At 37.0% G+C, this 288358-nt stretch overlaps 3 long non-coding RNA genes and 1 pseudogene across 3 annotated transcripts; 2 read left to right on the forward strand and 2 right to left on the reverse strand.

Annotated features, from left to right (window-relative positions):
* Positions 1 to 26690: 26690 nt before the first annotated feature.
* Positions 26691 to 180642, forward strand: LOC146432307 (uncharacterized). Its single transcript, XR_014854546.1, has 4 exons — positions 26691 to 26761; positions 51012 to 51116; positions 180050 to 180136; positions 180518 to 180642. It is a non-coding gene; the product is annotated as an uncharacterized LOC146432307 (long non-coding RNA).
* Positions 32043 to 33297, reverse strand: LOC146432308 (peptidyl-prolyl cis-trans isomerase-like 4 pseudogene; annotated as a pseudogene).
* On the reverse strand, positions 176720 to 198766 carry LOC146432309 (uncharacterized). Its single transcript, XR_014854544.1, has 3 exons — positions 198651 to 198766; positions 197986 to 198171; positions 176720 to 180890 (listed from the first exon to the last, which is right to left on the reverse strand). It is a non-coding gene; the product is annotated as an uncharacterized LOC146432309 (long non-coding RNA).
* LOC146432310 (uncharacterized) lies at positions 198728 to 231608 on the forward strand. The gene is made up of 4 exons (XR_014854545.1): positions 198728 to 198849; positions 210669 to 210804; positions 226427 to 226553; positions 231062 to 231608. It is a non-coding gene; the product is annotated as an uncharacterized LOC146432310 (long non-coding RNA).
* The last annotated feature ends 56750 nt before the right edge of the window (positions 231609 to 288358 follow it).

Genomic DNA, 288358 nt, shown 5'->3' on the forward strand with positions numbered 1-288358 from the left:
AGTTAAGGAATGTTCTATACTTGATTTGCTTAATGAGTTTTGTGGAGATTATTTCTCAGTTTGATTCATGTGCTTAAGGACTGTAAAGTAATTTAGAATCTAATTGCAATGTTTTCCAGAATTTTATGTTGCTTATGTTATCCTTACAGAATAGGAAAATTCCAATCCATCTCTACATAGTTCTTTGATACACAGCAGCATAATTCATTTTACTAGATGGTAGCCAGATTACACATGCAAGTATGTTATTCATTTGAAGATATTAAACTTTCTCCTGTATATGTTGTTAAAAATACCCAGTATCAGTATGTTAATATACAGATTTCTTATGGCTCACTGTACAGTTCTGCTGTTTAATAAAGGCGGAGAACAATTTTTCCACTGTAATTGCATATAGATTTTTTGTATAAAAAATAATGGTAATTTGTGCTTTTGATTTCCTCAGCTAGTACCCATTCTGATAGAAGTTGACTATGTACTTGTTTGGGTGCAGAAAAAATACAGCTATATGCAGAGTCTGTATGTGGGAAGGAGAATTAAGGGAAGTGTTTATCGGCAGCCCTACAAAAAACCCACAAACTTTGAAATCATCAGAAGCTGTGACAGCAAAAAGATCAAACTGAAAGGAAGCTGTGATGTAGAATTGAAACTGCAAAGAGTTCAAGACTTGATGAATTCCTTGAAGGGACTCTTTCATAACAAAAAGAAGTGGAAAGAATCTAACCCAGCTCTGGATCACTGAGTTGCATGATTCAGCAGCTCTAACTGAGATGATCTTGGTCCTGAGAGCAAAATGCTGACAGTAGGAGAAAGGCTGTTCAAGAGTTGCTTCATTTGATAAAAGGCTCTGGATTATTTTTCCTCTGTGTCCCTGACCAGGAGCTAGCAGAATGAAATTCTAACCACAGACCCCAGAATGGACAGAGGAAGATCTTAACACTGGGTTAGGTGTAGATACACAAGAGGGAAAAGGTAATGAGCCCTCATCTTCTAGAGCATTGTTTTATCTCTTGTTCCTGTGTGTCCACATCTGACTGGTAATTTATATGTGACCTTTTTCCTGCTGCAGGACACTTTTCGTGTTCTGTGCTTTCAGTTTGCCTTGAATTACTGACTTTTAATAGGAAAAAAATATATTTTAAGGGGAATTTTCTGAAGCCTAGACATTGAGAGAGAAGTTTTCTACCCTCAGTGTCCTGGATCATGCAGAACTGAGACCAAGTCAATTAGAGTGAAATCTGCTTTTTACAGAGACCATGGCTCTTTTGGTTGTATGTCCACTATTTAAACTTGGAGTAGGTTACAACATTTAAAAAAGTTCCACCCTCAGTGTCATGAGTTTCTCGTTTCTCATTCTTACTTGGGGCTGATGGGATGTTTTTTGCCTGCTGCAAATTCCATGTCTGTTTTCAGAAACTCTAACCAATCTCCAGTTTCCTGGATATTTTTAGGGTCTGTCCGTGTGCAATATCTATCTTGGTTTTCACGCTTGTGATGTTCTAAGTGTCATGTATGTGTTAGGGTTGCCAGAATAGCTGAAGAGGAAGTCCTGAATGTTGAGTAGATCAATGGCAAATAATGTGCTTTAAAAAGGAAAATATAACTTGATAGGAGTGAAGTATCAAAATTATGTCTTTCATTTACAATCTGTTGAAAGCCAACAATTCTTTGCTTTTTGAAAATGCCATCAGAGGATTGTTTTTCTCTATTTTATTCTCTACTGTAAGCACAGATGCTACAGAGTATCTAGAGCAGTGAGGAGGCATTAAGATTTTACTTCACTGAAGACAAATCAATATTGGTGCTTTGGGATACTATCTGTTGTACGATGTGGAAAAAGGATGCCTCAATAAGATACAGCATAGTGATCAGACCAATTGTCATCACCAGCAATTGCCACAAGAGTGGACAAAATGTAGAAGAGTAAGAATACTTTTGCTTAGATTCTTGATAATTTAAGTATTATTACTGAGCCTCTCAAATTTACTCTCCCTGGATATCTATCATTATCGAAATGCTCTGTACTCCTGTGTTCCTTTCTCCTGATTTTTTTCCCATTTATTATGTGGCACTAAAACTTGGCTTGCAGATTGAAATCCAGAGATTTCAAAGAACTGGAAGTCTATCTATGCATTATGAGGTATTTACAAGCTAACAGTAAAAATTTTGTATATATTTGGAGATTACAAAAAGAGAAGGACTTCCGCAGATTTCATCTAGTTACTATCCAATATTGTAGGCTACATTTGATATACACTCAGTATTAATATATGAGTCTGAATATAGAACTGGGCAATGTATTTCACATTATTTTACACTCATTTCCCCAGAAAAGTAAACAAACACCCGGAACCATCTTTGCATCTCTAAAAAGACATTGGGGAATCATTATAAGGTTCCGGGTGTTCTCTGCTAATGACTGCACTGAATTAGGGAATCAACTTTGCAAGTTTGTTTTTTTTTTTTTACTTTATGCAGATTTGTAAATGAGGATGTTTATTAACTATGTTGAGCTAAATAATTACGAGAAAATGAAAAGACACAGTATTTTTAAGAAAGGATTCATTAGTGTGAGTCCTGAGACTGCGTTGTACCCAGTGGTGATATTATAAAGCATCTAAGCCATAATGGAACATTGATGAGATTTTTAGTCTTGGATAATTTCGGGACTATTTGAAAATCCTGTTATGGGGACCTTTCTGCTTGCTCTGAGTCAATTGCAGGATTAATCTGTGGCAGTACAACAGAAGAGTATGAAATATTCAATTCTTATGAGTTTCCAGAAGAGCAGTCGAGCTTCTATTCATTTTTGGAGTATATTAAAATTTGAGTATATCAAGGTGGTTTTGGTACATTTTTACCTTTTAATTTTTTTTTCTTTTTTTAGGAACATGACTATAGCTTTTGAAATTATAATTTGTGATGAATAATGAAATCATGTCCACATCAGTAATTCTTGAACCACAAGTACTGCTGCAGTTTTTGATGCTGTTTTGTGGTCCTGGACATGGTCATATCACAGCTGATCAGGCAGATAAATCTTTGGGTTGGATATAATCTTTTACAGTTAAAGCACTAAATCTGTGAAAACCTGTCTTTTGCTTTCCAGATTTCACCCTCAGTGCTGAACAGCAAGTTAAAAATCTGTCAATTTTGTTGGCAGATGGGGAACCCTCCCCATTTGGAGGTACTGCAATCAAGTGGATTTTTAACTGGTGCAGCACATCTTTATTTACAACTTGTAAAGTGAGTTTTCTTCTAAAACTTTCCATGTGATACAGCTCTATATATTATATTACACTTATAAAATCTCACCAAACCCTTATGGATTAAAAGATAATTAGTGGTTCAAAACACATAAGACATTAGGCTAGAAGTGTCAAAAATGTCATGAAAGACCATAAATCATAGTATACTTGCATTGATCCCTCATATAGTTAGTTTTTAAATCATCTCTTTAACACCTTGTAAATGTACAAACAACTATGAACCCAAGGGAAACTTTAATATGTTTTTTTATACATATTTTAATTTCATCTCAAAGTATTGGCTGCATAAAAATTAAGTCAGACTCACAAAAACTCATTGATTTCCTCTGGATAAAACCCATCTGTCCAAACTAATTTAGAACCTTTTTGAAGCTGTAAAGTTAGTCATGCAACACTGAGGTCATTATGGACATCCTGTACTGTAGGAACTCTAGTGTAATTTTAAGAAGGTAATTTTGTTATATTTACTGTATTTAAATACAGTGCTACTTTTAAGGAACAAAAGCCTTACTGTGTAACTGTATTGAAAGTAAACCAGAAGCTGTGAAAAGTGAGATCTGTTCTTTTCCTTGTGATTAATGCACCTTTCTGCCAAAATTGAAACTTCTTAACTGAGCTCATTTAATACAAAGTAAACGAATTCTGCTCTTTGGATTTGATCCGCTGGCTAAGCTCTATAGATAAGGGTCTAACAGTGAATAGCTTTCATTCTAAACAAAGGATGTTTTGATAGAAAGGTCAGAGCTAAGGTCTTTTATATTGTGATAACAGGAAAGGGAAATGATATATTAATGGCAATTCATGCCATGGTGGTCTGCTGAACATGGTGGATCCAAAAGAAAAAAAAGGCTGCAGTGCTATTTTTTAAGGACATCAGTTTTTAATTGGTCTTATTTTGAATGACAATTTCTTTCATTACAGTTGGCAAGACAGGGATGCCAAAATTTACAACACTACTACCACAGGGAAGATTGAAAAAAATTGTGTGTATTGATCTGGATTCTGCCCTCGAACATTTTGCTGCCAACCAGAATATTAAGCAGGCTGAGCCCTTGTGAGTCACACTCGTAACAAATGATGATCTCTAGCTAATTTTTATAATGCGATAGACTTTAATTACATGCTGAATCACTTGAATAGGGCAAATTAGTTTAAATTAAGAGGTTCTCACTGTGGCTCAGGACACGTACATCATGTTGCGTGCTTTATGTGCAGTGTTAGTAATTTGGGGAGCAGGGTTTGCATAGCAGAATAGAAAACACCGAGTTTTAAAACATTTCTGCACATTACAAAAAACTCTGACCCATCAGGCAGGACTGATTCTACCACAGAAATCTTTATTCTGAGATAAACAAAATGATGTGATTTGGCAAGGCAGTAACTCCAAGACACTCAAAGCAGTTATTCTACTCCCCTTCCCACCCTCCCAGCCCCCTCCCCTTGGGGCAGGCTGCTTTATCTAGAGCCAGCTGATGTTATCTGTAATGCCAGCAGCCTTTTACATATCCTCATTGAGTCCAACAATTTCATGACATAGGATGATAGTGTAGATTCCCATGTTACCTAAGGAAGTCTGAATTGAATAACATTTCTTTTATACTTAATACAGTATCAACACAGAGAACAGCAGGATCAAGTATTCAAGAGGCAGTGTAGGATGACAGCAGAATAGTACATTTTTCCCGTTCTTGCCTCACATCTCCAAAGAGAAAATTTCCCTTTGCCTGCTTCCCTGACTTTTCCCTTGAGATGCATTCCCTAGTAGTCAGGCACTTTGCATGTCAGGCAGCAGCTGAACTGGAGATGTGATCCCCTCCTACCATAGCTAAGCACTGTAACCACACTCTCCTTTTCTAAACTACCATGGCACAAATAATGTCATTATATTTGCTTGTAGAGGCCTGTCAAGGACTTTGATGACACCAGATAATTCTGAAAAGCATCACATGGCAGGGATACCAGAAACCAAACAACCCCTGCCACACTCATGTCTGCTATTTAAACAACCTTCCACCCCAGAAAGAAAATTAGAACCAGTCTCATCCCTTTCAGATTGGGATATTGCGTCCCATCTCTCTGGATAATTGTGATGAGTACACAAGCCTACGTTAGAAATGCTTTGTCATGCCACATCATCGGGAAGCAGCTCTGAGAAGGAGTTCTTTTATTAAAACAGATACACACAATGCATTTAAACTCCAGCAGAGTAAGATAGGAACTCTAAAAATGTTGCTTACTCAGTAAGGTGTGTGCCTCTAGGTAATGTAGTGTAAAGGCAGTTACACACTCAGGGTGCACACAAGGCTGATGCAATCCAGCTATTAGGCAAGGAGCATTAGGAATTCAAATGCTGAATTCCTCCTTTCAGTATATCAGTATATTCTTCTGTCCAGTGTCCATTCCCTTTCTTGGTGCAAACCAGCATGAGAGCTGTATTGTTCATGTAGGCAGTGAATATATAGGACTTAAGTCCCGTAGCTTTTCCTGAACCTTGATGAAATCCCAAATCCATGTCTAGTCATGATGAAGCTCCTCTCCACATCTCCCATCCTCCCAGCTGATAATTCTCAAATATCTCAAATAGTAGGCACTGCCATCCATGCACACAATTTACCAGTTACCCCACCCAGAAAAGAAAACATCTGCTTAAAAATTCTATTCCCTGTATCATTCTAATGCTATATTACCTCCCATTTGCTCACAGAACATGGGGTCTCACTGCCTTTCTTGTTATTTCCTACAGTGGTCCAGAAAATTTATTTCAAATGGCTCTTGCTTGGATAGCCAAACACTTACTCTACCAAAGTGTGGTTGCAAAGTAAATGTTTATCTTTTTACTCAATGACACTAAAAGATACCTGAAAAAATAAGATATCAGCTAACATTTTGTTTTATAGAGAGCTTTTAAATGAAGAAAAATTTGAGTACTAGTGAAATATATGCAAGTGAATAAATTTGACATCACTTTAAAATTTTTTTAAGTTATGAAATAATAAACAGCTCTTTATGAGATAGTTAAATTTTGTTAGATTTTAATCTAGCCATGGAATAAAAACAGTTTTCCATTTTGTAGTGTGTTACCAAGTAGTAGTACCTTCTTTCAAAATCAAATTTCTCCCTTTTAATAGGTAGCTATTTAAGTGCCATGGAAACAAGGCAGTACTGTTTTCTGAAATGTTTAGGAGTTCTCTGAATTTTTTTCAGCTCTCATTACAAATACGTAATTTTGCTCCTGCATCTGAACAATCATGCTACAAAAAATAAATCTGATTGAATGGGGTTTTATCAGTGACAAAGTTCATGAAAGTAAATGTAACTGTATTTATTCAATGCTTTAAAAATTAATTAGGAGAGCAGCATACTTGGGAAACATGATTTGAGACATGGCTTTACTGTGAAATAGCTCCTTGAATGACTGTGACAATTGCAAATTATTGTGCAGTTGTAGGTGACACCAAAGATGAGATTGGTGTGAAAGTCAGTGTGTAAGTGCATGTAGAGCTTCCTTTATGCCTGTGCTCCTGAAGGTGGAATAGACATTTTTGCAAACCATGCTGCTCTTGACTGAGCTGCTAATTGTACAAGACTGATTTGGATCAATATGCTTAAATGATGGACAATTTGTTCTTCCGTGGTTCCCACTTCACTCTGTAAACTGGAGTAGAGTTCAAGCAGAGCTCAAGGGAGATGTAAGTAAAATTCTGTTACATAGAAGAGTGAATTTAGTCCTCAGACCTGGCCCTGTCACTTAGAGGTAGCATTACAATCTTCACTCATCAAATCACTTTGCAAGTGCAAACTTGGGTTTTCTTTAGCAGTCTTTTCCACTAGCAACGTTTCTATTCTTAGTCTTTTTCTTAATATTAAAAGAAAAAAATCCAATAGTAAAAGTAATAATGAAGGAGCAATGTGCTTGAAGCAAATGTGTCAAGGAATAACTTTTATTTTTTATGAATAATGAAAAGAAAAGGGTAAATTAATTTACCCCATTTTTTTTTCTTTTTTTTGCTCTCATAACACTCTGTAAAATTCTTGCCTTATGCTGTCCTATTCAATGTTTATTTGTTTTTATCTTTGGGGGGATAGTTCACCAAATAAAAGGGGAACACGTTGGAAAAATAAAATTGTTCCCCATGATCTCCAAAGAGTCTTGTTATGCAAAGTCCTCTTTAAAAATCCATCTATCGCACTCTATGAAATATTTATAGGGCTCTGTTTTCATATCTCACAGTCCTAATGCTTCCCAAGACATAACTGTGATGTAGGAAGGTACCACTGTCTCTGTTATGGTGAGGGGAAATTAAAGTACAAAGTGCCTACGTGAACTGGCAAAATCACAAAAGAGGCCTATGGGGGAGCAGGAAATTGAATACCAGCCTTATAGCTTAACAAATATGTCTCTTTGAAAAGAATAAATGGTCCTGGAGCTACTGAACGGTCATTGAAATCAATATGCAACAAATAAAAAGGAGATGCTCACTTTTTCTGTAATTTTGCAACTGAGATAATGTTTATATTTCAAATTTTAAAATTTGTGTACTTTCAAAGGACAAAAGTAGGCAGATAAAGCAGAACAAGTGAAATATTTTAATACTATAGAATTCTGAAGAAATCAATGTAAATCACAGTCAGATGCATATATTTGTATAATTTAGGTGACTATATATATACACACAGCCATTGTATTTCATTTACAGTGAATACATTTCATTGTATTTCTGACTTTTTGTTAAAGACACTTTTGTTAAAGACAAGTGAAAAGCAAACTCCATATTTTTGTACGTCTTGCTGACAAAATATGCGTTCTTGCTCCACGGTAGTCAATATATCAGGCGTATCTTACATAGCTTTGTGTTAATCACACATCTGATTTCTAATTTTATTGATAGCATTCTAACTGTTGAAAAGCCCACAGTTTTTAGAAACAGATTCAGTATCAAATATCATCCCAGTTACAAACTAGAAATGTACTGTCTAATATTGCATATTCTTCAGGACTGAATTTAACAACCTTATGTTAGTACCTCAAGGTTCTGAAATGCCAAGACTGAAACAAAAACCAAGAGGCCAGAACATGCCATATTTCTGTATGATATTCAGTGCTAATTATTAGCTGTGTCAAGGAGGTCTGGAGTTGTTATAATAAGTGAAGTCATTAGCCTGACTGTTTATAACCTATTATTTAACTACAGTGTAGCATTAGAGTCAACTACTCACATTTGCTACTCAGGCAGAGACATTTATGACCAAACAGAAATTCTATACACTGTGGTTTTCCCGACATTTTGCTCAGCTGTTCACTACATATTGGAAACCTTGAATACCAAATTGTTTGCTAAATCCAATAGAAATTTTAATGAATCAGAGAAATATACTTTTCCAAGAATTATATTTAACAGGGATGAGCCTATGTCCTAACAATAATATTGGTGCAAAGGAGGAAAGTGAATTTAGGAGTAGAGAACTTCCTTCTGGGAAATGAAATTACTAGAAACAAAAGAAGAAAAACCTGTACTTTTCCTTACCCTGGTTTTTCTTTCATAGCTCAAATCAGAAATAAAGATAGATTAATTCTTAATGTCTTTGCAATGAAAATGTTTTGAAACTTTATTAGAATTTCATCTTCCTGTCTTTTTGGGCCATTTGTCATCCAGTTCATTTCAGGCAATGGCAGCTCTGGTGTGATTTCCTCTGGACATGCAAAGAACTTTATTCCATTGTCATGTCACTCAATCCATCTATTTTTCTGCTTCTTAGGATTTGTTAACTAATAGATATTAATTTTAAGTCTCTTAAAAATAATACACATCCTTCTGAATCAATTTATTCTATTTTCATATGTCTTAACTTTTCAGACATCAATTTAAGTGAAAATTTTACATGTCATGAGTTATCACTGTAAATTGAGGATGAACTTTCCAACTTAGCAGAACCTTTTTAGTGTTGCAAATACCAGTAACTTTAGTAGCCACATTCATCTGATGTCAAGAAAAAAGAAGAGGATTACAAGTTGGAATAATTAGTATTGGAAACTAATCTTCATGCTGAACTCTGATGGAAATAAATGGGTGAGTTTTGAGAGAGGTTTTTAATCACCCCTTTTAAAAATAGTGAGTCTCTTCACCTCTGCTTCCTAAACACTTCATTTTTTTTTTTCAGACATTTCTTTCAGACTTTGAACTGGTTCTTCTAGTCCTAGCGATGGACAGTTTAAACACAAAAATAAAATATAACATCTTTGGGGAAAAAAAAAAAAAACTGGAAGGGAAAAGACAATTCCTTTTACAAAACGTGATACTCACTGTGACATTGAGAACAAAATTAGTGTGTGCAATGGACATCACTCCAGTCCAGTACCAGTGAATGAACCAGCAGTCCCTGAAGCAGAATTCATGACTTTCTAAAAACTTTAGCTAAGTGCTGTGACAAATTGGATCTTTGAATTAGGCTTACAAGGGATATATCAAGATTGCCTGAGCCTTAGAGCTCACTTCCATGATGAGACACTTTGGTATAGGATGGGAAGGATATGACAGACCCTTGAGACCATATCAAATTTGGATCAATGGTGCTCATAATATTAAACAGCTCAGTGCTAGCTGTTTAAGTGGGCAGATATTCCATTCATTTTTATTTTATCTTAAAAATGTAATACATTTCTGATACCAGAAACTTGGCATTATTACTGGTCATATTTAAACTATACAGAGTGAGAAATTAGGAGAAATGGTTTAATGTTTTTAACACAAAAATGAGGACGTATCAGAGCTTTTAAAAATATATGTAAATTTTGTGCTGCCCAATTTTCAATCTACAAACACTTTTATTTGCATCTGTCAATGTGCTAGAAGAATACTTACTTTTTTTCTTCAGTGCTATTTATCTCATTGTAATAAAGCAGCTTTTCCACCCTACAGATCAGCACTGATATCTCTGGTAATAGAAGATACTTGTGAATCATATGGAAGATCAGTGTAATCGAAAATCAATGATCTAAACTGAGGCTGGTTGTTCTATAATGTGGTTTATGTAATTTGATAATGCCAATCCTAATGGAGTTAAATATAATCCATCGAAATTTCAGGATGCAAGGGTCAATAGGGAGTGCAACGCTTCACTTCCCAGCAATTACCACTTATTACTGGGGCAGTGCTTTTGCTTTGCTGTTCTGCTTGCCTCAATAAATAATATTTGGAGACCCTACAGCTGCAGTCAATAGAGTACAGTTTTATTGTCACAGCTTCATAGTCAGATCAATACCAACCCTTCTGAGACACAGGAGAGAACCACCACACGCCAGTCTAATGAAACCATGTGTTTTTATGATTCTGAAATTATACATTTTATTCATTGCTCATGCTTAATGTCACTGTTGCTTTTAATAGGCCCCTTTTGACTCAACTTTTATGTGCCCTTCACATGACATTTATGTGAACAAAGAAAGGGAATTTGTGTTCTTAAAATGAGTTATAGTGAACCAAAATTGCAAACATTTCCTGATTTTTTCGTGATGTCGAGTTCAGTTACAACATTTCTTCACATTGCTGTTGTAAGGTTTGAGAATAAACTAGAAAATAATAAAAGTATCTAAGTGGACCTCATGCTGCCATTTAAAATCCACTGAAGCACAATGTAAACTTCACTCAGGAGTGTGATTCTGCATTGGTTAAAAAACCTGATCATTTAAAAATATGTCCAAAAAGTTATCTGCATCTTTATGAAAATTTACATGTTACAGCTTACTCTGCAAATACTGGACTCAGTTTAGCTATGCAACTCTAAAAGCTCAAAAGATTTAAAGGAACAAGTTCCATCAAAGGAATATGGGCTTAATTCAGGAAGAACATTTAAGGTGCAAGGTAATTCTCTTGTGTAAACACCAGTAATGATGTGAATAAGCATCAGGGAGTAGCATTATTCCATGGAAGCAATTTTCTTTACAGTAATTTTTAACTATTACTTGTATTTTTTACATCTAAGGCCAGTGATGATTTGTCATAGGATTATAGAAATAAAGTAATCAGTCATTTCCATTGGGTTAACATAGACTTCTTTCAATGAACACTTTGGAAACACCAAAAGCTCAATTTTTGTTGCTGTTAAAAATCCCAGAAGATGTATAGACACTGCAAGTCTGTTCAATGATTTAAAGTCAGGTAAAAAAGGTGAGGAAGGATTTCAACATTTCTTTAAAACAGAGACCCTCTTTCCAACACCTTCAGGTGGGAGTTTTCCTTTGCAGTAGCATAAATATTTATAACACTCACCACCACCTGCACAATCATCCCCATAAACTGATATGCTCTCATAACTGCTGGTAATGAAATGTGTTTTACGCTGGGAGCCTTTGGCAATGTCTGTGCAGCGCAGACTTTATCAAAACAAGAGCACCAGCAAGCTCCAGCCACTGCTGTGGCACAGCCACTGGCTATATGGAGGTGTTTTCTTTCCCAAACAGCCATCTCACATGCACGTATGCATGTATACAAAACCAGAGAAAGCAGTGGTGCTGCCCTAGAAGCTAAGGCAGAGTCTTAAGATTCAGGTCTTATTTGCATTTTTCTTTCCTACTGATTTATTGGTAAACTTTAGGGAATTTTATCTGAAGTTGCCTCTTTTATAACAGAATACTGATCATTTTATCTGCTTTGAGATTAAGGAATGAAAAATGGCATGTGTGATGTAAACACTCAGTGAATAACATTTATATTTGTATGTATCTAGACTTTTAAATAACTAGTTTGGACCAGACAGTGTATAACCACCTCATTGTAGAATAACTATGATTGTTCTGTTTGGGACACCTAGAATATCAACCACAGTTATCAAAGCTAAGGTACTTAATTCCTTCAGCAACAAGAATATCAACCACAACTATCAAAGCTCAGTTATTTAACTCCTTCAGCAACAATTTGGGACAGTTTCTAACTCTCAATAAATCTAGAATAATTATGAATTCGAATAATAATATCAAACCTGAAAAATTAAAATTAATAATGTCTTAATTTCAAATCTCTCTAGAAGGTAGATTTAGTTAAAATCATGTCTGAGATCCAAAATTGTGTTTAGAATTTTTGAGCAGTCTTTGTGGGTTTGTTGTTCATCATCCAGATTTATATCATTTCAAAACTTTTATAAAGGGGTAAGTAAGATAGAATTCCAGAATTCCAAATTTGCAATAAAATTTTGGCAGAACAGACATTCACCTTTATGTTCAACTGTAAAAATCTTCTCATAGTATATGTATTTATATATAAAAAAGGCAACTAGTTTTGCACACTGAGGAAATAATCTGGATAAAAACCATACAGTAATAAAAGTTGATCTTACTGAAGTTAATAGAAATCTCTTCCATTGATTACAATAGATATTGGATAGGGTCCTAAATGGGAAAATGAAGGCATTTATCCAATGAAGAACTTAAACATGAGAATAGTCTCACTTAAATCTCATTGAAAACCTCTCAGTTTTGATTTCAGCAGGATTATTTGCAGGATGAGAAACAGCTCTGTATGAGCAGGGATAACAAAGCAAGGCCTCTGGAGTCATATACTCTGAGCAGATCTTTGTGTCAAGGCAAGCAGAGTCTGTATCCCCCTCTTTTAAACAGTCAGAGTGGCTCCCTCAGCCTGGCTGAGGCACAGCTGATGAGCTGCTGCCAAGGTAGAGGATGGAGCAAGTCTGTTCTGCTGCTAAACCTGCTGGGCCACTCAGGTGGCTGCTTGTTTCAGGCTGAAGAGCAACACAGAAATTTAAACATAGGACTTCTCCCATGAGTAGACCTTTCGACCATCTTTGTAACAATTCTCTCAGTGTATGAAAGGGAAGTTTTGTACGATAGAACAAGTTGTATTTTAGAAAGACCACACATGGTGGCAGAAGGGAAGCCATTATTCAGTGATGGATTTGTAAAGGTGAACAAGAAAGTATAGCTTATTCCTACATGAAAATAATCTATACTGTAAAATCTAAAAGTAGGATATTATTGTAAATTTGAAGTCCTCATTTATTTAAAGAATACACCATTGTAAGTTATTCCTTAGTTATCAAGAGAAGTACATTCAGTATGTGTAGAGATTAAAGTTTTGCAGTGTTTTCTCTTTAAATTGTTATATATTGGCATTGATTATTCAGTGAAAATGGGACAGGTAGAAAAATTCTGCTTTACTAGTCCTTGTATCATTGTCACACAAAACTTACAGGTGGAAGAAATATAAAATGAAGAGACTAAACATTTATTGCTGAGAAAAGTAGAGTCCAAGAGCAGAACAGATACATTTTAGTGTGATTTCTATAATTAAGTACTTGACAAATGAGATGACTGTTGCATATGGAAGTTGTACCAATGTTTTTTCCTAACAGAAACCTTTTTAGGTGGAGAAATACTCATGTATTTTATAATGAATTTTTATTGAAAATGGCTATGTCTTGGGAAATGAATGGGATCTTATGTTGTCACTGAACACATTGAAAGTCACTAAAGACTATGAGTTAACTCCTTATGGTTCTCATTTGAAATGTGTCAAAGTATCACTGGAACTAGATAATTCATTACAATCCAGTGCAGTTAAGCACCTCATAAAGTAAATATTCGACACTTATATTTTCAGCACTTTTACTTAAGTAGGTTTTTAGGCATGTTTTTAAGGCAAACTGGTGTTGATGCACTTATTTCATTTTACCTTGTGTCAGTGTGAGATAATATTTCTCTTTACTGAATGTTTTCCCAAAGCCAGACCATTTGCTCATGTTACAGCACAAGAGAACAACTGAAACCACACCATTCCTACTGGGGAAGACATGAAGTTTATGAAAGGACCAGAACTTGCAGTCCTTTTTCTTAGTCTTCCAAGAAACAATATCTCTCTTCTGTTTTATAAAAAAGCACAATATGGGACTGGAACAGAATTCCTTCTTTTTACAGTTATTCAACTTATATTGTGCTATATAAGATATTTACAGATTTTCTATGCTTTTCATAACAAATACCAGAAAATAGGCTGCAGTTTTCATCTTACTTCTCCATACAGTACATAGACAAGAAAATTCAGTCACACTATTAAATGTATAAATTACTTGCTACTGTCTTACCTTTTTCCCCCAAAAAGAAAATATTTTGACAATGAAGTGATATCCAGGTTGCCTAGATTTTGTGTTAGTGACTCCTACTACAATCCACTTCATCCTTTTGCCTGTAAAAAATAAACCCAAAATTTCCTTTTAAAAACATGCAATAGTTCCAATCTTTTTATTGTCTTTTTATGATGTGAACACTTCAGAAAAAGAATATCTTAATATTTTTAAAATGCTAGCACATGATTTAATTTGGGTGAAAATAATGAACAGTGTTATTGCAGTAACCATGGTGTAAAAATGTGCGGAAATGATCATAGTAAGAAATTATTCTTTTTTTTTAACTTTTGTTTTAAGCAACTGTAGTTTTCAATTTTGTCAATTGGCCTAAAAAAAAATATCATCACTTCTTAAAAATCCTATAATGAAAAAGGAATAGAAAAAATTATAATAAGGTATCATTGAAATGTTTCTATCTAAAATTGTGTAAAGTTGTGACGTATGAAGGAAATAGAATGAAAATATTATCTATAGTTCACTGTAATTATTGCTCAGAGCCACAGACAATTACATATGATATGAAGGTGTGCAGTTACACTAGTTCTGGAATTAATTCATGCATTGGTTGTTTTATGTATACTTTGTGATTCTGCTCAGTGTCACAAAATATATTGAAAACTCTTAACACCTTTTAAAACTCGATTCACTTCTGATGCAATAACAAAGATTGGTCCAATAAAGTAGAATGAAAATCCATTTGTGAACCTTTTTGCTGAAGTATATTAAAAAAAAAATCTCCTGTTATTTGAGCTTACCTTATAAAATGTTTACATGCCATTAAATAGTACTAACATCTCCTGTGTAAATTAAATGGGCTGTGATGTTCCCTATGTCCTAAAGAGCAGTAGTACTTGAGGCTGTAAAAATACCTTCATGTAATAAATCAAATGCTCTGCTCCTAAAACTGGAATTATAAAAATAAAGGGACAAAAATCCCTGCCTAATTAGCTTGTCTGTACAGGCATTGCTCTGCAAGCACTATAAACAAAAGTATGTTTAAACTAAAGTAGTTTCTCCCACTCAGCATATTTTAAGAGCTAGCGCCTGGTGCAGGAGGGAGAATTTACTCCTCAGAAAAATTTTGAGAAATAATTTTAAAGTGTGTGTGCTAGTTTGTTAAAGATTTTTCCATCTACGTAAATAAAAGGTAGTGGGTAACACGGTATGACAGTATAGAAGTTTGACACAATGGTCTAAATTCAGAGGGGAGGCAGGGAGTCAAAGTAAGTAAGTTGTTCCTTTTAATACGAACTTAAAATATTTGCTTTCGTCCATTTACTTATGTGTAAGTGAAAAGCAGCCTAACCTGACATGAAAGCAGGTACAAATGTTAGGCTGAACTAGAAATCTTTTTATTCTCAGTTTACGTGTTTCTGTGTGCCATGACAGTTTCTTTCTTTGTTACATTCCACTGAACCTTTTACAAAAAAAGTTTGCCAAGTGAGACTTTGCCAAACCTTTCTGTTTCCATTTAATTCCACTTTTGGAATTATTTGTGGCTTTAGCTGTATAGAGAAATAGTATCTTCAGATAAACCTGTTCTACAAATAATAAAATGTATGTTGTACTAGCTGAGGAGAGTTCACCTGAGCCATTTTATCAGCTAGAGCCACTTTTCTGTCTGCTGCAAAATTGAGTGTTACTGAAATTTAGCTAAGAGCTGAAAGAATTATTTCAGTGAGGAATAGCTATTTTATGAGGCTTTTTTTTTTTTTTGGACATTGAAACAGGACTAGAAATTAATTGAATCTGTATGCAGTAGGTACTACGAATATGACATGCCTTATGGTTTAGTTCTCACCTAGACTGATCCTTAAATGAGTATTTATTGACTATATCCCCACAAATTGTATTATTTGATGTTAGAACTGTTCCCATGTGTGTCAATAGATGGTATAAGAAAGTGCTGGGAGGCTGCAGACTGCACTGCTCTCCATTTCCTCGAAGATGAGCACACAAGTGCTCCACACATAAAGGCAGCCTGTACTATCATCCAAGAAAAATAAACTCCTGCATGTAACTCTTCGATGATACAAAAAGATTAAAGAGGTTGAAACCTCCCCTCTGGCCACCAGACCTTTTAGAATCTCCTTTTTTCTCCACCCTGCTTTCCCACCCAGCAGCACTGTAGCTCTTGGGGGTTGTAATGATGTCAGTGGGGAGCTGCTCTGATCCACAGAAACCTCATCCCTGTCCCTGCATGTCCTGCTGGCCTGGGAGGCCTTTCCCTGTCCCACAGTCCTGCTGTGGGGTGGCCTGTGCTGCTGGCACTGCGCAGCCACCTGTGTCCCCACACTCTGGTGGCACTGCCCAACACTCCTCATGGACTTCCCTCACAGGTTTCAAACATGTTTGTCTTTCGACAGGGCACACAGTAAATTACAGACAAACAGAACCAGACTGAATGGTTTTTTGCCACTTTATCAGACCAGGTGAATATGGTGGTCATTTCTGTGACTTTCTTGTGTTTTCCCGACAGTATTAATGAGTCCCTTCTGTTGTCACACACCATCAAGTGCTTCTCAACCACTTTGGTTTTCCAGAGAGCTTACAAGCCATTAGTGGGACGTGTCTCACCTGCTGTCCCAGGTGCAGAGGGAGGCAGCTGGGCTGGGCTGGGCTCCAGTGCTGGGAGCTGTGCCTGTGGGCTGTGGCCCTGCTGGGTGTGAGGCTGGAGAGCAGAGCAGTGTCTGGGTCTCTGCTGAGCCAGGTACGGGGCTGAGCTGCTTTCCTTCCGCTGATATTCCTGCTTGGGGCAGCTCAGAGAGGGGGGAAGGTGTGCTTGGGGCTCTCTGTGGCATTGCCCTGCACAGTGCAAAGGCTGAGGGACGTGCTGTGGTGGCCAGGTGACCTCTCTGTGCTCTGTGTCACAGGGGGTGGCCATGAGCTACCTGGGCTGGGCTTGGTGCTTCTGTCACAAAAAGTGTGGGAGGAAAAAACCCCTCCAACAGACCTCCCCTGGTGGAACAATGCCCTGGAAAGAAACTTAAAATCCTTTCCCCTGGGGCAAAGGTGAACAAAACCCCTGACTCAAGCTACATTAAAAAAATGTTTAAATTGGTATATTTTCCAGCAGTACCTTCTACCTCTGATCTGTTCCTCTTGGGCAGCCCATCCATGTGGGGTTTGTGGAGCAAGCCTCAGCAGGGCTGGGGGAGCACTGAGGGGATGCCCCACACCCTGTCCCTGTCCCAGGTGTGAACTCAGTGTGGCACCTCTGTGGGACACAGCACATGTTGATGTTTGAAAAGGACCAGGTGAAAATAGCTGGCTTGTTGCTGGTTTTCTTGTTTGCATTTTGTTTGGTGCATAAACTTGGTGTGAGGTGTGCCCTGCTGTTTATGTCCATGCCAAAAAGTGTCTGTGTTTTTAAAAGAGGAAAGAAAAAGTGGGGTGACTGTGTAGATGGCCTTTTGGGGTCTGTGCTGACAGGTTTTCACAAGGCAGTTACTAGTGCTTTTGTGCTGCCAGCCCAGTTAGAAGTTCAAATTAATTCTATGAAGCTCCCTTTCCAAAATAGGGCACAAGAACAGATAGATGTGCTTTGCAGTTTTAAATTGCTGTTTCTTTAAGTGGTACTGTTAATGTACATGAATAAATGAATTTATAACTATAAACTAATACTAGGGTAGCATGAAAAGTTTGAGGTCTTAAAATCTTTTACATGCGTAAAACCCCAATTTTACCAGCAGCAAGTACTAATTTACTGGTAAGCAAGCTGTGTTTATCTCTGCATACTGATGTTATTTGTGCAATAGCCTGCAGTGTGTCTACCCTGCTGCCCTAGCCCAGAGCTGCCTGCAGAGCTGCAAGAGGCAGGAGGGGCTGCAGGGGTGTGCAGGCAGAAGCCAGGTAGGGGCAGGCAGGGAGAGGGGAAAAGGCCAGGCTTTTGGCAGCAGACCAAATCTGGGTGGATTAATTGTATCGTGACACTTTGACACATAATTTAATTGTATGTTTGTAAGTGAACAGGCAACTGCTGTAGTTGTGTTGTGAGCAGTGCTCTCAGCGAGGCAGAGCTTTGAATTCATTGATATTTTCAAATAAATCTGAGAGGAATAATGTGCGTCTCCAAGATAATTAAGTTCCTTTTACCTTCGAAATCATTATCTGAGAAAATAGATGGAGTCTTAGCCGTTGAGGTAACTTTAGAACTGCTTTCTTGTCCTGCTTGGCCTGATGCATGTGTGTGTGATGGTAAGTTGGTGAAAGGCATTATTAAATTTCACAAGTGAAATGTGTGTCTTGGATGACCTGAATAACAGAAACCAGAGGAATTAGCATGTAGAAAAGCATGGAAGACTTAAGAGGCCTTTGATCATGAGAGAGGTGGAGATGAGGAAGAGGCATAACTCTCTGTGTTATGAGCTGCAGCTGAGCATGTGAGAGCAGAGCGAGGTCTGTGGCAGAACACCTTAGCTGCTGTGTGTTGATAGTGCTCTTCTTGTATGCCTGAATACTCAGTGGTGCTTGATAATTTTAATGACTTGTTACATGACGCTGCAAATGTGATTCTTGATTAACTTACGTGCCCCAGTGTTGAGTTGTAGTTACAGTCTTTCCTGTACATTTTCCATTGGAGCAAAGCCTAGTATTTGGGTTGAATTATGGATGAAATGTTGCCAGCCAGTTCATTTCTAGTTCACTATAGGAAACCTGAGATGTCATCAAATGTGAATTTCTAAATAGGAAGCCACATATTATTTTCAGGCAAATTAAATTTTAATGTTACCAAAAAAACTTGACCTGTCCTTCACAGAAAGTTATACTATTGTATTGTTGGGTGGGTTTTGGGAATGTGTATTGATGCATGCATCTCAGATATTTTAATTCTATGACACTATCAGGACACAGGCATATGACTATAATAATGCAACTCTCTTTAACACAGTCTGTAAAAATGCATTGATTTTATGGCTCCCCAAACTGATTACATTAATATCTGTGCATAATTAGTTTACACATTACTAAATTACTGACAGATTAAAAGTGAAATAGTGCAGTTCATACATGGCCGCATAACTGCCAGAAAGGAAATTAATATGGATTCAAATGGTCCTTGGAGACCTGCACTGAAATAGCAGAAATCTATAAAGACTGCTTGCGTTAGGAAATTTCCATCACCAACATGTTTGTGGTTGATGCTTTTCTAAGTCTGTTAATATGGGTAAAATTTAGTACAGGAAATGATGTTTGAATGATGCTTTTACTGTTACCAGCTCAAGAATGTGTTTATTAAAAGTAAATTCCTGACTTAAATGGCAATTACATAGCATGTGAATATGAATTTTTAAATACCTTTTTAAGTGTTCCTAATGAAGTGGTAGTAGCATAAAGTAGCTACTACTTAAAAGGTATTTGCAAATTATATTGTTTTTAGAGACTATAAAAATTGAGAACTTGCTCTTGGTGCTTCTCCCTCAAGCCAAACACACATTGGAGATAACCCTGTATTAAAACTTGATCTGTTTATAAAACCTCCAACTCCTCCAGACAATTTTCTGTCTTTAGAAGAAGTTTTGACATGAACTGTGCAGCCCAGCTTTGTGCACAATTCATCAAAAGACTACAGGCTTTTACTTATTGGATACATCTTGATGAAGACTGGGTTGCTTGGATGATGGTTCAAGCTATCATTATGGAAAGAACTGTAAAAAGGATTACTTGTATTTCTTACAGTTTGGTTGCAGCAGAAAGTGGTGTAAAGATGCTTTTTTTTTTGCTTTTTCTTTATTTTTCATTTTCTCCTCAGCCTCATTAGGCCTGTGTGAAATATGACATTGAAAGAAAAAAAAGAAGTGAGAGACTGATGCAAGCACTACTTTTTGTTGTAGGCTTTGGTGAAGGCTGGGTGTGACCTCAGTGGAAAGGTAACATTTGTTAGTTGAACATGATGGCAAGGGTGAATTGTTACACAGAGAGCTGCAGCCAGATTTACTATCTACAATGGAATACAAAATGGAAATGCAGATGAATTTAGTCTCAGTTGTGTCTCTTGAGGCAAAATGCCCTCCAAGGTCAACCAGCATGATGTGCATAAGGATCTGGTTTCTTGGAAGTCTCAGTATTTATAGCTTCTATTGCCTTTAGCAGAAGCTGTGGAGGTTGGTGGCTGACAACTCTAAAGCCATATTGCAAAAGCAGAGCAAATCTGTTTTGGGGAGAGAAAGATTGCTGCTGCTGCTTCCCTGCCTTGTTCCTTCTTTAGTGTAGCATTTAGTTCACTCTTTCTTACTGAGCCTCAAAAAATTAGATTTATGTATATATAGAAGATTTGAGAAGACAGTAATAAATATGCCCTTTTTCTAGTGTTCCTGTAGTTTCTAAAGTGGTTTAACTTTTTCTTTCCAAGAGGACTCTTTTTGGTTCTTTTAGAAACATTCTTTATTTAAAACGAAACTTATAGAATCATAGTGTGGTTTGGGTAGGAATGGGCTTTAAAGAACTCTTAATTCTAATCCCCTGCTGTGGGCTACCTTCCACTACACCAGGTTGCTCAAAACCCCACCCAATCTGGCCTTGAACACTTATAGGGATAAAGCAGCCACAATTTGCCTGGGCAACCTGTGCCAGTGCCTCACCACCCTCAGCGTGAGGGATTTTTTCCTTACGGCTAATCTAAATTGAACTTTTTCAGTTTGAAGCCATTATCCCTTGTGTCTCATCCCTATACACCCTTGTCAAACATCCCTGTCTTGTAAGTCCCCTTCAGGTGTAGGGGAAGGTGCTCTAAGGTTTTCCTTAAGGTTTTAGACTTCTTTCCTCCAGTCTAAACATTCCCAACTCTCTCAGCCTGTCTTCACAGGAGAGACTCTTCAGCTCTCTGATCATCCTCAGGGACAAAGTTAAAATTACAGGTGATTAGAGGTACCAAGGTTTCGTTAAGGATGTGTTGCTTTCATGTGAATGGTAACAAATATGTGGATTTGTTAAACAGGGATCATGTTTTGGTTCATGATTTCACATGAAGTTGCCTGAGCGTTGCATTCTGGGAGGAGATAAATTTCATGTTTAAGTTAATAACAATTTTTAATTTGCAATCCATTTCCCTGAAGTAGTCATTGTGACTTGTTAGAACTATATTTATGTTTTGCATGATAAGTACTTCATATTCAGCAGTCTTTGCTGGAATTAATCACATGTACACGCCAATTTACTGTCTGGATTTGGAATTAAGATGGATCTGTGTGAAACATGATGATTTTGTTTGTAAGTATTTTTTGGTAAACATTTCCATCAGTTATAACTCATGCAGGGAGATGCCATCTGGGAGGTCTGCCAGGTTTCTGCAGTTGGCAGACCTGTTGTGTGTTACTGTGGCATTGCTGCATGTCTGGCTGAACCAGCAGGAAGTGCTTCACTTCTTGCCAGCTGCTGGTGCACTTACTGTCACGTTGGGCTTGTGGAGAAAGCATTGGCCAAAATTTTGAGGAGGAAACAAGTACTGCACGTGGATCTAAGAGACCCAACTTTGTGGAGCTCTTTTCTTAGATATTAGGCAACAGAATGGATATGAACTGCACTTTTGTTTGCTTTTTGTTCTTAAAAGTTATTTTCAGGAGTAGAAACTTCTAATTTAATGGATAGGAAACTTCTGCAAGATAGAGTTGTTATTATTTGCTGTATTAATAAATATGCATTATTCCCCAGGATTATTGGCACCAAGTTTGAATGGTGTTTCAAGTGAAAAGAGGCAATGTTACAACTTCCTTGTTTAAGGCAAAATTTTGAAACAGCTGTAGTGCTTAATATAGTGTAGATATAGTTTCAATGATATTTTCAAATAACATTTAATGAATAAGGTAATTAGCATGAACAGTTATCTTGCTTAAAACTACTTTATAGATTTTGAATGTATTGTTTTGGCAATGAGTATCTTGGTATTATTAAGAATTGAGTAATTCCTACTTTAGGTTTATATCCATTAAATCACCCTAAATGTTATCCTTGATATACTTTTCAGAGGTCCTTTGATTTTTAGTGATATGAGTCTCCTGAAATCATGGTTTTTTTGGCAAAGAGAAAAGTTTTGTTTACATAAATTGCATGTCTTTGTAGTAAGTGCAGTGAAACAGGAGGCAAGATTAGATTAGTCCAGTCTTACTTATTACATTACCCATCTATGACTCTATATGTCTCGAAGTTACAGCTTCTCTACTAAGAAGCTATATTAAAAAAAACACATCCCCCCAAAAAAAACAAAAACAAAAAAACAAACCAACCAAACACAACAAAAACCAGCTTTCCACTTTTTATTTATTATAAGCTTTGCACTGCTAAAGCAGAGTTAGGACTGCTTAGAAGCTGGTCACAAAGACTGTTTCTGTTTAATGAGGTATGTGAGTGTTGGAAGAATTGTGAAACATTAGACTGCAGTTTCCATACATGTTAATTTGACATTTTTACAGGAGTATTCTTTTTGCTTGTCTGTATCAAGCAGATCTGTAACTAAGTAATTATTTTGTTTTAGAATTTCATTTGCTTCAGTACATTCTGGTTTTCATATGGTCTCTTGTAAATCTCATATAAAGGTCTCTGCATTCGGATAGTTTGAGCATCATTGTTTTACCAGTTCTACTGGTTTCTTCACAAATCTTACAACTTTGTGGGTTTTCTTCCTTGTATTAACTTCAGGAAACCTAAGATCATGAAAGTAAAATTTCTTACAATAAGAGTGCAAATTAACTTGGCAAATCAGTGTTGCCTGCTAAAGTTGCAAAGCTTTCCCAGGTGAGATATGATTAATGTTTTCCTCAATGGCTCAGATTTTCAATTTTCTAAGTCGAATGATCTTGAAAAGTATGCTGGATGGCAATTGGATCATAGTGGGATAATCTTTCCCATAAGAGTTAATGTATCAGAGGGGGGCCATATGCATGGGCTAAAGTGTGCACCGTTGAAATACATATATGAATGTATGGACAATGAAGGTGCAGCTGTAGACTGTCAGGACTTTCCCACTTGACAAAGCAGAGGGCAGGGTGAACCTTAAATGGCTGAATTTTCAGTGCCTGGAGGTGCTGAAGGATTTCTAAAATAAAAATCCAAAGAGGATTGTTCAATATTCTGCCATATTCTGTCTAATAATAATACAGAACCCTGAAATTTGGGTGGAGATAATGGTAGAATTTATTGCTGTTTCATGAAGCCACTTTCATAAAATGTATGAAAGTTTGATTCTTGTTAAATTATCACTGAATTCACATCACCAAAGATGGAGAGGGACTTTTTACAGGAGCATGTAGTGACAGAACAAGGGGGAATGGCATCTAACTGAAAGAGAGTAGGTTTAGGTGAGATATTAGTAATAAATCACCCTGAGAGGGCGGTGAGGCCCTGGCACAGGCTGCCCAGAGCAGCTGTGGCTGCTCCATCCTGGAAGTGTCCAAGGCCAGGTTGGATGGGCTTAGAACAAAGCTGGGATAGTGCACGATGTCCCTGCCCATGGCAGAGGGGTGGAACAAGATCACCTTTAAGGTCCCAACCAACCCAAACCATTCTGATTCTGCTTTGTTTATCCTCCCTGGATAACTGTGCATGTAAACTACTGGACATTTTCGTATTTTTGGAAACAACTTCTTTTTCCACCTTGAAATTCACCATTAAATTAAAAATAAATTTGAAAAAACCCACAAAGAACTCAATGAAATGGCCTAGTGTTAGAGAACTTTTATGTAGCCAAAGGTTTTTTTAACCTTTTTTAATAAACTACTTTTGGGTTTTTTTTCTTGCTATGCTTTAAAAAGCAAATGTTTGGTATTTACAGGTTTTTTTCCCTTCAGCTTGAAAAGAGTTACATCAGTGATTTCACAGATACTTTGAAAATTAATCTTCTAAGGTAAAGGAAGGAACAGATCTAAAAATAAGGAATTAAATTGTGCTTTTTCTGTTTTTGTTATTTCTGTTATTTAAGAATGATGAGAGTGGTTTTCTGGCATCTGTGAAATATATGTAGAATTTCCCTGCCTTACCAAAAGTAGTTAATCTTTTCTACATAATAGTTTCATCATTTGTTTATGAGGGCCAAAGTCATGTTCAAATCAGAGAATTAAAAAAAATGGTAATGTCAGAATGGAAATACGTTTTATGGATGACAATTTTTAAAATTAAGTTGTAGGTCCATTCAGCATTTTCTGAAAGGGAGGGAGCAATAAATATTAGGAAGTTATATTTGCAATTATTGTGTTTCCTTTAATTGTTTGAGTATATTTTGAATATCTATTTCACTTTTCCAGAAGTAATTACTGACTTTGTGAATTCTTCAAAGAAAAAAGGGCAAGTGAAGATTGTAAAATACAAATCAAGTGTGAGCTGGTTGGCAAAGCTTTGACTTTAATGGGGAGATTTAGTACATTGCTCTATGAATTGATTATAGCATTGTCTGTAAGCATTTGCATAAATGCAAAAACAAGCACTAGGAAAATTCTTCTGGTGTTGCACTGTCCTCTCTTCCTGCCCCAGTTCACTCTGTGCGATGTATTTCAAAATTTCTTCTCTTGTGTTATAGGCAAGATAAAGGGATCTGATCTTTTTCTTACAAAAAACAGTGATAAAAAAATAGAAGTGTGCTTCTGTTTATTTCAATATAAAAATTGCTTAATCTGGTCTTTGCAAAACCATATTTACAGCTCTTTGGCAAATGGATGAAGGAAGTTTGCAGCCTAAGTAACAAACAGCACAGAATAGCCCTCCATTAAGGACTGCTTGTGTGAGCAAATCAGATTTCTTGGAATGTAAACCACATAAAAAATATATATTTGATATGTTGTTAATCTTATTAAAGCACTGAAATGAGCCCAGGTATTTTTTCATATTTTCTACTACTTAGCAACATTTGTAGCAGTACTTTCAAATGTATGGCTGCTTTCTGTGTATTTCTGCATGGTAAGGAGAAAGTGTGAATACTTATACTTTTTTTTCTTGTAGCAATATACTTAAAAGTTGTGCCATTCAGACTCCTTGTCCTAATGATGCTGAATATGCATCAGTAAACAACATGAAGATGCAAAGTGTAATTTTAGAGGCTCTAATTACATTTTGAATTCAAAGCACATCACAAAAATTATTTGAACATTTTCAAGAAAGTCGAAAATCCTACAACTGCTCCACTTCTACTAAATCCCTGCTCCTCTGAAACCAAGAAAATGAATATTCAATATTTCTTTCCATTTGAGTCCCTTGACATACTATTGATTCACTTTATTTTCCCAACAATTTCTGACAGATTTCCCAATGTGGATTACTTATGTGCTTTGATATTCATTTTGTGACTGCCTTTGAAAAGCACATAAAATTAGAACTGCAGCAGTCTGTTCACTAGAGCTACAAACTAGTGAGCACAGCCCTTGGAATCACCGTGTTCCCTTCTGCTGGCATGTGCAATAGACTTTCAGCATCCAACATGAGTATTAACTGGTGGCAGAAATTGTTGAAGATGTAGGAATTAAAGAATTCATTAGTTTATGGCAACGTTATTGAAAGAAACATAGCATCTTCAAAAGCATGTTTCTTCTATGTTCCATCTCTGCATGGTATATTTGAGTTCTGTTTAGTTGGGACATTTTATATACCCTTTGGGTACAGAAAAGATAGATGAGGAACTGGTCCTTGATGGTTGTTTGATGTTCCCTTTTTGTATGGAATCCCCTTCACGTGGAAGTAGCCTTCTGCTGGCTTGCTCTTGGATGTGGAAAAGTGCATATGAAACCTAGAATTTCTTGAAGCTGGCCGGTGTTTGCCTTGCTACCTGTGACTGGGGCTGGGGGAGAAGGTTGACCTCAGCAGTATGGATTCATTATAAATGTGTGTCTTGAATTTTCTGTTGGGGAAGATGATTGGTTTTCCTGTAATAATGGCCTGGGTTGGACACGAGGTGTTTTCTGCTCTGGGTTCAGATTAAATGGGTTTTCACCAGCAGAATTCAGACTTGTGTTTCTTGGACCAACCCTTCTCTTACCCAAGGTCCCTGGAAGTGGATGGTGCAGTTAAACACCATAGTCAAGTTTTCCACCCTCCAACAGGGACTAGTTAAATCCTGTACCTCCATGGTAACTGACAGCACTTGAAGTATCTGTGTGATTTTTAAATGTTTTTTTTTCTACCTGAGCAACTTCACAGACCTTTAGCAATTTTCTAAATCTGAGATTAACCTGGTATGATGCATGACATTTTGCTTGATTGGGTAAATGTGTGCAAGCAGTTGAGATAAAAATGAGATTTGAGAACAGAGAATTTCTACCCATACACTTTTTGTGTTATTTTAATTTTTATATTTTTTTTTACAGATTTGGCAGCATTTGTGCAAACACTGGGAAGATGCTTAGAAGGTGAAGAAAACTTCCCAAGAAGTCAACAAAGCAGTAAGTCATGTAATGAATTTGTAGTGTTTAATAACTGAGACTACCCAGGTCTACTCTTCTGGGGATACACATTACAGGAACACCATTTTAAATGTAAACCAAAATTTAATACCTGCAGCAATGTATTAGTTAAACAATCAAACAGAAAGAAGTTCCTGAAGCAACAAAACCACAGTGTGAAGACAGTGTTTGTGTGAATAACAGGCCAGAATAACATTAAGCGGTTCTGTTTGATCCTGATTTTCAAAGCTTTTTAAACTTTATCCTTATTGGGGTTTTGAGCTCAGATTTTTAAAAGTCTCTTTCTAGGTACTTCCTTCAATTTTGGAACCAGATTCACTGAATCAAGTGAGGCCATTAAAACTTGGTAATTCTTTTTAAGCTTCTTTATGAAGGAGGTTCCAAACTGGATTAATTCAAATTGCTACCTTGGCAATACCTAAGTACCCAATGTGAATGTCAGTACTGAGAGATCTACCCTGCATGGAACCTCCATCACAGTAATGCTTCAGTAAAATTCAGATCCCAGGATATCCTGATGATCATCTATCTATATTTAATATTTAGTATTTAAATTTGTGATGTATTCTAAATAATAAAAAGGAACAGTTTAGCAACAGACATTTAGCTTTTAATCCATACAATATACTGTTATTAAATTGAGGGAAGGGTAGAAATATGTAGGAATTCAAGGAGAGGACCATACTATTCTTCCTGTGTTTGTATCAATGCATTTTTCTGGCACGTTATCAGAATTTTCTTTTAAGAAAATATTTTGAAAATGCACCTGCTTAATGTCATTGGAGGCACTAACTCAAGTGGAACTGTTAAGTCTAATTTTTATGAAATAGTGTTCTCAGAGCTCTGGTAGTAATGATTTAAATTAGGTGAAAGCTTAAAATAGGCAAGGAATGACTGTTTTAAGATACCATTCCATCAAGTGGCTAAACGTTGTAATACATTTATCCTAAAAATGTCATTAGAATGCCTAATAAGATATTGTAGTTTATGCCTGCTTATGACTGTTTGCATAGATTCTGGTAGGCTGCTAACATGCTTAAACAGGTCCTCATATATAACCTTTACAGAACTGTGGCAGTGGTTATACAAAAAATCAATATACCATACTAGAATATCGTAAAATAGGATTTTCTACTAGTTAGTTAGTTTCTACCATTAAGTAAGGCTCCCAGTACAACCCTTGTAATTTGGTTTGCCAGTTTTTTCAGTCTGTAATGTATGCTCACAGAAGTTTGTGACAATTGCTCTAGCTCTCGGTGTAAATTTGTTTTCCACTTTGAAAGGTGCAATTTTATTTTTCAATTTGAGTGTGTTTGGTTTTGTGCCTGTTTGTGTGGGGATTTGGGGTGGGTGTGTTTTGGGTTTTTTTGTTTAGGTTTTTTAAGGACATAGGAGTGTGATGAATCAGGATAGCAACAGAGATCACAGTGTGTATAATGCTCTAAAATACAGTATTGATATGGTGCAAAACAAAGTTAAGGCTCTGGGAGCAGAGGCAGGTCTAGTGGAAGATGTCCCTATCCACAGCAGGGGGTTTAGAATAGATGACCAACCCCAAACATTCTGTGAAACAAGTCCATCTGTACTTCTGTGAGCAGTGCTGAGTGCTTTCAAAATTGTGCTCAGTGCTTTAAAACTCACCATAATGGAAATACTTTGGAGCTTCGAATTTTAGATTTTTTTTCCTACACTATTTTATCAAATAAAAGCACTGTGTATTGGATCTAAGTTTGCATTTTTAATGTTTGTCTTAATTTTCATAGGCTAAATTTGTACATTCTCAAAACTTTCAAAGCTGCAGGCACAATATATGTTATTACTGGAGGTTGTTCTTGCAAATTCTTTAATTGGTTGCAGAAGTTAGTATTTATAGTACTGCGTTAGTGGAAAAATTGCATGTCACTATTTTGAAACAACAAAGATCTGTTTGTGTTTATTTGTCATAGACATTTACATTTGTTGTTGTCCATAAGCAAGCAATGATTTACAATCATTCCAAATCAGAATGTAGTGGCTTCAAATATTCAGTAGTCCATGGGCAACCATTCTTGCACAGTAATATGCTTGAAATAGAGTTTTGAATTTTTTCTGCCATCTCCAGTTTTAACTTTAGTTTCTTGTGGCCATGGGCAGTAGCTTGGAAATGTTTCTATCGGAGAATGTTAATCTTTGATAAATGCCATGTTATGGATAAGTACTTCCGCATTAGTTCAAAGCATATGTATCTGATTTTCATGCAATTAAATAATATTCAGTTCCTTCAAAGTGATACCTTCCTGAGGTTTTTTCTCCTTTCATAGCACATGCATCAGTTCTCAGTGAAGCTGTTAAATAACTAAGATTTCTAAGTGATTTAGTCTGGATAGTATTTAATTAAAATGCAGTTTGTAACAGGACTTGTTTTGGCTGCCACTGAGATTTTTTTTTTTAAGTGCTCTGTTTGTTAGGGGCACTTGGCAAAAATGTGGAAGAAATGTTTCCTGTCCCACAGAGACTATAAAACAAATGGCTAATCTAAATTCCCTTGAAATTCGTGAAAATTAATGTCTTTTCTGGTTAATTATTTATAAAACAGTTTTCATGTTGTTTTCAGATGTTGAGGTAATTTTTCATTTTTTTTAATGTTATGTTTAAAAGTGATAGAAAGCACATTCTGTATCTCTACAACATTATGTCTTTATTAAACTCAGGAGAAAATATCCAGCTCAGTACCGCTATCTGTGATCCTAGAGATTTCATCTGGGTTGCTGGATTCTTGGCACATGGATATTTAATATATTTGTAAGATGGTAGGTGTGTAGGAGTGCCTACTTGCAACTTTAATCCAGTGTGTTTTGCATAGTTTATAACATTGGTAAGAATACTAGGAACTAGTAAGGATTTAGTCATTTTGGTAGAATAAAATTCAACTGTTTGTAAGTAAAGCTTGACGCAGCGGTAAGTCTCTTGGTACTGGTGATTAATTATTCTGTAGCTTTCTGAAGTACTAAAGTTATTCCTTTTCAAAGCTCTGAAGGAATTAAAAGTTGTGCTTGATGTGGGTATGATAAAGATGCTGACAGGAGTTCATCTTTAGGCTGTGCCAGGCAGGCAATACCGTGCAGCTGGAGATACCACTTTGGATGATTTTTCTTATCTTTTTTTTTTTTTTTTGTCACCATTGCTGGGGTTTCTTTGTTGTTGATTATGTTTAACAGCTATTTTCTTAAAACTAGTGCAAGAAACTTTCATGTGCTATCACACTGAAGAGATTACATGTCACTATAGTCACAAATAAAATGATGCTTAGTGCATACCATCTACTGAGTCACTGAAATATAGCAACAGTTCTCTGTTGTAATTTGAAATAGAAGCATATTGTGGGATCAAAAATACCGAATAAAACTTTACAAAAATACTCATAGGATAGAGAGTATTCTAAACTAAAGGCATATTTTATTTTTGAGGTTCTAGCACATGGAACTGTTGTCAAAGAAATCTGATAAACTTGTTCAAAACTTTTTCTTATCTATTACTTGACCACTTTGGTTTTTCCTATGTATACCAATGCCAGCCAAGATTATTTTTTGTCTCCATACCTTCTGTTTTGTGGTATAGACATGCAGTGATATGCTGTCTATTGGATTTTCAGAGCTCAGAGGATCTTGTGCTGGCTACAGGAGAAGGAGGGCATGCTGGTTTGGTTCCTAGTTTACTGCTCGGGAAAATAGACTGCTCTGAAACTATTTTTTAACCTCAAATATGATAATAGCTTAAATATAAAGTATGGGATACAGTAATTGGAGCTAATTGTAGATACAACAAAGGCATTTGACTGTGAGCTGTTGAGGGGAAGAAAGAGAGAGGGATTCTTCTGACTCCTGATTTTTGCCCTGAAGAAATGAGCTAGCTTTTGCTGAAATTGGGGAGTCTGTCTCTTTCACCAGGCATTGAACTGAGCTCTGACCACACTCAGCTCGGACAGCTCAGAAATAGGATTTCCAAAGTAGCCTGTCCTATTATACTGAAACAGGAGTTCTCCTAACACTGCTTACCTGTTTGTTGCTGGTGTTGCCCAGAGTGCTGTGCCTGCTCCCCAAGCAGGGCAGCTGTTTATCATCAAGCTGTCACAGAGCACGCTGTGGCCAGGACCCCACAGTGGGTACCCAACGTGTGACATTTTTGGTATGCATGTGTACCAGCTAAGGCCTGTACGCACCTCTTGAAACAGGCATCAAGTAAACAAATTAATTTACAGGGAGCAGTCAGAGGTGTGAGCACAATCTGGGTTTCTCATCTATAGAATTCTGCCACCACGGTTTACATGGTGTCACCAGGGAAGGACTGTCAGACTCAGCCCTGTCACTTGTACTCGCACAGTGTGAGGGTGGTGCGTACACAAACAGCTCTGCTAGTGCTGCACAGTTTGCCTTTCATTTTTAAATCAGGTCTATAGTCACTGTTCATAGGTAAACTGCATTAAAAAGTTATCATTTCAGAGGCCTGGATGATCCCATTTTGGGGGGGAAAAGTTGGGGTTTTTGTTGTGTTGATGTAGCAAACAATTGCAGTTAAAGTGAGCTTGGTTGTAGTTTCCTTTAATGTAAAATTAAAAGGGTAAAACAGTAAATTTAAACAATAAACTTGCTAACCTGTCATTTCTCAGAAAGTATTCCAAAGGCTGTTTAATATTTCATAATCTTGTAATGATAACATTCCAAATATTACTTTTCATCTGCTTGCATATCTTGAGCCTGAACAAAATAAAGATACACTCGTCATCAGTTACAGCTATACAATTTTAATGTCTTTATTCATTATAACCCAAAATAAAATAACTATTTCTGTATTTAGCACTTATAAAGGATTAATCTAGGATAGAAGCTGTTATGACATTCTTGCTTAAGAAAAATATTCTTCCTGCATCCAACAACTGCCTAAATTTCCTCTCAAAAGAGGTTGTCTCGAAGCCCGTGGTACCAACCAGCAGATGGTGCTGTGCAGCATCTTATGGCTCCTCAGAGCAACTGAAGTCATTTTTGAACCAGAAAACTACTTAAAAGTTTCTAGTGCAATTCCTGAGCTGAAACAAATGTTTGTGGAATTAAGTAGTGATTTCCTTTAAGTCTGGGGGACTATTTTAGTGGGTATTTTAGTCGTTAGATGTTAATATATGCCATATACTGTTTTGTTCTTTTCCTGATGAAATCAGGGGTACCCAAGCACACTTAAAACAACTGTAACTGTTTATTTTAGTTCCCTTCTATCTTTTCCTTGTCCTTCATCTGTATTTGGACCTCTCTTGGTCTTTTGATTTCTTAGGACTTCTGCTTTTGTCTGCTTTTTCATCCCAGTCTCTTACTCACACATCGTCTCTATATCTGTCTTTTTGTCTACTGTAAATGTAATCTCTCTCCTGAGAATGGCTGCAGCTCCAATGCCTGTCTTCTCACTCTTGGCCCTCTCCCTACAGCATTCTTCATGGTTTTGGTCAGAATCCTTGGATTTTTTTGGTCCTCTTCTAGTCATCTTCATAGTGGTGGTACTTTTTCTTCTTTTGCTTTTTAGCCAAGTGTAACTGACTCGTGTGAAACTCTTTTACATCCTCATCCAGCACGGGGTCATACTTGGCATCTTGCTTTGGTTTTACCTTCTCTTTCAGAGCAAGTTCTGAAGTTTTGTCACGTTCATTCTCATAGTCTTTGAAATCTTCCTTGGTATATCACCCACCTCTTGCCTTCCATTTAATCTTTGCAACAGACTGGCTAAAATCCACATATATCCATCTGTCATCTATCAGCACATTGTCCATTTTGAAGTAGCCTTTTTCACAGTCTTCCTCCTTTTCAAGCTCAAAGAAAGCAAAACAAAGAGATTCACCAGTCTTCCAGTCTCAGATCACTTCACAGCTTTAATGGGACCAAATTGTGAAAATATTATCCCCAGGTCTTTACCTGTGGCCACAGGATTCAATTTACAAACAAACAGCACATTTTCTGGTGTCTTGATGTCTGCATCTGGTAAATCTCCCACCATTTCCAGAAGAATGGCACAAGTTTTTGCTTGTTTTTCTGCCTGAATTTCTATTTCGTCAGCAGACCATCCCCTCATGTCATCAGTTTCTTCATCTGCTCATATGCTGCCACTATCAAGCTATTCCTTTGTAGGTTCTGGAGAATGATCAGGAGCACACAAGCCAGGAGGATCATCAAATGGATCATCTAAAATTACTGTATGATTTTCCTGATATCTTGATATGGGATAAAATCCCGATCTACAAAGGTTTCATTAATTGTCTTCAATACATCCATGCCTTCTGTCACTTCTCCAAATACTGGATGTACACCATCAAGGTAATCCAGGTTTTCCCCTGTGGTAATGAGAAATTGTGATCCATGCTGATCACTGTCACTGTTAGCCATGAACACAATTCCCTTCTTGTGCTCAATTCCCTGCACCATTTCTGCCTCAAAAAATCTGGTTTGATCACCATACAACTGACAAAATATGGATTCCCCTCCATGGCTGGTTTCCATGTATATTTTCCAACAATAAGTGAATAGAGTATCATCATAAAATCACCCCAAGATGCTGTTCGTGTCATTTAGTAAAGGTTTGAATTTTCTGACAGAATAACTAATAAAACTTTAATATTAAGAGCTAAAATATTTTAGAAGAGAAAAATTCTGGAAACTGTAAGTAAAAACAGCAGCTAACCTTTTATTTATGAAATACAGATGAGGGAAAGTTTGGGTATTTTTTTTCTTTCAGCAATAAACCTTGCTGTGTAAATAGTACAAACCATTTGAAATATTCAATTATATACTGCATATCGAGAGTCTAAAAGCATACAGTAAGGTAATGCAACCCTGACGTATCTTTTGGATTGAAAACTACTTGTAACAAATGAAATTATCTTGTATTTAACTTCAAATTGCTGTGTAGCTGTGCATTGCTCTAAGATTCAGTTTTTTAACAAAAGGGTTAAATGAAAATTCTGATGCAAGAATCAAATATGGAGCACTTGAATAGTAAATAAGATTGTTCCAAGGTTTCAATTTGTTGTATTAGTCAGTGACAAGTACTACATTTTTAATGCATGCCATAAGATTAGTCTACCCAAAGTAAACAAGCAGTAGTCTGTGTGCATCTCCAGCAATTGGTTCGGGGTATATGTATGCAGCTTTGTTTCTGATAATGGATTCAAGTTCAACATAAATAAAAACAGTGTACATTAAGGAGGATAAATATCTAATTGCCATAATCTGCATCTAGAATTGAATGGATGTAAACATGCTAACCACAGAAGACAATTCCTCAGAACAGAAAGTAGCTAGCTGGATGATTATTTGCAAAATATCTGTGCTCCTTTTGTTTATTAGGTCTTTCCTCTTTAAAGATGGAAACGAAAATTTTTGAAACACCTTTTAAAAATCATAACATTTGAAGTTTTTAAATATGACATGAAATTATATTACATGGTTTATATACATTTTCTGGCACTGCAGTAAAATGCATCCTTTCTAGGTTGAAAGATTGGTAGACTGCTAGAAGTTTTGATATAATTTAAAATAGTTTTTTACACAGAACTCAGTTTAAACTCAGGGATTATATTGCTTTTTATCTCAACACTTTAAAGAATGAAGTAATAATTTTGTCAGTGTGCATGAACAAGATAGAAATAGTATTTTATATTTTTTTGGTTATAAGCAATGTTTAAAAATGTACTGTACTTGTTTGATTTGAAAAGGAATGCAGAGTATTTGCTTTCAAATTGCACAGTATAGGCCCAGCAGAATTGTGTTTCTGACGAACATCCTGGTTATTGAAAATTGCATCTAACAGAATTCAAAACTGTTAATACTGGGGTTAGAAGTTTGAGGTAAATACCTTGGCTTAGAAAACGACTGGGAAAATACGACTGATTTGAATAACACAAATTGCTTTCCAAAGAGCCAGGGTTTGTTGTTTTTGACAACTGGACAATATACTTAAGGAGCTGCATTCACCTGTTTACTTACTAAAAAAAAAAAACCAAAACCCCTCTCTTTAACAGATTTTTTTCCCACTACTTTTTGAATGTTTGTTTATGCTGAAGTATATTTGACTTTTGATAAATATAATTAGATATACTTCTACCTTCTAAAAATCTAGGAGTCGCAGATTTACATTGAAATTAAATGGCTTGTGTATTAAAAAAAGATAGATGTGATAAGAAAAATGTTATTTGTATTGATAAATTACAAAAGATGAGGCTGAATTTGAAAACAGAGTTAAGCGCTGTGACAATGTTCAGATGTGTCAGGGCTTTAATTGGCTCTTACAAAGCTGATAATTTTTTTAAATAAAATCTATTATCTTAACAGACATTTCAGAATTTAAAGCCTCTTTGAAATTACTGTAAAATTGTGATATTTATCATAAGTGTTAGCAGTTTTAAAACTTCTAAAACAAAATTGGGATAACTACTTGTAGTTAAATTATTTTTGTCAGCTATATTTTTGTATAATTTCTGTGTAAGTAATGATTTTTAAAAAATATTGGTAGGTTTTCAGTGTTATTGCTCTGGAATTATTGGGTGAAAAATTCCAAGTTAGGACCTTAGAATCACATTCAAGATTGTAGTAATATAGGTCAAAATGTAGTAATACTCATCCAAATGTATTTCCAGTATACTAATAGGCTCCTGCTATCACTGAATTGTGAAAATATACTTACTCCCCACAGAAAATTAAAATTGTCCACTGGGACTGTTAAATCTTGTAATGATTCCATTACATTTGTAAATAACAGATATGTTTCTAGTGTTTCTTGTAGGGGAAAGTAAGTTATTTTTTCTTTACATAAGGCAAACTTTTTAGTTTGATCTTTGAAACATTACAATTTTAGGAATATGTATGATTTGCTTGTAAATGTAAATAATAAATTTTGCCATAAAGTGAAGTCTCGTTTCTTCAGGTATTTCTATTTAATATCCTGGAAATGAATATTGAAATTACTAAATTGCTTGTCTTGAACTCCTCGCATTACTACACTTCATCTCACTTCATCATTTAATTTGTATGGTTTCCAAATCTACGTGATTATCATCTATTAGTACCCTTGGTGACAGAGGGCAGGACACTGTTGTATCAGAGTTAATAAAGCAGAAACACAAGCCTAATTACTATGGGAGGTAAGCCATGCTGGCAAGATTTACCTTTCACATAAGGCCTGGATGTGGTTAATACTTACAAATAAAGATGGATAGATAGGCATCTGTGTCTCTGTGTTTCTGGCTTATGTTCACATAATTCATTTTTGTATTACACTTTTTGTTATATTCTCCTATTCTTTTTTTTTGTAGGCTTCTCTGAATATATTACTATAATCGTTCTCAGATGCTTTATGTTCAATTTTGAAAACTTAGCTATACATGGAAGCTTTCATTTGAGTTAAATGATTATGCAAATAATGTGTAGATGCTCTCAGGCATTGCTTCTACCTCTGCAAATTTATATCAAAAAGTGTATGTTGTATATATTAATTTCAGATTTATTCAACATAGTCTTTGCATAACAAACTGAAAACACTTGTCATGGTAGTATTAAATATAATGCATACAGAATATTAAACATTATTTTGTATGGAATTTTAATACAGGGGTCTGTATTTGTATATGTTGGTATGCAACTATGTGCATGCACATATACATAGAGAAATCAGTGCCAAAAAACTTATTTTGCTGCCACTGTCTTATTACTCACCACAGAAATATAGTCTTGATCCACAGTTCTTATAAATCATAGTGATTTTAAAGATGAAATGGCTTAACTCTACACTTCAAATCTCTACAAGTAATCCACTTATTTTAAAGATACATAAATTTCACACATGCAAATATAGCTGTATTTAATTTGCTGGATATTATGTCTGTCTGGAAACTTTTAAGGGTGTTTCCAAGTGGTATTTATGATAATTTTGTTCTGAAGTGATGCAGTCTTTATTCAATAAAAATAAATACACACAAATTTTTGTGCCATGAGACTGAAAAATGTTACAGTAGTTTATACAGGACTTTGTATAAAATGTTTTATTGATTGACTCTATGTCAATTTTAATTTAAGCTTTATGATTCAATCTGTGTCTATTTTTAATTTAAGTGGATTACATTCCGTAAAGATCCTTTTACTGTATTGACTTGGATGTACCATATTATTAGGTACTATGAGTTCAGCTTCTACAAATCTGTTAATACATAAAACCATAAGAAGCCTCTTATGTTCAAACCAGGTTAGAGTGAAGACATCAGATTAATATTTGATCATGTAGAAGTGCCCTTAATCAGATTTACTTATTTCTCAGAGTGTTTCTGCAATTATCATAATTGTTGTGGTAAATATGTTTGTCTTTATATCTGGCTTTGGGCATAATCTTCTCTCTTGAAACCCTCTCATTGTGGGACTTGGATTCCTGCACAAAACCCAATTAATATTAAGATGACAGTCCCTGATGAGTTCCCAAGGAGCCAGCAGCTGAGCAGACTCTGTAACGTTCTTAAGTACAGACTACTTGAATGATCAAGAGCATCTGAGGGAGACATACAATTCAATAATCCCTTTCTCAGGAAAGTCAAGAGTCCTGTGAGATAAGAGTGAAATCAAAGGAACACATCAGAAAGAAAATGACTGGTATAGTCTTGTAGTGTCTCTATTAAAATGCAAAAGTTATGGATTTTTTTAGGGGTGATGGGAACCTTTTCTGTTTTATTGATTTCTTTTTATAGTTTGATGATTTCTCTAAGATTATCTTAAAAGCTTAAAGAAAAAAGAGACTTCATCAAAAGGTATTCTGTGTGACAGGCGCATACATACTTTGTGTTTCCATTATATTAATTAATACAGCACATTTCAGTGCTTCTAAGTTTTGAGGCTTAAACTTATGCACTTTACGTACATGGTACATTCATCACAGTTGTTTTTTCTGATGGTGACCCACAAATGATAAACAAGCCACATCTGTCTCACCCTGCAAGAATTGTTTCTTGAAAATACAGTTGTAGAAAAGCAATACTGTTTACTGGTTTTTGTCTGCATCAAAATGGCAACAGCTGCTCTTTTCTGCTACCCTCTTCTGTGATATAATATCAACAACTAAATTTACTCTCTGACGATAGTGGGCTAACCTATTGATTTGTAATCAGAAATTGGTTTCCTGTCACTTTAAAAGGGAAGCACTAAGGGGCAGTAAAAACAAGCTTGTCTGTTCTGGATGAAGCTCTGGTTCAGGCTCCATGCTGTACATGTTCGTATTTTAAAGAGTTCACTTTTTTTTTTTTTTTTTTTTTAAGAAGATGCTTCAGTTAATCTAAAAAGACCTATTACTTTTTAGCTCATGATATTGTGCAGGGTTTGTGTGTTTGAATTGCTCTTGAATTCCTTCTTATCTCTGTAATCATATCCATAATTAAGGGTTTTTTTTCTAATGATTATATGGCTGAAGCTGGTATTTCTAGAGGTAAAAAAACACAAACCATGCAAAACATCTCAATGCTGGTAAGTGTTCTTTCACTATAGATTTACATCTTTAACAAAGTTTCATTATCTGAAACTTGTTAGTCAGTAAGATAGTAAATGTTACTAAGTGATCAAAAATGCTCTTCTATATCTTTGTTAGTGTTGCTGCATTTTCCCTTAAGTTTGTCTTGTGTATTTCACTGAATAGATTTATTCAAGTAGTTACATAAAGATTTGTTTCAAAACCAGTAGGACTGTAACAGAATGCAGCAAAGGCGCTTTCTAAATGCACATTTTTAAGTCTTATTCTCTGTTTTTAGTTCCCTTTATTGTATATTATGGTAAACTTTGCCGCTGAGGACATTATCCTAAGAAAGTCTAATATTACACTAGAAGTATGACCTGCCAACATAAGCATTTTTGTTCATTTTCCCATGCCAAACTAGACTAAATTATAAAGGATGTGAAATAAAATGTGTCTTCTAGTTTTCTACTGCCTACTTAACATTCAAAATAATCAGAGAAGGAAAAATGAATACTTAAATCATAAATATGTATATGCCTTTTAATCTTTCTAATAAAGGCAAAATAACCCCTTACTTGGTTAAAATCCAACTAAGGAGTCAACATACAAAGGTGGCTGCTGTATAATATGAGACATATCTGTATTATGTGGGCATGTTACTGCTCCACCAGAATCTCTCAATAGTAATTATTATGCCAAGCACCCTGTTGGCACAATTACACTAAAGCTCTAATTAGCAGCAGTAAGATTAGAACCCCTACATGTTAAATCTGTAGAAGCAAAGCTGAGTGAAGGATTTAAAACAGTTTCAAAACATTGTATTGTCTTTATTACAGTCTTTATATTTCAGTAAAGAAGGGTTTTCTATAAAATGCACTTAAAATAATCTGGTCCTGTCACTAAAAATAGGAAAGATAAGGTAATTGCAGTCAAACCTCAGAACTCTGCTTCTATCTAGGTGCTTTATATCTCAAGTGTCAAATCCAGTGAACTCTAGTGGAAGTTACATACTTCAAATCTTTTCCCTCAATGAATTGGTGGAGTTTGGATTGATGAAGGCTTTTCCTGCTGCCTTCAGCTCATTCTTAGCAGCTGCTGAGTGTTCTGTGCTGGAACTGTCTGGCACGTGGCAAGTCTTATGTCACAACTTTATCGGTAGCTAAACATGATCCTTGTTAATTCACACCTCTCTCAGTTTCACTCTTCACCGTTTTCTCTGTGAAGTAATGAAAACACCGAGTTCATTGTCCCACTGTAGCTTTACAGACAGCACACAAACACTGGGCACTGCCAGTCTGAATCTGCTCCCTCACAGGGGACCATCTGAAGCCAACAGAAATTATATCAAAGGTTTGATTCCACTGTTTGAAAGGTTGTGGTCTTACCACCTGCCCAGTAAAAGGAGATCTTAGCAGTTTCAAAATGACTGATGATGCATCCTCATCTAGATTTGGTACCTACTAAATCTGCATTAACAATATCTGCTTCTGTATAATTCTGTGTATACTGTAAGAGCTTTTTCCCCTGATGGTGGATCTTAGACAGAGGATATTCAAGTAATGCATCAGCTGACTCTTAGAATAAGTAGAGACTTACATGCCTAAAGCATTCTGCTTCTGTTTCTCAGTATACTTTGTGTCTGAGGAGAAGCAGCCTGTATTTTCTGGATTCTCTGTATTAGGAACAATTTCTTTAGCTGTGCTGAATTGTAATAATGATTCCCCTCATCAATTTATTTATTCTTATTTATAGCATATGCCAATTTCTCACTGAGAAAATGATTGTATGATTGCTTTGGCTTAATGTTTATTGATTGCATAGTGCCACTACCGTTAATGAAGAAAGCTGGATGCAAAGCTAACTGAACCTGGTGAATATATTCCCACTGGCTCCAGTAAGATTTGAATTATGCCCACAGTAGAGACAGAATTTATTGAGCTCTCCTTAAGCTCCTCCTAAGGGGAAGATGACACTTTTTGTGCTTCTCATCTAGAGAAGTAGAAGAGGTTACTTTAGAGGTAGAGTTATCAGCAAAACAGGAAGGCAAGGACACAGGAATTAATTTTATGAGGAATTTTGCACTTCACCCCTTCATGTTTTAGGATACTGTTTAATACTATTGTACATCTCACTAACTTGATCTGACAAAATAAGCACAAGGAAATATTGGGAGCAAAGGGGTTGCCTGCATTTAAAGGCTTCTCCTCTGTGTTTTTCCCTAGTAGAAGAGGGAGCCTTGCATGACAGTACTACTGTGTTTTGTCAGCCCAAGAAGAGACATTAAGGTATTTTTCTGTATAGCTTCAGGCTGGTTCAGTGATTTGTGCTGCTGCAAAGAGAAGCACAGAGTACAGTCTCCATTACATTGCACTAACTCTGCTCAGACACACTCGTATAATCAATCTAGTTAAATACCTTTCTTTGTAAATGCCTGGATGTTGAGGGCACAGGTGAAAATCATCAGTGCTCCAAAGGTATTGGGTTTTTATATGCATTATTCAGACTTAATTTATATACAGTCATTGTTATCTATAATACGTGGCAGGCTCAAGAGCCTGCTGTCTTAGTTTCAATATTTACCCTGCTTTTAAAAAAAACCATATTTTTAGTCTGAACTTCAGCGAAGAAGGCTTGCAGTGAAAAAGAAAAGTTATTTATGAATAATAAAATAGCTGTCATTAAACACATGTTTTATGATTTTAGTGAATTCAAAAATTGTTAAAGTTCATGTTTCTCTCATTGTTAGTGCTATTAAATGCATATTAGCATGGTCATTTTTGTTTAATGGAAACAAATAACAGTTAATCTTATTGGGAGGTTAAGTGGGTTTACTCTGTAAAGGGCAAATCCCAGATGAATGTTTTCTTTTTTAAAGAATAGCTTTAGTCACTGACAGATGGTCTCTGTCTGAGTCTCCCTGTAGACAGATACAGTTTCTTTTTACACGTTTATGAAAGTTGTAGATACAGATATTCAGTAATATGCTGTTGTGTAGGACAAAGAGCAAGTCTGGTGGATTGATAGGATTAGATTTCAGAACAGTGACATATGGTTGGTTTACCAAAGTGGACAAAATTCGAAAGGACAAAAAAGTATCTACAGTTACAGCTACTCACATAATGGAAGAATTTATATTTGGCCAATTGCTTCTTACAAAAGACAGTATGGTAGCTCTTACTTAACTCTGCTTAGAGTTGGGTATATCATTATTAGGTCCTGATTGTGTGTATTTCTGGCTTTCAGATAACTCTGCAAACAAATTGCCATGTAATCTTAAGTGCAGAAAAGCAGTAATGCCTTAATTTAGACTATTGATAATTTGATTCCTGGTCCTAACCAATCAGATATCAATATCACTTACATGTCTATTGCACATTTGTTTTATAAATGCAACTCAGACCTTCCATAAGCCTGCATGATAAGTCTGCATTTTGCTTACCCTGTATGCTACATGTAAAGTTATAACATCATTATAACCTTAATCAAATAACTATACAACATATTTAGTGGTAATTTGTCACAGTAAAATTATTCATAGATGTCTTGAGTAAGTCCAGTTATATTTATGTGTTATGCCATACCATGTTTTTTGGCAATGGAGTTTGCTAGATTTCATAGATTTACTGTGTCTGCTTTTTTTTATGACTGACATAGCAATAACCAGATTGCAAGGATATTTATGTTGTTTGTGGCTTAGCAAGATAATTAAAGGATATAAATTAATCAAGTGCAATTAATTAGAAACTTTATGTTCACAGCAGTCCTTCTTTGCATGTATAATTTATAGGTATTGATTTCCTAGCTTTCATTAGCCTATGAGATAACAGCAAAAATGCATTAGAGAAGAAAATGTACAATTAGCGTGAGAGTGAACCCTGGCATAATTGATAGATCAGCACATGTTTGGGGCAAATATAAAGCTTTGTTAACTGTCATAATCAGTTAGAATTGATAAGTGGTATTTCACTACATATCTCTCAGCTGATTAATGGTGTTTTTAAAGAGTCCTCTTAATGGGAAGCTGATAGGTTGGTTGAATTTACATTTTAATCAGAGTATTTATGATGGAGGCAGCCATAAGAAATTTATTGGCACAGTGGTAAGGACCTTCCCTGCGGGATTTGGGGAAAGAGAAAGCATTTTAATATGGCTACTCACCTTCCCCTTCTTTGTGTGACCTGGTCAGCACACAAGAAGGGCAAGCCTTTTTGCCATCAGCTAGTAACTGTTATTAGGGGAAATTTCAGTTTTTACTGTGTTAATTAGTAAGGTAAAACAGGGATGAAAACCTACAGAATAATTGCAAGCTTGTTCAGGAAAGAGAAGCTCTGTTATCAACTGTAATCTGTAACAACTACTTGTGGATCCTTACAGTCTGATATGCAGTGTTTTAGTTATAGTTCTGTTTAAGCAAAACATTTCTTTTATACCTGTAGGCCCTTTTACTGTACGAGAACTTTTGATCCAAACTAGTCCCTGTTATCTGTTGAGCAAAAATTTAGAGTTGGGAGGTGTGTTGGAATAGTCTCAGCCAATTTACAAGTGGGGTTTGTGATTCATTGTTCTGGTGTCCTTTGTTAGAACTGTCTATATGCTGTTTAATAAAACCATATTTGTTACTTGCAGATACTTGCTTGAAAATAGAAGCTTTCACATAAAAATAGTTTTAAGTTGTACTTTCTTTTTGAGAATATTTTCTGATTTATGTATATACACATTCTGCTTTAATAAAAATATCTAGCTAATGCATATATTCTTATATTCCCAAGCTTCCCCCCCAGCAAATAAGCAGTTTTTTCTTCCTAGTTAAACTAGTTGTTCAAATGGAGGAGAGCTAGACTCAAAGTATCTTGCTTTACTGTTTTTATTGACATGTCTCAGAAGTTAATAGCCTCATGCATCACATTCTGTCGCGATGAATTCTATTTGATTTTCTTTTGTATACCTGTTCCACAAAACAAGCAATCACTGGGTTTATTTTGTACATAGTACATTAAATAAAGTTTTTTAATTTGGTATTTCAGCTTTTTTCATTTTGTTTTCCACTGCTAAATTAGAGTAGCTGGCCAGTACAAGTAGTGAATAGAATATTAAATATTTGATATAAAAAAGGAAATTACATCTACCTATGAAAAGAAATTAAGGACCTCATGCTTAAAAATTGTAGGTTATTTGCATGTAATTTTGACCATATCAGATAAGAATCTTAGGCCATATGTAGACACATTAGTTTTGTGTTATAAACATCTTAATTATTCGGAGTTCATTAGTTTCCTTTTTCACAACTCAAAATAAATGAAAGTTGGATGAGTTTTGCTATTCAGTAGCAGTAGCTACGCAGCATCACCAAGTGACAGTTTTATAGACAGCATGGTAATGGCTTATTCCTTTAGAAAGCAGGAGACAAAGTGATTATTATATCACTTATTATTTTAATGCAGAAATGAGGGTTTCCTACATTTGTAATTTAGATAGGTTGCCACTTTAATGCAAAGTTGTCTTTTGTGTTGTGTCCTTACTTGCTCAATTTTCATTGTGCCTGTTGCTTTGCACAGTATCTTTGGTTGGATTTGTTGGCATTTTGAAAGTGAGAGCTATTGTTTCATCTGTCTGGTGGCCTAAGGGAAGAAGAGCATCAAGTACTCTCTGCAATACAATTCCCTTTTTTATTTATAGCTACTAGAAATATAAAGCTGGAACAAGTATATTGGGATATAATTTGGAATTAATAACGTTCTTGAATTAAAATTACTTGGTTGTAATCCTGCAGGTTTCTTTGTCCACAACCAGCAAAATGAGTGATAGAGATCTAAGCAGTACTGGTGTGACCTGTGCTTGGTCTCACTGAACCAGAGGGATTTCTTCTACTGGAACAATTCTCTTGCCCTGAGCTGTCCCAGTTTCTCTGAGACATCCCATGCCTTTGTGCCCATCAGTGAGTAGCACCAGTCTGAAATGGCATGTGCTTGATTGGATTTTAGTGTAAAGCCCCTTTTTTGCATTCTTACCACTTGCCAGGTGAGAGTCTGGGCAGCTCTCCTGCCTTCCCTTGGCAGAGCAGAGCCTGCTGGAGTCGCTCACAGTGGACCGAGAAAGGCTCTCTCTGGAAAACCACATACTGGAGGTTCTTGTTTCCCTTATTTCTTCTGCTGCATATGATATTCCTAGAGCAGTGTGTATGCATACCTTGCAGTGTATAATTGCATGCTTCATCCTGAGAGCTGTTCCATTCCAAATGAACCAGGTTCAGGTGTAAAAGTTATAATGTTAGCTAAACCTGAAGGTAAAAAAAGATCTAAATCTGCCTATATATAATTCCAAACTGAGTGGAAAAAAAAAAAAAAAAACAAAACAAACTGCTCTGTTATTTTACAGGGAACAAAAGTTTCCTTGATTTTCAGTTTGCTTTGAAGGTCAGATGTAATACAGGTGTTTGTTGCATAGCAGGCATGTTGGATAGATACATAGTGATGTAATTTTCTCTGCTATGGTATACTTCACATCATCTTAAGAATAAAAATGAAAAAAAAATTCTAAGATATTTGTGTCAGACTGAGATGGCGTCTTTTGGAAAACTCTGACTGGATGATTTTCCAGTTAGATATGTATCTGTTTTATGTAAAATGTTAGGCAAACTGTGAGTAGACTCACAGATTATCTGTTTAAGATGCTATATAGTTAGTGGATTTAACACGCAAAGATTGGGATAGTAACTTTACCTGAGCAAAACACAGAAAATACCTATTAGTTCCCCTAAGTTGCTGTACATCTACTTTAGCATTTTTAACTGAAAGACTTTTGTTTTAAAATGGTTCAGGTTCTTTCTGGTTTAATGCCAAGAACTCTCTGGGAGTGAAATGTGACAGTATTCCAATAGAAAAGATGAAGTGGCACTGGTGCGATAAGGATGTGGTATGTAGGATGTTGATGTGCATGTATTAAATTAGTTTATATGCACCAGGAGAAGAGCTACTTGAGCGAGCTTACTGCCTACTAACCACTATAAATTCTGCAGTGAATGGGAGCATGCCCAGGATTTTACATGAGGTTTTCTTGTTGTAGGATCCCCATCACTGCCTGACTTAAGTGCAGCTTTATTCAGAGCCTTATACTGTAAAAGCAGTTTGAGGGTGCTGCACTAAGCAATTCATGATGTGGGGGATATTTCAAACACTACCTAAAGAAATCTCAATTTGAATGTGATGGTCATATTGGGCATGTTGGTTGTTTTCTTTGCACAGATCAAAATTAGCTAAAATCCATCATCTATGCAGTAAATGGCAGCATTTCTGAGAGGCAGAACATTGTTCTGAAAGTTCTGTAGGAGTTTCAGTGTAGAATATGCTTCTGCTGTGCCCTCTGCAAATAAACATGTTTTGTACAGAATTGAAAGTACGGTTTAATAGACTACATAGATGTTGGCTTCCGCAGTTTTTATCTAAAGTCTCTTTACTTTTGTTTAAGGTGATAATGAAAGCTTTTTTCTGATCAAGCTGCTTCCTGCAACTTTTATTTTTATGCCAGCTAATTTAAATTCACAGGTTAATGGGAGTGATGAGGATGGAACCACTCCATTCCTCTGGAAAACAGGCCATTTATTCTGAAAGAGAGAGAGATACTCTGTTATAAATACCTAATGCTTTTATATTATAGAGTATGGTAAGTGACAAAACAGTCCATCTAATTAGTCTGACTGATTGATGGAACCAAACTTTTTGAGGTTCTGGAAGAGAAGGGAAAAGAATGGGAACAAAGAAACTCAAATATGCAAAAGAGAAGTATGTACTTTACATGTAATGGAAAGAGATGTGGTATTTCAGGAAAACAGAAAAATTAGGATGTACGCTTGAAAAATAAAAGTCATAATTAGAGTTAGCTTTTTGTAAACAACCCTCTTTTAATGCTGGTTAGTTCTACAGATCTTGATGAGAGTTCTGGCAGTGGGCTCAAGCTCTTATTTCTTCCTACTAAGCTCTCATTTTATTACTGCATGACCATCTTCTCCACACGTGAGAACAATCAGACATTTTGCTTGAAAACTATAAAATGAAACCAAAGTTTTTCTATTCTCCAGTTTGGATGTGTATGAAATGCATTACCACAAGGCAAAAATAACAGTTTCCATGTATATTTATCTTAGGTTTGTCTCGTTGTGGTTAGTTCTAGCTCACAATGGAAAGTAAGAAGTGAACAGTACTTAATTGAAATACTTAAGTATAAACTTAATCCCATTAAGTTAGTTCTGTAATTCACCAGGGTGCCTGTGTGTGCTTCAGTAAGTGACTGTTAGTTAAACGTGTGGGAGGAGGTTATGAAACTTTTGGCTTCAGTGAACATTGCAGCATTGGAGTTCAAGGGTTAAATGCTTTATATAAAATAGTAATTAAAAAAAATGTTATCAAATATTCTGCAATTTCGGACCGTGTGTTGGGACCTTTGGTGTGCACATCATTGGTTTTGTTTTTTTCATCCATTATGTTGTACATGACTGCAAGAGGAGAGAATATCAGAATCTGTGTAGGTGGTGAACTCAGATTTTGAAGAAATAGCTGCAAAATGCCCAGCTGTCCTTATAGTATGTGGTAATTACAGCTAAATTTCCTTTTTTTTTTTGCTATGTTCATTCCTCTTTAATAAGAAGGGAAGTTTTATTTAACAGCAGCTTTGTCTGGCTTCCTTTATTATGTTTCCATCTATTTTTGTTCCTGGATTGCACCTGCTCAGTAGTTATCTAATCTTTCTTAGAAGTTTACACTCTCAAGAAAAAGCTTTGAAGTTTACACTGATTAGTGTTTTATAGCATAGGAGATATATATATATATATATAATTCCTTCTTTTACAGTGTTAAAGCTATTATGCACCTGGTAGAAAGATAGACATTAAAGAGCAGATGACAAACCTTTAAAATATTTAGTAGATTAAAGTACTGAATTACTCCCTACTTCTTATTCAAGGTCCTTCATTTTATAAAAAATTTTTCCAGTTTGGGTTTTGAAGACAAGGACCTTTCATTTGTAGCTGTACACTGGCAGACACCAGACATTTTGCTAAAAGGTAGCAGATCATTATTGAAATCCACTTTTTAACTAGAATTGTATTAAAATACTGCTGATTCTAGTACTCTACAACAGTGTTGCCTTTTCTTGGAAATGTACATGACCATTATTCATCCAGACACTCAGGGGTTTTTTTGTTTGCAGAAGCACTGTATTTAACAAACATCTTGGGAAGGTGGATCTTGTGTAATTTGGAATGCAAAAGACCTGTGGAAAGGAGATGCTGTTTAAGCAGCTGTTTACATGCTTATAGACTGAGAAAATATATGCACATAGGTCACCTGAAATAACCTGACTTTTCCTAATATTTAAAGTCATATATACATAATTATTTATTTAAGCAAACATCTTACTAGTACAAAACCTGCATATTTTTAAGCCACTAGGTGGTAAAAGGTGAAGTAATCATATTTTTCTCCAAAAGATCCTAACAGGAAAATGGGGTGGGGGAAGAGGCTCTTGTGGTGTGGAATGAAAAACCTTTTCAGGTCATGTGAATAAGAGATTTACCTTAGCTATGGGAATTCTGAAATGTTTTTGATGCTCTCTTGAATTTATCAGTAAGGATGCCCTTAAATTCAATAGTTACTGGAAGTCCTTGAAATAACTGAGCTCAAAGGAACCAGATTTTGATCAACTTTTGCCATTGTAGATGGACAAGTGGTACCAGTTTATTTGTGATGACCCAAGACTGACTGAAATCCAATATTGATATTAATGGAAGCAGTCCTATGCTCAGAGTGGGAAAAACTCCAAACATTTAGCTGAGTTGAAAGGGGGAGTGAGGGGCAGACGTCAATCTATGAGATCTACATCACTCAGTGTAAAAATAAAATTTGTTTGCACAAATCTTCAAATTTGCATGTAGGAATATTTTTGTACAATGCAATTTTGAAGTCCTCTTAAATATCACATTGGTTCTTTATAGAGTAACTTCAAAAGTTGATCTGTATCTGGGAAAGCATTGTTGCCAACAGGTAAAATATGTTGTGTCTTTGAATACAATTTTTTATGCATGGTAAAGTGAAAATGGGTGTTTGATCTTCAGAGGGAGGAAAGTGGGCTAAAATTAGGAAGTAGGTCATCTATACAATCTTTGCTTAAAAAAAATTCATAACATTTCAAAGGTGAAAACAGGCAAAATACCTGGGATTAAATGAAAAAAATTGACACAGGTCACTGACATACATAATTTGTGCCTTCTGCTTTGGGGTGTTACTATCAAATGTCATTTTTTATCTCAGTACCATTTATCCTATCAGTAGCGAAGAGAATGTTCCACTGACCTCACAGTTTAACTGATGCTGAGAATTAATTCCTCCAGATTCCACTACTTTAGGTAACACTTTCTAGGAAAAGTTCCATAGGCAAACATTCTTAAGTAATGGATTTTCTTTTGGGGTAGAACACCTTTCTGTAAATATTGACAAATGGGGAGACAAACATACTTTGTAAAAGAATGGACTGGAGAAACTTGGCTTAGAGTTATGGGGTGGGGTCATTTTAGTTTTGTTTGGGGTTGGGTTTTTTTAATATATATCTGTGTGTGTATGTGTGCGTATATATGTATATATATCTGATAGTGTTGACTGGAATTGGCAGTGAGGTACATTGAGTGTGCTCAGAAAGACTGCAATTTGATCTAATCAAGGCTTGGCCTAAGAATGCAATAAATTGTCAATGCAGGACTTTTGCATTCATTTACACTAATATAGAGTGTCTCATTTCTGAGAAGTAAATCACAGTGGCTTTAGTACTTTATTTTCCATCTTGTATGTAAGTAAACTGCAGGATCAACTGGGAGGTTGAATCAATCTGCTATTTATTACCTCGAAATGTGACACCCTATTTTAAGTGCCTTATTCCCTTATGATTTAGGCAGAGTAGGGCATTACATTTAAACAGTAGAGAAACCAGCTTTACTCTTAGTGGATTTTTCACTTTAGATGTGATGGGTTTACATTTGTAAAAACTTTCAGTGCATCATTATGTTATTACATAAACTAGAGTTTCAAACAGACTGATATAGAGAGAACAAGAAAAGTAACTCCAGTTTTTGCTGTCATCTAATAAGTGTTAATCCTTTAGAGTTTTTTTTCCCTAGCACTATATTCAAATACTTAAATCATATGTTGATGAGTTGATTAATCTCTTTAATTTCTAGAAGAGCATAGGGCATTTCAAACACTTTCACGAAATTGGAAACATACAGGTAGCTTATTAACATTTTAACAACCCTTTAGATTTAGTTGAATAAAAAGACAGGAGCATCCCAAATAGTGGGTGTCTGAAGAATTCTGACTTCTTGGTCACATTGCATATGACTTAGTTGGGATAAAAGTCTCTGTGATTATTTTTGTGCTTCTACTCTGCTTTTTCTACTAGAAAGTTTTATTTAGCTTCCATCAAGTTGTTTACAAAATCAGTGTTATAGTTTTGAAAATATTAAACTGATTAAATTAAGGGAAGGTTTTCTCATACCAATGAAGAAGTAACCCATTTTCTGAAGCTAAGGCTTTGGATCCCAGATCAGAAAAACACTTAAACATATTTATCTTAGCATGTTAGTGTGAAATTTTAGTGAAGTTTTGTCAGATCCCAGTGACTGTTTTTACTATGTACTACTTAAATGGAAAGCATATAAAAGCACCCAATTCCTGCAAACTTTAAAAATGTTCTTATTTTTGTACTGGTGGCAGCTGTGGTCTTTGATAGCCTCTGAGTTCTTGCAAGTAAATCTTACATTTGGAGTAGAGAATTTGATGTAAAGAGGAAATATACCCACACTACCAACTTCTCATGTATTTAGCACTCAATACCTGCTATATGGGATTAGTGGCAAAGGGCTAACTATTTTATTCCACAGAAGAACACAGTGGATAAAAAATTAGCATAGAAGTCAAATGACTAGATAAACTATATTCAGGCACACAAAATTGTAATGATATCTTGAATCATTACCTGGGACTTGAAACAGTTTACTCTGACCAGCTTTTTTCCCCTTCCTGTTTTATTAGAGGCATACTGTATGCTCAATAGTAAAGAGCAGGGAAAGCATATGGCCTCCTGTTTGAACTTCTGTAATTAATCCTTCCAAATACTATTTCCTTGGAAAGTTATTTTTAATTTTATTACAGTCTGTTCTTGTATTCTCCCACACAATCACTTGGGCAACATTTGTATCGATGAAAACGACATAAAGCAGCTCTTAACTAAAAGGACACTGCTGTTTTACACAACATGTAAATGATTAAGTGATAGATTTTTATTACTGTTTGTGTGTAGAGTGCACTACAGCATTTCAGCATTAACTCTCCCCCCATTCTGCCCCAAATCTGTGCAGTCCTACAGGGTGTGTTTAAAGTTTTTTTGCTGTTTAAAATCATATGGCTTATTTTTTAGAAAGCTTTTTGAAGCACCAGTTATTCCCTGAGAGATAAATTGATATTTCTGTATAAATTCTGTGGATTTTTGCAGTCATGCAAAATAAAATTCTGCACTGTGGAATTGCTAGAAAAAGAAGCTAAAATAAGATTATAGCTATAAGTTATGAAAAAATATTGACGAATGATGGTCAGGTTGGTGTCATGCCAGTCAGTATTTTGTTTAAGAAAAAGACTCAAAGAAGAAATCTGTCCATTCTTAAAACTTCCTTTGTTGTTTGCCTGCATAGAGAATTACAGATGTGGGCACTGAGCATGGCACTTGGATGCTGCAAACCTGTAAGGCAACATAGAGGAAGAAACCCTGCAAGTGAAATTATTGATGATGGAGAGCAGTAAAGATTATATTTTTGAATACCTTAAAATGTTTTCCAGAAGTCCATGCAAAGCAGCTGAGTTCAATTGTATTTTTTTTTTTCCGTGTAACAGAGAAAACATTAAATGATCTTGATTACAGCTGCCTACAAAGCATGGAAAGGTGACAAATGCTTTATAGATATTTTCTGAGGTTGTCTTGAAATCTAGGTTGAGAGCAAATCAACCTCCAATTTAATCTTGAAATGAGCTACATTTATTCTAAATTCCATGCTTTTGGAAAGCTTAAAGTAAAATCCACCCTTTTAAAATATTTCACAGAATGTTTCTTTTGTCTCTTCCCCTCTTTATCCATATCAATTTTTCATCAGATTTAGCAAGGGAGCATTCTGCAGCTATATTAGCCTGAGTGGTGTTGATTTTAAAGGTTGTAATTAAAATAAAGGGAGCATAATTTCAGTTTAGAGGTCTACTGGCAAGAAATAAAACTGACTAGAAATAGTGGACATAAAATGTGGTTTTATTCAAATAAACTAAAGGGTGAAAACAATGTTTAATAGATATATCTTAACAACTTAATTCCTATTCAAGGATCACAGTAAGTTCACATTTCCAGGAGCTTGATCAAGGTCTGTCTCTTGGAATGTTCCCTTGTTGGTTTTGTTCCTTGAAACTGAAATTGCTGAATTGTACCAGAGAGGACAACACAGGCTTGATTTCCACAGGCACAGTCCTCATTAATTCAGGTGGATTATTAGGTCAGCAGCTCTGCAAAACCAGAAGTGGGCAGTGCCATGTCTGTAAATTCAGCTCCTGTTTTTCTTCAAAGATATGCTTTTCAATTCTGTCAGAAATAAACATTAGGTTTGAATGGAGCACTTCTTTAAGGCTAAATGAAGTCATGCTTCTGCTGAATAGCAACACTTTTTCTTAGCCTACATATATGAATTATACATGTGAAATAGAGCTGTCTAAATGTCAACTTTAAACACAGGCACTTAAATAATATTAGTTATCATGACTAGTTCATATATTTTAGGTAAAGTTGGATTGTATAATAGTTTTAGGAAATTATTATAACTGTTTTTGGATTTTGATAAAATATGCACGTGAACTACCAAAGAAATGTGTGTTTGTTAGTTATGGAAAAATCATACTTTTAGCTTTAGTCTAGTTTTGCCTCTTTTTTCAAAAAGATTATTTTATCCTCACAGAGGTCTATTACATCTCTGTTGCATTTGAAAACCTTATGGCATTTCAAAGCAGTATTCCATTTATTTAGGATACACAGACAATCCTTACTGAGAGCCTTAGCCTTTAATGCCAATCATGTCAAAACATTTGGTGCTGTCATGCTCCATACTCTCACCAGAAGATATCAGGTTTGCTTCTGGAACTGGCAGGCAAAAGTAAGGCTTTGTTAATGTTCTAAACTGTCTAAAATGTTTTCATTTTCATTCTGTTTTATTAACATTACTTTAAAATGGCATTCATTACAGATCTAAGTGTTGTGGCTCCATGGTAAATTTGATGGTGGAACAGTAAGCTAGAGCCTAATGCCCCAAGTGAGGTGATCTGAAGGGCACAGTGCAGAAATGAACAGGATCTTATGAATTGTCAGCTACTTGATGCCTTAGCCAAATGAAGCTTTGTTATTTCTCTGCACTATTAAAAATAAGTGAGAGTCTCAAAATTTTGGAGAATGCAAAGTGTAACTGAGGACTTCATTACTGTGGTTGTGGGTGCTTAAAAATCTCAAAAGGCAGATAGATAAATTTGCAGAGACAAAACCACGGTCTCATCAAAGAGTGCTCATGGAATAAAGTTGATTTTGAAGGATCAAATGAATGGAGATTGAATGGAGATTGAAAAATGTATCATTTTATGCTTTCCAAGAGACAATCCTGTTTTCTGCTGGTTACTGTTGCAGAAAGGATCCATCATTTGGGAAGTAGGGCAGTTTCTATGTAGTAGTTGATTTGTTTGAATGAAAATCCATATAAAACCTGCATCCTTTACCTTTTAGGATCAGGGCTTTTGAGTTACTTTTGCTTCACTGAAAGACAAGCACGCATGTAAAGAAAACTAGAAAAATGTTTCTTAGCATAAGCAATCCCTCTGTGTTTGAACTGCAGATGGGTAAATACTCCTCAACTCTGAAGCCTGACCTCAAAAGTGTAGTTTAATAACTAACTGTAGCTTTAGTAGATTCTGTCACAGTGATCTCTCTAGTCTATGTCACAGAAGCAAGTCTAGTGTTGCTTTAGTATCTGTCCTTCAGGATACCTTTGTCACTGCTCTCTATGACACTTCTGTTTCTCAATTTTTTTTCTTTTCTCCTGTGCTTGGATTGAGTTTAACTTGCACCTAATTTTCACACTGCAAGAATAAGAAAGAGATGCTCTTCATACATTGGTTACCTTTTTGACTTGCAATTTGCTACAGAAACTATATCAAGGGAAATAGGTCTTTGGATTCTAAAGACCCACTAAGGGACCCTTTGCCCCATTCCTAATGTTCACCAAGATTTTGTCTAATAGAGGAGTAGAAAGAAGCACTGCAGAACTTTTCATTTCTTGTTTGGCTTGTGTTCTCACAAATTTAATCTGCCTGCAACACAGATGATGAATCTGGCTCTAGTTACAAGCAGTGGGAGGCTTTACCTTTAGCAGGTGAGTCATTACAACATAACATTCCATTTTAATGCTGTTATGCAAACCCTTTTTTGATGTTTTCTCATGTTGTATGGTTTGTGCACAATTTATGAAAGAAATATTTAAGTGAGAGGTGCCCATTAATCGGGTTTATATTTAAATGTATCTTGATTTACTGGAGTAGTACTGTAATTACTAAGCACTCCCAATTCTAAGACCTTGATATTTAGATAGATATTCTTCTCTTCCTTAATAGTTCTTTGCCCTTTCTTTCTGCTAGTAGACTGTTTTTCCCAATATAAACTAGTGTGAATTAAAAACTGAATTCACCTGACTCTTACAACCAGAGACAATGTTACAGGATGACACTTCTTTACCCCTCTTAATATTGATTCTTTAATATGCTTAGGTTGAAGTGAACTGATTATAGGAAGCTGTGGGTGTTCATTGGTGAGATATTTTAGTAGTAAAACAGCTTCAGGGTCTGGTAAGCTAACAGCCTTACAGGAGATAATACATAAGTATATATTGAATACAAAAATGTCTCCAGAAAGCTTTAATCAGGATTACAAAGGATTCTTGAGGCCGTGTATGGGGCAGTTGTTTAAAATTCTTCCTCAGCCCACCCAGTACAGTTTGTGTTCTCCTGTACTGGAAGTCTGCTCTCTGTACATTGTGGGTTGTACTGTGCCAGCTCAGGATGAGCTGTCAGCTGTATGATGTAGAAACTTGTTGCCATTTAGGAAATAGTGCTCAACTGCTTCAGTAAAAATGACCATCATTGTTTGAAGAGCACAATATACTTCTTAATTTATTCTAAAATGTGTAGTTATAATTTGTAGCTCTAGTCTGAGTGCAGTTGGAAGATTTGCATTATGAAGTAAAATATTCCAGTTAAAATAAGATTTGCTCATAAATGATTCATTTGGCAGTTATTAAATCATGTTCTAACTCTCACCTGCCATAAAAAGTTTGTCAGAGTGCTTTAATGGCATGGCAAACAGCTGTCTGTCTATTAGCCCTTTAAAGGTGGAAAGCCACGGGCCAGTTTACTGTGTTAGATTTGTTCTTTACAGGGAGTTATTTTACAAGGTGGATGTTGTTGGAAGGCATTTTGTTTTCAGTTTATGAATACTTTATTTCTGTGATAAAGCATAAAAGAGGTTTGCATACCAGGAAAAGTTTAATTACTACATAACTAGATGAAGTGGCAGTTAGATGGCCAAAGGACACTTCAGAATTTATTGCTGTAAACAAAATCCAAATCTGCTTGCCCTTCCAAAGCTAAGGAATGAGCTTTTCACCTGGGAGTTCAGCGTAGAATGGGAAGATGACTCTGAAGCCATGAGATGTGAATTCCCTTAGAACTATGCTCTGCCCCTCCCTTAGTCTGCAACATCTGCTGCATGGTCATGTCTGCACTACCAGTGTGTCTTTTGGCTGGTTGGTTGGTTGGGGTTTTTTTTCATATGTCTGAGTACAAAGAATGTCAGCAGCAGTTTTGAGAAGTGTGTGGAGCATGTGCTCTTAGTGGCTCTGTATGTAGATGGTCCTGTGACAAGACAACCCTAACTGTGCCACTGAAATGATGAGGAAGGTAATTTTCCAAAAAAGGAGTCAGTAGCTGGTGTAGGAGTTGTTCCTTGTCTGGATTAAAGACAGGAGCACATAATCTAAAGGTTGGTTCTGATTAGTACTAGGGTTGATTATATGGTTAAATACAGCAAATATGTAGAGTATTTAATAAAGACTTCTGCTCGTTTGGATATTAGCTCAATGTTTTTTCTCTTTGTTACTAATGTCTGTTTTCAGTAGGGGATTGCCAAAATATTGGTGGGTCTGTGTGCCACCAAGGCAGTCCACAGAGCCCAGGGATTGTAGCTTTCTTGTTTGTAACTTTGAAAGTGTTTAAGAAATGGAGTTTACCTCAGTGCAGTTTGCAGGTAACTTGTGTTGGTCTGCAATTCACAATATACTATAAATAAGAGATGGAGCCTATATATTAATTCAATTCCTCAGTTAGTATCTGCACATGTGATTTACACGGTTGGTGCCCTGGGCCCGGGCAGAGTCCCTAAATATATTGCTAGAGCTGTGCAGGGGTGTGGTGTACAACCTGCAGGGATCTAGGTTAAACAGTAGCTTACAGACTGAAAAAAAACCAGCTTCCTGGTACAGTTGAAGTAGTTCATAGATAATGCAGATTTTCAAGCATTAGAGAAATACAGACCTTTATATTTGCATTCCTGAGACTACTCTTCAATGCTACCCTCAACTGAAAGTTTTTCAAAGTAACAGGAGTGCTGTGTAAAACCAACCCTTAACTTTTCTTCCTTGATGAAATTCTTTGATATCAGAAAGAATTCATTCCTGCTTCTTTCTGTCCCTGTATACTGATACTGTGCTTCATTCCATTCCAGGTTAGTTTGGTTTTTTTTTTCTCAGACAAGTATTTTTTTGTCGTTTTGCTTTTTGTGCTCACTCATTTACTTCTTGTTCTGTTCTTGAAGGGAATGTGATCTGAGATCTGTAACACCGTTTATATAAACATGCAGTCAAACCTACATACCTGCATGCCAAGGGCGTGGCTTTTAAATATATGCTGGGTATAAATAGCATGAATACAGTAAACAATTTGAGATAGATTATGAGATACTATCTTTTTAATCATGATCCTTGCCAGATGTAATCCCTAGATAAGATTCGCACTTCCGTGACTTCACCACTGATAAGATAATAAGGCGAATTACACTCAAAGGGCCTCCCAATGTCACTTAAATCAGTCACTTGTTTTTAGCATAAGCTCTGTGGAAACAGAAGCAGAAGGACTCTTACATAAGACTCATTACTAAACATGGTATTTAGTTATACATGAGACACACTCAGGGAAAATCTCAGGTGACAAAGGAAGATGCATCAGAGCATTAATCCCAATATAGTAACTTGCCATATACTGACAAATATATCCAAGCTTAAGTAATTAAATCTCTTTTTGAAGACACACTATGATAAGGAGTAAGTGTCCTGAGCAGATTAAATTTCTTTCTCCTCTCACATTCTGCAGTACAGCAGTGATCATTCTGAAGCCAGTCTCTCCTTTCTCTCTTCTGCTGTTTTGATTGTTGTTTTTTTTTTCTTTTAAGACCTCTGGGGTTTGCTTGAACACTTATAGTGGCCTGAGTATAAAAAATAGATACTACGTTTTCTGATCTCTTAAATGCAAATTTATCACCTCCTGTTATTTGTGTGCCACATTATCTCCATTATTTAATCTTGTTATCTTGCCTTCCTTTTAGTACAACCAGCTTCTTCAGATAGACACTCTAAACATACCTTTAGTTAAAACAATAGTGTCTTGTCCCTTACATTCAAAATCTTGAGTTCAAAGAAATTATCACTGAAATTGTTGAATGTCTCTGTCTTATCAGTGGAATAATTACATCAATATTTGCATTTAAAAGATTACTGAGACTAGTATAACACTCAGGAACTTGGGTTTCATTCCATCTAATTCATTTTGGTTTACTCTTGAATAAGTCAAAAGATGAGGCTCAGATCAGTGTCAGTGCAGCTCTGACGTGTTGTGTCTATCTGTGTTCATGCATTTATTACAGGACAGACTTTCAGCTGAACTGTGCAGCCTCTGGAAAATTCTTGTTGTATTAACTGTGTGAGAAGGGGAAGTAGCTAAGGGGTTTTGGATTGGGTTTTTTTCCCTACTTCTCTGTAGTGGCAGCTTCTTTTCTGCCTGAAAAAGTGGCTGCTTCTATTTTTAAGAGGTGCTTATGTGCAAAACTCTGTAACTGATTGCACATTCACATTTGTTTGACTTGGTGTTCCTTGCTTTCCACAGCCTGCATGAGGCAGGTGAAGGAGTATTGAAAACCAGCAATTCTGCACTGCTAAAAGAAATCTGATTTTTAACACAGTCACTGACATCTGTATGGTGAAATAGTCAATAGGTGAGATGGCATTCCTATTTTACAGGTTGTGAAATGCTTGCTGGAATCACTGGCATTTAAATATTCTTAAATATGCCATTTTCTCAGTCTGTACACATAAATGGGAAATGTCAGTGTTTTAGGAACAACGTCTACTTAACCTACAAACTGAAATGTAAGTTTAATGAAGAGCTGTAAATGGACGACTGTTTTCCCTTTTCAGTGGTGTAACTCATCCTCCCAGTTGCACCTGCTTAAATTACTTCTTTTCAAGGTGGATACCAGGTGAAGTGGAGCACGGTCTAAACTGGAGGGGCAGAACAGGGGTAGTGTTACAAAATGTGTGTAATAGACTTTTTATGAAGGTGCACAACCTGGTTCATAAAGTTTTCAGGCTCTTTTGTTATTTCTACTAATGAATAAATGTTAAAAGAGTTATGTGATACAAGTAACACAACACTTGTTATTTCCAACTGTTTGACAGCATTAGCTCTAGACAAAACTAAAAGAGGAAAAACAGCTTAAATTTTTACATTCAAGGTCATGCTTCTTTCAGACCTTGAATGTACGATGCTAATTAATATATTGCTAATGGCCATACTTAATACAACAAATTAAATTCCTCTTCTACTTGTGTTGGGTGGTTTTGTGTCAAAATTGTAATTTTAGCTTGTTGTTTCTTTAGCTTTCCCAGAACAAGACCAACTTCTGGAGACTGGGGAGTCTTCCTCCCTGGAGACATCCAGAAGCAGGCTGGACATTGTCCTGGACAACCAGCTCGGCCTGGTCCTGCTTGAGCTGGGGAAGTTGGACCATACGAGCTCCAGAGGTCCCTTCCAGCTCAGCCATTTTGTGATTCTGTCATTTACCCTGAAATTTAGTTAGATGGAGCCAGAGTATAGAACTATAAGCTGCTGTACATAAGTACAGAGCTGTTTACAGTATAGATGTATTGTTTCTGTGCATGGGGTGGAAGTTGTGTTCAGTGTTCTAAAGAAGAAAATAAAAGGCAGTACTGCAGCTGATCCCCAATACATTCGAGTGTTCTGATACTCTGAGGGGTTTCTCTTACTGAGAAGTTGGGTAAAATATCACTGATCAAGACACTGATCTTCTTGAGAATGGAATGACATGATTAGAGCTGTTACAGGTAAGAGGTCAAAAATGGACCCAGCTGAAGATCTCCCCAGGACATATAAGACTGTTTTTCTTCAGGTTTAATAGTATGGAACCTAGGTCATCAAAGAAGAACTCAATCCAAACTAGAAGTGATGTACTGGAATGTTTAGAAGCAGGACATTAGACAGGACCTGTCTTAAAAACAAGACCACAACAGTTCTGTTACATCTAACACTACTTTCAAATTCATCTCTTTTTTTTCTCTCCTTTCTTCCCCTAAATAAGATCTTTTGTCTCCTTATAATTTTCCATGGTATACTCTAACAACAGATTTCATCCCAAATAATAGATAGCACAACTAATTTCTCAATTTGAAACAAGTACATTTCTAGTGTGGAATAGAGAAATAAGGTGTCTAATTGAATTAATATAGGCATTGTGTCAATGATGCCACCATTGTGATTAATGAAGATTCGTTTCCTTCAGAATGAATGTTCAATGTAACAGCCTCCTCTTTTGTCAAAGATGAAAAATATAAATGAATTAAGATTTGATAGTGTAATGTACAGTCTAAATATGTAAAAGTGCAAATTTCCATTTTTATATGGATTTTTCTGCTTGGGTTAGGTTGTAGCTTTAAACGTCCTTCTGCACAGCCTGCTGTGCTTCCAGGTATGCAAGAGGGAACCAAACTGCTACTCAAAGGATGCTACTGCAATCGAGGGGACTGACTGATGGGAATGACTGATGGAAGGGGAGGGGTTTTGGCTTCATCTCTTCCCATTTGTGGACTCAGATGTCTGCTCCTTGTCAGAAAACTCTGCTTGCTTTTGGAAAGGCAGCCAGCAGTGGGTTTCTGAAGCAAAACGAGCTATGCTACCAATATGGAGTGATTCCAAAGTGCATTAACTGTTAGGCTGAGGTGGTGAAAAAGGAGTGAGGAGACTGATTTATGTTCAGTTTGTAACACAAATTATAGGAAATGGACATAAGTTGTTTGCATCACTGTATTGTTCTGTGAAGGTATTTGACCAAATTTTCCTATCAAATATATTCATGTCAAGTAAAAAGTAGCAAATGTTAATAAAAATAATGCTATAAACATTTTCTACTATAATTTTATCATTGTAGTTTCTCATATAATTGTATCATAAGAATCCTGCTGGGAGCGCCTTATAAATTTTTTGAGTCAGTAATATTAACCATTAATTAAGAAAATCCAAAGGATTATTAGATTAAGTAGAAAATATTAAATTTTTATTGTATGTATTTATAATCCCTTTTATAAACATTTTGAGATTTTTTTTAAGAGGCAGTCACTCTACCCAATTTGGGGCTAAAGGGGTATTTTTTGATTTATCTTTTATGACTATTAATAAGTTCAAAAGGAAAGTTATGTCTGATAAAATGACTCATTTATTCTTGCACAGCAGTACTCTATAGAATTTCAGAACAAAAATCAGTCAATGTATTGCTGAGTTTGAAGTGCTACATGAAAGAAATCATAAACATGTTAAGAAGCTTAAAGATTTAGAGCCTGTATCTTGAAATCCTTTGTAAGATTTCCATGTAAGATTTCTTAATCAAAAATGAAGCTGCTATCCTCAGTTAATTAGATTTAGATTGTCTCTGCTGAAGAGCCAGTAAAGAAAAACAACTTGGGTATAAATTTAATGTCCTGGGTTTGCAAAAGGTGATAAAGCAGTACCTGTTCTTCCCTCTAGTTTCAGGATGCACAAATAATTATCCTTGGGTGCATCCTTATATATCTTAATGTTCTGCTTTAAGAATATTATTAAATCCATTGATCCTCTTAGTGAATCAATAATCTGGATAATCATTTTAAATTTAATCTTTCATGTCATAAAGGGATGTCTAGGCTTTCCAGGTAATATCAGTATACAAGTTTTTCCTTGATAAACTGACACAAGATGAAAAGGGAGATTGATGTTGATCTTGTGTAACCAGAAGGATTATTTGGAAAAAAAAAATTCACCTTGTAATGTAGGTAGGACTTACTGCTGAGTATTTGTATGATTCTTTTCCTTTTCTCTTGCCCCTCTACTTATCATTCCAAAAAGAATTTGCAACTTAAAATACAAAGAAAACAGTCAACAGCAAGAGCCATGCTCTGCTATGCACCAACACATGCAGTTTTAGTTCTGGAACTGAAATGAAGAACTAATTATCTTTTCCTAAATGCTGCCTTTTATTATATCATCTTTTAAAGAAGCAAGTAGGATTTTTTTTTAATATTGAAATTTTATGGATGAAATTCCTTCCACCTAAAATATTCGTGGTTTTGTTTGTGTCTTCAGCTGAAAGAACTACCTGGAATTTGCCTACTGTATCTTCTAACCTACAGATTGCCCAGTTTGAATAAATTCATTGATTACAAATAATAATAAGAGATGACGTATTATTCATAGCAGTTTCTGTCGCATTTCTATGACACCAGAAATTACAAATGTTTGAAAATTGACTGGGGAGAAAAATCTAACAAGGATTAGAATATGATAAATTCTCTTGTCTTAGTTAATATAGTGTATATTAGGTACACATACATGGATTAAATTGCACTGTATGAATTCGTGTCTCTGTGGTATTGGGAAACCTAGACTTATTTTGAGTTAACATGATTTTCTGAGGATTTTCTATAAGGATTCAGTGATGAAGGAATTATGTTATTTATAGGACATTAGAAAATAATGTCCAACTTCTGCTGGGAAGGCCTAAAGTAGGAGAAAAAAATGCAATACTGTGATAAAAGTACTTGGAACATCGTAAGTGACTAAAATTTATGCTGATAAATGCCTGGAAAGTACATGTACTAGACCAGATTCAGACTATGAGTGTAGTTCTCATGTGTTTCTCCCAGGTGTGAAGGAGCTGCATCAGTGTGGAGGTAAACAGAGGCTAAAAAATAAGTGTTTACTCTCTCCAGAAGTCCTAGAGCACTGTGTTTGGAGGAGGCTGTTCTGAGACAAGGCATAGCAGCAAAGCTATTGGGACTGGGAAAGCCTCACTGAATTCAGTGGGATGGGAATTCAGTGCACTGTAACTGACTTGTATTTTAGAAATATTTGGTTAGGAAGATCACCAATTAAAATTGTGAGCAACTATAAAAAGTTATAAAACCATCAGTGAAAACTTCTTTGGTTTTGTATCTGTCCTTGAAGCATGGGTGTGAATGGAGAATCTTCTCTCTTGTGCTTCAGGACTTCAGTCCTACAGAGAAATCATGGGTTGGACTGTTTTCTTTCAAGAATCAGTGCCGTTGGGAAAAAAAAAAGCTTTAATTTTAGGTTTCTGTTCTCATGTTGGCCTCAGAGTATCTCTCCCTCAGAAGATCAAAATGCACATTAACTCTCTGATGGTCTTCTTCCTGAGGAGTGGAATCTACTTTTTTGTTCACACCCCACTTTTGACTGCATATTTCACAAGCTGTGCTTGTCTTCTTTAAAGTATGCCTTTTTATTAAAAAGATAGAAAGCTCAGATGAGATAGCATTTATTTCATATGTAATTAGAGGAGGGATGAAATGCTTGTGCTTTTATCTTGGAAAAAAATTGGCAGATAAATTTTGGTTTTTCAGTTCTGCAGACGCAATAAAATCCAGAGCTCAGTTAAGAGTTCATGTTACCTTACAGAGAAAATATCTTGTCTTCTTTCTCTGATGAGTTAGCTAGAAATGGATTTTGTTGTGTGAACCTTAGCATAAAGGGTTGCTTTATTTTTAATCCAAAGCCATGAATATATTTTTCATGTGGAAAATGTTATCCATTTTTTTTTAAAAATCTTTTTGTTTTTCTAATTAGATTGGGAATGAAGTAGAGAAAAACACCATGAAGATGTTTGGAACGCTTAAAGGGAATGTTCGTAGTTTCAGAATGGGGGGGAGGAAGAACAGAAGGAATGAAGAAGTGAAAGTGAAGTTACCACAAAAAAGGCAAAAGTCCTTTCTGTACTAATTGTGTTTTGGTATTGAGGAGATGGAATTTTGTGACTCTCTGTTGACTTCCACTATTAGGTGAAAAGGAGCCAGGGATTTTTTTTAATAGAGACTCTTCTGTAAAGAAAGGGGGAAACAATAGCTAGCTGTCACAACAAGCTGATATATACCTTTGATCAGCCAAATGAATGTTGCAGGCATTTCTTATAGAAAGGAGATTGCTTATCGATCTATATCAAAATATGCATGCTAATCCCAGGCAGCAGAGAGTATTTTCAAGTGGAGTTAATAATCTGATTGCTGTCCTGTCTGGTGCAATTCACTGAACTCGAAGCTCTAATCAGTCTGGGGTCTTGCAGTCAAATGTATTTTGCTGCTTAAATTTGGATTTGTGACATTGATTGAAGAGTCCTTGTAAAGGTGTTGACAAATCAAATTGTTTGTTCCAGTAGTGTTTTGCTAGAGATCAAGTCCAAAGTAATAAGCAGTGAATTTGTTCATTACTAGTAGGGTGAAAGGAATGATAAAATTCACCTGCATCGTTATCTGAGACACAGTATCAATAAAAGATATGTTTTGAGTGAAGAAAATGTACTAGTATTTGTGGCTGAATGTGATGAGTGATGAAAACTGAAATACAACATTGTAATTCACTTAATTGGAGAAAGATAATATATTTTAAAACCATATATTTACAAATCAGGGAGAAGAGATAAGAGATAAGAAAAAAGCAAATTTTAAAACAGTGTTTGGGGTTTAAATTTGTTTATCTGATTAAAAGAATGTTAGTGAAAATATACAGTTTGCAATACAAGTGTTTGCATCAGTCTTATTCAGGTGCTGAAGCTGTGGTTATTCTCCATGGTATTAATTTTGTTGTAGTTAAAATGCTGAGATATATACAGTGGAATTTGGACAGTGTCCATTCACAATGTAAGGTTTTACATGAGATGCTGTGAAAAAGGATTTGTAACAAAGGATATCAAACTTGTGCTTTTTGCTGAGTCTAAGTGTGATTCTCAAGTAATCTATCAGTTAATCAATGTGGTATTAACTGTGCTTTGTTATTTGATTACTTTTTTCAACAGTTTCTGCAAGAAACATATTTGCCTAAAATATTATTCCCATGTCTCACATATACTTATAAAAACTAAAATTCACATCTTAAATGGGAAATAATTTAAGTTTCACACCTCCCACAAGTATGTGGCAGATACCAGATTAGTTTGGTTACTTTGATTCATATTTTTGAGTAATGTGGATTAAGTATACATGTGATTGCTATTCCCATGTTGTTCTACATTTATTATCAAACAGTGAATCTAGTTCTGAACTTTAGCATCAGAACTCAGGAGTATGAGGATAGCCTCATGTTTCTGTGTTTCTCTCAACCCATTGTAAAAACATTGAAATAGTTCATTAAGACTAGCTAAAAAATTCTGATTGCAGTTTATTTTATGCAAGATGATCAATATAAAATCTTAATTGTTATTCTAGAAGACATTTTAGAACTAGTGTTCAGAAAACAGACAGGTTTGGAGTGTTGAGCTTTACCAATGATCTGCCATGGGGAAAAACCCAAAACTTTTAAAATTGGGTTTATATGCAATAAAATAAAAACTATTCTTTTAAGTGTGTAAAATATTTGTGCTTAGAGATGCTGGAAGTCAAGTCCAAGTTTTGCTCTCCTAGAACAAAATTCTGTGACAGAACTGCATTGAAAAGATATTAGTCACTGCTCACCTCTGAGCAGCACCTTGGTGCAGCAGTCTGATCTGACATGAACCTCTTTGGTTAAATATATTGCCAAAATATCTGCCAAATAGTTATGCCCTGATTTATTAAAAAAAAAAAAAAAAAGAAGCCATCGTTCATTTTATTTTAATTAAATTGTTTCATCCACATCTTTAACTGTCCAGTAAACCATTGCTGACTTGAAATGTTCAGTCACAAAAACAGGCTGGATTAAGAAAAGGGTGTCCTTGGGAGCTCTCATGGGTTCTGAGTAATCATAAGAATAAAGAACTTGGAAGTGACCTCTAGGGTCTCTATTCTATCTTCTTGCTTAAAGCAATCAGCTACAGGATGAGGCCAATTCACTCCTGTGAGCCTCAAACTTCCAGGAATGGAGATGACACAACCCCTCTGGGCAGTGTCCTCATGGGAACAGAGCTTTCCTTCTATTCAGTCAGAACCATGGCTGTTGCAGTACATGTTCTCTGACTTTTGTTCTTCCACCACCTCTGCTGGCAAAGGGTCTGGTTGGGGATCTCAGCCACTTTCAGTGTCAGATTGGTATAAATTCTCATCAGTGTCAGGTAGTTATTTGCAGGTTAGAAGCAGACTGTGTAATGAGGGATGCAGCACAGGACTGGCAACAGGTGTGGGGTTTTTTAGGAGAGGAACAGATATGTATAACCAGAATCCCCAGGGGTTATTGAAGAATGCTGGCACTTGGCTTGTTTGGCCCCCTTACTGGGTTAGGAAGATTTGCCATCCCAATTCCAGAGGCTCTCCAAATTCTCAAATGCCTCTTTTTTTCTCTGTGAAAGCTGTGTCCTTGGAATGAAATAAATACCTTCTTATTTTTTTTGTCTGTTCCAAAACAAAAGGTCATGACAGAAAATATCATTCCAAATACAAAATACTGGAGGTAACCATGGATTCTTTTTTGTGCATTTTCTAATCCTTCCTGTAATGGGGCTTTGAGTGCTTTTTTGAGTGCTTATATTTCAGTTTTTCTCCTACTGTGTCGTGATTTAACAACCAACCAAATGTTATTAAACATTTTTTTCTTTTGGAATATGATTATATTCTCAGTTTTATAGACTGACCTTTTTCTTTTTTCCTCTTGACATGCATGTAATTCATCCCATCAAACATACTTCTGATGTTTTGCCTTTTTTTCTGTTCCCCCATTTAATTTCAGTGTCTAGGGCCCCCTTCTGTTTCAGAGAAAGGCAGCAAAATGCCTAAGACTGCAGTCCGAAAGCATTTTTTTTCTTTATAGTGGTAACTTATTTCCTTTGTAGTCGACAAGTTTCTCTTTCCTTACACGAAGGTCTCCTAGATTCAGTGACATGGATAATTTTGCTGTCTTGAATCCTCAAGTAGTCCCTTACTCTCCCCAGCCACATACCCCTTGGGTTTTTTTGCGGGAGTTCTGTGTCTGAGAACCATGCCACATCCCACACAATCCTTTATGAAAAAGAAAAAAATGTAAACTACATAACCCTTCCAGAACATGTTTCGAAACCACAGCAGCCATCTGGTTTTCCAGAAGGCCTGCTGTTCTTTTCATGTTTAGAGGAATAGTTTGATAACAAACTTGTCTAATAAATATAGAGCTGAAAGACAACAAATAAGTGTTTGCCGTCTCCTGACATTTTTGATGTTTTCCTAATTTATAACATTAAAGACTGTTAAAACAGATGGAGTTTAATATATTCTTCTGTACAAACACATGGCTGAAGTTGTGTACAATACCAGCGTGTTGGATTATGCATACACTATCAGATTTCACTTCATCCATTTATTCTACAGGAATAAAGTTTAACTAGTAGCAAGCATTTTTTGGTAAAGGTAATCTTTTAACCCCCATAAACAAAATGAAGCATGCATTGTAGTAAACAAAAATGTAGTATAGCATAATCATTAATCATCTGTGTAAACACTTTGTTTTATGATTGAATTAATGCTGGAAGATAACTTTAGTCAATTTGCAAATATTTCTTTGGCCATATTTTGTATTAACTGGATTGTAGGAACTTCTTAAACCCAACATTGCCTGATCTGATTAAATGCTTAGATGAAGTTTGTCTTGAAATAAACAATAGTTATGTCAGTATGAAATCACAAAGTGTTGAAATTTACTGTTCTGAGGCTGCTGTCAGAAATAAAGGGAAAAGAACAGATGTTATGAAATCAGATTCAGACAAATAATCTATCCAGTCATTAATACAACAGCATTCACCTGTATTTTTATGGAAAGTTCCACACTTGTAATACTGTAACTCATAATGTTGGAGAACTATTAATATATTTAATGGTTCTATGCAAACTTTGAAATCAACAGTGGAAAATAAAAGAAGGTGTCTAGGTCACCCTCCTGCAATTCTTGTTAAAACATGGAATAGATACCCTTAATATGAAAATATCAGTGTGTAGAGCCATACCCTAGCTTACTTTATTTTTGCTTAGGGAAAAAGTTTAACTCACTAAATCTTGACCTTACCCCATTGTTGAGTTTTACCATGGTAAAATATTTTAAATGACTGATACTTTCCAGAAGGTGATGTGTTAAGCTCTGTGAATATTTTTCTGCTTGGGGGTGAGTGGGACAGAAAATACTGGCTCTGATCCAGCAGGACACTGAAACCACCTTCTAAACGCATTCTATGTTTAGTGTCAATGAAGCACTGAATCAGTGCTTAGGATGAGAGGAGTCAGCATCTCTTGAAATTACCAGATCTGTGTAGTCTAAAATCACAATCTAGTCTGATTTTTCAGAAAGATCAACAATGTTCTGCATCAACTTTGCAAAAAACTGGAACTATATAAAATGGCTGTTTTCAGCCTGATTTATTTTGCTTAAAAAGGAGGTTTTCAAACAATTTGCTATCTTAATTTTAGCAGTTTGACTCTTTTGTGTGCTAACAAAAAGAAATATGCAAATGAGCTACGACTTTGCTTTCTAGCAAAAAATATTTCTGTGCAAACAGTTGACTTTATAATGTACTTCAGAGTTCTGTCTTGTAATTATAAGTTAAATCTGCATTTCTCTTTGACTTAACTATTGAATTGTATGTGGTTGTTTGTACTTGCATTTTCATTTATTCTAGCTCTCAGTCCACCTAGAGGTGCACTTAGTATAGATCATACTTGCAAAGTTTGGGTTCATTTACCGCAAGAAAATTTTATCAGTATATATAAATGTCACCCTTCTTCCAGTATCCTGAAAAATCTGTACATACAGATATTGCTTTGTTACTTAGATGATATTTAAAGAATGGTAAGAAGGAATTTTGCCTATGTAGTCCAAAGAATAAGAGTTCACAGAAGTTCTATTATTCCTGATCTCAGGTTAGTTCGGTAAATTAATATCAAATGCACCAAAATGCCTTTCAGAAGGAGAATACTGCAGGTTGTACTTGCAACTTTGTCTTCTGAACTGTCTTACTTATATTTGAAGATTCTGTGGAAATCGTGATTTAAAGAAAAATCTTTTATAAGTGTTACTAAATCTTAACTATAAAGCAATCCCAAAGGAACTGCATTTAATGGGTATGTAGATGGCTTATTTGGGACCAAAATTGCATCAAGGTTTTTCAGTCACATAGTTGGCATCTCTTGTAGTTTACCATGCCAGTCAGGGATGTTTGAGCATTTGTCTTCAGCACTGACAGCCTCTGCCACTGAGTCTCCTTCTCTGGGAGGTTGGACAGGGACTTTCCATCTGACACTTTGAAATGTTTAAGCATCTTACTCAATCGTGGCTACAGCGTGAGGGACAGAACTGAAATCTGTGAAGTGAAAGATGCCTAATTTTTGAAAGTAAACTATGCCATAGCAATTTATTCAAGATATAGTTCATACTGGAATCTAATTTTGCTTGTGACATTGGTGCTCAGCTCAGTTATCTTGTTATGCTTCCGTGTGTTTTAAGAAGACTTCAAAGAACGTGTCCCTTGGGCTGTAGCCATACAAAATTCCAGTCAGTAGCAAAAAGAAAGTTCTCAGGACTGCAGATTTTGTGATCTTAAATAACTTTGTTATTTTCTCTTCTGCTATATTCTGAAAAGAATAACACAATGAACAAAAATATATAAAAGCAGCCAAAACAAAAAATATGCACATATTGAAATCATACATTGGGATTAAAATATGTCAAGCTCTGAAATCTTGAGTTTTACATTTCCTTCTAACCTTAAAAGTAACTTTAACCTTTCAATGTTACATGATTGGATACCTATTTGTATTCATGCATGGGAAACTGAATTTATGTTAAATTTCAGATTCTGGATGTTTGGGAACAAGTAATGCTTTCTTTAGATTTCATTGTGATAGGAAAGATTTTAATTTTATTGTGTGGCTTTTTTTCTCTTGTGTTTTGAAATATTGTCAGCTGTGCAGTCCAATGGATGCCTAAAGTTGTGCTGTGGTAGGAGTTCTGTTATGGCTGTGTTTTGCCACATTTATTCTGAATGTATCTGTACCTTTTGTGTGCATGAAGGTCTGCTTTGTGTACTCTTTGCACCTTTTATTTTCTCTGACTGTGGGAAAGTGTGTAATTATCAATCCGTATGTAACAGAATATATTAAATCCTAAGCAGAGTAGTTTTGATTTTAAAATATTCTGAAAGCTTTTATAGTCTGCTTTGAAAGAAAGTATGAATATTTTTCTCAAATCTTACTCTTTACTTTCAGTTGAGTACAAAAATGTAACTGTTCTTAATTGTTGTGTGCAGAACAACAAATCCATAAGCTATAAGCTGACTCAACTGGGGTTTACATTATAGACCACCAGCAAATGTAATTGTATGCTGTACACTTGATGAAAAGTACAATATATATCCTCTCAGTAAGGGTTCTTTATTATAAAAGGGCTAGGTATTGCTTGGGTATTAACTATACTGTACTAAAACCCATAAACACCTTTTTACACATAGAGTGCACACTTCAATGCAACAATCAAATGCTTTTCTATAAATAACAAACTTATGGAAAAAGAGGCCTTTGATTGCTTTCCAAGAATGCCTTGAAACCTTAGAGGGACTTTATTTGTTTCCAGGAGTTGAATGCTGGTTTGTGGATATCAATATCAGATCACCAGTAATTATTTAAAAATATGCTTTTATTTTAATATTGGAATATGCATAGCTTACAAGTGGAGTTTATCATGCTATGAAAAATTTAAGTCTCTCTGAGGTAGTGCTCTAAATATTTTAACATTGTTAGTGCACAAGCGCTAGACTTTTTCTGTAAAATAATATACCTCCTAAACACATGGCTAAATGTAGTGTCAAATAAGGGGGTGAGGGCTGGAGGGGATCTTCTCTCTGGTGATTATTTGAAGTCACTCCTGTGCTGAGCTTTGGGTGAAGTGTCAGACTTCCTTCCTACCAAGAATTACTGGGAAAAAAAGCCCATTTTGTTTTATGCCTGGAACAGGTGACGCCTAAATGCTAAGTGCGCATTTGGTTGAATGTTAGATGGGAGCTGCCTGTGACATCAATCACTGAATTCCATTGTCAGGCTGAGAAAACAGCAGTTGTTTTGTCTAAAGGTGGGACTGAGTTATGTGTGGCCTGACTGCTTGGCAGATGGAATGTGGTTGCCTCTATGTATGAATAGTGTCATGCAGCTATTAACACACATGCTACAGATGGCAGTTTGTAACCAAGTGCACAAAGCTGGGAGCTACAGCAAAGGGGTGCAAGCCATGAAAAGCAGTTTGCCTGCTTTGCACCACCCTACATGTGCTTTTGGTACTTATATGAATGAATGAATAAAAGGTGGCTAGCAATGATAGGATTCTTTATACCAATTCCTACTCATACCTAAATTCCAAAGCTAAACCAAAATAGGAATTATTTCTTTAAAGAAGATGTATTAATCTTTTGCATTGTAAAATATAAAGTATTTATTTATCCTTGAGAGCTCACATTTTTGAAAGAACATCTGTTTTTCTCTGAAGATGCATTTTTCCCAAACTGTACATCTGGGAAGCTTGAAATTTAGCAACTTGCACAAAATGACAGCTTGCCCTAAATTAGGAATCTTGATTGCATAGTCTGGTGGTTTACTCTTGTTAGTCCATCACATTACTTGCTTCTGGCTTTGTAAATCATACAATTAAAAAATAAATTTTAATTTTTTATCTCATATACTTATTAATGGGTACCATCGGCTGGAATAATTATTTTGACTGCCTGATTTGTATTTAACAGAGGCATGCTGGCTTCCACGTACTTTTGGCTGGCTATAGGAAAATGTTCTTGATTTTCCAACAGCAAGATTTGGAGGATGAATGAAACGTGATTTTTCTGCCTTATCCTCAGGGAGTGCCTTGGATGATGTGAGATTTCTGTTTTCCCAGGATTTCCTGCATCCTTGCTTTAGTGGGTCAATAGTGAGACAGGCTCTTGGGCTTATAGAGCTGTATCACTACTTGTGAATGTTCAGGCTTCCAAAAGGCTTCAAGGTAACAATCATCTTCTTAAAAACACCTACAGGCAACAATTTTTATGACTTAATTTCCCAGGGATACAGATTCTGTTGTCAGGCACAGAATCAAATGGTTTTTTACAATGACAGTGATTTCACTCCAAATTCTTTCATTATATGTGCTGTGACTTCATTTGCAAAGAGCTGACCATGGTATTTATTTCAGTACAGTAATCCATTCCTGTGAGAATTGGGTTTTTGAGCTTTTTGTAGCTTCAGCAGTTTTGCTAGGTAACTAAAACTTGTTAAGGTGTTTGAGTAGATGCCTCATTTGCGGAGAATTACAGTGGATTATGTTATGACTTTGGTCAAATAACTTCCTGTCTATCTCTTTCCTCACTGTCTTCTGTAGTGAACTCTAAACTCCTTCAAACATATTGAACTCATTCAAACTCAGCTCTTGATTGGAACTTGTCATTGTTTATTATAGGAACTCATCTAGAGCCAAAAATCTGTTCGCAGGTCTGTGGACTTCTAAGCAAAAGCTTTCTTCCAAAGGCCATGCTAATTAAAGAGTGAGCACCTGAATGTTCCTTTAGCACCTGAAGTAATTTGAAAGCTATAGATGTCCTCTATGAACTATTTATAAAGAGGCAGCTGAGAAAAGCAAGTTTATTGTCTAAGGGGCTTACATTCATTACCCAGGAGGACAATAAAAGAAATTTGAGAATCCAAAAGAAAATTGAAAATTCCTGGTTGATAGGTAGACATCCAAAATAAACCTTCATAATCCAGAAGATATATGAGGGAATGGGGAGAAAAAAATACATATATTATCCCTCAAGTCTCAGGCTTTGAAATTGAAAATAGTGGTTTTAGCAAGCATAAATATATTTACTCCTGGTTTTCCCTTATAAATAAGTGTAATCATGAATACCCATGATGGAGATTACAAAATTTTGTAATCTGAATTTAGCTTTTATATTTGATTTAAATAATGGCAAAAATTTTTTCTCTTTATGAGCCACCATGAACATGATCTGATACAGTCAAAACTAGGAGGAGCTTTCTGATTTTTTCAGTCTTATGCTACTGTAAATATTTAATCAAGTTTTAAACATTAAAGAAGCACTTGGGCCTTCCTTGTACAGTTTTCCCGGTAGAGTTGTAGCTCTTATTAAGATCATTTGTTATGTTGGTAGGGCACTTTTAAATGAATCAAGCTTAATACCCTAGCTCTCCACCTCTGAAGGAATGGGTTCAAAGATCTAGCTCAGGTCACAAGGTAAATTAGCTGGGTAACCCTAGCACAGCCCCTTGTGGTTGGACAAACTGATCTCTGCTGTTCTTCCCCCAGCCCCCATAAAAAAGTAGAGTTCTCATCTTTTCCCCGAGTGTGAAAAGAATGTGGGTTTGCCAGTGACAGGCATGTTTTGGCATTAAACATAACTCTTCAATTGTATGTTATGTCTTAAGGATCCAGTTTTTATACAGGTTCTTTTCAATGCATAAACACACTTGAAAGTTTTGGAAACTCCTGTAAATAGTTATCCATGCTCTACTCATAACCTTCTTTATTCAGATAGAGTTCTGTCTTTATAGTGGACCACAAATCTGTTCAATACTCACGTCCTGATAACTGTTGTGTTTAACAGGTTACCTGCTTTTCCTATGAAGCATCCTTTTAGTTTTTCATTTCTGCCACTGGTTTCTCATAGAGATGTGATCCCAGACTTTATAAGAGAGTTGTCACATCAGCTTCATTGCAAACTTGGTGCCAATAAACTTTTTTGTTCTTTCTCTTTTCATACTGTATTTTTCTCACAAAAATCTCCAGATATTAGTTGAGAAGTTGTCTGACTTTCTTCTTACCAGTAGGAAAAAAAAAAAGAAGTTTTTAAGATTTGTCTTCTCTTAGATATTGAGGAACATTAACAAGTACAATTCTCAGCTGGAAACCCAATGGTAGATACAGACATTAGGGAAGACTCACATCAGCCAGCTGCACTGGGGAGTAAGTAAGTGTTTCTGTTCTTGGTCCATTAATAAAACAATGGAACAGCTTTGGAAAATGATACTTTGAGGTAAATATTAAGGATCATCCTGTTACTTTTGGTGCTCTAATCCACGGTGCCCTGCTGTCATCCTGCAACTCAAAATTTTTCTCCTGAGAAGAGGAACTTCTCTTTGCTTGTTTGCACAGTGCTAAGTGCATGTCAGTTCTTGCCCATAGATTTTGCTGGAATATTTGTTATGAAGTTTTTATTAATCTGTAGTTCTCTTTGTTCTAAAATGCCTGTAAAATAATCTATTATAAATGTGAATTTGGGTGGATTCTTGACCTCAACACCTGGTCCTGGTCTCAGGGGAAAAATCATCTGTAAAATGGTAGACATGAGTGTAAAATTGAACCAATTACAGAAAATTAAACTGGTAGTATATTCATTTGCAGTTTATATCTAGATTTGTTTGAAGTTCTTAATTTTATTTAGTTGATATAAAGACTCTTTTTTACTTTTCAACTGTGTAACTCTTAAAAGAATGCAGAAGAAATAATTGGCTTCTATCTTTTCAGTACTGTAAACCACAACAAGGTCTAATAATATTCACAGCTAATAAATAATGCAAGACTGGCAGGCTGTACAACCCTGTTTAACAGCAAAGACTTTAGGAAAGCACACAGAATCTTAAGTTCTTTCATTATTTTTGACATTGATTTGTCATTAAGAAAATATATTAGTTCAGGTTAAGTTGATCTGAAACATCCATTAATATAGGTGATAGATTCCTTTTTTTGTTTCACTTCCTTGATATCTCAAATTAAGCAATGCAGAAAAAGCTAATTGTACTGAATATTTTTCTCTGATAAATTTTGCTCTGAAAATAGGACTGGAGATCTATGGTGACAGGTAGATGCAAGTCTGTATTAGGCTTGCTGCTAATAAGGTTGGGTATAGTTGACATCATCCATCTATAAAATGGATTAAACATTACTTACCAAAATGTACCAGAATATATTCACAACTACATCTAGAGAATTAATGACCCCATAGTGCACAGAGGTGCTTGGATGGAAGGGAATATTTTTCTCACACTTTTTGATATCCCACATGGCTTTTTCTTTTTTTATACTATTACTTATCTACACAATTCATGCCCACTAAAACTACTTTGTGCATTCCACATGGTTGAGAATCTCCAAATACTCCCATTTGAACAGTTGAGAGCAGTTATGAAGTTCACCATTTTCACAGTGCACGTTTCTTTCTCAGTCCTTTCACTGAAGTCCTGTTCTGCTCCTTACCTGCTTTATTTGAAAAAACAATTCAATATAATTATGCTGCTCTGAGTGAGAAGACATGCTTAGCTCTTTCACATGAGGATGCAAGTTTAATGTTTCATATGCTTTGTTTTATTCTTTAAAAAGTGGCTATTATAGGCTTGGGGTGTTTTAAACTATTGTGAAAGCTGTACTAATTTACTTTGCTTCTCACAAGAAGTTGTCTCAAAGAAACGTCACAGAAAGATGAGGCAATAAATAATAGTGAGTCCTGTAAAATTAATGGTATTTAGAGTATTATATATAACTATGTCTATATGATCTTCAGTATGTCTGTATTTGAGGCATACATTCATAAAAACGTATTCTTTGAAAAAATCCTTTTCAGTCTGCGTTTATATGTAATTGACCTGTTCTGGGTTCAGTTCTTCAGTTAAAACCAGCTCCTTTCCACTCTACTGAGCTTATTCTAGAAGGTTCTAAGAAACAGCAGTGACAAAAAAAGCACCATGTTTACAACTCACTTCCTTAAAATCTACCTCAGTATGTATAACATGCAGCTGGATGTTTTGGACTGGGATCTAAACATGACATTCTGGAGCATATTTGAGTGATTTTAATAGGTCTTTGGAACCATGGGGGATATTTATGCAATGTCAAAACTTGTAAATGTTTCACTGTAATTCTTTAACATCTGTGTGCAAAAAGCTATCTAACTTCATATTCGTATTTCAAACATACCAAACAAGGAGATGAGCCAGGTATGCCTGTTCAGGCTCCTCAGACTTCTGCCAGTTATGCCATGGAAACAAGGAGTCCTCAGGAAATTTTTCTGGCATCAGCTAGAGTTACAGTCAGACTGAACGCATGGCATGTTATTCACTAATGCATAGCTGCCTATCAGCTTTCATTTTAGAGACATTTTGGTACCAGTAGGACTGAGTGTGCATTGCACATATGCTGAAGTGCCTCAATGAACTAGTGGTTTGATACTGCAAAGGTAGGCAGGAAGTAACCTATTACAGCAAAGAGAAAGAAGACAGAGAAAGAAGTGGTCTGTCAAAATAATGGATCTGTTTAACTTCTCATGGCAAAAATATGCACAATGTATTGAATTTTTCTTGATGTACAAGAATACAGAGGTTTCTTTAATGCTGATGTTACTGTACTAGTGCTGTTTTGGTTTTTTTTTCATTTTTGGGAAAGTGAGAAAGTGACCATTTATGCTAAGAATGCTTTTCAAGATGTTAGGAAATATCTGTAAAAGCATCCATAGCACTGTTAAAACTATGGATACCACTTCTCAACATCAGAAAGCTTTCATAGAGAAGATTTTTCAAGCAGACTTTTGAAATAATTAAAATGCATCTCTCCATTCTTTTACCATTTTATTTTAAATCAAAGAATGTCATATTGACACTTCATGATTTTTTTTAATAATCTACCATTTATAATGACCATGTTTAATTGCTCTAATTTAAAAAGACGCTATCTGATTGCTTGCATGCATATAACAAAAAACGTAATTGTCTTGTGCAAACCACTGAATAGATTTAGGAATCTTCAATAACAAAATTACATTAATAGCATATGCTATTAAAGATGATTGATGGCAAAATTGGAAGCATACTGGTTTTACACCACACAAAAGAGTACGGTGCTTTGAAGATGGTTCTGAGAGTGTCAACAACAGTACAAAGAAGAAAAACAGTGTAATACTCAAAGTCCCACTTGACTAAAAAATGGATTTGGTAGAGATGCAGATCAAATTTTATTCTACTTGGGATGACAATATTCCTCTACTTGTTCTGAATATCTCTTGTGTATGTGATTTCATATTTCAATATATATTGTGCTTAAATTTGTTTAAATACCTGATTTATCTCACAGAAGAAACAACTTATAGCCAGGTTTCAGAGACAAAAAAAATCTCAACTCCATATTATTTCTCATTTGGTTTAATCAATTTTTTATAGCAGTTCCTGCCATGAACATATAAGCAAGCATGAGTTCCGTTAATCAGTTTGCAATATTCTCAACTTTGAAAGCTTGTTTCTGTATTTAAAAGAAATCAAAACTAGAAAAATAAAACACAGGAAAAGCAATGAAGATCATAACATTCTTATGTTAGTTTGAGAGTAGTTTCTGGTTTTATTGGTAACATGGTTGTAATACAAAGTTCTCTAAAATTAAAGCTTTACAGCAGGCACATTTTTAATACATATATTCTTCTATAAGGGCACTAATATAAATTATATCTACCCTACTGCAGTTTTACATTATACTTCTGATTTTTTTGGGTACCTTTTAAAATAGCAGGTATTTTTCCACGTGCTTCTGATACTTACAATGCAGGTTTTAAAGGGCATTTGACATTCATCAGTTTTCTAAATATTAGCATGTTTTCCTTTTATATTCATATCTATAGCCTTTCTTGTACACTGTTATAAAATGCAAACAGATATTGGCTTTTTTTGTGAATAATTAGGATTAATAATTGCATTTGTACTGGTGGATACCTCCCAGAACACACATAGTTTCCCCTTTGGTTTGTTTGGTTTATTGCTTTATTTAGTTTCTTACATTCTTATTTAGACAAATGTCTGATTATAATATGTTATTAAAATCAAATATTTTACCTGTAATTAGGCATAATGTTTATGAATATGATACTTCTCTATCAGTCTCAGGCTGCTGCACTTTTCCATTTTAGGACTGTCCAGTCATGGGCAAAAAGACCAAATATTCTTACTTTGGACCCTGTGAGTTGGCTTCTTTGGGGTTTTGTGCTTTATTTGTGCATCTTATAATGTACTTACACAATAGCTTAATCAAAACTATTTGAGAGGGTTTGGTTGATATTGTGACATCACTCATTTTGCATATAGTTGATTCACCCTAAAGAGAGTTTTCTATCTCTAGTAATTATTGCTGACAATACTATTTTTGTTTTCTTCAGAAGATTCTTTTGTACTGCAAAAGACTTATTGTTGATCTCAGAGATGCACACAGTCCTTACAAATTACCTGTAGATTTGTAGCTATATTTTAATACCTCATAAAGAGATTTTAAAATATTTTGAAATAGAATATTTTTCTTTTTCTGGCAAGCAGGTGGAGGGGTACTGCCTGCAGGACCCACTTTGTCAGCATGAAACCAGTCTCATAAATTTTTATTGAAATGAGCTCATTAGTTTTAATTTTTACCATCTCTTTAGTAATTCAGGGAATAGTTTTCCATTTTTGAAAAGCAACCAATCAATTACTTAAATATATGCATTATTAGATGTGTGAGCTGGCCTTTCCAAGGATGGTATTAAGCAAAAAGATATTGATGACATTTGGAGTATTGGTTGGAGCATGGTTCCTGTGATTAATTAGGACCCAGAACATGTTTTGTCTCTAGTTGGTTGGCTGTCCTGTTCTGCACCCTGCAAGGTAGAAGCTTTACTCAGCCCATACTGAGCATCTCTTACCTATAATTAGCATTTCTCTGAATGTAACAGATTTACTTACCAACTTCTAGGAAACAAACCTTCAGGTGCTGCAGTTCATTAAAAGTGTAACTTTTCTCATACCTGCTCAGTACACAGCACTTTTCAGCGATGTGGTGAGAAAAGTACTCTCACAATAGTAACTCACTGACAACATTTGAAGTGAAAATTGCCAGAGTTCTTGATTCTTTACACATTTCTGTGACTGATCATCATTTCCTTAGAATTCCAGAGACTTGTGTGAATCATGCCTACGGGGTACATATGTTAGATGTTAACGAGAAAATACTTCCCAGAAATCAAATGTAGGATTCTTAAAGCTTTTGAAGTGCACCTACAAGGTTGAATGATGAGATCCTTGTAGAACAGAATGAAGAAATAATTCATTTGAGAACTAAAACGTCAGAATTACTTGAGTCATAAAAAAGTACATATTATTTATCAAACAAAATAACTGTTACTGAATAAGTGCAAAGCTGGTTTTGGTGATATGTACTGTGGAAAGGCTTAGTCACTGATGTAGAGAACTAATGCCTATTGACATGTCCTTTAAGTAATTTATGTGGATAGAGCCATCACACCCTATTAAATGCAGCTTGGATAATATCTATATATTTATATATATGTAATGGCTATCAGTCAGAAGAATGGTGATATTAGGTATTCATTTAAATGCATCAGTGAAATGATCTAATTTTATAGGTGTACAGTTAATTCTTATTGTATCATTGCATTGCTCCCAGCCACAGGCAATCATATAAACTCAGTTATAAATACCTTTATGAATTTCTTTGTCACCGTGTTCCAGTCTCCAATTAGTTTCCAGTGGTCTGTCCTATGTTCATATTTAGCATCACTTTTTTTTACACCAGGATTTAGTATAATGCATTCAGTGTAGGCTTTTAAACTTTCAACCAGACCATTGAAATTAAAACAAAAAAAAATCCCCTAGTAAAAGATGCATTCATATATGTATGTAAAATTAGATTTTATGATACTGACAATTTGTGTATTATGTTAGACTTTAAAGTAGGTCTGGTCCTTACCCAGGGCTATATTGCTGCCCTTAATCATGCTACGTTGGACTTTTTTCCACAAGTGAACTAATTAAAATCAATACACAAAAGAATTTACCTCATTAGTAAGAGTGGAGGAATAGGGCTCTGCCTTGTTATTCAAGCCTGGGTATTTAACAGACTCACGAGATCTGCTGTGCTGTGCTCCTGGTGCACTCTGAGCAGGGCTGGGAGACAGCAGGGCTGCATTGAGCTCATTTGTCACTACTTACAATAAAACAAGAAAATATCACGTTAAGGATATCACAGTCATTTTAAAATGGACCTTTAAAATCCCTTTAAAATGTTTCCTGATTCCTACAAAGCTCTCAATACACAGAATTATAAATGTCTTGTTTGAACAGTTTTGCATAAGTTTTGTGTATGCTTAAGAATGTATTAAGACAAAGTGTTAAAGAGAGAGAGAATTTAAATATAGATGCATTTTAAAGCTTAAAAAAACCCTGTAAGTTTGATGAAATTATGCAGTTATGATTTTCAAAACTTGCCAACCACTTTGGTTGTATTTGTATTTGCAAATAGGTTTACATTAACCTAAACTTTGGAAAAAATATCATCATACAATTAAAGTATTTTCAAAAAGTCACCAAGATTTGCTGAGTTTAAGGACTTCACTGAAGGTTGAGGTCTGGTGCTTTCTTAAATTTTTTTTTTTTTCATATATAAAAGTTGTTTACTGAGCAGGAAACACACCCAAACTGTTGCCTTTTCCCTGTAATGTGAACAAATAGAGTATCATTGTTCACAAGATGCTGTTGGCTGGGAGAAGCAAAATCTTCGGATATATAGACTATATTTAACAAAAATTCTACAATACTAATGTCTTGAAATTTCTGAATTCCAGGGCAGGAAAGATACATTGTTAATTTAAACTTATGCTAACTTTCAATTTTTTACAGTGAATTAGGAGCCAAGGAAGACATTGCAATGATTGCTTAAGCCACGCAGTCTTTCCAAATCTCATTTTTCCTGCATTATTTTTTAAATCTCCTACAAAACTTGAGGGGATATTTGTACACTTGTAAAAAAATTTGTGTAAATGTGGTTACAGAGATCTAGTTTGCTGGACATGCCTGGGCTGTGATATGCTGTTGCCTTTCACCTTGAGTAGTCGCTTTTCAGACAGCCAACTGCTCACCAATGAAAACGTGCTGGTTTTGTTAGCCAGGTGAAGAACACAAGTGAAGTGTTTTAGCTCTCTGTCTCTAGCATTGGTATTCTGAATGGACACAGAAGAGAAAGTTATTTCAATAGGTGCATAATTGCCATGTGTTCTTCATGTTTAAATCAAAGCTCGAAAACCAGTTTTGAATCACTTCAATTCATTGCCAACCTATTTTCTTAATGAATAAATTCCATGATCTTTTCTTCTGTTTTTAATGTTCTCATGATGAGAAGCATCTGTAGCTTGCTTGCTACTATGAATTGTTAAACTTGGTTAGGTGTCATGGGAATAGTAATTGCTACTAAAATGTTGGATCAAATTTTAAGGCCAGTGGTAATATCTGGATTTTTTTTCTGGCCATGCTCAGAAGACTTGAACTACATCAAGAACAGCAATCCAATATTAGGGTTGCTGCAGAAAAAATGAAGTAACATTGCATTAGCCCAATTTTAATTTCATATACAGAAGACATTGGTGCTTTATTCTGCTCAAGTACTATAGGATAATGTTAGAAATCACAAAAGTATTCCTTTTCCTAAAAGATTCATAGTTTTTCCTAAAACTTTTTGTGAAAATTCCTTTGCCTGTCTCCTTTACAACCTTCCTCGCCCATCCCCAAATTTCTGGTACAATTAAAAGACTCTGCCAGAAAAATTCTTTGAATGCAGCATATATGTAGATATGCTAAATTACTTTAAATGAATATTTGCTTCTACCAGAACTTAGTTTAAAAATATTACAAAGTTAAAAAATTTCTCCAACTAGAAATCCTGTACAATGAGGTTAGGTGGTCTGCATTATGCAGGAGATCAAACCTTAGGAAGAAGTTTTCTTTCTTAAAAATGTGAGACTTGTAAGTATGTAATGGAGGCAGTGACAGCTCCTTTGAGAGGTGTGACTGAACTTAGCCTGGTTCACTGGAGCATTGATAAGTCTCAGTCCATCCCATCCTTTTAAAGGGCCTTAGTTTATTTAAACTGCCTCACAACTGTTGTTTCTAGATGTCTACATGTGTCTGCAGGATGCAGTTGTTGGGATTATGAGACAGCAGTTTAAAATCTGGTTTCAGTTTCAACAGCAGCTACTGCCTTCAAGGGACTTTGGAGAATGCTTAGAAGTATTGAGTTTATTTCAGCATCTGTGCATGTCAACAATGGCCCTGGATTGGGAGGCACGATGCAATGGCAGGTTTTTTGGCAGACTTGTCTTTGAAATGTGGCTGGTGGACTGCATGTGTATTCCCTCTGCATGGAAAGTATTGCATATACATGGTGCCATACTAAAGCACCCTGGGTTCAGCTGTAAAAAATCCCTACAAAGCAAGTGGTGCCTTTCCCACAGTGTTTTTCCTGCACACACACCTAAAAAAAAAAAGAAAGAAAAAGTTTTGAACATCTTTGTGGCTGCAAAACTGTTGAACACCTTAGTGATTGTGGAAAAAAATACCAGGAAGGAACAGGCTCCTTTCACACCTTCTTTAAGCAGATATATGGAAAAGTCATGAGGGATTTGTGAATGTGATCACTGCTGTTTGAAACTGGGGGCATAGAATATAAGAAGAAAATAAGTCTTCAGCATACCTATTATTTGGCTCACGGGTACATCTCAAATGTTAAGAAAAACAGTGCAACTGTTGGTGCTCTGATCAAAGCAGATTCAAAAACATAGGGAGCTACAAGAAATACATATGCTTAAATAGTCTGCAGAGTTGTTTAACTGAATAAATCCAACACAGTTTCATTACATTAAAGACCAGCTGTTAGGCACAGTCAGGATGCCAATATAAAATCAACATATGTAATCTTGGCCAAGTTGGGTTTTTTCCCCATCAAAAAGAATATTTGAGCCAAGAGCATATGCTGCAAAAGGACTAAAGCACAGTCCCATTACCACTGCAGGGTACATAATTACATAAATTTACCTAAATATGGAAAAATTGTAACAAATAGGGGAGACTTGGCAGATATTTTGGTTTCACATTTGGTATTTGGCATAACATAGTGTCCTGTTTAATTCCCATTGCTGCTACTTAGTGTTTCCTTTAATTGTGGAGCACATGGCAGCTCTTATTCTATTTAATTTTCTCATAGCAGCTCTCACATTTTGGCTACAACCACATTACATGAGAAAGCACGTAAGTATAGATTATACTGTACTACAGCCTGAGGGTATAGCATATAAAAATAGTAATTTCTCATGCATAAAAGCTTCTTGAATGTAGAAGTTAAACACTATTTTAGAAAACAAGTACAAGACACAATGCATTTGTATGCACGTATTGAAAAGTTTTAGTGTCCCAGAGTGGTTGGTAGAGGGAAGAAAGAAGGAAGAAGATCTATTCCAAACCTCAACTAGTAGCTTTTGGTCTATTTGGCATTCTTTTGCATTTGCAGTCTGGGCAATAACACTGCTTTCCTTCTCTATAGCAAATCCCTTATTCCTGCTGCTAACTACACATGGCTTCCGTGTTAAGGAAAATCCTAAAATGTCTGAGATTTTCAGTGGCCCTGAGGATAGGTTCAGGGATCTGGTATACATTTAAAGCAGAAAATTAAATATGCAGATCAGTACTATGTGAATTTAAACCATGCATTGTTACAAAGTGAGCTGTTTGTTTTGATTGAAAGAACTACTCTATAGATACATTTTGCGTGTTGCATTAGGCATGTTTTTATTTTTCTCCAAAGTTCTCAGAGGTCTTATAAACATTGAATCTTTGTGTTTGATACACACATGGGCTTATGCCAAGTGGTTACCTCATTTTATTTTTTTTCTTCTTCTATCTCCATATGTATCTCAGGCAATCCAAGAGCGAAGTAGTGCTTTTGGGGGTATAGCATGAGAGCCTTCATTCTCAGCTGTAGGGCTCTGGGAGCCCTATTGCTGCGCCACAGTAAAATTACTGATGTGTTCAGTAGCACAGAGCTGTTTTTAAAGCAATTTGGGAACAATTTCTTGCCATTTCAGTTGCATGGAAATGTTGTTGTGAATGATGCTGCAGCTTGTGTGGATGATGCTACGAGCCCCAGAGCAATCATGTAATAAAGGTTGTTAATAATACTCAAAACAGGCTACATCACAGCTTTGGGAGGGTTTGTTCTTTTAATTAATTATTATTAATAATAATTAATTTTGGTTTTAATTATAATTTTTTGAAAAATATAATGCTTGATCAATTCATTCTTGCCTTGCAAAGTAACAGAAAGCCATAGAATAGAAAATGTTGCCATATATTTTAAACTGTGTTTGAACAAATCTGAGCATTTATAGGACAAGAGGTTGACAGACCTCTGCAATAATTTCATGTATGAGACTGTTTACTCACCCATGAGGGGGACTGCAGGAGGCTGCAGTGGCATCTGATTGCACTGCTCCTGAAATTAATGTCCAGTGGGCCAACCTTATTCAATTCCTTGAAAGAATTAATGTAAAATGAGGATATTAATTGAATAATTATGACATCTGTTACTCCAGCACCTCTTAGTGGGAAATTAACTGAGAAAATCACAGGTTCAAAGATGTGTTAACAATTCCATAGCAAATATAGCTGAAATATGGAGAGGGGGAAGGGTAATGGGGATGAAATTGAGCTCTCAGATAATCATTTGACACACAGGTAATTGAGCAGCTATCCAGTGGACTGATGAGCACTTGTAATGAAATATATTCATTGCTCTGTAAGATTATTTTTTTTTCAGAATTTCCCTTTTTTTATGGCTATTCAGAATCTGCAGTCTCAAATTAATAAGGATAATTGGGAATTTTTTTTAATCACAAAATAATTCTAAAGTATCATATGGCAATGCTGATAAATGGAAAAATAATCTCAACCATTTCATCCTAGAAATAGCTTTTATAGGGCTGTATAAGCAATCACCTTAACTTTGAGGTGGCTTGTCAATGTGGAGTTCTTGTGTGTTAAAAAAATACCAGTCAAGTTCCCTGTGTGCTATGGCAGCTTAATCCATAAAGAGCAAAAGATTATTTTATTACTTTGTTATTTTTCTCTAAATAAGTTGTAGTCATATTTATGGTTTTAGTTGGAGAACGTCTGCATACATTTTCAGAGTGTAAGGGTGGCTATCAAAAATATGAAGGAATATGTAATCTGTGAAATAACAGTAAACCTCATTAAGAAAGGTTATTGCACCTATAGCTTCTTCTCTCAGTGCTCATTGATTAGAGATTAAACATTATCCTTTGTGCTATTCAGATTGGGATTTTTAATTAGGATGTCATTATTACACAGATATACTAAATGCTAAATTGATTTTTGAGACCTTTTGAAATAATGGCACTACTTCTGCAAAATGAAAATCATAATAGATTATTGACTTATACTTGGCTTTTGGTTCAAGGGCACATCTCCAATGTCAACATTTTCAATATTTTTAGTTTCATGCAAAGAGACACTCATAATTAGGCTTATATTAAAAGTTTGTGCCTATTGACTCATATTTTATTAATGACAATACTATAGCATTGATTGTCCTTGATTTATAATAGCAAGAAATGATGCCCACTGCTGACGTGTAAACATAACCTAAACTTTCAACTTGATTATTTTATTTAAGACTTTGTATTCATGCAAGAAGTATCATAAGAGCTATTAACATTTTAAACTAGATATTTGTTTCAGGTAGAAGTTGTTTTAGACGCAGAAATTATTTTTTGTGTACCAAATGTATCTGGTGCTTGGGTTTTACAATAGATGTTTAAAGAAACTTTCAGAACAGACTTTCTGAATGGAAACAGCATTTCAAAGCAGGCAAACACTTTTGTGTATTAGTGCCCATTTACTTAAATTTAGTCCATGTATAGTTGGAATTCTACTTCCAAAATCAGACCCATTCAGCCTTTGTTTTTCCATAGAGTTTGAAATAAGCTCATCTGTCTTGCTAAAACCTGTTAAAATCCAGCCTTCATGATAACCTTTGTTTGTAGATAGACTTGACATGTGCTACTCATCAAGTATTTACAAATCAAACCAAAGAGCTGATGTTGACAAATTTGTTAAGATTGGAAATTATCAGAATAGGGACTGTATTTCCTAGTAAGTTGCGTTATTACTGCATTTTTGTTTTTAAACAAGGAGAAAATTCTTTCTGCAGCCAAGGCTACCCAGTACTTGTCTTGAAAGGGATAAATCATCTATGAGGTGGGACATTCCCATAAACTCCATGGCTGTTCAAATCAGTGAGTGTAATATCTAATGGGATGCCTTGTTTCCCTACTTGCTCTTCTCGAAAAGTCATCTGTGTTCTCTTAGAGACAGCCATGAGGGAACACAGTGATATCAGTTACCTTTCTGTGTCTTCTGTATATAAATTTTGTTGCCACAGTCTTAATTCTCTGTTTAGTTGGAATTCCATGTATATAGTCAACATCTGACCTATTCAAGAGCAGGAATCATCCCTCCTTCATCCCTAAGAAAATGCAGTGCCTTGAAAGTCTATAGAAATACTTTTCTTCAGATGATACAATTCATGTCTACTCTCTGTTGGCCTAATTAAATCTAACCATCATGCACTGCTTCTCTGCTTCATATTTATAGTGCATCAATGATTTAAAGGCCTTTTCCAACCTAATTAATCCTATGATTCTACATATGTAGTGATGTAAAATATAAGTTCAGATCTAGAGGTAGTTTAAGGTATGTACAACTGTGTTAATGCAAGAAACTGCACATTGCTTCTTATTAATACAGAAGCTGTATTCTATATTCCTCATTTTAATCAGAGTGTACTAAAGTAAAATGGCAGTCTAGAAAACATTGGAAAGATGTCTTTTTATCAAACACTTAGCAAAAAGCATAATTTTTACTGGTAGTAATTTAATGTGCAATGTCTTTCTCATGATTCAATACCAACAAATGTAGGATGTGCATTTTAGAAGGATTTATGATAACTTTAAGTGTAGTGGCTAAGTATTCTTGAATAAAGTAATTTAATTGTGGGATGGATTAAATCTGGTTTAGACACAGGACTGTTAGTAAAGTTGCTCATTTATTCTTTTCCATCACTCACGTCTCTAAGCAATTCCATCATTTATTCTTTCTGGAATAATTAAAACAGCAGAAAACAGTTCTTTGCTAGTTTGACAATGCATCTCCCTATTTAGTAAGGGGAGCTGATGAGACTACAAGAAACAAAAATGGAAGAGATCCTAAAAGACCATCCACAGAATTGCAAACTAAAGTGAGGGCACTCTTTCTGTCTTTTCATCTCAGACTAACATTCTTCTAGAAGAAAATTGACATGATCAGTGCTTGTCATAATAATCTATGCAGCACCATTATGTCTAATCTTCACCACAGATGACTAACAAGACTGGGACTATCCCACAGCATTTTTTGCTCCCTGTAGGCTCCTTGGCACAGAACCACAATGTATTTAGACATATAACTCCTGCCCATGGGCTTTGCTTGCAATCACGTGTGTCTGCTTCTGTTTTCTTAAATAGCTCTCTTCATACCCACACAAAATAGTTTCTCAGAGTCTGTCATAATGGGAGTTTGTAGGCACTAAGTGGGAGTTAAATATGAAAATGCCTGTATGCCATCTACACAGCATCTTAAGATCTTTAAAAGGACCTTAAACAGGAAGATGGAGCCTCCCTCCAAGACAATCTTCTTCCTTGTTGTCAACAAATAGAATGTTAATTTGTCTCTTCACATTGAAATAAATGAAATTGAAAAGGCAGAGAAATAAAAGAGCACCAGTTGTATTTTAGTGAAAACAAAGAAGGATATATCACATTTTACTTCCCCAAAGCCTTTAGTAACATGTTTCTGCATTGTGCTGTGTGTTTATATAGGGGGCTTTGGATCAACATGAAAATATATGAGTATAGAGAGCTACCAGTCTGTGAAAAACCCATGATTAAAGCAAAGAATGTAAAATTCAAATTCATATATTGGTGAAGATATAAGAAAATGTTCAGGAAGTCAATTTTACTAAAACTGGTTTTAAGTACTCAGAACAGGAAGCCATTTAGCACGGATGTTAGATCTTTCTAATGACTGTCTAACTGGAAACAGGCTATCTTAATTCTCAGCCCCAAGCAAGTACAAATGGCCCTGCTTCCAGACTTCGTAGCTATATTTATTGCGATTTGAATGGAAGACTTTTGACACCATAGTCATAAAAATTACAGGGGACCACTTATCTGTGTTTGATATGAGACAGAGCATAGACCTGGAAGTTCCAGTCTCCAGCAGGTTTTAACATTAATCTTTAATGGTCTTGATGGCCAAAGACCAATTCAAAAGGTAGTGCTGATCCAGTACACTTCATTACAATATATAATATTTCCTTTCTTCTGAGGAAAACTACTTGTGCATTGTTCCTGTTGATGGCAAGAAACACAAATCTAAGCATAACTAAGCAGGCAGTGAGTAGAGTTGGTGGTTTCACTTTAAAAACATTTCTGTAATACTTATTACATGATTTATTATTTAGTCTTGCAAAATATTACTGAGCAATACAATGCATTCTAAAGAACAGGATTACAATCATTCTTTTATTAGCTTTACCGGTTACTAAATTTGTACTGCCTTTAGACATGGCCATAATACTTGTGTTAACACTTTTCTCAGGTAGCTTGTCTACAGTTTTATCTATACTGCAAATTCTGGAAGATACAAAGTAAATAGCTTTATTAAGTGTTCACAGGAATATTTCCATAAGTTATTTTTTTTCATGTTGATAAATGCACACCAGATCTTTCATGAAGTAATATATAAAATGAAGACATTGTACTTCATTGTACTTGTCAGTCCTGATCATTAGTTGATTTTGTTGTTAAAATTCACTTATATGAGTATTAGGACAGTTTTGTGTCATTTTAACTATAAATTAGTTACATTTTTTTGACATATTGCATATCCTATTTCAATCTGGATTTACACCAAGAACAGAGTGGTATGTGCTCAACATTCTACAGCCAGTAGTGTTTAAAATCTCAAAAAGAGGAAGGCTGCTCTAAGCAGTCTGTTGTCTGCTGCTTTAGGCTATACCTTTGGGCTAGTTTGGCCTAATTGTCAGATTGTCCCTCAAACCTCAAGCTTGTAGTTCTGGTTGTCTTTCTATGAGGAAGTGGAGGGAGGAATCCCTTTTACTGAACTAGATAAAAAGTAACAAACCCTTAAGAAATCATACTGTAAGCAGTGAAAGCAACAACAAAAAACATGCTAATGGATAGAAATTAAGCAGATTTCTTTTTGTTTTGTTTTCTCTCATATTTTCCTACATCTTTCCACTACTTTGTCTTTCAGATAAATATGTTTTTTATAACTAGCAAATCATTAATACTCAACATGAGTTAATCAGGGACTTGTCATTCAATCAGTTATGGAGAAATCTTATTTTTTTAAGTGCCCAAACTCTAAAAGCCATATATTTGCTGTTCATGTATGAATTCAAATTAATGTTTTTCATTATGAAGATGACCTGTTTTAGTAACTGCAAACTTGGTGAAGAGCAGATGTGATCAATTTCTAGTTTAAGGCTGTAAGTCACGAGTATATGTTCCACATATACATGAGACAATAAATATTTATTCCTTTCTACAAATAGCTGTTAGATAGCAAAGCTAGAACACTATGACTACTGGGGTGGTGAGGTTAAAAGTTTATAGTTAAATTTTTTGACTGTGTCACACCACCAAGTCTGGAGTTGTCAGAGTTGGTGTTTGACAGTGATCCAGCTCAGGTTTGTGCAACCATGTCTCATGCTGCTTGATTACATAGTAATTGAACAACTGGAAGGAAATTATTTCATAGTTCATCTCTGAAGGGAATCCCTTGCTGTTTGTTCAATCAAATTCCTGAGTTAAGTCTCATCTTAAAAACAAACTAGCTAGGCAGTTGATATAATGTAAACTAGGTCTACTCTCTACTCCATAAGCATCTTTGGAAGCTTGTTATGCTTCATTTATACTCTGAATTTGATGTTTACATATCCCAAATGTGCTATTTTGCTGTTTCTGATTTTTCAAGCTACCACAAATGGCTTGACCTTACTTACCAAGTATTTTATTTAGTCACTAAAGCTGAATTTTATTTCTGAATATAAGCAGCGCTTCTGCAATGTTTTCTTTTAACAGATCTCAGACTGCTCAACAAAGCAAAGTACATATTCTTCCTCCTTCCATATGGAGTAACTGAAAGGAGAGGAAGTGGTATTAAAGGAATTTGGGAGTAGAGCTGAGATCTAATTAATTCACCTAGTTAAATTAGGAACTTAGAAATACTGTAGGAAGTTTAATTAGTGGCAAGAAATGCTCTTTAAAATGGGCATAAACAAGGTAGGTATTTCAACCAAGTTAAACGTGCTTACAATTCCTTTGATAGACACAGTGCATGGCATCAATTGAAGGCAAGCTCTGGAATTTTTGACATTTAAATAAAGAGTCTAAGTTAGTGTAATTTATAGTTTTAGTAGGAAATAGGGTCATGTAGTATTCAAAGTAAAGAATCATGTTGTTCAGAAATAGGCAGTAAAGTTTTTCCTTGAAATAAATCCACTGATTTGGTTTGACTGGGATTTTAAAAATTAATATTCCAATTGTTTTGGACTTGTCTGTTCATTCTTCTTCCTTCCTCTAGTGTGTCTTGGAGAAGCATTTAAAAATTTGTCACTAAAGAAATATTTTCATCAAGTTAATGAACAATTAATGTCTACATTTTATCACGTTGACCATGTCTGTTATTACAGTCAGCAACAGAGCTGTTATATTTACTTGCTCTAACATTATATTTACTTGCTCCAAGATGCCTTTTACTTAATTGGTCAGTAGGATTAAAAACATTCTGATGCAGTGAATGCATTTAATGGCCTCACACCTCGCTTCCCATAAAGCTGTATTTCTATTCCTGTTCTGCATCCTTTTAAAGCACTCACCCAGCAGTTTACTGATGTAACCAATTAGACTACAAAAGAGGTGAGATTTCAGAAGCTGTTTGAGAATTACTGGCCCCTTTCAGATCTACAGCAAAGGAAGCTTATTTACAATTTTAATTATTATTACTTTTATATGTTGTTTAAAAGTTTAGCTTAAATAAATTTCATTTGCAGTAATTTGTTTCATGAGAGTTTAAGTAGTACTCAGGGTTCACATAGATGTTTTGCCAAGACCTTTTGAAAATTGAATTTCATTCAAATTAGCCTTAAAACACTAAACAAATATGTAGATTCTCTCACTAATATTTTCTATCTAGGAAGAGATTTTGTTCATGAAATGGTTAATTGGATGACACATCTCGGCCAGTATTATTTAATTACAGTGATAATGTTCAGGGGTTTTTTTGTAATGTTGATTACTGATTATCAACTTCTTGAAGTAAATCTGCATCTCACTTAGGTTAAAATCTGTCAGTGTATCTTTAAGCTGTATCGTATTTTTTAATGTAATAAGGTAGCAGAATGTACTCCTAACAAGTGAGTGAGGAAACTCCATTCCCTAAAAGCTGCAGTTTCTTCTCTCCAGGCTTTGTGTTTATAAGAGATTTTGTCTTTGACTAGTTCAGTCCATTTCTTCAGTTTTAGAGATGGTGCTGTTTTCTCGAATAAGCATTATAATACTGTTTAGAATGAATGGCCAGGTAAGGGACAGGGCACAACCACCATGCTTCTTGTGTGTTTCTGATGACATGCAGGTGTTGCCATGTACCTTTCTGTAGGTACATTTAAAATCAAATTGTCTAATTATCCAAAAAAATTAGATTTTCTCAGAGATTTCAGGTATATTTTTAGTATTATATTTCCCTCCAAGCTTTGCTATGCACAGCTCTCAGACATATTTTAGTTTTACAATAAAAAGCCCTTTCTTTATTAAAACAAGAAAAAAATCTGGGAAAAATATCTCATGCATACAAACCCCAGCAGAAATTATTTAATAGCCATTTTTTCCCTTGGTTTTTGTGTTTAAAATAAAACCTTAGTATTAGTTACACTTAAGCTGACTCTAGGATTATGTTCCAGAAGAATTTAAAGGACTAACAGAAATACAGATCTTTTCTAACAGCCTGGGAAAGTAAAGGAAGTGCAGGTGATCAAGAGATCATATTTCACCAATTCATTGAAAACTATTGAATATTGTACTATGAAAAAATTGTTTTCTCTAACGAGAATTTTGAATGAAATATGAACATTCAATTTTGTGTGCAAACAAATGAACCTGAGATACTCTGTTATGTAATCTACACCTTCTTAACCTTCTGCTTATTTACAGAAGGTCATTGATTCACAAGGGGGATAAAATCAGGTGGTTTCATGCTGCAACAGGCTGTTTATTTGTTTAATTTTAACTGTCAAATCCAATAAAAAATTTATAAAGTTTCATTAATAGAAGTAGGCCATAAGGGGTACCTTGTTATAGTCAGATGTTCAAAAAGATTCTGATTTCTAAGCACACAGCTGCCTGTCCTGCTATGCCTGCAGCAGTTCTCATCACCTATGAAGCATTTTGGAAGCATGTTCAATATCAAAGGCATCCTCTTAGTTTAATTTTGCATAACTGACATTGCATCAATTAAAAATTTTGTTTTCAGCAAAATTGAAACTGAGATTTTACTAGTGACTTTCTGTGGAGCTTTCAGAATAAACTACAGACAGAATGGCATTCATTGATTATATATTTTTTTTCTAATTCTTATCAAGTATGTGCTATACCCAGACACTGCTCCATCTTTGACTGGGGCTTCTCTGTGATCTTGCTCAATGCATTGCATTGATATCATGTACTTTTCTTTCAGAAATGCAGAGTAAATCTGTAATGGAATAAAGTGAAAACAACTGGAATATTAGCAAGAATTTTGAAAGCATATGTGTTTGTAAAAGGTGCTGTTTTGGGTGGGTAGAAGATGTGCAACACTTTCCTGATATGTAAGAGGACTTTACTGCATTTTGTTACAATTAATACCAATCAAGAGCACCACTATAACATTGCAGACCCTTCATAAACAGATTGTAGATAGAAAGCAATTTTTTAAAGTAGAAATATTTGTTGTGAGTGAACCAATAGTTTTAAACCCATTAATAACTTCATATTGTCTTAAGTCATACGTACTTTACTGAATATTTTGTCTTTACAATACATCACCGTGGTAAACAGCCTACTCTTCAAGAGAATTTTTTCTGGAGTTAGGTCATAAGCCAACAGTGTGGTGTTTGAAAATGTGCCAAATTCGAAGAATAAATGTCATCTCTGATGTGATAGTTAAGGTCTGTCATGAAGCAGAAACCTGTAAGTAGTGATTCAGTTTCGTCTTTTCATTCTCCAAACAGCCTCTGTTCCTAGTGGCAGATTTAATGGTATGATTTACAGCTCTAAAAGACCTTTATCAGGGCCAGAAAAATGACAAACAATAAATATATGGAGCATTATGTTAACAGCCACCACACAATACCTTGTCAGTTACAGCTTGATAGTGATACATTTTAATTTTGTCTTTCATAAAAAATCTTGGCGTGTATGCCTTATTTGAACACAGACTTGGAAGTCAAGTGTGTCATCCAAACATGCAGTTTATCACCCTCTATATTTTTTGTCCTTTTCACTTAATGTCATCTCTATGGCAACAGGCATCGCCCTGGAAATAATTTTCAAAACAGCTTATTTGTTTGAGGGGGCCTGACTGAAGTCCAGAGATGTTTGGTTTAGAAGAACAACTTTAGTTTATGTTTAATAATAGTTCTGAAGAGTTTCATGTAAACAGCACCAGACTGGACACAGAGATTAGGAAGATATCCTTTTAGCAGACAAGGGTTGTACCAAGTTATGCTCTTTGGGGTATAAATGATAATTGTCTGCTTGGGCAATTCCAGTGCCTGTGTGGGAAAGGGCTGTGAGCCTCAGGTGCTCTGGGAATTTGGGATTCCTCTGCTCCCACAGCCAGACAGCAACCATCTGACACACATCCCAGGCTGTGGCAACCGTGGGCTTGTCCTCTGCCTGGGACATTGTACCAGGAGGTGTTTGGGACAGGAGATCTTTGCAGGTGCAGGGTTCCAGCTCTTAGGAGCCACCAGTGAGCCTTGGCCACACCTACACTTTGTAGGAAAATAGAATTCCATGAAAAGTTCCAATCCCCAGATTGAGTTGGGGACAAGGATGAAGAGGCCTTCATGCTTTTAGATACCCTTCTTCCTAAAAGCTGCCTACTTTAAGTAGGATTCTAAGGCAATTTTAAGGACTGATAAAATAGGTTCTTACCTAAGAATTCTGCTTTGTTTCTCACCAGCTTCAGTGTACAGCAAAGTATATCACTGTGAAGCAAAGTGAATTAGGAATATAAAAGCTGGGTGTGTTATTGTGGGGATTTTTTTGTTTGTTTTTTACTGAAAAGGTAATTTTTCTAGTATAAAGCTCTTGGTTTAGACTATATTCCAACTCTCAAAATAGAAATATATATGGATTTTAGTGGAATTCTCTAAAACAACAGATGACTGATTATATTGGGTTTTGTTACTGGTTTATTAAACATTTACTTTGCTTTAATGTAAATTGCACAGTTTCCTCTCAGACTTCTCTAAATTGCATGATGAGTTTAGTTGCATATATTATCCTTGCTAGTTCAAGGGCCAGGCTAATTTATTTGTAAAAACTCTTCAGAAAAGGAAATTCCATCTTCAGCATATAGGGTGGCTTTCTGTTTCTTTCAAGTAAAGTGTTGGTGATCATATAATAGATTTGCTTATGTTTAATGCTTAATGTTTAATGGAAAAGCCTAATTTTTTTCAAAATCTTATTTCTGTGATCCTTTGTATCTCACAGCACAATCCAATGTGATAAATCTTTGCCATCTGCTATTTAACATTGAAGACTTTTAAAGTATCACACGTGTATAATCATGGTTATGAATACCTGAAGTAACTAACTATAAATTGGCTATCAAACTTCTAAATGCTATGTTAAATCTTAAAAGATTCTAAGACATTAAATGCCAATTTCACTACTGATAGCTGTTTGCAGAATTAAATGAATAATTAAACAAAAATTTCAAAAACCTAACAGCACCCCACATGTATATTTGTTTCCTTTGAGTTCTGCACTGGGAAAGATGCAGGAGAAATCTGACCTTCAGAGCTCATTGGGAATGATATTGCTGAAGGACTTGAAGGAAGTCTGTAATTCTCCTTCCAGTACCCAGCCCAGGTCAGTGCTCACAAAGGCACACACATTTCCCTTCCTTAGCACCTGGGAAAGGGAACTTTGCTCCAAACCACACAGTGCATGAATTCAGGAAAAGTGCAGATGAAAGAAATTATAGCAACTTTCCACTTCATCTGGGTTGATGCAGTTACCACTAGCAGCTTGCTGTGGAGAATTGTTGCAAGGGGATTATATGGAAAATGGACTAGTGAAAGATATGGGATAAAAAGCAACCCCAAGGGAAGACCTCCTTTTTGGTATTTTGCCATTATGTTAACTAATGGAGTTTAGTGGTTTCCTTCCATCACTGTAAACAGACACACACTCATAAACACACATGGATATTGAGGCTTCTAAAGGAGGGGGAGGAGAAGTAAGTTTTCTTTGCAATAATTCCAAGCATATGGAAAAAAAAATATTGTTTGCTATAGCTCATGGGCTTATGATATTTAAATTAAAATAGATTTTCCTAAATAAAAATAGTCTTTATGACATATGGCTATTAAAATGGTGCCATTCTGTTTCTCGGCATTGTTAAAAAGTAATGTTTTTAAATGTTTCATACCACCTTGAATTTTTGGCTGGCATTCAACAGCTCTGAAACTTGCCATTCAGAAATTAAAGAAAAAAAAGGCAGCATAGATAATAGGGTAACTCCAAAGGCCAATTACATTTGCTCAATATTCCCACTTTGAGGATTTTAATTCTTCCTTTATAATTACTTAGAAGTCTAGAAGCATAAAAATTTTAACTCAGTGTTTAAAAAAGAAAAAAACCCAACAAAACAACAAAAAATAGCAAAGAAAAGCTAGCTGTGAAATGATGGCAGGGAATTTTCTCAGTGATGTCAACTCTTGTTAAAATTGAGCAGATTGTTTCCACAGCAAACATTTAACAAAGCAGAAATCCAGGTGCTTTCCTACTTCCCACACACATCTACTTTTTAAATTCTAAGACGGATTTTATTTTCTCTTGAAAAATTAATCCTTTCATTTGACTGAATGAAGAACACCTCCCTTCCTGATCAAAATTTATCGGTATGTTCACCTTTCAAATTAGAATCTATACCTGGACTCACCTGGGTTTTAGCACAGTATTCCAAATCACCTGAAAACTGTTCAGGTGACCTAAAGCTTTGCATTACAAAGGAGACTTTTTGGATCGTGCAAGAGCTATGGAACAAACCTCAGAGAGACAGAAGTTGTTACTCTCTGCCTTTATTCAGGCAGATGGAAGTTCAGGTAAAGGGACAGACTGAGAAGTCAGCCAAATGTAGCCTTGGGAAAACTCTGCTGACCTGGCAGGCAAGGTGGTAGAATTTCTCAGGCATGGATTTGGTGGGCATATTGGCCCATATAAAATCTAATATGCATTCAAATGGATTTATGGCAAAGTTTTACACTGCACCTGCCTTTCTAGTTGTTCAATGTGGGAAACCATTTTAAGGACCTAAACGAGGTTGGTCTTCAAAACTAACTTAGCATGCTGCCCTGAGCTTTGTAATTAGAATTTGGGAAAGACAGGTGATTTCGAAAACTAATTCCCAAAACTGCATTGGGCAAACTTTATTGAGTTTTTGATACCCTCCTGAAGTGTGAGCACAAACAGATCTATTACTCAGTTTTGTGATGGCAGAACCTGATGGCTGAATTGGCAGAGTGAAAAGCAATGCAGCCCAGCTGTGCCAAGTGCTGTGGTTTGCAGGGAAGCTGCAGCAGGGCCATGCTGAGGAGGGGAACTGAAGAGTTTGATCAGCAGTGAAAACTGCAGAGGTGAAGCTTTCAGCTTGTACTTTCACCTTTCTTTTTTCTTGAGAGTAAACAGCTTTGAGACGCTGAACGAAAACATATAGAAGGGATGTTTACTTTAACAGTGCTGGATGATAACCTGCCAGAGAGGAGGGGAAATGGGACAACATGGGGGTAACAATAATTTGGTCTGTTGACAGTAAAAAGAAAAAAGTTTAAAATGTTACTAAGTAAATACTACTTTTTTAATTCAGACTGGTTTAAAGTTTGTGTACAACCCCAATATTAGCTACTAACTTCTCTTCCATTCTTACAGAGTTATGCCAGCATGGCCTATTGATGAAAATTACTTAATTGGTAAAAACATCCCATACATCTCACGTTGCTTGAATTTATATTAATAGAGATATTATGCTCTGTTAAAGGATCAAAACAGAAATAACAATAACAAATTGTTCTATTAATGCCTTAAACCTCCAAAAGTATTAGGATTAAAAATTCAGTCAGGTGAAAAGGCTAATCAAACATTCCTATATAATAGACCAGATCCTGTTTTAGCAGATGCTTTGGGTTTGTTTTTCTTGTTTTCCTTCGTTTTCTTTTGTTTTCTTGTTTTTCTTTGTTTTCTTTTGTTTGTAATAGCAAAATAATAGTATTGTAAAATAATTTTCCAGGCATTTTTATGTCAAAATCTGTTTTAGCCTAAGTCTATGTCCAAACTGAATTAATATTTAACACCTATGTTAGTGCTTCCATTTGTCTTTACAGCTAAGGATTTGGCTGTGGTCATATAACCAGGGACATCACTGTATCATAGGTAGAAACTGGGTTTTTAATAAGTATTATTCTTGGACATCTACTTTCATAAAAAATAGCAAATTCAGATAGATTATAAATTGGTTATTAATTAACTCACAAGTTTTCTGTGTCACAAAATACTCTTAATTTGCTTCTAGCATATGATGTGTGCATACCCACTTCCTGTGTGTGCAGAAATGAAAGCGGTCTAAGCATAAAAAAAGAATACACAGAATTTTTCACAGAACAGGCTGCAGGGATTTTTGTCATGTGCATGAACAAGTCTTCTTTACATAACTTAAAGAAAACCATACCTTTATGTAAAGTCATAGGAACAGATTTACACTAATGTCTTAATTCTCCTCTAAGGCAAAGCTGCTTTGCAGGGCTTTGCTTCCTACTGTTGCTGTAACTGAATTAAAACAATTTACCTCCCACTACAGCCAGGGAAGAGTGTGCTGTGCCCAATGCTCATGGTGATCCCCAGACACGGCAGCTACTGAGGAAAGGGGAGATGGGATCCTCCCTGCATCCCACCCACAGCAGCTCTATAATGGTGCTGTGATTGGAGGCTTTGCTAGTACATTCTAGGAACTATTCCAAATTTGTGGGCAAACTAGTGACCAGTTGGGACATCTTTGTGCCTTTTTTGCCTTTCCTGTTGAGCCACGTTTACCTTTTCCTTGTGCAGTGAGTGAACCTGGGAAGTGCTGGACAGATTTAGATGAAACAAAATCTTTAATTTTAAATGGAATCATCTTTCTCTGTATCATGATAAAATCAAAACCTAACTCCACATCTTTTAGAGCTGGGGAGTGTGGCAAGGCAAAGCATTCTCCTGACTTTATTGTTTGTGCTTTGCCAGGAGTTTGCTCAGCAGTAACACTGCTGAAACACTGTGCATGAACTTAGCTTGTCTTTAGATTGCCTTCTGACAACCCTGAACAACTGTAATTCAGCAAACTGCGTGCTAAAAAGACCATGAATAAATTGTTCCCTATTTTGGTCCCTTTGACCATTTTTTTCTTTTGTTTATTTCTGTCTATAAAATAAAATCTACAAAATCGCATTGGAATATCATTTCATAATGTAGTGATCTGGTTGTAACCTTCCTGTTTGTTTCGTGGTTTTCATTGTTTAATTCTCTGCAGTGAACATCATTAACCTAAAGACTCTGGGATCCCATGAGTTTGGACTTGGGGAAGTTTCTGTCATTGCAGTATGACTATTAATGGTGGAAGTTTGGAATATTTTCCAGATAAACAAGAGTCATTTAAGCATTTTGATATAAAACAAAGTAAACCAAAGAGTGAAGCAGCAGATGCAGTAGCAGATTTGAATTCAGCCATCAAAGATTTTCAGTGAAGGGAGTATCCTGAATATTACACTATATTTTTAATGCTGGTGCCATAGCAAGTAGAGTATGAGTTGATATAAGAATATCCTTTATTTTAAATTGTTTACTTTTATTTTGCCCTATGTTAGCCACTTTCCCTTCTGAAACTTTGCAGTACAGATAGTTTAAATATGAGTGCAGTTTCAAGTTAATGAGGTTTTCTTTCTATTTGAGGATAATGAAAGTTTTGGGGGAAAAAATAAGAAAAGAGGAAACAACAGCAATCTTATTAATGCAGTTTTTTGGAAGGGCTAAACTCCCTGTCATATTCTTCTGCCAAGAGTTACAAAACTAAAACTATTTATTGTCTTTTACCCACATTCTGTGGTTTTCAAACTAAACGTTTCTCCTCATCTTATGGTGACTTTTTAATGACTGTAAAATTGTGAGATGGTTGAGCAGAGAATATGACCTCTCCAACACAACAGAAATGAGGTCCAATGATTCAAATTTAAATTCTAAAGGAAATAAAAAATAACGGTGCTTATAGTAAATATATGTATAATTTCAAATTTGCTCTTTAAGTTGAGATTCTACCTCAGAATGAGGTGAACACATTGGGCAAGAAAGGCTTTCAAAATAATAGACAGAAAAGATATTTTATTTTTTATATTGAATAAAAATATATATTATTTCTTTCAAAGTTTGGTGACAGTCACTTCTTACAGCTGTACTGTTATTTGCCTTGATATTATTGTCACGACTCAAGAATTCAGTGCATGATCTTTATTTCTTGCAATGGTAGACAAATCTGCAAAAGGCTTTTTTCATAGGTGAGTTTTCCTTTTCACCTTGATCCTACCTTACCTTTACTTGTTATTTCTAGTGTCACTTTCAATCAATTCAAAGCAAGTTTTGGTGCAATCCAATTTTTGCTTGAACACAGGCAGTCAGGCATAGAGATTGAGAGGGGTTTTTGTTATCAGCTTGTACCCTTAAAAAATACTTAAGAAAGACATTTGATCTGCTTGGCTGCTGTATCTAGGAGAAATGCATTTCACTTTGAATTCAGTGCTCAGTGCATCAAAAAACTCCACAGTTCAGAATTCCTCAATTGATCAATTATAGAGATGGATTTTTTTTTTAAGTGATGTGCTTCATTGCAATACTTTGAGTGGTGATGAGCTTGTTTATTTAGTTATACAAAAGTCAAATTTGTAGCCTAGATTGCTTTTCACATGCCGTCCTGAACACCTTTGAACCAAAACAATCAAATATCAGGCATATCTTATCCATTAGCAATTTATTTGCCAGGTTTTTAGTCTTTCTGAAATTCAGTATCACATTTATTTCTTCGAGCTGAATTCCTGTAGGCTGAAAAACTCTTTCCTCTGAGAGTTGGTATTACATTGCTAATCATGACAGAGAACAAATGACCTTTTTAATCTTAGTGCTAAGAATGCATCTGTGTTAAGTGCTCAAATAATTCCAGTGACCTTGTTATTTGCTGACTTAAAGCATGTGAATGTATCTCTCTGCAATATAGAAGTATGAGTTTGCTGCATGCTCTCTGTAGTTTTTTCTTGTGCCTTGTTCACATTTCCAGGCACAAAGATAGGATGAAAACATAACATCTGCTTAGGGTTGGTCTGCAAAAGTTGGAATGGGTTTTTTTACCTGAAAATGTGTTTTCTCTCTGACAGCTCTTCCTGTCAAGATCCAAGTTAGTCTCATTTACCAAAATAAGCTTGATAAATATTATTTGACAACTGATGCTTTGGCTGTTGTGAAGTGATTAGTGATATTTTGGATGTTTTAAGAAATGAGCTCAATGATTTGTTTTAATCTTCCCTCCAAGGATATGTAAGAGCAATTCTGCAAAAACAGTCTTTATACTGTTAGGTCATAATGTGTAGCTGAAAGAAACATAGATCTTGATTTCAAAAGAATCTAATTAATAAAACATTTTTAAAACAAAAATATAACTAATCAAAATAATTACAATGTATAATAGCAAAGTGCAGTTGTTCAGTGATACATATTAGCTAGAAAAAGAATAATTATGTTTTTTCTGAAACTAACTGGCAAAACCCAACTGCACTCATGTTTTATTAAAAGCCACTTTTATTGCACTGACTGTTTTGTCTGAAATGTAATTTACATTTCCATCTGCAAGTACTTTCTTATAAAATTCTCTAGATAACTTCCAGTTGTCAGTACTTTTATACTATAAACTTTTCCTTGGTATATACTGAAAAATTGCATGTCAATTAAACATGCTTTAAATATCTGTCTTTGTTAACTTACAAGGTTGTTCCACAATGTGTTAATGAGATTTTTCTATATTATTTTCTGCCAACTTACTTTATTTCGACACTTCCTCTCTGCCCTTTTACAACTAGATTTCTTCACGTTTCTAGTATACTGGTTATTTATAGTTCCAGCTACAGGCATAGCTTCCAGTTAATGGGTGAAGTACATAAATACAAGTTTTAAATCAGAAATACAAAATGGCAAATCCGGCTCAGTCCTGATTTGTGCTTGTTTTCAGCACCAGCACGATGTGTGTTTGTGCAGCAGCAGCAGTGTGTGCAGCCAGCAGGTATTGCACCAATGGAGTTGGGCAGCAGAATGGTGCAGCCAGAGGAGCTGAGGAGCACCAGCTCTGCAGCTTGTCTCAAATAACTTCTTGCTCTCTGCTCTCCACTGTGGAGCAGCTGACCTCAGGAAGCCTTTCTGAGCTCACCCTCTGTGAGCTTTTGGCAGACATTAATTTTCTGTCTCCTCTGATGTAGGAATGGTTTGGGAAGCCCCAGAATCCCTAGGATATAACATTATCATGTATCATTTTATTGGGGGACTAGCATCTAGGTCTGTGTAGGATGTTTGGACAATTCTAGTAGTGTTTGTAGGTAGGTAAGCAAACGATCTGTCATGCTCTGTATTTCCTTGCACAAAGCACAAATACTGAGGGTGTTTCCTGAAATCCAGGAAGAGTTGATCAGTGTATTTACCTTAGGTGGCACCTATCTTACCTAGTTCTTCCAGGCTGAGGAAAGGAAGAGAAGTAAACTCAATTTTTGAAGTTTATGTCCAGTACATGTTACTCCCTTTATTTTCCAAATATATTTAACTCAGAAAAGTTACTGAACAGACTCAAGATAAGTTCATTAATTGGAAACACTTCCAGCCATTCATCTCTGAAATTAGGACAAGATTTTTAACCCATATATTTAAGAACAATTTATGAAGCAGGCTTATTGAGGCATGAATATTAGCATGAACATGCTTCTAAAAATCTTCTGCTGTTGCATTATTGCTGGAGATCTTTAAAATCAGTGGCACAGAACAGACCCTTGTTTAGGCAGGAGGACAGGTTGGGTGAACTTGGAGAGACCTTCCAAATTTCTGTTTTCTTCAGAAGTGTGTAGAAGAGATATTTGGCGCCAGAGAACACTGAAGGAGCACAAGAACACACCATGATCATACAAAATAGAGAGGGAATGGGCTAATGATGTTATTTGAGCATGGAAAGGGAGAAACTCATGCTTTCTGTTACACAGATTAAAAAGTGTATGATGCTGATATTACCATGAAAATGGAAATGTCTTTATAGAGTCTAGATGACAAACAGTATCCTCATACATGTTAAATGTAATCTTAATACTGTCTACTCTATCCAGAAAATTTTTTTACTGCTATGGATTCTTTACATGATGAGTGCTTCTTTAATCTAGGTGATGTTTCAGTAATTTAAATTGCTTACATTGGGAAATAGATCACTAGAAATTGCTAAATTATTTACAAAAATAAATTTATGAAAATAAATTTTGAAATGGTCTTTAAGGCACAAGATGAAATAAACACAAGTGCTTTGAGCCCATTTTCTGCTCAGCAGTATCTGTTTACACAGATCATTGCTTCCCAGAAGGGAATAATTTGCATTGTGCTGCCCATATGTTGAGATTTTAGGTAAAAATTGTCATGTAAGCATTCCTTAACAGACTGAGGTCTTTGGGATCCTGAGCTTTCTAGGTACATGTTTGTTGTTCACAAATGTCACTGAAAGCAATTGTGATCTAATTATTACCCTGACACACTTCCCAGTGAAGTGCTAACAGGAACATTTGTGAATCATACATAATGAACTGTGTAAGAAGACCTAAAGAGATTTTGTTTTTTTTCATCTGCATATACACAAAAAACCCACTAATTCTTAAAATTGAAATGTAATAAGGGATGTTCAAGTGACATGTCTCCCACTGAAAAATGAGGGAAAAGACAAGCCATCTTCTTGCTCGAGTTATTAAAACCTTACCTTAAAACAAAAGGCATAATCATGAATTTTCTGATGTTAGGACAAGTTTGGGTTTTTTCTAATCACATTGAAGTTTTCTGGATTTATGGTTTCTGCTTCCTCTTTTTCTCCTTTTTTTTTTTTATTTTGTCACTGTTTTGCTCTTTCAAACCACTCTAACAAACAACATCTGTGAAATTTTTGTTACAAATTTTAAATCCTGAAAGTTTTAAGTTTGTACATACTTAGCATTGAGATCTTTATTTGGATTGCAAGGTTACCTTGCATTTTGGTGGCACAGATGTTTGCTTCCAGCTGGTATAGCAGGAAAAAATATCCCCATTTGTTCCCCACGTTGTTGTTTGTCAGAGAGGGATAAATTGTTTCTGTTTACTTGCACTGATTTTTTTGTCAAGTGTGGCATCCTTGTGGATTTTAGTCATGCACATATTATGTCATAGAAAATGAATGTTTGGAAACATCCTTGGATTTATACTGTGGAAACAAGGCTTGTATGAATTCACTGGTGATAAATAATCTTAGTTCAGTCTGTCTCTGTCTTGCTCCTAAATTTGACAGGATTAAAGGCTACAGAGATACTGTTTTACTGAGAATGGGTAGGTTGCAGAATTAGCAGCCCCACATAGGGAAAGGCTGGCAGACCCAGCATGTCATCATTTCTGAGTCTCTGAGTATTTCAGTCATTCCTTGTGCATTTACTGTTCAACTCCTGGGCCAGGCACAGCTCATGATGAGGTTCAAGGTGCTGCCCAGACAAACAGACAATAGGCCTGTGGGAGGAGGCTGGGCAGGTTCAGTAATACAGAAAAGAAAACAGTGATAAACTGGATTTTAGCTGGAAGTAGAGGGGCAGGGAAGGGACAGGTCAGAAAATGGCTACTCAAATTCCAGCATCTCCCTGCTTACCTAAAGTGAAAAGTAACTTTCTGTGAAAGTATAAGCATAACACACTGCAGACTAGAAGTGGTACTCACAGTGAGGTTACAGCTAGAATAAGATTGTTTTCGCTAAATAAAGCTGGATTGAATGTTCCCTTAATTTTTTTAATGTAGTGTGATCTTTGAATGGTAAAAAGCCAGCTTTCTATTTTATATCTGAACATTTCCAAAAGGGAATAATGGGATTTCAGAACATACTACTGCTTTGAGTTCATTCATTTTATAGAAATAGTTGCTTTAGATCTTCCTATGCAGCTGTATGAAGGATCAGTTGAAGAAAAATCACTGGGGGAACAACATATGCTTTTGGGTAGCCTTTCTTTCTTTGGGTAAAAAAGTCATATACTGTGTATGCAGGCACATTCTTTTGACTAAACTACACATACTCCTGCAATGAATAATTTTCTCTGTCAAGCTGTAGGATGTCAAGAGATATAGAATCTAATTTTACCTAAAGTGAAAGCATAAGTACAAATAAGAAACTGAAATAAAATATCTGCTTTGAGACGGGTACTGTGCGTATGCTTTTGATAGTCTATCAAACTGCATTTTTGGTGGTTTCATCTCTGTGTTTTATGGATATGGCTTGCTGGTGGGCTGTTCATTTATAACATGAAACAGCTTATAAACTGGCTTTTCATTTTATTGCCTTAAATGAGCTGGGTTTCAAACTCTACAGATAATTAGATAATCACTAGAAAATACGTTGTTTCTTTTCTGAGTGTTTAGTCACTCTTAAGATGTCTGGTGTATACTCAGAAGTAAACATGTATCAATGTATAAGAAGCACAGCTGGGCTTTGGAGGCATAATACCATAAAATAAAATTTTTGAGGTTCTTTGAAGCAATGGCTCTGTTTGTTTTACTCCAGTCCATCATGGGACCTGTATTTCTTTCCAAGAAAATGCATAATTTAGGAAACTATTTTCACAATGGGAAATCAAAAGTTGTTTAGCACAGGTGTTTCTATGGATTTGACGTAAGAGAAGAATATTTAGCTTTGAAAACTGTACTTCCACCTGCTTACAGTGTAGCTTTGAGATACAATATGAAAATGGTTAAGTTGCCTGGATCACGCTGCTCTAAAATGCTGAGGTTTCTTGTTTGTTTTGGGGTTTTTGTTTGGTTGGGTTTAGGGGGTGTTCTGGTTTTGTTTTGATTTTTTTCGTTTGGTTGGTTTTGGTTTTTGTTTGGTTTGTTTGTTGGGATTTCTTGGTTTTGTTTTTTTTTCCTGATATTATTGGTGTTCCTTTGTTCATGTGTGTATATCTATGTGTATATATATAAAAAAATAACTGTATAACTAATAGAAAGCTGGTGGAAACTTTAGAAAACTGTCTCCCGAGATAATGCTCTGCAAAGACACAACTCTGTAAGATGAGTAGGGATGAGATGGATATATTTTTTAAATTTTGCCATTTGTTTAAAAGTGTAATTTCTTTTAAAAGTTTAGTTCTTTGTTAAACTTTAGTAAGAAAATTGTACTTTTACAATGTAATAAAAAGCAACTGTGTTTTTAAGAATATGAAGTGAGAGTTCCTTTAAAGTTGCGTATCATCTGCATCTCTATGTTCTGAAGCTATAGAAATACATAATGCGAAATATGTACATAAATCTTTTATATTATTAAAAAATTAAATAATTTTTTGCTCTAAGTACTGCAGAATCTAGTAGGCATGTCTGTGGAATTATTAAACTTACTTAATGAATTCCACCGCATTAATTAAATCTTGTGTATTTACAAATAATTACTGCAGAACAGATTTATTTTCCTTTCTGCCTGCATTTACAGATGCATAGCAAATTTTATCTTCCTAACTCTTTTGTTGGAGCAGCTCTATCTTGAAGTCAGATTAGCTATGTATGTATTTCACTTTTGGTTTGAGATGACACCAAGTTTAAAAGGTCATTAAACATGCAGTTTTATGCAAGCTGGGGGTTTTCTCTACGAAGATTGTGAGTTACTCCTACCACGTGGAGACTTTAAAACAGGCATTTTTCTGGGTACTTGAAGCCAATAAGTAAATAAATTGGTTGTCTTATTGCATTTTCCAGTATTGATATTAAAGACAATTATAGATCCATGTACAAATTTAGCTGTCTTTCAATCAGTGGTCTGGTGGGTTGGTTTTGTTTGGGTTTTTCCCCTCCAAAGATGTCAGATTCAGGGTGGGACTGCCAGACTTCTGATATTTATCACCCCAATCTGTCATTTCTGCAAACATTCTCCCATGGGCTGTTGCAACTGAAGTGAATTCTGGTTGCATCTCACTTCCAGTGTGTTTCCAACCAGTGAAAAGTGGATTTCCTTCTATCAGCTGGGTCATGTGCTCTGTGCTGCAGCAGGATTACACATGTGCTGCTGTGAAATGTGAAATCAGAGCAGAGCAAGACCTCCCCTGAGAAACACAGGCTATAAATTGTAAAACCTTTAAAAGAAGGGCTAGCAGAAAAAGGCTTGCCTTAGGTTAGGGTTAATTGGTTTTGGTACAAAGAGTTTTATGTTCATAACTTACTGTCTGTCTATCTGTCCTCTTCCTGATTTCTCTAATGTTTAGCTTTGGGGCAAGTTTGTATTTGTTTTTCCTGACAATGATATGGTTGAAATTGAACTGTTCTTCGGGTGTTATGAACTTGAACTTATTTACTCAATATTTATCAGATCTTTGCCTTGAATGAAGATGCAGTTGTGTCTAAAAAGTTCATTTTCTGAATTAAATTTCTTCTCCTCTTCTAACCTTTTCTGTTTCAAAGATTGGTACTTTCTGCTTTCAAATTAAAAAGTCATAAAGTTTCATTATTTTCTTGCAAAGTTCAAGTACTGCAAGTCTTATGAACACAAAACTTAATATGACACAAAATTGGCTGAAAAATAGTGGTTCACCCAAATATCGGTTAACACAGATAACTTTTAGGGTGTTTCTCTGCTGACCGAGTAAGTCAGGACTGCTGGGTTTTTGCAGCGTGGTAATTCTTGACAGTTGACTCTAAAGTATGGTTGGGTTAATTCTTGCCATGAACCCATGAAATCTAGAAGTGTTTTTCAATCTAAAATGTTCAACTGGTCTGAAACAAACAAATCAACAAATAGCTTTTTCCCTTAAAATTTCAATTGCCTTGGCAAAAGTATGCCCTTTGACAGGTCCACGTGAAAGCAGCTTGAGCTTGCTGAGAAACATGAGTTGTTCTGTATAATTTAACAGGCAGCCCCAGAACATTTAAGTGAAATGGTGCCAGAAAAGGTCAGATCTTTCTCAGTACTGTAGTGGCAGTCCAACAATTTGTTAGGAAAATACCAAAACATATTAGTTGAGAAGTGTTACTGAGAGAACGAAAGTTAGGTAAGCCACTGTTACTTAGTTCTGTGAGCAAGAATTATCCATTGTAATCCCTTGATGTCAAAATCTGTTTAATTTACACTGACTGAAGTTAGCCCAACATGTTAAAACTGCAGCGCCTTAGAAATGTAAAATGCTCCTGAACACAGGTCTGTATACAGTGGAAATAAATTGGTAACTACCTTGGATCTGAAAAGTCATTTTTATTGCACTTTGAGATGGCTGCTGATCTGACATACATGTAGTCACAGGAGTCACTTCTGCTTAATACAGATGAGACTGACACCAGAAAAAGACCACAAATGGGTCAACAGTGAAGTGGGAATGAAAAGCTACAGGCTAGAGTAGACTGGTTTAGAAGGCTGGAAGGTAGATGTATCATCTGTAGGAAGAGAATGGTTTTAAGTTGCCCTGGAGAATTAGGATATATTTCTGCATCTGTCACGCAGGCTACATGGCCATGGACATATAATCCTGTCAGATCTCATGCAAGATCATATCCTAAACAAAAACTAATGGATTATTCCCTGAGCTTTTACACATTTACTGTCTCACTTATGTGAGCCCAGTGACTTGCCAGTTGAAGTAAATTAGATGTGGGTTTGGGGAAAGACTTAAGTTTAAATATCTGGTTGTACAACCAGTTTGAAGTCATTTAATTCAAACTAGATGAGGTGATACATCCAAGCACTTTTTTTGGCATAGCTAATACTCATCTTGTAGATGTGGCCATCAGTGCTGCAGAATTATACTGCAATGCTAGAAAAATCAATTTATTATAATTTATTTTTGAGTGTAAACATCTTGCCATGGTATTTGGCAGTGTGATGGAATGCTGACTGTTGTTCCTTAGCACCTGTGGGCCGCATAGGGCTGAGCACTGCTTAGCTATGTGAAGGAGTTTAGGGAGACTTAGGGTTTCCAAAGTGGGCACTGAAAACTTTTACCTTATTTTTCTCTGCTATGGTTTCCTATCTTATAAAAAGTGTAGTAACATCTATGTATTTGAAACCTCCATAAAAATAAATACATGAATGCTTAGGAAGGGCTTGAAATACAGTAGGGATGGTCACAGAAAAGCTGCTGAGAAATTAGCAGCTCGCTTGTCAAGCTGGAATTGCAGAGAACCTATTAAATAAAGAATCAGCTCATATATTGAAGAAGGGAGTAAAAAGGAGTAAAGGTTAATGTCTCATTTTGTGATGTCTTCAGCTGTCCTGTTGGGGCTGAGGCCAATGCTCCAAGAGTAAAGGCTGTAGATATGGACAGCTCATCTCTCCTGCCCATCAATTCCTCAGAGCCATCCCTGGTGGCATCATCTTCCCCTCATTTCCATGTTCCCTAGGATCAAGCAGAGCTTTCCTAGAGGCCTCCCAAGCCCAGGGGAGGTGAGTATCTGACTGCCCACAGTAACTGCCTGCCCCTGTGTGCAAAGGGCTGAGATGAAAAGCTGTGACAACAGTGGTACCAGTTTTACAGCCCCTGCCTGCCATGCTGCCAGGACATCCCAACAGCTGGCCAAGAGCCAGGCTGCTGCCACACCTCCTGCCAGAGCCACCTCTGCAGGAAATCTGCTCCTAGCACCGTGTCACCTGCTGACAAGTGCAGGTGAAATGTGCAGTGTATCTGGACAGGAAAAAGCCACAATATATGGTATTTCCTTGCCGTGGGCAGAAGACACATGCCTTCTCCTGTGTGAGGGCTAGCTCTGTTGGCATCATGTTTTGGAAGCATGGACTTTCTAATTTCTTTTATTTTTATATTTCAGCTTAAATTTTTATATGCCAATGTCTTTAACGTAACATGGCTGTTCACTCATAAGGAAAGTGTAAATGAAATTATGGAAGGAACAGGACAAAAACTTTTGAGAACAACAGATATTCTAATTCCCTCTGGGTTGTTATTGCTGAGTACTGTGATGTCTGTATTCTTTCCTCTTTGCTGCAGCAGATTGGATTTATAAATACTCCCACTGTCTTTGATTGCAGTTAGATTGTTGCGTTGATTAGATGAGTTTGGCAGACACACAGCAATAAGCAAAGTACAATCTGAGCAATAAAGTGGATAGAAGCGTTTCATTTCAAAGATGTTTTTTACTAAAATCAGTAAATTTAAGTTGCAAAACATACATGGATATATGTGCTGTGTTAGTTGAACCACGCTGGCAATAAGAAAAGTAATGATTTGTTGTAGATAACTAATAATTCAAATTTAATTTATGTGGATGACAGAGGCTTAGAACTTCTTCTAAGAAAGAATTTATTATTCATCTCAGATTACACAGAGGGAAACTGAGGCATAAACTGAAGCATGAAATATGCCTGATTGTCACTTGATGAATCCAGCAGTTAAAAAAGACCATGAGCCCTAAGAAATTTGATCTTCTGCCTTCTACTTATAGCCTTATGTTTAGCATTCCATGCAAATTATAACAAATTATGCTATTAAATTGTTAATTGAACACCTCATGGTAAAATCCTTATCAAGACAGTTACATTATTTCATTCTATTGCTATGAATATTTCTCCATTCTAAGGTTTATTTTAATAAGGCTTTTTGGTAAGGGGTTTACCACCCTTATTACAGTGAAGGGGTCAAATTATGACCTCAGCTTTATAGTAGTGTCAATACAGTGAATTTTTATTGGATTGGCCCTGCCATTCCCAAAATTAGAAGAGGGTTTGCACAGCATGAATGAAGAATGGATCTCTCCTAGGATTAAATCCACTGTCATTAAAAGCTTTAGACATTTCATACCAACTGAGATAAGAATCAGGTCTTGTGCATGTATTAAAGGCTATAAATCACTTATCTGTTCATTCTGGTTTATGGAAATGTTTTGGGAATTGCTGATGTCTTGGAACACAACAGGTCTGTCCATTTTGCAGTTTGATGAGCCTTTTTTGCCTGATCCTGGAAGAGATGTGCTGATACTGCCCTCGGCTGTGATTCTGTCTCCAACAGCAATCTCCTGCAGGAAAAAGGCTTTAGCTTGTGTAACAATACCTAGAAACTGTTAAATATGTAGGACAAGTTCTTGTGACATGATAGTGCTGTTTTGTGTTAGCTTTCTGGCAAACCCTTAGTGGAGAGCTGATCTAACAAACATCAGACAAAATGAAACACCACAGTGTGAAGATAACGCAGTGGAAGTAAAAAGGTGTCTTCAATTTGTCATTGCACACATAGGGAAGAGGAAGGGAAGAGGACAGGGTGTCAGCCTTTCAGAACCATTATCAGCTAGTATTCCACAGCCTGCTTACCTTTGTTTTCCCCTACGTATCAGTCCTGCATAGAGTGATTTGTAAACTAAGGAAGTGGTGGGGTAGTTGATGACATCTTTCTTACATCTTGCTTTCCACTTCAATTTTAGTATTTGGACAGCCTGCAAGAGCTTGTGAAGGCCAAATTTAATTTAGAATTAAAATAATTGTGCATCCAAATAAGATTTTATCATATGTATGATATTTTACAAACAGCTGTTGGAAATATTAAAATATATGACTGTTAAAGTAAATGGAAGATAAAAAATCCTATCAAGTGTTAAACATTTGTGCCTCATATTCCATTTACAGTCTGTCTGATCTAGATATTGATTGCTGGGCTGATGACTAAAGTAGGACCTTGTGTAAGGACTGTCTGTAAATGTTCCTTATCTCTCAGTGAGACCCAGCTTGCGTCAGATTCATGTCCTTTGTAGATTTGATGTAAAACACACATCAACCTAGGCTGAATTTGTCTGATAAAATCTCCCATTTTGACAATAATACACTTGCACGGTGCAAATTTAAACAAAAGAAAACTCTGAAGAGCTCAGCTGTGGTGAAGTTAAGCCTCCTTCTATGCTGTAATTTTCTTAAGGAGAAATTCAGCCATGAATTCCAGCAAGATTGAGTACAGACCTCCAACATCACAATGTAGAGTTTCCATGTCACATCTGCCATGAGCATTAATTTCATATGAGAAAGAATATATCAGTATTTCCCCACCATTAACTGGAAATTTTGTTGTACAGAAACGTGCAGCTATTTCTCAGATGTTTAATAATTAAGTGGAACTGTGCTAACCTGGAATGTAAGCAAAATGTGCATTTCTTGGAGCATGAGCCAAAACCTGTTAAAATAAATGGGAATGTTCCTGTTTATGTAAGTGGGCCTTGGATCAGAGCCTGCACAATCACCTGAGAAGCAATTTGCTACCTGTTTTTTTTCTGTATACTGAAAAGACTGTTAAAAATGCAGTGTGTGTTGTGCTCAGATGACTGCCTGAGTGCATTGAAGGATGCTTACAAGCTTTGCAGTTTTGAGTTCAGGGCCCATTTTTTAAGCTGTATTTGAATTTTGAAGGAATGTGAACTAACTTTTTTTGGGAGGTGTGGACACTGCTTTCAGTGTTCAAAATACCATCTGCTGGGTTTAGAGCTCTGTGAAGTGCACTGCCATAAAAGTGATCATTAACTTCTGAGATGATTCTTGATTAAAAAGACATTGAAGTTCATGGTCTTAAATCACTTTTTAAAATTGCAGTTTATAAATTGTTAGAGTATCTTGATAAAATTGTTCTAACTGGCACTTTGGAGGAGCATCAATTAGCTCCTTTTCTGTGACACCTTTACATAACCTTTAACTCATACTCTCCTTGAGCAGCACATATTTCACAAATACTTCGCTGAAATCCTATGTATGTTAACATAGCAAGGCTGCATGCAAAACATTACTGTATTCCAAGACACTGATAGTTTTAAGATCCCTCTAAGAATAGAACTTAAATGTGGACCTAAAATGCTTGTGCAGAATCCTCAAACTAATTATTTTTATTATCATATCATTGGTTTGACAGTCAGAGCAGTTTCATCTAGATCAGTGGGAGACAATTCACCATTTGGCTTTGAAAATTCACCTCATTTATCCCAATCAAAAGTGTATAATCAAAACTTGTGACTGAGGTAATTTGAAAATACTTCGTGTGTCACTACTTCTTCTGCCCTTGTAATGTTTCAGCAAAGGTTATTGTGACAAATTTGGTGGGACCTCATGTTTTGTCCTAAAGACCACAGGCCCCCTCAAACCTTTTCAACTTTTGCAGGTGATGTTTCCCCTGAACCTCTTATCAGGGTTCAATTTACCTATTACACTACTTTTACTGAACTAAAATTGCACATATATCAGAAGATTCTCATGACAATACAAAAGTTCAAATTAATTCTTAATTAATTCAGAGAATCTGCCAGGGACAAACAAGATATTTTAGCACTGGCTGTTTCTTCTTTCCTGATACTATATTTAGAGTCTGCTGTTAGGCAGAGTTCTTGTGTGGGCCATTGGCCAGGTCAGAGTTTGGAAGTACAGTTTTTCATTAAAACTTGTTTTATTGGAAGGCTTAATTGAGGGAGGTGGGAGGGAGGAAGCATATTATCAGTTTGTGTTCCTATTAATACGTTAGATACTAAATACTGGAATACATATTAAGCTGAAGTTTATCACACACTGGATCCTACAAAGTGAGAAGACTTCTAAGTACTTTGCATAAGGAATATAAAAATTAAATTTTCATCTCATTTTGAACTACTAGCAATGAGGAACACTGTGTTTGTCATAGGATAAAGTAAGTGAAGACAAATTACACACACACACACACATATATATATATATATATATGTATATATATGTATGTGTGTGTATATTATATATATATATGTATGTGTATGCATATATATATATGTATGTATATTCTGCCCTCCCCAGTGTTTTACATTGAGGACTTTAGGTCTTAGTGGGGATTTCTGATCGCTTTAACCATGTAAATGTTTTACTGTAGACATGCAGTTGTGTTACTCTATTACCTTGAGTCTCAGTTAATGACTTATATCCATATTCAAGGGAGGAACTGGCAATCACGAGAGCTGATTGCAATCCAGAAAGAGCAGACAGGTTGTAAAGACTTCAGTGGAGATCTAGACCCTTGTCTGGCTACATCCCTTCCAGGGTATTGCTCTTGATCTGATGTGGTGTCATTGCGCTCCAGGGAATATCAAGACTCAAATTTACTGAGAAGAGAAGGTTTAGCTGGTGAATTACTGAGCTCTTGTGAAATCTCTGGCCACTCCTGATAATCCTAATGTCTTCAATGGCTCACATTAAAATACTGTGCACAATCACCCAGAGGACAGTGTATTGTTTGAAAGGTTTGACTCTCAAGAACTCAGATTAATCACTCTCACGTGTGTTGAGGGGAACTTCCAATTGACTTCAAGGAAAACACAAAGATCTTTGGTACCTGAGTCTGCTTTTGAGAACTCTGCTTGAAATCCAACACAGTGCTCAAATGTTATTTTTGAGATCAGGAGTTTTTAAAATGAACTATAACATTTCCAGTGCAAAAACATGCTGGTGGCTTTTTTTGGAGAGCAATGGAGAGTCAGGAAAAGAATGGATTAGTAAATGTTATATAGGCCGCATAGTGAAAATATAGTATGTCTGAATACATTCGGTGCTTGCAGAGTAATTATTTAATATTTAAGGCCATGCAATAAAAGGAAAGTGTTTTTGGCCTTTCCTTGAAATCATCTGACTGATTTACATTGATGTCATGATGACATTACTCCAAGGACACACACCTTGTGACTCCACTGCATGTTGCTGGAGGTCATTCCAATTGTTCCCATTGTGATGTGGGGAGTCTTCTAGTTAATTTATTTTTAACTGTTGATATCCAAAGACTGTTGTTGCATCTCTTTATTAAATTGCAAACTCAGCTGTGAAAATGGTTTTATTGGAGTCGTTTTATTACAGTCCCATTTACAATTGGAGCTGAGCACAAACATGATAAATATTTTTCTTTGTGGAGGCATACATTGTTGGAGGGCCATTGAAATAACATGAAACTGGAATTGTTTGTTTATGAGATCAGATTCATTCATTACTTTGGTGAGGAGCTGTGAAATGTAAATCTCACATTCCACTGGACAATAATAGCACCAGCTTGAACTCATTTAGAGGTGTGATATTGCATTCAAAGGACGGCTGTTAATTTTATTGACCAAATTTTGGAATTGGGGTAGCATTGATATTCAGGAATGCTTCTGAATTGCTTTACTTCTCTGCCATTCTTCTTATTTTTGGGAAGGGGAAGGGGTTCAAAATTTATCCAAAAGTATTTCTAGTTTGAAAAAATGTACTCGTGTTATTCTTTGTCACAATTCTTCCGTTACATATTTTACCATATTTTTGAGAAAGTGTGTGTGTCTGTATCAAGGAATATTAAAAATTTTATATACCCACGTTCTTTAGAACTAGCCTTCATTTTCTTGTGTAGATTTGTGTTCATGTACATTTTAGGCTGGTGGAATTCAATTATTTGATCAAAGTTCTGATCAATTAGTGATAAAAAGTTTAGTTCAGTCATAGACTTTGTAAAATAACAGTTGAAACCGTTTGAAAGAGACATTTAAGACACATTTTTTACTTAGTGACTGAAACTTCAATATTTTAAGGAATCTTACGGAACTGAGTAAATTCTTTTTGCAAGACTATTTAGACACAATTTACAATATGGACAAGATGAAAAGAAACCAAAAACTTGAGACTGACCTTTTAAATTTTTTTAATGAATTTCAGCTACAATCATGCAATGAAACTAATGACTCAGTACAGAACATTTTAAATGTATGCTTTCTTTAGCAAGTGGGTGTTCAGCACTTTTCTGAAATCACCTGGTTTATTCCTGGTTTTGATTTGGCACCTAAAGCACAGGTACCCAAAACTCCTGCCTAGCTAAACCAAGAACTGCAATATTGTCTCTACATGTGTTGCCACTTCCAAGTATTTTGTTTTATGAAGAAACATAATAAACTTCACCTTATCCCCAGAGCTGACTTGTTAGAGCTCAAATAGGAACCCCATCAGGCTAATTTTGTAACTGCTGAATTTTCTTTCCTCTGTTTTTTTACTGTTCCTGACATGCTGCTTTTTGGATGTGATATTGGCACAAGCAAAGGAAAATCAAAGAAAAACTGTCAACTGCTACTGCCCAAGTAGCCAGTAGCAGCTTGAGTTTGTCAAGGTTTGACACAGTGCTAACCTTGATGTATTCCAGATATTAGCAATCTGGGTCCTTGATTATTTGGAGAGGAGGAGAGAATTATCTGGAGAGAAGGTTGCAGCTGGATCTACCTTGTGTGTGGATCCTTATTTTAAGTTTCTCCTTTTTTTTTTTTTCCCTTTTCTTTGAGAAAGAAAGAATATTTACTGAGATGTTCTTAGGGAAAGGAATGAGAGTTTGGAGTATTGAGCAGTGGCACATAAAAATATCAGTGATGTCACAAAAGCTCTGTCATGAAGACATTTTATTGTTGATGAATTGTAAGAACCATCTGGGTACTATTCTACTGATTCAGAGGCCTCTGTATGGACGGTACAGATGCTTCTTTTGTTATTGATGTGATCTTGTAAATAGTTAAAATATTTACCAAGGCACCTCTGAGCTGAAGCTATACCATTTTATTATTTATACCTTTTCAGAGGGACAAAAATGGAGGTGTCCACTAAATGTGATGGATTAGGCTTATAAACAGCCATTATTGCCATCAAACCTCACATGTCAGCTCCCCCTTTTGTGTCTGTGCATTTCTAAGCTAACCAGTGATCCATGCATAAGATAGAAGGTTAAGAATGTGCAGAGAGAAAGAGGGTTGACTCCAAGCAAGATGTATCTTCTGCTGATTAGAAATACAGCTGTAGAAAGGGGAGAGAAAAGAGTTTTTGCAACATGACACTCCCCTTTTCATTTCACACAACTCACTGTTTAGAACCTGCAAATCACTAACTAGCAGAGTCACTTTGCTGTTTCATGTAACTTGGTGCAGCTGCCTTTTGTTTCCCAAGATAAAAATCAGGAAATGCAAAAATTAAACAGGTCCAGAGAAGAGGAATAGCAGAGGGAATGAAAGGAAAAAGGTTGAGCAAGTGACTTCACAACTTGTTGACAGAGCAAAGTACCATTTTGTTTTAATTAAGTATGCTTTAAAGGCTGGACAGAAGGGAAAGCTAACAGAACTTATTCAGTATAATCCCCATCAGTACTGTCAAGCTGAAAAAGTTATTCCTACTCCTAATGCACATGCAAAAAGAGAAATTATTTCAAAACTAGTAATATATCTTTTAAAAATGTTTCCCTTTTCCCTGAAAATGTAGAGCTCATCATAGAAGCTTTTCCAAATGTCCATATCTTGTCATGTGATTTTTTCCCTTTTCTTCATGAGAAATTTTTTTTTTGCTAAAAGATTCATTAATATTTTAATGCTTTTTAAACTTCAAGTAAAAACTGAATATAGTGGGTTTGTTAACTTTCCATGTGATGCTGGGATGTCATATGCTGCAGTCGAATTGTTTGTGATTTATTTCCTATAATTGCAAAAATTGTTTAATATGTCAGTGTGTTTCTCCTGAAAGAGGAGAACTGACTGAAAATCACAGTTGGTGTTCTGGATGAACCACATAAGTGCAATGATGATTTACTTAGGCTTCTTGTTATGTTATTACATAGCTAATGTCACTTTTCTCTTAATCAGGAATTGATTGTAGCAAACTGTTAGATAATTCTTATGTACAACTAAAAATCACAGAGTTTTATATTCATGGGATTCAGAGGGAAGAAAAAGGATAGAAAATATTTATTTTCTCTATAACACATTTGAAAACTTCACTGTACTGCTGAAAAATTTAACAGTGTGTTTAGAAAACTATCCCTTAGAAAAAGGTAGTGAGAGCAGAAGTTGTGTTCCACTTCTAGAATTCCAGGGAATGTTCTGACATTAAACTGTGGTTTTACTTTAATTTATAAAACAGTAACAATGGCCAGTCTGGCAGTCAGCTGCATTAGTATGCTGGTGCACTGACCATCCCGTCTCTATAAGTACTGTGATCTGAATTGCACAACCAACGTGGCAAAGGTCCAGATTTCAGTTGCCACTCCCACTGGGAGAGAAAAAAACAAGCTTGTACACAATTTATGTCTGCAGTTGTTGCACTGTGTACATTGAAAAAAACCTAGTCAGGAGAATGGCATTCAACCTTATTAGGGTCAAACATAATCTGTATCAACAGCACTCAAAAATGCTTAAAGAAAATGAAAAAAGTTATTTTTTCTAAAACTTACCATTGCAGCAAAATGGATGTGGAAATGTGGATGCTTTGCATGCAGTATTCCAGGTCTACTCTTCATACTTGCTGTTACCTGGCATTTCCCGCAAGAGAAAAATACCAGTAAAATGACAAATGCCTGGTAAACTTGTATCTAAAGTAAGGGAATATTCTCATCTCTGACCTCCCAGTTTACATAAACTTCTGCAGGCTTTGGTGTATCTCTCTGGAATTAGCACTTGGGAATGTGAAATGAAATTACTCAAAGCAGTGAGTATGGGAAGAATTTCAAGTCCAGTTAGTCTTAATTAATGTTTTTATTTTTCTGGGAGTTCTGCTTGGTAGCCTGAATGCATTTAACTACTTTGCTTATTTAGCTATGCCCCTTTGAATCAGATTTTAATTTAAGATGCAGTCAGATTGCAAGAGTCACAACTATGCTGTTTAATAATGGATTGCTAGTAAAGCTTTAACTTTACTTTGTACTCCTGTTTATGTAACACATGTGAAGATATTCTTGAATACCCTTCAGAAGGCCCCAGGTTGTGTGGTGAATACCTGCAGGTAGTTGTGAGATAGAGAAATTCTGCCAGCATGTGCTTTTAGGTCATGAGAAGCTACCGGATTTTTAGCTTTTTTAGTTTCAAGGAATTGAGGTATACATTTAGGTTCTGTGTGTGATAAGAGTTTTTGTTAACATCTCCTAGTGTCAAGACTGTTCAATTATAAATGAAAAGGGTAGTGGAAACCAAAAGTCTAAGAATGTGCATTGTCATTGTATTTTCATTTTTGACTGTCTTGTGAATAAAATAGGGGATTGTTTGGGAGTTTTTTTCACCAGGCAGAAGGCATACATCACTGCACTGATTTGTAGCTCAGCTCTCTTTGAGAGCTTGAAAAATGTTAAAACAAATCCTTCACCATTGTCTCTTTATGGCCTACAGAGCAAATGTTGGGGTTTTCAGTGTCTTAGACCTCCCATTAGCTGGGCAGAATCTGGAATTCTTCTTGGTTATGATTCAGTGATCATACAGACAAAGTGTAGGTTTAATTGAAAAGAGCATTTTATATACTTCTCAGCCTTTCTGCTGTTACTGATGAATTCTGAATATATGAAGGGAAAGAGGAAAGAGGTTTTTAAAAAAGAAGCCCAAATCCAGACTTTGTTGTAATCTTGTAGGTACCAGTGACTAATATCTCATGCAGACAAAAGCTAGTTAAAAGTGACTTGAGATAAGCATTCTTCTGCCATGACTCATCTTCCCTAACAATAATGGAAATGTAGCCCCTTGTTTATGAGATAGCTGAAGTGCAAATAGTAGTGTCCATGAAGCTGAGGTTAATTACAGGAAGGACTTTCATGATAATTGCTAATAAACAACACTTGTCCCCCTTTGAATCTGTATTATTCTCTGCAGAGGAAGTAGGCTTCTGCAATTTGAATAGAATTTTGAACATTTGCTCAGGAGGTGTAGGCAGTAAGAGGCAGGAGTGAATAATAAAAGTCAGCCATAAAAGGGTAGGAGGCTGACCACATCTGACATTTTCTCTCTTATAAAATGTAGAATTCTGAGCGGGTTAGTGAATTCCCACAGATCGTCACTGTCTCAGCATGTAATGTGGTATGACCAAAGAGAAACAAGCCCCTGCATCCATTCTGAGCCTGAATCTGAAAACTAGGCAGTCTGGGAGTGATTGTGCCTGCAAAGGGACAGTAAAATATTCTTTTAAAGGCTTCTAGTTCTCTGGGGTGTCTAGAAAGCTGATTTCTGCTTTAAAGGGTGTATTCTGTGAGAGATTAAAATGGATTATAAATCCACATAGCAGTGAAATCATAGCAATTAGGCTTGGAAACATACCATTAGTATTATTTTAAACTGTAAAGAAAGCAATTATGGAAGTATTTTGAGAGTTTGAAGTTTGCGATACCAATTTTATCTAGCAGCTAAAACTGAAACCCTTCTCTCCTGTGTGTCATCCTTCTTAAATTCCTGCATATGCTGTGAAATTGTCTCCTTTCCCAAGAAATGCCCACAAAGCTCTGTGTTGGGAAGGCGCAGAAGGTGACCAGGTCTTAGTCTGTGCTCTTTCCAATGCCACATAAGCATCATTATCTTATCTATATTTGTTAAATCAATTAAAAGAACATATGGAAGTTAATCCACGGCTGACTTACTTCTGCAGTGTGACACGATATGAACACATGGGATTTCTTGTCAGTGCAGAAAACACAAAGTAGCTGCTTGGTAAATGTCAGCAGGTCATATTTGTGGTTGTGTAGAAAACAAGGCTCCGTTGTCTTTGATAAAATTATTCAACATTTATTTTAGGTGGTTAATGATTTAAATTCCTTTTTACCACAAGTATTGCAACAGTAAAATAAGAATGCTATGCAGCCTTTTTGAGAGATACAGGGTTTGACTGGCTTAGTGACAGAGCTGTTGGAAGTTGTTTGAATGTTACAGTGATTGAAAATTATAGATTTAGTCATGTAAAATTAATATTCCATAACTCTTATTGCTTATCAGTCTGTGTGTGTTGCATTACCTTAAAAACATTGAACATTCAGGTTACTTTTATTGAGCCTGCACTTTTACCTCCAAGGAGTTGTCTTGGGCTGGAAATATGGGACTCTCTGTTATTTAATCAAAATAAACTTTTACTCTAGGAGGCACTAAAATCTGCAAGAGGTGGAGCTGTACACTGCATGCAGATAATTAGGGCATTCCCAGGAACTGGGGATTTAGGCATGTGTTCTGCAAGGAAGAAGGGAGAAAGAAATGAGGAAAGGTGACAACTTTCTTTTTGCCATCTTTGAGGATGCATTTTATCATGCTGCTTTTTCCTTTAGAAGTATCTCAAAATTTAATTCTTTGCTTGATCTTAAATATAGAACTTAATCACCAATATTATCTTGTGTCATTGTGAAAATTTAGTTCAATCCAATATTTCTGTGTGAGTTCAGTGTGTCTTTTAAAGCTTTTCATGGCCTGATTTTCATCGTAATGGTAAAGTAATAAATGAACTTTTATTAAAATATTAGTCAACGCAGGCAGCTCTATCAGTAGGAAACAAGACTGGTGAGTGTTCAGAGGTGCAGCACCCTCCTAAAATCCATCTACAGAGAGAGGTTTTGCTGCAAGCTGTAGATCTAGGAGCATAAAGATCATGAACATAAATCATAGGTTTATTTATGAAGGAGTGTGCTAATTGGTGGGGAAAACCAGGGCTGTATATGCAGTATGGTGCACAGGACATAGTATTCTTCAGGATCCTTTGTGTGGATGGATCCATTAAATTTACTTTAAATTGATATTTTGATGAAATTATTCGTATTTTGTAGAAATAAAATGAACTGCACAAATTTTTATAAGAGAGGCAACTGGAGGCTTCAGCACAAAGCTTGGAAAAGCAGATGTTTGTGAAGCTGCTGCTCACACCTTACTGCATGCACCTGCAGAGCATGTCAGAGTCCTGAGCAGGCAGTTCTAAAGGAGTTTCAGACAATAAATATTTTTATTCCTTTAAATAGGTGTATCATCATCTTGTTAACATGGTTTTACTTAAGACAAATAGGGAGAGGGCAGAACAGAATGATAATTAATAGTGACCTTGGAGAAAAAGCTTCAGTTTGTCTTTGCCTCAGTCACACACTGCACTTGTCTCACACAGCCAGGCCACAACTCCAGGCAGCAGAACACTGGTTTCATAAAAGATATGTGCCTGAAACATTCACACACTGTTTTTTTCCTAAATCACATTTCTCAGAGCGTAAATCTGGGCAGAACCTGAATGTAAAATTTCCTGGTATGTTTTATGGTGCAAACACGGAATTGTCTGCTCCAATAATACAACCCCCCATTTTTTTTATCTCTTTTGAATGGAGTGAATTGTTTGGTACCTGAATAATGCAGCAGCAGGGCCAAACTTAACTCCTCTCTCACCAGAAAACTTCTTGCTAGGAATTTGTCACACTGCATTTGATTGTAAGATAATTTGTTTGGGGAACTGCTCTTTCCTTTTTTATCGATAACATACATAGTTATAATTGTTATAAGGAAATTGTTTTAAGGAAAAGATTCTGTTAGACACATAGGCTTGAAAAAGCCCTGTCCCCACCAGTTCCATAGTAATCAGATTCCATTATCACTGATTTCAATTTAATTTAATTTCATTTTATCAGTAGTTTTACTAAAATTATTATACTGATAAAGCCTAGGATTCTGTGATATTTTTAATAATTATGGCAGAGTTCATAATTATGAGGCTAGCTTGTTTCTTTCTGTCTTATACTGCTTTGAATCTCTTTTTCACCTTTCTGAGTGAGAACTCTGAACTGAGCTCCTATTTTCCTGAGTTTACCAAGAATTTTGGGTAGTGTAGAAGAGCCCAGCTGCTCCCATCTAGGCTTTTGGGCAGAGGATCTCAGAAAAAGTTCTAGTTGTCAATGAATTTATTAGCATATTCTAAGTGCTTAGTAATCCTGTTCCCCCATGTATATGTTCTACATTTATTTATTTATTTATTTATTATAAAGATTCTGAAACTACTTGAAACCTAAGTCCAAAACCACATGATTAAATAATCCATCTGCTTGTTTTTCTCAGTGGTGATTGTCTGGATCATGGCAGATGCTGCTTCTGTCCTGGTAAAGTCTGCTTTTCTGCATGCAATAACTGAAGCTGAGCAATGGCAATCCTGGAACCCAGAGTCTGATTTCTTCACTCAGCTTTTCAGAAACTTTTTGATAACTGAGTTATGAACATCTCTTCATACATGACAATCACACTGTGCCTAAATATCCAGGCAAACATGCAAACATATTAAAAAAAAGCAACCAAAAACATGTACTCAACTGTTAGAGGAAGGCACAGATGAAAACACATTTCTGTTTTTCCAAGCATTTATTACATGCATCTTGTCTTCATTGTACTCTGATCCCTTCTGAATTCTCTGTCACGCTGTTGGACTTTCACTTCTAAATGGCTTTCATTGTTCACAACCTTCGCATTTTCTTAATTCTTTCTTCACTACTTAGTTTTTATAATTTCTAATATTCACATGTTTTCTTTTATGGAGGTACCTGGTTACTTTCTTTTTTCTGCTAATTATTGCTTCCATTATCATTAGGGTAAGGTAGGAGGAGAGGGAAAAGTTCACAGGGATGTTCACTTTTACTAAAAGTAAAATTTGTATAAATACAAATTTGTAAAATATGTACAAATACAAATTCTTCTGTTATTTGTAGCCTCTATGAATGATCCTTCAGAAAAATTAGAATATGTTTATTTCATTTATTCGTGTAAAGCCTTGTAGAATTGAAGAGGAAAGAAATCTTGCTCAAAGATAAATAGATGAGATGTGGTGTGCAGAAAGTGAATAAAACTTGAAAGTGTTTTCTGCACCTACCTGAGCGCAATACATTGTGTCCCGTAGGACAAAGCCTTCTAATTGCCACTAGTGCAAAGGCTTTTCTGCTATTTCTTCTGTTTAAATTAACCTTTTTAAAGTAAGCTATAAAAGTAGTTCCAATGTCAAGAAAACCTATTAACTATTAGTTGAGAGCCTTTCTAAATTTAAAGATGGGCATGAGGGTCTGGATAAATTATCAGTGCTTTGCTTTCCCTCCCTGCCATGTCATCTGTGTGGTCTTCAGGCCAAAGAGAACTTTGTTTGTTCAATCCCTGCCTGCAGTGCTGGGATGTTGCTTATTTACTGGAGTACAAACAACAAAAATAACATAAACGATCAAAAGATCAAAACAGATCTGTTTAGTTTCACATGTTAACGGAGTTTGAGGACAGCAGGATGGGCGTGGAATGGGAATTTCCTAAATTTCAGTCCTGGGCTTGTCACTGCTTTGGCTGATGAGCCAAATGTCATTAGGAACCAACCTGAATGAAGCTCTGAGGTGGGAGGATGCTGGGCAGAGGTTCCACGAGGATTGCCTGCCAACCTACACTTTGGGTTTTTCACATATTTGTGACAAACACTGACCAAATACAATTTTTCCCTGTTTTCCCACCAGACTTTGCAACCTTTGGCATTGTTAAAAAGGATTAATGAGAATTTTCCTGAGTAAGTCATGAGATGGTTTTATTTGCATTATAAGACTTTAAAGAATTAATATATTTAAGCCTAAAAAATACAGTTTTTCTTCCTAATCTGTGATGTTCGTGTCAGACATTTGACGATGCCTTGAAAACAATTGCCTTTGATTGTTTAGAGGTTAGTGGTAATTCTTGAGGTCTCTGAGAGATGCAAGGGCACATCTAAACTTTCTCATGGGTGGAAAGATTTTTTTAAAGACCAGTATTTGCTAATCTCTTCAGTTTTTATTTCTTTAGCCTTACATTGACTCCATCTTCAGGTGTAGCTTTCCTGTGATTCTTTAAAATGAAATAATTTTTAGAAGAAAAAAGTAAAAAAATTAAGTAGTTCAGCCCATATTTGGTTTTGTTGGCCCCTTTCTGAGCTCTTTAATGGACAACTGGTTTGTTTTATTTATCTGACAGGGTTTCTTCATATTGTTTCAGGTTATCAGCACTCTTGCAGATCATATTACAGCTTGTGCTCGGATTTGACCCTCGCTGGGGTTCACTTTAAATCAGATCCTTATCATTAATGCAGTGATAAATAGAGATGCTTTGGAAGCAGTATACAGATTATTTATTTAGTGCCTCTCTGTATCATGTTTTATACAACCAGGGATCAATGTCAGGCCTTTATGGATATATCTTAGGTTGCATTCAGTAACTACAAACTAAAGCCCTTTAAATAATGTTAACTTAATAGCTGACATTTTTATGAAATAAGTCTGCAAGGGGGGAAATGTAATATTGCTCTACAGTGAGGAAGATTTGGATTTTTAGTTTCATCCCAAACCTAAAGGGATGTTTTTAGTTTAACAACTGCCTCTGAAGTCCCCATTAAAGAAATAAATAAAAAAGGAGACAAATGCTTTTAAGGGAAAAAGAAACCCCAAAACCCGAGTGCTCTACCACAGGTGTGACCTGGGGTTATTGCTTTTGTAGTGATAGTTTTTGGACGCTCTAAATAATTCTTCCCTTGTAACTCTTGCTTGTCCTTTTTATGTCATAACTCCTTTTGTTTTGTCAGATAAATTTAGGGTTGAATGAATTAAATGAATTAAAGCATATTTTCCTACTTTCAGTCATAGACTTAGACCTTTATATAATACTTTTTCTCAAGTGTCATTCTCACTCTGGAAAGTGGCAGATTTGTTGTTTGTGTTTTTCCTACTTTGGCTGCATTTCCACTAGTTTTAAAGTCTCCTTCTAGAGCAGATAGCATGCAAATTCAGAATGAAGAAAACAAGTTTTTCTTTTAGAATTTCTATATAACAAGCAAATTAAACTATAGCTAGGTAAATGAAATAATTTATTCAAGCTTTTATATTTTTTTAGACCATTTTTACAGAAGGCTTTTCTTAGCAATTTAAGAGGCACATAAATAGGAGAGGGTGTCCAGTCAAAAGGTGTTTTAGTACAAATTTAAGTTTTAGCAAAAATCAGATGTTTAGATTTGAAGATATACCATGGGTAAAATTTGGTTTAGGTTTGGGTATAAATACAAAAATCTCAGGAGTTATTCTGATAAAATTTAAACCCATACAGTAGAATTTCTAAGTATTCAAGTGCATTCCTGAATCTTTTCTTCCTTTTCTTGGCATATTTTTGTCCTACTTGGAAATAAAATCTGCATGGATTGGTTATTGGATTCAGTTAAAAATCACTCTTGAAAAAAATAAGAGCAAAGGTAGAAGTTGTTCAGAACAGTGGAATTGTTTTGAGGTTTCTAATTGTTGTATTTCATGCCCCACATGGTCTGCTACTGTAGAAATGTGCTCTATAAAGTATTAAGTATTTGAGGTCCAGCACATTCAGGGAGAGCAGCTACAGGGATTTTGTTACCTTTTCTCTTTCTTCCACATTTAATTGTAGTCCAGGCTGGGAATTGTATGGCCAAGATGGAGAGAAAACCAAAACTGAAACAAAATTCAAATCCTTCACAGATTTCATTGATCTATTGGGCTTTCCATTGTATTATCTGTATCTTGGAAAGGATAAGGTGATACTTTTCAAATGGATCCAAGTAAGTGTACGAATATATTAGAATACAATTTTTGAAATTGCTGAAACACTTTTTTTTATAAATGAAAAAAAATCACTGCTGAAGATGTACTGATCCATTCAGATACTCAGGATTTAGCTGACATACACTATTCCTTGTAAATAAGAAAACTGGAGGTACATGCTTGATATGAGGTGTTTAAAGAAAATTTAAATAGAATGCATTCCTACTAAGCAAATTATTAATTCATTTAGCTGGAAGTCATCCAAAAGAAGCAGCTGGCATCTCAGTTAAGTTTGTTCACATATTGTAAACTAGATTGTTGCACATTTGTGGATGATCTTAGTGGCTTGCTTAGCTGGATTCAAAAAATCTTATTGAAATTACTGCTTTTTGCATTTCCTTGCGATGTGACATTTCCCAGCCTTATAAATTGGGGAGTTTGGGGGGTGTTTTGGTGGTTGGGGGGTATTTTGGTTGGTTGGTGGTCTGAGGTCTTTTTTTATAGCTTCAGTTTCCAGATGTACTCCCTTGCTTCTTCCCATCCATACTGGCCACTCTAATAAAAGGTATTAATTAATTCACCAGTTTCGTCTGGTTTACATCCTTCAATATTATGTTGAAACAACACCGAAGCACTTATTCCTTGTCATCCAAGGTTTTATATTATGTCGTTTGTCTTCATAAGTATCCACATAAGCTAAGAATTACTCCAGTGATTGATAATCCAAATTTCAAATAGTGTCTTGTATAAATGTCACTTCCAGGTCAGTGTGAATGAAGCAGGTACCTGTGGGGAGGTGCACATGCCTGTCTCTGCTGCTGCCTCCAGTACATGCTCAAGAACAGTGGGAGTGAAGGGGCTTTAGATGGATATTTAACAGTATTATCTGTACTTGTTGACGTGCTAATTGGCCTTAATGGATCCTGACAAACACTAAGTTAATGATAACTGAGTGCAACAGATGGATAATAATGGAGTCTAAAAACTGAAACCCAGATTTTCTCAGTAAAGGCTGAATTTACTATACAAGAGGCTGTTTCTCTTACAGCTCATTATTAGATTAAATGCTACTGTTTTCAAAACTGCATTGTTCACTTTTTCTACTATATTTTCCCTATTTGGAGGTGAAAAGGACCACAAGCCTTGAGTAAGGCAAAATATTTCAAAATGGAAGGAAGGATATAAAATCAGACAAGGAACATTTTGTTTTTGAGTATGTTCCTTGTGAATATTTGAGAAAGACAAGTTTGCACAAAGAGCTTATTATGCTGTGTTAATTCAATTCTTGCACAGTGAAATGAGAGAACATCCTTAAACTTTCTTGTTGCCAATCACCAGGAGTTGTGAAACTGCTGCAATATTAGGTAGTGGCAGATACAATGCCACCATGCAGCACAGGCCTGTCTTTAAGATGAAAGATGTATTGATGGGCTTTAAATCCTACTCTAAAGAGGATGATGTATTTAAATCTGGGTGCAAGGGGGAAGGGCAAGAACTTTCCTGAATGACAGCTACTGATATTCTCTCAGTGTTATTAGTGATTACTTTTACTCACACATCCCTGTGAGAATGTTAATATTGTTCTGTTGGCTCAGAACTGAAATATTGGTAAATCCCAATTTATAGGAAAATTTCTTAACAGCAAAATCCAGAAGCACAAACCTTTTAATTCATATTGAACAGGCTGTGAAGGAAGTTGTTTACAGTGCAGTGCTAAGTGCTGAAACACTTCACAAAGTCATTTTATGGGCTCTTATTATTTTGGGATTGAAATTAAGTGCCAAAACTTCATGTTTAAATAGAATTAGGGGTTTGGCAGTGATTGACAACAGCCAGGCAATTCAGCATTCCCTTGCATGCTGGCCCATGGCATTTCCATCAGGCTGTAGAAGACTTGAGCCCTCAGCAGCTGTTTGAAGAACTTTAACTTTGTTCTGCTACTGACTGTGTAAGGAGAATGTGGATTGCTATACAAAATGTGCCACCTTGTCAGATATACCTGTTGGATTACAGCTAGGCACTCCGTTCAGATTCAGTCAGCAGTTAGGAGGAGAGCAGGCTGGCACCATGAGCCCTGCAAGTAGTGGAGAAATGGAGATTAACTCTGTACTGGAAGCTCTGCTCAAGGCAGAAACCAGCTGATGTGGTCTGCAAGCCACAAGTGGCTCCAGCTTGATTAAAGCCCTTGAATCTGTTCTCATTTCTGCCAGCATTGGTCCTTACTTAAAATGTCAATAGGAAAGGTTGGTGCAGATTGAAGATAACAGAATGTAGCATCTGTAGAGGGTGTCTGATAAGTCTGCAGAAATTTTAGAGTGCTTATCCAGTGAGCTAAATTAACCCCAGTGTATTTCTGATCCATTATCTGCTGTCTGACCAGAGGCTTCAGAAGTAGGTGAATGAAATGCACAAGCCCTCTTACATCATGGCAGTGCCATAATCTCCATATGGAAAAAAGGAAAATCTTTCCTAAACCCTGAAAGCCTGTTAGATTCTACCTTGATGATTATCTGATGACCCAGATCTTAAATTCTCAGCTTACACCATATGAATTCCAAGCAGGTCTTTCAGCTTTAGGTTACTCTTGGGCACACTTACAGCATTGTGTCTGGGGTTGTTCAGCATCTCTGATACGTTTGCTCTTTCCTAGTCTCTAATGTAATCTCTCCTGGAAATGGGATCTGCAAATTCATCTTCCCAAGGCAGCCAGAATTTGGTCCTGTGTGTGACATTCCTGTCCCATTCCCACATGCATGGCATGTTTGGCTGGTGTCAGCTGGGAGCACACTGATTTACACGTTATCTCCTGCACTGTACAAGTGGTGAAGAAATAGACTCAACCTTAGCAAATGCATTCCTGAGAGCTGTTACCTGATACTGACCTACAAAAAGGATCTTTAAGGGGATGCATTCGGAGCAGAACATTGCTGAAGTCTAGAAGTCTAATTCAGTGACCTTAAGAAATAGTAGAATAAAGTTAAGTAAAAATGATGGCAGATAAAGACAAAAAAATAAAATTAATTTTACAGATAAATTTTCTTTGATTAGATAAACACAATTTTTATAAAACCTATGCATGGATTTCTAGGATGTCATAAAGCTACCAATCCTATTTTACATTAAATTTAGAAAAAAAAAAAGTAGGAATTTCCCTCCTTTTTTCCTGTAGAAGTGACACTTTTAGGAATATTTCCCTTTTTCTACACTTACTGCTGAAAGAAACCCATGAAAACTACTAAAATTCAGTCTGGGTTTTGGGTGACTTTTTTGGCCATTGTCTTTTTTTTTTTTGCCAATAAGGATTCCAGAAAAATTTTTCTATAATATTTCTTTTAAAAAATATTAAAATTAAAACTTACCGTATAATGAGATTTCTCTGCCTATTTGATGCAGCCAAAGTTTTAAAAAATGCTACTTATTTTATTGGGGTGAAATGAAACGTTTCAGCCTTGTGGATGTGTGCATGTGCATTCTGTGCTCCATTGCTCCATTGCTCACTGGATTTGCAGGGTAAACACATTCAAGTCTCTGTCCTGAATCGAGGAGGGTAATTATTCAAAGGTATTCCTCCAAATGTATGTAATTACCCTGGATAGTCCTCACTGGTTTGGAAGCTGTTTGCCTCTGACTAGACTTCAGGGCATGCTGAGGGATCTTCCTTGATTAAAATTCTGTTTGGTCTGAGAAGGCAAAAATCTTCAGATTTTCCCTTGCGGGAAAAAAATACTTTTATTAAGAAAATTATCGATAAAGCTGAAATTAATTTCTCATTTTAAAGAATTAATACTTTCTGTTCCCAAGTGGCTGTTAATGATTCATATTCCTGGTTCCCTCAGGCATTCACAAATGCAGTTGTGAAACAAGTTAGGAGTGTGATATTTGGGGAATAATTTCAGCCTTTCTTTCAATAGCATATAAAATTCACCTGGAAACCAATTAATTGTCTAAATGATTGATTTTACATTGATACCAGGTTTTGATGTGAAAACTGTACTATGTTGTATCTGTTCTAGATTTTATATACAGATTGTTGTGGCAAGTTAGTGTTAGATTTTTTTATCTCAAGGAACAGATCAAATGTACACATAAAAGTTATCTTTCTTGGAAGAAAAATGCTACATATATTACTTTAACAGCTCTTTTCTTAATTTATTATCTCCCTTCAAACATTTCTCAAGTGCAGCTGTACTAGGTATATGTACTCTATTTTACAAAGTAACCTGGGTTTATATTTTGCATTTGTAATTCTTTTCAACTGTAATTTTTCCTTCATATTATCTTCTTTCATATTCTTTCAGTTTCTCTAAATGAGGCCACCTATGAAACTGCTGGCAGGTAGTGAGAAAATAAGTGTTTAATGAGTGAGGAATCTATTAGAGCAGTCAGGAAAGGGAAATTACAGCATATGTAATAGGACAATCATTACTTTTATAAAATTCAGTATTAAATTGTTAATGTCTCTTGACAGTTCTTTAGTAATTAAGATTTCATCTTGATTGTCTTTCTGTTAACATGAAATGATATGATTGTTAATATTGTTTAAATCACAATGTTAAGTGAATGAAAAATCATAGTGTAGAATCCTCTGGATAGTATTTGTTAGAGGCTTTAATGTTATACTCAATTTAGAAAAATGTTTTTTCATTAAATTGTGAATGTAGGTTTATAACATTTAAATTGTCTCTTAGTAATATTGCATTTATAAAATATATATATGAGTGCACATTCATACACTTTTCTAGCTTTTTAAAGATAAACTGCATAAATAAAGGCTAATTATGAGGTAGGATTAAAAGCTAGACTTTTAGACTGATAATCCAGTGAAACTCAGTATGTCTTAAAAACATTTGTAACAAGTGTGATTGCTAAAAACATATTTATGAGACAAGGAGACAATTATTTCTTCGTATTATAGCTGTTGTAGCTGAGGTAGCATTTCACATTAGATATAATCTAGGTAAGAAACATTGAGGTAATAATCAGGCAAAGCAGCTGCTTACTCAGAGGATAAGTTATGTCAAGGAAACCACACTCCCCCAGAGCCAGGAAAGAAGGTTGTACAGGATCTTGTCACAATGATACTTGACAGCAATACACAGCCCCCCGGCTGGAAAGTAAAGCAGAAACTTTCCACCACCCAGGGAACTGTGAGGGGCACGTTAACAGAAATACTAGTAAAATATGAAAAATTAGGTAAAATAGAGGAAATTGACACACTTAATAAAGAACATAATTAAGATCTTTGACAAGAACACTGTGCTTAGATTTAAGCAATCACAGTTGGGACCTACTCTGGGACTTTAGAGACTCACTTGATGCTAAAATCTGCTACAAGTTCTTACTGTGGTCCAAAGATCTAAAATCAGTTTCTCGATTTCTGTGGTTCAGTTCCTCAAACACAAAACAGAAGGAATAGCAATTTTCTGTCTTGAAGGTTCATCACAAGGATGAACTTGTTCATGCCTAAGCTGGGACAACACTGCAATGACACAAGCACATCTGCTTTAGTATGATTAAAAAAAATAAATAACACATCATTTAAGAAAGCGAGATGAAAAAGTCCTCATCACAAACTCTAATTTTAGTATTTTGCAATTTATTGTAAAACTTTTTCCAATTATTCTGTTACCCAGCAGTGAACACTCTCAGATACAAAGCAGAAGGCAGTGAGTGCTTACAGTACAGAAGGTAAATATGTATGAAAACCACTAGGGTTACTACCAGGAACATACTGACTTTCACTATCAACCATTTAAAATCAATTTGAAGGCATTTGGAAAGCATTTTAAAGAGCAACTAGACATCAATAAAATTTAATTAATTGGGACTATGGATGCACATGTAAATTGAGTGCTAATTGTGCTAGCGATGCTTTTCCATTAAAAATGAAACTCATGATTAGTAACTAAAAAAAACCATGCCAATGTTGTTCCATAAACAAATCTCATTTTCTTTAATTATGCCCCTACTTCAGATAGCAATCATAATTCTTCATTTGCTTTGTCAAATAGGAGCATCTCCTCAGCATGGGAAAGACAGAACCATTGCCACTTCTTTTAAGATATCAAAGTATCATTCAAAACTTTTGATGCAATATTTTTGTTTAAATTGCCTTATCCCTCCTTGAACAAGAATGGAAGTTTCTTTTCTCTTAATATCTGGCAGACTACTTAATTAAGGAGAAAAATAAGTTTGTCAACCCTATTTTTACAAAGAAAGATTTAATAATAATGTGGAGATTAGTGGGGTGATCTCATTTATTAACCTATAGGTGTGAGAATACAGAGATGAGATTTAATAAGAGGGTCAGTTCAGGATGCAGGTGTTTGAAGCTTCAGTTCCGTTCTTGCTCTTCCACAAGCTCTGCTGCTGTAGCTATGCTTTCAGAATAAATACAGATTGAAGGGGGGAGGAATATGTCCTCAATCTTGGTAGAAAGTACATAGATTTCAGGAGTGAAAGATAGTATCTAGAAATACATTAAAAAAAAAAATTGGGCTGAGACTTCTGAAAGCAGATCCTCTCCTTGTACAGTGTTAGAGTACCTTCATGGTTCTGGATTCTGTGCCCAGGCAGGCAGCTGGGAGTGAGGAACTGGAGACCCTAAATTTTATTAGCTAGATCCTCTGAATGATTTAAGCACTCATTCAGGTCCTGCACCAACAAAATGACTGTGTCACTTCATTCTCTCACTGTTGTAAAGATATAAACATCTTAAAAACTGCCAAGGACTTGGGGATGAGTTAGACTTGGTTATAAATAGAGAGCAGTGGTGGCTTTGCATTTGAATATTATGCGATGACAGTGATTAAAAAAAAACATTAAGAAGGCAAGTGAACAAAAAGAATCTGAATGAATACGATCCAAGGATTTTGAATCCAAATCTTAACTTATGCACTTACTCATACCACCACAGCTGTAGAGCTTCACTTCACCTGTGGAAAAGCTATTTGTAGTTCCTTTATCCCTTCAAATCAGCTTGTGACCACACATATTTCAAATTTATTGCTAACTTTTATCTAGAGCTAGGCTTGTGGGTGGATGCTAAGACAACACTGTTCTAAAAGTATTTGAAGTCCAAATTAGTTAAACCAGGCAAAGCACTGTCTCACTAGAATCTCAGCAGGTAACACTAAAGTGTCTGTCATGTTCTACTGTTGCACAGAATCAGTCAAAAATATTTAAGTAGCAGTAAAAAGAAACCTGAAAAAAAGGGTTAGGAGTAGCAGGACAGTATTTTACAGATAATGCAAAATCAACCAAAAGATGAAGAGTATTTTTTGTCATTTACAGAGCTTTGAAATTCTTCGCTGTCTGTTGGACTTGGGAACTGCATCTCTTTGAACCCTCATTTCTCAGGAGCATCTTCAAAAGTGTGGAGTAGAATAACAGGGAGAATAAATTTTGATAAATATCACAGCCTTCCTTCTGTGGCCTTGTGCACCTTCTCACTATTCATAACATGCTGTGAGGTCTGGGAGACAGGGTATTCTGTACTTCCGTGCTAAACTAGGCAAGCCTTGTTCAAATTCTTCATAGTGTCAGGGTGAAAAGTAAGAAAACTTTGTTAAAAGTAAATTTTCAAAGGCCAGGAATTTATTTCCTCTCATTCTTGAAAAATCAGGAAAAAAATTATGCTGGTAGAGATAAAGCCTCAATTGCCTGGATGTCGCTGTCTTAAAAGACAAGTATGTGCTTCAATTAACTTCTCTCACATAACATGAAACTTTTGCCACTGGTGTGAAATTTGGAATTTGGGGATGTGAGTGCAAATATCCCACCAAATGAAATTTGTACTGCAAGGGTTTGTGGGTTTTTTCCCCTCCCACATCAGCCTTCCTCCTCAGAAACACCCCATGCCTGTTTAGTTGAAGTGCTCTGTGCTGCCTCTCCTTAGGTTGTGACTGATGTGTCAGAGGTGCCATTTACTATCTCTAGAACTAATTCCATAATTGTTTCAGTACTAATTCAGCATGAATTGGTTTGCTTCTCCCAGCTGGTATGTCCTATTTATCCCAAAAACATCTTTAGACCAAAGTCAAGGAAATGAGTGCACAAATGTAGTGGAGTAAGTGGCCAAATCAAGGTTATTTTGTTTTTCTCCATGTGTTTTATTTATAACAGCCATAACAATGTACTTGTCTGAAGCACAGAGAACTATAAATTTGTTAGTCCAGTAGATTTTATACTTTGAAACACGACCAAAGTACTTAAAGGTAGTATAGTGTTTCTATATTTTATGTAGAAAACAACTCCAGGAAATTTGTTCATCTGACTGTGAGATGTAGCTTCTGCCCTTTCACTGGGGTTTGGAGGACAGAACTTGCAAATTCCATATGAATTATTAGAAAACAGCACAGAAGGAGCACCAAGAATAAAGTTATCTACTTGAAATCCTGGCAGTCAAAGCTGCACTGATCATTTGTCTGAACTCACAAATGTTTGTCCAGTAAAAGGTTCTCAGTGCACACAAATGTTCAGGTGGGACTGGGCTTGGTCTTTGTCTTACCTGTTCAGGTAGAAGGAAAGTAAAGGCTCTTCAGAGTGTGCACTGCCTTGCACCTGAGGCACAGAGCAGATACTGCTCATTTCCCACTAGTCTGGGACTGGGATTTCAAGTTGTGATCTGCCACTAGCTGGAGAGAGAGGTTAAGAGAAACTTGGTTTTAGTTTCCTTCCTTAGCTTCCTTTAGGAAAAGGAAGTGTATTTTGGAAGGTAGTTGTGGCTGATTTTGTTAGAGCAAGGGGAAGTAAAGAAGGCATTTCAGACCAGGCTGAAGAATACTGGGACCCTGTAAGAATCCTGCCCCCTCCTCCCATGTCAGATAAAGTTTGCAAGCATGCTTTCAAGCAGCTTAAATCTCCTCCTAATCTTTTAAGAGAAATGGAACTATTTGCTGTTGCCTGTATCTACAGTGGTTTCTATCTCCTCTGTCTGTCAGGTGACCCAGATCCTAAACCTCTTTGTAAACTTCAATTAAATGTTTAGCCATGGATGGGGGATGTGTTTCATACAACCCTTGGTCGGTGGACTAACATGCCTACAAGAACAGTAAATTGAGATGATAAAGAAATTAGATGGAGATTTTCTGTTGATCCTTCGTCTGATCTGATAAATTCCTATTTACACACACCACTTGTATTTTTATGAGAGGTAACAGTTAAATATACAAAACTGATGACATGAATTTAAGTCTCCTTTTAGTTAAAGCCTTGTATTCATTAGCATTCAATCAGAATGGATTAAGAGGTGGGAAACACAGTTGTGCTAAATAGAAACAGCAAGATATATAGAGTTTCTGCTTTGAGGTTTGAAGTTTTGGAGATTTGGGTGGAGTTTTTGGTGGTTTTGTAGTTGCTCCCCCCACCCCCCCAATCTGTTAGGTACCTTTGAGCTGCAATATCATTCCTCTGGACCTGGCTGTCCTCCTGACATTTGTTCATGGGGCAGATTTGGAAAAGTTGATAAGGTAGTTCAAACCAGAGCTAAATAACTAAATTTTCAAACTAGATTAAATCAAAAAATTTGTAATCTACTTTTTCTCATACAGTAACATTTCACAGGCAGTAGGATTATGACAGGTTAATATTACATAATGTCATGCATTTCAATGTATGTGAAATGACATATTCAGCTACAATGTGCCAATGTTGTATTTTATCATACACGTTACTCCTACACAGGTATATAAGAGAGAAATAATGATAAATCCATACAGTGAGAGTATGTGTTACTGCTCTCTGAAAGAGTATACCAGGACTTGATTGATAATGAACCAGATATTTTTGAAAATTAATTTAATGGTAATTTTTTTAAACACTATTTTTATAATATATTTATAAAGAATTATGAAGAATTCTTTATAAATATATAAGAAATCATAAAAAATCAATACATTTCAATAAACATTCTGTTTAATTTAAAACAGAAATTCCAAGATTCAAAGTGGCTCTTCTAGGAACTAGGATGGGAATTTCATTTTTATATTAGATTAAGAAATACAAAGAAAGACCAACCACATGAGGCAGCTGCCACAGTCTCTTTTCAAATCCAGCGGCTGCATTTGTTCAAGATGTCAAGTGAAATCTCACTTTGATAGCAACTGGACATACAGTAACCAGGTGCCAGCTCTTGCTGTCTAAAAATGTGTGAAGGAAAGACCAGGGAAGAGTTGAAAATGCTGAACAGCTCTAGCAAAGTGGCCAGATCCAAAACTTTACTTATTCTCTGGATAATATTCTATTATATGAGGCTGTTTCTAGTTTCTTTTTGCTTATATTATTATTTTTACTCTGTAATAGACAATACAAAAAGGCCCATAATGAGAAATGCATTTTTTTCCTCTTATCAACTAATTCACAAGCTAACCAAGCCTCCATGCTCCTAATCATCTCCTTGATAACTGCACTCTGCTGATGGTTGTTTGATGCTATTTTGGCAGTGTTATCCCATGATGGTGAGTTGTTTCTGAACTCTACATGCTACTCTGAGTTTGGATAGTGTTAAAAGTTAAAATAATTTCACGTTTTCCTCTGACCCAAAATGTATCTTACCAACAAAAGGAAATATCAGAGCTTTATGAAATCTAGTAAGAGAAAAAGAAGAAGTAGGAAAAGTCTCTGATGTTTGTTTTTCTCATGCAGCTTTGCTTGTGTCAGGTTTCAGGCCTTGAATGCCTTTTGGTTTGTCCATGTACTTTTTGTTTGTTAAACTTCATGTGCTTATCTAACTTCCTAATCTCCTGTGGGGATTTGATAACCTTAGTGGTTTTTTCATGCTGCTTCTAGTGCCATGATTAATGGGATAGACCACTAAACTGGCCACCTCCAAAATTATGGAATGTGTTAATCAGATGGGCAGATGACCTCAGGGAGGGCAATGACCCTTAGGATCAAAGGTCAGATTTTAACAATATGACAAATACAAGGATGTTGTCATTTCAAACTAAAAAAGGGTAAATAGATAAAGGGTAACTTGAGAGTGACATACTTATTTCTTGCAGGTTTTATGTATACAAATCGACTTTTGCCATTAAATAGCGAGTAATGTATCTTTGGTTTGCCATATGAGGTCAAAATTACAAGGGAAATGTTGCTGGTAAGGTACTCAACACAAGGAACACAAGATTTGGTTTCACTTTTAGTGTTTGTTGTAAAACAACCTGTTATTTCTGTGCCTTCATTTTCCTCTCTATAAATATCACAGGATATGATCCTTGGTGAAGCTATTAAAAAATCACTCATTCATAGTAATGCAGGAGGGCAATGCAGGGTTGCTATCAGTGCTGCTGTTGAGTAGCTCTTCATATATATTATCCATCCAACTGGAAACATGACACCATATGGTAATTTAGTATGGAATTTTATTTTTCTCTCTTAATTGTTAAAGTGATCTCTGTGGAGTTGTATTAAAGACAGAAAAAGACTCATTCTTCAGTCTGCTGCAGCTGAGAAGAAAGAGGACTTAATAGAGATCTGTGCTTCCATGGCACTGGCTGGGCAGATAACACAACAGACTTTGCAATCATTTAAGGCAGCCCTAGGTTACACTGGCTGAATGAGCTGGGAACCTGTCAGAGCACTGTATGATTTTTCCTGACCATGGCATAAAGTCTGCTCAGTACTTTCTAACCCAACCTTCTACCAGGTCTTGGAAATAATTAGTACAAAAATGCATCATGTCAAGGAGAATCATCTGTTCTCCTTTAAGGCAGCTTTATATTCTCAGTTCTAGAAACCTGTTTGATGTAGGGCATGAGTTTGAAGCTTAAGTGTGTTGAGCCAGTGAAACATTGAGCAGACAGTGCAGTTTCTTTCATAAAGTTTCTATTCAGCAGGATTTGTGGTGGACAATGTAGTCTAGAGTATCTTGGTCCACTTATTTTATATTTTTTCTTATTTGCACCCCTGAGTATTTCACAAATGGCACACAAAGCAGTATGAAACTCCCTCATCTCTAAATAAACCAAGTACTGGAAGTGTTTTATAAACTTTCATCATGGTACAGCTGTCCTAGCTGTGGTGGTCCAAGGACATCACTAAGTCAAGTTTTGTGCTGGATCATAGTACCTTCTGTTATGATTAGCATAACTATTTAGACTTATTCTCAGCTTTCATATTCTTTCCAAGACTGTTGCTTCTGTTTCAAACTTAAGAATTAGTCAAAAGCATCCCTGCTGATTCCCCACCACTTATGTGTTTGTTGGTTCAATAAAAAAATTTCTTCTCCCCAGAAACCCAGACTTGCCTTAGGAAATCCTGTCATGAATGCTCAAATGTTCTGCTACATGTTGGTTGTATTGACAGTAAAGGAGACAAAGCACTGAGGAATAACTCATAAACCACCAATTCACCTTTATTACTTAGACAGAGCTCTGACTTGGTTGTGGCAGTGTGAGTGAGTAAAGAATGTAGCCCAGTACAGGAACTAAAAGGGATAAGTCAGACTGGAAAGGGATCTCTTTGATATTTTCAATTAGTATTTGCTTTAAGAGCAACTTCTCTACTAAAGAAATATTTCCTTAATAGGTCATCAGATTACTTTTGGTTTGTAGCTAATAATGGAAATGAGTTCTGTTGAATATGGTCAGTTAAGACTTGTAATGAAGTATTTTATTCTGAGGGCATATGTATTTATGTTCTATGTTCACAAAAATGTTTTATAACAATAATAAAAAAGAAAAGAAACCATTTTGCATGAAAACATGTTTTAACTGTATTTGTAACACTCAGTAAATAAATTACAGGTTTTATATCATTCAGAAAGAGCTGCGAGTGATTTATTCAGTTATTAACTTCACACGCTTGGAAGAATGAATTAAATACCAGTCCTTGTTGAAGGCTTTTGGATTATTCTGCCAGAATATACCACTTAAAAGTTTTGGCAGCTCAGCATGTGGTGTGTGATGAGCAGAAAGGTTTTGTTGGAAGCTGAAGCAGATGAGTCTGTATCTTGACAGTTTACAGCATCTTATAAATTCCATAAAATGAAAATGAATTATGTATTATTGGGTTTACATAAGGTCACCAGATGAACTCTGACCCTTCTCTTTTCTCATTTGGCTCAATTATTAGATGAAATGACAGATCTGATCTCTTTTCAAATTGTATTAGAAGGGGCCTCTTTATTTTGCCCTCTAGCAGCAATTCTCTGACAGAACTAGGCAAGTGCATTAATTATGATTGATTTAGTGGGTCTATAAGGTGATTATTTCTCAAATTCTACTTCTGTGAGAAAACCTTTTGACCTCTCTCAGGCCACACAGCAAATGAAATCCATAAGAAGATTTAAGAGGGGACTGACCAGTGCTGCAGTTTCTTTCTGCTGTTTGAACTCAAAACACTTTGGGACACCCAAGCAAATCCAAAGGATTGAATTACCAGCACACACTGTGGTTAAAATGTTTAACAATTTGATATCTCTGTTTAAAGTAAATGGCATGAAATTGATCACAAGGGGGAAAGGTCCCCTTTTTGGAGGGGGGAGCGGCAAAAAGGATTTTTTTCTTTGCACATTAGATATGAGAAAATTACCAATATGCCTAATATCAAGACTGATGGAGTGTGTTACATTGCAGTGAGAAGAGAATTTCAGCCATGTTCTTCTGATAAAATGGCAAAATAATTTCATAAATCTGTGTAAGTCTCTACTTTTTCTTGGTTTCCTGTGTTTATTTATATGTGTGTATATAGATATGTTTATATACACACATATGAGCGCAGTAAAGAATACAGCTTGAAACCAAATCTGAGCTCAGATAGAGAAACTGCACACTATACATTTATTCCTAAGTCACACTGATGTTTTGTTTATAGGCTCATAGAAAAGCCAGTCCTGCTTCCAGATAAACCACTCTGGTTTTGGCAAGCCTCATTCTCTGGGAAGCCTGCAGAAATACACCATACAAGTGCAGTAATTCTAGATATGAGCTTTGTGTAACAATGCCTTTTACAGCTCTGCTGTTATTAGCCACTCAGAGGATGTGTGCACTGGGGTTACTTTCTTGGGAGCAGAGCTGGTTGGTTCTCAATACCACTCAGCTCAGTATCCACTCTGCCTAGTCCATTTTGCCCGATTAAAAATTTGTTGTGAAGTTTTTCCCTATAATTCATGGAGACAGAAGCTATTGTTCAAGTAGATCTTTCAGGAACTCCTAAACAAAATTCTGAAAATCCAGCTAAGCAAGATAAGGTTTTGACAGTGGATTTTAACTTTCTAAATGTAAAACGAAACAAAAAAAAAATCAGAATGAGATTTCAGGACTCCACACATACGGAAACTTTAACTGCAGCTTAACATACCACAGTAAAATGATTACGTTCTAATTAGTTTCATGAAGCAGAGGATGAACAGAAAATGCCTGATGCCTTTTTGTGTGAAATAATTTAGAAATTGCTCTAGGATACAGAAGGATGTTCATATCCCTACTCTGCTTGAGATAGGGTGATCAGAGACGAAAATCTCTGCTTGAAGCAGGCAGAAAAAGAACATGACCTGGCTCTTGCCATGCAGGAAGCATCCCTGCTGGTTAGTACAGGCGTTTGTGCACATACAATAAAAATGGGAACCAGGGAACAATTGTTTTTCTACGGAGCTGTTCAAAGCAGCATGTGTGATACTTGGACACCAGTCACAAGCAGTGCTGGTCATACTCTAGTCAGACCTTATAGTGACACTACTTCAGGGAAAGGAAAAGCTTGGGCAGTTTTCAGCTGCCCTGGGCCATGTTACCCCATGGTTGTGGCCTTGAGTCTTCAGTAGCTGTTTTCTCATTAAACTGTTGCTGTTGATCAGCACTTATTTTTCAAGTCCCTTTATCACTAGGAAAAGGCACATGGTGCCTCACCAGATATTGTGGGTATTTCACTTTACTAGCATAAATGAGAACGCTGTCAACAACTTCATTAGCGTCCTTTGCAGTGGGCACAAAATATTTGAACAGTGAAGTGCCTGTTGAACATTTATTGCTCAGTTTTCTGGGGAATTCCTTACTGTCTGAATTAATCTCTTCAGCCATTCAAATTCTGGTGCTGGAGCATGTGCAGAAGCAAGAAAAGCACAGCAGTTGTCTTCGTGTTATGTATCAGCTGTTCTTCCAGATCTCTGCAGGAGATCTTAGCACAAATCCTGTCACATTGAATGGTTTGGCTGCTTTATCACTGTGCTCTGCCAGTAACCTTGGTAAAGGCAGAGCACCTGCATTAGTCAATGCTGTGCCTCTGCTCCTTTTTAATGCTGCTACTTGTATTGAACTTATTATGGTTATTGCTCCACTTGCTCTCAGAGATTTGCTGGCATAGGCACTCCTGTAGTATTTCTGAGGTAAAGATTTTTTTTCCTTGTATTAAAATTTAGACAAAAGTCTTGATGTCCATTTGTTGTCAAAAAAAGTAAAGAATGTCCAGTGAAAACAAGCTAACTGCAGTCATGCTAATGAAATAAATTACCTTAATGTGGAGTGTTGTTCAAAGTGCTTCCTTAGAGCTGCCTTGTGTGTCCTAGCATTGGGTGGGAAGATACAGCAGCATCCTGGACCTTAATAAAGAGGTTCATTCTCATAACTGATAATTCAGACATTCAGTGCAACCATTAGAATCTTTCCAAAGACCCCTTTTTACTGTAGTGGAATACAAATAAACCCTTCCCCAGATCCCCTGCCCTTCTCTGAACGTGCACATTGAGACATGAAACAAAGGAGATAGAAAAATGGGGAAGTTTGCTCTCACTTTGTGGGCAATATATGTACACCCATTGTGAAATTCAGTGATGTTTCCAGGCATGATATATTATTGTTTTCTGTAGAATTCTTAGGGTTTATTTATGCTGGACTTGCCACATTTGTGACCTAATTTTTTCTTTTAAAAGTGGAAAGTTTTTGAAAGTACACAGACTTTACCAGTGTTTTCCCCAAGGAGGTGATAGAAGACTTTTTTCAGACATGTTTACATTAATAATGTAGTATGTTTGATTCCTCTCTCGACAGGTGTTGCTGCTGTGTTTGCTATGTGTTGTAGATACTATATGTTATGGCATTATGAAAATATCTAGCTAGTAATAACAGACTTCGGATCTCAGGAGACCAGTGGTAGTTTCATACACCATGTCCTACTTGTAACCAGCCATTTGTGTGGTACTGCTCTTCCTTAGGGTAAAGTCCTGCAGGGTTGCTTACACTTTGAGATGCCCCATGGTCACTTCCTACTTGGCAAAATCGTGCATGTTCAGCCTAGTGGCAAAAGTTACTGTTTCCCTGTAACTTTACTTTTGTCCTTCTTCTGTACATGAAGAGACACTGATGTTTGATGTATGAATGCAAGGCTACTAATATGTGCTTCATGCAGCGTTAAGTTGTCCGGGTAGAAAGTATCAAGAATTATTTATATGGATTCTGCATAGCCCAGTATTGGTTTTGGTCTTACCATTCTGATAAATCAGCTTAGATTTCTTATACAGAAAGAGATGCTAATAATTCCAGTGTTTAATTATGCCACACTAGGCCCCTAAAAGCCTTGGGTTTACAGTTTATAACTCCCTTGCAAAAAATAATGTTATTTATGATAATGAGTATTTATTTGTGAGCAACTTGATTTCAGACCTGACATTGTTCTCAATACATGCAGCAAACTGGAAATGACATTCAAAGGTTACATTTTAATCTCTGAGTTCCTTGTGCTTTGTTTAGAGATAACTTTCTGCTCAGAAAGCTCTCCTAACTTGGCTTGAATCTGAAAAGAAATCGTATTACATTTTAATACTGACACAAACAAATGAGTTGGTTTTAGATTCTGTCATCCACAAACTGCTATGTTTATAATACCACAAGTATATTAATGGACAGATTTAATGATATATATATTATTTCTGTCAAGATCCTCTAAATTACTTTTGCTACCACAAGACACAAAATGATGATGTATTTCAGTGAACAAAAGAAGGTGGGTTACATTTCTAGCGCCCATAAATTCTTTGTTTTAAAAACATCAAGGCCCTTGATACAGTACACTGCTTTTCAAGAGATTTGCTAGTAAAAATTAACCAGTGGGGTGGAAGAAGGTTTCTTGATGTACCTTCCTGTATCACATTTCCCCAGCCCATTTTTCCCATTCTAGAGGTGGCATTGACTGACTCCTGCTTCATTACAGTTTCTCAGTTTTGGTGGATGCTGGCACAGCTAATGTGTTCCAGTGAAAAACAGGCTGAACTGTGGAGTATCAGTATGTTTGGGACCAAAATCATCTTACCACACTTTTGGAAAGCTTTTCATGCCACTTGATTTATTCTTGTTTCTTTTTAGTGTGCTTCCCATCTTAAAATGTTTTTTAAAGAACATTTGTGCTTCATAATTTAGTTGATTCCCATATTCAGCTCTGATACTTGGATACTATCCTCCTGCTTCTGTTTTGGGTTTTGTTTCTCTTTGTGAGAGGTTTGGGGTGTGGGGGATTGAGGGTGGAGGTAAGAAAGAGGTTTGGGATTGTATTTTTTATGTCAGTTTTCTAAGAGATTTGATCACTTCAGCTTTCACAGTTACTTTGCAGGTCTGTTGTTATCCAAAACCTGGGAGTTTTGTTAGAGATTGACAGTAGTTTCAGAAACAGTAAATCATGACAAGAGGAGAAATGTTTAATCTACTTTTAAGAATTTCAAGTTGTGTACCTGTGTAAAACATATTACCAAAACAAGCTTTTAGAAATTAGAAAAGAGCACCATTTACTGTGCTGCCTCTGCTTCATTGCTTGGGAGAAAAGCAGTGTGCACTCATGAAATTCATATAGAAAAAGAGTCAGGGTTACAAGGGTGACTTCATACTGTGCAGTTATTTACTATTCATTCTTCAAATCAAATATTTTGGTTTTTAAAAACCTATTTTACTGTAGATTTAAAACAGAAGGTTTTTTTTTAGTTGTAGCTCAAAATTGTACTTACTTCTTTGTTTCTTCCTCTGGTCCAGTAATGAAAAAGATTCAAATCTTCTTTCCGTAGTAGAGATCTCTCCTTTGTCAATCACCACTAAGTACATGGACGTTACACAGGCAATTTATTTAGATAAAGACAAACCCAAGAGTTTCCTTTAGAGCAGAGTGTAGTAGTTTGCAATCACAGAAAAAGAAAATATCTGATCCTCATTTTCCTAAAGTTAATGTCAGAAAAAATTAGTGTCACTGTGGAAATTGCATACTATATTCTGTAATTGTTGCCTGTGGGTGTTTGTTTTGTTTAGTTTAGCTTTTGGAGTCATACACTGGTGCAAAGACATTCAGGTTTTAACAATGACGTATGTTTCAGTGATACTGTGCTCTATTTACTTTCAGAAATCTCAAAAGGTGATTTGGACACAGGATGAGCTTTCATAAATTATTAAGCAAAGTATCATCCATCTTTGGAGGGAATCTCACAGAGAGCAGATGCCCCACTTGTTAGCAAAAATAGAAAAAGTAATCATATATGCTTTTTCCATCAGAAAATCAAGTCTCTGATCTCTGAGTTCTCAAAGTTGTCTTTACCCCAGCCTTTCAGCAAGGTTTCAGGGTATTTGATCTTCTTAAAAGGCCTTGTTTTCTTTTCTTAGACCTTTCTCCAAGTAAAAAATTGTGAAAATGCTCTTCTGTGAACACACTGAAAATAGTTTCCTCTTTCTATTTTGAGTTCTACATCAAGTAGAGTAATCTTGCACTCTAGTTTGTCAGTACTTTTAAATTATTCTCATCAGCATTTTCTAATCCAGCCTGAGAGCCTGTTGGAGAAGAAACGGATATCAGACTGCTTGTGTTTTGGTATTTATTTGGTATTTGTTTTGGTTGAAATTAAACATTTGGTATAATTATTTGCTTTTGGTTGTGGTATAAATAAGTATGTATTGGCACGATACGTTTTCAATTTACAGCAAAGACAAGTAGAATTTAGTTTAGCGTTCTGTTTGTGAGTTGTTAATCTGAGTAAACAAAATTCCAAATAGTAAATAACAGTTAGTTGAGGCTTACAGACTGAGTGCAAATGGAATAATTTGTCAAAGTGTTTTAAAAATCTAAATAATCAGAGAATGTGTAAAAGCAGCTAAACAAATTACAGGTGGAGGGAAGAGTTGTGTATACTAAATTATTTCCTGCAAGCTGTTTACTTATGTTTGCTATGATAGAACCCAGTATTTCAGATCAGATGCCATTCTTCAGAAAATGAGTTAGATATGAAAAATGTTGCTTGGATTTAAGTTGTACAATGAAATGGCAATTGCAATTGACTAGATGATTAAAGAGAATAAAAGAAATCTTTGAATCTAAGCAAACATCATAATGCAACTCTTTAACTGAAAGGGTGTTGAACTGTTCCCACTGCTGACTCTGGAGAATAATTTGCCTCACAGGTTCAGTAATTTCACGTGGATCTTCTCTACTCTGTTCTGCAACATTTTTCCTGTTTAGAAGTGGTAGGGATCTTAATAAAAGAGTACAAGCATCATAGCAAAATAATGCAAAAGGCGCCTTGGTAAAAAGAATCTGGGCAGGTTTATATTCAGTAAAGAAATACAATCCAGAGAAAGATTCCGAGAAGGGGGAGGAGGGGAGTAGGAAAAGGGAAAAAAAAAAAAAAAAGCCACACCACAGATGCTCAAGTGTTCATTACCCAAATCTTTGCAGGAAGCAATTGAATAGAATTACCTACAAAGAGAATGTGGCATTTTAACATTATACAATCATGTTCCTCATGGCAGGTGACATCTATCTCCTTGACGGAGACTGTATCTCAAAAATACATTCACCGAGCTGTCTATAAATTCAAATAAACCCTGCAATTTAATTTTCAACATATCCATATGTTTGAGAATCAAGCTTTCAGCAGTTGAGTACAGTTTGTGTTGATACTACTGTACCCAGTGAATAAGGAGGAAACAATGCAGTGCCACTGCAGCCCTAGCCAGGTTTAGCAGGGGTCTGCAGGGCAGAAAGGATTCGTCCCAGTCTTCTGGGTCTAATTCAAGATCCAGTCAATAGAATTTCCAAGAAGTTCATCCTTTCTTGTTTGGTCAAACGCAACCTTTTTCATGGTTTAGAGGAACTATGTCATTACTTAGTTAGAAACACAAAGAACCAAATGTGTCATTGTGCACCATGGAAATGCAGCCAAGAATCTTTTAAGATAAAATAAAACCCTTAATTCTTTAAGAAAAATAATACAATAGAATGCACATTCATTTACCTTCTTAAGTACAGATTTTTAGAATATCTGATAAATTATATTATTTGTAAGAAAGAGAACACCTGAGGCAGCTGCTGTAACAAAAGGGAAAAAATAGCAGTTTGTTTTTTGGTTTTCAAAAAGGCATTTCCAGAATAAGTCTCATTTCTTTGTGGATGATTGTATTTCTGCTAATGGAAAATGTTGTCTTACGAGCTAAGGAAACAGCTTGAAATAATGAACAAACAAGTAAGGATTTTAACTGAATATTCATTTTCTTTCTGGAATGTGATAGATACTGTAGGTTGAGAAATGTACTCTTGCAGTGGTAGGTCTATTCACACAGTCAGTAGGATCCATGGTGTGTTGGGATAAGTCAGAAAATTTCTAATAGCCAAAAACATTCAAAGAAGCTTCTGACAGCAATCACCAGCAGATCTCCAGAATAGTGATTGGGGCTTCAAGTGATCAGGGACTTCATTCCAAGTTTTTGGCACCACCCCTGTCTCTATTACGTTAGTGTGAAATTTTGGGTAGAAGCACACCCAAACAAAAGCCCTTAACTTGGCTATCTCTTGGGTCTAGGGTGGGCCTGACACTGCAAACCTAAAAGGGGAAGGCAAAGGCTCACCCTGCACCCCTTGCCCTACCAAGACCTCGGTGTTGGGAGGATGTGTGAGCCCAAGTCAGTTCAGCCACTCCAGTGCTGCCCAGGCCAGCAAACTTCTGGCACAGCTTTGCCAACATCATGTGCATGGAAAAGCTGGGGGAACATCCTCCCTGTGGGGAGGTGCTCTGGCCTCAGCAGCTCTCAGCCTTTACCAGCTTCTGGTGAACTCGGCAGCCAGGGGCCTCACTGACACATATGGTTGCAAAAGAATTTTTTTGACATATTTGGCTTTTATAGAGCTGGCAAAGTATTGTTTCAGGTTTTGTCACTGGTCTGTAAGGTTGCTGTCTTCATTTGAATTCTTCAGCCTTTTAAAGGCCAGTTAGGATGTGTCAGACTTCCAGAACACAGAACATTTGGATAACACAGACTGCCCTTGGCTACCAAAATCAGTAAAATCAGTACTGGGGCTCTCCAGGTTCTTGCTTTTCATCTGGGAGAAACCATGATCTCCCATTAGACCATTAATGATCTGCTATGGGAGAGGTAAGAAGACAATAATTTTTCAAGTCTTTGGTCATATAATACTATTTCTGTGCTTAAGAAACAAACTTTCTAAGCTGCCCCAAGCTGCCAAAACTTGTAGCTATAATGATCAGCATGTTCAATAAATTTCTAATTTTTTTTTTTTTTTAATGTAGAGGAGAAATCATTATTGATTTTGGTACATTAAGAAGCTAAACCTATATAGGTAACTAATAAATCAAGAAAATATATATTTAGGTAACCTGATGTTAAGATACAAGTTTTCATGTCATCTTTATCCTCTCATTGTGAGGCCTTCAGATTTGAACCCTGGCCACTGATATTTTTTAAGATAATAGAACTATGTTGACTTATCCTGCCAAGCATATGGTCCTTGAATTAGTGGAAGTTTCTGCATAATGTTTCAGAAAACATTTCACTGATGTTAGATAGCAGCATTTTGTTGTGGAACAACTACATGGGATACTTTAAATTATTCACATCTAACATAGAGCCTTCTTAAAAAAAATAAATAAAAAGAGGTGCTAAGTTATTTTAGAAGAAATTAATTAACTGCAGTCCTTGAAAAAAATTCCTGTAGTTGCAGCTACATTCTAATCAGCCACAGTTTGCTAATAGTTCAATTTTCAACATCCGGGATCATCCATATGTATGGGAATTTTCTGAAGCCTTCTGTTGTTGTTGCTTGTTCTTTTCCTTTTTTAAAAAATATTTTAACTAAAAAATATGGGAGCAAACATTTAAAAAAATGCAGTGGTGGAGCTTTGAAAATTTATTGCACAGCTGGGGGCACTTAAAGAACTTAATTAACAAGCTCCAGCCTTAACATTCTGTCTCTTTAAGGGGAAAAAATCAGTTAAGGTTTGTCCAATTAAATTTTAGAAGAGTTTGTTGATAAAAAAAAAAAAAGCTGTGATTGTGAGCTTACAGTTTAAAAAGAGAAGCTCCAGAATAATGAAAACTTGCAAGCTGATTAATTCAGTGGAAAGCTGCTCTGTGCATAGTTTCCACAAACTCATAAGCACTTGGGCATTTTTAGCCCAAATTTAATTATAGCCTTTGATAATCAGGCTTTGCTCAAAAGAAATCCCCTTCTTCCCATAATACATGATGATGTAATCCTCTATTATAACTCAGAACTCTTCCCCCAGCACCAAAAACAAGCCGTCTTCATGTCAATAGAAAAAAAAAAAGGTGACCTCTCCTCTGGGAGTTTTACATTTCATGTTCTGCAAACTGATATAGATCATCCAAGGCTGCGTTGGTTTGGAGTTCTTTTTGTTGTGTTGTGGGTTTTTTGGTTTTGGGTTTTTTTAATTCGCTACTGACTGAAAACAGCTAATAAAGGCTCAGTTCAAAGCTGTCTATTTCTTAGTGGGGGGGAAAGATGTTATTCTGACATCATTGCTCTGAATGAGCAGCCTGTGGTTCATACAGTATACGCTCCCCTGGAATGACAAATTTTCTGCCTTTTTCTTGGGGGGAATGTTCAGGCAAAAGGAAAAAATGCATAAGAGAAGCAAAGAAAATTCATTTGTATAAGCTGGCCCCCCTACTGTGGAATTTTCAATTATATATATCTAATTATGGCTGTCAGTTGATGAATTGAGAAAAGACATTTTTTGTCCCCCCTCCTTTTTTTGTCTCTTCGTCATCTCTTCTGTTAGAATGATTATAGCACACTTACACAACTAATTGCCTTACTGCTTATTAGTGATACAATTATGCAGGCCAGACTCCTTGTGTGAACAACCATCTGCAGAGAAAAAAAAAGTGACACTATTCAAAACTATCCATAATTTAACCAATGTTATTCCAATGCACTGAGCTCAGACAATTGTTGGGCCTTCATATTTCATACCCACCCTGGAAAAAGAGGGTTGTGGGCTTTTTTTTTTCTTTTTTCCTCTCTTTCTCTCTTTTTCTCTGTGCACTGATTCACCTCTTTAGACTCACTGTGAATTGGAAAGAAAGAAAGAGAAAAAAAGTGCTTCATATGTCAACAAAAAGGAGGGAAGTGAAGCATGGCTAATGCCCATTCCTCCTGTGGGCAATTTTTCTTCAAATTTTAAACTAATAGGCATTTTTTTTCTGCTTTAGAAACAGTTGAGAAAGTGCAGATGTCCTGACCACAGAAATCTGTGTATGTACATTTGTTGGCTTTTAAATGGTGTTAAAGCAACTGATGTACAACACAGAGCAGAGCAGAAAGTTTGCAGTGCATGTAATTGGTTCTTAGGAGAATGTGCAAGGAGCGTCTCTGTCGCAGCTCCTGGACTTGGAGGTGTTGGGAACCAAACAGGTGAAGATGCAGGAGTCAAAATAGAGCTTTGTGTGCTGCTGATTGAGCTCATCTGGTATATTTAAATGTCTACAGGATACTGCTTTTAAGTTGTAGCTCAGAGATGATGTCAAAATGGCTTCCCCAGCAAAGAGGCAGAGAAGAGCTTTATTTCTGTCATTTACCTTAGATTCTCTGTACAGTTGTATTTGTCAAGTCTCTGAAATGTCAGTCTACCATTAGTGTATGTTCAGGATAAATAGGTAGAAAATAAGTTGTTGTGGAAACCAGAATTTCTTTATTTTTTTTCTTTTTTCAGTCAGTATGAGACTACAGAAACACACGTAGGAGGAAAGAGCAAAACTTTGGTGTCAGAAGCATCTCAACATCTGTTGCAGAAAGCTTGTAATTGTTTTGGCTTACTAGAATGTATCTGACTGTAACACAGGGGAGAATACAGACATTTACAATCTGTCTTGGAGGTACAGTAACAATTGTCTTAGAGATACAGTTAAAAATACACAGTTTTTATACTTCCAGGCTTTAAAAGATATCAGTGACCATGTCGAGGAAAAGCCATCAGATGTCTGGGAAGGGGAAATTGCCATTCCCTCATTCTTCCCACTCTCCCCAGGGATGTTTGACTGTCATCTGCACTGCAAATACAGACTGAAGTGTACATGTTTCTGCTTTTGCTTGTATTTCCAGAACTTTTTGGCTCCAAAAGTGAGTGTTCTCATATAAGCCTGGATTTGGACCACTGGCTCTTGAAGACTTAGGGTTTAGAAATTTAGTTGTTCATCCTGATTCATTCAAAGTCTAGTGTCATTTATCTGTAACAATTTTAATGCAGTGCCCTGTTATTGTGAGCATGCTTATTAGAACAAGAATGAGCTCTATTTGTCTTCAAATAGGAATCCTGCTGGTTTGTTCATGAAGTCTCTGAGGGGTCTCCTTTAGTCCCAGTGATTTAAATGCACATTCAAAATTGAGAACTCCAAATTCCTTAAAAATGGTGTACTTCTTATGTCCAATTTATATGAGGGGGGACTTACAAATACAAATCTCATTATTCTAGACCGGTACTTCTCAACCTTGAGGCCTGTCAGTTATGACAGGAAAGAAGAGAAGAACTGCCTTGCAAATTTGTGTTTCACTTGAGCCTCAGTGTCATGGAATGGACCCTTTCTATTTTCAGATTTTTTTTTTTCCAGGAGATGCATCTAAGCAGTTTAGTGGTGCAAGTCTGCAGTTTGTTTGGGATTGGTTATAGCAGCTGTGGAATTGATTTAGCTTCAGTGTATCAATACAAGCATTTCTAATAAAGCCAATGAGAATTTTGCATCAGAGAAGCTTGCAGCCTGAGTAACATAATTTTGTTCTGTTCTGGAAAGCAATCCTTATTTTCTTGTATTCTGAAATCCCAGCCTAAGTCAGGCACATTATAATGGAGAAGGCTAATTGTTCAGTACCCCATGGAATACATGTACACCAAAACACCTTGTGTTTCTGACTCTAAAATGTGCTATTAATACTTCAGGCAACCTGACCTTCTAAGAAGCTTTGCAGATTTCCTTCTTCACTTAAGTATGGATGACAAAACATCTCTGAGCTGTCTCAGCTCTGTGATAACTGCTGCACTGATCCCAGGAGTTATGAGTTGTGCCTTGGAAGTGGAACAAGGTATCAGGTATTTTTGGTGCTCTGTAGAGAGAAACATGGACAATCTAATTATGCAGATTAAAAAAAAAAATGAACATCCGATCAACATTGTAGGATGAAATGTCTGGAAATAATCTGGGCAATCACATACCTGAACACTGGAGATCCCAAAAGACAGATTAAGACTTTCTGATGTTACAGCCTATTTCATAGTTCCTGGAATGTTCCCCGTGATGTTACGGAGGTTGTGGCAATAAAATCTGCATTGCACAACAAGGAGAACAAAACCTCTGGTTTGGTATTTAAAATTGTATCTGCATGCATGCATGCAAGGCAGCTGAAGTATGCAGAGCCAGCTTTCATGCGGGTGTATCCCACACTGCGTGCCCTACTTAGCATGCCTCAGAGTCTTTTTGGATCATTTCTTGTGGGCCTGTCTAGACTGTCTTGAAGCAACCTAAGTGCAGTATAAGATGTAACTTAACATAAGCTTATTTATGTGCCAGAAGCACACTATACAAGTAGATTATTTTCTCTTTACTGCTTTTATCTGTCTCCTTTATCCACCCCTAAAAAAAAATTCAAAATAGGCACAGGCTTAAAAACTAGAAAATGGTTCCACAAAGGGACTGGATATGTGACAATGGCTGAAGGATGGCTATTTAAACAATATTCTTTACCACTTTTAAACTTATTCAGTATCGGTGCTCCTAAAACATTTACTGAATGCAATTCCTAAAGACTGGAAGACAGGAAGAATTATCTGTAGGAACCTTTCTATTTGCAAATATACTAATAGCAGGCAAACAAAAATCCTAGTGTGAGGGGGGAAAAAGCACAAAGTTACATAAATGCCAGGTACCATTTCAGTCAGCTCAAGTTTTTCCAGAGGAGTTCTTTATGTATTTTAGGAACCATCTAGAAAAATGGATAGGGCACACTGATGGCCTGGGAAATCGTCATGGTCAGGATTAGAGTAGCTTGTTTTGGTTTTTCATTTGGGATGTGATGTTTCTAAAATTTTGATGAATTCCTCTGCTCACCAAGCTGTTGAGCCGGCTAGATGTTGTGCTTTCTGACAGTTTTTTCACAGTAAATGACAGCAGGTATTACTTTTGTTTCTCATTGAAAAGCAGCATAATTCAGGGTCTTAATTTTTCATGAAACAGATGCCTTGTTCCCCACTGAGTCTTGCTGTTAAGGAGGTGTTCTTCTTTCATGAGCTCCATTGTCATCCAAATGCCTTTTGGGGTCTCACTAATTTCTGATTTACCCTACTGATTTTGTGTTTTGAAGAAATCCAGTGGATATGCACAAAATTAATAAACTCCCTTAGCTGTTACGGCAAATCGTATTATTTTAATATGTTTCAGAAGTTGTTGGGGTACTTCCTTTGTAATCCACTTCAATGTACAGAAACTTTCACGGGAAACCCTGCATTGTAAGGGGGAAGTACATTCTCTTCAGCTTCAGCAATAGAGTTAAAAAAATACAGAAATAATCACAAGCTGGTGTTTTGCTTTCCAATTTCTCCACCTCATGGATAAAAAACTAATTATCTAAAAACCATATTTCACAGTTTTTCTAGCTGTTGGATATTCATCTAAACTGAAGTTAAATGAAGATTACCTGTAAAAATTGCATTCTTTTAATCACAAGGATGAACTGCTGAAGCACTTTTAGCTGTTGACGTGGCAGGTTTGTCATCACTTCATCAAAGATGCCACAGTTACTTTTGATAAGTCAGGCATTGCATTTCTTTTTCTTGTTTCTTATTTTCACGTTGACCAGATCTTATCTGGGCACTGACATGATTACACCAACACAGGGACCTTTAAGAAGTCCTGCACCATCACCAATATTAAAGTGGGGGAAAAAAAATTAAATCATGACAAGTGAAATAACTTGCTTTGGTTGAGAAATCACTTTGCCTGTCATTATTTTACACAACCAAAACCAGTGCCGGCCATAATCTGCTGCCTTTCAAGTAGGAAAAAATACATTACTTATGCAGAGAATGTTTCTAATGTAACAAAGAGAAGGAATAAAAATGCCTTACAACAGTTTTATTAAAAACAAATTCCCACAGTAAATACATATACACTCTAGTACCATGGTGAAACAGCCAAAGACATCACTGTTAAGTGCTATGGGAAGTACTTATAAATTACTTGAAATAAAAAACATTGTTGCCTGGACATCAGGGTTGAAATGCTGCAGTTTGTAATAAATTAACACAGAACTTCACTTCCCCTCCTCAAACAAAGCAGCCATTTGTCTGAATAACCCACATTCAGCTGTGAGTTATATTTTCACAACTGCAACTGCATTCATTTGCAAATCATTCTCCAGTTTTAATGCTGAAGTTTTAAATACCTTAAGAACTAATAAATAAAGCAAAGTAGAGCAAACAGTTGGCTTGTAGCCTAAAAACTGGCCTAATTTCTGGGGGGTTTTCTTTCTTCTTTTTCCTCTTTCACAGTAATTTTGTACACGTCTGACATTTCTTTAAGCTGTGTTTTGTTTTTAGTCTGAATGTTTTTTCACAATATTTAAATTTAGTGAGAACATTTCATATTAGCAGCAAAAATAAAGACTATAGTTATTCAGGTTTGAATATTAAAAAGCTTGTAAGGATTTCATTCCTTGACTAGTTTCAAATAATCTTTGAGTTACCTTGAGATTTTTTTTGTTGTAAATCACTTTTATCTCGTTAAAACAGTTTTCTATTTGTATTGATTCTAAGCTTTATGCAGAAGTTTTACTCTAGAGTATGAGTCTCTCATTTTCCCAGATTAATTTTAAATATAAATCAGAGAGCTATTCCACTATAAGGGAATCTGCTCTTAGTACTTATTGGGTAAAAATAAAGTGCAATACTTTATGGATATTTAAGTAAACTCTTCAAAGTAGTATGATAGAAGCCTTTATTTACAAAAGTTGAGTTCTGAGGGTATTTTCCTGGCATTATTGAAGGCTGATTTCTATAGATAGAACTTGGGCTTTGTTCCACTCACTCATTTTGTTTTGAATAAATTCCTGTGGGTATGCCTGAAAGGGTTGGTAGTCATTTTGAGGAAGTGAAATTTAGGGAACAAAGTTCTTTGCAGAGACTGCTTGGGTTTAGAATTGATCAAGTTTTCATAAAAGAGGATTTGAAACACTTCTAAAATCTCTTTTCTCCTTTTGTGACTGTAGCCCATCTGCATGGTGAAGTGTTTCTTAGTGTAAACTATGTCCCATGAAAAGAAGGATACAAGTTTAATGCAAAATCTCTATTTACAAAAATATCTTGTGTTTATATTATTTAGCATTGTACCCAGTGCTTCAGAACTAAGAATATCCAGGTCAATTATTTGAAACTATTTCTTTCAAGTGTAACTTCTTATTTTTAAAAGATTATAGCAGTTTTTGAAGGAAAGTCCTCAGTCCCTATTCCCCCAGTTAAATGCATGCAAATCAACTGTACACAAACCAAACATCTGTGTGCTCAAAACTTTGAAATCTTCTCACCTCTCTGCAGATTTAAGCAGATAAATTTCAGTGTCCTGCTTCATGAAACATCTATGCTAATGTGAGTGAAGGAGGCAGTCATACATAGCTCTTCCCTCTTACCCCCCATTTAATTTAAATTTGTCTTCTTGCTGGTCCAATTTAAAGCTACTCTATTTTTCCCATCAGCAACAGAAAAATTTCTGTAGTCTGCTGAACCAAATGGAGAAGGAAAAAATGGAAATACCTATCTGACAAGACAGGAAGGGAAGAGACTGCCACTTTTGAGATTAGGTTACACAGATTGAACTAACAGATTATTTCTTTATTAGTTTGTTTGTTTGTTTGTTTGTTTGGGAAGTGGAATCTATTTAGCCATCCATCTTCTGGCCTTGCCTCTGACAAGTTCCTGTTATTTTCAAGCCTATCTTAAGCAGGCAGCATTTTTTTCCCCAAAGAAAGTGAAGGACATGCAGGTATCCTCCTACCTGCACATAGCACAGCTCTCTGTGCAGTGGGCAGCCTGCCATGTGTGGTAAGCAGCATTTGAACCTGGGCAGCAGCCATGTGTGGTACAATCATTAGGCCTTGACAGAGTCAAGCCTTGCTTGCCTAATAAAACCAAGTGATTCCATCCATTCAAATGATTTTTTTGAAAGTAAGTAAAGGCTTGTCTAGGAAATTTGCAAGAAGTGCTCCTATTGCCTACTGACAGTTAACTGAGAGGAATACAGCCCTTGATGTGCACCGTTCATAAATTCTTAAAATCAATACTGTGGAGTTACTAAATTGCAAGCACATTTTCCTCACACACATGAATGTTCATAACAATCAAAAATTGAGATCCTTTTATTTGTGCAAGATTTGTATGAGGATAAAAAAGATTGGGGTTAAGATTAAGAGGTAATGACGTGACAGGCTTTAGCTAAGACAAAATCACTTCTCTAGTGAGCAGAGTAATTTCAGCAATACATCTTCTGTAATTTTTTTTAATCACTTAGTGATTACTTGTGTGGTGCTATTTGATTCATTGGCCATCAGTACCTGATTAAGATTCTATGCTTAGGCCATCATTACTTTTCAACAGGCCACCCATATGGTGTTAGTGTTGAGCCAGTGCAAATCCCTCAGCTTAGCACTGCATATTCTGTTAAAGAAGACTACGTGAAATGCTGACATTAGCATATGTTCTCCTCTTATTCTGTTGACCTTTATCCATGGCATTACACTAACTCTGGATCATTGGAGTTGCTCCAGTAAGAAATTGGGTTGAAATGATAAAATTAGCCATCTGTCTATTAAAAACTTTACTGAGCCAGCAAGTTGGAACAAATGAGCACGATGATGCAGTGAAATGTAGCTATCAGATATAAGGTTTACTTTGGGTTTGATTTTCTGTGTGTTTTTTTCTCTCAACTATAAATGAGCTTCCTTGCCATAAGTCTTTCATTGTCATTTCTTATAAGTGTACGTGGATGGTTGATATGAGTCTTTGTGTTTAAATTTATTATGTATTAATTTTTCTTTCTGTACATTTTTCCCACTTGATATTCTGGAAATTTCCCTCCGGTCATTACAAACAAAATTATTTTAAAAATTGAAATTAATTATATTAACTTGATATTGTGGATATTTTTCTTAAGTTGTTTTTCTTTCAGTCTGGTTTCCTTTTCAGTCTGGTTACTGTGATTTTGATTTTAGAAGTACTGATAAAATATTTAGCTCAAAACCTGATTGGACTAGTGGTAATAGTTTTCCAAGTGCTACAGTTCCCAAGAGCTTGAACATTTTCTCTCTTTGATTGCAAGGTCTCTGTTAAAAATAGGAGCTACAGTAGCTTGGGCTATAAAGAGCCTAGTGGAGCGTTTTTGAAAAATAATTCATTTACTAATTAACAAAATGGTGTTTGTTTATTTACAGTACATAAAATGTTTCTATCAGGAAAGAGCCTGCTAATACTCTGCCTCTACCCTGCTGTGCTGACAGCAGAACATCTGCAGTTTAATTTAATACATTTACCAAATGAAGTGGGTAAATAAGGGGATGTTAAACAGCTACTTCCCAGCCTCTGATATTTTTCCTTTTCTCTGGAGGTCAGAAGTGCTGATGAATGATTCCTCATCTTCCCCTTTGCTGCTGTTCCAAGAGGCTCCCACATGCCAGTGCTGTTCCAAAGGGTGCTGTGTTCCAGTTGTGATTGATGAAATTACATTGGCCCATAATACCTCAGTTTATCTGCTCATCTGTCTCTTTAAATGCTCTGTGTGTTACTGTCAGGGATTATTTTACTCAGAATGTTACTTGATGCCTTTCAAAATGTATTTTTTGAGTCATTCTTGGTTCTGCATCCTGTTCCAGGCTTTATGTAGGGAGATGATAAACCCAGAGTAAGAAAAAGATTTGGGTTAATACCATAGCCAAAGGTGGATATTTTATCAAATATGGCACTTGAAGAAAAGGTGTCTTTAAAATGTTCATCTTTGTCTCATTATTTTTAACCCAAATCCAGTTTGCCAGGTGAGTATCAGAAACAGCTGTAACAGAAGCACTGAACTGAGTAGTAAAAATTGCTTAAGCCACTGCTTCTTGCTAGAAAGACTCATAAATTTATGACTTGAATCACAAATTTATAGAACATTATTCATGAGCTCTAGGACAAAACATAGAGGGGAATGCAGTTTTCCTCCTTTTTAGTCAAGTATCTTAACCAGAATTCCACTCCTATTAAGTGTTCAAATATTTATCACGGAACAGTTGAAATGTCTATTTATGTAAGGATGGGCTCTTTCTGTTATATCTTATAATAAGCCTGTAATTCATTCTAAAGATGATTTCTTGTAAACTTTGCCTTTTTTCTATATGAAATTCAATTCTGCGTCCACAGGTTTTGCAGGGAAAATCCCAGTACTTCCCTTAAAGCTGGTACTGGAGTGGTGGATATCAGAATGACCCTTATTTAGATGAGCTGCCTGTAACTGATTCCTTTAGCCACAGCATGGCTCTCCTAGGTCCATTTTGGGGCTAGGATTTAGTTAGAAGAGCCCTTGCCTTACATTCTGCTTTCAATGTCATGTGGCTGAATCATGGTATCATGATTGTAATTCTGTATTTTAATGGCTTAAATGGATCATGAAAATACTGTTCTGTAGATACTATGTGGATTAAGCCAATAATATACAGGTTTGCAGTAATAGTGATTAAAAAAAAATCTATTGGAATGCACAAAATCTGATTCTGAAGGAGTGAGCATTAGCATGTTAACACCTCCTTCCCCTCCCTCCCATTAAACAAGGAGTTTAGCAGGCTGGCAAATGGGACTCTGCTCTGGATAGATGGTGAGCAGGACGAAAGGAAGGACTTTTTCATGAACTAATGCTGATCTATTTAAATGCCATGAGTAGTATTGGAATAATAAAGAGTGTACATTTTATCAAAAATACACTGGTTGTTACCAATAGCTGGTGAGTAATCCTTGTGTGCTTCCAGAGGTGTGGGGGTTTGACTGTCAGGAGAAGAGACATCAGCAACTTTCACTGCTGCTTCCTTGGGATTCCACTACAAGGACTCACCTTTACATTTACTAGATAAGGATCTCATGAACAGTTATTTCTGGGAGGCCCAGTGAATCAGATACTCCCAAGCATGGCCTTTCCTCTGGCTTCTACCACCTGCCCCAGGCACTTTGGTGCCTCAGGACAGAGGAGTGGCTCCATCAAGTTTGCTATGAGGGCAGCACCCTGTATTGGTTTATTACATATGGAACTTCCCAGAAAATAGACAGCACTGTGAATCAAGTAGAGAATAAGGGTATCTATTCTGTTGCTGGAGCATCTGTTTGTCAGAGAAAAAAAAAAAAGTTATTTATTTAGCAAAAACTGATGTTTACATATTCATACCGAGGAAACTATTTAATTCAGACTCTGTTGTGTGCACACACATACCTATATCAAAGATTCTCCAAACATGCATATGCATTCTTTTTTATTTTAAGGGAGTGCATAAAAGTTTTCTAACCATGCTTTGAACTTATTCATAAGATTTTATATGTCTACCTGGAGCAGATTTGAAATTGCTTTTTATAAAATATGCTGCATTTATAAAATGCTTTTTTGGATGCCTTTTTATTTTTCAGTGTTTTTATCAGCCCCAACTCTATATTTCATAGAGCCTGGGGAATTTAAAAAGGAGCCAACTTGGAGTAAACTTAAGTCACAGATATTGTACATTCAATAGTGTGTCTGCTGACGCCAAGCCTCACTTTCCTCCTCCACTAATAAAAGCCAGTAACAGTTGTCTGATCTTTTGCATCAAAGACAGTGTTTATGAAGTGGCCTGTATCGTTATCTTAAAATATACATATAATTCCTGCATTAAAAGTTTGAGAAGAATTATGAATCAACATTTCATAGTAAATTGTACACAGATTTAAGGACTGAAATAATGTTTCATTCATGAATCCTGAGCCTTCCAAATAGGAGCACCCGTGAAACAGGCTTCCCTCTGACTAATGGTATTTACTCGCCTGATTGACCTTTTGTGTGCATGTGTGTGTCCAGCATTCTAAAAATTTAAATAATAATATTCCTTAGTTTTCCTGTTGACTGATTTTGGCATATTGGATTTTGATTTAAGTGGGGTCCAGCTTGCATAAACAGCTCACAGCTCAGAGTCCTGTGATTATCAATAGAGAAGTACAGAGCACAATGCAGCAGAGTTTTTCCAGCAGTGGTTTGCAAGGCTTAGAGGTCCCTTGACTCCACCTCGAAACAGAGATCTCCTGGCCAGTTGGGAATGCTCAGTCTGGCTGGAAATTCACTTTATCAGGAGGTTGTTGGGTGTGGAGTGTGGCCTGGGCAAACTGTCCCATGGTTGGATCAACTGCTAGCTCCAGTCAGAGTCCTGCTGTCCCTTATTTCCACGGACAGGTACATGGCCCAAGCTTGCCAAGGGAGGGAATTTTGGAGAGGCATTGCCAGGGAGCACCAGGCAGCTGCAGCATCCTGAGGAGAAGGGGGCTGAGGGGATCAGCAGCAGTGTTCTTGTTTCTCAGGTTTCTTGGGAATTCCTTGTGTTGGGGCAGCCCAGGATCAGGATCAGAAGTGAAACAGTAGAAAAAAGCATAGCTTTAATTGAAGGTGGGATAGAACTAATGTTTTGGAAAGTTTCATGGTTATTTACTTTGATATTCACAATGTAGAAACAAGTTATATTGAATAGGCTTCAATGTAGATCCATTTTGAAATTATATACTCACTTATAGCCACAATTATGGTAACTGCTGAACAAGTTTGGCAGTGACTTCAGAAAAACCTTCCAGAAACATTAATATTTTTGCCAGAGTTCTGCAAGATTTCCAAGCACTTTCCTTAGCCAGAAGGATGCATCAAGCAGCACAGGGCAAATCAAATTAAGAGAAACTAATGTTCATGAGAAACAGAAATCTGTCTTTTGCATTTCTGTCTGTAAAATATTGAATTGGGAATGTTTTATGGACAAGGGATAATGGGGAGCAGGGGGATAAATCTAGGAAATGTATGTTGTTCCCTGAAGTACAGCAAAATAGCTGTCCTTGGGTGTATTTCCCAGCTAATTTCTAGGCTACAGACTTTTTGTGCTATCAGCACCTACTGAAATGATCCAGTACGTATGTAACTAACTGTTTCAGTATATGGACCTTAGCTCTTTTGTTTTCCTCATAATAAATGCAATGTTTTTCCTTAGAATTATTTAAAAAATATACCTATGGGTAGAGAGGATGACTTTGATCACTTACTGGTATATATTTAATATAAAAATTCACAAAGTACTTAAATTTGCATGCATCTGGTATTCCCATTTCATAGTCCATATTATAGTTTATTTATGTCTTAGTCATTTGCATCAATTAAATTGAATTGGAATATTTTTCTCCTCCTACTTTAGCCCTTCATCTTCAGCTGTCAACATGCATATGCCAGTCAGCAGTGTAGCTGTCAAAGCTGACATCAACATCTGTACTTGTATTTTTCTGGTGTCTGTATCTGTCTTAATTCTGAGTATTTCTTAATGTTTTTCTTGATGCTAATAAAAGGATTTGCAGAGAATTAAGTTTCTACTATCCCCATCTTTAGGGACCAGTGGAAATTTCACTATAGAAACCTGACTTGAGCAGAGTCACTGTATTCCCATAATTAGGGTCAGATTCTGGAGGTTTATAAGCTCTCAGCAGTTTTTTCCTTGTCATCAAGAAATCCTGACTTCGCTGGGATTAAAAAAAAATGCTTATTTCAATTTAACTGGTTATTCCATAATTTCATGTTCTCCATAATTCAGCTAACACAAAAACTGTGATATATCTTCTGAAAAGTAAAATTGGAGAGCATGAGGATAGGCAAAGTTTTTTACAGAAATCTTCACAGCAGTGATGAAACCAAGTCGTGAGAACATTATTGCTCAAAATACATCCAAGGAATATTCTGTCACTGAAATAAAAAACTTCCCCATTTGTTTCAATGGGTGCAGTGAAAGTGTGCATTCCAGATCACTGAATTAAAACCAAAACATTTCAAACATATAATTCCTCATATATAGAGCTTAGGAGTATGTACAAAGTAGGAGAAAACAGTAGAAGCAGCTCAGCAATAAAGCTTTTATAAATAAATAAAAAGCACCTAATTTTCAGAGCAAATGAGAGCATACGATGAGTGATGTGCTCCTAATGAGTACTGAAAAGCTTCCAGTGTAAATAAACAGATGGTAAAAATACTTAAGTTACAAATTTTTCAAACCACAAATACCTAAGTCACAGGTCTGTGCTATAGACTTCAAAGAGAAACTTTGCATCCAGCTTTTCCACGGCGTAAGCATTTTCTTCCTCTTCTGGGGGAGATGATGAATTGGTACTTGCTTCACACAGGAAGGTTGGGAAGCTCATTGAACAGCTCAGGTTTTGAACCCTGATGAGTGCTCTGGTGTAGCAGGTGTTAGTAGTGCAGCAAGGGAGGAAGTTCTGAGTCAAGCCAAAAGAAAGTAACTTCAAATTAAATCACAAGTTGTGTCCAATGAGCTCTGGACTTGGGAATTATCTTATTGTCCTCCAGAGACATTTGGTTGTGTAGAAATGTGCTGGGAGACAGATATTTGTGTGAAATCCATCCCACTGTGTGTATTAATCTCTGAATTACTGCATGGTTTCATTCTACGGTAGCTCATAGAAAAGTCTCATGAGCTTCAGAAAATAAAGGCAACATCTGGGAGACATAGATACATTTTGTTGAATAGTTAGATCTATATTGAGCCTCAATGCAAAGAGAAAATTGAAAGGACCTTTTGCTGTAATTATTATTTAGGAAACACACAGAATTCTCTCTAAATGTCAGGGTAGTTCAGATGGTGCTCAAATCAATACTCCACTTAAGGCTTTCAGAGGCAAGCTGATAAACTCATGTCTGTTACATGACATGTCCATGTGTTCTAATGTGCCTGTCATGTTTACATAATCATATATGTTCTGAGATGTTATTTCTGGGGTTTAGCATGTTTCATATTTTGATCAAGAAATAAATGTGGGGAAGTCAAATAGGATTTTGTTTCTATTTCCAGGACTGAGCCCTCAGTCTTCTGCCCTGGTGGATCAGCAAACATTGGTTTACTCATTTTCCTAGTAGAAACTAGGAAATTAGTTCTTTCTTCTCAATTAGGGGAAAGGACTGAGTTTTTAGTTTGTGCTTAGCCAAAGATGATTTCTCAAGAAATCTTTCTCTCATGTTTTTTGCAAGGTCTTGTATTTGACATTTCCACTAGAAAAAAAAAGGGGAATAGGAAGCAGTTTCAGACACTCAGTAGTTATTTAGATTGCTGTTTTGACTCAGTTCTTCCATATACCAAATTAGCCAAATTTAACCAAAGTCAGAAATGAGTGATGTACATCTGATAAAGTTGCTGTTTGTCTTGATTTGTTGAGCTAATCTCGATTATGCTTAGTTTCAGAAGGGTCCAAATAATTCCCAGGTCATAAAATCTAATCCTTTCATGGTGAGTAGGACATGAATTTGCTTTTTGTCTTCCCAGGAGGCTGGTGTGTGAGTATGAGACTTTTCCTAGGCTCATGAAAATGGCAGAGGATAGCTACTTTGAGCTGACATGTTGGATATCCTGAGTGGGTCAGATCCTATCTGCTTCTGAATCCTATCCAGACTTTCAGATCTTCTCTTGGTGTTGATGAATTCCCTCCAGTGCACTTCAGAAGCATTTGTGCTTCACTGCTCTCATAACCAGCTGCTCCACACAGCCTGTTGTAAATGATTCTGCAGCATCTTTGGCTCCCAGCAGGGAAACTCTGAATTGCTCTTTGTAATAGCTTCAAACCTGCAGCCCTGACAGGTATTTTTAGGTCTGTCTTGAAGAGATATCAACTTGCACACACTTCACCTTTGTCTGGAGTCACTGCAGCTGCAGACATATCATTGGAAGGAGGTATAATTGTGGTCTCATGCCTTCCCAATCCACCCACCAGTATCAACTGCCTTAAAGGAGCTTCCTGCTGTGCTGCAGGGAGCATTTAGAGCCTTTCTGAGCACAGCAAACTTGTGCCTGAATTTAAAGACTGGCTTGGAAGGAGGAGGAGTGAAAATGCATTGTGAAATCCCTTCTGTAGAACAATGTGACTTACAGCATTGGAACACTTCAAGCTATGAATTTCATGGGAAGTGTATGATTTATGCTGCTTATCGTTCTGGAATGTTGAATTCTCAGTGTTTTCTGTCATTATAGCACAAGTGGTGAGATGTTATAAGGCTGATTAATAGTAGGATAGAGGTCTAAACCATACTGCTATAAAAGTGAGTAGGATTTGGTGAGAAGTAGGGAAATAATCCGCTAACACATAAATGTTTAAAGATATTTTACCAAAAAAAGGCAAAAGAGAGGAGGAGAAAAGCCTTCTTCACTGCTCCATTTTGATGAGGTTGTGTCCATGCTAGAACACCAGAATTATTCCCAGAAATAATCCCTTTGAACTCAGCAGAGCTAGTAATTGAAGTTTTGTGTTCAGGCTGCATGCAGCTTCACTGCACAGCTGCTGGTTAACTCATGCAGTTTCAGTTTTTTCCTTTCAACAACTTCTAGATGCTTTGTGGATGATTCCCAATAAAATGGGAAAGGAGGAGGAAAGAAGAGCTAATAAGGGGGTTGGGAAGTCTAGTAAGGAGATCAAGATCATAAGGTTTTGTCTTATTTTTACTACTTTTGTACAACTCAAAGGATAAAATTATCAAGACTGGAAACTTTTTCAACTGGTGCTGCATTCTCATATTAAAAATATAGCTTTTAATCTTCAATAGCTGATGAAAGATGTGGCTCTGGCTGACTTCTTGCTTCTAATCAATGAATAAAGTACAAATACCACCAAGTCTGTCTTTCATCATGCAAGTGAGAAATCTCTATGGTCACTCTAACACATCTTACCAGAGAGCAGCTGGGATATGCTCCGTGCTTTGGCAAACTGAAGTTTTTTTAACTGCTGGAATAGAGCTGATTGAATTGTTGGCTTGGTGCAATACATGTTTTTATGACTTCTTCTAATATAAAACAGAAGATAAAGGGGAAACAATACAAAATAATATATTAATGGCAGATAATGTTAACCGGATTGTGTATTCTATTGTATAGTTTCAAGAAATATTTCAGACCAGTCGAAAGGGCCTTTCCATCAGTTTATATGGTATTTTAAGAGAGCGGTATTAAAGTCAGGAGAATATCAACTGTAAGTTATTACAGTTATATATAGATACATTATGCACTTCATATAGACAGCAAATAGACAATAATGTGGATGCATTTTTCTGAAGAATATGATGTATAGGAATCCATCTCATAATTTATATCAACTCTGTTTCAATCAAATAGGGTTGATCACTTGTTGGAACAGTATTTTAGGAGAGGGAAAATGCACAAATATGAAGATGAGCCAGAAAACTAAAGTGGTAAAAGGACGATATGTATTTTTCCAATATGGAAAATGTAATAAATTTATCTTTTTAGATATTTTTAGAGCTCCAGTCACCAAAAAAAAGCAAACAGCTGTAGCAGCCACAACCATGTCTTACATAGATTGGAAGTAGTCTGTTACAACTAAAGCTGAACTGTTTTTCTCAGGAAGTATTCTGTAGAAACAAAAACATACAAAAACAATTGAAAGAAAGTATTTGCTCTGGTGAATGAGTTCATACTCATTGCAAGAACAATTGAGTTATTTAGCTTAATTGGCACAAGAGCACATAGAGAAATACAGTTATGTCTATCAAAATTTTCTGCAGAGATAGTAGCACACGAGCAAAACTGGGGGAAAAAATATCAAGTAATTTTAGTGTCAAAGGATATTTTCAGCAATAGAAGTACCCAAAGAGAAAAATTTTCTTATTTGTAGATAAGGTAACATCTACTTCCTATTGAGGTAATTTGCCTCCATGCAGGAGCCCACTGTGCTCAATGTCAATCATTCCATACGTTTCTGTGGCCTTTAATCAGGCCAGGATTTTCAGTTTTTCTGCCTGCATCTGTTTTTCTGTCAGGAACCAGTCCTTTGTAGCTCCTTCTGGGCTCACTTTATAAAGGTTTTACAAATTTAAACTGGAAAGAAAGCATTTGTTTAGATCCCCCATTAATGGCAGTTCAGCTCCAAACAGATTCAGCTTTCATTCTGAACTTCCCCAGTCACTGCAGGGCTCTTTGCTGGCTTAGGGGAGCCAAGACTCCCAGCTTTGATCTCCTCTGGCTTTAGCTGGACAAGTCCCAGCTTCAGCCAGGACATAAATGGGAAGGAACCTCTCAAGGGAGCTGCATTTAAGGCTAACAAAAATGTCACCATCACATCACCAAGAATATGCCTTGCTCTTCATGGTTTGTCCCTTTGATATCTCCACTTTGTGAGATCTCCTGGGCAGTGATTGCTGCTGTGTGTGGATGTATGTGAGATTAGAGAGGGTAGTCACTGCAGTAATGAAGATGATATTAATGCAAAATTTAAAGTAGAAAACTATGCTGTGATACGGATTTGGGGAATGTAAAAACAACAATGCCAAAAGAATAGCCTTAAATTGCTCCTCTAATAATACATCAGTGGTTACATGCAATACAGACTGTGTAAATGCACATTCTCTTCTCCCTTGCATGAATTTAAGTCTAATGCAAAATTGACAGATCCATTCATGCCTATGAAATTAAATCCAGAAAGGTTAGTATAAGCACTAGGTTTAATGATCACTGCACAATATAATTAAAAGATGATGTTACTTGAATATCAGATTTTCTGTATGTATGTTTATTTGGAGTTTTTAATTGAAAATAAACAAAATGAGAAGTGCAAAAAAAAGTAGAAAAGATGTGTGAAATGTAATGATAATGGTTGACTTCTAAACAGCCAAGGAAATTATAGTCATCTTATGTGTGGGACAGGAACAAACACCTCTTAATTGCACTTCATTATAACGTACCTTTCTCTTCTCAGTTGTATATATTAATTATAAAAATCATGTTTCAGGGACGATAAGCTGTACAATAGGGTTTTTTTTTCTTTTCCCTCCCTCCCTTGTGCTGTCTGCAGCAGGATGGAAGAACAATATCAACTGTCATCCACAGGAAGAGCTTAAGAGCTTTCAAAGACAAATCATAAAAAGAATGAAAGGCTATTATAAAAAAAGGAGGAAAATGCTTTGATTTCACAGATTTGCTACTTATTAATGTTTAAGGTTCTCTCTTCTTCTTAAAAATATCTTCTCATATTGTTTTGCATGTGTTATGTGCAGGTACATCACTTTTTGATGACTATATCACATGACACGTGGATTACGTAGATCATTATTCACGGATGGAGGTTGAGGGGATAAGGCAGGGAAAGGCACTGTGCAGCCCTGCAGGACTTTTATCCCTTCTTTGGATGAATTGTAGAGAACTTGAGCATGAATCTCATGGCATAAAGTGACCCTGGGTTTTGAGGTTTTGGGGCGCTTTTCTGTTGCAATTCATTCTTGTCTTTCAATGGAGAAGTACCTAGAGACCCTTGAAAGTAAGGACATAATTGTCTTAACTCTTCAGTGATCACCTGGGAGCAGACTTTTCTCTGGATGCAGATTGCTTTCTTGGTTTGGATTTTCAGTTGTGCTGTTTCCTATATGCCTAGCTGGGTTGTTTCCTTAAAACATGCCTTCCTGATTGTAAAGCTAAATAGTCTCACTGGTTTTGTTGAATCTAGGATCTACCTAGATGAAAATCTAGTAAGATTTTGTGACTACTGGATGTCATCTCACAGTGTAACTCACCACTGCATGACACATAGTGTGTGACACCTGGGTGATAAAGCAGTGAGCAATGATCTGGTTATTCTGGCTTTTATTATCCATCCTCTTGAAGCCTTCCCACTTATTCCATTATTTTCTATTTCCTTCTACACTTTTCCTGAAACAGAAGTCTGTGATGCTGGGTGTCTCAGGAGCTTCCTTTGGCTGATGTTTTGTTTCTCCTGAGCTTGACAGCATCTCCTGCAGCCTCTGAGGATCTTAGAGATGCAGTGTCTCTGTCAGAATTAAACACAAGCCATGGCTCTTTTCTATGCATTGCCTATGGACAGCAGGTGAAGACCTACTCTTGTATATCTGGTGTGTATAATGTATATATTTTTGCAAGGGAAAAGGAAAAAAAAATCAATGAACTATTTTAAATCCCAACTATTTTGTTATGAGCTGTGAGTGTCAGGGTTTCCTGGAAGGGTAGATGTTCACAGAGATACAGGTGCTGAGATTATGCTGTGTGGTTTTCTGTATGTACCTTCCAAATTTTAAACTGCAGCTCCTTTGGAGGATAAAGAAAAGACATTCCTATCCAAATGGCAAGTTTGTTCCTTCAGTGCATTCCTGGAGATGGATGCTGGCTTCTGTCAGTTGAAGTTCCCCTGCTAGTTTGTTCACATTTCAGCTGTTGCTTTTTCAGATAGATGAGATAACTCCTCCCAAAGCTTCAATAGCCTTTGCTAGACCTTGTGCTTGTTCTGCTGGGAGGGAAATCCTCCAAGTGCAAGAACTTGAGGCTTATTAAAAGTGGATATAAAGTAGGTATGAAAGAGATAGGTACTATTTATAGGTACTATTTATAGATACTTAAATAATACTTATAGTAGTATTTATATAAATACTACTATAGGTACTATTCTCAGAATACAAACTTTTACTTTACTGATTAATTCCTTCAATTTTTTTCCTACCCCCTGCAAAAAAAACCCCAAGCAGTTATTGGTGAAACTATCAAAGGTAGGACTCCTTTCCCTCTCTCATGAAGAGTTGCAGCATGAATATTGTTTCAATTGATTGGTCAATTTACTAAAAATAGAATAAACTGTAAAAAGATTATTTCTTCACAGAATTCCTCTAAATTGCAAGCAAGAACCAGACTCTGCAGGGTAACAGATCATCCTGAGAGAACAGCAAATATATTCTCTCTTCTTCTTCTCTATCATGTGCCATTCTATAAAACAGCATATACTTCTCTGGATGTATTTTCTTAGTTCTTCCTATTAGGTACTTTGATCTGTATTATATGTCAGAGTAATTCAAAGGCACAACAGAATCAATGGAAACTCTCAGCACTTCTCTCCAGTTTCATGTCATTTCTGAAGTAGTTTAACCATTAACACGTATAAAGCCACCTAACTACATGAAGAATAATCACATGATACAGTTTTTTTCCTAAGGAAATATTAACTTTAAGCTGGGATAACCAACTTCCAAGAATTCACATAAAAACATTATGAAGTTAATATTAAATAAAAGGCTTGTGCAAGCTTTTATTTTTACAATATGTGCTGATGTGTCCCTGATTTAATCGTTTTGTTTATGATTAATGAATGATTCACCTTGAAGATCAAAGTTTGATTCATATCTCATTAAGAACTGGAAATCATCTGTTTGGAAAATAAAAGAAAGCTGCTTTGTGTGTTACTCAGAATCACAAATTCAGCCAAATACTGAGAATTGAAGCTGAGAGGATATGGGGAAGCTTCAGTTTTGACAGAAGTGTTATCAGACCTCAGACTGTTCAGAAAATCTTCATGTATAAAACTGTGATAATTCAAAGCAAGAAAACTTAACTTTTTTTCATTCCCCATTATGTTTTATCATAAATGTTGACTTATGCAGCTGAACTAAAAATTTAAACATGTGGAATATTTCAATTTATTTGCAATATATTTATAAGGCAAAATTCAATACATTCATAAAGAAAAGCAGCTGGAAACGTGACCAAGTTGCTTTTGTCAAAAGAAAATGCACAATTGTGCAAGTTTCAGAGTTTATATTTCACTAGGGGTATAGACATTTCTGTGACACTTCACCTACATAAAATATTATTAACTAACAGAACTTAGGAAAGATCTGAAGTAAACTGCAACAGTAATGAAAGTATCTGTGTTTAAAACCAAAGCACAGAATTATTTGTCTCTGTGTTGTAAGTTTATCAATCCTGATGTGTTGGTTCTTTTCTGATCACACAGTAAGGATTATTTTGTAAAGATCCATATTGGAATGTGAGCAGGTAAATTTGCAGGAAGCATTATCTGTTAAAAAAACTGATATAATGGGAAGGTTTTCATGTGCCAGTGACCTGAGGTCTACAATGTTGTATCTTTTAATTTTTAGAGGAGAAACACTGTCTGGAGATTGTCTGGGGTGGATAGATAATGGTTAATTTGATAGCCTAGGCATTCATTGTGTGACATCTAACAACCTTTTCTGACAATACTGTTTAATTACAATGATAGACAGATGACCATTCTGCTGTTATCACTGGATGACAGAAAATTGTTTATGCCCTAGCATAGTGATATAACAGAATTATTGTCCAAGTATTAATGCAAAATTCATGGCAAAATTCAACTCTGGACTCATATTTATCTCTAGTTCTCTAATGAAGAGTGAGTGAGAAGGTTTTACGTTAGCTCTGGCCTGTACCGCATTTAACTTTCTTAGAATAATTCTTCAGTGGTAATGAAGCATGAGCTACAGGATGAGCAGTTGAAAAACACAATGCAAAACCAGACTGTGTGAGCTGCAGTTTATGCAGTAGTTCAAAATGTGTCTCTCCAGAGAAAAGTGTTGATGTTTTCCTAGTGGAAGAAATCTTTCTGTCTCGTTTTCTTCATTTACTGATAGAAAAGTGGACAATTACTTATTTTAGGTAAAGCCTTGCAAGCAGAGGATGATATAATTCAAGTTGATTCTAGTGTCATTAACATATCACGGTATTATAAGAGTGACAGAATGAAATAGTTAATTTGCTTTCCTGTGATATGTTCTTGATTAATTGATGTCTAACTTGGCATTATACTCTCCAATTTAAAGAAGTTTGAGAACTTTTGAGAAAATGGAGAAAGTGTCCATTTTCTGGTTCAGTGAGTTCCCTGCTGTTCCTGTAAAGTCCACATGCTTTACTTGGATTTTACATTTCATAACTCTTTGTGGCATGTTTCATTCAGGCTGGTTCACCTTGATATTGACATCACAGAGTTCAATGACTTCTGTATGGTTTGTTTCCCCACTGAAAAATAATATAGCTCTGAGAATTGAGTGATCTTTGTCCTGTGGTTTGCTTAATATTGTGGGTTTATGTTTTTTCTATTCGTTCAGAACTATCTGTACTTGGATTATTAATCTATAACTAAATGTTGCCCTCTGTGTTCATCCTGCTGACGATATCTGGAACCAGACCAAAGCTTTCTTCCTTAAAATTGTGCAAAGCATTTTCATTGTCACTTTCTTCTTCACTTATGAACTTTTGGGAATCATGTCAGGAGGAGGAAATATTAGCACAGAGCAATATTAGTATCTATGCTAGTTCCACCTTTTTACAGCCCAAAGCCTTGGATCTCCTGCCTAAAGCAAGCCTTAATGGGGATTCTGTCTGTCTCTCTCAACAGCAATGCATCAAGCAGGGAATCTGAGCTGTCACTTGAACAATCATGGTCTGACAGGAGCTATGGTCTGTCACTGTCTGAACTCACTGTGTAAATACAGCAAACATTCCCAAGGAAACATCCTGTCTCACAAGGAGCTGCTGAGGAAGTGAACCCAAAGCCCTGTGCCATGTCTGGGTCCCGCAGAGGAGGCACTCAGTGCAGTCAGGAGCACTTTGCCTCCAGTGCCCTGTCTGTGCCAAAGGCTTGGCTGTAGCTGGGAAAATCCTTCTCCCAGTGAAAACCTCCCTCAGAGTCATTGCTAGAGTCTAAGCTGTGCACAGTCAGGATCACAGGTTTGAGCCACTCAACTCATACAAAATATTCCAGTCCAAAGAGTTATCTGAAAGTTTGTACCACATTGAGCTAAAAGGAAACTAATCAAGCATGATTCATTTCGAGGCCATAAGGAAGCTTTTGTTTGGGTTAAAACTTCAGATTTAGATGCTCTCTGCTGTTCTGAAATATTGAACAAATGAAAGTGAAAAAATTTCTTACTTATCACAGGTGGATTGAATTCCTTATCAGGTTCATGGCATGAGGGCTGCATAGCTTCTCTGCAGGTACTGTCATTGCAACCTGTGCTATTGTTATAAGCAGCCTTAAACGAGACACTTATGGGATGGATTTTTGTGAAGGGGCAGAGATCTATATGATAAAAAATATTAGATTCTTAATGATTGTGTAACAGTTTGATGTTTGTCACCTAGTGTGTTTTCCTTCTCTTTTTCACTAAGATAGTGTGTGACAGATGGTATAAAACAGAGCACCTCAGCTTCCTAGAAAGTTAATCCAGTTTTGAACATCTGGAAGCACAGAATTAGAGGCTTTGTGCAGAGTTTTCAAACAGCTGGAGGTACAAACACACTCCTGTAAGCCAGCTTCATTGGCTGCAAGTGTGCCACGGCAGGCTTTTTAACTTGGGCAAAATTTCACCTGCCTTCAAACAGAGTTTTTCTGAGTAATCTGCATTATTTAATCTTTAAAAGCATTACACTGACTTGAAAGGAAGTGAGGAATTTCTGATGCTACAGTTCAGATACCCATCTTAAAAATTTGATATAAATAAACATTAATCTATGCCAATATAAATGTTGAAGGTCCTCTATGGGTGGAGATCTGCATCTTCTTTTTCCCAGCTGTTGTCAGTGTGAAAGGCTATGGACCAATTCCGTTTGGATAAATCTTTCTGTCTATGTATTTATCTTCAAGTGCATCTGTAATGAGTTTTCAAAACATGTCCCCCTTCACATCCTATCACAAATGCTAGGGAAAATGAAAAATATTTACTTGCTCACATTAAAGTTAATGAAGTTGGAGACTTCCATCATTCTAAGTTACCAAGATAACTTGAAGTGAGGGAGTTTGATAACTGTATCAAAATCTTCCTAGTCATAGCTGACATCTTTTAAAGAGTGAATTCCTGCTAGATGGTGTGTACAGCACAACCGATATGCAAAAGAAGAAATAAAAATGCCAGAGTTTCTCTTCCTCTCCTCTTTCATACTTGCATAATGTGTAAGTAAAGTTTAGTTCTGAAACCCATTGAAGACAGATGAGTTCAGCAGATTTTAAGAACCCTGTATTTGATGTCTGGCAAAATGTATATTTGTGCTAATATTCACCAGTGTGTACACACCAGGTCAAATCCCTTAGTCTTACAAAACATGATGTGAATGGTAATTTTTGTTTCAGCAACAGAATAAGAAATTATTCCAAAAATGTTGCTGGGCAGAGGGGAACAAGTGTGTGAAAAGAGATTAAGTTTTAGTACTTTTACAATAAAATTTTCAATGCATGTTTAAAAATTGCATCAGAGAGTTAAACAGAATCTTATGAATAATAGCTCTTTTAGATCGACTTATGGCATATTTATAAATTAATGGCATGCATAAATAAGTGAGAGATAGGGCCCAAAAGTAAAAAGGCTATGTTTTAAAGTGATTGTATATTTATGCTGACCTGGACCAAGTAAATTTTAATCTACTTAAAATTCTAGTAAATATTTGATTCTTCTTTTCAAGCAAATGAAGCATAATTGAACTAGAAAAAATACACCAGATTTGAGCTGCATAAATATAATTCTGAGTATGGCTTGATATTTACTAATGCAATAAACAGCAAGAAGATGAAACAATATGCATCAAAAGTATTACAAAAAACCTTTATTTTTGCAAACAGAAACAGTTGCCTTAAATTGCACTGAAAATAGGACTGCACAAACCTTTTGAGTTCATTTAGTTTCCCTGAAAGGGTTAATTTCTAATTATTTTATTAGCAATGCAACAAGCTAATAAAAATGGAAGCTTGTACTGCTTCATGGCTGAGGCCTTCCTGACATGCTCAGAGCCCTTTAGTTCTGCTGTTGTTTCTGTGTAAGAATCAATACCACAGGCAGCAATTATGTGGTGTTGTTTTTTGGCTAAAATTCCCACACATCTGGGATAAACAGATATTCTATTCGAACTTCCTCTGTTAACTCCACCAGTTTCCATGGAATGACTCTCTATATGCTTGTTAAGTAAATGATTGTTATAAGACTATGGAGACATGGTCGATCAAATTAACCCCTTTTGTCCAGCCTCCAAAATGGTTCCCTTCATTTGCCTAAATTCAGCTGCTTTGGGGAATTTTTTCAAGCTTGAAGAACTCTGGATTCATCACATTAGCAAACTGTAACCTGAGAAGAGGGTCTTTGGAACAGCAGGACTTCTTTGGCCCCCAATTGTTTTGCTAATCAAGATTATTGCCACTATTGAGATGTGGAAAGATAGCCTAGCTGACAAAATTTGTCAGCTTCCCATGAAATAGTTCTGTCAGTTTAGTCAGGGTGCCGGCTAATATTAACATATAAATGAAGTCTCTCCCCCTCACCCCTTAATAGATGCAGAGAAAATATAAACACACACACAAAAAACCCCTCTGTGCTTAAATCAAACAAGCTTCTTTTCTCAGCTCCAGCCCATGTCCCTGGAAATCCTGTGAGTAGTGGAGCTAAAGGGAGGGGGGAGGGAAGCAGAATTTGCACAAAACTACTTTTAAGCCATAAAGCGGCAAAGCCCCACTCCCTGCTGATAGCAACAGGAGATTGATTACGCCTGCAAAAGTACAAATGGTTGCCTGAATGCAAGTGGCAGACCTCCAAAGCAGTGTGCTCTATGTGCTGGTTTTACATTTTATAGCGGAGGGCTTGGATACAAAGTGGAAAAGTGGAACAGGGGGTATGAAAGAGTTATCTTTGCCCAGAGGTCAAAGCGATGAGTCTCAGCCCAGCCCGGGGAGAGGAGTGCAGCCCCTGCCCTGCCATCAGCCCCTCGGTGCCCCAAACCCAACCCCTCAGCACCTGTTTGCTGCCTTTCACCCTGTTTTCTCATAATCAGAATACATATTGTATTTTCCAGCTGACCTACGAGGTGATATAATCTAATGCTCTTTCACCCACTTACACGAATTTTGCATTACTTTGTCAAAGGCAAATGCCTTGCATCATTCTGGCGGCAACTCTTTCAAACCCCAGCTGTACCCAGATCATAAAAAAGTAATTCAAACTTGAGCTCATTTTAATTGTAAATGGATCCACTGAAAGTTCTCTTAATCTTTCAGCCTGATTTAAATATAAATAAATTAATATCTCGTGATATTTGTAATCTGCAAGTCAGCAATATTGGCCTTTTGGTACTAAATTAGCCCTTGAATGGCAACTGTGCAGCAGCTTTGTGTAGTTAGTGTACGCATCGGAGATGACTCTTCTAGCAAGTTCAATAGGCTTTGCAAAGCATAGCTTTAAATAGAAGAAATCCTTCAATCATGATTTGTTCTTCCTTTATGAGAAACAATCAGATTATTCCTTTGTGCTGAACTGTGACAATACTCTAAAGCATGAATGAAAACTGGAATATATGTTCCCCCAGTGGATTACATCAGCCTGCTTGATCATTGGGCTAACATGAAAAATAGATTTAATGTGTAAAATATCTGTCACTGAAGAGAATATTAAGAAAATTACTTGGGGGCAGTTTGTGAGAACTTCAGAAGTAGTGAGTTAATGACAAAGCACAGCATTTGTTAAGAAATTCAAGGCAGATCATTCCTGAAGGGTTCCAGGCAAGTAGCTATGCTCCCTACTTCATGATTTCAGAAGATGTCATATCGAGCTGCTTTCAACTTCTCCAAAGTAAAATATTGTGTAAAATATTGCATTAGTTGCCCAGAAAGTGGAGCTAAAGAAGCATAATCTAAATAGTTCCACTTGCCCCGAGTTCATGCAGTGTTTGTACTCCTACCTTTGATCTGAACTTTCTGAAAAAAATAACTGGGAGGCACAATGGTAAGCACTGCTGGAAATAGGAAAGAGTTCATAGTAATAATAATAAAAAAATAAATCTTCTGGTTAAAGTCATAGTTTGCTTAAAAGTTCTGATCTCAGAATCTTTGTCAATTTCCTGAATTTCCCCTCAGCTCAGTTAAGTTTGACTACCTTGAATGCTGCTCCCTCCTGTGACCTGACCTCCCTGCTGAGTATGAGCTGGGGGGAGGCTGAGGGATGCCTTACTGCCCACCCTGCAGTGTGTGGATGTTCCTATACAAATGAAAGGAGTACTCTTTGCTCCAGGGATTTTACAGTCTGGAACAGCTTTTAGTTATGTGTTACAATATCCATTCATCAAAACATATATGTTCTAATCTTTTGAGTTCATCTGGCTCTAGAACTTCTCTCACAGTTTAGCTTCCATTACAAGCATCAAGTCTAAATCTTCATAGGTACCTTTAAATAGTTAAAGCAGTAATATTGGCAGAAAGAAGTCAGTCTTCTGCTGAACAGCTGTCTTTCAGGCCAGTGCTATCCAGAACTCACGTAAAGTTTCCAGGAGTCAGCAAGGCACACTTGACCATATGCTGTGAAACCTGAGTTTAGTGTGCACAGCTTTTTCTCACGTTTGTTTCAGGTCACACTCCTTCGTTTTGCACCTGCAGGACTTGCCAGGTGTATAGTTCCTCTAAGAAAAAGAAGTGCTGCCAAGGGCCAGGGTGTGGAGCTTTCCTCCTCTGCAGCAAGTGCCCAGCCTGCAGCCTTGCCCTGGCCAGGGAGCAGGGTGCTGCTCATAAAGGAGCCCTTCATACCTTGGAGAACAGCTGCCTCACACTCCAGTGCACACAAAAAAAACACCTGCTGGAACCAGCAGGACCAGTGAGCAGTGAGACTGGCTGTGTGGTGGATGGTGATTAGACTTTCTCTATTGCCTCTTTTGAAATATTAAGACGTTTTTGGGCATTTTGAAAAATTGTGCAGTTTGGTTTATAGAAGCATTTTTTTTTCTTCAGTTTTTGAGGAATATTAAAAACCACTGCTAATAATTTGCTTTTTGTCATTAGTAAAGACAAACCTCCATAAGGCTGGTTTGGCTAAGTGTCCTGCAAGTCTGGCTATCCAGCTTTTAGACTTACTTCAAATTGTATCACTTTAACTTGAATACAGGCAGCCTTTCATTCTTACCTATCCTTTTCTGAGATATTGGACAGGTGCTGAATTCTGCTTAATTTGGTACTTTTCTCTTGCATCTTGTAGATATATGGGTGTATTTCTTTCACACAGTAACACAGAGTTTCCTCTGTCCTATTGAGGTGTAACTGCAAGGGTGCATCAAAGACTTTTGTGAGGGAAATGGCACTTTGACATTCTAATTTTAGCTATACTTTTTGGTGTCTCAGGCTGGGAGACAGAAATGGCTCTTCGGGAATGCCAGAAAGATGAGTAACTCCACTGAAAATTAGTATATAACACTGATTAAGAGATTATGAATTTATGTCTCAAGATTACCAATAAAAATCTGTAACTTCTCACTTTGTTTTACTCAGATTCATCTGCATTTCTGACAGATTTCCCGTGGTTTCGGCTGAGATGCCCATCAGTGCAGGGAAGCTCTCCATAATGGCTGCTGTCATATGGCAGCTGTTATCATTTGCACTTTGTTATACAAATTTATCAACTCCATCAGTTCATAATAAGCCTGACTGATACCATAAAACCCTATAATGCCAGCAACAATAATTGTCATTCTACTTGGACATTGTAGAAGAGAGATTAAGGACTTAATGTTTAAATTTTAAATGAAATATTCTCTCACCATTATGGGTGGTCTCCTTCTGAAACCTTGGTAGGACAGTATAGTAACACTACCCCACGCTATTGCCTGGACTAAGCATTAAAAAAAAAAAAAGTCTTTAGTGCTATCAGCCTTTAAATGTCCTACGCTGAATATGCACATTGTGTATACATTAATCAAAATAAATTTCAACTTCCCTTTTTTATTTTTAGTGTTGCCCTAAATTTTATTGGACTGACTAACCCTAAGTAATAAGCATAACTATTTTATTTAACCAAGGGAAATGAGTGGGAACAAGTTCCTACTGACAATGGCTCTCTGCTGGAACCCAGAGAAGCAAATGCAAGCAATGCAGTAAGGAAGATCAAACTTGTTACACTGCTGATATTCTAAGAGTTTGAACTCGGACTCCCTGCTGACCTCAATTTTACAATGATAATCATTTCCTAAAATGTCTTCATTTTGTAAATGAAGCTGTACCTCCCTCTGAAGCAGGGGTTTGCAAAGATTAAATCATTTACATTTCAAAGTGTTCATTTTTTTGCCAGTGTGAGAAATACTCAAGCAGGAAAATGAGTGGTCCTTTTAATTTTTGAAAGCTGGGAGAGCATTCATAGTGAAAATAATCACAGCCTATTACAGCAGCCTTGCTTGCCTATTCCCACTTCAAAAGGATGAGCCTATCTTTTCCCCGCCCAGCAGTGAATGACCACTTAAATGAGTGATGGCTTATTAATACTAGGACTCAGCCACTTCTCGATAAGGAGAACAATAAGGGGTCAAAGCCTGAGCATCCCTTACAGGAATTAATGAGAACATGTTGCTGGTAATTTGGTCTTTTGGAGATTACATTTAAATTAAAAGGTTCTTGTGTCAGGCTTAATGGTGAGACCGGTGTCGTCACTATTTGAAAGCCAGAGACTGCATTTTTGTCCTTTCTACCTGTGTGAGTTCATTGACTTTGTTAAGGTTGCTTTGGGGATTGGATACCATTTAAAGAAAAAAAAAAAAAAAAAAACAAAAAAACAGAGAAACTGGCAGAACAAAACCTTAAATTCTCAAAAAGTAACCCCAAAAATTGCATGCATTTATTTGGGCATAGTGTTGTTTTCAGAGTCAGGATGTATAATTACAAAAACAATTAAATGCACATATTTGAGATAGCTTGCATTAACATTTCTGCATAAGACTTGGAACTGATTCATTACCATAGAATGTTTACTCTGAAGTTGTGTGGAAAACAATTTACCAGGCAATGTTTGTGCAAATGTGGGGCCTTTGGTTCCTCATCCTTCTTTCCACTAAGGACTTAGCACCTGGGATGTCTGATTTTATTCTTCACTTTCATTTTTACATTTTATTATTGATATTGAAACGATTGTTGACACTTTATAACAAAGGCATGAAACACAATGGTGAGATCAAAGTTGTTTAAAGGAGTTAAATTGCTTATATTGTTGTGTGTATTATTAACTACAGCAGAGAAATCCAACCTACAGCTTTTCTATTATCTGTTTCTTGCAGTTACAAAAATAGTGCATTTAGCGTCTTTTCTGACGTGAAACTAATGCAAAGATGTTCTAGGTAGGAGTACAAATATAAACCAGTGTTCATTGTGCTAATTAGTGCATTGTGTGCTAAATAATGCACATTGCATTTTCAAGGCACTTTGAAAGGATGGGAATCATTTCTAATCATTTCAGACATAATTCTAAGGGAAAGTAGCAATTCAGCTGTTTTCTCATTGTGCAGTGGTATTAAAAATGTAAAAAATATGACTTTTTTATAAAAATAGGTAAATTAAAAGCATGAGAATTTTTATGGTCTTGAATTCTTTTCCTGGTGAATCTAGAAGTCATGCAATAATTTTCCTTTGCCTTTTTTTTATTTTCTGTCAAGATGATATTTCTACATTTGTTGGAGAAGACCTACAAACCTTAAAAGATATAAAACTGATACCATGCTAAGAAAAGTTAATATGGTTGTTCTGAGATTAGCTGAAAAACTTATGAAGTATTAACAGAAGAATATTCACGTACAATACCAATCCTCAGATAAATTTCTCTGTTCCGTGCAAAAAATATTTAGACTTGCACTGGACAATAGAACAAGTTCCAGTGCAAGCATACAAAATGGTGAATAATGACTCAAGGAACCCTCCTTATTAGGCATTAGTTTAACTAATGTGTCATTCTTGGGGAAATAAAATGTGCTTTTTAGCAACAGCATCACCAGATTAGGAATTCAGAAGGTGGAGGGAGGCTAAATCCATATGGTAGTATCATGATGAGAAGTGACACAGTGTTTAACTCCTTCGCTTGTCTGATAAGGTGGGGAAAAAAAGTATTAAAAATGAGTACTGTAAATGTTCTCTTCTCTAGCTTGTTCCTCCATTTTTTATGAAAACAGAGTTTCTGGGTAGCTGAGATTGTTTCACCAGCCTGACAAGGTCCCTTGATTTTATGATCAGCTCTTGGTGACATCTTTGGGATGTTCCAAATGCACTTGCTGAGTGCTTACAAGAACTATGCAACTCGCTTTTCATAGGACCTCTATGCCTTCTGGACTCTTAAGGAATTAGAAGCCTTCCAGGACCTTTATTGTGATCCTTGCTGGGGCCCCAGTGATAGTTTTTGTCCTTTATTGAGCCAGTTAACCATTGATTACTCTGAGCCTACTCATGATGCAAGAGGCTTGTACATATTGCTCTTGCCAGAGGCAATGAAACTTGTCCCATTTGGAAATATAGAATGTGACTACTCCTTAATCAGGAGAATATTTCATGACTTGGAGTCTTAAACAGCCTCTCTTTGCTTTGCAGTAACATTTAAAAAGAATGTGATCTGGAGCAATGAGGAAGAGCTGTAAAGAGAGGGGATGGCTGGGGAGCCCAGTTTAGCTGGTGCCAAGGAGAGGGGCTGGCAGCCCCAGCACTGGGCACTGGGAGCCTGGAGCTGCTGCCAGCCAGAGCCTCCCTGGGGGGTGGCTGCCTTGATGCAGGGACTCTCGTTTTGTGACTAGTGACTGACTTATTATTCCTGAGAAAAGTGGCAACAAGCCAAACAAAAGCCCTTTTTTGTCCTTTACTCCCAACAGGGGACTTGGTAGTGGTTTGTCATGTGCCTGGGCATAATCCAGGCAAAGTCCCCATACGCAATTCAAATAGATTTTGCTACTGTATGTGTTTCTTAGGAAGCAGTGCTCCAAGTTACGGGTACTGCTCATTCTTTTATTTAATGTTTTTGTCTGATTTCAGTGCTTAATTTTCTCGGAGATTGTTTTTGTCTTTTAATCAATACTCATTTTTTCAATATCAGCACTCCTTTAAATAATTCTGGTAGTGTATACATTACACAAAAGAGATATAATTTATGAATAGTAATGTCTATGAGTAGCCATCTCTCCATAATGTAAATTCCAATATATGTCATGATCAGAAATCTCCAAAGTATAGGTTTACCATTTAATAAAAGTATTTGTAGCACATACTTAAATCTCACAAATAAATTATATCCCTTTTGAACTGTCATCACACTACTCTGTCATCATTGGCTTTTTGCCCTTGTAGCCTTAGTTAGACTTTTATTTGTAATTTTAAAAATTATTATGATTATTATTCACTTTTAAGGTACTTGAATGTAATAAACTTAATGGTACTAGAAAATCAACCTTCATTGTTTTTTGTGGCTGTTTTGTGCCATTTTCAACAGTTTGAATACTGTGCACTGTAGCTACCTTAGATGATCATGATAGATACATGGCAGGCAGAGTCTCACAATTATTCACACTGAGCAGTAGTTCTCCAGTAGATTATTTCTATGAAATTCAGTGGAACATTACGGGAAACAAGGGGCTGTGCAATGCACTTCAGCTACTTTTTCTCATGGCAAATCTATGTTTTGTAAGGCAATATTAAGAATCATTAGAGAAAAAGATGTCTTTTGACAGAAAATATCATTTTAAAAAGAAAGGTTTATAAAACACTCTTAGGTTCCTTAAAAATGGAACTTTTCTAGAAAAAGAGATAATTGGATCCAGATTACAGGGATGGGTCTAAGGGAGCTGCCTCTGCACTAGAATACAAAATGTTGGGATTATCCCCTCCTATGTAAAAGCACATTTTGAATCTCAGCTCCAGTAAATATTTCTACAATACCGTAGAAATATTTCTGCAATAATTCTGTGTTATTTCTCCATTATTGTAGAAATTCTGTATTAAAAACTTAACTGGACTAGTTGAGAAGATTGGTACAGAATGTGTCTAGGAGGGGGTTAGAATATTCAGTGAGAATCTGCAAGGCACAAGGATTCTGCTACATCTGAGTGACTGATTAGGCCATATTAGATGCGTGGTTTTTCATTAAAACCTTAAACCATTCCTTTTTTCCTTGTACAGGTGCAAGAGCAGAACTGGTTGGATGTGAGACTCAGTGGATAAGAGGGAAGTGGCACTCAATTCTGCCTTTTAAAGAGTATCCTAATTGTGAGTATCTTCCGTAGCTGTTTATTTCTTGTAATTTTAACAGATCAAGTAGCCTTATCTTGCTGTGTAGTAACCTTACTGTGCACCTGATGCAAGGTACTGCAAGAGGTATCACTTTTTTGTGGGGGGAACACTCTGGGTCTTAACCAGATGGCTTAACAGAAGACTTTCATTAATAAAATAGTACTGGTCATCACAAAGTCAACTTTATTCATGTTTTCATTACTGTAGCTCTCAAAATGCTTCATGTTTATTCAAGATTGGTTCTTTCCCAATGATATTGGAAGTAGCATAGTTCCCAAAAACACGTCAGCATTTCTCTTATGAGTAACTCTGAAACATTCAAATATATTATGTTTATTTAGATTTTATATCTCATAGGTCCTGATTCCTCCACTGAAATATTTAACAGGAAAACATCTGGGAGGGATTTATTACTGAAATGTATATAGTCTAGAAGGTTGGGCACTGTTGCCAGATTCAGTGGGAATCCCAGTCTGACCTGGGCTCTGGAAGAAGAGCTGCTTCATGAAGTGCTCTGAGGGCACCAAGTGCAGAAAGTTAGACCCACTTGCCTAAATTTCTGCATGACTGATTATATTTCTCTTAATGCAAAGAGAAATGCAATGTACTCTCAGTTGTGTTCTGGTAGTGAACCATCTTCTGGAGCACACAGCCAGTTTGATTGAGGGACACTTAGTCCAGGTGGAATTTCTCCAACTCGCTGGAGTTAAATTGTTGCCAGGGTTGTGTCCTGTAAATAAATAAAGGAAAGAGAAATCCTGCTGGAGACTTGATTCTCAATTTTTTTTCTTTTTTAAACAAATGGCATTTCTGAGAAATTGAGTAAAATGTTTCAAGATAAAGGAATGTTAAATATAGCTAGAAATAAGAGAGCCATATGTTGAAATCATATCAGCTTTGAAACCATGCACTTAACCCTGAGACTCAACAAGATTTCACATTTTAAATAAAAAATTTTACTTCCTGGAAAGATAAAGTTCATTCATCTTGAGAGTAGCCTAGAAAAAATTGGGAAATATGATCCATGGAGAAGCCCTTCACTAAGATTAGTATCTTGACATTTGAAAAAGAAGAATGTAATGTGTAAAAATAAGATGGGTCATATCCATTCCTAAAAAGCTGTTGTTATACTTGTACATAAAAGTAGGAGTAAGGTTATTTTCTGAGTGGTTTTTTTGGCTTACAAGTACATTATCTTACAAAACTGTTGCCAGAAACATAAAAATCTTTGTTCAATAGGAAAGCAATATACCATTTTAGCACTCCTATTTGAAATACTCTGCAGAACGAAGGCTGTTCTAAGCTCAATGCAAGTGTTACACAGATACACTATTAGAAGTTTGGTCCACTAGGAGAAATTTATCTGGTTGGTTCTAAATTACATTGATAAAAGTCAAAATTTGTGCTTAACACAATATACACGTGTTTGTGCAACCATCATCTCTGTTCAACTGAATTGATTTTGTTTCTTGCACAAACCGAGTTTTCATCCTGGAAAATGTTTTCCAGTAACACAAGGGCAGATCAGGAAATGTGTAAAATGGATCAGTGCCCAAAAGACTAAGTTATATATCTATTCTTGGGAAAACATGAGGACATGTTGTCTTAAAAAGAAAGGCAGAAATTACAGAACACTAAGTTCGTTTGGACTTGCATATTGAGTTGTACCATCAATACAAATTCTCAGGATGTCACTGACTGCAACATGGAGAGTCTATTTTGAATGTAGCTACCTAAATATACACCCAGTGAGTACCAGTGGAGTAGAGCTGTCAGCTCCCCTGGGGATTTTGCCAGTTCTCATGGAGGAACAGGTTCATGTTCCATGAACAGTCTGTCAGCACAAGAGGGTGTTCCATCTTTACTGCAGCTTGCTTTCTTTCAAGAGGCATTCAGGCTCTTGCCATTTTGCACTGCAAGTGAAAATCTTTCTAGGCTGAACTCTTCCAGGTGTCCCTGTCTGTGTCCAACCTGCAGAGCAGGTGTCCCTTGGGGCTCTGGTGGCCAGCATAGCACAGCTCTGCCTGCTCAAAGGCCTTGCTCATCTTCCAGGGGCTCTCCAGATGTGTGTGCAGCCTACTCAGACCCTGAGTTGGTGTCTAACCCTTGAGCTCTTCCCAGACAGAACCTGTTGAGTTTTTCCCAGATAGAACCTATTGAGCTTCCATTCCTTGTTTTGAGGAACCCCACAGCCCAGCTGTTGGCATGCTGACAGTGCCTGCACACAAACCAGTCTGATGGCCTTTAGCAAATCAGGTTTGGCTTTCTCCTTTTATACCAGGCCCTCCATAAACCTGAGGAAAATTGCAGTCACGGTGGAGAAACAGCACATGGAGCCATTGGTGACAGCCTCTGAAAAACAAGGGAAATTTAGGGAATTGAGGGTACAACAATCCTTGGTAAAACCTGCACACCTATTTAGTGTCATAAATGCCTTTTTTGTGTCATGTTCATTTTATACCTTAGGAGAATCAAACACACATTTTTTTGTCTCATTAAGAGAAAAAGTAATATTTTTTAATAATATTGAAGGCATTTATTTTAAACTGTTGGAGAATCACTGATTAAATAAATGCAATGTGTTTACATGATGAATGCTTTCTCTAGAGGTTACCCTACCTTCTGATGATTGAGTCTAACCCTCTTTAACTACTTTGACAAGATTATTGCCTGAAGTAACTTTTTTAATTAGCATTCTTGTTTGTTTATGTCTAGAGATTGAGGGGGAAAATAACTAAAAGCTTTGGAACAGCTAGTGAGTCTGCACTTGCTCTAAGCTGGAAGAAAATAATTTTTAGTATATGTTTAAAATTATATAACACATTTCAGATGTTGGTTCGAATTACTGTTAAAATGACATTCAAATCTGGGAGTGTTTCTCGCTGGTTTTATCCTTTTAGAAATTTCCACTGTGCTTTTTTTCATCTTTAATTAAATTTCAATTCATTTTATAATAGTAATTAAAGTATTTACAGCAAGAAATTCTATCCATTTGCAAAATGGCAATAAATTGTAACATTTTCACAAACAAACTTTTTAGAAGGTTTGCAAAGTCTTTATCCTGCATTTGTAAGGCATTGAAGGATAGATTATTAGCTGGTATAAGTCACTGTCATTCACTGGAGTCAGAATAGTAATTTTGTTTTACAACAGTTTAGAATTTGGCCAATAATGTAATTAATATAATCAAAACCATGTACAGACACCAGAATAAACAATACCAAACTGTAAGACAAGTAACTTATCTTACAATGAAAATAAAATGAAGGTCCCAGGCTTCTTAAGTCACTGTTTCATTATATAGCTTTGCTTCCTATCATCTTTGATCTCCTTCATTTCATTAAAGTAAACTTCTTGTTAGAAGCATGACTGTCTTCCTATGAAACTGATCTCACATTCAGCACTGCTATCTAGTGACTTTTTCCAGTTTCATCTTTAGTCTTTTTAATACAGCACATAAAAAAAAATAAACACAAATTATTACATCATCAGTAGAGGAACATATGGCACATCCAAAAGTGAGTACACAATAAATATGTTTCTAATAAATACTTTGGTGCTGATTAAATTACAGAAGAGAGTAGACAATAAACCACCATTCTGCCATTAATGCCTTTTCTTTGCATGGTAGCAGTTATTACATTAGTTTAATCATAGTCAAGCAGTTGAGGTGCAGTAGCACTGCTCATTACACAAACCATTATCATCTCACTCTTACCTTGGGCCTTTCTCATCTGTTTTGTATTCACTCTATCAGATGCATGGCTAGCAAGCTTTCTTATGTTATATAAAAAATGGGTGTATTTACATGTCACAACTGGGCCTTGATATATGATTATGGCCTTCCAGGTTTTTTTCAAGAGTAAATACTGATTACAATAATTTCAGGGCAATGGAAAAAAAAATCATTTAGCCTCAGGGTAGAACATTCTGTAAAAATTTTACCTTGTTTAGCTTTCATTGATTCACAGCTGCGTAGAGAAACAGAACAGAGAAAGCTTAGAAGAGCATGGCCACTACCTACCAATTTTAGCAATTGTTGTAGCCAAAGTAAATTCCACAGTGTTAGGGCATTTTGTCATGAAGTGATGCCAGTTTATTTGTGGTGTTTGTGCATTCTGAGTATTGGGACAAATTAGGATATTTTCAGTGGGTTCCCTTATCTGTAATAACAGCAAGGGAAGATCTGCATTTTGACAAACTATATTTAGGAGCAGATTCTTACACATGGAGTCTGGACAAACGAGGCTTCTGCAAATGCACTGTCCCATTACAGTTTTCTAATTAAAGATCAGCTGCAGGAAGCAGTAAATTTAAAACAGTGATGACAATATTCAAACTTCCCAGGCAAAAAAGGAGAGCATTGGAGATAAGGCTGCAAATATCCTAATGGAAGAAATAGCACTAAGTGCTCTTTGGTGACTCTAAAGCACTGTGCAAGTATTCACAGTGAGCTATAGATGAGAATATGAAAAAGATGAGTGTTCTAACATCAAGGGGTATGAATGACAAACAGATGCTAAACAGACAAATGAGCTATGGCTGAAGGAGGCCAGTGCTGTTGTATGCTGAGGGAAGAGAGAGGAGAGGAAGAGGTGGATAAAAAAAAATATAGCCCCAGAGAAAGCTGAAAACCATGCTGAGAAGTAGTCTGGAGAAGATCACAGGAAACAGCTTATGGAATTAAAAACATTTGGGAAATTACAGCACTTAGGAGGAATTAAATATAAGAAAGTAATGGTCATCTATGAAAATAGAAACTTCAAAAAAGAAGGGACTGCAGCACAGAACCTGGAGGAGAAGAGCTAGCAAATCAGTAGATATGATCTCAGCATGAATAGAGAGAGTCGTGCTAAGGACCCCATGCAGCATATCAGTCTCTAGGAAGACCTTTCATGAACAGTTAACAAGAGACTTTTTGGCAAGGAAATGTCTGAGAGACAGGAATATCTGACTGAAGTGATGGTCTTACATCAGTCCCGTCATGACTGGGAAGAATGTGCATCAGATATAAATAGCATCTTAATTTATTTCAAGTGGATATAACTTTCTTCTCACTGATACTTCTTATTGTTAATTTCTTAAAGATGCTGAAATTACATAGATAAATATAAGCATAATTTAAAAAAATAATGTAAATTTGCATTTACAGTAAAGCAAGAGAAGTACTAAAGGAAGAGAAGCACTAAAATTGTGCAAATGTTTTTTTTTTCCTGATGAATTAGCCATATTGAAAGTATTATTTTCAGACTCAATTACCCATGTAAGCTAGTGGAAATATCTGTCCTCTATTCAGATTTAAGAAATGGACCCAAGCACAGATAAGAAAATGAGTTCATACTGAGAGCAGATGCTACAGAGACAAAAGATATCTTTAAAAAATCATATATGGCTTAATCCCATAGCCATTTGCTGTGCATTTGGAGTATAGCTTTTAAAAGTATTTAACAATTGTTCTGCTCAGCAGTGCAACATGTGTCTGATGTAGAAGCTGCAGAGTTAATGCTCACCTCCCTGCCTGTGCTAGTCAGGTGTCTTTGCCTGGGTGTTTGCCAAACCCTTCCTACACCAAACATGACATGAAGTTTCATGGGAAATCAAGTTTCACCTAGTTTCTCTTGTGCCAAAATCTCTAAGGTGCAGACTGTGGGAATTAAGTAGTAGAATCTCATTGAACTGGATAGGGATTAGGCACCTTGGTACCTTTTCAGATCTTAGTCTAGCCTAGAGTTGCATGAACAAGACCTAGTTAACACAATGCCTTCTACCACCATTCACACCCAATGTAAGTGCTTATTTATCTGAACAAAGCTGACTTTAATTTGTTAAAAGTTCTGGGAGACAATCCCAAAGATCCCTAGGTTAATGTAGAGTAACCTTGCTAGAAGTCAAGTTTTCCTTTCAAAATTATGCAGAAGGTAGAAAAACTGGCTTAAAATTACTCTAGGAATGTGTTCCAGCTCCCTCATGTCCTGGGCAAAGAGGTGAAGCCTCTGCAGAAAAGGAAGAGTGACCAGCTGTGCTTGGAGAATGTAAGTTTGTTCAAACCTTGGGGTGTAGGGCAAAGAAACTTTAACTGTGGGTTCTGTGAATGATGGATGAAGTCTGCCCAAGAGTAGAACCTAGTGAAATTGCTAGAAAAAGCTTTTGTTGAGTATGTGTGTGTGTGATTTTCTACGCGTTGCTGAGGTTGGGTGCCATGAGAGAGTTTCTGCCCTTTTGGTTCTGTACATTCTTTTGTGAGACTGTAAGTTGGTCTTGCCATAACAGCTTGTTTTAAAGTTGCAAAGTCATCAAATGCTTCTGTAATCATAGGAATGGTTGTATTTTTCAGCTGTGTTGTAGAATGGTTGTGCAAACTGGGAATCAGTGAAATACTTGAATGAATTCAAGAAATATCAGAGTAATAAGAAAATTTGGGCAAAAATTAGAAAATCACATGAGCTACTTGATTCTCACAAATCTCCATTTTTGAGAGTAAAGGTTCAGAAAGTTTGTCAGGAAGACTCTTACAATAATTGATTGGAAGTTGAGCTAGATATATACTGCTGCAACAGTAAGCACAGTTTGGAAAAGTGCAATAAATGCAGTTGATAGTGGAAATAGTAGGATCAGAATATGAGAGAAGAAACCAGAGCCAAAGTTTGCTCTAAATTCCATATGGCAGCAACAAGTGCTAAGATTACCTCACACAACAGAAGTTCAAGTGTTGAACACCAAGTTAGAACCCCAAAATAACAGTTTTACCTCATACACTTTAGCAGAAATTTAGTAACTGTGCAGCTGGAGAGACAAGAGGAAACGAAACATTTCTCAGAAAATTTAAAGATAAGATACATGCGTGTTGAACGGGGAGGGTTTATATCCTCCCCCTTTGTTCTTCCCTGTCCACTTTCCCGAATTAGAAGGGCACCCTCAGTGTTCTGGCAGCAGGATTATGCAAAAGAGAAGTATAACTGCTTTTCTTAGAAGTTCAGCCAAGTTTAGTGCAGCCAGAGCCCTCAGAAAGCAGCATCTACCTATCCTACAGAGGCTGAAGGTTGTTTTATTCCCAGAACACATTGTTCCACCTTATGTTTCTTCACGATTTTCCTTAAACCATTACTACTTACAACTTTGCTTCTGGTTAATAAAATCTCATTACAGTCCTTTTGCCTTGATAATTCAGAAGTCTGAAATGAAAATAACTTGGGCTCTAGGATTTCTGCTGGCTGTGCTGAGCTTGTGGCTCTTTATTCATTCTTAAAGATATCCTCAAGCCAGCAATATTTAACTAAAATACTCTACATGTTCCAGTTTTGGGAGAACTACAAGTCATTTTGACCTGGAGCTGTGAACAATCTTAGAACTGTGAACAATCTTATCTCTAGGTAACCTGCAAAGCCATCAGATATTTCTAAGCACAGAAAACAAGTCTCCCTGGGCCAGCAAAGTGACAATTGATATAATATGTTAATTGCATAAGCATAATACAATCCCATTGTGTTCCTGAGTAACTGTTTCAAATCTGAGTGCCTCAAGACATGATCTAAATTTTTATGCAACCTGCAGCATAATTCTGTATTACTAATATTGAAAATATAATTTTTACAAATTTTACAGAAAGGTTCTCATGTTCTAGACTTAAGTAGAATGTAGGTAAAGAATGAGGATTTCTAAGCCTTTTGAATGAAGCTTGTTTTGGTAACTGCATCTAGTTATGATATTTTTCTGTGTGGATTTAATATTATTTAAATACTCCACAGTCTTTGGTTCTGTGAATGTTATATAGAAGTGTTTCTAAAAGTAGTTGTCATAGTGATCAATTAGAGCTTAGCTAATGCAATATCTATCCCATCAAGTCTGGGATTCATGAGACTACAAAATAATTATTAAGATAATAGTGTAAAAAATGGGCAAAACCCAATTATATAATATTAGCTTTGATAAATTTTATTCCATAAAATTAGTTTTTGAAATAGAAATTTACTAGGTTGAGCATATAAGTATCTGCTCTGCAAAAGTATATTTTCTCAAATTAAGAATATTTTTCTTACAGAATTGGCTACATGTACCTTTTCTTATCTCTTACGGTTTCCAGTACTATGTAAATTCATAGCTCAGAGGAATGGTGCAATTCCACACAATGAGTTGCATGATATGCTGAGCCAGTTTTAATGTATCTTAGTTTGAGAGAGGATTTTATTATTTTTCCCAAATATTATTTTGTTGTTTCAATATTATCATAAAACCTCATTCAGATAACTCCAAATATCTTCTTTAAAGCTTACACAGGCAGCAGAACTGAGGGGATACAGACACAATGCAATCTTTAACTCACCCCTATTGTGCAGGAACAGAACAGGAGCCTCAGAGCTGCTGGGGGTCTTACATATCTCATATGTGCTGGAACAATGAAACAAATTATGAACAGGGCTTAAGGCTCAACTCTGAATTCTTGCCTTTGTGAGTTTGTGTCTCATGCATGGAGAGCATTGATTTTGCAAGGTACTCTGAGATGTGGCCTGTCTGTCTGTGAATAGAACCAGATGGATGGTTTTCTGAAGTTTGACATTCAGGCAGGGATCTCTCCTTCTTTGGTCTGGCACTTTTACTAAGTCTGCTCGTGGAGGTTCTATTTATTAATTCATTCATTTCAATAATAATGTATTTAAACTGATAAAAGCATAATTGCTAGTCTCACACACTGCAGTGCTGCTCTGTTCTGCTTTAAAATGTGCTGGGGTAGAAAATGCAATTACTTTAATGCAAAGAATCTAAACCCACCCAATTTTAGACTGTGCTGAAGAAATGATTATAAGGTCAAAGATGCACATTCGGAGTTGTTTCACAGAGAATATCTGAAGTGGTAGCTAGTTTTACAAAATGTTTCAAACGTGTTGAATTGGCTGGCAAAAGCAATCCTTGGCTGATACCATGACAAAAGATGTGTAAGTGTCCACAGCCCCAGAGTCCCACCAGTGAGACAGAGCCAGGTTACACGAGATGCCATTGAGTTGAATCTGCTTTTGGATAACCTCCATGGGTTTACTCCAAGAGGAAAATACTATTCAATGTAACAAGCTACGCCTTTGGCTGGTCAGAAAACAAATGCTGTATTAAGTTTAATTACTTGAGCCACCAATTGATGATCTGCAAAAATCTTTTCACAAACCAACAGTTCTCAGCTTGGTTGTTGCCTTGGCCTCATGATCTTTCACTGTACAGCTGTGTGTAAGTGCAGAAATCAGAGTTTAGATTACTTTTTGCAGGTCATGAAATTTAGAAGTAATTTCTCTTCAACTTCCCACCTTAAATTTTGATTTGGTGACAGTATCAGCTTTATAAAGATGATCTGTATCTGTGTCTGCAAATACAGAGAAATGAACAGAGGGGGAAGATGTCATTACAAATAAAAGAGGTCAATAATTATGGACAAAATCCTGCTTTGACTGAAGTGACACAAATGGCATGACTTTCAACAAAATTAATAGTTGCAAATCACTGAGAGTAAGCCCTAATAAAATGTTATTTCTATTCATAAGATTCTTAACAGTTCATATTTACGTGATATAAAATAAACTTGAAAAATCCTTAGCATATTTTATATTTTATAGGAATGGCCTTTTTTCAGACTACTGTGAGGAAAACATGTTATATATAAAACTCAACTCTGGCACTCATTAGGTGTGTGTGTCACAGAGGAATCTGCATCTTGGCATAAGCATCAGCACCTGGATGCTGTTCTTACAAACTCAGTGTTAAGTCTTATCCCTGATTCACAGTCCTGTGACCTTAAAATGCAAGTTCCTCAAAAGGTAAAAAACCTTGACCTCTCCTCTTTCTGAAGTAGAAGGATTGAACATCAAGAATTTTTTTCATCCTTGAAATGCAGTAAGTGTGAATCATAAAGACACCCCAGCAGTTCTCCTTACAAGTAGGTGCAGGACACCTGTTTGTGGCTTAGGGAGCTCTGCTCTGCTCTCTTCTTTCAATGTGCTTTATCCTCATGGGTGAAACTCCCTCAGCAACTTTCAGAATGCCAGGTTTGGACAGAGGGATGTTACTAACTGGGCAATTGGATTATTTTCCATTTTTAGAATAGCTACTGCATTTAAGAGATGCAGAGGGAAGCTCTTTTGTTTTGGTTACAGCTACATGACAACATTTTCTCAACTTCTTAATAGAGCTCGGCTTTTTTTTTCTTACAAGTGAAAAGAAAAATCACTAGCCTGCTCACAGAACAAAAAAATGTCTTTGGTCTCAAGGCTTATGTATTCACCAGGGAGGTTGGACTGTGCTCCAGCAAACAGAATTAATCAGCAAGTCATTGCCTTCCAGAAGTAATGTGTAACACCTTGTTTTGTTCCGTGGTTCAAAAGGCACTGTCACTGTTGTACACCAGTGTGGGTTTTGTTTTTTTTTTTTTTAAGGCTATAATTCATATGCAAACTAAGCTGGGATTCGTGATTTCATAATAAAATGTTGAAACGCTTTGATCATGAGCTGGAAGGAGGTGTGAAACAGTGCTTCAGAAACAGACAGATATTTGTGTAATCAGCCTTTATGTATTGCCAGTTCAGAATAATAACATATAAAGAGTCCCAACTTACCTCATCTGCCTGGTACAGCCAAGGCATAAATAAAAGAGAACAATGGAATTACTATTAGTCACTCACTGAGCCCCAGCTACATCACTGTATTCTTTATAATTGCTGGCAAGAAGATTAATGTTTTGTTAAATATCAGAGTAAGGTCACAAGGGGGCTTGCAGGGCTGTCTAAACATCTAGGTTTTAAACTCCTTCCTTCCTTCTTTCCTTCCTTCCTTTTTTCCTTTTCCTATTATTTTTTTAATTTTAATTCTACAGAGATGAGCTTCCACCATTTTTAAAAATTATTGGGACTTTTATATTCTTGCATTTGAAAAATTTTGGCAACACAAAGACTAAATAAATAAAGACAACAATTGCTGTATGGCTGATAAAGCTTAATCACCATATTGATAGGAAGATGGTAGGGTTTTTGTGTATTAGCAATAGAGCCAAGTTTCATTTTGCTTGTCATGTCTCTGTTTCTTCATGTCTGTTAGTTCTGCATCTAAATTAAGAATTTTTTCTCATTATATTAATTCTAGTTATCCTAAGTAACAACCTGTTTGGTTTAAAAAAGGTCATTCTAAATGTCTGTTAAATTACAGCTCATGAACACCAGGGCAAGAGCAGTTCAGGTGAAAAGCTCATAGTTTTGCAGACTGAGGAGATTTACACCTTCTGCACCTTCAGGGGTATGTACCTTAGGTTCACAGCTCCAATTTCAACTCTTTTGCAGCAAACAAGAATTGACAGATCCACATCTTTGTACAGACAAAACCTTATGGTTATCAGTCTCCTCTGTCATTCTATAGAAATAGTCAAAGAAATGTTCCACCATAAATTAACTGATTTTTTTTGAGACGTAAAACATCTGATCCATATGGGAGAACATGTTTATTTGGAAATGAATGCTCACATAAGAGATTTCTGGTATATATAAACACAGTTGTTTCTAGTGAAGGAGCAAAGAAATTACATAGTCATCTTAATCTCTTGTTTAGACTATTGCCAGTCATTTGCAAAATGCAAATATCTTCCTCATTTGGCTCAGATTATCCTCCAAATTACACAGGAGCAGTCTGGGCAGCAGCAACCAGTCTCATACAAAAATGGTGAATGTGTTTTTCAGGCTCTCCCCAAATCCATCCTTTGTTGAAGGACTCTGACACAGGTGCTTTTGGCCCTGGAAGGATTCAGTGTGGGGCCAGCCTGAGGACCTGAGTGCCACAGGACCATGATGTGCCACAGAACCATGACATGCCACTCTCCCCCCCATGTCTCTGTCCCTTCCAAGAGCAGAGTGGGGCATTAATGGGACCAATAAAGCAGAGAAAGGTTTGTGTTAAAGAATTCCTACTTCTTGGTGCTGTTTGCACTAACACTGAGAGGGCTCCTTAACAAAATTATGTCTTTGGAATCCATTTGTGTCTTTCAGTGGAACAGGTCTTTTCTCAAAGAGGGGTAATTCTATGTGCTATTACTGATTGTGTGAATGTTATCTACAGTTATCTAATATTAAACAGAAATAAGGGCTTGAAAGATCAATATATGGACAGCAATGGTGAAAGTCATACATTTAAATCCTAGCACTTTGCATAGGAGTAGCAGTGCTGCAGAAGAGCAAAATAAGCTCTCCTTAATACCTGAACAGCTCTGATTGATTTCAGTAGAAAAAGTTTAGCAATATGAGCTAAAGGAGATAACATTTAGATCCAGGAACTCCTGCTCTTGATTTAGTTTAATGTATGGCTCTTGGAAAAAGCATTTTATTCTGTTCTACTCAGCTTGCTTGATAGAAAATAATAGAAAATAACAAAAAATAGAAAATAATGAAAAACCTGTTCCTATTTTCCTAGAGGTCAGTCATGAAAATACTATGTGATTAATTATATACCAGTAGGTGTTACAATGTTGTTATAAGATTCTTATTCTCCACATTCTTGAATGTGGAACTGTGAAAATTAGCTGTAGAAAACAAAATTTGAGACCTAGATTGACTAATATGGACAATGCCCTTCAGTTTCATCATTTGTTGTTATTACCATTAGATATTCCAAGATGTATTACCACATCACTGAAAAATTACTGAAGTTTTTCCCTTTTGTTAGAATCCACTGGAATTCTAAGGTCCAGGAAAGGAGGAGCCTAGAAGGAGTAGGAGGGAATGGAATTTGTTTAAAATATTAAAAAAAAAAAGTAAGACCACTTGTCAATCACTTAATTTTGTAAGAATTCTTTATGAGCCATCACAATATTGTGAACTAATTACTCATAATTTCAATTTGTAGCTCTCCCCTGGAGACATGAATGCTATTTCCATTTGTATCAGCCAAAGATCTAGTGCAGTTATTTTTGCTTAGTTGTGAGAGTTTTTCCATTGGTTGAATTCAAAGTATTTGGATGGTCAACGAATGAAATTGTTAATCAGTGAAATTAACTAAAACATAGTAGAACTTCTTTAATATAGCAAATCCTTTATAATTTTTAGACACAGTAGGCACAGCATTTATATATGTAAAAGTATGTATGGTGTGTATAGGAGAAAAATAAGATGAAAGAAACAACCCTAGATGTTATTTATTAAAGACATATGACACATTAAAACTTAAAAAGTTAAAAGGCTGTTCAGGTTAAGGACTTATAAAAGGTATTAACATGTACAAGAAACAAGGATGTGAAATTAATTAGTCTTGCTTTAAAAGAGAATTTTCCAAGGGCTAAAGTTCTTGTGACTTGTGTGGGAAGCTACAGGAAAGAGTAGTTCTACTTATTTGTTGATCCATTCAGCTGAACTTAGTGTCCTTGTTAGTGCCCTTGTGAATTCAGACAGATGCAATGTCATCTCTCTCTGCTCTCCTCCAGCCTCTCTCTGCTGCAGTGAAGTTAAACAGCTGGAGAAGAGCAGGCAGGAGCACACAAGAGCTCCATAATTGAAAGTAGGTGCATTTTTTGGTTGAATATTGCTGTGGAATATTTCATTCCTATGGAAGTGAAAACAAAAGTGAATAAGCAGGTTTGCTCCTGGGAGAACAAGAATGGGAATTATTCTCTAACTATGCCTGTTCTATGCAGTTCAAGTCAGTGATCATATTTTAATAAGTACCATCTCTCCATTATTTCTAATACTTCAAAGTACAACAATGTTACTATATCAACTTTCTTTCTCAGGTGACTTGTGAGCAAATAAGCTGTTAAATGTCTGGAAGAAGGGGAGACACTGTAAATATCAAAGGCAAGAATGAGAAAACTCAGAAATACAGTGTGCTGGTGATAGATTTCAATCTAGAATCTACCAGCAGAAAACATTTTCTTTAATCAGAAGACACCTCTGATTTCTGGGATTCTGTTCTGCCAATCACTTTGGGATAACTGCTGCAGTGCATTAGTGAATAGCAAAGAAAACAAGACACTGATAAGCCTGGATTGGGTTCAGCAAAGGCCACCATGAGTGGCTCAGGTGTTGGGTGTTGTCCAGCTTGGAACAGACAAGGCTTTGGTGAGACCTCTCAGCAGCCCCAGTTCCTGCCAGGACATTAGTGAACAGGGACCAGGTCACAATTCTAGAGTTAAAAGTAAGCTGAGATTTCCTTTTGAAAATATGGTAGGATATAACCATTCAGTTTTCATTATATTCCAAACCAGTCAGGGAATCCAACTCCCTCTTTCAAAATGCCATGTTAGGGCATGAATTAGCAGGTAGGGTACTTTGATTGGAGATAATATCCATGAAAATGGTATAATTGAAAAATACAGCCTTGCAACTTACGTGCCTAAACATTGACAGTGATGGTTCTTAGTTTATTGATTAATCTAAATGTAAAAAACAGGTTGCAAAAACCTATTAGTAAGCTCCCTGGGAGTGTTTTCTTCTCATATTTTTGGTGTGATTATATTGATTTTCATATGGCAAATTTACCTCCAGAGACACCTGTGTATCCCTCAGATTCCCCTGCAGGGCTGGATTTGGCTGTGCAGAGCGGTCAGTGCATCGTTCTTGATGAAGTGCATGGTTCAGATTGCAGAGCAGCTGTTTTAATTAAGGCTCTGTGCATCAAAACTAATCTATCAGTAAAAAAATCATTTTTTGAGATTTCAGTCGTTGTGATGAAAGGTGTTAGGTGGCAACTTGGCAGAAGCTGGGCACACATATAGCTTTGAAATCCTGTGGTACTCCCTGGAAGGTAGGGCTAGTTTTAGCACAGTGGAAGATGCTACTGGCAAAGCCTGTAGAGATGTAAATCAGACATTTAGATGGCAAGTATATCCTTTTAATTATAAACAAATTTACTATAAAATCTTTTGTTCCTTGTTAAACCTTAGATTGAAAGACCAATTCTGAATGGGAAAAGAGGTACATAGGTCTCTTCCACAAAGATGGATGTGACCTGGATTATGCTAAGTCATGGCTGCCCATAGAATCTGGCTCTGTGAAGAGACTAGTAGGAATAAACCTTAATTTTAGTTGCAAGACAGGTTAGACAGCTTTTATATCTGTGAGAAGCATTGAGAGGGACACTGTGACAGGGTCTGAAATACCATAGACCTCCAACAGTTTAGCTTTCAACAGTCATCACATTACTTCTTTCATAAGGTCAAAATTTACAACCCAGTCACTACCTCTAGAGTTATTATATCTGTGTTTCATCTTTCCTGTACATGAATATGAGGAATACTCTTGCAGAATTACAGTTTGGGAAAATCGACCATGTGAAATTCAATTTGTTAAAATGACACAAAATATAATATTACATGTAGGCAGAAATCAATGAGATCTGCAAATATTTTTTTAAAAATAAAAAATATATGAAAACCAGTTAAAATAAATAAAAACCAGTCTAGCTGCTGAAAAGAAGATAATTATGATGAAGGATAAAAGCAAAAGAAATGGTATTATTAACTAGTGCAGGATAAATAGACTCTTAGCATTCTGAACATTAAATTTTTTCCTGTCATTCCATGTACAGAAAATCCAGAATAAAAAGAAGTAGCAAAATCATGTTGTAATAAGAAGCTCAGGAATAAGTGTTAATGGGACATAGCCTTTTGAGTCTCACTGTGCTTCGTATTCACTTACATTGTTCTGTACTTGAGCAGGGGGAAATATTTTTGTTCTTTTTTGCCTCACAATTAACAATAAGGAATTCAGGGGAGCTGCCTGCCCACACGTGATGAAAGGCTGCAGGCTCTGTGACTCACCGTGACAAAAAAGTATGACAGACTCCAAAAGAAAAGAATCAAGCAGGTTATATTGATTCAAGGTGCTCTGAGAGCTTCACTCATACAGAACCAGCTGAAAATGCACGAGAGAAATGGCAGCTGGAGGGAATTAGGGTGAGGATGGGAAACCTGCTGGGGTTAGAAAGGGTGGATCTGCAGGCAAGCCTCAACATTTCACAGTATTTCCCATGTGAGCGATTCTCTCAGCGTGAGCAGCTCTTCATGGAGCTCCATGGTTCCTGCACCCTGCTGGAGCAGTGCTGGTGCCAGGGAGGCTGAGCTCCCAGCCCTGCCGCACACCCTGCCCGGGATGGGGTGGATGTTGCTGGCTGTGCAGCACACCCTGCCCGGGATGGGGTGGATGTTGCTGGCTGTGCAGCACACCCTGCCCGGGGTGGGGTGGATGTTGCTGGCTGTGCACACTGGAGGGTGCTCGTATTTAGAGCAGAGGCCGCTCTTTGCCGTGGGGTTCTCTCGCAGTGAGGAAATGGGAGAGCTGAGCTGTTGGCATCTGGCTGCTGTCGCAGAGCAGGAGGTGACTCTGGCACTGCTCTGATCCCACTTATCGCCCAAGCTAGATGAACTTAAAGTGATTTTTTTGTGCTTATTCAAGAATTTGGGCTCAGCTCCTGATTTGCATTGCTTATATTACACATGCTGAAGATACCTATATGCCAGCCTCTACTTAAATGATTTTCCTATTAGTGTATTTCTCCTTTTTTATATGTGTATTTATTCGTGTTTTCTTCAGGCTATTTCGAATGTCTTTGGGAGTTAAAGATGATGTATGGCACATTCCAAAGAATTGTAGTAAAAGACAATATAGCATATTTCTTCCATGCCTGAGTATATTAATTCTTGCTTATATAAGAAAATGCACAAAACAAACTGTAAACAAGGAATCAGTTGGAATCAGATTATGCATGAGTAATGATATGCAGCCTCATCTCCGATATAAACAACAAAAAAAAATCAGGTTTAACTGCTAATGGGTTTAGGAAACATTTTTCTTTTTCAAAGGAAATTACTCAATGGAATAAAAACATGTGTTTTTTTAAAATAAATGGATTAATTTACTTTTTGTTCCAAGATAAATAAATAATCATAAATACCGTACTTAGCATGAAAAGAGGTCAAATTCTCTCACACATACTTGTCTTGGTGATGGAGTTCGACCTTGGCTTTATGACATTCATGTCTGCTTTCTTTAAAAATTCTCTGTGGGTTTTACTGCTGCTCCTCTACCTGCAGTCCTGCACTTTTCTGGTCACTGCACCTGAGTCAAAGCATATCAATGGGAAAAGTCTTACAGCTGCACTGTGTTCTTGTATCAGACTCTGATTTGATCTGATCCTCTCACCCATAAAGTTCATTGCAACACTTCTAGAGACTTCAGTGTCTCTTCTGGCCAGCGTTTTTTGTATCATTATGCGCCTACAGTATAGTTCACTTTTTTCACTGAATTTTCCAAACCTGTTGCAACAAAAAGGTTTTTTCTCCTGGTGATAATTCTTCTTTAAATGCCAGTTCAAAAAAGTTGTGGACTTGTTTTCTGTTTTTTTACGCACCAGTAACATATAATTTCTTTCCTGCCTGCATGTTTTTAACCTTAATGCCAGAGGATAAGAAAATAAATAGCATTGTATTTACATTTCAGATTCAGTTTAATGTGTGAGTATAGAAAGAGAAATTTTTCTTTTTGGTTACATGAATAAAGCTCCATAAGTGTTTGCAGGATTGAGGTTTTAATTTGTAACCCTGATCTGGCTGCACGAACAACTCTAATAAAGTTTAATGAACATTATTAAAATTTTATATATGCAGGCAAATAGGGTTCCACATTTGGAGTAGTCATTACTTCACTCCCCTCCAAAAGAGAAGTGGCTTGAGGTAGCTCCAATTTTCCACTCACAGAAACAGGGGCATCAGGACAGTAAGGAGCAGAACAGGATCCTCTCATCTTCCAAAGGAAACACAACAGAATAGTCAGGGTTTTAACAGGAACCAGAAGAGACTTTCACTGAAGCCAACTTACCATGACAAGCACTGCTTAGCTTCCCTCCTTCACTGCTTGGGTTTACCTTTATCGTGCATAACCTGGAACAAAATCCTGCTGTCAGGTTTGCTCAGCAGAAGTTGGTCCAACTCAAGTTGTTATTCCCATCAACTAGGTTCTTCACCTGTGGCTTAAGACTGAGTGTCTGAGCTAAGAAGGTCTGACCTGGAAGAGATAATCACGTCAATAAATTGATTTTTTGAAAAATCTCATTGGTTCCAAGGGAGGTTAGTCCTGCAAATGAAGTTACTTGTGTACTTAACTCTTTGCTGGATCAGGTATTGTAAACTCTCTGGGGGAGGACCCATGTTTTCTTTTATTTGTCTGTAAAGTGCCATGTATACCTATGGCACTGTATAAATAAATAATAATAATAGAAACAATAAAAACCATCTAGGGATTAGGCAGGCCTTTTAAAGAGGCCAACTGTTCTTCACATAAATCTTGGATCTAATTTGAGCTCTAATAAGCTCCATTTCCTGCTTTTCCAATATTTTTAAGCCGCGTTGCAATAGCTATCTTTTTTTTTCTTTTAACAGGTGTTTTAAGAGGGCCCTAAGGCAAGTATCTAATCAACCAAATGGAATTTTCCATGCAGTTAAGTGTTTTATTCAGCTCAAAACATTGTCTTTGATTAGACTTACCACCTTCCCTTCTGCCCTTTTCCATTATTTTGGCAGGCTCTGCAGGTGGAAAAGCTCCATCTCCACTGCAGCCCCATGGTGTGTAAAGCAGCCTGGCTGTGAGTGCCTGCTTGCCTGGGAGCTGGAGGAGAATCCTTCGGAGGGCGCTGCACAGTGCCAGCCCTGGATGTGCCTGTGCCACAGGACACCTTTTGGAAAGGTACTGAGCTTTTCACAAGGTAGCTTGGATCCTGCCAGTGACCCCATGGAGCTGCAATCCAGGCTGGCTGTCCTGCAGGCTCTGCCTGGGGCTGGGCTGGGCTGAGCCCTGCTGAGCCCTGGCTGCAGAGCTGTGCTCAGGCCGACCTGCACTCATTACAGCTGACTCACGTATGCCTGGGAGACCCACAGTCCTCTTAGATGGCAGTGAAGGTGTTTTAAACAAACTCTTCTTGCCTTCCAACCCTTTTTTTAATCTTGGTTTTCTAAAATGGAAATTGGTTTAAATCATATGAGGGTGTAATATATTACATTATGCTTAATATTTTCCCACCTCCTGAGGTGTTGTGAGGATTTTTAAAGTAATATTTATACAGCATTTTGAAGATAAAAAGCATTGCATAAGTGATAATTATTATCTACATTTATTTTCATGCCTCAGTTGAAACATCTTTTTCTCTTTGTCTAAGATACTTAATTTTTCTTTTGCCTTTTTTTTTTCTTTTTTTTTAATTACTGTGTTATTTAACTTTGAGATTTTGGGGTATAATTTTGGAGAAGAAAACTGCTATACAGATTATATTGTACTGTGTCAGATAGTTCTTCTCTTTTTTGTTTTTCATCCCATGATGAACTGATGCTTTCACCAATCCAATCTGCAACCAGAGGTTTATTCATGCCAGAACAGAAGAATGGTTTGATTGTTCAGGAAATCAGCCAAGACTCAAAAGGCCTAGATTTTCTCCATTCTGCTGCAGGTTTCTTGTTTGACATTGGAAAAATCACTTAATTTCTTCATGTCTCAGCTGGCCATCTGCAAAGCAGAAATGGTGCTTCCCTACTGTGTACTTGGGTTGTAATATTACTTTTCTATTGAGGCAGTGCTCATAAGGGTGATAGGAGAACCAATATAGTTCAAAAGGCATTTTTAATCTCCTGTGTGCAGATCACTCATGGATCCAGTGACTCACAAATGGATATTCAAGTTATTCCCTACTTTAAGTAGCAGGGGGAAAATACAAAGGTATTGTACAACATATGATCAGATAAAAGCTTCTAAACATAAACACTCACGCTTTCATTACTTTCCTGATCAGCATGCAGTGCTGAAAAGGTGGGGAAGATGGAGATAAAAATTTATCATATTTTAACTGAATTCAGTTATTCTTTTCAAATGGTTCTCCTATCCCAGTGGGAATGAACCATGGCAAGATAATGTTACTTAATAGTTTTATTTCTAAAATGCACCTTCTTTTCTCTGTGCATGCAAATGCTTTACAGCTTTGATAAAAACCATTGTGGAACAGATGCTAAAACATCATCCTAAATATCATTTCACTTTCTGCCTTAAATGTAGACATTAAAGTAGTAAAAGGAGGTCTACTACAAAAGTAAAAATGAAAACCAGAAAAGTTTGCATGTGGAGATAACAGATCATTCTAACCATGTTGAAGCTTTTATCTGCTGCAGTTTCAGTATCTTGAAATTGCACTGGATAGACTCAGATCCTTATTTCCTCTGAAATAAGGTTGGTTGCTTGAGAAGTCAGACATGTTCTGGATGTATTCCTATGGAAGAATGAAGTTATAACCCATGAAAGGATGTGAACTCTTTATGTTTTGGCAGCTGTTAATGTTCAAAGAATTGAATTGGCTCTTACAGGAAGCTGATCCCATTCCTGCCCAGTTCTGCTGGTGTTCCCTTGTACATCCACACTGAAAGGGGAATGTGTGCTCAGGGAGCTCTTCAGTTAGCCTTTGGTCTGTTTGTCACCTTGGATCACCTGTGCTCATGATCTTTGTCTGCACATATCACCAGCTCATTACAGAAAAGCTCTCTGCTCAAAGAACTCAAGCCAACTCAAGCCAAGTGCTCCCAAATGTTAAAGGGATTTGAAAGCCAAACCAAACTCTGCATCTAAATTCTGCAGTTCTTAAAGGGAATAAAAGCAAAATGCAGGGGTATGCTGTTGGATCAGTAACATAATTAGCAAACTTCGTGTTGCCTTCAGCAGAGCAGGTTTGCATCCCAAACATCAATAGCTCCAGCCACCAGCAGGGTTTGCAATAAGAAGCTGGATGTGAATCCTGCTTTATTAATTTCTGCTGAAAACTGAATTTACCTTTGCAAAGTGTTTTCTGCTTACATTTTATTTTGTTACTGTCCCAACTAAATTTAGCTTGCCTAAAACAATCTGAGAATTGAAATGAGTTTCCTGTCCATGCACTTTTGTAATTTTTTGTACCACTCATTTCTTTTTTGATAGCACATTGTTTTATTCTTTCAGTCTTAAAAAAAAAAAAAAAGAGAGAGAGAAAAGAAAAACCTGCCACAAAAGTGAAATTTTTTTTATTGCATTTCATTTTAAGTCTTCTTTTTAAAGATCTGTCATTTATACAATGACAAGAAAACTTTCTAAATTGGAACTAATTTATGAATTCCTTCTTTTTGGCATAATGTCACTTTGCAAGTTAAAATGATAATGACTGGAAAGATCAAATATGTTTATCTAAAAAAAGAAGAGGGGTTTTAAGAGTTTGTGCTCATTAGAAATCTTTGCCAACTCTGTACACAGCAGACATTATAGATTTTTTGAGTGCAAAAATCCTTTAGGTTAAGAAAAAGCTGTAGCTAAGAATGGTAAAGGTTGAAGACAGTTCAGAATTCCTTTGTCTAACTACTATAGATGGGTGAAATATCTATTTTTCACTTGTGTGATTTTTAGAATGAAATTGGATTTTTTTCACCAAACCAATCCTTCATACTTGGTATATGTGATTGGATTCTTCCCCTTCAGCCTTCCATTCATGAGCAATCCTTCAATTGCACAAATATTCACAAGCCAGTGTGTTACCTGTTGTTTTTTAATAACTTCTCCTTTGTAACAGTGATTTAGGAATGTGCATCCAAATGGCTTACAGTGGAACTTCTGTACACTGGAAAACTTTCTGACCTCTCTCATTATAAGGATTTTGATGCGAAGGAAACAACTAAGCTGTAGCAAATGAAGTAGAATTAATACCATTATGCTCACAATATGCCCACTGCCTGGGGGGAGTGCTGTCGACTGATCTAATAATACCAGAATCACATCCTCACACCATTGTAAAATGCATCCATATGTTTCTTATCAAGGCCACTGGTGGCACAAGTCCTTGATCCAGGCAAGTAATAATCTTTAAAGTTGTACAGAAGAAAAGTTTCATTTGGTGCTGTTTCTGTGCCCTGTACTGTTGCTTCCTCTTACACTTCTGAATTTCTTGTTCCTACCAGTGATGTTGGCATGTCACCATCTGCTCTCTCTTCCACCATGTCAGCTTGTGTCTTTATCCTGTGTTTTACTCTCTCGTGATGTGCTCTTCACCAATGAATTGTTTAAAAGTAGTGTGAGGAAACCCTTATTCCATGATATAAAAATGAGAGATCTGTTTCCCCCACTCATTTTCTTTCAGTGAAGGTGTACAGATTTTTTAAGCAAGTGCTTAAAAATAAACATGGAAGAATTAAGAAGATGCTACAAAAAATGCTGTATGAGATTTTCTAATGCTTTGTCTAGGCACAGTTGGATTCAGTGCAGATTTCAGATTGCAAGTGAATAAGGAAACAATTTTTGCCTTATATTACCAAAAATAGATGGACTTGTAATTTCATCTAAATCTCATTTTAGCTGTAGCTTTCACACACACAAAAAAAATCCTTCTAATATCTGATGCAAAACCGTGTAAAGACTAGAAACAAAAATAGAAACATGAATAAGATAAAAAGTATTCAGGCTACATTGTTTCATCTTTAAATCACTCTGATTGTTCTCTCCTTGGAGATTGTGAAGTTCCTACCCAGGGTTTTACTTTGGCACCACCTGTCACTGAAGGAGGTCTCACAGCTGAGTGGTGATTTCTGAACATCTGCCTTATTCTCAGGATGTGTCCTGTCTCACTCTCATGTCCTGTTGATACTACTTTTTTTGACTAAATACAACTTTTGAGGATCAGTTATCTTGGACATGCTGGGAAAAAAAATAGTGAATTAGTATGTATGATATAACCCAGAAACAAATACCTATGATTTGTCTTTTTGTTTATGGAATAATTGGTTAGGGTTTTTTCATCCTTTGTATGCAAAATGTCTAAGGCAATTCCAGAATGATATGGGACAAAAGCCCTCCTATATGTGCAGTACTCACACTGATACTCCTGAGAATAGGATTCAGAACCATTCTCCATTTTATACTCAGTGTCTTGAAGATTAAAGCTTAAATAAGAACACTGCAATTAGTTAACATGCCCATGAGCTGTTACACAAAGCTTCAAATCTCCAGTGAAATATGAAAAGTGAACACAAGAGCAGGTGCTGCAGCTGGCTGGCATAAAAAAAGGGTTTCATTGCTGTCACATATTTGAAGCACAAGAAGATGGGAGTGTCTATGTTCAACATCATATTAAAAGCCTTTTCAAAGAAAATAAGTGATCCCAAACTATTTGGATGCTATCCAGATTTCTTTGGAAGCACTCTAATATGAGAATAATTGAAAGCAAATCTCTAGATAAAGATTTAATGTTTATCTTTATTCTGAGATCAGAAATTTATCCTACCACTTTACAGTGCTCACAAGGCATGTGGATGTGGCACTTGGGGATATAGTTTAGTGTGGAACATGGGGCTGGGTTTACATTTGTCCTCAATCTTACAGGTCTTTTACAACCTTAAGGATTCTATGTTTAGCTGTCACATTTATAGGATCATGTTCTTGACTTATGTTCTTTATTTCAAAGATAATTTGAGAAACATTGAAATGCACTGAGGCACTTCCTGCCAAGGCTCCATAGCATTTGTGCATCAAAAACCTTTTCAGGAAGCAGTAAGACAGCAAAAGAGGATTATAGGAAATATTCCTGAACAAGTTATTTCTTGCTGCAAAAATTATCTTCATATATTATATTTCCTTCATCGAAAGTCCAGTATCTGACTACTAGTGGTGACAGAAAAAGGTTTTACCTCAAGACATGCTTGGATATTGCTTGGTGCAAATGCTGAATCACTACAGTGGTGTCAGGATGGAATTGCACTGATGTCTGAGAAAATGGACTTGGCCAAATATTTTCTTTAGATACTAGAATATAATTTTCAGTGAAAGTTTCAGAATTCTTTCAGATTTCCACCACTTCCTTTATTCTGGAGGCAGTGTGTCTGTCAGGAAAATGTTAAAACCATTAATTTTGAAAAGTTCTGCCGCCAGCTTGCAGTATTGCCATCATATTGTGATATTGCCATGTTACAGTATCACCATACTGACCACTCAACTGTTTTTACCTCTTTCTCTCTAGAGATATTTATCTGAAACCTTTGAGCATGGGCACCAAGTGGATATTATTTAAATATTAATTCTTCAGATTTAGCATGAGTATAATTTCTTTCTGCAGCACCAGTGTAGATGAGCCAGCAGTAGTGAAGTTCTGGTTTGAATGGATATCCAAAAGAAAACCGCCAGGGACATTGTTGTTGGATGATAATATTTGCAATGGAATCACCCAGCTGGTTAAAGGTTAAAGGCAGTCAAACTGCCAAAACCTAATACTTAACAGCAAAAATGTTTAGGATTGTCTACTGTTCTTTTTTTGCTTTTAAAGAAATGTGGCCTAGCAAAATTCTGTCATAGGCTGGAAAGTTTGTGCAGACAGAAGGTAGTTAGCAAATAGAATTATGTGCAGAAAGGCTTTAATCCCTGCAGCCCCTATATAAGAACATCTGCTTGAATTACAGGCCCTACATAAATTGTGTGCGCTTGTTTTTGTCACAGATCCTTCCCCTCTACCCTCTGCTCCCCACATCTTATATGATACACTGCAAAAAAACCCACCCAAAACAAGAGCTAATTAGTACTTCCAGCCCCCCCATTAGCGAAACTTGATATGTTTACTAAAAAAATAATTGCGACATTCCATTCATAAATCTTTAGCAATGTCAGCATTATACTGATGGAATTATGATGTCCCAGTACAAATTGTCTGACCTGCTTTATGTTCCCCAGCACATAATTAAGGTGGCGGTGTGTTAAAGGAAGTAATTTTGTTCAAAGCTTTGGCACCAGCAGTGCAATGTCTTTTGCTCGTATTACTAACAGTTCCCAGTCAAGGTAGGAGCTGCACCGTGTTTGACTCTGAGATTAGACATGTTCCTGGAGCTCTGAGCACAAGGCTTGGAGCAGTGTGCAAAATTTAAAATAATGTTTGCTGGGGTGCCTTTGTCAGGATTTGGGGTTTACTCTCTTGAGGATTTGAATGAGCAAATAAGTTAATGAATGATGACAAGAAAAGCTTAAAAACAACAAGCTTTAAATTTTGTTCGCAGGTAGTTCGAAACGTAACTTGTTTCCTTTCTTTGTAATCTTTGAACTTTCTTGTTCTCTTCTTTGAAGACAGAAACTTTAGGAGAGTATCTAACAAGCCTTTGAAACTTGTTAGCAAATTGAATTTTATTGTCAGAGTGTATATTCTGAATATTGATTCTAGAGGACCCATAACAGTGTAAATTTCTAGAGAAAATGCCAGTGGCAATATCAGATCCTGATCCCACAAACAGCTAACACTCTCTGCCTCTCTGAAGTTCTGGAGCAACCACTGTGACCTTGGGAATCACAATGTTTCTGTATGATTTGGTCATACAAATGCCTTCCACGCCATTTACAGTCACTGCTGAGGTCTCCAAGCCTGTGGACTGTCACTTGGGTCTGAGCCTCTGCAGAATCACATTTTATGGGCTTTCCTCATGTATTCAGTGACTTCCAGGCACAACTCATATTTGCAATATTTCCTTTCAAGATAGATCATAGGATTTGGTTGAGCATAAAAAAGTCAATAAAATGCATAGTAACTAACAAAGCAAATGTGATTAAATGTATTTTCTTTATCCCTGTGAAGCATTCAGGCTTGAGCAGATGATAGCAAAATTGCTACTGTTACTTCAGTTTAGGATTTGAAATGCCTAGTGCTCTGAACACTGTGAAATTGCCTTTTGACTTCACTTGGCCTTAGCACACACCTGTAATGACAAATTCTTCTTTGTTATTATTGGTTTTTTTCTAGAAAAACAGCTTTTTGTTTAAAATTTTCATAGTTTCACATAGGTTATATCTTAAAAGAGCTATTAATGTCTTTTCTGTTTACAAGTCAAAAATACATGCACTTTAATTTCTGCTACAGTCAGTGCATGGTATAATGTTTACATTTGGCAAAAGGAAGAATAGTCAGCTCAGTGTTTACAAGCAGGTGCTCATATTTGAGCTTGGCTGAAACTTTCCCCTTAAAGTCAGGAGAACATTTAACCCAGGATTAGTTTTAATTTGCCTTTCCAGCTAGTTCCATGGCCCAAATGTAAACATGCTCATGTCATCATTTTTATTGTCTGCCATTTTCGTACATAGCATTCTAAGATTTCAGTAAAGCTTGGAAGATATATTCTGATATTTTGGATCTTCAGCACATTCAAAACAGAGTAATAACCCAAAATATACATTTTAAAGAAATTTTTCTGCTGTGATATGATACAACAGTGGCCTTTCTGCTCTGTTCTTTAAATTAAAACACTGACTAAAAGATCACAGAGATTCCTTGAAACTTGTATTGTCCATTTCAGTGAATCTGAATGATCCAGGCATTTAATTTCAACATGCTTTTCTAATGTTCACCCAAACCTACAGCTAGGGCTCATATAAATTACACATTGAAACACATAGAAATGAATTATTGAAAATTCTGGATTTTAATAATCTCACACCAATGTCAACCTGGTTTTTTATGCCTGTTGTTTCTAAGTCTAGGGAATATGTCATTGGACAAATTTTCCTGTGAGACCAAAATTAGCTGCTACTCTTTCCTTTAAAATATTAACTGCTTAATAATTTCCATGCAAATACACTAGCAATTAATAATTGCATTGCAATGACTTGGCTGTTTATAGCCTGTAAATTGAAACATTAGGTGTATGTAAATATCTTGACTTCAGTGGGAAATGGAAAGACGCTGCTTAGTAATAAAGGCTGTCTTATTCAATTAGCAGAATGTTACATTTCCTGTTTCCTTCTAATCACCATAGGGTCTCCTAAACATTCACAGGGTTGGTGTTGACTAAGCTGTTGCATTGCAGATTACAGGAAGCCTTGTGCTTAAAATTACCATTTGAAATAAAACAGAACAAAAATTTTACCAAGAATCAGTAGGGCTGTGGCTAAGCTATTTGAAAAGCAACACCAAGGAGTGAGGGGAAATCAGGGTAACATTTATTGCTGAGACAAGGTTCAGAGTCGTCGAAACTATTTCACAAATGGTCTGAGTAGAAACAAAACTGACAAAAGCTTTTCAGCAAAATGTTGAAATGCTTAGTTTTGAAAATGTCAAAATTAACTGGTTTGATATTTCAAAATGTTTTGTGCATTGTAATGCAAGCTGAGGAATTAAAAGGGTGAGTTCATCCAATTACTTGGGGACTGTGTCCTCTTCCCAAATGAATGCCATGAGATGCCTTGGCTCAAGCCCATCTCAGTCTTCCTGCTTTCCAAGGGTGTCTTCAGCCTTCCACAAGATGGTGTGTGCTCTGATTTGTATTTTGACAATGTTTCACTTTGCATGGTCGATTTGTATGTCATTGAGCAGACAAGGAATCCCTCTCACATCACAGCCATTCAAACATTTGCCAGAAGAGCCTGAATTTCTGCCCAAGCACTGAATTCAGCAGAGGCAGAACTAAGGACTCTGATGTCTCAAGGAACTGTGTAACCCCTCAGCTTCAGCTACTCTGTGCTGAAACATCCTTAGTCTTCTCTTTTGTATGGAGTATTTAAATGTTATTTGCTGAAGAGAACTAAAGTGATCATAAGGTACATTTGGAATAACATTGAGTGTCCTTAGGTATCCTTAGTAATCCTCAGGTATCTAATTATTTCTTTCCCTGCCTTAGTTTCTTCAGTTAAACTTTCTTTATATGGAATTTTTTTCAACCTATTTCACTTCTGTTTTCTGAACTAGTCATCTGGCAAGAAAAAATAATCAGTATTTTCACATTCCTCCTCCAGATGATTAAATCATTAAAAATCACAATGTAACAAGATTCCATATTTGGAGTGATAGAAGTTTCTGGAATGTGTCAAGGATCAGAATTTCTCTTCACATCTCTTGGGTTTCTGTGCCAGTAGGTAGTCAGCACAGTTCCATTCATGTCAGTAAGGTGTGCTGTTTCATACTGAGCAGGGGATTGACTCACTATATTTTGACTTCTATTAGGTAAATTAAGATTAGGTGTGCTAATGGGTTTGGGGTTTTCCCCACTGATTTTAGTAAGTCCTTATAGGCTCTTATGCATCTGCTTATTTAAAAGACATAACTACTTTCATTGACTCAAATGACATATTCATGAACATAAGGTAATTAAGGTTGTAAGTTTCTGGAAGACTGAGATCTAGGATTGTAAGTCTGGTACATTTTAAAAAATAATACTAGTATTTGGGCTATATATATGTTTGTGTGTAAGTTGTGTGTGGCTTTGTGCTATTATTAAAAAGCATGTTTTCTTTCCACCTCTCAATTGAAGGAGATAAAAAAACCACAAGCAAATTAAATTAGTCTCTATTCAAACAGTGGTATAATTATGTCACTAGTTCCTGTGGGCATAAGAAAATTGTTATATGAATCTTAACTTTTTTTAAGGGTATTGTCATCTACATCTGCCTAACTGAAGTCAAAACTGTAGCAGATCAATATTTCATAGACTTCATAAAAACTGAGGCATTTATGTATGTAGCAGATTATGTCACAATATTGTCAATCTGCCATGTCCTCCCATCCTCTTTTAAAAAAATTCCCCATGGCAAAGCACATTATCACTTTTATGAAAACAAAAAGAGTCCATATTTATTTTCCAAAGTGTTCTTCAAGACTTTCATAAGGTTACTTTATAAAATGTTAGACTGTGCCCTTTTTCTTTTCTTCTCATCATTTCCATCTGCTGAAGAAATATGTTTGAAATACCACTAAATCAGAGTAACCGTGGTGCATCAGGGTTGTGAATTGCAGGCCACACCATAGTGCTAAGAGTCCAAAATCCTCCTATTTTCAACCTCATTGTACTCATGCCTGATTAAAGTTTAAATATGCATCATGGTTCAAATTAAGATTAAAATGGGTTTTTCTAAATCAGGACCTCTTAACTGCTCTTCCAAAGTCCAATAAATTCAGAATACTTTGGATTACTTTCAACGTAGTTAAAGGTCAAACCTCTGAATGCCTGTTTAGGGAAAACTGGTTTTTATGAGCCAAAAGTATATAATTTGAGTTTTTTGTACTGAGACAGTCCTGTTCAATCATGTCCCATTACAAGGTTGCACAACTAGAACACATACTCTGACCTGTTTCTGTAGTGCAAACAGGGAGTCAGGTTTGCATTTCAGCCCAGGAAGACACCACGTCCTGGGCTGCAGCAAGGCAGGGTGGGCAGCAGGGCAGGGAGAGGATTGAGCCCCCCTGCTCACTGAGACCCCAAATGCAGTGCTGCACCAGCTCTGGGGTCCCAGCAGGGCAAGGATTCAGACCTGCTGGAAAGAGACCAGAGGAGGGACAGAAAGGGGATCAGAGGGCTGGAGCACCTCTGTGTGAAGACAGGCTGAGAGAGTTGGCATTGCTATCTGGAGAAGAGAAGGCTCCAGGTTGCCCAAGAGCTGGAGAGGTTCTTTTCACAAGGGCTTGTAGTGATGGAATAAGGGAGAATGGCTTTCAACTGGAAGAGAGTAGCTTTAGATTAGATATCAGGAAGAAATCCTTTACTGTGAGGGTGTCACAGGTTGCCCAGAGTAGCTGTGGCTGCCCCACCCCTGGGAGTGCTCAGGGCCAGGCTGACTGGGGCTTGGAGAAAGCTGGGATACTGGAAGGTGGTGATCAAGTGGAACCTGGTGATCCTTAAGTCCTTTCTAACCCAAACCAGTCTACAACTCCATGGTTCTGTAGTGACTGCAATGATTGCAAACAGAATTGTGTTAAGCCCTTCTCAAGTGTCACTGAATGTGCCTTTTGAGCCTCGATGGTCTCTTAATTTGGGTCCCATATTCTATAAATCGAGAGAATAAGTTAGTTTTCAGTAAGATATGTTTTATATATCTGCAAATTTTATATCTTTTTACGGTAAGATATGTTAGTTATCAGAAGATATTCAAGGCTTATATTATGTACCATACATTTTTCTTAAGCTACAGTAGATTCCTGGCAGCACATATATAAAAAAATAATGAGTGATCAGTCTAATAAAAGCAAATGGGGAGCTCCAACTGATCCCAGTTTGAAGTCCTTTGCTGGTATATTTATGGTATCCAGGTGGTTTAATAGAAATTGAGAGATTTATACAGTAAATGATTTCACAGCTTTTTCCTGTTTGACTCAACATATTTAAGCATGAGAAGTTAATGTATGTTCTTGGCAAGTTTGCTCACATATTTTTGTAAATAAAATGAAGTGCCTCTTTAAGAAATGAACTCAAGCCTTTACTTTCAGTACAAATCTTTGTTCAACTCAGTTTTGCATTAAATGTAAATATTATGCAGAAATGTATGTCAGTTGTGACATTTTATGAGAAGACAATATATGATTCCTAAGCAAAGTATTCATTTAAATTTCTCTTGCTTTCCTTTAATGACTTTATTGTTACTTTTTAGTGGGTTTTGTGACAAATTTTTTTATAAACTTCACCAATATCATGTGACTGAAATAAGCAGTACTGTTGAAATGAAGATAGATCTAGAGGATCATGGCATTACTTTCATAGTATTTCTTCTACTTCCAGGTTAAGACATTTTGGTAACTGAACTTCCCACCATGAGACTGCATTTTCCTGCCTCTCAACAGAGGAGACAAAAATCACTTCCGGATAGTAAGATGCTTAATTTCTACTTTATTAAGGAACTCAAAAAACACTTCATGTAAGTAACTCAGTCTCTTCTTGCCTATCATAGACACTGATAAGTTGGTGATTAAACTTTCCCCTTTTCTCTGTGCTCAAACTTGGGAAAATTCAGTAACAGTTTTAAATGCTGCCTGCTAACTTTAGGCCATTGAAGAAACACATCAAGAGGAGGTGAAGAACAAAAATATGTCACAAATCCATGTGTTTCTAAACCAATGGCATGGACAAACAGGAAACTTATTAGCTTCTTGTAGGCCATTTATGTTTAGTTTTAAGCCATTCCAGACTAATATCTTCTATTGATTTTTTTTCTGTGGATAGGAAGAATCATATTTTTGTTTAACATCTTAAAGTATAATGTATCTTTTGAATCAGGTTGGACAAAAAGTTCAGCAAGCTGACTCGGTGGTTTTGGTCATTTTCCTTTTATTTCATATTCCAGGGAAACTCAACAGATACAAACCATGTATTTATGGGAAATTATTAGACACAGTTCTTTGGTCTGCAATTTTGAGGAATGCAGAGCAGCTAATTAGCATGGTCTCTCTCTCTGACAGAAAAATCTCTAAAGCTCATTATAGCTTAGTGTGTACCTTTGAAAAGGCAAGTGCTGCATAAGCATCTTTCAGATGCACTTCCCATATAGGAGAGTTTGAAAATGCAAAAGCCAAGGGAATCTTGCACTGCTCCTGGCTGCCTTTACTCTCAGGATTTGCCAGTGTGGCATTGTCCACAACCACTGATTCTCTGCAGCTCTGGGATCAACTTTAGCCCATTCCCCCCAGTCCCTAACCAGGTGCAGAGTTTATATACAACCTCCTGGCCTAGAGGCAGGAATGCTCCCCGGTGAGCTCTCCTGACACTATAGTACATCCTGCCACGACTTTTAACATCACTAGAGACATATTTTTTTCCCCCAGAGGAAATAATGACTTGCAGTAACACAGCCTGTTGAGAGATCTTGTTGGAAATCCAAACATGTGGCAATTTACGAGTGTCAGCAGAATTTTTGAGACTTGTGTGGCAATACGTGCTGTGCGTTAGATGTTGGAATCTGACCCTTCGGCTTGGCCACAGTGGTGTCCCAGGAAAACCATGGAGAGTTGCCTCTACTCTCTTTTCTGTTTACTTTCTTTCCCTAATATTCTGCAATATTGTTAACCTATATAGCAATTTGTACGTGTTCTGCCTGTAGATTGTTTTTCACAATCTGAAATCCTGCCTAAGACCTTTTTGTTTTATCTGATCAGTCAATTTTGATATTTTTTTCTTTCTTTGTATAATTCATGTTTCCTTTATGGAATTCTTGACTAACTGAAATAGGGTTGTAAAGTAAGAGGCAGAAAATGGTGATGGCAATATTTTTTTTTTCTTTTTCACCCTGATCCTGTAACAATTTGTATTTTTAATAAGAATAGAATTTTTTTTCCTAGAAAGGATGAACCTCAGTTTCTAAAATCCAGTTTTAATACCTGTGCTCTGCCTAACTGGATCTGAAAGCAATATAGATCTCTAGCTGTTTCATGACAAAACAGTCTTTGCATTCAGCCTTGAGCAAGTGAAACAAGGTTTCTGGTTATTCCTATTAAGAACAGCATAAATAAACCTGAGCACAATGCTGTGTAATGTTCAAGGAGAAAATAGCCTTATTACAGACTGGCTTGTCTGAAACTTGGGTTTGGCATGTTTAACATGTTTTACATCATCAGGTTTTGTTACTGCTGCTGGCACTAGCCTACAACATGATTGAGAGGTTTTGATGACCTCAGCTTCAGCAGTTTATTAAGTCATCCAAACAAATAAAGAGGTTCTGTCAAGTAGCTTGCTCACAACATCTGCCTTACCTGTGTATTTTTGTGGTCTAGTATAATTGTAATTTGAATTTTGAGTGTCTATCAGTGAGGGAAAGAGGGAGAAGACAAAGCTCCTACTCTGTGGCTGAAAGGAAAGGGTAAAAGACTCCTTGGCTACCATCTCTATTAAATACAGAAAGAAGGGCTAAGAAAACAATCTTTTAATGTGCTGAAGATTTGGCCATATTAATAAAATAAGCTTGTTTTCATTCTGAAGATCAGTAGCAGTGTATTATTATGATTACAGGTATTGCTGAAATTTCATAGGCAGAAACATGTATTGCATCAACTGCAAGAAACTGAGAGTGATGTATTAATCTGAAGGAAGCAGACTGGTTTTATGAAAGTACTTTTCCCTGGGCCAATGGCATATCCAGTGACTCCTAGTTCTCTGCTAGCATCCACGTGGTGCTGCACTGCAGAGACAAAAACACCATTTTAAAAACAGTTGATTACATCTTCAGAATCTGAGATTTTCAGAGATCTTTTTCATGAGTTCTCGGCTGAGATAGGACTGATAATTAGGACATGTGATAAATGACAAAACTTGAAAATTCAAAGGCTTTAACTTTTCCAAATCAGATGAAACTTTTTTGTCTTTCATATGGAAATCCTTGTGGTGTGATGATAAAACTGATGGTTTGAGCCAGGTTGAAATTAGAATGAAAACAGCTTTCCTATTGCTATTTCATCATCAGTAGGTTTTGGCACAGTGGGAAAAAGAGAATACCAAAGCAACACTGAGCAACTCTGGTGATCCCCAAAACCCTATAAGCACAGAAGTCAGTAAGATTTGGCACAGTGGAAGGTGTTTCATTGCCCTACAGGTGTGTGTGGCTGCACAGCCCTTGGGTGATCCCAGGGCCTGGCTCTGCACTCAGACAGTGCTGAGGATTAGATTCAGAGGGCAGGAAAGGGTTTGGACATGGAATGTTCCCATTCTCTTTTTTCCTTTGGAAACTGTGACACAGCACATTATGCCTGTAGGTGTTAGCATCAGCTGATTCTTACAGAGGAAAATTGCCTGAAGTATAAATATATATATAAAAGTTGCTCCTGCCTAAAGTATATCATGGCATCTGCTCTTGGAGAAGGTCCAGCTCACCTGGATTATCTGATGTTGGAGGTTGTGGTAAAAGTGTCTTCCTGGCAAGTAAAGGTATGACTAGATACCACAAATATGAGGAGCCGTTAAACTAACTGCATTTTCAGATAACATCTTGTAATCCCTGTGCCTCTGAGCTCACCCAGGGGTTTTGCATTTGCGTGTAAATCCACACAGATCATTCTGAATGGGCAGTCAGTGGCTTTGGTTTTCAGTACCAGCACCCTAAACACATTGCAGACTTCAGTGAGGCTTGATTAGATCACATTCTAGAGATCACACATGGAAATGCAGCTTGCTCTTTTCTTACAGAGCAGAAGGGAGGCTCAGAGTACTCTGAGCCATGACACAGAAAGGTCTATTTACTCTTAAATTAGGAATTTGCTGTGTAGTAGTTAGGACTATCCTATCACCATCAAGAAAATACTGGCACAGGCCACTAACATGACAGTCTGCTTGGCTCGATCTCAGTCTGGGGGAGTTTGCAGTGATGCCAGCAACTCAGAAGTTGTTTTAAAGTACTGAAAAGCAGCGTGTAAACAGTGAGCAAATACATGAGTCAATGGAGAATGAAGTTGTCATCAGCTGTCCCTCTGTGGAAGCAGGAAAATGCATGTTGTAAAATGTGGCTAATAGCAGAACTCTCTTTTACTTGCTGCCTCAGTGAGTATCCAGCTTTCAGAAATCCAAAGCTGGTCATTTTCAAATCCACCCTCACAATATGTCTGTTTAAGCTGCCTCCGAAAGAACCCTTATGGAAAATAATGGAAAAAAAAAAGAAGAAGAAAACAAAAAAACCCAAAGCAAACAGTCACACTTTCCTTCAAGTCAATATTTTCCTTGTGGTTTTAATTCAGATACTGGTCAGAAACTAATGGGATTTATTTTTCTTTGACTTCCACAAACTTTGAATCCAGTCTGCAACATGCACAAATTCATGAAAAGCTGGGGAGAAGGTTTATTCCCAAAGTAAAGCACTCTTACAAGCATTTCTCTTTTTCTTCTAAGGCTGCCCTGTTCTTTTTGCAATAAAGGTGTGGGCAGTAGGCCATGCTTCAGTTTCTGAGACCATCTGCCAATGCAAACAGAAAAAAATTAATTATGAATGGTGTCTTCCCATGCTAAATCATTTATTGTAAAGGAGTTTTTCAGCTTGTTTGTAATGGCTGTAGCCTAAGGGTGCACACTGTATAAATTGCCTGATTACAGGATACAGAACACTTCTAAATGGGCCTCAGATGATTAGGAGAGGGGAAAGAAATTAAAAAGGCCATTTCCCTTTAGGTATGCAAATGGATTGCAGAACAATAGACAAAGATATGAAAGACCATGATAAAACATACCCTCTTTTCTTTTACCTTAAATTATGTGCTAGGCAAGTAGCAAGCTTCATTACATGTGTCAGCTGAGATGTGAATTGTTTCATAATTGAAACAATGCTGTTGCCAGATAGTGCATGTTAGATTTCAGGATAAAGTACCAGTTTTTGTGTCCTCAAGCAATTTGGGGTTTGCTGCCTAAATCTGTCTTAGCAATGGTTACATTCTGACCTTGGTTTAATTTAACTCTGCCTACTTTAGCCTCTCGGAGCTACCTCTTCAAACAGAAAGGTCTAAATTTGCTTTTGTCACTCTGGACCTTCCTCTCAAGTGGCAGTGAGGTGTCTGTCCTTCCTGAGCAGCCAGTGCTGGTATTTTGCTGCCTGTTTGCAGGTAGCTGGGTGTGTTTAGGCAGTTCAGTGAGCAGCAGGAGCTGTCTCCTAGTCTGTCACACCCTCACACACCTCTGCATTCCCCCTTTGCCATACCCTTACACACACATCTGCCCGGGCCAAGCATCTGCTGTTTCCTGTCTGCTTGAATATCTGGGGAGATACAAATTCAAGTTTCCTGGTGCTAAAGTAACTTGAATATCTTAATAGTCAAAAGCAGCTCCTGGGGAACTGAAAGGTGAGAGGTGATAGATAATATTAATTATTGCTCTTCCATGACATGTTGGCCTCCTTGGAGTCTGAGTGACCACAGAAGTTGATGCTTAACAGCTACAACCCTTTGAAAAATTACACCCCCATCCCTCCACATTGCTGTGTCTCCAGCATGCAGCAGACAGGACACTGAGAATCACCAGACTGGGGTTAAAATTCATCAGTTTTTTAATCATAGATTTTTAAAATTTTGAGACTTTTGAAATCTTATTGGTCTGCTACATTAAACATATGGGGTTAAGATTCTCCTTACAAGCATGACGTGCTGAATTTTTTGGATAGTCAAAGCTAGAGTTCCCCCATAATTATAAAAGGCCAGGACCTGAATGTAAAATTTGAAGTTTGTTCTAAACCTATCTGATTTGAAAATTTCCCTCTATTTAATCTGCCTGTATTTGGCTCTATTTCTTACCACAGCACAGGGACAGACATTGAGTTTGCAAGTTTGGCCAGAGGAAGCTTATGAGAGCTGAACTTGTGTTAGAGCCCTGAGGAGCTCAGCCATACATGAGAACCAGAGATATTTTGGTGTGTCTCCCAAAGAAAAAACTAAAATCAAGATTCAGGAATTAATCAGGTCTAAACTTTTTTAGATAAATATTTTTTTATCATAAGCAAGTAAACATGTGAAAATATCCTCCACATCTGTGCACTGTGTCTGTACAGCCCAGTCTGCCCTACTTTCTCTGTCCAGTCTTTCTCCAGAAAAAAAGTGTATCTGCAGGTGCACTTTACACATAGAGCCCAATTCTCTGATCGAAGTGCTGGCTCCGGGATTGTCCTTCCTCCCATCTGGGATCTCTTGATCATTGTTGTAGCTTCCTCTGCTTAGGTCATGGCACCAGCTCAGCCTTAGCTCCTCGCAGTGGGCAGCTCTTCTCTCAGTCAGATGCAAGGCAGACAGGAGTGGAGAGGGGGAGGGTAAGGAGAATTTTTTATGGTATAGTCATCTGGGGCTTGCAAGAGCTGTAAATTGGGATTTAGAGTGATATCACTGTTCTTTCATTTATTTCACCGAGTAACAAGGGAAACAGCACTTTGAATGTAGTACTAATGAATAAATAATGCACTCATTTGAAAGCTGGAGTTGAGATTGAGAAATATATCCAGTATTTTTAGTGGGTCTGAGGTTCCATTAATGTGCCAGCTCTGAGGGAGGAGCCATGCAGGGAGATGCAGAGGATGTCCCTGTGGCCTTGTCACCTGCCCTGGGCACAGGAAGGCAAGCCCAGATGTTCCTCCCACATTTTTGCTGGCAGTGCCTGTGCTCCCCAGGCATTATTGAACTTTTCCAACTAAGGCATGTGACAAAAAGAGAATGTTAAGATTTGTTTGAAGCTGTGACTCCTTTTATTTGGCATCCACACACCACCTGCCTCAGGCTCAGGTTTGGCTGTATCCTGTGAGGTCCTTGCCCTGCTAGAGCAGAGCACAGTGAGGGATGGCCAGTCCCTCTAGGGAAGCTCTGCCCACTTCCAGTGCCCTGTGGCCATGTCCTTGGGCTGTTTGATGGACTTTGCACAGACAGCTCTGGTCCATTTTGTTGTCAACAGACAGTTCTGTCACTGCAGTAATGTGCAAACTTTCTGGGTTGGGTGAAACACTATCTGGTCCTCTAAACATCAAAGATGATCCAGGAGCAAAGCACTTAAAAGTTATTTCTTCTAGTCCTAATACATTCTCCTTACTTCATTCTGTCCACGTTCCTTTGCAGTTCTTTCCAAGCAATAGTCTGGGGATGGAGCAGACCTGCTTACAACATTCCCTTGGCTGTCCAGAGTTTCTCTCTTTGTTCAATCTCAGCACAAAAAAGCTATAATTTGTTGCCTTGTGCAGCTCCAAATACACTGTTGCTGATTATTTTTCCTAATATTTCGAAAACAGGATGGAAATCTGTCATGTGCATCTCTTCTGTCTTTAATATGCCTTGCTAACAGAATCTGTAAATGTCTAGAAGCTGTGATGAATATTTCTGTTGATTTGGAGGAGTGCCTTCCATAAACAGGAGTTTGTGGAATTTCCCCTCCCCACTTCTGTGGATTGTAAATTCTCAATGAGTAACTGAGATCAGGTCACAATGGGACGAAATCTGTGAAAGATTATTGATTTCTTCTAGAAATGAGGAAATTTGTAAGCCATGACATGCACTGTAATATTGGTCCTGTCTGGCAGATCACCTGCTTGGATCAGTGGTTCTTTATGCATGCAGTAATTTCAGGATCCTTATCATCATTCAGACATGAAAAATTATTTTTAAATAGATATGTAATAGACTTAATTTTTATAAAATGAATATTTGCAGTTAGCATCAACAAATACATTTCATTTCATTTGATGTTTGTGTTTTTCCTTGTTCCTAACTATTAGATAGATGAAAAGCTTTGAATCCAGCTTGAAATATGTTATTATATATCCTACATTAGGTATCTTTGAAATAGCATGTGTGGGTGTTTATGACAGTTTTGAAGATTGATGATTGACAGTCATTCCCATAAAAAGTAGTAATATGAAGAATCACTTGTTTCAAGAATGCTGAGAACATTCCTTACTTTGATTTTCATTCCTTCTCTTCTGAAACCTGAAAAACAGTTTTATTTTCTAAGAAAAGGGAAATATGAACAAAAAGACACTCCATTAGGCTGACCCACTTTTTTTTCTATTTTAATGTGTGATCTAAAAAATCAGCTTATATTCTGCCTCCTAATGTCATACAGAGTACTTTTTTGTTGTAAAAAAGGTCTTGTTTTAGTGCAGGTCTTGTTTATTGTAAGCTCAATACTACATGATCCTGACTACTCCACAAAACCTCAGAAAGGCAAAGCAACTAGAAAATCAATGTAAGGAAAAGGTGATTTTGTTAAGCAATCCCTTCCACAATGGGTGTGGAAACCTTTTTAAAGATATGTAGTTGTATTGCTATAAAGAGGTAGAAGAAGCACCTACATTATAGGAGTGTGTAATAGAAATGTAGGCAAACTTCTAGCTCTGCCTTTGCCCTGCTTAAACTCCACTTCCTATTCAACCTCTAAGAGCCTGACTAGAACCTTCACCTTCCTCAAAAAGTGCTTAATTTAATATCTCATGAAAAAAGAATATCTCTAGGATCACAAAAATAAATTGTCAGCATAAAAATAGCAAAGACATTTTCCTGTTGTCTTACAGGACAGATCACTTCTCTGCATCCAGGAAGAGAAGTAAAAAGTAAGACCCCCATTGTGTATATGTGTCTTTTAGCCTAGTCTTTTCATGTTTAAAACAGTAGCAATGATAGCACTCCAAATAATATATTATTTTTAAGGCTTTCTAAGTTCTGTTTTTCAATTGACTTGGACATACATAGTTGCTAATAAGAGGGAAATTCTGTGTAAGTCTCCTCATGTTACACAGTTTACAAATAATAACTAGGCTCTGCAGAAATGAAATATTTCTACTCATTTTGTGATGAAAAATTGTGCATCTTGCAGTCTGAAACCTTTTATGCTTTATACACAGTAAAAATCACTATATATTTCTAGGTTACTAGTACTAGTACTTGCTCCTGTCCACATTTTGTGAACAGGAGCAAAATGCCACAATTTTTGGTAGCTTCTGGGGGATAGCTTTGTGTGTTTTAATAGGAAAAATGTGGTAATGTGTTGAAATATTGATAAATAACTTGTGAAGAAACTTAGTTACTGGCATGCTCTGAATGACCTGTTGTCCTCCCATCATAGTAAGACTTCATCATAGTATGAATCACTCAGGAGTCCTGAAACAACACATCTCAAGTAGCATATACCTTTACATTTCAGAAGAGTGACAAACATGGTATTTTACAGTGCTGTGCATGACTGATGATGCAGGAATAAGTAGGAGTAGGAAGTACACTGGAGTTATAAAGATGTTTTAAATGAAACCTGAAAAGCAATCAGCTAGTGAATTTTATTTTCTGCTTGTTTTGTGCTTGAGAGAGTGGGAGCAAAAACCAGGCATCGTTTCAGTCCTCATGACTGTACTTTCCTGGCATGTATTTACAGGAGGACAGAATCTATTTCTGTTCCTATATTTGAAAATTAGAGACTTAGATCTATGGGCCATCGGCATCCATTTTTACAAACCAATGCCAGTGTGAGGTTTCCTTTTGGAAAGACTGTACACAGGTAAGGCTCAACCTCTGCAACTCTTTTCCCATCAGCTTCTGTGACGTGTTTGTGAATTTAGTGACACAAGAAACACCAAAGTTGGTGGGGAAAAGATAACCTTAGGTAAGGCTCCACTATCTCTCATGGAGCACAACTGATTTAGGAGACTGTTGGCAGCCTCACATCTGCCACCAGCATTTTATGAAAGCTCTTGGGCCCAGATCAGTTTACAACCAACTTTATATCATGACTTCATAAACAGTTCCAGTGGTACAACTCAGAATGAAATAAATTGCAACAGGAGATGGGAACAGTGTCCCAATGCAGATTTCCTTTTGGGAAACTGAGCTGAGGTGTGCTCACAGCCATCCTGCTGGTTACCTCCACTAACAGCAGGAACAGGAGAAGGATGCTGGAGCTGTTTCTGCAGTGCTGGACCATAGGTTGATATATAAGAGCACCTTCCTCTAGGCTGAACATGGTTATCTTATGCACATTGATCTTTGGTTGAGCTGCTGGACCTTCTTCCTCAGTGTCCTTGCATACCAATCCTAACTCTGTCAGGAACAGTTATGTATTTGGTAATAGAGCTAAAACTATATCTCTGTATTCAAATAGGTGAGCAGATACTGGCAAGGAGGGAAACAGTCACTGACACAAGGAAATCCTACCAGGCACATTGTTTTAATAGTGATCATTTCACATGTTCATGTGAAATGTCTCAGTACAGCTCTAAGAGAGACATTTTTAAATGCTCCCAGCCTAATTTTTCAGACCATATGACTGGACAAGATAGCATTCTTTAAAACAGGAATTTTCCTAAAGTAACCCTTAGGACTTTACATGTACTCTGACTCAAACCAGTTTGGAATCTGATCAGAAGTGCAGTCTGTTGCTGATGCAGTTCTAGGATCTATTTTCTCTAGTTGTGGAGGTGACTGTGAAGGTTCCCTGACCTCTGGGTCACAGACCTCACCTTTACTGTGCTTCTACAGATTTTTGTGAGGCCACTTCTCTAGACTGCAGCACAGAAAAGAGGATTAACTGCAACACAGGAACAGAAATGAACAGTCAGCATTTAAAGGAAATACAAGAATTTTTATGTCTTACTGTCAGAAAAATGTCAGGTAATTACACCTTGAGCTACACCAAGATTGCATTTCAGTGATTATTAAGACAACAGATACCTTTGAATTTGTTTCTCAACTGTCTCTTGCCTGTAAAAGAGCGAGTTTATTGTCAGATTCACTAATGGCTTTAAACAGCCTTTATTCCGTTTTATAAATCAGCCATAACTGCAGGAAAACTGGGACCTAAACCACTGTTCAAGTGAATGCTTTTTGAGTTTGGGTGTGAACAGAGAACTTAAAAATATTTATGTGTGGTATGTAGGGAAGAGGTGCTGTGCATGGGCATCAGCAAAATCATTCACTGAGACAGTGGGACCAAAGCACAGAGTGCCTGGAGCACAGAAACTGTGCTTTGAGTGGATAAAGCCTTTTGTTTCGGGGTGAAGGGTTGGGTTTGGGGTGGTTTGTTTGATAAAAAGCAGCCAGTTCAAGTGTGTAGCTCACACATTAACAGTGTCCGAGCTAGAATATCTTATGACTGTGCAAAGATTCCCCCCCCACCCCCCAAAAAAGGAAGACCCAAATTCTGGAGTCTCCCAGAAGTCAGAAAGCACAATTGGTATCTACTAGTGGCATTTATGATCACTCTTTTGAAACAAATTGAGCAAAAACCCATTTTTCCTTCCTTCTAGCTGGAAAGTTCTGGCATTACCATGGGTAAGTGACACAAGTTATAGGAAAGGATTTCTCAGGAGCTGTCCTTTTCTCATTCATGTATATGTACATATGCACTGTTGTACCCGAGCTTTCAAGCATCATGTGTTTGTTTAAAAGAAAAGGACACACACCTTGAAAATCAGTTGTCAAACAAAGTGCTTGAATTCCAGCTGAGCAGGATTCCCAAAAGAGCAATCCTTGCCAGTTTGTATTATGGAAAAGCCTAATTCTGACACGCTGTTCTGTGTAGCCTTGTCCACACACTAAAGCAGCCTGAATTAATTCTCATGTTCGAGTCAATCAGCTTGGGAGTTTTCCTGAAGGCAGGTGTTTCAAAGTGCATGCAGTTTTAATGAAAAGTGAAGATTGCTGTTTTCAAACATGTAGACCTAGAAAGAGAATTTCCCAGAGGCTGCTGTACATATACTAACCCATTAACAGTGAAAAAAGTAAGATGCTCTCCAGTGTCAAGCATGTCTGGTAAAACAGCTTTACAAAAGCAAGAAGCTTGTCTCTGATCAGCTCTCTTTTCCCCTTTGTGTGATGCTGTCATGCAGGCTCAACACTAAAATATTGTACTTTGTGGGTTTGCTGTGACACCGTTTGTCATTTCGGTGTTATCTCGTTACTCCTTGACTCTTTGTTCTCACTGAATATTGTTTCTCATTGTGATGGATTTGGTCTTCTTCATCAAGAAATTAGGAAAGGACTTTAGTGGGATTAGGCTGCTAACCATAAAACAAGGATTTTTCAAATCTTAGAAACTTGGTGTGCTTGGTTCACTAACACTGAGTATTAGTATCTGCATTGTGCTTGTTTAGCTAAGAGAGCAATGAGGGAATGTTTGAGAGGTAACATTCTATGGGGACAGACTGTCCTTAGACATTGTTTATATTTATTTAGCTAATAAACTCACATCATAAAACAGTTTCAGTCTACATAAACTGTTTTCAGAAATTACTTTGAGAATATCCATGTAAGGTGAGTTTGGGTGTAGATGAGGACAAACCAGCATCTCAAGCATGCCGTGTATATTCTAAGATGAATAGGAAGATCTTTCGGTGTGGTCTGATTGCATCACCGATGCACCCTGCCTATTGAGGCAACTTGCTTGTGCAGCTGTTTGATATAAATTCCTCGCATATGTCTTAGTCCAGTTGGTTTATTTTTATAAACAATAAATAGCCCAACATTCCTGCAGTGTTTCCCTTCCCTGGGACAATCCCATGGAGCCATTTGCCACGAGGACGGTGGCTCAGATTAGTGGCGTTTGCACAGATGGCGGCCATCATTTGGGAAATCTCATAAATAGTGGAACACGTGGACTTTTTCCTCCCCCTTCAACATGATCACAATAGATTATGAGGGCCTACAAATCACTACCAGATGATATTAAGTTGCTTTGATAACACTCTGGGTCCCTTCCGGTGTGATATTTTTCTTCATTAGAAAGGATAGCTCAAGCACACCAAATCCTCTTACTCTTTTCTCAAAATTTATAGATCTCAGTCTCTAAACTAATTGTTAGTTGCACAGCATGCCTTAAGCTGTGCCCAGACAGAGCAATTACATCCCCCAGCCCTGATTAAAGGCACAGAGGAAACAGAAGTGCAAAGAAAATGAAACACTCTTGGCTGTTTGAGCAGGATGTCATTGCTGTTGTTTGCCTTTTTTGACATTTGTTGATAAAAGTGAGAAAGGAGGTCAGTTATCCATCACTGACCCTTGTTCAGTGCCAAAGATGTGACAGGCTTGTCTCAGGCTACTGACTCGGTTTATGAAATTATAAACAAAAAGGGGTTTCTAGGCCAATGTGCTTCTTTTCTATTAGCAGCTCAAGAATTTCTTCATTTTCCCCCTGCTAAATTATATTGCTTTCTGCATCTTTTATACTCATTTGCTTCTGTGTGTCTGCCTCAAACCACAAATATCTTTGTTCACAAATGAGCAGAGCTGTACCATCATAAAAACTACAAATTAGCTAGAACAAGGAAAAACTCATATTCAAATATTTCTGCATATTCAGGCATTTCTTATAAAATGTTTCTCACCTGTAAACTACAGCTTCTAAAAGCTGTGCTTTCTTTTTGTAATTTACCATAACTTTATGGATGCTCTAACAGTCAAAATCAAGATTTTCAAAGGAAAATGGGAAAGTACTATTTGCTTTCACCCAGTATCTTTCTGAGGTCATCATGCCCAAGTTTGTAAATGTGAAGCAGAAGTACATCTATTTTAAAGTGCTGAAGTGGCTTAAAAGTCAATCACATACAAGCATCTAAAAGTCAGATGGCAGAGAGCAGCAACTTTCTCGCATTAAATCTAAGATTGAGTTTTCAATGATGTTTCCGCTAATGTTTCCAGTCTGCTGGGAGTTATCTATTTCATAGAGCAGTGTGTAGAAAAGGCACCGTATTGTATGTTAAATATTTTAGCCAGGACTGCCAGACACTTCACATTTTGAAGTCTTTGTTTAACCAGTTTCTCTAATTGCTTTATGTGATACACGAACATTGCTTCACACTAAACAGATGGGTTGTACAAAGGATCAAGCCATAATCTCATGGTGTCTATAAGGAGTCAGAAACAAACAGCTTAAATATTTTTGAAAGTAAAAATAGAATTTTTTTCCCTAATTTCTTTCACTTCATATTCTGTTTCCTCTCTTTTTAAGACACAGAGGGGTTTTCTATGAAATGACCGCACCCAGTCCCAATGTTTGAATATCTGGTAGAGTCAGATGTACTCGAGAGTCCATAATTTATATGGCAGTTGTTGCTGTCCTTTGTGTCCTGTGCACCACGACTGAACGGAAGAGAAGCTTTCAGCAGTCACTGTCTCTTAAACTGACCAAACATCAAAGAAGTTCAGTGAACTTGAAATTACATCAGGAAGTAGATCAGACAAAACCTTGCTTGTGTGCATCTGTAGTTTCCCCAGTTTTGTGCTTTTAAGTGGATTTAGTTTCAGATATTCTGTCTGTGGAAACTGTACGCTTGCAAAACCACAGGTCACTCCCCCATGAGCCTTGGTCCCATGGACAGTTTTATTATTGGTGCTGAAGGCTGACTGATCTGGCATTAGTAGAATAATACAGTAAATAAACAGCATGTAATAAATTAGAGCTTCTCACTCTGAAGTCTTTGTTTAACCAGTTTTTTAATTGCTTTATGTGATACACTGGCACAGACAGCTTCACAGTACAAAGATTGGTTGCACCATGGATCAAATCTATAATCTCATGCTGGTTGTAAAAAATAAATACAAAATAACAAGAAACAAATTAAACAAAACTAACAAACTATTTAAACAAAGTGCTTATGGCCTAAGGTCCCCACAAAACTGCTGTAACTAATGATTGAACATTGCCAGCATGGGAGTCAGTGAGTTTAAGACCCTACAGAGGAAAGCAAGCATGAAACCTTGTATTACATTCCCACAAGAAGCAGTGATGAGCAGAAACCTATTTTCAGGTGCAGTGAGTATCTATCCTTCTCAGATAATCAGAACTATAAAGAGTTATTTAAGATGATATTTCCTAAATGCAGATTGCCTCATGCTTGAAGTGATCCTTAAGCTAGACCCCTTGTAGAAAAGATATGTCTCTGTTCCACTATCATTTTACCAATCATCACGAACTAGTGGTGCTGAAGAAGCCCTGGAAAAAAAAATCCAGCTAGAGCTGAGAGAAGTGTTGACTCCTCTTTTCTTGGCCAAAGCCCTCACAGATTTTCCCTGGATTCCTTTCTGTAGCATGCCTATATATGTGTTGATCTGTGCAGTTCAGAAATCACAGAGTCAGCTAAGGAGTTTTTGGTAGACAAGGAGAGTGAAAAAACTCTGTTTTTTCTGTTTCCTTGTTGTTTAAGAACCTCACAAGAAAAAGGAAATCCACTCTGACATTCTATTTTCAAGCTATCTATAAATTATTTTCTTGAACATTTCCTGAAATAAACAGAATGCACAAGGTCTGACAGCTCTCCACATGTGCTTTTGGTGCAATGGGTGAATGTAACTACTGTTCCTGCAAGACAAGGCAGAAGTGAGACATTACATGCCATGTGGGAGAGGCTGTTAACAAATTGGTGGAAATGGTTACGGTTTTCAACTTGTCAAGCATCATTTTCTTAGCTTGATGACACCTTGTAAGACCAATAAATAATTTATGGGGTATCTAAATGTTTCAAATAGGAGTTTAAGGACTGGAGGAAAGAGGTCTAGGGTCTCATAGTTAATCCTATTCGAGCAGCTTCTTATTAAAACAGCCCTCCACAAATTGATTACAGCTGCAATCCCTTTTAAGCAGGATTATTTAAAAATCCCAATTATAAAGACTATTTGTAAAGAGTAAAATACTTAGTGTCAGTTTTGCATGGAGACTGTGGCTTGACTCAGTTGGCAGAAGTGGGTTATCCTTTTCCTGCCTTTCTTTCCAGGAGAATCTGCTCTTGGTGGGCATTTCAAGCTGTGGCTTTAACACAGTTGCTGCAGAGGAGTTAAGTTTCTTTTCTTGCCACTTGTGCTCCCTGGCTGCCTCTGCTGGGCCACCTCTGCTAGGCTCAAGCTTGGCCTTTCCTTCTTTTGGCTCTTCTGCTCAATTTCATCTGACACAAAGAACTGATATTTAAAGTGCCACCTAATTCAGGACTTGATTCTGTGATCTTTTGATAGTGTTTCCCCAAAAGGTCATATCTTCATTCTTAGAATTTATGTATACAACCTACAGTGAATGTGAGTGAATCTATGGGGGAAAAGGGGCTAATATGGTGGTGTTTTAACTCATTTTAGGTGCCTAAGACCACTTCTAAAAGCTTCTTTGCAGCATTCTGATGACATAAGCAGTAATAAACCCACTGATGAAGACAGTTTCACAACAGTTTTGCAACTCTGGAACCATGCGAAGGAACCAGGACAGGTCAATGGACTTGATTCTGTGGTCTATATCCAGAAACATTTCTAAAAATCTGACTCTGCCATTTTATTTTAAAATATTCTGGTGAGTTCAGAGGGATTCATATAATACACTGTGACTCTAAGACAAGTTTTCTTACAGCTAACCTATGTAATACATCATGTTTGCATTTTCAAATAGCATGACCTCAGTTGTACTCTCTCAAAGAAGTAATGCCCCTTCTGAAACTTCAGTCACCAGAGACTGTTGCTTGAACTGCTGTGAAAAAGCTTATTTTCTTATGGCAGTAATGTTTGAAGGAGTGTATATTAAATAAATATTTAAGAACAGCCTTAGAAAGAGAGTTGTAAATTTGTAAACATGAGTACTTAATCAAGAAACTGAACACTTAGAGATTTAGTCAGGGACAGAAACATACCCTATAGCCATGTGTCTAATCAAAATTAACCAAGTCCTTAAAGAGTGAATGCTTGTAATGAGCTGCTTGAGAATAAGCTGAGAATAACCACAAATAATTCTCTGAATACAAATACTCTTTCAAGGAAAAGTTGAACTGCTTCTGAGCAGCTAGGGGATAGAAAAACAAACAAAAAAAAAAGGTGGCATTTACCAAATAAACTCTTCAGTTCACCCAGTTTTGCTGACCATGACAAGAGTGATAAAGGCAAACAATACTTCCTTTCATAGATAAAGGATAGCTGAGTAAGAAAGATGCTAGATTGGGCAGCTTATATTCAGGTCTCCATTTAATTACACACTCACCGTTTTGTTCTAGTCTCAATGCTTTACCCTCATGCTTTATCTGAGATTTTAGGGTTGCATTTTTCAAGGCTGAATCAACTCCAGTTAATTTTAGCAGGAGTTAAATGCAAGCCTTAGCACCCCTGTCTGTGCTTTTATTTACACAGTTGTTAATGTAGGTTGAAGCAGTTCCCTACTTCAGACAGGCATGGGAGGGCATTGGTGGTGGGGAAGCATGGGAGTAAAATAGGTAAGATCTGGCACGTGGGGTATAAAGCATCTCTCCTACTCGGCAGGTATGGTTAGTGCTGTGTCAGGTCATTCGTGCTTGTGCTCATGCCCTCAATTTTGTTTAATGACTGTATGAACACAGCAACAGGTTTTTCATTGAACTACAGAAAGGTTTGACTATTGGAAGTCTTCTGAAGAGTGCATTTTGCTTTGCTATCACTTTCCAAATAGGGTTAGGGGAAGAAACATATCAAAAAGGTTATTTGTGTTTATAATTCTTTCTTTCTGACATTTTGCCTGTTAGTTTATGAGAAAATGGGAAGACAGTCTGCTAATAAACCTTTTAGTCTAGCATCTCACTAGTCTGGGGGTTGCTCTGTGTGCTTCTTTCTACATAGACAAACATATCTACACACGTGTATGTATCTATTTCACAGGAATATCTACTCATCATGCCTTTTACAGTAGTTCCAACTTTCTGCTACATGTGCTGAGCTGTAAAGTATTAAGCCTTGTAATCCCTCAACCCCTTAGATGTGGTTTGCTGGGGGGGGAGGGCTGTAAATCCATGGTGGCAAACAAGAAAAGCCTGAAGCTGTGAGCAAACAGGAAACAAATGATCTCAATCCCAGAATGTAAACTGTCATTGACAGAGATGCATGAAAGAATCATAACAGGGAAACCTGCTGCAATTTTTCATCCAGTTACCAGCTGAATCACTGCCATTACACTGGAGAAGAAAGCTGCCAGCCCACCACTGACATGGCAGAGTTCTTTACATGTTGTGTGCACAAAGCAACCATATAGCCTGACTGGCATTTACTCCTTTTCATGCATGCAGACTGATAATTATTGTGCACTGCCTCAAGCTTACAATTAGAGGCCACCAAGAAACAAAAAATAGCTGAATTTCAAGATTAAGCCTTTTCCATGACGAGTCATATTTTCCCAGCAGGGAATATGTTGTTGCCAGTAAAAACAGCAATCACCTATGCTGTACTGGTACCAGATTAAATGCTATATTAGCTGCAGGAACAAATGGAGAATTTGCATATAATAAAAAGTAATAATAACTGTCATTGTTACTGGTGACACAATTAGAGTTGATGCTGGCTCCTGTGTCACGATGAGACAAAACACTGAGCAGCCAAGTACTTGTAATTATATATTCTATAGTAATTTTGCAGTATGGATATTCACTTTGTGTTTTAACCCTCCAAGGCTTTTCTGCTATTTCCCAAGGCTTGCAGTTTAAGTTCATAGGAGATAATTCACTTCCTTTATTGCATAAAAAATGTGCCCTGCTAAGCACATGCCCTGTTTGGCTCACTTTCAGTGGTAGGCAGAGGATAGCAAGTTACTAAAGCATTAGAAAAACACTTAGGACAAAGTAGAATACATAGAGAAGATGTTGTCAATGAGGAATGTTTAAGAGAAGGTTTTGAGTTTCTTTTTTACTTTCTCATTTTATTACTTTTTCTGTGTTGTATAGTGATGACTAAGATAAGTTGCTTTGGAAAAATCAGAGCTGCTCTGCAATAATAATCAAATCAGTCTATATATGGACATGTTTAGTGGTATGTTTATTGTAAAAATACATTGTTTTCACTTAATGGAAGATTTGAAAGGGGGAAGTAGAAGGAGAAGGAATGGCCTGAGATGAAACTTCTTGGCACACCATTAAGAACCACTTAGGAAAGTTCTATCAGCTCTGAAGGTTCCTCTTCAGCTGTTTGAACCAGGGCAAGAAAAGTCCCACAAACACAGGAGGATAAAAGAAAAAAAAAAAAAAGTAGATGGTAGATTTCAAAGGATGATCTGTTGAGAGATGAGATTGTTTGGTTTAGGAGAATTTGACTGAGGCAGAGCTGCTGTCTGGGAAGAATCAGGAGCATCAGTCCAGCTCACACTGCCAGAAACGGCACACATGTAAATACCACTATAAATAATCCTCATTTATCAGAAATCTGTGTGATTTATTGCTGGATGCAGTCTGGAAAACGAATCAGGACTACCTGGGCTCACTGGGCTTTCTGAACAAGAGAGCGAAATTTTGGGATTTATCCTGTAAGTCCAGTTTTGATCTGAGGGTGTGGTTACTGCCTTGTGGATCATTTACAGTAATTAACAGCTTGCAGAAAATTGGAACATCTCATTGAGAGATTTAAATAAGTGTCTAACTGGATGCTCAGCTGAGCTTGGTTAGGTGGGATATAGCCAACCCATTCTTCTGAAGCTGTTAGCTATGATATTAATTCATCTGGACAGTGAAACACCCCTGAGTGAAGGGAAATATAGAAAGTAAAGGACAAACTTCAAAAACTCGTGCCACAAAGCTGTTTTGTTCTGCTGCTGCTTCTTTGCCTGTGGGTTTAATGCAGCACAGAAATCATCCTTGGCCAACCATGAGAGCACTACCCAGGCTTTCAGATGGGTTTTGTAGCTCCTCTGCAGGTGCAGCAGGGATCAACACAGGATTCAAACACAATGTGGACACTGCCAGGAAATTAGACTGAGGCAGAAATACCTGTGTGCTGCAATATTTGTTCCCTGCAGCATTCTGTCATGCTTGCTTTCATAATTTTATGAGAGCAGTCTCACATCAAAAGCTTTACTAATACAAAAATACCTGTGTATGGTCAGTCTGGAATTTGGAGGAGAGGGGTCTATGTAATGTGGACAGGGGTGTATGAAAGGAAGCACAGTTTGGCCTCAAGGGTAACCTTAACTCCTTTCCTCTACCATGTCTATACATTAATCCTTGTAGGATAGCTCAGCTGTTTGGAGAGCTTGTATGTATATATTTTGTCTATCATCTAGTATTTTAATATGCGGTTATTCAAACATTTTGAAAGGCAGATGAGGAAAAAATAGACATGGATGTAGTTTGAAGAAGCTGTTGTACATCTGCAAAGACCTCACTTTGCCTCCCATCCTGACTGAGAGCTCACATTCCCATTTAATCACAGGAACACAGCCAAAATGCCAGCTTGGGAAAGGGTTCATCTACTCTGTTTGCTAAATAAGAATGCCTCACATTCAGTACGCTGAAGATTTTACCTTTGTCCCCCTGTGACAGCAGAATGCCTAATTTCTCCCAAGATCATTCTGTATGCTCAGTGAAAACTTTTGCTGCTCCTAGTCTTCAAATCAGTGTGTTATTACTTATTTTAAACTCATTGCAGTTACTTTTGCCGTCATCAATTTTGAGTCATCAATTCATTGTGATGCCCTGACATCATTTGCCATAGCATCCAGGCATGCACTCAATAAATCTAAATGTACTCAATAACAAAAAAACCACATGAAGTATTGATGATGCACACAGGAGGCAGGATTGGCTCCTCACATAGCTACCTATACACATGAGGATGTGCAATGATATGTACCTATACAGACATACGTGTTATTCACAAATAATCCTAAACTGGAAGCATGAAAATAATAGCCCAAGGCAAGGAGGGTTTTGTACAAATCTTAACTTTGACTCTCAGGATATTCAGCAAGTTTTTCCCATGGCTTCCTACTGTCTCTTGCAGGTCACTTTTTGCTCATCTCCTGTTCTCACAAAGACAGTGTGTAGCAGAGTCAGCTATTACAAGACTCATCAGCTTCCTGTCTCGACATCAGGCTTTTCCTTCTCCCTTTAGTCTTAAAAACGCACATTTCACTGTCATCCTGAAACTGCTTAGGGTATGGTCACAGTTTTAGCATCATAGCACTCAGCAGCAGATGGGAAACTGTCTCCCAGAATGAGGGAAAATCAGCATATTTTCTATATGGGAAAGACATTGAAACCAAATTGTCATTTCCCACTTGAGAGCTGTCCAGGAGATCCTGCTATTCTGAGTCTTTCAAAATCAGATGATGGTCTCTCTTCAGTGTACCCTGGGAAAAAAACAAAACAAACCCACCACCTTTTTCTTGATGGACTCCAGAGATCTGCTGTGAGGGAAAACAGGCCATGGTTCCCAGGTGTGATCTGTATTTTATAAGCAATTTGGGAAGCCAGTGTGCAAAACCAGTAACAACTGCCAGCTTTGAGCTGGTTGATGAGATGTAACCCATTAGGGCAGAATCTTTTCAGGTCACAAAAACCACCAGCTTTTCCAGGCCACAACAACCACCAGCTTTTCCAGGCTGGGAAGAATCCTTGCTGAGGATGTCTCATTTCCAACATTGGTGCCCAAGCTTAGAGAGCACAATTCACTTCAGTGACTGTTTTGTGCAGCCACAGCTGAGCTGGGTGACAGGTTCACACCAAAAATATGTTTCAGGATCAGGAGAAAGGGGAGTGAGAGTAGCACAGTGCTTTGCTTTGAGGTGCTTGAATAAAAGTGATCACAATATAGATCACAATAACATCTTACAAAGTACAATACTTTTGCTGTATTTATTGAATTAATAATAGTGGTTTGTAGGATAGCAAATGGATTTAATTCTTCCTTCCCCCACTCCACAAGTAGTGATTGATGCATTGTTTGCCATTAAATTTAGCCCATATATAATATTTTAAGATTGGGTCCCTAAAGGAATAATTTTGTAATTCCACATCTGTGTAAATAAAAAATACATGTATATATATTTACACACACAAAACCCTAATTTTCATTTTAATTTATACTAAGACAGGTCCCACTGGAGCTGTAAAGTGAAGTTGGTTTGGTCCTGAGTGCTTATTGGAAAAAAAACCCAAACATTTTTTGTGAGAGCCTAGTCTATTCAGTGGGATTTTGCATATGATTAAAATTTCACCCATGCCATAGCAAAAATGGCTTTGATATGAAAAAGAATCAGGCATATACAGTTAAAATGTATTTACTTGTATTATTAGACTGACCTTTGGCATAATAATATTTCAGTTCTGCTGAATTGCTGTATCTCTAAACAGAATTTTTTTAACCATTTGGAGAAAATTGCAAGGTTCTTCTCCATGGCACTGACTGTATCGTTCTACCAGGATGTCTTCTTTTGTCCTAAAAACAATAACTTAGTGTAAGTAGTATTTTTTAGGTTTACTAATCAGACAGACTAATTGTATCTTTGAATCTGGGTCAACCTGCTCTTGCTTATTATAATTTGGCTCCAAATCACCCCCCAAAAAGAGGAACATTTGCAAATAATTTAGGGTCAGAAGCACTCTTATATAAACACTACAAGAATTTCTGAAAGGCCCAACAAAAACTCTATAATTTTGAATCCAAATATGTAATATATTTTGTAAAAGGAATGTATTGCTTTTCTTAAACCTTGGAGTGAACTGGAATGTGTGTGTGTCTCCAGGTGAACACATAAAAGGATTGGATAAATAGTTAGGGTTTGGGTCTTTCCTTTATTTACAAAGCTGAAACTGTCTAGACAGGGCACTTTTCCTGATTCAGTCTACCAACTAAACTTAGAAACACCATACTAATATTCAATTTTAGCTTCGTCACCGTGTCTGTACAATCCCTGCTTAGATTGCTAACCAGGGTGATTATTGCTTACTGAAACTGTTAATGTTTTGGTTGGATGTTTGTCTTCTCAAAAATGGACTGAAAGATTTTTCCCTGTAGGCTACTGAATTTTCATTGCATGTTAACTGTTTAGTTTATTTTTCAGCTCCACCATCATCCAGCAGTGAGAGAAAGCAGCTGCCACAGGAAAAAAAAAAATTTCAAATTTCTCATGGAGACTTAGAAGTTGACTTGATCCCTGGAGTATTTTTTATCTCGCAGGAGGACATTTCTTTACAAACTGATGTCTGAAAGGGCCTATACCTTCTGGCAGCACCAGGCAGCTGCTCTCAGGAAGCAGGAACTTTGTAGGATCAACATAGGAAAGTTTCAAAATAAGTTTGAGAAATATCTGTTCTTCTCAGCAGTTTGGACCTTCAATCACAGTTGCATGAACTAATATTTTCCTCCAGGTTGAAGGATGGTTTTATCATCCACCTGCACAAAGTGCTTTAGTAACACAAACTAAACTGGTTGTTATCAAGAAGGCAAAAGAAAGTCCAAAATTATGCCCACAGTTTCACGTATGTCCTCTAGATAAGGAAAGGTCTTGAGAAAATGTGTTTTGCCATAAATTATTCCTTCTAAGGGGAAAAGAATATTGAAAGGTTTTTTTTGACAAGTACAATATAAGAGATTAGTTCATTTGAGTAGAGAGAGTGCTTAAAAATGCAGCTGCGTGCAGATTTCTTAAGAAACTACAACTGACAATTGAAGAGGAAACCTAAAACAAGATTACAAAAATTAATCAGTTGGCACAGAACGGCTGACATTAATGTGTGTACTTCTTTGTTTTGAAACTAGACTGTGGAGGAGTTTTCTTATACGGAAAATTTCATCTACTTGTACTTGTCTCCTCACATAGTCAAATATTTTGTGAGACAGATCAAAAACCCTCTTTGACAAGCTCATTCCCACGCTTCTCCTTTTTAACCTGTTTTTTTCTTTTATTGGGTTTCTCCTCTTTTCCTGGAGACTTGTTCAGATAAAGAAAACTTTGCTTGGAATCTATTTCAGCAGCTCTACATCTCTTGGGCTATCAGTATTTACTGAAATATGGAAATGGAATTTAAAAAAATATCAAGGGATGGAATAAAGTGAGTTCCACCAGACTGTTAGAGGACTTTGGGAGTATGGAAAGAGTTTTGAGATTGGCATTGGTCAAGGCAGTCACGAGAAGCAGGTTCCTTGGTGAGCTCTTGCTGTATAAACTCTGAGCTCTACCCTGAAATGTTATCAGAGATTTCTCTCATACTCAAGATTCTATTTTTTTACATTACAAAGAATGCAATATTTCATAGAAAAGCTTTGGTCACAATACAAAAAATGTAAAGTGACTGGGTGTGTGTAATTTTCCTTCCACAAGAGAATAAAGCATAGTTATATAATTGAGCATACAGTTTGAATGGGTAGACTTTCTCAGTTAAACACTAGGATATATGAAGAGATATGCAAAGGGCCAACATGCTGTCTGCTTTATGGGGTGTTGTGATAATTGATAATAGTTACATAGAAAGAGTGCAGGGAGTTGGAAGACTGCAGTAATTAATGTGCACCCTGTGCAGCACCCATCACTCAGGGTTGCGTATTTATGAAATTTACTTTGAATGTTGTTTTTTTCTATCCACCTTTGCATTTACAGAATTTTTTTCATGCAGTGATCTCAAGGAACTCCTTTTGGAGCTTTACTCATGCTGATCAGGTTCTGACAAGGGGCACACTTGCAGCTGGCAGGTGAGGCATCACCAGGTGAATACTGGTGCCCACTGAGCAGCCCACAGAACTCAAAGTAACCTGCAGTGCAATGCAATCAGTGTGATTTCACTGATCAAGAAAGACTCCAAACAGTTCTCTCATTCTTCAGAATGGATGCCTTCTAAAAAATGTTGGAATTTGTAGAATAATTCTAGTTTCTTTTCTCATGTTTTTTTTCCCGTCCTAGACCTAAAATTCACTGAAAGGGTTGCAAACATGGGACAGTTTGCCCAGGAATGTGGTGGAGTCACCATCCCTGGAGGTATTTAAAAAACATGTAGATGTGGCACTTAGGGTCATGGTTTAGTAGTGGACTTAGCAGTACTGGAATAGTGGTTGGGCTTGATAATCTTAGACATCTTGTCCAAACTAAAAGATTCTGTGGTTCCAATTCAGCCACTGTTGCTTCTCTTTCATTGACACTAAAGTTATGCACCCCTGTTTGTGAACATATTGACAAATTGTGTCATTTTATGGTTGGATTTTAATTGTCCTGCTTGGTTGCTAATGGTATTTAAATGAATTAGAAAAAACTGAGTTCATGAGCTTGGTTTGATATATTCCATGAAGCAGAGTTTGATGCATTATAATTTATGCATCTGCACTGTGTAAATGGCCATTTTGTAAAGAAGTAAATATGTATGGGACATGTATAAACTCTTCTTTTGGACGAGCCTTATCAGTACATTCATGGCCCCATTTTGAAAATAAACACCTGGATTATCATGAGTACTTATTATAAACTGTAGTGATTTGAGACAGAAAACTATTTATATCATAACCAGAGGCTGCTGTTGTTTTTAAACAAAGCTCCCATTGATTTCAGTGGAGTTCCAAATTTTAAAATATCATTTTTCTGCCCTATTATGGCTATTTATTGTCTTTAGGAACTCAGAAGTTTCACCAAGTGATTCAAAGTCAAAGCAGATAAATATTCATGGAAAATGTGTCTCAGTTGTAAAGAATTTCTTTTAAAAATTACCTTGTATATTTGAGTTTCAAAATACCAAATACAATAAGCTAATGAAAATATTTCTTTTATAGGTATGTTTTGAATTAATTCTGTAATTCCTTTGAGGCTAGGCATGAGTGAATGTAAAGTTCAGACAGAAGACACACTCTTCTTCTCTGATCCAATTTCAGACTCTCTGCCCAACTGGCCTTTCATTCCCAGGCACAGATAATGAAAAGGGAGCACAATGTAGAGGGGAATGGCTGAAGTGAGCCACGCATCATAGTGATGAGGTATGCCTTTTCCTCCAAAGCCTTTTTTCTCTAAGGGGCAAAATAATCTGGTGATTACACAATAGTGTCGTCTTTGACATAGGGTTGTTTTAAGCTCTTGTGATCATGTTCATCTCTTCTTTCTCTTTTCCTTTTGTTTTTTTTTTACTTTTTACCTATGTATGCAGCAGTGTGGATCTGTGTTTTTCACCCCAAACTATTATTCTCATTTGCTTTTAACATAAGGGAATCTGGGTTTCTTTAAAGAGAAGCCTCTGCTGATAGAATCTCAAAATGGCATAAATCTGTCAGTTGTATCAGCTCCTCTTTCTATGGTACAGTGTGCATAGAGCAAATGCAGAAGTAGCACAGTTTTCCTCAAAGCCTGGAAAAAATATTTCTGGGAGCTTTGGTTTCTGTAGTTCTCCCACCTAATATCTCCTTCCAAGTTTTGATTATTGCACTGTGATAGGCTGCTTAGAAAAACCCTCGACAGATAAGATAGATCTAATTTCTAACCCTGACATCTCTGCCACCCATTCATTACTCTCTTTTACATTTCTTGCTATGCCCTGTAAAAGCAAATGTGTCACTTACATCTGCAATCTCTATAAGATTGGGAAAATAGTTGTATATTAACATCAGAGCTTGTTAAAAGTGGAGTAAATTGTGTACAGCTCAGAATGTCCTCACTTCAGGTGAATAATCAACCTGGCAGGAGAGGATTGTTCTACACATTTGTCAGTGAGTGCAGGCAAGTGGTGTCTGTTCCTCGTGCTGTTGTTTGTTTTAAACACTTATTTCATAGCCATTGTGTGAAAAGGTGTCCTTTGCCTCTTCAGCCAGCTTAGGGAATGTTTGACATCAAGCAGCGTTTGTTTTATAATGTAAAAACTGTGTGTCCCTGCACTTTTGCTCCACTGCTATTCTCCACAGTGACTCTCAGTGGGTAACTCACAAATGTACAAGAATGTTCAGAACACATTTTGAAGGAAGAAGAGAACGAGAGAGAGGGGGGAGAGAGAGAGGAAAAAAAAAAGGAGAATAGAAAGAGCGACTCATCTAAAGTTACGCCATCATCTTTAACAGCTGTGCACATATTAAAGGAAGTAATGGGGGAGTGAAGGTACTGCATATTTCAAAGCTGAACTGTTGCAGTAACAATAAGAAAGGGGGGATGTTGTACAGAGTTAGCCAAGTGTTTGAAGTACATTACCGTAAGCCAAACCAATGAAGTGGACAAGATTTCTAGCATGCTGCAGTGGTGCCTCTGCGTACTTAATAACAGATGTTTGGTCTCTCTAGGCAGATAATTGTCCTGCTGTAAGGTTGGCTTGACCTGTGTGAGCAATACTGTGTACAGCACTGAAGCAGTAACAAATGATCATAGCTTTTCTCGTTTTACTGGTAGAATGCTTAGCCACGCTTCCTTTTAAGCACATAATTACTCCAAAGCAACTGGAGCCCATACATCCTCCTTGCCTAATGGCTCTGAAGCCATTTTGCTATAATTTATGGGGACAGGGTTCAAAGTTTTAATAATATTTGGATAATATCATTGCCAAAATGTCTTTGAGCTGTGATGAATAGAATGAGAGTGGGCACATTTTGATTCTGTGCATGACAGTGCGAGTGTTAACAGCACCATACTTTGTTCAACCTTTATGGAAACATTCACGAGCCAATTTGCTCATGAATTGTAGATATGAGCATGAAGAATTATAAACAGCAGTGGAAAACATACAGGGTTGCTTGTTCATAAGGCACTGTCCTGTTAGTGGCTCTTCTTTATGCAGATAAATGAATTGCAGAGAATACAAAAATGGTTTAAATAAACCCTTAGCAGATAATGTATTAGCACATCAACATAAAATACGCATGCACTGTGGCATGCTTTTGGATATTTATGTTTATACTCTCTGCTCAAGTGGCTCACTGATTTTTTGGCTTCGTATCATTCACCTAATAATTTCAGCATCCTAACTGCACCTCTGGGTATGTTTATCTGACAATCCAAGCTGTTCTTTGCTTTATGTGGCTTGCTGAAATTGGCTTACCAATTTGCTCTGCAAGTCGCTCCAGTGCATGATAGGTTAATGGTGTTAATCAAAGCTAAATAAGAGTAGATATGATCCTTTCAGTGCAGTCACAGAGCAGCCCAGAGCAGGAGGTGCAAGCACACCTGGTGGGGAGGTGGCATGAGACCACAAAATCACACCAAAATAATGTATCCCTAAAGATAATGTACAACTTGATCTTCATCCAGAGCCTACCACAATCTGTAGGAGTCCCTACTGATTTCAGTCAGATTTAGACCAGATGCATAAAATTCTTCATCCTTTGGCTAAGAATATTTTTTCCAGTTTGTTTGGTAGAATATGAAACTTACCATGAACAAACTGTGGCTAAATTCTGTAGATAATTCATCAGTGAGAGGTTAAGGATTTGTTAGACAAAGAGCACAAGTATTTTTCATTACACAAATGACATAAAAATGCTGACTTGTCCAGGCATGACAGCTGCCCTCATGATAAATGAAAAAAAAAAACAAAACCAAACAAATATGAACAAGACTTGCTTTAAATGTTCCCAACAGTGATGGTAGCTAGAAACAATTTAATAAATATTCTCTGTTTAATTCCATTCAATGATATTCAAGCAATGCTTCATTTAATCAAAGGGGTGTTTGATTACAGAAATAATCAGCTGACACAGTCCCAATTCACTCTGGCCACTAAGTATGCATGTAGATGGCTAGATGTGACATATGTGAAGGTTGGCAATTATTTCTGAAAAACTGCTAGGATGGCCTTAATTGCAATGGTCTGATTTTGTATTTGATAGCCTTACTTGGAAACCTTAATGCTTATTATGAAATTTTAATGTTAATTTCTTGAAGATTCTTTTAAATATAAGCCTTAATTGTCTTGGGTAAATAGGGGTTTTTTTTCCTCAATGGGTTGAACAGAGCTCACCAACTAAAATTATTTCTTCTGGTTATGCTGAGGTCTAAAGACATCATGAACTTACATGTCTGAAAAAAACCCAGAATTAATATATGTGGGATTTAATTAATTTTTTGTTTTTCAACAATATCATGTACTCATAGAAATGGGATTGGTAACTCCTCTGGTTATCTTAAAATAATATCTGGACTATTTTACTTCTGTATTAAGCTGTTGACTAAGTCTTTAAAAACAGGTATATTTCAATATTGGCTTATCACTAGAAGATGAAATATATACTTTATTCTTCCTCCTCCTTATTCTTTTTCTCCTTCAACTACAAAGCGAGTCTGGAAACCTTCAGCCTCAGAAGTTAAAAATACAACATCTCTGTATTTTTCTTAATTGTTTTCTGGAAAATCTATGATCTCTAAGGATGAATTGAGAGACAGGAATGATAAAGGCAGAGATAGTTTTACATTTTGAACAATTCCAACAAGGGGCTGAATATTCAACAACTGATAGGCCAAATAACAAGTTGTTAACTTCACAATGCACAGTCACGGAGTACATATGTGTCACTTTGAGCAAAGATTGAAAAGACGTTAGAATTAGAGATTTAACAGCCAGTTTTGATTAAATCAAAACAATCAGAGTAGTTACATTTGCAACAGAATTAGGTTTAAAAAATCCAGACTCAGAATACCTTGCCAGACCTCTCATTTCAATCTTATTCAAGGATAAATTTTTCAGGTGATACCTCTGAAAAATATATGTTGCAGAATATTTGAGGACTCTTCTGGCAAACAACAATGTATGTTAAACTATTTTGCCTCCTGTCTGTGACTTGGAACAGTCAGTAGAGTCAGAGAAATGCTGCTGCTTGCTTTGTTGTTGAGAGAATTCCATCATATTTAAGTGAGGTAATAGGAAATCCTGATTTTTGAGGTTAGACTTGATGGTTATGCTCAGTGGATTAAAAAAGGAACACAGATAAAGCCATATTGTCCATCTCTATAAACTGAAAATATCTAGGTTGAAACCAGTAGAAACCAGCTCTGTCTCTTTTTCTCCTTTCATTAATTCACATACAGTTTGTCAGCACTTGCTTTGATCAAAAATGTCCACTCCTCATATACACCACAAAGCACAGGGTTCTGCAGAGTATGGCAAATAGAGGATGTGGCAATGTAGGACCCTGAAAGCCTCAGAAATTGCATTACAGCCTGGGAAAAGGTTGGGTTTATGCACAATAACTGTCATTCCTATCTATAGTTGGAGAATGGTATTTCCAACTGATTTGCACCCCTGGACCCTGTGCATTATCACTCTTTGGAGAACTGCTGATATCTGTTTCCAAATCACACCTTGGAATGGCCCAGAGATGCACTTTGATATCATCACATCTAGAGAAGTTAACTCCTTCATGGATGTGACACCAACCCTTTACTCTTCAATCTGTGCTGCTCCAGCCAGGAAAGGTGCACTCCAACCCCACAGAGATCTCTTGGCACATGCAGCAAATAAAAGCCCTGAGAGAAGTCCCTAGAGTGCAGAAGATGTGTCCATAACACTCCTCAAAAGGTGTTAATCACTAATTTAGCTCAGGAGCTCACAGAACTCAGTAGATTGTGGAGCAAATAATCCCAGCCCACCTTCCCAGAAGACAAGTGCATGCTACTATCCCAGATCCCACAGAGTGTAGGGAAAGCTAATGAGGAATGCTTGGAAAACTCTCAGGAGCTCTGAGGATGTGACAGTTTTAGACTCACATTCAAAGTCTACTTAAAACTGCCATGCCCAAGAAAATTTGGGTTGAAATCTTATGAGAATGGTAATTCTTACTAAATGTCTGAATGCTGTCATTTTTTATTTGATAGAAAATGCACCTAAATACAGCCATGATTCTCAGTGATTTCCCTCACTGGAGGATCCCAGCATCCCATGTGTTAAGCTGAAAGTTCTGCACTGTCAAACTTCTCTCCAGGCTTATTTATGAAATGGCAACCTAATTTGACAAGCATGAGCACACTGAAGATTTTCCCAAAACAGTACACAAAAAATCAAGGTGGGGGGTTTTTTTATGTGTTACCATTCATCTTTTTTCATCTTCCCATTAGGCTTCACTTCTACCCCAAAAACTTGGTGCTGTAAGTTGATGGCAGAGGGAAATCCTCAAAGATTTACACTGTTTAGAGATAAAAGATGTTGAACATTTGGGAAGACCACAAAGTATTCTCGTTTAACCTTAGTTAAAATTAGGCTGCTCTGCCTACTTCTAAATAGTTCTCCTCTCCAGGTATACTTCAAATTCCTGCTTATCACCTCGCTGTGCAGCAGAATGCGCAGTGACCTGCTTCCTCTAATTGCATGGGAGCTCTATTCGATCGGCCTGTCCTTTAATTTAGCTCTCCCACCTAGAACAATGGGTGATTAACACAAGTCAAAACAAGAGCAGAGAGAAAGAAGGCAGCACAAGCCGCCTTGGTGCAGCTGCTCGGCTGCAATGTTTGCCTGCTGTGTAGCAGCATGTTCCGGTCACTGCCAAGCCTTGATCTCCTCTCGCTGTGTCACTACTCCAAGGATCCATCCTTTAACAGCGCACAGCACACAATCAGACATTGTTGGGCAACTTCGGTGTCACTTCTAAGCAATACAGATTCTGCGACTTGAAACAAAAGTGAATTAAACAGAAATACACACACGATGTTAAGTATTGTTTTTTGGGTTTCGTTTTGTGTTAAGATTGCTGTCTCGGTTGCCACCAGTGCACTTATTTCCTTTAAGTTATTGAAACGCTTGCAGCCTATTTGTCAGAAATTTCGTTTTTGAGGTTTTCTGTCTTTTTCATCTTGGTGCTTATGCCAGCATAATATTCCATCAAACTGTGCCTTACTCAGATCAGAATGTGTTTACAATCTTGTTTTAAGAGATTCGCACCTTGATCCTGGAAATTATCCTATAACTACGTATAATTCCTAGAAAGTTGTATTGATGCAGTTCATTTTGGTGCTGACCAAAGGTATATAATAGCAATCAAATGAAACTCAGTCATTTAAATTACTTTGAATCTGGCTCAGGAAAATGCATCTAAAGTATTAGCATTGATAGTGACCTTTTTAAAACAAAATGGAAAAAATATTACAGAGGGATGAAGCCATTAAGCTGTGCAGAATTTACTTTAAAAAGCTTATAAAATATAATTAAGAACAAGAACATTTAAGTTGCTGCAAACTACAAAAGGTTGTAAGCAGCTGTCTGGGTGCCTGTGCAGATCTCTGCATAGACAACACGGTGCAGCCTGTCCCACAAACTTCACAATCCCAACCATGCACAGATTTAACTATTCACTCTACTGCACTTCTGAATAACAAAGATATTCAATCTATCAGCAAGGACAGCCTGCTGCTTTTAAAGTATGCTGGGTAAATGCAATGGTTCTGCTTTCCAGTCTCTGAGAGCACATAGTGCTGCTTGCTCAGGCCCAAACCAAAGACCACTAAGGGCAGTATTTGTCTTTTCCTTGCATTAGGAATCTTTGCACCACACCCTTGATTTTTTGTCTCAAAACCTGACAGGCAATGTCATATATACATAATATGCCTCCTTAAAAAAACCCCAAAACTCCTCCATCTCACCAGGTTTCTAAAAGGACAGGGTTACTTGATAGTCCCTGCTTAAAATGAGACTCTGCATACCTGCTATGATTCAGTGTTTAGAAAACAAACAGATAGGGTTAGATCCAAACAAAGGATTCATTTTAATAGTAAACGTATTTAAGAGGGTGCCTGCCTAAATGTGAATTGTTTAGGGGATGGATTACCATTTTGCATACATTTTAGAGCTCTAAGAGAAGCCATTAAGGGATTAACACCTCCGATTTATGAAAATGCAAGGATGATAAAGAAACAATAGGGGTGACAACATTGTGTAAACGACATTGATTCATTTCAGAACAGGGCTGTTAACTGCTGGAAATGAAGAAATAAATGGAACAATGGATAGATGCTTTTACCAGCTTGTCATTAATTAGCAGTGAGCACAATTCTTTTATTGTCCTTTTTGAAAAATACAAAATTGGTAGGAAAATACAAGCACTCAGCAAATAGATTACTCTGTGTCACTAGACTGACATCTGCATTTTCTTTCTTCTCTAATATATTTTGGTTTTCAAATGATATCGAACTTTTAGCCTGGCAGCAAGCCCAAATTTTGCTTCCTTTGAAATTCCTAAAAAGATGTGTTTTCATCCCTGAAACCTTCCTGCTTAATAAAAGCATAACAAAAGGCGTGATTTGAGAAAGGGTTAATAAATGTTAGTGAATCCCCTGTAACGCAGCTTGGAAGCACAAAACAACAGTTCAATGCACTATTCTGCTGACCTATTGCATCCGATCAACTGCGGTTTTATTTCTAGCAATGCCAGCAGGTGGGAACTGACAACATGTTTCTTTGGAATCGTAAAGAAAGATCGTCTCAGATGGAGAATTAGCTGGAAGTAAGCGAGGTTGTTTGGCACAGATCTAAGCAGGGACAATGCTTGATTATGGCTATCACTCTCCAGCTGCTGTCAGAATGTTAAGTTTGCTTTCTTGAGGCCTGACATCTAACACATTTCTTTTTCTAATTAGTATCTGGTACTGTAAGATGCTGATATTTTACTGCATGTCAGATGTGCAGGGCTGAAATACATCACCGAACTCAGGCAGGTGTGGGTGCTAGGAATTAGTTTTTTACCTCTTATAGTGAATTCAAGGCATCTCTCCACTTTAAAAAAGCAATGTGGCTGGAGAAGTCAGTGTGGATAAACCTCCAGTGCTCTTGCCCGAGAAGGGATGCAGAGGGAAGCAGACAAATCAAACATGGGCGAGGCAAAGTACCCTGAGCACTGCCTTCATTTCCACCAGCATATCCAGGCAATATTCTCTTCATGAGTTGTCACCCCTGCAGTACAGCAAGGTCCTCCCAGCTGTAGATGGAAGGGTACAGATGGGCATTTACACCATGCTAAAGAAGCAGCAGCCCTGCCCACACACTGAGGTGAATGAATTAGGCTCAGAACAGCTAAAGATTTGCCATTTTGGCATTGCAGGTAAGGAGCAGTCAGGGCTCTCACCTGGGCTGTGTCTCAGCACAGCTCGGCAGGAGCTGCTGCGTGGCTGCAGGTGGGACTGAGAAATTGAGCTCACAGGTACAAATCCTGGCAATGCTCAACAGAAATCTGCTCCACTACTTCACTGCAAAATTCGGGCATGATTTGCTGTCTGGCTAAGAGTGTGTGTGTGTGTGTGTTTGGGGTTTTTTGGGAGGAGGACGTTAAGTATTATTTTTCAGGCTGACAGCACAAGCACTAGCTTATAAACCACTTCAGCATCCTGAGGTAAAGCTGAGCGTGGTTTCTCACCGAAGGTGAGGGCAGCAGTTTCTCACCTTAAATGCACATAACAGGTTTCATCAGAAACTGATTTCTTGTAGGAGAGGGCTCTTCAGCCAGTCACAAGTAGGTCTGAATCCTTGATTTTAAAAAAGTTGTTCTTCAGAAAAAAGAAGGCTAATTTTTCTTACTAAAGTGATGACATTTTTTAAATGTTTAAAAAATATTTAGGAAAAAAATTGTCAATTTAAATTTATTTTTGTCCTAAATTTTCTTACAACTCTATGCTTTTAAGATTGATTTTATCCAAATTTCAATAATTTTCTCCCAGAGAAAACAGAGATAATTATTTCATAAAACTATCAACCTTAGCAGTACAGGTCCTGGTGTTGCAAAGGTTTTTACAGTAATTTGGGGTATTTGCAGTATTCCAAGTCCAACTGTTCATCACTCACCCATGCAAACAGTCAGGCTGCTCCTTGTTCCAAGCTTTCCACAGTGCTTGATCTGTGAAGTGTTGCTTATGGTTTGTAGAGCAAATAACATTGTTTAATGCAACTTTCATGAATGAAATTTTCTGTACCCCAGGCAGTTTCTTTGAAGACAGTCTTGCAAGAATACAAGTCTTTTGCTCTTTGGGAAAAAACAACCCAAACTGGTTTCAGCATCAAAGTTAAATAAGCCCTTTATTTGTTGCACTTATAATTTACATATCTACAACTATTTTATTATATATGTCTAATTTTCTTCCTTTTTTTTGCCAGGAAAGGCCTCCTTTTTATAAATGCATCCAACTCCCTCTGCTCCTAGCTAATCTATGACTCCAGCAAGGTTTAATTTCTGGTACCAGGTTGACAAAGAAATGGGACATAAGGCTATAAAGCTGTAAAAAGAGGTGTTTAGCAAGGTTTCCTCCTACCTATAGCAGAGATTCTTCATCATCTGTGAAAGTCATTGAGGCTCTGTGAGGGTTCCTAGAATTATCTGTACAGAAGAAAACAATTGAAAAGGTCTTATTGTGGTGGAGCACTGAAGCACATGATTTACTCTCAGGCTGCCAGCAGTCCCATTGATTTCAGAAACTAGTGACATGCAGGAGGTTAAACATGTGCTTTGCTGGGTTTGGGCCAAACCTGGTATCGTTCATCTGAATACTTACAAAAACTTCTCCTGGTATTATTAAAAAAAAACAAAAAAACCAAAAAAAAAACCAACAGCAACAAACTGTTATAAAGATATGTTGTATTTTGAGTCAGGACATAAAAGAACCAGCTCTGGCTCAAAAATAAGCTAGTTATTTTTGCAAACACAGTAGGATTTTTTGTCTCTGTTGCTGCTGTAAGCACAGCAGGACCCCTGTGCACCATCCTTTGCACAGCCAGACAAGCACTGTGGTTATATTAACTTTCCTTCCTAGGCTCCCTGTTCACTGGGATTTACCCTTCAAAGGACAGTTGTGGAAAAATCTCCAAGCACATGGAGCTGCACTGTCAGGTACAGGATGGAGATATAAAAGACATCACAATTGACTTTGGATTCTGAGCAGGTGCAATTGAACATCTTCCATCAGACTCGTGGTAAACTCAGGTTTGAGGAACATTAGTTCTGAGCTATTTGTTCTCTGCTACATTCTCAGAGGAAAATTGTTTCATGCCAGTGGAATGATATGCCATATATTTAATGTGTGGAACTCTGGAGTTTTCTACAGAATAAAAATCCTAGGTCTGGGTGATATAGAATTTATGCTTTGACTGGAAAGAAAACACCAAACTTCTAAAAGTGTAAAATTTAATCCATAAAAGGGAAAATTAAGTAAGATAATAAGCTGTCTTTGTTTGTCCCTTTAATTTCTGTTTCAGTGTGATCTTTTACCTTGAATGGAACTCATGACCACTAATAGTCTTTATAGTTAATTCACCATCTTTAATTTCTTTTGCATTGATTTTGATGAGGTTTCAGTCTCCCATACTGACTCACTCCTCACTTCCATGAGGATCTGAAAGGAAAAGTGTAATATATACAAATGAAATTCTCATTCTGTACTTTGTTGCTGTGCATTCATCAGTTCTATGTCAGCAATACTTGGGCAGTATGAGATTCTTGCTCTGAGAAACAAAATAGCATAATTTCACTAATTCTTCCCTGTGTTCTCTTCATTTTACTGAGAAATTAATGTCATGTTACTACCCAAATACAGTAACTAAGGCAAGTTTGGCCAGAATTTTGAACTATTTGCTTCTTCTCTTCCATAATAAGAACAAACCCCTTGTTTATTGTGATACTGGGGAGGTACTTCAGGCTGTGAAATATTTGAGAGGGCTGTCCCAAAATAAAGGAATCTGGTTGATGGAGTGATGCAGTCACTCCCTCAGCTGTTTTTCCTACTATACAGTGCGAGTTAAATACATTTGTAAATGAAGTTACTAAAGAATATCTCTTCTGAAACAACTGCTTTCAGGAGTAATGTCCATGTTGGCACCCATGGGCTGAGTGAGAATTCTAGTGTCTAGTGCTCATTTCTAGTGAGAATCACACGTGTCTGAGTTGTCAAGGGCTTGTTTCCATAACATGAAAGTTCTGGGTAAGTGCCAGAACACTGCCAATTTTGGATGAACCTCTCTTCTACTTGCTTTGATTTTCTCATTGGATAACAGAACTTCCAATGTCATATCCAGTTAATATAGGGATGGAGAAAAACATAAGAGGAGTGAAAATATTCAAAAGGCCCTGTTGAATTTTTCATGATGGAAAAGGAAAAAAAAAAATCTGTGTCTGATGTTTTCCAATCTATGAAATAAAGGAAAAGAGTTCTGAAAGTTTTGGACACATTTACATTCCCACACTTAGAGTTTTATTCATTTCCTCATAAATAAGTTATCTTTAACTGCAACCAAAAAAGGATCTTGTACAGTTTAGTACCCCTTTATGGTTGACATTGATTTAAAACACTCCATAAGGGGCACAGTAGTGCAGGATCAATTAAAAGTAAATGTAGTCATGAAAGTTACATGAAGTACTGTCTGCCAGAGCCTTGCAGACACTGTTGTTCATACAGCAACTTGCCACCTTAGCTAGACAGGACAAGCAGATGTAGTTATAGATGGAGTTTATTTCATATTAATCAGTGGCCTTGTGACTTGAAAGCAAAAGTCCCTAACCAAACCAAGTCTTCACAGATAAAAACCTTACGCAATTTTAAGAGGATTTTAACTTAGGCTGTTGAAACATTCAGTCAAATCTCTTCCAGAAGAGACCCAAACAGGCAGGCTGGCTGTCACCAAGGCAGGTTCCTAAAACCCTATATTTAATCACTACATTGGTGCTAGGAAAATCAACAGAAACAAAACCAAATCCAAACTCACACTAGTGTGTTCAGCTCTACTAGTTCCAACTTCTTTTGTTTATGACCTCAATTATAAATAGAGATGTGAGTGTAAATTAGACCGTGTTTTAGATGGGAAGCATTGCATCTTGGGGAATGCTTCCCATCTAAAACATGGTCTATTTGTTTTAGACCATGTGGAGAAAAGCACTCATGATGAGTTTTCTCTTGCCCCAGCATGAAAAGCCAGCTTTGGTGAGCTCAGGAGCTGCACTGATTTGTCATTCCAGCATAATGCTCTAAAGGTAGCAAGTAGAAATCAGGGGCTGCTTACTGGTTCATACCAATCTGATTTGGGGGAAATGCTTCACTGACCTCACATGAGAAGCCTGATTTAATATGAGGAAGGCCCCAGACGAGTACTCTGGTAGAGTAAGAGCCACAGCTCATCAGTCTGACATCTCTACCAGCTCCAGTCATGTTCAGCCATCAGTGCTCTAAGGAAAGCAAAGCAAAAAACAGAAGCCAAATTATACATCAAAAGGGAAACTGTATTTTCTCCTGCACTGCAGGCAACCAGCAGACCACCTCAGAATGGCATTCATAGGCTGTGTCACAGGGAAACAGTCAACAAACAGTCCTTTCAGCCCACACCACCCTGTATCTACAACAACAAGCTCTGTAGCCAAGAACTCATATTACCATTTATTTTTAATACCAGGTTTATCCTGATTTCAGGCATAGAGTTCTTTCCAGAAATGATATTAAACTTGCTTTTTTTCAACCAAGTGATATATATACAGAAATAATTTCTTCTCCCTTTGAGATTTTGTGCATTATTTGAGTGATGCATTATAAAGCCAAAGTAGAAGCTGAGCAGAAGACTTTAAAGTTTTTTGGGGGGTTGGGGGATATTTTCTTTTTATTGCGAAGAAGGGAAAGGCTGATGGCTTGGACACTTAAAATAGGATTTTGATTCTGGGGAAGAGCAGTCCCAAAAGCAATCTCATATAGTCAAGCTTAAACCACATCAAGAGTGTTGAAATGCTCTAGGCCATCTTTTTTCCCCCCATTTTGATCAAGTCACACATCATCATTGTGTGTACATGCACATTTGGGTGAGAGAAGAAGAAGCTCTTTACTTAGCATTAATATATTTGCAGACATAGTGTTTTTATTCCCCCTGCCCAAATGACAGCATAAAAAATTGGAAATATTTTCTATTAACTATAGTTCTACTATGATAGAATGAAAATATGGCATCATTTTAAAATGATTAACAGAGTAATAAAAAGACTTTCTGGGTAAATTATGGGTTACAAAGAGTTACTGTAAATATGGGATACTATTATCAAGGAGCAGTTATGAAGTAATGCTCTGGCATTCTTAATTTAGTGTTGTGCTTATGGATGTTTGGAGATCCAGTGTGAGTTTTGTGATTAGCAAAAGGATTGGTGCAGCATAGATCAAATAACATATTTTATAGTCTGGTTTTCAGTAGATCCAACTTTGTGAACAGTAACTTAAATTGTCTACATTTTTGTTATTGTTCTGAAAAAACAATGGTGATGAAATAATAATACTTTTGTAGTGGTAATGGTTTTAGAAATATTAGAAATATTTAGGAGTAGTGATAATATTCTTGTTCACATCCATGTAGAACAAATGGGTAGGGAAAAAGGAGTGATCTGTGGTGCTGGAGGTTTTATATTCTCTGCTGAGCATTCTTCTATGAATGATGATCCTGATGGTGTAATTAGGTAATTCATAGCACAGTAAAGATTATAATGTGAATTTAGCTGGATGATTGTACCTTTGCTGGAGTACAGTTTTAATTTTCTGTCTAACTTTGTTCATTTGCTTTCACCTTTGCACAATTAATTTAAAAGTCTGGTGAATAGAAGAGAATCAGCAAGTTCAACTGTCAGTTGAAATGAGTTATCAAATTAATGCCATATGACAACAACAGTTTTGTAAATTTGACCTGATTTGCCTCTGAAGGAGTTTATGCCAAAAATACTCTAATACAGGCAGATACCGACCGTTTTTATCAAGCCTGCAAGCAATTTATCCTCAAGTCTTAGTGCAGAAAAACCATTTGGAATGAATGGGAAGTTTTGCTCAATAAAGGAGTCTAGTTTTGGCTGCCAAACCAGCCAGTTCCAGAATCAAATTTTACACTTAATATAATATATTATCATATTCCTCTACTACTGATATCAGTGACATTAAGGATAGGAGTAGGGAATATCTGTAGTTGTTTTACACAAGTAGAAGCTTGAGGACATGGAGCCACTAGCACATTGCAGTGAAAGTGCATTAACTCATGGGCCAAAACTCTCATTTCAGAGCAAAGGGGCTCTATTTTTTTTTTTCAAGTGACATTTCCATATTTCTCACAGAATACTTTCTTCCTACTAAGGGAAAACATTTTTAAATTAAGCAGAATGAGTGTCATCATAAAATTGTTACTTGTTTTTCATGGAAGCTAAAAAACTACACACTATAATTAAAAATAACAAATGATCATTAATGAAAAAGTCATTGTCTGTCCCTAATGCCAGACTTGTTGCTTGGCAAGAGAGAGGGAGAAATCTGGCATATTAAAAGAAGATGTTTATTGAAAAATATTAAATTATAGTAGAAGTTTCATTTTCATACATTGCATTATTTTATAATCCTAGCAAAGCAAAGCAAAGAAATGTGTTTATACCTTTTTTGAGTCCTCATGGTGAAATAAAGAAGCAGGAATGGTTTGGCAGATATTTTAGATTGTTTTCTTTAAAGTTGGGTTTTGAGCTTGTTTTTAACTGGGAACTGTAATGAATAAGAAACAGTTGTTTCTCTGTGTCTTTTCCTGGAGGATCTCTTTGTCTCAAGAGGACTAGAAAGGAATCTTTCACAAAGATTTTCTCTCAGTTGTGGTATTGCTGATGTCAAGCATGCAAAAATCATGAGTCAGCACACCAAAAGTCACGAGACTGCATTAAAAAAAAAGTGATCTTTCAAAATATCTACTTGGCTCTCTTGTTCAAGCCTTTGTGGTAAACTGATGGCACATTTTTTATACTTTTCCTGCAAATTAAAATCTTATTTTTCAAAACAAAAGAAGAAAAAAGAAGAAACAGCTGAATTTTCTCAAAAGTTTGGAGGACTCCCAGAAATGGGCTTCTAAAGAACAGCTGAAGCATTACAAACATTGCAATATAATTGCAGGTGTTGGAAACAAGGCATTTGTTTGCAAAAACTTTGATACAAATTTCAGTCAATAAAAACAAATGGGAAAAAAACTGATTGAAAGAAAAGCAGAGAAACCTTCCTCTGCATTTCAGGAGCTCAGGCTGCTGTGGTACCTTTTATTCTGCAGTCCTTCCAACACAAATCCAGGAGAACAGGCCTGATGTCTTTAAGGTCAAATAAAAGACATCTAAACATCTGATTACCAGACAGAAGATACAGTCAGATAATGACAAATAACACTTTGATTTTGGCAAAAAGGGAATAGGCATAGTGCAGACGCTGCTGTTACAAAGACATAAGACTTTTACCACAGTTTAAAAGACAAAGACTATTTGAATCTAACAACATGGTTTCTGGCCAGAAAAAGCTACAATTATTTTTAAAAATGTCACCTCATTCACATTCAGTGATCAGAGAAAATGGAAACATTTTAAGGAGTAATTGTAAACATCTGCTAAAGAAAAAACGAAAACATGACTAAGACAGAAATGAGCTGCCAACATAAAGCATTGTGTGAACAAATCCACCGGAAAAACACCAGATCTGTGGATGGATGTTGGAATGTGAAAAAAAAATTGGTGATCATAAAAGCAACTAGAATGCACCTAAAGACATTGTACTCTAAGTCAGTCTGGCCCTCTACGCAAATATCGAGGAATGTGGCTACACTTGCATTTCTGCAGCAGCTTTGGCCCCTGCTGCTTCTCCTGCCCTGTTCCAAGAGAAGCATTTGCACAGGCACAGGGAATTGGACTCAAACTGATCTAGCTTTCTTTTTTTTCTTTCTTTTTCAGCTGGATCAGTTAAGAAAAAGTCAATGGTGGTGCAGATGGTGATGACAGCTCATAGAGAAATGTTGCTAGATTTCCAACCATTGCCTCGAAATACTGATTTCAAACTGCAGTGCTATAATGACAACATAAATGAAGGTAAATCAGATCCTTATGGTTTTTAGAAAGTGCTCTCTAAGGCATCTATAGATCTGTATCTCAGCATAGCTTTTAAATGTGTTGAGCAGCTTGCAGGGCCCAGGGCTGCTTTGGAGGGTCTGTTGACTCCAGCCTGGAGTAACAGGATGACTGAGATGACACAGAAGTGAAAGTGAAGGTGTGAATCCCCCAGTTTTCCAGTGTAACTGTGGCAGTTCAAGATGCTCTCATGAACAACTCCTATCTCTCATTGTGGAGATATAACACACTCTGTCCTGTGGCACAAGGAATCACATTTTCTAAAGTGCAGCAGGTAGCCTGTGTTGGCTCAAGTCATCTTTTCTTAATGCCAAACATTACATTTGAAAGCAGCTGTTCTGATTGAAAATGTTTTATCACCATCCTTTGGTTGAAGCTTGCAATTCCCCCAGTTCTACTGGCTGAGCAGTTCATTTGAATTATTCCTAATCTCTGCCTTTCTGCAGATGAGGGGAATCAGGCAGATTTCAGGTGTCTCTGGGCAGACAGGCTGTGCTGGGCTCAAGGGTCACTGAGCACAGGTGCCTTGCATTGCCTTCCCAAGCTGCAGCTTTCCCTGCCCAGTCTCTGATCCAATAGCTGACACTTAGCCACCTTTTTCTCCCCCTCTCATTTTGGTTTGTGGTGTTTTTTAAATTTTTTTAGACTGGATTAAGCTGTGGTTAGAATTAACCACATTTCCACAGGAATGCCTGCCCTTCTTCAGCACAGTGGGCAGCACTGGGGGAACAAAGACCTGCTGGCAAGGTAGGTGTGATTCTTTGCTTGAGCAGCAATGCCAGTTGCAGTAAAAGGCAAACCATCAGTTAAAAAAAAAAAACAAAAACAGGCCTACAGTCTTCAGAGCTGACCAGAATGGAGAGCGTGAATAAAGACTTCTGGGAAATGGAAGTTTCAGGGGAAGAATCCTAGAGACATTGCTGATTAGCTCTATAAAAAAACCCCCAGAAATTATAAGAACATCAAAGTAGCTTGATGGCAATAAATTGTTCTAGCTCATAGCAGGCTGAATTGTAGGAGATTGGAACCCTTGAAGGGATTTGATTGAAGGGAGACTGTTTGTGGAGGGTGGGTGGTATTTAATGTTATGTGCATCACGAGCTCTTAATATGTATGTCGGTGATTTGTGGAGTTTTCTCTTTCCTGCTCAATATCTAGAAATGAAGTGTGTGTGGAGCAAACATGGCTCAGTGCAGGTTGCCTGCATTTGGGTGACAATTGAGCTTGTTCTCAGTAAATACACCGTAAAGACCAATTTCTTTAAACTCCTGAGAAATCAAAGCCAAATCCTCATGAAAAGTATCTTTTAAGGGATTTTCTTGGAATATGGCACATGTTTTCAGCAGATCTATGATAAGTCTTTTTGAAGAAAACATGAAATACTGCACTTTCAATTTTTTTTTTTTTTTTTTAAGTTTGGTGAGGGAGAATTGGCGGCTGGTTTAGCCTGTGGCCAGGAAGACAGTATCAGTAGTTGTATCATAAATCAGTAAAGAACAAGCTTTTGACATCCTCACAATGAACTGCAAGCAAGCTAGTATTTTCAGAGAAAGTTTTTCCATTCCTTTTTATCTAGGTTGAAGTACCCAATGTGAATCCTCCTTCCAAGCTCTGGGGTCCCCACTATTGATAGAAGTTGATTTTGCATAAACAAAAATTAGCATTTTTGTTTATCTTTAAGGAAATTGGAATTTGCAGAGGTGTTGTGAGATTAGAAAATCTGTTTAAACTGGGATTATCATCCTGAATGCTTGTAGAAATAGGAAAAGAAATGGTGCTCAAACCTATCATTATATTTAAGTAGCAGCCCTCCAGGGTGATGGTGTGCTGCCTTTAGCAAAGCTCTAGGCCACAAGCCATGTGTTCCATGGTGCTTTCAGGCTGGCTTTGGGCTCCTGGTACTGCATCAAAATTCTTTGGTGAAATTATGTGAAGTATTGAAGTGGTCTAAAGTTGCCCTGTGTATTCAAAATTTAAGAAATTTTGACTTTTTGCATGAAGGCTTTATGTGTAGCTAGAAACCACCTGTCCAACAACTAATTTTAACCCTTTTTAAGTATTACTCATTATTTTAATCCTAGAAGGAAAACCACAGGGCTGTCAAAAATACATATACAGTGTGCTTTTGCTGTTTTCCTTGTCACTGTAAGCCTGTGACTAAGAATTAGTGATACTGAGGAAACACTGGGCATAGCAGACCTGCTGTTAACAGCCATGGAACCACAGCTGCCTAAAATGTCTTTGGTTTTCTGCTGAGTCAACAGCCTAAAACTTTGTCCCCAGCTCTGTCTCCTCCTGATATATTTAATACATAAAACACCAGACAGTAGAAAAAGAAACTTCCTAAATATGAAGGTTAAAATTCTCCCATGGTCTTTGTATTTTGAGTATTACGTGTCAAACATGATTACAGGGTTTTTTTCCAACTTACAAATATTTGCATTGCAGAAGCTGATTTAAAGAAAAAGGGCTAGTTAAATACAAGTTGAATTTGTTGGTGCTATTATGTGTTTCTCCATTGTCTCTCCACTTTGAGCTCTGCTCTTATCAGATGGAAACCAGAAGAATGTTGGTTTTAATTGCTGATTGTAAATGTGACAACCTGTACTTTCAGTGTGGTGTTTGCTAGCTTTAGGGAACAGAGATACAGAGATGTTAGAAGAAAAAATAAGTTACCTGTATTCCTGCATGGACTTCAGTGGGAGTCCCAGACACTGCCTGAGGGTACAACCTTTTTACTTTTTAATCATTGAATTTATCTGTGCTTTTTGAGCCAACTGCTTTTGTAAAACCAAAATTAGTCTGGAATAACTGTGTGCATCAGTGGTGTTGTTCAGATACACACTAGCCCAATTAATGTGGATTTGTGCCTTCTGGACAGAGCTGTTACTGGGGCATTGCCACCTTTTAGAAACAGTTTAGGAACTCAGCTCAGTGCAGATTACATAGTGACTTCGTATGCAGACACTTTGTTGAAAATATACAAAATAATGAGATGGAATTTTTTTTTCTTTGGGGCCATGATACACTTTTTTTCCAGGAGAAGGGAAATTAGAACTCTCAGCTCTGAAGAGTCAGAAGGGCATTGTTATCTGCTCAAAAAGGTTGGAAGTAGAAAATTGACACCAGTATACAACATTTTGTTTTCAGTACCACAACACAGTTCATATCTGAAGAGATACCCTTTGTTTTTTCTTTTACTGTCTTGGTTCATCTGCACTGGACTGCAAAGCAGGTTAATTCAAATAAGTGTCTTTAATGTGCCTTCCAGCTCCCCAGTAACTACCACAGCATCTCCTTTACCCTGACAATCTTTTACCAGCTCCTGTGGGCAGTTTTAGTTCACATGAGGAGAAGGGGTTCAGGTTTTCTACTCTGAGCTCTTTACAGAGTGCTAAAATCCTACATGAAACACAACATCACCACAGCAGGGAGTGTGGAAGTGCCTCAGTCAGCACAGGGCTGTGCATGGAACATCAGCATCTCCCCAAGGGCTCTCTGGGTGCTCATGGGGCTCCCAAGGTTTCTGGTGCTCCTATTGCTCCTATTCAGCTTTAGGATACTCATGACATGGGGACCAACGACATGAACACACCACTCTGCTTCTGCTTTGGAAAAATAGAGAAAAGAAGATGACATTTCATGAACAAAGCTGATGTCCAGCTGCATAAAGACCCACAAAGTGTCCTTAGGTTTGCTTAGGGACAAGACCAACACTAGAGTTTGACTCTATCTTGGTGCTGCAGTTGTTTGTTTGGGAATTTGTTTGTTTGGGTTCAGTTGCCATTGGTTTGGGGGTTTTTTAACAGTTAACTTTAAGGGGAAATAATTATAAAAGGTCTACATGTTTACTTTTAAACACAGCATTTTTTCCACTCTGCCCCAAGTCTGACATTTTAATGACCTGCTTTGCTTTGGTTTTTACTGTCAGTGTATATTGAAGGAGTATTTTATGTACAGTTTTAACATTTGAACAACGCAGCTCCGTGTTCTGTTACTCTTTTATGTTGTGGAAAATGTCTTTTAAGTTTTTATTTCTTTTAAGTGCTTACTAATTTGAGGGCATTTTTACAAATACCTTTAGAAACTTTTAGATTAATTATCAGTAAGGGTAATTAATTTAAGAAGAGCAGGCAAAGTAAAGGCTACATATATTTTCACTCAAATTACTATCCTAAATGACTCCATGGGGGGTTTCTTATAGGGGTCACTGAAAGGCAGAAAGGAATGTTTTTACTTCTTTGCTTTGTCACAAAAATTAGGTTACAAGGGTTATAAATGCAGGTAATACTTTTTATTACTAGATTTTCCTCTGTAATGAATATAACATTTCTTCTTTTCCGATACCTACTGAATGTCTTAGTACTTAGCATGTTTACTCTTACCTTTAACAAGGTCTAAAGTAATTCTCCTTTAAAAGTCTTGCAAGCAAATTTGAAGGCAAGAAAGAAACCCTGTATGGCAGGATCCCTGCTGGAAGGGGAAGATTGGAGAGGGACACTGTCCAAGCTCATGATCATCCCAATCCCAAGAGAAACAAAAACTAAAAGTGGAGAAGTCAAAAGTGTGAATCAAAAAGACCAGAATTTTTTGCAATGCAAAACATGAAACTGGTCACACAGTTTCCTGCTATAAAACAAATTGCTCTGTGCCACTCTGCCAGAATCCAGATTTACACAGCTCTCTAGCTCCAAAAGAGACTTGGGCTCGCTATTGCTCTGAGATTTGGGCTAGGTAGTTAAACTGGGCTGAGCAGCTCCCCTGGCAGGGCTGGGCTCTGTCCCCAGTGGTGGCCTGGGGTGGCTGGGCTGGCAGGGCTCTCCCACCAGGAGAATCCAGCTCCTCCCCAGCTGGGCCCTTCAGGAGGGCATTAATATTCTCTGAAAGGAGGCCACTCGGCTGCGGCTCTGGGAGGCCAAGCGACTTTGATCTCAGCCTCAGAAACAGAGGGATGGGGATAACAGTTCAAAGTGTAAGAAGAAACTCAATATGCAAAGAATGTACCACATCTTAATAAGTAATGAGAATCCCCTCCATTTGTTGCTATTGTAAGGAAAAATAGTTTAATATCTTTATGGGATTAGGACTCCACGGTACTTTGCTAATGAGTGGCCAGAGCTATTAGGATTTTCCCTATGTCTCCAGATAGGCTGGCAAACAAACATCAATAAACAATGGCGAGTCTAAGGCTGGCTATTAAGAGTTTGTTCTGGTGAGTATTTTATTAATGGGCCTAACATGTTATTTAGTTTGTATACCCAGCAGAGAAATATATAACACAGAGTTTCTATCTTTTCCTTGCAAGAGACTTGAGGATTAAGGAAATTACCAGTAATGAATGGCAGCTTTTTAACAAAGTTTATCACAAATGACCCTGGATTGTGAAGTGCTCACTATTCAGGCAGCTGTGGATGGGCAGGAGATTGAGAAAATTACCAGTGAGCACAAAACTCTGTTTTTCACTGGTTTTCTCAGAACTGTGGAGATATCATTCACATGAACACTTAGCCTGCATAGCAATGGCAAATACCAGCAAATTTAGCTTTCATAAGTGTATTTGAGAAAGATTAGCACACACCATTCAGTTCAAGTTTTAGTTTTTAGGTTAGCTGCCTTTCATATTAATCAGCTTTAGTTTTTTCAGAGCTGCCTTTTCTGTGTAAGAGCAGTGGGTGAATGCCATGTTTAATAACCCTTTACATCCACTAATTCCTTTTGCAGCAATTGTGTGGTTTCCAGAAAAAAATTAAATTTGTATAACTGGAAGAAGAAATGTAGAAATTAATGTTGTTTGTCCTTAAAGTCCAAGAGAAGCTTATGTTTTGAGGAATGGCGTGACCCTTTCAGAACCATTTACTGTTCCTCAAAGGCCTTTCTATTTGTTTTACCAAGTCCTATAACTGTAGTAGGATTTAAGATCAGCACAAGACACTTTTTCACTTGATCAGCTGAGGTGCTAATTGTCACAATGAAGTACAGCATACAAAGAACAGCAAGATATTTCACATGCAAACTGATTTCCTGAGTGTGATGGCAGGGCTGATTAGCAAGGATTTTCATCAGGTTCCTGTTGAAACCTCGTTTCCTTATTCACTTCTCCTGACTGATAAACATCTCTGCCATATCTCTAGCCTCAATCTGCCTGTCTGGAAACAGGTTACTAAATTCTCTTACTCACAGACAGGGATTTCATTTTCCTTTTGGAAAAAGTTTGAGTATCAGAGGTTTGTACAATAGAGGCCAAGCATGAAAAACTTGTCAGTCAAGAGAATGTCACCCCATAAATGTCCCTAACAGCTCTTTCCTCTTTTCTATTTCGAAAGGAGAGTACCTTTAATTAATTTATTGGTTGGCATCTGTTTAACAGGCATATGTGTGATGGGTGTCTGAACACACCTGGTCAATTTTTTAATGTAACCTCTAAAAATATTTTCATCTTATTTTTAGCTTTAACCTTATAAAAATGTAACAGCACAAAGAATTCTTACAGTGACTATACTCTCTTTTTTTTTTTTAATTTAAATCCCAGTTTCAAAGGAATTTAGCTATGACCTGGATTTTAATTTTCTTGGGGATTTTACTAATGCTTGAGGGGGGAAATCTGGTACATTTTCAGCATATTAAATACCTGTTTGTGTCAAAGTAGTCATTAGATTTCTAATTGATTTGGTTACAGCACCGTGATACAGCAAGGGGTATATCTGGATATTTATGATCTTTAGTTATGCTATCAATAGAATATGATTTCTACATTTTCATTAGTGGGGCACACTACCTAAATATTGTTCAATTTTGAAACCACTTAATTATTCTGTCATTGGTGCAACATTATTCAATTTTACATTAAAATTGTTTTCCTGGAGACTTAAGCTAGATTCAAATAAACTGTTCATTTTTGGCAACCAGGAAGAAATGGAGTCCTTGTAAAAATCAGACTTTGGAGTGAGGAAGTTGGCGATTTTTTTCATTAGTTTCATAGGGCTCATTGTTCCTATTCTGGAAACTTTATAGCTGCAATCACCTACGGCTAGAGTCTGATTTTTACTGAGGTGCTATAATAATTACGCTAAGTACTTTCTGTTTGTCACTGACAAACAACAATCCTTGAATGTCACTTAAGGAAAATAGAAACTTTTATGTTGTGGCTTAGTTTCCAAAACTTCATGGTTTGAGTTCTCTGAAATAAGTGCAAGCTTTTCATTAAATAAAACCAAATCAAACCAAAAAACTACCCTGGGTTTTGCCTATAACAGGAGATCTGTCAAACTCTTAGGCATACTCACAGAGATGTGATAAAATATTTTGCTAAGAAACTTAAGTGTGACTTACTGAGAACTGAAGGTTGACAAGTTTAAATACTGTAATAGCAAAACAAACAAACAAAAACCTTTCAGTTCACTTGTGGATTAGTAGTTAATGCTCTGAAATCCGCAAGCTACGGCTATCTGTGCTGTTATAATCCAAAAGAAGAACTCTACTTTTTCTGTTTTTTCAAAGGAAGATCTTAATCACCTCTTTGTAAGCCACCAAACCCCTTATTAAAAGTCTGGGCCCAATCCTCCCTTGAAAGCATGGCCCCAGCAAACTGTGGGCTTTGATCCTAAATTGAGAACAACAACTCCTGAAGGTAACAGTACATGATTAAGGACTGCAAAATTTGGGCCACTGACATTAGTGAGACTGACTGCTCATGTGAGTAAAGAACCATTTCATAAGATTAAGGACCATTATTATGTTTGGTAGTTGTATTCTTATTAACTCTTCCTCATTATTTATTCAGCTTACATAAGCTGAGCAATATTAATGTGTTGTCAATATCAACATTAATCAGTGGAAACTAGAGTAAAAATTGCTGCAGTATTTTTTTTTTCTTTTTTAATCATTAAATCTGTTCATAGCATAAATTCTATATACTGTGAAAACGGCACATTACTGGAAGTATTGCTAGTCTTGCTGCTTGACATTGTATTTTTAAATACCCTACTGACAATCTGAATAATTAAACATAGTTTTCTGCTAACATTAAATTGTTCTCACACACATACAAATTGTTTTCCCACTGTTCAAAATGTGTCCCAGTGAAAGCATCCAGCTAGGGCACCTGGGGAGTTGGGACCAGGGTGCTCCAGTCAAGGGGAAGGAGATAATGGAACATTCTCCCCCAGTTCTCATGTACAGTCAAGGGCAAAATTAATATAACATTACGAGCTGGGCTGTTCAGTTAAGTTATACCACCAAGCCAGAGTAAGAGTCTCTCTCCTAAGAGAATTTGGGTTGTCCCCATCCTTGGGAACTGGGGAGGTCCCTCAGATGACCCACATGCTCTCTCTGTAGGAATGCAGGCAGATGTGCTGCCCTGAAAGCTTTGGGATGGTAATTTTTCTGTGTCTGAACTGGACTGGTGTCTGTAACTTCAGCTTACCTGCAGGACGAGGCATTGTGACAGCCGAGAACCTGCAGATCTAGAAATATCATTTGAGCATTAAAAAAAAAAAGGGCAGACATTGAACTTGCTCTACCTGAACTTTGTAAAAGTCTTGCAGTGGTACATCTCTGATTTCAGATTTTTGTGTTTGTCGCAAATAGGAAATGTTGAAAGAACCTGGAGCTTAACAGCTTAGCTCTTTCCTTTGAGAGGAAATAGAATTAGAACCTGCATGTGCTTGGCTTATACTTCATAATACATTTTATTATTACAATTATAAATTAGGCCCCTGGGGACAAAAATACAGCATAACTAAAAACATAACCAACCAAGGTAAATTGATGCCTGCCCTAATATATTTTACCATCACAGAATACCAGAGACTACCTCTCACTCTGGGTCCTCCCCTCTTAAGTGGGGCTGTTGGCACAGCACTACAGTGCTGTAACTAGTCTAGGGCTTGAATCTGAGCCACACTTTGGTTTCCATCCATTCCTCACAACTGGGGAGTCTTGTGGGCTTTTGGCTGACTTTTACCTTCTACAGGTGGTGCAAGGCCAGCTGCAAATGTATTTGTTCTCATCAGCTGGGCTGTAAGCCCTGAGCTTTTCAGTGCTGGTGATGGGAGAGACATTATCTTGTGTGTGTGTGTGTGATTGCACATCCTTGCACGCTGGTGTTTAGCAGTGCTGTGATTCCAGGGTGCAGGAGTCAGTCCTCTGCTAATCATTTTCCGTAGGATTAGCAGTCAGAAAGCCTGTGATAGTGACACAGTCCTGTTTCCTTGATATAATGCAGTTATCCAAATTTTTCAAAAGGGGAGTAGTAATACTACCCCACCAACTTGTGCCTGATGACTGCAATCATGAATGTTTCTGAGGAGAGACAGTTATTTGAATCAAATTGGTTGTCTTCTTTGTAACTTCAGCTTATCTTGTGAAAATACTGTCAGAATAATATATGCTTCCTTTATAACCGAGAAGTTCTACTCTTGATCGATAGGACTTACTTTTCATTTGTCAGCTTAATGAATTATTAGTCTTCCAGGGTTTTTTAGTACATTTCAGACTCTTTTTATGCAGCAGACAGCTGTGACAAGCTGAGATGGAAAACTAGCCTAAGCCCTGGTGCTAAATAGGGACTGGTACTCTTAGATCTCACTGGGTGCTCCTGAAATAAAGAACTAAGGTGAAGTACTTGGACTGATGCCAGCAGTTGTAGGCAGAAGTGATGCTGGGAGTGCCCTGGTGCTTGGCTTGACACTTTGACACAGTGATTGCACCTGGGGAAGGGTTCAGGGCTGGCAAGTGTCTCCTTTGCTAGAGGAAAGGTTCTGGCAGTGTGGCAAAAAGAGCCTTAGGGACAATGTCCTCAGAAGGTTCAGCTGCTGGGCTGTCAGAGGCACAGGACGTGACCTATGTCCCTGCACGCCAGGGCTGGTGCTGCAAACCAAACCATGCAGCTCTGGAGCTCCACAGAAGCTGCACTTTAGGGGGGCTGGGATTTCACTTTCCAGGCTGGGCTGCTATTCCCATTGTGTGCAGTGAGATGTATATAACTGCAGAATCAAATCATCAGAAAATGCAACTTTTTCTGCTCAGTTTTTCTGTCTATGAGTGACAACATTAGGTGCTTTTGCATTGTTGCCTCAGGATTTTATCAAGCAAGTTTTTTTGTTTGTTTTTTTTTTGTGAGTTTACCTTTACTTTGTGTGCAAATGAGAAAAATGAAGATCTCACATTCAGTAAGTTAGTTTTGTTCCATAAACATTAACTATGCATGTTAAAGCTGTCCTAGGGCAACCCTGATGTGCACACAGTAGTGTTTTCATCTTTTCTATAAATATTTGTAGTTGATCATGCATTACAATAGAGCATTCCTCTCTTTTGACTTTGCCCCTTTATTTTTTTGAGCTTAATCAACTTATTTGCACAGAAAGGAGAAGAAGATTTCATGGAAAAAATAAACTGCAGACTAAACTCTGTAGATATGTGTGTATCTTAGTACTGAAAAGCTGTTTATGGATTTTGGTGAGAAGGCATTTTCTCCCGTTTTTATGAAGCTTATGAAATTTTGGGGGTTTTATCTACATAAAAAGTTCTGAGGGGAAAAATGTGAGAATGACAAGGAAACATCACAAGTAAAAAGTTAGCTTCTGTTCTATTATTGCATTCTAAATGTCATATTCATCTTTTTTCATTTCCTCTATGAACACTTCCTCCCATATTTGTATGCTACTATATTTCAAAACTTTTTAACCAATAAAGGGAAGTCTTCTGGTGTCATTCATGCTTTAAATACTTTTGCTAATTCTGATATTCCAAAATGCCAGGAGTCTTGTGTGTTTCTGTGTGCCCTAGACTTCTGGAATAACCAAAAAATTTCTGTCAACCACAGAAAAAGATCATCCAACTGTAGTGAAATAAAAACTTATAGGACTGAAGATGAATATTTTCAAATTCCTTCTAGTATATGGCTTTATACCATAATATTATTTCTGGTTTTGTTCAAGCATTGGCTAAGTCAGCAGACAGAGCACCCTAAACCTGGAAGTCCCGAATCTGGGCAGGCATTTTGGCAACATGCTTTAACTGGATCCTGAGTACAATCCTCCTGTTTGTTTACTAGTAAAACAACAAAAGTTCTTCAGGGAAAACAAACCAAAATTGTAATTGTTTTTAATTAGTGGCAGGTCTACTTAAAAGCTTAAAATGATTTGACATTTGCATAGGTCCCTTGCCTGATCTTAACTTCATGACAGGCTGTGCAAAATAACTCAAATTTGACCCATAAAATAGAATAAAATGTCCCTGAGTTCTTCCCTCTGTAAGGTTATGGCAACTTTGTATCTGGATTCAGATCTCTAATATTTTTAGTTCAGTTCTCGAATGCTAATTTCTCTGTATTTTTAATGGCTATTACTGCATTTGTTATGTGCAAAGTCTGTACATTTCAAACAATCGTTTTAGACATAAGCACAGGAAAGCTTTAGTTGTGTTTGGAAAATGTACTGCTGCAGTTTTCCTTTTTTTAAAGGAATAATTGCACATTACTGGTCTAGTATCACTGTCTTTTCATTTGTCTTTCATCACTATGCCTTTCAATACCATTCATCTATGGACTAATGCAATGCCTGCTGAAGTCAATAGAAGTCATTCAGTTGACATCAATGAACAATGCATCAGGCCCTTTTAAAAGAAGAAACTAGAGTTTACAAGGGTTAAACAGAGCAGTGAGGAAAAACACTCTGAGGCAGGAATTGTGACTTCTCTCCTGTGTCCATACAGCACCTGGCACTTCCCTGACATTCAGAATAGCAACCAAATGACCAATTTTCAGCCTCCACTGGTAGCTCTGATAAGGGAAGGCAGTTTTGCCAGTCAACATCTGAATTGTTTTCCTGTGCAAAACCTTAGCAGGTATCAATAATTGTAATACACAGTAAAAATCTGTTCAGATAGGTGTCATTGATGCAGATGTTGAGAATCTTTTTGTTTAATTGCTTCTGCCCAGTCTTTCCAAAGAACTCACTTTGCTATCAGTCTTTCTTTGTTCTGATTAAGTTGTAATCACTCAAAAGCAGATTCAGAAGCTCCCCCTCCTTCCTTCAAAGAGGCAGTGTTTGCTTTATACCCAAATGTGACATTGCACAGTGGTGCAATCGAAAGAGGCTGCAGTGATCAATTGTTGGCCCAATCAAAGCCTCGCAGATAGGCAGCCATTCGTCGCTGTTTGATATAAAAGGTGTTTTATTTCTCATCACTTTTTTGTCACTGAAAGAATGCTTCCTACGTGCAGATTAATTAAAGTGTAAACATTAAATATTGATTGATGCATTATCAGCATGGAGCAGTTGCCTCCACTCAGATTGATTCCTGCAGTGATTTATTGTCATATTCGTGGAGTCATTTCACTCGATAACAAAGAGAAATAGCCTGCTCCCTCTACCTTTCAGGCTTGCTTTCTGGCACTTGCAGTGCACCTCCTCATCCTCAGTGACTCCCATTCTTCGTCTTCTAGAGCTGTCACAGTGTCACCATATTTTCAGGAGAAAGCCTTAGGTTTTTCATATTGGCATTTGCATAGTGAATTGTAGTTGGGTGGGAAGCTCCCAGATGTGTGCTCTCAAATGGAACATCTCTGGTTAACACTTGCACCCTGTGCCCCACACAGCTGCTTGCCACCACCCTGCTCAGGCACAACTTGGCATGGAGTTTCAACCCATTTGAGTTAACTCACTGCCAACTTGACAGAAAGGTGAACTTTCAAGAGAGTAACATTGCTCAGGTCAGTTCCATGGCTGAATTATCCAGTTAGTTACTCTGAGTAGGAGCATTGCAACACAACAGAATATTAATTTAAAGAATTTCAGGGTTTTACTCTCATTTTTCAACAAATGCATAAAAGAAGTCTCCATTCAAGTCTTATGGAGTATTTAAAATAAAGCAAAGTTTTGTGGGATATAATTGAGCACCTGGGTAAGAAAATGTTTTTAAAAAATAATATTCAATTTCTGAAGTTTTTGGAAGTGGATTGAAACGATATAGTAATCCAAACCCCTTCCTCTTCTCCCTGAACATTTTTAGTGTTTTTATTCTGCTTTCATCTGTGTCAGGGCTGGCTATTGCACAGAGGCACACGTGATATCTGCTGCACACAGCCATGTGTGCCTAAAGAAGCCCTGAAGTCAGGTATTTGTTCGACTGCTGCAGTCCCTCCTTCTCCATGTTTTCAGCAGCTGATGGTCACCCAGTGTGTTTGCAGCCAGCAGCTGCCTGTGCAGGCTGGAGGTACCTCAGTGACCCAATCAGCTACAAGAGAAAACCATTTGTGGAATTGCTTTGTTCTGCAGTAACAAAACTTAATCTCTTACATACATGGCTTTCATTTACCATTCAGAGAATTAGATTACTCAGAGGCTGCTGAAGTCAAATGTGTGAGCAAGACCACAGAAATATGTAATAGGCAACTGGTGATTTTGATTCAGCCAAGCAGCAAAACATTAACCTTTGGTCACAGTAGCAAGGAATGCTAAACTTGTGAATTTACTGCAGCAGATAATTTCACTCCTGTACCTGCAGGAGATCACAGGAGTGGTTTCCTACATGAGCAGAGGCTGTGCCAAACTGGCTCTCTAAGAATGGTGTGCTATGATTTCTCTAAAGGGCTGTTGCAAAAATGGTGTGAGACTTCATTAAGATAGGTATGCATTTGTATTGCTGCCATTCCTGCCCATCCCTGTCACTCCCCTGCACTTGCCCAACAGCACTTTATTTAGGATGTTTTGATATTTTACAGATGTAGCCAAGCCTGGGAGAAAATGCTGCTGTTCTAGGTCATTCCTCCCTATGCTTTTCCTACCAGATGCTCTTCCTGTCCTCCTGCTCTGTCCTTTTCCATTCCAAACCAAAATTCTTGCTCTTTGCAGCAGTTTGCTGAGATCTGGGCAGTCACACCTGAATTTGGCACTCCTAGAATTGAAAAGCAAACAAACCAACCTTAAAGTATTGCAACAATGTGCTCATCTAGGTCCCTTCAAAACAGTTCTCTTGCAAATTACTTTTCCCCTGATCTCTGTTTGCTGTTGCCCTTCCTACCCCTGACCGCCGTGGCTGTCACTCTGTGTTAGACTGTCACCCTGATTGAAGTTGTCAGCTCTGCCAGCCGAGGACCTTGCCTGCCTGTCTGTCCCTCCCCAGCTGTGAGTCCAGCATGGCTGCACAGCCACCACTGCTGCACATGCAGGGCCAGGAGCCTCCTGCTTGCAACACTGCTCTAAACAAACTCTGCTGTCCATGTAATTTTTGTAGAGTACATTTACACTTTAATAAAGCTTTTTCTATTTTTTTTTTAAAGATCCTGGTCCATTTTGTGCAGAAATGTTCTTAAAGATCTCTATTTTCAGATGAAAGCTTGCAACAGCTATGAAAAGAAACTTTAATATTTTTCATATGACAGATAAAGACCTTCTAGGAAAAAATATCCAGTTGGAATTGCATTTTTTTGATTTAGATAGGGTCACACAAAAATTAAGAGACATCCCAGTTACAAGGGATCTGTTTTGCAGATCGAATGTGGACCTGAGAAACATGCAAAGAACTGCTCCCTCTGGGGACATCAGAGCACCTTTGAAAACAATTGGAAATCTTTTGCTGGCTTCAGTGGGCCCAGACTGTCCTGGATGGCTCACAGGGGTGCTTGTGCTCGACTTGGACTTTATTTTAACCTCCATGCAGCCCCAGATGGCTCCTAGAAGGCAGCAGCCCCAAGGAGAGCAGCTCAGGAGGAGCTGAGGGCTGTGGCTGCTGGGCTTTGTCCTGGTGGGAGTTACCCCAAAGGCTCGGAGGCTGCAGCACCTTCCCAGCCCTTGGTGTGGATCTTTGTTATATTGTTATATTGTGTCAGCAAACTGCAGAGCTGGAGTCACCCTGGGCATGTTTCTCCTTGAGAGCAGCAGCTCAGGCCAGTGCACAGAACGTCTGTGTTTCTCTCAGCCCCACAAGGGTTCCTCACCAGCTCTGGTGGGCACTGCAGAGAGAGAGCAGATATTGGGGATGTTTGGGGAAACCATGGAACAGAGAATAGGAAGCAGATCTTTTTTACAGGTACTAAAATAATTTTGCAAAAGCAGTGTATGATTTCATACTGTCTCAAATAGCATCCTGCAGGGCCGGATTCTGAAAGGAATGAGTTATTTGTGAAGTGAGCTTTTCCCTCACTGTGCCTCATTGCACCTCAGTCTTACATAGCTGTTGTATAAAGGTCATACAGTAGCTAATAATAAAAAAAAATAAATTATTTAGCTTGTTTTGATGTTGTAAATAAGATGAAAACTTGCTTTTTTCCTTATATGTTTTCCCAGGAGCGTAGGATAGTTCAGGTTGGAAAGATACATGTCTTAGAGTACTTCTCTTGAATTCTGATTAGCATTTCCTTTCACCATGGACAATTAAAACTGACATGAAGGGATACAAAAAGATGTTTGTTAAGTATTTAGAAAGCTCAGTGCTGACCTAGATGCTGGAATTTTAGATATGCCCATATACACAGGGATTGCAAACCTGTCCTGAAGACTCAAAAGAAGCTCCCCCTGGAAAATAAAAAAAAATTAAAAAAAAAAAAAAAAGGAGAATTTAAAGATAAAGAAAAGAAAGTTGTGATGATAAATACAAGCTGTAGAAGGCTGCAGCCCTCCCCAATTTACTGAAGAGACTGTGGGCTCTACGGTAGGGGTTGGATATTAATTCAAGCCAGTCTGCTAATGTTCCATATGAAGTTATGGTTGTATGGCCATTTTAACCAAGTAGACTCTACTATAAATCTAGATTAACATATCGATGCAAGTTACCCACCTGTTTTCTTGTATCTCTATAAGACCTGCCAGACGAATACCGTTGCCCCAAATTGTGATATTTCCCCTACAAAAATGAGTTTACTATTTTTGAGGCAACAATTACAGGTTGCATGAGAATAGTGTGTTATTTCCTAAAATTGTATGTAATTTATTTTTAAGAGTTTGAAGCATTGTTTTGAAGTTAAATACGTATCATCTTTGTAACTGCTCAAATCATGTTATTTTACATTTCCTGAAATACCTTTGAAGTTGAATGCAAATAAGGGGAAAATAAATTACAACTTGTGGAGTGACCAGTGTCTGATTATATGCAGTATAATTAACTCCATCCTTCACATAATGTTTGTCTTAATACTTATCCCTTGTACTTCAGAATCATTGAAATGATTGGTGATTCTTTGCTTGGGGGAAGTAGTTAGGTTTGTTCCTAAGGTGATCTTTTTATTTACTTTCTGCGTTATGAGGATTTCATGTTTTAAAAGTACTAATCCAAAATTAATGTTAAAAATAGGCAGCTACAAATCAAATAGTCAACTCAAAATAGTCTTTTATCATCATATCTCATTCTTATTTGCCTTCAGTCATTTGTCTTTGGAAAAATGGATGGGAATTAGTATTTTAATTTTAATATTATTATGTTTAGAACCATGAAATAGATTGATAAGGCACATTTATCCTTTCTTTGCCTGTTCTGTAGACTACAAACAGAGATGGTATTTCAAATTAACAGACTTCAATTAGAAGAAACAATTTTGGTCCAAAAATAAGCTTTTTCATTCTTAGACTATAACTTGCATTATGACAGAAATTAACATTTTTGTGACCTGTAATTAACTGTGTCTCCTCTTGCTATAAATAAGATTTGGCAGCGACAGCTGGAGTTAACTGTATCTTGAGGTCTAAGTTTTTTATTTATAGCTTTTTGTATTTGCTAGTGACGCTGTGGAGTTCAGGGATGCAGACAATAAAGAGAATGAATAAAATCTGTGCCTGGTGTCAGCAGCCCTGCTCCATTTCATTCCTGCAGTGGCATCAAGAGTTTCCTCAAATTTTCCTGTGCTTGGAAATCTCTGGGGTTAGCGTGTGAGTCTTTGACGCTGTTAACAATTTCAATCTGCACCATTAAAGCTGCATTTTCTAAGCGTCCCCTGGTAATTGTTGCAAGGACTTCGACAAGTAAGACTATCCAAAGGCATCAGTAAGGTCAAACCGTGGTGGAAAGAGCTCTGATTTTATCCTGGAGATTGATGCTTGTATCACCTTTTTTTCGATTCAGCAGCTGGGGTTATAAAATGTACTTGCAATCACTGATAACATGTTAGATCAGACAACAAGTGGAGTAACACAGTATTTTATACACTCGGGGTAGTTTTACCTAATGCAACAATAAATCAGTGAAGGCAGAGGTCTTTTGTAAATTTTAATGAAAATTCAACTGCTGAAAATATAGTCACGTCTGGCTGAAGTTCTAGAAATATGAATTTGCTTTCGTTCTTTAAAGCTGTAAAAATTGCTTTAACTACAAACTTTCTGGTAAGGCAGTAAAGAAGAAAGCAATAAAAGAAGAGACAGCACATCCAATATATCATAATTAGTTTGTCATTGGCTATAGGCAAACTGAGGGGTTGGGGACACTCAGTAAAATGTACTTTGAGTTAGCTGTACAGAATTCCCTTTCTGAGCACAATCTAAAAAATATCTCTGTATGTGAATGAGATAAAAGTTGGTTGAATGGGCCAATTGTGCCATTCCATGGAGATAAAACCATGATAAAAATTTAAAAATATTTACCAGCTAATCAATAAACTACTTTTTCATGCAGTCCAGAAGGTTTAGTAGAGAGCTTTTTTCTTCAGAGATTATTATAGCTACTGAAAAATATGCTTTTGTGTTGTTGCAAAATTGTAGTCATATATAGTAAACCTAATTGGAATTTATTAAATTAGTGTCACAAGATGGAATTGAGGGTATAGAAATAAAGAACACTAAAGAATACAAATATGCTGCTAAACACCTACTGGATCTTTCTTTCTTGTAAGTTTAAAGCAATGTTTCTGTAAAATTAATATTATTCTTTCCTAAAACAGAAAATTTATTCAGCATACAGAAAATTTATTCAGCTCTTCACTTCCCCAAGGTGGATTTTTCCTTGATTCCTTTTTTACAAATTATGTCATACACATATAGGATTTTTTTAGTATATTTTTTAATAAGATATGATATTTGTTATTGCTTGTCATTTTCTTTTTTTTCTTCTTTATTTCAAGTATTTCTCTTAAATTCCATCCATTTTTGAGTACCTTATCTGGTTAATGGAAAGTTGGTTGGACTTTAATACTTTCATCATTGATTCAGAGCAGAACTAATAAGACTAAAATGAATATTAAAAACAGTTTTAACAAATAACATTTAAAATTAAAGATCTTTTAAAGACTTTAAAAATTATTCTTTTTTCCTTATTACTACTGTTTCCACACTGGAATTATGAATTATGCATATTGAGTTGTTTCTCGTAGCCTTCTCACAAACTTAAAATGATTGTCAGAACTGCATAGGAAAAGATTTAAAAATTGAATGTTTGCTCTCATTTTTATGATTCCCCGTGTACAGTATTTTTAGCTTCAAGGTGTTGTTCCCAAATTCCGTTGGTGTCACCCTGCAATGAGATCATCTCAGTTCAACCACCACACAAAACATCACTGGCTTCCACCACTCTCAAAGGTCCAAAAGGTAGGCTGCAGGTTCTTATCTTCCATTGCCTCTGATGGTTCTATATCTGCATAAACAAAGAATATTTTTGTCTCAAATTAGTATATATTATAAATAGCTAAAATGCATTCCCTAATATTTTTTTCTGTTGCATAAATTTCATGTTATTAGCTAATTTCTGATCTCTACTTGAAGAATGCTTAAGGAACTTTCAAATTGCTGTCTAGTTATGAAACCCCATCAGGTAAACTCTTATTAAATAATAATAATGACAGCAAGAGCAGTGGCCAATAGATTTATATTTCAACAGTGAATAAGAGCTTTCACAAAGCCTGTAGTAGTTTTGAAAAACATTCTATCCAGAGTGACAGAAATGAAAATTATTTAGAAGTTCCCAGCCAGGGAGTGATGCTGTACATCCTTTAGAAACTCCCTGGGCTTCCACAGACTGCTTGGGAAAAGTTAACATCAGTTTGGGAAGTGTATTCCCTCCTGCACTGGGATTTGTTTCTGCAAACTCACTGTCAAGCAGAACAAGCTTTCCAGCTCTGCATCTGTTCCTGCTCAGCCAAGGTGCCTCTGGGAATACATTTCCCCTTGCAGCAGCAGGTGGCGTTGAACAGCTCACGTTATTCTCACTCTCATAATCATTTTGTCTTACATGTAGTAAAAACTTCTCTCCCAAAAGAGAGAATCTGCAAGAGAGATTCAACAAGTTTTTATAGATGTAGCAGACTTCCTACATGACTAAAGTAGGGGTAAGTTCTTCCAACTTTAATCACACTGAGAAATAAGACTATAAATAATGCATATAAGCAACAGCCAAAACAGGTGTGGTAGAGTAATATCTGAATTGCAGTTTATTTTCCTATGCACAAAAATCCCTTGAAATGCCACACAATTCATATTGTGATAAGGTCAAGTTATTGTGTGCCTTCTACAGATCTGTCTACAGCAGATCCTAAACCTGAGCTGGTCTGTGGCATTCTGTGCACACTCTGCCTCCACAGGCAAAGGGAAGAGTTCTCCTCCCAAATACAGTCAGTGTGTGCTCACTGCAGGGCAGTGCTGCAGATTGACCTTATGCTAAGGGAGAACAGAACGAGAATTACCATCTTCTGAACTTCTCTGAAACTGCTTCTAAAAATCAACGGGCTTTGCAGAAGAAGTTCAAAATGCACCTCCAAGTGATTTTTCAAGTTTATTTCTAAAATATGACATGCACATAAAGCAAACAAAAAAAAATTTACCTGCACACAGGTAAAATTTAAGAACAGAAATATTTTTCAAGAAAATAACTATACATCGGTTTATATAGTTAGTCTTTGCACTAATTATGAGCATTTAAGAAATCCATCCATCTTTCTTTCATCAACAGTCAGAGTTTTCCATTTGCATATCTAATAATTTATGGCATGTCCTGACCCCAAGCAGTAATTGAACCAATAGATCTTCAGCCTAGATTTACTCATCTGGCTGCCACAGTAATGTAACTCTGCAGGAGTTTTGGATTACTCCAAATGCCATCTCCTCTTCTGAGAGGTTGACAGTCACAGGCAAAATTTGACCTCCCAAATGTCAAGACAAAACTCCATTGCCTAATTTAGACGAACTAGCTCTCTTTTTGGAATACTTCAGATAGAAGCAAGAGGGCACAGTGATTACTCCCAAAGTTACCCCAGGAAGATGGTCTTTAAAGTAAGACTCTGTAATGACAAATTAATTCTCCTTAGAGTTTAAAACCATGTAAGAGCCTCAGTCTTAGAATGGAAGGGGGAAATCCGTGTACCAGAGCTTGTAAATAGTAATGTAAAAGTTAAGGGGGAAAAAGAGAGAGAAACTGTTACATTTTAGAGGAATCTCGTGATCAGAGCCAGAGTGATGAGACTTGAGCTGAGAGATTTGGAAAGGGATATTGGGTGCTTTTCTGTCTCAAGCAAGCCATGGCACAGGGCAAAAACACCCAGCCAAGAGCCTGTGTTTCATCTTCTCAAAATGTGGTTTAGAAGCCAATTTCAAGGCAGCATTATCTGCCTCAGTAAAGTGTTCTCAAAAGCTTTGCACAAGAAAAATGCCAACAAACACACAGCCCTGCACTGTTGCAGTCTCTTTGCTGAATACTAACTATAGAGAAAATGCAGTGACGGAAGCTGTGGGTTTACAGCAGGTATTGCTGGGGAAACTCCCTCTGCTCCTCAGACACTGTGGCTGCAGGTGAAGGAGCAGGTGCAGAGCCTGGTGACACTGCTGCTGCTTCCAAACCACGTATCAGATGTTCTGAAAAGGCTCTGCTTTGAAATTTTGTAACCCTCATCTGTTGGCTATTTTGTTTTTCTGGAAAGGAGCTCAATTGAATAAGCCCTGGCAGACACACAGAGCTGTGCTGTTGCTACTGACACGAGTCCCAAAACAACACATACAGGCTGTGAGAAAATGCTACTGTCTCACAACTCTGAACAGTTTTGTTCTTTTTTTTTAAAAAAAAAAAAAAAAAAAACAAGAAAGAAGAGCAGCAAAGGTACAAACCAGGAAAATCTGACTCAGTCCCCAATTAATGGCATAAACAGTATTTATCTATTGATGATTGAGTGCTGCCCTTGTTCCTTGGTAGCGAAGTTCAATGATGATAGACATCTTGGAAAACAGGTAGATAGACAGAAAGATAGATTTCCTCAGCTGCTTCAGCCATCCATAATGTGCCATGTGCTGCCATCACTGCTTCAGCCTGACCAATTGCCTCACTAGCATGTTCCATCTTGTCTGATCAATATTAGCACTTCAGTAACTCTGCAGAATTGCAGCTATGTGCTGGCACAGGAAGAACCTCATCGTGCCTTCTTGTATAGAAACACAGTCATATGGAAGAAGAAAAACCATTAGCTATTTAAATACTTTGATTTAATTGCTTTCATTGACTTGTTTTTTTGCTCTGATACCTTTTGTACCTGTTTTGCAAATGGTTTAGAGCAAAAAGAAAAAGCTGAAGTATCAGAAAATGAATGAACATTGAGGAGTTTAACAGGAAATCTGAGTTTGGTGCCCAGCCTCCTGTCCAAGCAATTCCTGTGTGCCTCAGTTCTCTAGATTTAAATGGGATTAATGATACCATTAAGTCATCTTTTGTAAGGCTTAGAATATTCATGTGATCATCAGACCTACATGAAAATAAGATCCAGAGGCAGAATTGCTGCTGTTTCCTCCTGAGTTTAGGAGCTGACTGAGATACTGAAAGATGACCTGATACAGAGGTGGAGGATCAAAAAGTCCGTGTGCATTATGGGAATAACAGCACTGCAAGAAAAATTTTCTGGTTTTTGCCTCACAAAATCTTTCATTAACTGGCAAACAAGGACAGAGTAGAATAAAATGTTCAATCTCTCACCCAGCTGCTACTGAAAGAGTGAGTGTTCCTGGTAAGTGTCTGGGAAAATAGCAAATGCCAGTGAGGGACAGAAATTGGGACATTTCTCTTGGCACCCTGAGGACATACAAAATGATGGGAAGTTTTCTGTGTTGTCTGTGTGATCCTTGAAAGTCCTCCTTACCTCCTGCACAGGGCAATAGGGGCTAAATCCTGTTTTCTTAAAGTGAAATGGACCCTAGTTTAAATGATCTGCAAAAATATAAGGAGAGACAAAATACCCATTCCCTATAAATTGTTGATCTCTCACGCTTCTGGCTTCTCCGTTAACATTGGCCAGCCACCATTTCTGTCCTCTTCTTTTTTTTTTCTTTTCCTGTCAGGTTCCTCCAGCCATGGTTCTTTTCCAGGTGGAAGATGAAAGGAAGGTACAGGTAGAGAGTCAACCACCTAAGCGTCATAAGGCTAAATATTTGTTCACTTGCTTAAGATGCAGTAAGTCCTGGAGAGCTCTCTGTTTACCCAAGAGGATTTCAGCACAGACGCTTGCTCCAGGAAGGTATTTGTTTAGAAAAGAGAAAAATCCTGCAGATCAGTGTAATCTCTCTTACTCTAAGAATTACTGAGAGTATAATGTGCTGTGGGTTGGGTTTTTCTCCTTAGCAGAGCAGCAGCTCATGACAAAGACTAAGTGCTATAAATTCAGCATCCTAGGAGGTGGTACCAGAAAACCTACCTTCAGAAGGAGGATAAAATCTAAGAAAGCTCAGGCGAACAATAGGTTTATTTCAGGTTGAAAGTTAATTTCCTTTTTCCCATCCTGTTTTTCAGGTTAAAGTCAGAAGACACAAACCATGTACATTTGCTGGATAGTTGTTCTGCAAAGCTGACTGACAGAGGAAAGGAAAACATGGCAGCAGCAGAAACAACTCTTTGGAGATGGCAGATGGACAGAACACTAGTAGTTATGGTTAATTTTATATTTTTGCCATTAGTTTGTTTATAAAAGATGTAAAAGTCATTTGAGCAATTGTACCAGTGAGACTGTGATTTACTATAAGATTTAAAGTATACTTTTGGATAATTTCAAGCTGTTTTCTGTCTTTATATGACTGAATTTGCCACACTTAAAGTGAAATAATTGATTTATCAGAAGTGTTTTATTTTTCATTCTAGATCTGTGCAGATCTAAGTCATAAACCAGGAAAGCAGTAGAAAGTTGCATTTGTAAATATTTTAGAGAAGACTGCTGTTCTGTGTAACTTTATGCTGCTTTTCTCTGGTACTGTTGAATGCTTTACAGAAGCTCATTTGGGAAATGTATTCTTTGATTTTGGTAATCAATTGATCAACATTTGAAGCTTTGCTCAGACACACAACTATTGTGAAGAGCAGTTCTTTCAAATATCCATTTGATTGTGTTTGTGATGCTTGCTTTATTCAACTCTGCTCCAGGCAAATTAAAATGTACTGCTATATAATAAGTATGGGAAGGTTAGCATTCACAATTTAGGGATAAAACATTTTGACAGTTCTATTCTACATTTGCATTTAAAAATCGTAATGCTTTTGATGAGACCCTATGTTTATCACAGGATCTCTTGTAGGCATTAAAGACTGTGAGATTGTTACCTTTCAGGATTTGTTCTGGACTGTGTGTCTGTGGGGAAGCACAAAAGCCTGCTGGTTCCACAGGCCTGTTATTTTCTGGTCCATGGTATGTCTCATTTTCTTTAATTTCTGATGGGGCTCCACCTGTACTGCTGCTGCTGAGTCATTTGTGTTTGTTTCTGAGGTTTTTGGTGTGCAGAGCTGGGCAGGTCATGTGCATTGCTCTGCCCTGCATGCTTGCTATGGTTTTCCACTGGTGCCCAAGCTCTCAGTTTTTGGGGCACTGTAGGATCCCCTCGGGCACAGAGGCAGGGGAGGGACAAGAGCTCCTGACACCACAAGATTGTCTTTCTCCCCAGCGAACAGGTGATGCTCAGGCACAGCATGTGCACAGACAATGGGCAGCACTCTGAGGTCAGGAAAACAATCACTGGCACAGACTGATGTCTGAAGCAGTGGTCACTACAACTATCAGGATTAATTGCTCCCCTTTTATTTTATCCATCATCTTTCTGCATTAGGAATGTTCAGGGGGCTTCAAGTAACCTGATATAACATCTGCAACACTGCTATCACCACGAAAACATTCATCCAGATAATAAGGCTGTCTCAAGATACACTGTCTCAAGAGACGGGGGTGAATTTGACCAAGTGATAAAAAAAAAACCAAACAAAAACCAACTAACACTCTGGCTAGATAGTTCAGGCTTTTCAGAAGAGCAGAAATAAGAAAAAAAATTGTAGGTTTTACAGGAAACTGTATTTTAGCTGAAGTAAGGTCTTCTTCCTGATCTTTTAGCCAGTCTCTAGAGACTTTGTGTAATTCTTATTAGATTTCCCTTGGGAAGAATATGGACTGAGGTGATATCAGAAATCTTGTGCAATGAATTTTCCAGGAACTCTTTCCTGCATTAGGCCCCATTACTCTGTCTCCAAAGCCCTGAAAACTCATACACCCTCCAACTGCTGTGAACTGACATTTTGCATACCTTCCTTCACATTTGGGAGCTGTTTCTTCTGACTCAGCAATAAACAGCACAGAAGGGATGGGCTCTGGGAGTTCAGAGATACAATGTGCACAAAGTCAATTTCTGATTGTGAAGGGGACCACTGGCAAATCCTCTCTGTGCATCCAGATTGGTTCTTGCACTGAAAAACATCAAAATCTGAATTATACAGAGGCTATGCAGCACTATGGGTAAGTACTTTGGCCTTTCATGTCTTATTATGTTGTTAATTAGTTAATGTTTGTAAAGCACTTTGAAGATGAAAAGCCCTATATAAGTTCTAAGTGTTATTATCTCTAGAGACCTAGGTTCAATTCAAAGGTGCTTAATTACATATGCCATAAATTAGACTTAATGAGTTGTAGAATCATACATTTTATGCGATGCATGCAGGTTTCTCAGCCAGATCTGGGTCTTATGGTCTGCTGCAGTACTTCTTTAGGTATTTAGAGTCACTAAGAAAATTACACAAAAATAGAACAGATAGTTTCTAATAATAATTGGATTGCATTTCAGTACTATTCAGGACTTGGTGGAGCAAATTACTGGGAGCTTTGCTCAACTGTATCTGGGATTTTCCAGTAACCAACTTCAAATTGCTGAAGGTAACAGTTTTGGGGTTATTTGAATTACAGTAGAGACATAACTCGAATTCATACTTCTGTATTTTGGCTTAGCAGAAGGGTGCTGAGAGGTATTGGTATTGCTGTTGTCCTTCCAGTAATACCCTGAAATGTCCTGTTAGGAGACCACTTCATGCTGGGTTGTGTTCACCAGCACAAGAAAAAATTTCCCATCTCTCGAGATACCACAGTGTAATTCACAACAAGCCATCACCAGCGGGCAGCCTGCAAAAAGGGGAAGCCACAGTTATAGGAAAATGTGGTTTCATTGGCTTTGCAGAGCTGAGAGTTTCCATGTTTTGTAACTTACATCTTTTGTGGCCAGAAAGCTGCAGACTCTGCCCTGCTCCAGTCCCAGCACCAGGGCAGATGTCCATGGTGAGCAGGAGGTTTCTCCTGGCTGCTGCCCAGCCAGCAGAGTTCAGAGACACAAAAACCCAGCAGTATTGTCCACCTGGCCTAAAGTGGCTCCCATGCACTCCTGCAGCAGAATATATCCATTTTACCTTGGGTCTTCCACAGGCATGTAAAGAGAGGCAGGATTTATCCTGTGAATAAATATGTTAGGAGTGATTGCATTCATTAGTACAACCCAAGTAGATTGGAAAAACTAATTAATAGCAATTTACTACGAGTGTTGCTAACAGACTTAGTTGAAAGTATTTATCCCGAAGTGAAAGTCATTTGATTTGGTTAATGTTTATTGTAAGCATATGCAGACTGTGTTCCAGGGGAAAATGTATTTTTGAGTGCTCCAGACAAGTGAAACTGGTGAGCCCACAGTCCAGAGAAAGCATCTGTAACCACAGCCAAAAGGGGAACGAGATTTCTGACATTCTTTCAAGACATGTGTTTGAAGCATGGGTTCCCATCACTTTCAGAGCCACTTGCAGGCACTTTATTTAGATTTAGACAAGTCAACATGGGCCCAGATTCAGTGTGATAAATGCCTCTGTGATTTCTCCCTCATCCATTTCCTACCGTTATTTTAGTGATTATTTTGAGCAGAAATACATTCTTTAAATGGGACAAAGCATAGTTCCTGACAGCGTTTATTGCTCACTTTTCTATATGCCTAAGAAATAGATCTATCCTTACACCATAATTACTGGGGTGCATCTCTTTCAAAAACAACATATAATTTTGGTGAATACTTTTCATACATTCTAATAAATAGGAACTTCACATGGGTGCTGATTTGAGCTCCAGGCTGTGATTAAACGATTTAATAGTGCAGCAAACTTATCAACAAACCTTTCCTTCCCTACCCTTCCCCCTTCCCTTTTTACAATGAACAGATTTTTATCCGACTGGCTCGTGACTTGGGGATTTTTACAAGCAGGTTTAGGAACTTATCAAATATTTGGACATTTGAGTCTGAAAACAAAACAAAAAAATCCCACAGTTTAAAAACTCAATATTTTATATAGTGTGTATCAAAGATAAAATTTTGACTCGCTGAAGTACCTACAGAATTCTATTCTCTGACCTATCAGTACTTAACTACAAGTTACCAGTCTGATGCTTTTTTTTAATACTCCAAGACACCATTTACACTGCCATTAACTCACTGAGGTACCAAATCACTGGAGCTGCAAGACACTCTTTGTTTCTGAATTCCTGTAGCCTCATGTCAATAGGTGAAAATAATATTCACATTGGTTTTATTTAATCTTGGCATTTCCAGCATGTCTCCTTTCCTCCTCTGTTTACAAGATGTCAGTGACTGACTTACTCTGGCAGTGATATCACTGCTGCTCAAAAGTGAGAGAAGCAGCTTTCTGAGCAAGGGGGAGAGTTGAGAGCCTGAGCAGCTACACTGCAGTGCCTGCTGCAGGGACATCAGGGACAGCTGAGCAACAGAGAGCACCTTGACACAGCCAGGCCTCCCAGGCTGACCAAGACACCTATGGCTCCTCCAGAAAACAGCTCATGGGCTGCCAGGAGCAGTAAATGGGCATGGAGAAATGACTTGGTGAGTTAATATCCAGTGCAGAACTCTGGTCATTTGGTGGTTGTGTCTGTTAGGAGTTTTACAAAAACAATTGCCATTCTTTTGGTTTGTGACTTCCCCAGTCATTTTCCTGTGTTAAGTCCCTAATTTAACAAAGCACTGATCTCTCTCCTCTGAAAATCTTTGACTGTGGAAACATTGCCCCTGCAGGAGGTCTGTAAGGCTTCTGGATCATTACTGCTTCTGACTTTCTGTGAGCAAAGAGTTGTCACAGGTCAGCTGCAGAGGGGAAAGTGTGGCAGCAAATTGTGGGTAAGCCCAGATTTGATATTGGTGAGTCTTTATACCAGAGTGGATGAAGGTCATCCATGCGTCCTAACAGGATATGGTGCTGATGTATGTGAATCATCACAAACTTGCTGGTGCTGTTATTCCAGTGCACCTTGTGGATTTTGTGTCAGCAGGCTTGAAAAGTTTACTACTGGTCTGCTGCATGATTCTTGAATTCCTTTCTCTCTACAGTAAAGGTGTGTTGCAGAAAAGAAGAAAATCACATGCAAAGTGAAAAATAAAGAAATGTCTGGTCTGAAAGCATAAAGAATTAGGTTCACAGATATCTAATTCCAAGAGTAGCATTATGACATCAAATATTTTCATCTCATGCACAGACCTGCATATTACTTCAGCAAGAAGCTCTGTTGTCTGTGGATTAAGAGCATGTTTTCAGTTTAACTCTCAATCCAGTAAAACAGTTATATTCTGAATGATAGCTGAGTTTAAGTTTAGACTTGTCTGCAAATCCATTGTATTTGATATCTGAGGTTAATAAGGTTAACAACAGGCTGAAGTGTTGTCCTGAACCAGAGGTTGATTTGACAATGTGTAACAAAGTACATGTGCACACAAACACAACTATTTGAAAGTTTCCTCAGGAAATAGGCAATGAAATTATTTAATAAGTATTCTTAAGGAAATCTGCTTTATTATGACTATGTCTTTACAGTTAAGCCTAAACTTAGTTCTGCATTAGGTGTTGATTGAAATTTTGATTTAAGTAGGGTACCAGAAGGCTATTAGACTTAAAAATGAACAACTCCATAAAGCTGGAGTTTGTCATGGAAACATCATCACATCAACTAACTGGCATTATTCGTTCACCCCATTAGAGCAATTATTTGTAATTGTTATTATTGTAGCATATGTCCAGCATTTAAGCAGTGCATATTCCTTGAAAGAGCTAGATCATTCATCAGAAAAATTGAGAAATTGAGTTGACAATGCCAAATCAGGCAGGCAGATGGAATTATTTCATGTGGCATTTGCTCTTAAACAAACTTATTTTTTTTTCTCCTACTTCCTCCTACAGGCAAACAGGGAAGCAAGTTAATGCTATCTCCTGGTTACACAAGTAAAAAGTCAGAAATACCATAACCACTAAAAGCCATCTTGATTAAAGAAACCCTTTGGTGGACCCAGGCTTCAGGGGTGCATGCAGTTTCCCTGCACAGCTACCTTTGACCCAGCAAGGGCTAAGCTGTGAGCTTTGCCCCTGTGCCACTGAGAGAGGTAGAAATCGCTCTGCAGTCACCAATGAGCAAAGTAACTCCACAGATAACCTGTGGATGTACCTGTTTTCTAGCAGACAAAATGAGGGTATTTACAGAAAATCTATCACAGTTGTTTTTATCTTGCATTGATAATAGGACTCACACTAATGTGATTTAATAGTCAGAATTTAAAAATAATCAAAACCTGCAATTGTTTCATCTAGATTTCTGGGAGGAACCATTGAAATTTTGCTCAGAATTACCCAAGATTATGAACAAATGCTCTTTTGTTCTTACATTAATTTGCTTACAGATGGATTTATAATATCCTTTTTAAAATGTGATGTTACACCCATCTGCATGTGCTTAAGCTCAGTCTGCTAAAATGTACTGCTTGAGCTCATGACGAAAGCTACGACTATTGTTTGCCTGCACAATACAAAAGGAAATAAAATGAAGGGTTCAGAATGGACTGTTGCAAATCAAGACTTCAAAATCTCAGTTAAACTGCTTTTTGTTCAGTATCTTTTATTACAAAAAGAGGCATTTATCATAGATATTTGGGATATTTGGCAGCAAAACCGTAATACTGAATGTTCAGATGATGATGAAGCAGCATTATTGTCTTCCAGTGCCACTAAAGTCGAAGTTTCCATTTACATCAATTTTTTAAAATCGGGATGTTTGGTTCTTTTTCCACAGAAATCTCAAAGAGATAAGTTAAGCCTATTAGCCTGAATGTGGCAGTTAATATGCTGATGTTAAGAACATACTTAAAGCCAAGAGCTCTTGGCTAGGCATTTTGACTCATTAAAGGAGAAATAAATGTCAAAGTGAAGAAGGTAAAATTGTAATACAAAATCTATTAATAAAGCATTCTGAAGAAATTGCCTGTTATTTGTTATTAAAGGAGTTGATACACATTTCTGTAATGAACAAAAAGGTTATCTATAAGAAAATGTTCTGTTCCCTTTCCTGCACTGAAGAAATTTTAAATCAAATAGATAGAAAGTTGCTCCTTCACTGCTCTAATCATAAGATCAGTGTCCAGTGAATAGCAATTCACACAGTCCTATGTTCTGACATGATATGTCCAATCAACTTGTGGGAAATGATGAAAAGAGCTTTTTAAATGCTGCAGAGAAGTGACAACCTGGAAAAAGCTAATTAAAGTATGTTTTAAAATTGTGTTCCTTAGGATCTTTTATTAAAAAGCAAGCTCAATGGTAAAAAAAAAGGACTAAGAGGGTGCTGATGTCACTGCAGCAGCACTAGTCCAAGTGTAGACTGCATATTCCTTAAATGATTTGGATATTTTGATATGGTTTGGCAAATGAAAACCTTGTCTTACTAGAAGTCATTTTTAGTATCTGGATTTGCATATATGTATTATATCTGTTATATTAATTACATCTATTTTCCCAGGTATAGACAGACGTACCCCGGGCGTGTGGCACTCGTGAATAGACCGAGTGAGCTGTGCAGCTGTGTTTTGATCAGCAGAGAGGTTTCCTGGCATCCGAGAACTGGAATCACCTTGTGGGTATGACAAGCACATCGAAGTATCTAGCAAGTGAAAATCAAGGGTTTCTGTAAGGAGGCAGTAAGGACACCTACCACAAGAAATTAAAAGTAAAATATCCTTTAATAATGGCAACAATTGCAATGGCTGTTCTGTGTATTGCTCTAAACTGGCGTTTAGCCATCCATCATTTGCTGGCTCATAAACCTGATTTGTGCTCTTCCCTCCCCTCCCTGTTTCCAGGAGCTGCTGGCTCCTCTTTTCACCTCTCCTTTCCCATAGATACACACAACTGGGACCCAAACACTCTTTTGTCTCTTCCTCTGGAGCTGTTTTTTAACGCATGGGGAAAGGGGGAGATGTGAGCAGCTTTCTTTCTTCTTCATTGTGTAATACCTCTCACAAAGTCTGTCGACAGACACTTGGGAGGTGTCTAAAATGTTAGACAAGGAAACAGGTATAGTTCAGAGGAAACCTGACCTTGACTGAATAGGGTCCAAATGCCTCCACCACCTCTTTCGTCTGAAACTCCTCATTTACAGACTCAGACTTCTCATTGTAGCTTGGAGTTGACAAATAGAAGTGGGTTAACCAAAAGATGGGCGATTCCCTGCTCCTGCTGTGTCTCTGTCCCTTCCCCGGGCTGGCATCGCCCATCCCCGTGCCTTTGTTATCCCAAGGGCTGCCACTTCACGGCCTCTTGTCTCCCACCCGGAGCTCCATCTGCATCTCAATCTCCAGGTCCCCAGCCGGGCTACCTGGACCAGCAGCATTCCTCTGCAGTAATCCGTCTGGATTTAGGGAATTCTGGGACTCACCAAACTCTTTGTGGAGAATGAACAATTTCTCTCACCTCAAAGGGTTGCAGCACCAAATTTGTGTAGAGTACTAAAATTTGTTTACTGAAATCCTGTTTGGGTATCTGCAGGTATCAGCACCTAGCAGATGAGTTCAAACTCCAACTTCCTAATTCCCAGGTCTAATTGTATATGTTAATTAAGCTCCTGAGGGAAAAAAAAAAAAAAAGGGCTGAGCTCTAAATTATGTGTCTAAGAGTTTGAATTTTCCTTTTGACTTTTAGAAATCTAAGGCTGTAAGGCACCAACTGCTTTTGAACGAAATACTTGAGGTCATTTCCAGACTTGGTCAGTACAGATATTTCTTGAGCTTCTGGTTTCAATCTGCTATCTCAGGTCTTTTTGTTGAGCATTCTATGATTGACCAAAATATTTGATAAAGTTTTGTACAGAATGTAGTCCAAGCCTTTGTTATATTATGCACCTCTTTCAACCACATTTCGTTTGTTATTTTTGAAACCCCTTCTAGTGAGAGTTGTTTGACCCAGGAAAACATTAGCTAACCAACAGTTTGAAGCTTTCAAGTAATTCTCAATATTTTTGGTTTTGTATTCTTTGAACAACATCTTTCTCACTGATTAAAAATGCAGATGGCACAGGCCTGACTTTCTTTCTCATCACTAAGGATAATTTCTATTACACCAGCAGCAAATAGGGACCTGCAAAAAATATAGATGTAATCAGAAGTCCTTTACTATCCTTTCACAAGATTGGAGTAGCAGACAGGCATCTTCAGCCTTATCCCTTCTGTTTCTTTGCTGGGCTGGTGTGGATTGGGAACTGGCAATTCCTCCTCTCCTGTTCCTGAGCTGCTGAAGAGCAGCCAGACCAACAAGCTTCAGCACAAGAGCATTTCTGCACATTTATCTTAGGTTAGCACTTTCCTTTATTTAACTGTCTCTGATCTGACTATATCTGATCATTCTTTCATCTCATTTTCACTTAACCTTTTGCCCTCTCCACAGACTAAGCATCCTATCAGATATCTCCCAAGGGACCTTCTTTTCCCCCCACTCCTCCTCTCTCCACTCTTTCTCCAATTTAGGTGCTTTATGCCACTCCTGCTAATTTACCTGATTACATGGAAGGAGCTGTAGATCTTTTTATAATTGCTGTTTTACTTAAAACATTGATTCTTTAGCTCCTGTCTGTTTTCAGGTCATCACACCTCACTGGAGGTTTCCCTGGCTTAATGAGCAATTCTGAAACCACAGAAAGTACCAGGCATTGGGGTCAGTGTGCATTCTTATATTTGAAAGCCACTCCAGAGCATCCACAAGAGGATTCTTGGCACCTGCCTGGTTAAACTGAATGTCCAATGTTATCTCTCCAGGCAAGTAAGATTCTGGCAATCACTATAGTCCTATTTCACTCGTTCTCAGTCTTTTTGACACCAACACATTAATTCTCCCAAGCTTCTTTGGCAGCTGTAAGAAGTTCTCTTTTTTTTTTTAATATGATTGATAATATTGAATATTTCTTTTAACCTTTTACTGCCATTCCTCAGCCAGGTGATAGTTTTTGTGTTTGGATGTTAATCTCCAGTATGCAGTAGCACATCTCCCAATCACTTACTCATTATGGAGCTTATTTTTAAAATGCTGCTGCATAATTTTCAACTGCCTGTGATGCTCCACCTACCAGTGGCCCTCCAACACTCCCACTGTCAAAGGTCACATAGAGAAAATCATTGCTTTACACAAAAAAAATCCTTCTAGTTTAACACAAGGAGTGGCAGACCTCATATTTGGTCTGTATGGTCAAAATTTGTCTGTATGGTTTTGTGTGATGCACTGGAAAGAAACATCCTCTAGAAAGGTCCTGCAGGTTCTCTGCTTCAATGCAGGAAATGACCCAACTGAAATGTAGAGGAAAAAAATGTCATCATTTTCTTCACTTCCAATTTCTTGGGGAAAAAAAAAAGAAAGGTTGTCTGAGGAGACACAAAGATGTAAAAACAAAAAGACCTCCCAGGATGACTTGAAATATGTTCAAATTACACATCTACTCCCTGCTCCCTAGAACCCAGTAAATATTTCTTTGGCCCTACAAAGTATTTCAGTCTGAACCCAGGAAACCTCAGGCTGACCTTGAAAATAAGATTCCTCAGTTTTCAAAGTAAATGTCTCAGCCACATTACTGGAGGAGTTGTGCTTTTTTGATTGAACATATAAAACTTGTCTCTTTTGGCAAATGGGGTGGATTGTACTGCAGGGAACTGGTTGTTTTCCCAATTAACTGACTACAGGCACTTTTAAACTCTTTTTCTCAACTTCCACACCTCAGTACAATGCTGGTGGCAAGGTTAAAATATCTATTTTGGGCCTTTAGGGGCAGGGTCAAGCCAGTGAAAAGCAGTAGAGCCTATCTCAGTGGAGATACACTGACCTGCCTTGCTGAGTGAGCATCCAGGGCATATCTATACAGAGACTTTGTTTTGTCTTCTTCTCAGGTTGTTTGGATGGTTTAACAGCACTTGATGCTGTAGAATCCTTCCAGCACACCTTGGATCCCAGTTGAGATTTTAGATTGAATATGTCTGGATTTGATCAGTTTTATCAGTTTATTTTCTTCTGATGTTTTTCTCCTCTGCCAGCTGCATTAACTCTTCCTTCACCCAAGACTCACTCCATGGTAAGTGTAATGAAAATACTCTTTTGAAACACTTTGACATCATCTTCTGACATCTGACTCATATTCAGGTACAAATTTTTCAGGTCTGGTTATCAGTTCTCTGCAGAAAAGCATAAGCATATGTTCCACATGGAGTGTAAAAGGACTAGAAAGGTCACAAAGTCTTCTGATGACTGGTCCATGTCCATCCACTGATGCTCTGTGACCACAGCCTTCCTTTAATATCATAGCTCAGACATAACTGCCTTCTGTCCAACAGTCTTGCCTAAAACAGACCAAAAGAATAAAGATGGACACTTTGATTGGCATCTACCATATTAATTGAATTAAACTTGGCTGTAATTCTAACAAAAAATCAAATGCAGTATTGGGTGTTACATAAAATAAGGTGATGCTTTTTCAAAATGAGCCTTTCTGCTTTGGGTTCAGCTTGAGTTTCTCACTGGGGCCAACCACACGTGTTGAAATGCTGTCAGCTTGTGTTTCACAGAGGCTTCTGGTTCAGGGCAGCAGTGCAGACACCCAGCTGCCCAAGGCGTGCCCTTGCACCCTGCCCAGCTCCTGCTGGCTCCTGGGTGTGCTCAGGGATTCATGAGGCTGCAAGTTTTAAGAGCTCCGTGTAGCTCAGGTAATATCCACACATCTGAGAAGGATGATGCTTCTATCCAAACAGAATGAACCTTTGAACTTTGTTAGGTTTTTAATAGGACACTAAGCCTCAGATTTATAAAACCAAACCAGAACAAAACAAAAGCATTGCTTGCTTTCATTCTGTGTTCTGATTTTGCAGGGAATTGTCAGCAAAGCAGACCTTTTACCTATAAACAGATGGCACTCCATTCTGTGGGATTTTCCCACATTTGATGAACACACATCAAGTCCATTTACATGAGCATGGAAAATATTAAAATGACTACCAGGTCTGCATAGTGTAAGACACCTGGAGCACATTGCTGCCAGCACGCTTCTGAGGTGGGGATATTCTGGCACACAGTGATGGTTCTGGGGACTGGGCCATTTTTGACTCAGGTTATTGCATCTTTTGACACCTAAAGACATGTTCACCTCTGACCCAGCAACATCTGCAACGTCCAACTATAAAAACGGGAATGGAAATGTAGCCTTTTTTCCCTCTTACTGTTATTTTTATTTTCTATTGAAAAAGGTTTTAAAAGGCCTATGAAATGTAAAATTGCTTTTTTTGCCGTAGTTGCAAAACTCATTTCAATTTTTATCTGAGATGCACTTGTAGCAAATTTCCAGATTTGCAAAACCAGTGCAATAACCCACTCTGAGGCTCTGAGCAGAGCCTGGGCTGCATCTCTGAGGCAAAGGGGGGAGTGTTCCAGTGCCCAGCCTTGTCCCCATTGCCATAATTCACCCCCACCTCTGTCCAGCAGCTTATATTGTTTGCAAAGTTCTTGCAAGTTCTGACTTTCCCTCCTTAAGTAGCTCTGACTGATTTTAACTCAGCACTTTTGCTCCTTGTGTAGAGGCAAAATTGATAATATCTGGGCCATTAGTGCTACTGTGACATGGCACATGATCAGAGTTCCAGCCCTCCTGTGACTGCACCAGGGACTGTAGGTTCTTAACAGTGAACTGAGAACAGTCAGAGTCTTCCTTTCACCTCTCTTGCTGCTCCTGCAATTTATATGCACGGATTTTATTTCTTTTTCTTCATTTTGCCTAGTAATTTTTGGCCCTAAAAACTGAGCTGGGACCTTTCTGCCAGTGTTGCTTCCTGGAGAATGAATTGTGTGGTTTGTAGTAAAATGTGACTATCTTTGGATGAATGGCACTATAGAAATCCCCAGAACTATTGTAGTCAATTTTTTGTTTCATTTAACATCAGAGGTAGAATATATTGCAGAGCAACATACTTTGTTGATAGATAAGTTATTACTGTGGTTGAGTTTGCCAAAATGAGTACATTTCCCATTGGAAAACAACAATGAAAAACAAAAACAGAAAACAAAAAACCCCAAAACCAAAAAAACCTGAATCAAGCAAAAAACTTTGGGAAAGTTTCTCTTTTCTGAGTACAGGCATTTTATGTTAGAGCCTTAGAGCTGATTCTGTCTCTCCCAAGTTATAAACCCTTATGGATGTACCATAAAGATGTCCACCTAATGCAGAGAAAAGCAGATTAATTGATCACAGTAATATATTCTTATCCACTGAATAAGAGCATTCCACACATGGTTTCTTGTTTTGTTTCTGGCTTGTAAATCTTCATTGTAGGATACAAATGAAAATGACCCAAATATGTATTATTTATGAATAGGACTCTCAGATATTATGCTTTAGATTGATTGTGTTAGACAGGATATAACAGAAGCACAATAAGTCAATGAAAAATAAAAAGCAGCAAAAATGTTTCATGCTAAAAATGTAGTTCTAGTGACACCTCTTATATAAAGGACATTTCCACCACATTGACATTTATATTTATCATGGCTGTGTGTGTGATTTACAGTTGTCTAAGCTACTGAATATCAGGAATATCCATGCACATACACACCCCTTTGAATGATGGCAAGACACAGACTGCTGCATTGCCCCTTATACAGCAAGCTTTTCCTCCCCTTTTTATTTTTCTTCTCTAGCTTCAGGGACGCAGAGGAAGCAGTAGATCAATAGGGTGTCTTGACTGAAGTTGCCTGCAGCACTTCCATTTCTCAGACTGGACACTGATGCTAACTATCAATAGCAATAAGAGGCTGTCTCAGACAGAATTAAGGCTCCTTCTTCTGCATGGCTGTCTGGTGCTTACTGATAAACATCTTGTGCACAGGATTGCAACAAATAAACCATTTCAAGTGTGCAAACTAGCCACTGTCATTCTTCCTATCGATGCTGGCTGTGGGCTGAAGGGACTGCTGGTTATTTTCATACAGTTGATAACA

Source organism: Lichenostomus cassidix, chromosome 11, assembly GCF_008360975.1.
Source record: "Lichenostomus cassidix isolate B80296 chromosome 11, HeHo_3.0, whole genome shotgun sequence".
Lineage (NCBI taxonomy): Eukaryota > Metazoa > Chordata > Aves > Passeriformes > Meliphagidae > Lichenostomus > Lichenostomus cassidix.